At 53.2% G+C, this 247,289-nt stretch overlaps 74 protein-coding genes across 74 annotated transcripts; 42 read left to right on the top strand and 32 right to left on the bottom strand.

Moving 5' to 3' along the window:
• Positions 1-365: 365 nt before the first annotated feature.
• Positions 366-2,756, bottom strand: HD553DRAFT_311811 (uncharacterized protein). The gene is made up of 10 exons (XM_046180021.1): positions 2,604-2,756; positions 2,384-2,498; positions 2,012-2,147; positions 1,832-1,916; positions 1,549-1,653; positions 1,347-1,433; positions 1,097-1,203; positions 939-1,030; positions 779-850; positions 366-712 (listed from the first exon to the last, which is right to left on the bottom strand). The coding sequence occupies exons 1-10, from the start codon at positions 2,690-2,692 to the stop codon at positions 521-523; spliced, it is 1,080 nt and encodes a 359-aa protein (XP_046036717.1). The 5' UTR covers positions 2,693-2,756; the 3' UTR covers positions 366-520.
• Positions 2,757-3,923: 1,167 nt separating this feature from the next.
• HD553DRAFT_311810 (quinon protein alcohol dehydrogenase-like superfamily) lies at positions 3,924-5,651 on the bottom strand. The gene has a single exon (XM_046180020.1). It carries the CDS (start codon positions 5,394-5,396, stop codon positions 4,074-4,076), a length of 1,323 nt encoding a protein of 440 aa, XP_046036716.1. The 5' UTR covers positions 5,397-5,651; the 3' UTR covers positions 3,924-4,073.
• A 2,090-nt stretch (positions 5,652-7,741) lies between these two features.
• Positions 7,742-9,262, bottom strand: HD553DRAFT_272445 (putative serine esterase-domain-containing protein; the record flags this gene model as incomplete). The annotated part of the gene is made up of 4 exons (XM_046177761.1): positions 7,742-8,261; positions 8,320-8,662; positions 8,731-8,985; positions 9,169-9,262. 4 exons carry the CDS (start codon positions 9,260-9,262, stop codon positions 7,742-7,744), a joined length of 1,212 nt encoding a protein of 403 aa, XP_046036715.1.
• Positions 9,263-9,937: 675 nt separating this feature from the next.
• Positions 9,938-10,955, bottom strand: HD553DRAFT_324140 (uncharacterized protein; the record flags this gene model as incomplete). Its single annotated transcript, XM_046181459.1, has 5 exons — positions 9,938-10,152; positions 10,199-10,337; positions 10,459-10,521; positions 10,625-10,716; positions 10,781-10,955. 5 exons carry the CDS (start codon positions 10,953-10,955, stop codon positions 9,938-9,940), a joined length of 684 nt encoding a protein of 227 aa, XP_046036714.1.
• A 742-nt stretch (positions 10,956-11,697) lies between these two features.
• HD553DRAFT_324139 (uncharacterized protein) lies at positions 11,698-12,849 on the bottom strand (the record flags this gene model as incomplete). Its single annotated transcript, XM_046181458.1, has 4 exons — positions 11,698-11,933; positions 11,972-12,220; positions 12,602-12,645; positions 12,683-12,849. 4 exons carry the CDS (start codon positions 12,847-12,849, stop codon positions 11,698-11,700), a joined length of 696 nt encoding a protein of 231 aa, XP_046036713.1.
• A 1,015-nt stretch (positions 12,850-13,864) lies between these two features.
• On the top strand, positions 13,865-16,429 carry HD553DRAFT_272259 (uncharacterized protein; the record flags this gene model as incomplete). Its single annotated transcript, XM_046177751.1, has 10 exons — positions 13,865-13,968; positions 14,135-14,268; positions 14,334-14,366; positions 14,437-14,755; positions 14,838-14,907; positions 14,984-15,075; positions 15,262-15,682; positions 15,759-15,921; positions 16,005-16,218; positions 16,291-16,429. Coding segments are annotated over 10 exons (1,689 nt in total), but the record flags the coding sequence as incomplete, so codon positions are not given.
• Positions 16,430-17,705: 1,276 nt separating this feature from the next.
• HD553DRAFT_311793 (ribosomal protein L19e-domain-containing protein) lies at positions 17,706-19,896 on the top strand. The gene is made up of 4 exons (XM_046180019.1): positions 17,706-17,946; positions 18,794-19,123; positions 19,217-19,432; positions 19,534-19,896. Exons 1-4 carry the CDS (start codon positions 17,921-17,923, stop codon positions 19,544-19,546), a joined length of 585 nt encoding a protein of 194 aa, XP_046036711.1. The 5' UTR covers positions 17,706-17,920; the 3' UTR covers positions 19,547-19,896.
• Positions 19,897-21,433: 1,537 nt separating this feature from the next.
• On the bottom strand, positions 21,434-23,700 carry HD553DRAFT_311788 (Adenylosuccinate synthetase). Its single transcript, XM_046180018.1, has 7 exons — positions 23,509-23,700; positions 23,379-23,403; positions 23,016-23,284; positions 22,633-22,922; positions 22,267-22,545; positions 21,963-22,185; positions 21,434-21,863 (listed from the first exon to the last, which is right to left on the bottom strand). The coding sequence occupies exons 1-7, from the start codon at positions 23,519-23,521 to the stop codon at positions 21,661-21,663; spliced, it is 1,302 nt and encodes a 433-aa protein (XP_046036710.1). The 5' UTR covers positions 23,522-23,700; the 3' UTR covers positions 21,434-21,660.
• A 1,176-nt stretch (positions 23,701-24,876) lies between these two features.
• Positions 24,877-28,890, bottom strand: HD553DRAFT_311787 (glycoside hydrolase). The gene is made up of 11 exons (XM_046180017.1): positions 28,644-28,890; positions 28,532-28,579; positions 28,419-28,471; positions 28,180-28,349; positions 27,375-28,117; positions 26,949-27,314; positions 26,854-26,885; positions 26,773-26,785; positions 26,378-26,704; positions 26,109-26,307; positions 24,877-26,031 (listed from the first exon to the last, which is right to left on the bottom strand). The coding sequence occupies exons 1-11, from the start codon at positions 28,767-28,769 to the stop codon at positions 24,941-24,943; spliced, it is 3,168 nt and encodes a 1,055-aa protein (XP_046036709.1). The 5' UTR covers positions 28,770-28,890; the 3' UTR covers positions 24,877-24,940.
• A 230-nt stretch (positions 28,891-29,120) lies between these two features.
• Positions 29,121-30,008, bottom strand: HD553DRAFT_342344 (uncharacterized protein; the record flags this gene model as incomplete). The annotated part of the gene is made up of 1 exon (XM_046182737.1): positions 29,121-30,008. One exon carries the CDS (start codon positions 30,006-30,008, stop codon positions 29,121-29,123), a length of 888 nt encoding a protein of 295 aa, XP_046036708.1.
• Positions 30,009-31,192: 1,184 nt separating this feature from the next.
• Positions 31,193-42,976, top strand: HD553DRAFT_36615 (uncharacterized protein). The gene is made up of 33 exons (XM_046184097.1): positions 31,193-31,503; positions 31,577-31,649; positions 31,713-31,790; positions 31,873-32,112; positions 32,196-32,302; positions 32,368-32,472; positions 32,540-32,644; positions 32,715-32,930; positions 32,990-33,199; positions 33,266-34,030; positions 34,104-34,181; positions 34,247-34,299; positions 34,371-34,560; positions 34,621-34,819; positions 34,890-35,681; positions 35,747-39,136; positions 39,198-39,230; positions 39,291-39,361; positions 39,460-39,567; positions 39,636-39,832; positions 39,897-40,095; positions 40,151-40,342; positions 40,400-40,886; positions 40,951-41,086; positions 41,153-41,296; positions 41,362-41,686; positions 41,751-41,911; positions 41,971-42,037; positions 42,101-42,163; positions 42,223-42,378; positions 42,441-42,489; positions 42,550-42,814; positions 42,887-42,976. The coding sequence occupies exons 1-33, from the start codon at positions 31,465-31,467 to the stop codon at positions 42,924-42,926; spliced, it is 9,333 nt and encodes a 3,110-aa protein (XP_046036707.1). The 5' UTR covers positions 31,193-31,464; the 3' UTR covers positions 42,927-42,976.
• On the bottom strand, positions 42,916-45,100 carry HD553DRAFT_36714 (uncharacterized protein). Its single transcript, XM_046184120.1, has 7 exons — positions 44,508-45,100; positions 44,236-44,320; positions 44,012-44,174; positions 43,822-43,933; positions 43,672-43,751; positions 43,550-43,608; positions 42,916-43,472 (listed from the first exon to the last, which is right to left on the bottom strand). The coding sequence occupies exons 1-7, from the start codon at positions 44,787-44,789 to the stop codon at positions 43,027-43,029; spliced, it is 1,227 nt and encodes a 408-aa protein (XP_046036706.1). The 5' UTR covers positions 44,790-45,100; the 3' UTR covers positions 42,916-43,026.
• A 1,903-nt stretch (positions 45,101-47,003) lies between these two features.
• On the bottom strand, positions 47,004-47,861 carry HD553DRAFT_272469 (PAP2-domain-containing protein; the record flags this gene model as incomplete). Its single annotated transcript, XM_046177762.1, has 2 exons — positions 47,004-47,447; positions 47,568-47,861. The coding sequence occupies 2 exons, from the start codon at positions 47,859-47,861 to the stop codon at positions 47,004-47,006; spliced, it is 738 nt and encodes a 245-aa protein (XP_046036705.1).
• Positions 47,862-48,293: 432 nt separating this feature from the next.
• HD553DRAFT_284731 (uncharacterized protein) lies at positions 48,294-51,986 on the top strand. The gene is made up of 14 exons (XM_046178207.1): positions 48,294-48,384; positions 48,471-48,501; positions 48,572-48,721; positions 48,806-48,937; positions 49,034-49,172; positions 49,272-49,460; positions 49,550-49,668; positions 49,756-49,865; positions 49,935-50,594; positions 50,661-50,746; positions 50,814-50,912; positions 50,982-51,134; positions 51,213-51,349; positions 51,412-51,986. Exons 1-14 carry the CDS (start codon positions 48,314-48,316, stop codon positions 51,739-51,741), a joined length of 2,406 nt encoding a protein of 801 aa, XP_046036704.1. The 5' UTR covers positions 48,294-48,313; the 3' UTR covers positions 51,742-51,986.
• A 17-nt stretch (positions 51,987-52,003) lies between these two features.
• Positions 52,004-53,864, top strand: HD553DRAFT_311775 (uncharacterized protein). Its single transcript, XM_046180016.1, has 6 exons — positions 52,004-52,487; positions 52,560-52,687; positions 52,743-52,885; positions 52,942-53,051; positions 53,119-53,376; positions 53,435-53,864. Exons 1-6 carry the CDS (start codon positions 52,089-52,091, stop codon positions 53,714-53,716), a joined length of 1,320 nt encoding a protein of 439 aa, XP_046036703.1. The 5' UTR covers positions 52,004-52,088; the 3' UTR covers positions 53,717-53,864.
• Positions 53,865-56,986, bottom strand: HD553DRAFT_311773 (uncharacterized protein). The gene is made up of 2 exons (XM_046180015.1): positions 55,434-56,986; positions 53,865-55,354 (listed from the first exon to the last, which is right to left on the bottom strand). Exons 1-2 carry the CDS (start codon positions 56,883-56,885, stop codon positions 53,930-53,932), a joined length of 2,877 nt encoding a protein of 958 aa, XP_046036702.1. The 5' UTR covers positions 56,886-56,986; the 3' UTR covers positions 53,865-53,929.
• Positions 56,987-59,363: 2,377 nt separating this feature from the next.
• HD553DRAFT_263831 (uncharacterized protein) lies at positions 59,364-60,019 on the top strand (the record flags this gene model as incomplete). The annotated part of the gene is made up of 3 exons (XM_046177439.1): positions 59,364-59,401; positions 59,468-59,782; positions 59,848-60,019. Coding segments are annotated over 3 exons (525 nt in total), but the record flags the coding sequence as incomplete, so codon positions are not given.
• Positions 60,020-60,807: 788 nt separating this feature from the next.
• HD553DRAFT_342335 (uncharacterized protein) lies at positions 60,808-61,159 on the top strand (the record flags this gene model as incomplete). Its single annotated transcript, XM_046182736.1, has 2 exons — positions 60,808-61,053; positions 61,130-61,159. The coding sequence occupies 2 exons, from the start codon at positions 60,808-60,810 to the stop codon at positions 61,157-61,159; spliced, it is 276 nt and encodes a 91-aa protein (XP_046036700.1).
• A 385-nt stretch (positions 61,160-61,544) lies between these two features.
• HD553DRAFT_272279 (zrt1 protein) lies at positions 61,545-62,847 on the bottom strand (the record flags this gene model as incomplete). Its single annotated transcript, XM_046177753.1, has 6 exons — positions 61,545-61,679; positions 61,743-61,859; positions 61,929-62,001; positions 62,067-62,497; positions 62,572-62,649; positions 62,689-62,847. Coding segments are annotated over 6 exons (993 nt in total), but the record flags the coding sequence as incomplete, so codon positions are not given.
• A 1,177-nt stretch (positions 62,848-64,024) lies between these two features.
• Positions 64,025-65,336, top strand: HD553DRAFT_355796 (putative peptidase family-domain-containing protein; the record flags this gene model as incomplete). Its single annotated transcript, XM_046183835.1, has 4 exons — positions 64,025-64,235; positions 64,310-64,453; positions 64,530-64,973; positions 65,047-65,336. The coding sequence occupies 4 exons, from the start codon at positions 64,025-64,027 to the stop codon at positions 65,079-65,081; spliced, it is 834 nt and encodes a 277-aa protein (XP_046036698.1). The 3' UTR covers positions 65,082-65,336.
• Positions 65,337-66,223: 887 nt separating this feature from the next.
• HD553DRAFT_311764 (p21-C-terminal region-binding protein-domain-containing protein) lies at positions 66,224-67,729 on the top strand. Its single transcript, XM_046180014.1, has 7 exons — positions 66,224-66,380; positions 66,464-66,516; positions 66,594-66,780; positions 66,857-67,069; positions 67,146-67,249; positions 67,308-67,407; positions 67,464-67,729. Exons 1-7 carry the CDS (start codon positions 66,285-66,287, stop codon positions 67,611-67,613), a joined length of 903 nt encoding a protein of 300 aa, XP_046036697.1. The 5' UTR covers positions 66,224-66,284; the 3' UTR covers positions 67,614-67,729.
• Positions 67,730-67,918: 189 nt separating this feature from the next.
• HD553DRAFT_311762 (putative chaperone regulator) lies at positions 67,919-70,186 on the top strand. Its single transcript, XM_046180013.1, has 10 exons — positions 67,919-68,312; positions 68,372-68,401; positions 68,464-68,490; positions 68,551-68,710; positions 68,786-69,155; positions 69,225-69,305; positions 69,372-69,391; positions 69,449-69,549; positions 69,609-69,749; positions 69,813-70,186. Exons 1-10 carry the CDS (start codon positions 67,956-67,958, stop codon positions 70,134-70,136), a joined length of 1,611 nt encoding a protein of 536 aa, XP_046036696.1. The 5' UTR covers positions 67,919-67,955; the 3' UTR covers positions 70,137-70,186.
• On the top strand, positions 70,179-71,672 carry HD553DRAFT_272021 (uncharacterized protein; the record flags this gene model as incomplete). The annotated part of the gene is made up of 3 exons (XM_046177738.1): positions 70,179-70,829; positions 71,219-71,557; positions 71,625-71,672. 3 exons carry the CDS (start codon positions 70,179-70,181, stop codon positions 71,670-71,672), a joined length of 1,038 nt encoding a protein of 345 aa, XP_046036695.1.
• A 295-nt stretch (positions 71,673-71,967) lies between these two features.
• Positions 71,968-74,395, top strand: HD553DRAFT_311759 (Aldehyde/histidinol dehydrogenase). Its single transcript, XM_046180012.1, has 8 exons — positions 71,968-72,178; positions 72,243-72,301; positions 72,362-72,538; positions 72,600-72,970; positions 73,035-73,363; positions 73,436-73,519; positions 73,591-73,765; positions 73,844-74,395. Exons 1-8 carry the CDS (start codon positions 72,002-72,004, stop codon positions 73,897-73,899), a joined length of 1,428 nt encoding a protein of 475 aa, XP_046036694.1. The 5' UTR covers positions 71,968-72,001; the 3' UTR covers positions 73,900-74,395.
• Positions 74,396-74,409: 14 nt separating this feature from the next.
• Positions 74,410-76,367, top strand: HD553DRAFT_335432 (uncharacterized protein). Its single transcript, XM_046182193.1, has 5 exons — positions 74,410-74,871; positions 74,986-75,158; positions 75,568-75,612; positions 75,750-75,865; positions 76,209-76,367. Exons 1-5 carry the CDS (start codon positions 74,576-74,578, stop codon positions 76,317-76,319), a joined length of 741 nt encoding a protein of 246 aa, XP_046036693.1. The 5' UTR covers positions 74,410-74,575; the 3' UTR covers positions 76,320-76,367.
• Positions 76,368-79,703: 3,336 nt separating this feature from the next.
• HD553DRAFT_350206 (uncharacterized protein) lies at positions 79,704-81,281 on the bottom strand. The gene is made up of 4 exons (XM_046183515.1): positions 81,017-81,281; positions 80,874-80,948; positions 80,701-80,803; positions 79,704-80,624 (listed from the first exon to the last, which is right to left on the bottom strand). The coding sequence occupies exons 1-4, from the start codon at positions 81,131-81,133 to the stop codon at positions 79,789-79,791; spliced, it is 1,131 nt and encodes a 376-aa protein (XP_046036692.1). The 5' UTR covers positions 81,134-81,281; the 3' UTR covers positions 79,704-79,788.
• Positions 81,282-83,366: 2,085 nt separating this feature from the next.
• HD553DRAFT_324124 (uncharacterized protein) lies at positions 83,367-85,251 on the top strand (the record flags this gene model as incomplete). Its single annotated transcript, XM_046181457.1, has 5 exons — positions 83,367-83,426; positions 83,508-84,602; positions 84,676-84,849; positions 84,924-85,017; positions 85,088-85,251. 5 exons carry the CDS (start codon positions 83,367-83,369, stop codon positions 85,249-85,251), a joined length of 1,587 nt encoding a protein of 528 aa, XP_046036691.1.
• A 4,747-nt stretch (positions 85,252-89,998) lies between these two features.
• HD553DRAFT_324121 (uncharacterized protein) lies at positions 89,999-91,730 on the bottom strand (the record flags this gene model as incomplete). Its single annotated transcript, XM_046181456.1, has 4 exons — positions 89,999-90,530; positions 90,589-90,696; positions 90,909-91,340; positions 91,702-91,730. 4 exons carry the CDS (start codon positions 91,728-91,730, stop codon positions 89,999-90,001), a joined length of 1,101 nt encoding a protein of 366 aa, XP_046036690.1.
• Positions 91,731-91,960: 230 nt separating this feature from the next.
• HD553DRAFT_342323 (uncharacterized protein) lies at positions 91,961-92,972 on the top strand (the record flags this gene model as incomplete). The annotated part of the gene is made up of 6 exons (XM_046182735.1): positions 91,961-91,994; positions 92,075-92,314; positions 92,390-92,412; positions 92,544-92,630; positions 92,821-92,852; positions 92,939-92,972. The coding sequence occupies 6 exons, from the start codon at positions 91,961-91,963 to the stop codon at positions 92,970-92,972; spliced, it is 450 nt and encodes a 149-aa protein (XP_046036689.1).
• A 10,241-nt stretch (positions 92,973-103,213) lies between these two features.
• Positions 103,214-104,023, top strand: HD553DRAFT_335429 (uncharacterized protein). The gene is made up of 3 exons (XM_046182192.1): positions 103,214-103,534; positions 103,619-103,736; positions 103,816-104,023. The coding sequence occupies exons 1-3, from the start codon at positions 103,240-103,242 to the stop codon at positions 103,871-103,873; spliced, it is 471 nt and encodes a 156-aa protein (XP_046036688.1). The 5' UTR covers positions 103,214-103,239; the 3' UTR covers positions 103,874-104,023.
• A 4,370-nt stretch (positions 104,024-108,393) lies between these two features.
• HD553DRAFT_311748 (uncharacterized protein) lies at positions 108,394-113,630 on the top strand. Its single transcript, XM_046180011.1, has 7 exons — positions 108,394-109,817; positions 109,901-110,151; positions 110,259-110,583; positions 110,652-111,007; positions 111,079-111,883; positions 111,951-111,964; positions 112,031-113,630. Exons 1-7 carry the CDS (start codon positions 108,710-108,712, stop codon positions 113,552-113,554), a joined length of 4,383 nt encoding a protein of 1,460 aa, XP_046036687.1. The 5' UTR covers positions 108,394-108,709; the 3' UTR covers positions 113,555-113,630.
• A 951-nt stretch (positions 113,631-114,581) lies between these two features.
• HD553DRAFT_355763 (ABC-2 type transporter-domain-containing protein) lies at positions 114,582-119,718 on the top strand (the record flags this gene model as incomplete). The annotated part of the gene is made up of 11 exons (XM_046183834.1): positions 114,582-114,917; positions 114,994-115,383; positions 115,459-115,738; positions 115,804-116,387; positions 116,465-116,808; positions 116,872-116,963; positions 117,029-117,337; positions 117,404-118,195; positions 118,265-118,964; positions 119,027-119,145; positions 119,225-119,718. The coding sequence occupies exons 1-11, from the start codon at positions 114,780-114,782 to the stop codon at positions 119,716-119,718; spliced, it is 4,242 nt and encodes a 1,413-aa protein (XP_046036686.1). The 5' UTR covers positions 114,582-114,779.
• Positions 119,719-119,873: 155 nt separating this feature from the next.
• HD553DRAFT_311744 (histidine phosphatase superfamily) lies at positions 119,874-122,134 on the top strand. The gene is made up of 10 exons (XM_046180010.1): positions 119,874-120,125; positions 120,230-120,263; positions 120,340-120,357; positions 120,443-120,675; positions 120,763-120,928; positions 121,042-121,121; positions 121,205-121,226; positions 121,301-121,567; positions 121,651-121,692; positions 121,756-122,134. Exons 1-10 carry the CDS (start codon positions 120,061-120,063, stop codon positions 122,014-122,016), a joined length of 1,188 nt encoding a protein of 395 aa, XP_046036685.1. The 5' UTR covers positions 119,874-120,060; the 3' UTR covers positions 122,017-122,134.
• Positions 122,135-122,155: 21 nt separating this feature from the next.
• On the bottom strand, positions 122,156-123,428 carry HD553DRAFT_311741 (uncharacterized protein). Its single transcript, XM_046180009.1, has 6 exons — positions 123,382-123,428; positions 123,055-123,321; positions 122,681-122,886; positions 122,534-122,579; positions 122,338-122,444; positions 122,156-122,259 (listed from the first exon to the last, which is right to left on the bottom strand). The coding sequence occupies exons 2-6, from the start codon at positions 123,087-123,089 to the stop codon at positions 122,213-122,215; spliced, it is 441 nt and encodes a 146-aa protein (XP_046036684.1). The 5' UTR covers positions 123,090-123,321; positions 123,382-123,428; the 3' UTR covers positions 122,156-122,212.
• A 493-nt stretch (positions 123,429-123,921) lies between these two features.
• On the top strand, positions 123,922-126,123 carry HD553DRAFT_342314 (uncharacterized protein; the record flags this gene model as incomplete). Its single annotated transcript, XM_046182734.1, has 1 exon — positions 123,922-126,123. The coding sequence occupies one exon, from the start codon at positions 123,922-123,924 to the stop codon at positions 126,121-126,123; it is 2,202 nt and encodes a 733-aa protein (XP_046036683.1).
• Positions 126,124-126,244: 121 nt separating this feature from the next.
• HD553DRAFT_36081 (BTB/POZ protein) lies at positions 126,245-127,136 on the bottom strand. The gene is made up of 4 exons (XM_046183963.1): positions 126,916-127,136; positions 126,771-126,823; positions 126,516-126,684; positions 126,245-126,397 (listed from the first exon to the last, which is right to left on the bottom strand). Exons 1-4 carry the CDS (start codon positions 126,990-126,992, stop codon positions 126,367-126,369), a joined length of 330 nt encoding a protein of 109 aa, XP_046036682.1. The 5' UTR covers positions 126,993-127,136; the 3' UTR covers positions 126,245-126,366.
• A 123-nt stretch (positions 127,137-127,259) lies between these two features.
• HD553DRAFT_350199 (uncharacterized protein) lies at positions 127,260-128,598 on the top strand. The gene is made up of 2 exons (XM_046183514.1): positions 127,260-127,702; positions 127,786-128,598. The coding sequence occupies exons 1-2, from the start codon at positions 127,336-127,338 to the stop codon at positions 128,451-128,453; spliced, it is 1,035 nt and encodes a 344-aa protein (XP_046036681.1). The 5' UTR covers positions 127,260-127,335; the 3' UTR covers positions 128,454-128,598.
• On the bottom strand, positions 128,599-130,646 carry HD553DRAFT_311735 (major facilitator superfamily domain-containing protein). Its single transcript, XM_046180008.1, has 4 exons — positions 130,110-130,646; positions 129,537-130,019; positions 129,320-129,436; positions 128,599-129,240 (listed from the first exon to the last, which is right to left on the bottom strand). Exons 1-4 carry the CDS (start codon positions 130,483-130,485, stop codon positions 128,642-128,644), a joined length of 1,575 nt encoding a protein of 524 aa, XP_046036680.1. The 5' UTR covers positions 130,486-130,646; the 3' UTR covers positions 128,599-128,641.
• Positions 130,647-130,694: 48 nt separating this feature from the next.
• On the bottom strand, positions 130,695-132,719 carry HD553DRAFT_311733 (protein-S-isoprenylcysteine O-methyltransferase). The gene is made up of 6 exons (XM_046180007.1): positions 132,513-132,719; positions 131,942-132,437; positions 131,683-131,811; positions 131,335-131,467; positions 131,096-131,226; positions 130,695-131,008 (listed from the first exon to the last, which is right to left on the bottom strand). The coding sequence occupies exons 2-6, from the start codon at positions 132,387-132,389 to the stop codon at positions 130,902-130,904; spliced, it is 948 nt and encodes a 315-aa protein (XP_046036679.1). The 5' UTR covers positions 132,390-132,437; positions 132,513-132,719; the 3' UTR covers positions 130,695-130,901.
• Positions 132,720-132,823: 104 nt separating this feature from the next.
• HD553DRAFT_296320 (putative dolichyl-diphosphooligosaccharide--protein glycosyltransferase 48 kDa subunit precursor) lies at positions 132,824-135,107 on the bottom strand. The gene is made up of 6 exons (XM_046178516.1): positions 134,846-135,107; positions 134,637-134,747; positions 133,914-134,508; positions 133,589-133,769; positions 133,252-133,508; positions 132,824-133,173 (listed from the first exon to the last, which is right to left on the bottom strand). Exons 1-6 carry the CDS (start codon positions 134,991-134,993, stop codon positions 132,954-132,956), a joined length of 1,512 nt encoding a protein of 503 aa, XP_046036678.1. The 5' UTR covers positions 134,994-135,107; the 3' UTR covers positions 132,824-132,953.
• A 201-nt stretch (positions 135,108-135,308) lies between these two features.
• On the top strand, positions 135,309-138,797 carry HD553DRAFT_311729 (amidase signature enzyme). The gene is made up of 17 exons (XM_046180006.1): positions 135,309-135,544; positions 135,670-135,786; positions 135,948-136,070; positions 136,205-136,253; positions 136,333-136,370; positions 136,507-136,618; positions 136,746-136,846; positions 136,949-136,971; positions 137,047-137,183; positions 137,269-137,386; positions 137,467-137,487; positions 137,556-137,756; positions 137,844-137,862; positions 137,934-138,036; positions 138,139-138,256; positions 138,341-138,448; positions 138,548-138,797. The coding sequence occupies exons 1-17, from the start codon at positions 135,437-135,439 to the stop codon at positions 138,612-138,614; spliced, it is 1,563 nt and encodes a 520-aa protein (XP_046036677.1). The 5' UTR covers positions 135,309-135,436; the 3' UTR covers positions 138,615-138,797.
• Positions 138,798-138,907: 110 nt separating this feature from the next.
• On the top strand, positions 138,908-140,264 carry HD553DRAFT_311727 (uncharacterized protein). The gene is made up of 5 exons (XM_046180005.1): positions 138,908-139,244; positions 139,341-139,449; positions 139,543-139,609; positions 139,695-139,816; positions 139,949-140,264. Exons 1-5 carry the CDS (start codon positions 138,974-138,976, stop codon positions 140,109-140,111), a joined length of 732 nt encoding a protein of 243 aa, XP_046036676.1. The 5' UTR covers positions 138,908-138,973; the 3' UTR covers positions 140,112-140,264.
• A 220-nt stretch (positions 140,265-140,484) lies between these two features.
• HD553DRAFT_311724 (cytochrome P450) lies at positions 140,485-142,695 on the top strand. The gene is given in 7 exon segments (XM_046180004.1): positions 140,485-140,571; positions 140,657-140,824; positions 140,902-140,988; positions 141,006-141,007; positions 141,142-141,380; positions 141,448-141,793; positions 141,863-142,695. 7 exon segments carry the CDS (start codon positions 140,504-140,506, stop codon positions 142,600-142,602), a joined length of 1,650 nt encoding a protein of 549 aa, XP_046036675.1. The 5' UTR covers positions 140,485-140,503; the 3' UTR covers positions 142,603-142,695.
• Positions 142,696-144,631: 1,936 nt separating this feature from the next.
• HD553DRAFT_311720 (uncharacterized protein) lies at positions 144,632-148,932 on the top strand. Its single transcript, XM_046180003.1, has one exon. The coding sequence runs from the start codon at positions 144,767-144,769 to the stop codon at positions 148,694-148,696; it is 3,930 nt and encodes a 1,309-aa protein (XP_046036674.1). The 5' UTR covers positions 144,632-144,766; the 3' UTR covers positions 148,697-148,932.
• Positions 148,933-149,680: 748 nt separating this feature from the next.
• On the top strand, positions 149,681-153,170 carry HD553DRAFT_311718 (putative 64 kDa mitochondrial NADH dehydrogenase). The gene is made up of 17 exons (XM_046180002.1): positions 149,681-150,343; positions 150,431-150,525; positions 150,607-150,785; positions 150,865-150,944; positions 151,039-151,078; positions 151,153-151,298; positions 151,393-151,491; positions 151,563-151,606; positions 151,677-151,795; positions 151,861-151,997; positions 152,065-152,135; positions 152,213-152,290; positions 152,362-152,470; positions 152,540-152,709; positions 152,778-152,843; positions 152,910-153,003; positions 153,064-153,170. Exons 1-17 carry the CDS (start codon positions 149,738-149,740, stop codon positions 153,067-153,069), a joined length of 2,139 nt encoding a protein of 712 aa, XP_046036673.1. The 5' UTR covers positions 149,681-149,737; the 3' UTR covers positions 153,070-153,170.
• Positions 153,171-154,673: 1,503 nt separating this feature from the next.
• Positions 154,674-159,712, bottom strand: HD553DRAFT_311714 (uncharacterized protein). Its single transcript, XM_046180001.1, has 4 exons — positions 159,557-159,712; positions 155,343-159,408; positions 155,153-155,276; positions 154,674-155,085 (listed from the first exon to the last, which is right to left on the bottom strand). Exons 2-4 carry the CDS (start codon positions 159,287-159,289, stop codon positions 154,804-154,806), a joined length of 4,353 nt encoding a protein of 1,450 aa, XP_046036672.1. The 5' UTR covers positions 159,290-159,408; positions 159,557-159,712; the 3' UTR covers positions 154,674-154,803.
• A 1,756-nt stretch (positions 159,713-161,468) lies between these two features.
• On the top strand, positions 161,469-163,663 carry HD553DRAFT_35835 (PAXNEB protein-domain-containing protein). The gene is made up of 4 exons (XM_046183910.1): positions 161,469-162,013; positions 162,084-162,340; positions 162,414-162,651; positions 162,721-163,663. Exons 1-4 carry the CDS (start codon positions 161,512-161,514, stop codon positions 163,278-163,280), a joined length of 1,557 nt encoding a protein of 518 aa, XP_046036671.1. The 5' UTR covers positions 161,469-161,511; the 3' UTR covers positions 163,281-163,663.
• HD553DRAFT_35826 (uncharacterized protein) lies at positions 163,399-165,174 on the top strand. Its single transcript, XM_046183907.1, has 8 exons — positions 163,399-163,659; positions 163,728-163,935; positions 164,003-164,075; positions 164,140-164,309; positions 164,373-164,478; positions 164,544-164,564; positions 164,628-164,871; positions 164,935-165,174. The coding sequence occupies exons 1-8, from the start codon at positions 163,517-163,519 to the stop codon at positions 165,146-165,148; spliced, it is 1,179 nt and encodes a 392-aa protein (XP_046036670.1). The 5' UTR covers positions 163,399-163,516; the 3' UTR covers positions 165,149-165,174.
• A 10,712-nt stretch (positions 165,175-175,886) lies between these two features.
• HD553DRAFT_257910 (uncharacterized protein) lies at positions 175,887-176,844 on the top strand (the record flags this gene model as incomplete). Its single annotated transcript, XM_046177374.1, has 6 exons — positions 175,887-175,997; positions 176,073-176,093; positions 176,157-176,184; positions 176,252-176,390; positions 176,467-176,643; positions 176,712-176,844. Coding segments are annotated over 6 exons (609 nt in total), but the record flags the coding sequence as incomplete, so codon positions are not given.
• Positions 176,845-178,259: 1,415 nt separating this feature from the next.
• On the top strand, positions 178,260-180,483 carry HD553DRAFT_342294 (probale AGX1-alanine-glyoxylate transaminase; the record flags this gene model as incomplete). Its single annotated transcript, XM_046182733.1, has 16 exons — positions 178,260-178,283; positions 178,369-178,379; positions 178,455-178,463; positions 178,530-178,560; positions 178,626-178,647; positions 178,717-178,886; positions 178,953-179,056; positions 179,128-179,189; positions 179,261-179,337; positions 179,406-179,494; positions 179,561-179,674; positions 179,738-179,790; positions 179,852-179,994; positions 180,066-180,160; positions 180,224-180,282; positions 180,365-180,483. 16 exons carry the CDS (start codon positions 178,260-178,262, stop codon positions 180,481-180,483), a joined length of 1,182 nt encoding a protein of 393 aa, XP_046036668.1.
• A 1,408-nt stretch (positions 180,484-181,891) lies between these two features.
• Positions 181,892-184,929, top strand: HD553DRAFT_35698 (uncharacterized protein). Its single transcript, XM_046183863.1, has 3 exons — positions 181,892-183,089; positions 183,213-184,404; positions 184,469-184,929. The coding sequence occupies exons 1-3, from the start codon at positions 181,979-181,981 to the stop codon at positions 184,593-184,595; spliced, it is 2,430 nt and encodes an 809-aa protein (XP_046036667.1). The 5' UTR covers positions 181,892-181,978; the 3' UTR covers positions 184,596-184,929.
• A 962-nt stretch (positions 184,930-185,891) lies between these two features.
• Positions 185,892-188,546, bottom strand: HD553DRAFT_35713 (uncharacterized protein). The gene is made up of 4 exons (XM_046183866.1): positions 188,307-188,546; positions 187,458-187,527; positions 186,549-187,383; positions 185,892-186,478 (listed from the first exon to the last, which is right to left on the bottom strand). The coding sequence occupies exons 1-4, from the start codon at positions 188,389-188,391 to the stop codon at positions 186,086-186,088; spliced, it is 1,383 nt and encodes a 460-aa protein (XP_046036666.1). The 5' UTR covers positions 188,392-188,546; the 3' UTR covers positions 185,892-186,085.
• On the bottom strand, positions 188,354-189,713 carry HD553DRAFT_35690 (uncharacterized protein). Its single transcript, XM_046183862.1, has 4 exons — positions 189,583-189,713; positions 189,400-189,495; positions 189,058-189,306; positions 188,354-188,850 (listed from the first exon to the last, which is right to left on the bottom strand). The coding sequence occupies exons 1-4, from the start codon at positions 189,607-189,609 to the stop codon at positions 188,485-188,487; spliced, it is 738 nt and encodes a 245-aa protein (XP_046036665.1). The 5' UTR covers positions 189,610-189,713; the 3' UTR covers positions 188,354-188,484.
• A 333-nt stretch (positions 189,714-190,046) lies between these two features.
• On the top strand, positions 190,047-192,683 carry HD553DRAFT_272098 (uncharacterized protein; the record flags this gene model as incomplete). The annotated part of the gene is made up of 8 exons (XM_046177743.1): positions 190,047-190,196; positions 190,605-190,707; positions 191,156-191,531; positions 191,648-191,803; positions 191,908-191,957; positions 192,113-192,179; positions 192,248-192,365; positions 192,453-192,683. 8 exons carry the CDS (start codon positions 190,047-190,049, stop codon positions 192,681-192,683), a joined length of 1,251 nt encoding a protein of 416 aa, XP_046036664.1.
• A 2,017-nt stretch (positions 192,684-194,700) lies between these two features.
• On the bottom strand, positions 194,701-196,466 carry HD553DRAFT_35664 (cystathionine beta-lyase). The gene is made up of 3 exons (XM_046183856.1): positions 196,170-196,466; positions 195,888-196,028; positions 194,701-195,785 (listed from the first exon to the last, which is right to left on the bottom strand). The coding sequence occupies exons 1-3, from the start codon at positions 196,350-196,352 to the stop codon at positions 194,838-194,840; spliced, it is 1,272 nt and encodes a 423-aa protein (XP_046036663.1). The 5' UTR covers positions 196,353-196,466; the 3' UTR covers positions 194,701-194,837.
• An 898-nt stretch (positions 196,467-197,364) lies between these two features.
• On the top strand, positions 197,365-201,404 carry HD553DRAFT_35445 (uncharacterized protein). Its single transcript, XM_046183797.1, has 7 exons — positions 197,365-197,987; positions 198,094-198,106; positions 198,200-198,826; positions 198,898-199,045; positions 199,109-200,138; positions 200,202-200,613; positions 200,689-201,404. Exons 1-7 carry the CDS (start codon positions 197,552-197,554, stop codon positions 201,182-201,184), a joined length of 3,162 nt encoding a protein of 1,053 aa, XP_046036662.1. The 5' UTR covers positions 197,365-197,551; the 3' UTR covers positions 201,185-201,404.
• Positions 201,261-203,424, bottom strand: HD553DRAFT_35409 (S-adenosyl-L-methionine-dependent methyltransferase). The gene is made up of 10 exons (XM_046183788.1): positions 203,081-203,424; positions 202,864-202,975; positions 202,697-202,778; positions 202,568-202,624; positions 202,462-202,489; positions 202,361-202,382; positions 202,197-202,286; positions 201,918-202,126; positions 201,657-201,843; positions 201,261-201,588 (listed from the first exon to the last, which is right to left on the bottom strand). Exons 1-10 carry the CDS (start codon positions 203,248-203,250, stop codon positions 201,439-201,441), a joined length of 1,107 nt encoding a protein of 368 aa, XP_046036661.1. The 5' UTR covers positions 203,251-203,424; the 3' UTR covers positions 201,261-201,438.
• Positions 203,425-203,438: 14 nt separating this feature from the next.
• On the bottom strand, positions 203,439-205,519 carry HD553DRAFT_311691 (putative 40S ribosomal protein S7). Its single transcript, XM_046180000.1, has 4 exons — positions 205,060-205,519; positions 204,098-204,325; positions 203,932-204,008; positions 203,439-203,852 (listed from the first exon to the last, which is right to left on the bottom strand). The coding sequence occupies exons 1-4, from the start codon at positions 205,302-205,304 to the stop codon at positions 203,809-203,811; spliced, it is 594 nt and encodes a 197-aa protein (XP_046036660.1). The 5' UTR covers positions 205,305-205,519; the 3' UTR covers positions 203,439-203,808.
• Positions 205,520-205,769: 250 nt separating this feature from the next.
• Positions 205,770-207,670, top strand: HD553DRAFT_350179 (uncharacterized protein). Its single transcript, XM_046183513.1, has 2 exons — positions 205,770-206,023; positions 206,093-207,670. Exons 1-2 carry the CDS (start codon positions 205,922-205,924, stop codon positions 207,608-207,610), a joined length of 1,620 nt encoding a protein of 539 aa, XP_046036659.1. The 5' UTR covers positions 205,770-205,921; the 3' UTR covers positions 207,611-207,670.
• HD553DRAFT_311686 (glutamate decarboxylase) lies at positions 207,671-210,468 on the bottom strand. Its single transcript, XM_046179999.1, has 17 exons — positions 210,248-210,468; positions 210,099-210,164; positions 209,863-210,010; positions 209,685-209,793; positions 209,531-209,616; positions 209,377-209,462; positions 209,251-209,314; positions 209,097-209,186; positions 208,918-209,032; positions 208,790-208,849; positions 208,709-208,730; positions 208,598-208,646; positions 208,524-208,532; positions 208,365-208,461; positions 208,150-208,287; positions 208,003-208,082; positions 207,671-207,938 (listed from the first exon to the last, which is right to left on the bottom strand). The coding sequence occupies exons 1-17, from the start codon at positions 210,359-210,361 to the stop codon at positions 207,751-207,753; spliced, it is 1,521 nt and encodes a 506-aa protein (XP_046036658.1). The 5' UTR covers positions 210,362-210,468; the 3' UTR covers positions 207,671-207,750.
• A 194-nt stretch (positions 210,469-210,662) lies between these two features.
• HD553DRAFT_355717 (tyrosine tRNA ligase) lies at positions 210,663-212,668 on the bottom strand (the record flags this gene model as incomplete). The annotated part of the gene is made up of 9 exons (XM_046183833.1): positions 210,663-210,763; positions 210,830-210,937; positions 211,026-211,625; positions 211,705-211,864; positions 211,935-212,113; positions 212,192-212,193; positions 212,273-212,353; positions 212,418-212,438; positions 212,506-212,668. 9 exons carry the CDS (start codon positions 212,666-212,668, stop codon positions 210,725-210,727), a joined length of 1,353 nt encoding a protein of 450 aa, XP_046036657.1. The 3' UTR covers positions 210,663-210,724.
• Positions 212,669-212,979: 311 nt separating this feature from the next.
• Positions 212,980-213,568, top strand: HD553DRAFT_311680 (uncharacterized protein). The gene is made up of 2 exons (XM_046179998.1): positions 212,980-213,236; positions 213,315-213,568. The coding sequence occupies exons 1-2, from the start codon at positions 213,140-213,142 to the stop codon at positions 213,500-213,502; spliced, it is 285 nt and encodes a 94-aa protein (XP_046036656.1). The 5' UTR covers positions 212,980-213,139; the 3' UTR covers positions 213,503-213,568.
• On the bottom strand, positions 213,569-214,799 carry HD553DRAFT_311677 (uncharacterized protein). The gene is made up of 7 exons (XM_046179997.1): positions 214,566-214,799; positions 214,375-214,483; positions 214,226-214,245; positions 214,105-214,151; positions 214,016-214,026; positions 213,903-213,949; positions 213,569-213,823 (listed from the first exon to the last, which is right to left on the bottom strand). The coding sequence occupies exons 1-7, from the start codon at positions 214,649-214,651 to the stop codon at positions 213,658-213,660; spliced, it is 486 nt and encodes a 161-aa protein (XP_046036655.1). The 5' UTR covers positions 214,652-214,799; the 3' UTR covers positions 213,569-213,657.
• Positions 214,800-214,878: 79 nt separating this feature from the next.
• On the bottom strand, positions 214,879-217,096 carry HD553DRAFT_284654 (Frag1/DRAM/Sfk1 family-domain-containing protein). The gene is made up of 7 exons (XM_046178206.1): positions 216,557-217,096; positions 216,466-216,471; positions 216,194-216,387; positions 216,021-216,116; positions 215,843-215,933; positions 215,600-215,743; positions 214,879-215,520 (listed from the first exon to the last, which is right to left on the bottom strand). Exons 1-7 carry the CDS (start codon positions 216,825-216,827, stop codon positions 215,144-215,146), a joined length of 1,179 nt encoding a protein of 392 aa, XP_046036654.1. The 5' UTR covers positions 216,828-217,096; the 3' UTR covers positions 214,879-215,143.
• Positions 217,097-218,851: 1,755 nt separating this feature from the next.
• HD553DRAFT_328841 (Aldo/keto reductase) lies at positions 218,852-220,208 on the top strand (the record flags this gene model as incomplete). The annotated part of the gene is made up of 5 exons (XM_046181892.1): positions 218,852-219,016; positions 219,097-219,235; positions 219,320-219,403; positions 219,477-219,626; positions 219,724-220,208. 5 exons carry the CDS (start codon positions 218,852-218,854, stop codon positions 220,206-220,208), a joined length of 1,023 nt encoding a protein of 340 aa, XP_046036653.1.
• A 112-nt stretch (positions 220,209-220,320) lies between these two features.
• On the bottom strand, positions 220,321-221,097 carry HD553DRAFT_35174 (uncharacterized protein). The gene is made up of 3 exons (XM_046183642.1): positions 220,911-221,097; positions 220,494-220,826; positions 220,321-220,427 (listed from the first exon to the last, which is right to left on the bottom strand). The coding sequence occupies exons 1-2, from the start codon at positions 221,004-221,006 to the stop codon at positions 220,590-220,592; spliced, it is 333 nt and encodes a 110-aa protein (XP_046036652.1). The 5' UTR covers positions 221,007-221,097; the 3' UTR covers positions 220,321-220,427; positions 220,494-220,589.
• A 76-nt stretch (positions 221,098-221,173) lies between these two features.
• On the top strand, positions 221,174-222,922 carry HD553DRAFT_311668 (ATP synthase). The gene is made up of 7 exons (XM_046179996.1): positions 221,174-221,428; positions 221,635-221,686; positions 221,774-221,793; positions 221,915-222,042; positions 222,146-222,379; positions 222,474-222,696; positions 222,792-222,922. The coding sequence occupies exons 1-7, from the start codon at positions 221,392-221,394 to the stop codon at positions 222,815-222,817; spliced, it is 720 nt and encodes a 239-aa protein (XP_046036651.1). The 5' UTR covers positions 221,174-221,391; the 3' UTR covers positions 222,818-222,922.
• A 2,656-nt stretch (positions 222,923-225,578) lies between these two features.
• Positions 225,579-227,695, top strand: HD553DRAFT_35136 (putative C-3 sterol dehydrogenase). The gene is made up of 4 exons (XM_046183606.1): positions 225,579-225,926; positions 226,019-226,082; positions 226,166-227,308; positions 227,385-227,695. Exons 1-4 carry the CDS (start codon positions 225,784-225,786, stop codon positions 227,439-227,441), a joined length of 1,407 nt encoding a protein of 468 aa, XP_046036650.1. The 5' UTR covers positions 225,579-225,783; the 3' UTR covers positions 227,442-227,695.
• Positions 227,696-227,814: 119 nt separating this feature from the next.
• Positions 227,815-228,867, top strand: HD553DRAFT_311660 (uncharacterized protein). The gene is made up of 4 exons (XM_046179995.1): positions 227,815-227,931; positions 228,016-228,229; positions 228,307-228,479; positions 228,572-228,867. The coding sequence occupies exons 2-4, from the start codon at positions 228,019-228,021 to the stop codon at positions 228,674-228,676; spliced, it is 489 nt and encodes a 162-aa protein (XP_046036649.1). The 5' UTR covers positions 227,815-227,931; positions 228,016-228,018; the 3' UTR covers positions 228,677-228,867.
• HD553DRAFT_311658 (uncharacterized protein) lies at positions 228,868-229,819 on the bottom strand. Its single transcript, XM_046179994.1, has 3 exons — positions 229,716-229,819; positions 229,215-229,633; positions 228,868-229,099 (listed from the first exon to the last, which is right to left on the bottom strand). Exons 2-3 carry the CDS (start codon positions 229,339-229,341, stop codon positions 228,963-228,965), a joined length of 264 nt encoding a protein of 87 aa, XP_046036648.1. The 5' UTR covers positions 229,342-229,633; positions 229,716-229,819; the 3' UTR covers positions 228,868-228,962.
• Positions 229,820-230,848: 1,029 nt separating this feature from the next.
• HD553DRAFT_342273 (uncharacterized protein) lies at positions 230,849-232,374 on the top strand (the record flags this gene model as incomplete). The annotated part of the gene is made up of 4 exons (XM_046182732.1): positions 230,849-231,394; positions 231,487-231,964; positions 232,037-232,254; positions 232,339-232,374. The coding sequence occupies 4 exons, from the start codon at positions 230,849-230,851 to the stop codon at positions 232,372-232,374; spliced, it is 1,278 nt and encodes a 425-aa protein (XP_046036647.1).
• A 558-nt stretch (positions 232,375-232,932) lies between these two features.
• HD553DRAFT_296272 (uncharacterized protein) lies at positions 232,933-235,321 on the top strand. The gene is made up of 5 exons (XM_046178515.1): positions 232,933-233,477; positions 233,562-233,629; positions 233,733-233,891; positions 233,990-234,494; positions 234,869-235,321. The coding sequence occupies exons 1-5, from the start codon at positions 233,348-233,350 to the stop codon at positions 235,039-235,041; spliced, it is 1,035 nt and encodes a 344-aa protein (XP_046036646.1). The 5' UTR covers positions 232,933-233,347; the 3' UTR covers positions 235,042-235,321.
• A 1,622-nt stretch (positions 235,322-236,943) lies between these two features.
• Positions 236,944-237,881, bottom strand: HD553DRAFT_355711 (uncharacterized protein; the record flags this gene model as incomplete). The annotated part of the gene is made up of 3 exons (XM_046183832.1): positions 236,944-237,169; positions 237,230-237,494; positions 237,558-237,881. 3 exons carry the CDS (start codon positions 237,879-237,881, stop codon positions 236,997-236,999), a joined length of 762 nt encoding a protein of 253 aa, XP_046036645.1. The 3' UTR covers positions 236,944-236,996.
• Positions 237,882-238,388: 507 nt separating this feature from the next.
• HD553DRAFT_342270 (uncharacterized protein) lies at positions 238,389-239,883 on the top strand (the record flags this gene model as incomplete). Its single annotated transcript, XM_046182731.1, has 4 exons — positions 238,389-239,012; positions 239,078-239,200; positions 239,354-239,559; positions 239,634-239,883. The coding sequence occupies 4 exons, from the start codon at positions 238,389-238,391 to the stop codon at positions 239,881-239,883; spliced, it is 1,203 nt and encodes a 400-aa protein (XP_046036644.1).
• Positions 239,884-247,289: the final 7,406 nt, after the last annotated feature.

Genomic DNA, 247,289 nt, shown 5'->3' with positions numbered 1-247,289 from the left:
CAGACCATATCAAGTGACCTAACCAGGTTTCAAGGGGTACTATACCAGTTCCCTGGACGACTACTCCTTTGTCCCTTTGACGAATCGATCACATCGTTTACCCTCATCGGTTATTGACCTGATCCGATGCGGTAGCTTCTCTGACGTGATCCAAGTCGAGTCGTCGCATTCTTCTCGTGATTGCGCTATGTCAGGGCCGCTACAGCCGTTGTTGCGAGTGGCGAATATGGCGTCACCATCGTGATCAAAGGAACGCCAATGCTACCTGTTACGCCATGACCACGCACGATTCTTGGCAGACCTAGCAGGTAGCAAGCTGCTCGACGAAGCGGATCGTCTGACATCCAGCATCCAGTGCCATCCCATCCGAGTCTCTATGTCATTGTATATCGTAACTATGCTAAGGGAAAGAACTAAACATGAACAAAACGATCGCGGCTACATCAAAACGACTGATACAGATGCAAGCCCAGTCCACAACAAACAAAGCGTCCGAAGCGGCATGACGGGATGGACCCGATCACCCCCGGGCTTTGGAACTGGGGATGATGAGCACGTCATCCTCATTGCCCCTATCCTCGTACCCAAAGCTGCTCGGTCGACGGCTCCCGGGAGGGCTCTCACCCGTGACGATGGACGAAGCGTATCCGCCTCGGTTGGCATCACGGTACCCGTCGAGCGAGTAGAGGGATTGTCGAGCGACAAATTCGGGCTGGCGAGAAAGTCCCGGTCAGTCTTCGGTACGGCATACGATGCGACTCGGGGATATCGAACTCACAGTATCCTTGGGCAAGGCCATGATAGACTCTCGAGCGTTGCTGAGCGACAACAACGCCTGACGATAAGCCGTCTACCATCACCGGACCCCAACGTAAATATTGAGGATCAGCCACCGATCTGTCTCACTCTGAGCCAACTTAGAGTACGATCAAATTTACCTGCTCCGACTCGTACTGTTCCAACTTGATCCTATTCTTCTCCCTAGTCTTCTTGTGCCACAACCACAATCCAACGCCGATCCCGACCATAACTGCCCGTGCGCAAACTCGATCAGCGCCTGGTCAAGGCTCAACCGACTGATAAGTTTGGAACTCACGCAAAGCGATACAGATGGCGACGACGGGGTAAACCCAGACTCCCGGTCGTCGAGGATCCCCAGCGGCTTTATGACACTTATTGTCGACACACCAATACGATTGACACCTATCAAGCGACAGCCGATCACATAGCCCAGAACGAAATCAGCACAGCTTCGCCCCAAAATTGTTTTCTCCAACACGACAAGCCCGAGGTTGAGGCCATGACTTGCGAGCCTTAGACTTGCGAGCCTGAAATTTGAAACGTACTCTTTGTTCCCGGTACAAGCTTCCCCGATCTTCTTGTCGTGATTACACTTCAAAGTGGTCCCATCACAATAAAGCCCGTTCGCGCAGCTGTAGGCACACACGTACCAAAAGATGTTAAGTGTCAGGACTGGCTTAACAAGACCTCCCGCCCGTCTCTTCCACCACACAAGGCGGTAGGTGAATAGGGGACGACTCGACTCACTTGTCCCTAGAAAACACATATCCGAACGACCCCCCATCATTATCGAACGCCGAGTACGCCTTATTCTCAAAGATGCAATCTTGTCCCAAAGTGACGTTCGACCAGCTAGTAGCGGATCGATCGATTTCGTTCCGGTTCCGGAAGAGAGAAAGGGGAAAAATGTAGGCGTGACGAGAAGCGAGGAGGGGGAGGGTATTGTATCAGCCATCTGTCATACCACTACAAACCCAAAACGCCCGGGATCCAGAGATAGAAAAGGGTCAGAAGGAGGACAGGGACTTACTAACAAACGAAATTCAAACAGATCGACCCGTTCGTATTCAACTCGCCAGCCAATCGAAGTTCAGCTGGGGGCGGGGAGCATTGATCTTTGTTTCCAAATCCACCAAGTTTCGGTTTTCCGATTTCCAAGTTTAGGACAGGCAAATAAAAAGGAATAAGAAGGCGGTGGAAGACGACTCACTATCCCTATCCAACTGACACCCCTGACCCGTCCCCACCTGTTGCATACACCCGCTCCCTTCATCCGGACAGAATTGCCCCTGGGGGCATAGAGGGGGAAGGTCGGCGTAGGCGACTTCGTTGTATCCTAGGGGGTACTGTTTTTCGCGTTTTCGTTCCCGGTGTGAGGTGTGAGGTGTGGCCCGGGGAACAGAGGAGGAGTGTAGGGGTTATCGAGGAAAGAGGAGGAAAGAAAAGGAGTATCGATACAACAGTTGGACGTCAGATGAGCGAACAATTTGCCGGGATCAGGTACACACAGAGCAACGAGTGAGAGACCACACCAGGCGTGGTATTGTGTGGTAAGAGGAAAGGAAGTAGAGCATGAACTGACCTCGTCCTGCCGACACGTCTTGTTCCTACAAATCCCCGTATCGTCACAAAAAGTCTGATGATCACAGTCCGTCACGAAATTCCCTGTCGCTCCGTCCAATCTGTTGTTCGCTTGACTACGCAGAACAAGCCACAGGCAATAGACAGTATCTGGTCGTCAGAGTCGATCGAAGAGGAGGTCTGTGTTTGGGCTCGAGGAAAAGAGACCAGCTATAGCTCACCTGCATTGACCGCCCTCTGCGACCCGCTGGGCTGTGCACAAGCTGGCTAGTAGGAACGCCGCGACGACGGCTCTTGTGAAATGCCGCATCGTACCGAGATCCAGACGTGGTAGCTAGGAGCCTTCCGATAGATGATGCGTTGACTTTATGCGATGGTAGTCTACGAATGCTGCCACTGTTGCTGTTTGTAAAGTTGTTGTGACCATATTCCATTCTCGCAGTCGTTCGGCGAGCGAGAGGTTGCCGAAATTAGAGAGAGTGTTTGATTACGTAAGTCAATATCGTCAACCCTGTACAAGCCACAATTCATCGCGCATCGCACAATCGCCATTCAAGGTCTTTGACTTGGACATATCTCGAACTGACCGACTGCCGTTAACAACGTACACAATATGCAAATGGGTGTTCCCTACTGCAGTCATCCGGTACAGGCAAGACACAAAAGGTTATCCAACTAGTCAAGTTCGAACTCGGACTGCTGATTTGTATGCAGGCCGCTAGTCGGACATCGAACGATCAACTTCTCGCCTTGGCGTGACCGAGCCGCTTGCCGCCGTTTCAATTTCACACAAACCTTCATTCCCTTGAGAAAGGCAGTATAGTATATTCCCTCTGATGTTCGGTTGCTGCAGCTCATGCTATTGCTGCTGAGGGACTTGTTGTTGCGACTGGAAGTCTACGATGCTTTGAAGTAGGCTCTTTGCCCACCTGGTATCCCGCCTGTCTCTTTTTCAGGGCATAGAGATCGCAACATAGTCTAGCCATAAAGGAGAGGATGACCTTGGTTTGGACAATGTGTGCGTGATTTGCCGTCAGCCTGAAAGCGAAAGCGAAGATGGCGATGGGTTCCTGGGCAAAGATCTTCGTAGCCTCGCTATACTGTAGGGCAATGACCTGAAGGTTCGCTCGACTTTATTCAGCGTCTGCTCGAGCTAGGTTCAAGGAACACTCCAATAAACTCGAAACTTGGTGATGCTTCGTCTCGATATACTCACCATCGATCTCTAGGGAAGTTTAGTGAATAGTCATCTTCCTTGACACCTTGAAGAGAGAGCGAGCATGTTCTTACAACCAAGAAATTGAGCGCTATGATGGAGGGAAAGGTAGTAGGGAGATTTCTATGCGAAAGACGAAGAACGAGTCGACTTCCGCAATATATGCTATATATATCCGTGTTTATGTATGGTGTGTTCAATAGCGAATATGTTCGTCTGTTTCAATACATGTCCCTTCCATTCGCTGTATTCCGCAAACGTTAGCGAGGTGCAATCCCTCCCTAACGGACTTGCAACGAGGAGGGATTGAACCTCGGTTTGAAATCGCTTTTCGTCGAGTTGCAGACCGATCAGGGGTCATAACATCAAACATCCTCACATGGCTCGTTTCCCTGTCCGATAGAACGATTACGGCTGTCCGTGGGTATCTGTATATATTGTTACAAACTGTCATGACCATAATCACCGTTCGACATCAGGTCAACTTCCAGAACCTTGCTCCATCAGGGCTGATCACGACGACCTGTCTCGACTCTTTCAACGCCGACCACCGGGGGTAGATGGGCCATCCTTCTTTAGTCCGGTCGAGCCTTTTGTAATCGGCGTCATCATCGTCGGTCCTTTCGAAGGGAATGATCCGCCATCTCTTGCCTCTGGCGAGTGAGACGAACTCGATACCGGCATCGATGTAAGTCGAGGCGCCGAACGCAACGTCGTTGTCGTCGACATCGAATATGAACCGGAGACTGTTCACGTTGAGAAATCCTCTTGCCATACGTTTGACGTCATCGTCCATCCTGGTCTTCTCGAGGCTTAAAACTCGACGCTGGGCAGCCTCGGAAGGACCCACACTGTTGTCAGACGGCACCTCGAACAAGAGGATCTCGCCGAGTTCTTCCCCGCCGACAAGGATGTATTTCCCGTCGCTTGACCAGTCGACGAATCGGCGCCAGCGCCTCATAAAGCCCTCTTCCTCTTGTTCGTAAGACCAGAGCAATTCGCCGCTGGATAGACTCCAGACGCGGATCATGCCATTGCCGTCTGTGCCCAGGAAGCGTTCATCGTCCGGGGCGAAACATCCCGTCCAGTTCTGCTTATCCGTGGTCCAAACATGGACTTGCTCTCCGGTACTTGCCCGCCAGACCCGGAAGGTCCCATCCCAACACGCACTGACGATGAGGGAATCATCGGGAGAGAACCCTATCCACATGATCGAGTCGCGATGACCGGTCAGGATGGTCTCTCGGCCTGATACCAGTTCGTGTACTCTGATATCCCACTGTGCATCTCCGTTGGACGGCGGGGATCGGGCTGGGAGGACGGTAAAGGCAGTGCCTGCGTTGTTGAACACTGGAGACTGGAACGATGTACACAGACGGCCACTCAGACGACGAGCCGTTGATGGGAGGCTCGATCGGCTGATATAGCGGCTGAGAAGCTTTTCCAAGGTGGTCGTCAACTCGGCCGTCTCGCCTGGCTCCAAGCTAACGGGTGGAGCAGCCGCTGCCAGTCTGGTTTGAATATGCTCGACCGCCTCACGAGCCACCTCGTCCGGCTCGGCACGTGCCATCTCAGTCGGTCCTTCCGACTTCTCTTCCAGGTTCCATACGATGGTCTCTGCTCGTTCGTCTTCTGCCCTGTTACCTCGAGACCTCGCTGACGATACCAACGTGTCGGGTGGTCGGGAGCAAAGGCGAGCGACCCGATAGAAGCAGTGTGTCCTGACAGGGTGGTCACGCGCTCGCCTGTGGACAGGTCGTACAAGTCGATCGTCATATCGACACCGTGGGCCAACCATCGCTCATCCGAGCTGATGCCATAAGCTTGCTCCATTCGATCGTTCCGGCGCTGAAACGGGATGAAGCGTTCGTGCGAGTCATACGTCAGAGTGACGGTCTCTATCGGATCGTTTTCCCCGGAAGTCAGACCGTGAAAGTCGGTTTGTACGGCATATCGCCAGGCCTTTTGCAAGTCTTGAGAGCTCAAGTCACCCCTCATCAGAACTGGATTGCAAAGGTCGAGTTCGGAGAGTCGTTGTTATGGCTGTTGCGGGCAAGAGCATCTAGTATGTGGCGTATCATGACCGCCAGAGAGGCATCTATACGCGCATACGTCTTATACGTTTGTTCCCAAGGGCGTCCCGTCTACCATGTGACTCGGCTGCACAGCATCGTTTGCCAGTGCCAAGTCGAACAGTCACGGCTCGACAGCCAACAGCCATGTGACCTCCAGCGAGCCGGTCGAGCCCATGCGGCGACTTCGATCGACCTCGGGGAGCGTCGTGGCGCTAGCGCGCAAGTATGAGAAACTCACACTCCGGCCGGATCCGAGCGATAACGAGGACGATGACGTGCACATCCTCGCAGTCAAGTAATTACGACATCGAGAACCGCCGTACTCTTCGACAACTCATCATACTGGCTGGAAAAGCACCGATGTCTACAAGATGCCTTAAAAGCCGACAAATATTGCGAAGCGCGATTCGGTAAAGCTCCTCTTGCCGCCGAGCGTCCGCTTGTATTCGTTAACTATACTACGGTTCACTCCATGCACACGAACAGCACCACCACCGATCTGATATCTATCCCCTTTGATGACGAGACTCCCGGGACGTTTCCTAGGTCTATCATCGACATCTCCTTGCCCCGTAGATGTAGAACGGACACCCCCTTGACTTCGGGTGTCATCCTCCTCAAAGACGAAAGTCCTTCCTAGTTCTGCCTTTCTGCTGACGATTACGAGGACTATCTTGCGGACTACATCCCGCAACCCCTCAATCTCCATCAAAGCTTCGAAGAATGTCTGGATCCGGCTCAAGAACGGACCGGGGGACAACACTCATGAAGAGATGTTAAGTGCCGAAAAATACACTCCTGTCCTTCTTGTCGGCCAAGTTCTGCTCTCCGCTCAGATGCGCAAGCTGTTCCTAGCAGAATTGGACAAGAGATTTAACGAGACCGGCATACACCTCCAAACTCATATCGACTGGTACCGACAACGATCTGGCAGGAGATAAGACTGGGAAAGGAATATAATGAGATATACAACTCTAATACGATGCCTAAAAATGCACACAAGATTTCTCGAATGTACAACGGAAACCTCATGTAGCAACGGTCAAGTTCGCCCATCGGCGAAGAACTCCCCTCCCAATCTCTTGTTCTGGGAACAAAGGTCCATCCCTATTACATCTCAAGAAGCGTCAGCATCGCAAAGCCTCAAATAACCCCGAACATCCACTTATATCACAGACACTGTGCTTACCTGACGACAATCGCCGCATGCGCATTCGGCACGCTAGGGAACCAAGTGAGATACTTTCGAGTCTTTTGCGGATCAAGGCCGCGATTCAACATCTCGGCGACCCGTAACTGAATCGGTGTCATCTGCAGCTTCGAGTCTCGGGGACCAGGCGATAAAGGATCCCCGTTGATTATGGTGGCCCCTAGCGCGACTCCAGACAAGTATTGCCCATCGTGTTTGAGGTCGCGAAGAGCGGAGGAACCATTTGAGGATGTGCTCGCAGTGTCGAGAGCCATGTCGATCCGACTGAGAGTAGAAATGGAATCCGATCGCCGACTAACAGACGGGGCCGGGGTACATGGCGGGCTTCCCCTTTCCACTTGCTCGTCATGTTGGCTGTGAGACCCACCCATAGCGCCTTCTCCGACGTTCACACAAATTGCTTGGGTACTTAGATCCATCAGAGCATCACCAGCTTGCTTCCCTCGAGAGACGCTTGTCTCGGCTGATCTAATCAGGCGAGTGAGTTCCGCGACGGCCAGAACCCTGAGCGCCGAAGATTGGGTTGCCGATGACATTCCGTCCACAAGAGCCGTCTTCAGCTGACCTAACAGTCTTACTCGTCGGCGACTTTCATGATAGGAGAAGAGATCAGCCATCTATTTATCGGAGAGTCAGTTCACTTTCTGACCTACGAGATGAACGAGTCACGATGGAAGACCGCCACTCTGCAAAGGATGTCGATGATGAGTCGCGCGCGTGATGGCTGAAACCGCTGTGAGCGCGTGAATGGGGTCTCACACAAGTACCATGAAAATGGGCATGAACATTGGCAGTGAGGCGCAGAAGAGCTTCAGGTGCAGACGAGTCAAACTGGGGTGAATATTGGCAATTCGATTGTCAACTCACCCAGTTGAAAGGCCGCTTGAACCTCAGAAATGGAGGCAGGACGGACGGGCTGGCGCGTTTCGTCTTATTGGCCAAGATGATACGCATCATCGAGACCGCAAAGTGTCGGTCGTCCAGCCTGAAAGAGGCGTACTTTGGTGACGCGCCTAGCGCGATCGTCTGGCTGTCACGCTTATCCTCTGGCGGCAAGTACGGAGACATCCAAGGTATCTGACAGCTTGGCGCTGTTGGCGTATCGGTCATGGCTTCGACCCGTAAGACAAAGTTCTCGTGCGCCGCGTTGATAGGCACGTTGATCGGTATGTTCTTCTCCACGTCGTAAAGCTCCCGGTAGTTGGGTGGAGGACATTGCTGATCGGTTTCCCGAGGCACGGTATACCAGCGGGTAATTAAATGGTCGCTGTCGGTTTCGATCACGACATCGTCCCGAGTTATGTCGTTTGGGTCGTAGACAAAGTGGTCGTCGGAATCGATGGCGCCGGTAGGGTAGGGTACTGTGGTGTCTTGCACGCTGACAAAGTAGAATTCAGGTGATGCTTGGCTCATTCGTTTGATCATACGGTACTTACGCGTTGGTAAAAATGGCAATGCTTTCGAACTTGTTGATCGCCTTGATGAAGATGCCAGCGGGGTCCGCCATCACCTCTAACAACGGCCTTCGATCGCGCTCGCGGCCCTGTTCATCAGTGTCCCCGCCTTCATTGTCGAATTGATCCTTGTAGTAGAGTTGATCTCCTGATCGACCTAGAAGTCGATGCCCATACTTCACGGCGACCCATTGCCAGAACCGGTTCTTGTATCTGAGAATACCAAGGTGCGGTGTGGCGAGGGTGCTGAACGAGACGGGGCGATGACGCTGGAAGAAGTCATGCTCGGAAGCATACAGCAAACCGACAAAATATCGAGCCACCACTTAAGACCGAGATGCAGTATCGCTCAGCAAATTTCGTGAGCGACTGGTCAACGACGATGCGACTCACATCCGCCTAGGCTATAACCCATCACGCTAAACTCGCGGACCTTGCTTCCGGCGCCTTCTAGCTTCTGGATTTCCTGCTTGACTTCCATCATCGTTCTTGCAGCGCATACGTCCATGCCATCATACGTCAGAGTACTCCTATTCGCGGTAGGAACGATGACGTGCAGTCGGCTGGCATCCGTACGACATCGAGCGTACTCGGCGTGCACGCGCATGACCTCTTGACGAGCCACATCCAGGTGTTGAGGGGAACCTACTCATATGATCAGAGGAGAGTTCGAGTGAGGTAGATGGAGACCGGATATTTAGAAAGCGGATTTTGGTTGATGGCCGTGAGAAAGATAGGCGGTCATGTGATACAGCGGGAAGACCATGGCATCAATTCAGGTTCCGCGTGGCTTCTTTATTGACTTCGCGTTGCAGAAGAACGATAACTCACCCCATAATCCGTGAATCAGCACGAGCAGATGAACGTTGTCCTCGATCTTAGGGCTCGCGGTATTTCCCGTGGTGATATCTTTTCGAAGAGTCATGACTTCAAGTCGAACAAGATGTGTCGGGATGAATTCAAAGCATGGGTCTCAAACGGTCCTTGATACATGGTAAGGCGACAATGCGTCTGTCATCTTCTCGGGACATTTGGTCTGGCAATTTATACTCCCCCAGAATGCCTGCTACGTCATGAACAGCCAAGATTTGTGCAAGAAGCAAGAATCATGCAGGCCGGACGGGTCTTGTGGTGCTTCTCCAATGAAACTCCTTTGTCTCGTCCGACACTAAGCGGCCGCCGTCAAGGCTGAAACCACGTCCGGACCGGTGATCATCTTAAGGCATGCCGCTGGGTCATCTGGGTCCCGGCATATGCAGCCTGACGAGGGAAAGTTTTGAGTATGCCAGCGATCCCTAGAAAGAGCTTTGGTTCGAGACATGGGTCCTGACATCCCGGAGGATCGGCGGATCGGCAATGCCATGCCGGACTCCACCTCGAAACGATAAATGACGCTTTGGTCTTGAAAGGAAGGGGTTCATTCTGAGGGCGCTGAACGAGCCACTTGGAGCGGTTCTTGCTGATCGGCAAAGTCGGTCCGGGCGATATCGCGAGATTTCATGGGGTATCATATGCCAGAACGTCGAGGCGTTGCCGCCGTCACCGAGTTTGCGGATCACGGGTCAGCGATGAAACAGATGAACGCAGCGATGTGAGACCTTCAAGCAAATCGATCGTGCGTGTGCAGCCTGACTGTGATGTGCCTGGGAGATCTGTGAAAGGCTTCTGTGCTCATGTCAAAGGCACTCGAAATGGCGGCTGGGTTTCCTTCCCACGGCGGCATGAAAAGCACGACGTTTGCGTTATCTTCCGTGCGAAATTTTGAGTGATATTGCGCCATCGCAGCTCGCATGACCCATTGAAGCTGTTGCTTCCCTGAAAGGTGTTCCTTTCGTTTGTCGCTGATTCAGAGGGGATTCACGCAATCCCTTGCCCACGACGGTTCCCTGCAGCCAGGTGCCGTACTTGGCGAACAGGTAGGCCAGCAGCATGCTAGCACTTTTGGAACGCTGCTCAGCAACAATTACCGACGAGAAATCCTCATGATGGGACTCTGTTCTCTAAGACAACAAGAGAATACTATAAGTGATGTAGAGCGCGGTACGAAAGGATCATCTCATTCTACCGTGCCTCCTGGCAGAACAGAGAATGGCAAACTCTTGTACTGGCTTCGGAACCTACTTTGACCATTTCTGAGCTATTGATTTTGAGCCTGGCATGAGAGATCCTGAATTGACGATCTGCCTGTCTTCCGGTCCGGCAGGAAAGAGCGTTAGGATATCAGGGCTAGCTCTACTGGTGTGCTTGGAACATGTCCAACGGAGATGCTTTAGGAAAGCTCGCATACAGTACCCTTCACAATCTTTTGAACTTGTTGACCGTGAGTTGAGCATTGAGCTCGATTCAATGCATCACCCGCCAGTGCGGAACGAAACCTATCTGTTGACTTCCGTAACAAATCGAGGTCAGCACCTTGATCAAACATTTGAACTTGCCAACTAACCTCTCGATCTTATAGCCCCGCTCAAACGCCTTTCGAAGTAGTAGACTCGCAGATCTAGTAACCCATCCGCGCTCTTTCTGATGGACGCCGCAGCCTGTTTGAAGATCTCAGGCAATTGTTTGCCAAAATCGGTGTAAGGCCGACGACCTGGATCTCCAGTGAGCATAAACATCATCTTGTAGATGCGTCTTAACTGTCACGCTTGTGCAGCCACTCCACGACTGTCTCGTTCTTCATGGCCATCGAAAGAGATCCGATCCGCTCCCCAGGAGTACGGCGTATAACAAAGCTGCGCGGCTCGTCAGTCCGATCGACGCAGCTTGAATAGGATTTGTCTGTTGACATTCGACATATGAACATCTCGCACCGATGCATCACCTCGACCTGCAGACAGACCTGTAAGTCCTTTTTCACATCGACCCCAATCCTTATTGACCGAGGCTAAGCAGCTTTCAACAACTGCTCTCGCGGCAGGGCCGCCCCCGTGATAGACGGACGACAAGAACTTCTATTGCGTCTTGTAGCGGATAGTCTCAAGCGGGATCGCAAGCACAGGCCCACACGGTCCGCGATACGACTCATTGTCGACGTGATGGTCTAAGCGCTGGGCCCGATCCCCAGGCTATTACATTTCTTCCTTATACCAAAGTGGAGATGGGTTTCGACATGCTTCCAGGAGAAGGGGGCCACAAGGCTTTGGCTCTGATTGCGGCCGTCGCACGCTGAAATTGTAGCCTCTGACCGATTCAGTGCTTTATAACGTTTATTGATTCATCAGAACGACTGAAACCACCCTCGAATTACGCAACCGTTCTGTCTTCCAGACTGTCCGTGCCGTTCGACGCAGCGCCATCTGATTCGCAGATTGACGACATAACCGAGGATAAGATAGGCCGTCAATGCTTGCCTGTCCTTACTCACTTCACAAGACAATCATACGAGGCAAGATCGGTCATAAAATTTCCCACATGTTGAAAACCCCAGGTCATCTTGATTTTGACCGAGACATATCGGTAGAGATCGCTTCTTCTATGTCGTTCCAGGTCCTGACTCAGACGGCGGTCACAGCTTTGAGCAAAGCATTGGCACCCTTGCAATTCCGCGATTCTATGCAAAACACCTCGAATCTGCATAGCCGCCGTGGGCACCAGGCCTATTTTGAGCGATCAGCAAGGTCACAGAAATCTTTACTCCTGTGAGATCTTGGAGAAGTGAGTGATTTGTCAATGTCGGCACTGTATTGCTGCTGTCGCTGTCGCTGGTACTGGTGCTTGTCAAAGATTGGCTGCTTTCGATCCGGTCGGTGTGTGGACGGATCAGGAGTCGGAAGGCCAGCACGACAAGGCAAAGTCGGCGAGGCGGGTCCGCGACCAAAGGTCCAAACGGAGGCTTTCGCACAAGGGTCTCTACGCCGACACATTGCGCGAATTCTTGCTGGATCTGCATGTCGTCTTATCAGACCTTAATTTATCGATACTGAAGACATACCTGTTTATTGATGACCTCAATGATAAGACGTAGCCGTGCAGTGAAGCGATCAGCCACTGGATGCACGAAGAGCCGCTGGGCTTAGTGTCTCATGTTGAACGACGAGTGCAGAATCAAAGAAGGGTGGAAAGACCTAGACTTTAGACGGGGCGCATCGGCGAGCCTGTCCCATGGAGCAAGACAGTGCGCGATGCAAGTGCGGTGTTTGATTCTGATATTTACTGGGCCTTGCATGATGCAAGATGCAAGATGGTTACGTGCCACGCGATCCTTAAAGTTGCAGTACGCCCTTGATCTTGCCGATCGGCAGTCGAGTGGGCACGGTCGGCTTACGGTCAACATCCGTGTGATGCATGTGGATCTGAAGCTCTGAAGCTCTGGTCTGCGCAGCCGAACAGCAGAATATAGTCTTACCCCTGGAACTCTGATGGCGCTCGGTCCCGATAAGCGTCAAGGTTGAGCTTCAAACGGCAAAGACCACGGGGCCGAGATTTCTGAAACGCGGCAACGCCGCAGCCGGATCGGATCAACTCCGTCCCCCCCTCTTCGCGCGCTAGGAACGACGGAGTTGGTCTTGGCATGACGTGGGTGGATTGGCCCTCGTTGTTATGCCGAGAGGGGGTTGGATGATGGCCGATGCCGCGTCAAATTCGGCTCGAGCTAGAGAGAAGCGATCCACCGCTTCGCCTTCATCACAACCCCGCAGTCGATACAGTACCCCGCCTTTCCTTTCTCATCAACTCATCAATTGACCGACATCCGGGACATCAAAGCATCACCTGATCAAGAGATCAAGAGTGCGGTCGCGCGTTCGAGCTGATCCTCTTACCTACTCGGGATCTTGGAAGGGGGCACGTTCGTACCGTTTGCACCTGCGCACCTGCATATAACCATCTTGGACCTGCCCTGCTCACGAAAGGAGGAACTGTAGGAGCAATTCAAGCATTAACTGGACACCTCGATCACACCTCCTTTCGCCTACAAGTCTTATTGACGAGATCGCAGCATCGACGTTTCAGGTCAAAGGATCAAACGACATCAACAGATTGTGGAAGTGTCAGGTCGTATCGTCGAGTAATCAAGGACGACTCTTTACTAGGATAAATCGAGGAACTCACCAACAAGCAGACTATCGAGCAGAGTTAGATAGGTAAAGGGATCCTCTTTCAGCTCTCCGCGTAAGTCTTACACCGGCTGCAGCCATATCTGTCCGTCGTCCACATTCTGACCTGACTTCCCATCATCTCTACAGCTTTCAACCCACTCCGAACTATCCCCATCATGCCTCCAACAACCCCCACATCCTCCTCTGTACTAATCTCCCTCCTGGCACTCAGCTCTCTGACGGGATCACCAGCCTCTGCTTTTCCCTCTCCCGCTATCAATCTCGAGGCGAGACAGTTCGGAACCGGCACGGGTAGTGGGACCGTGGGATGTGCGGCCTTGGCGGATAGTTGGAATTTCAGTCAGTATCTCGTTGCTCTTTGTTTTCTCGTCTGGAATAATCTCGTCTATCTCTCTTGTCGATGTGATAACTGACCTGAAATCTCCCGCTCTATGTGATGTGATGACCCAATCTTTCGACATCTCTTAGCCTATTCACCTTCGGCCGTCCGGGCGTGCTTGGAATCCACCCCGTTTTCGGAGAATGTGAGGACGAACACGTTGGATTATATCAAGGGGATGTTGACTCTCGATGTGTGAGTCGGGGTCGTCTGCTCTGTTTTTGAACTCTGGACCAGGGATTACATATGCATATACTGATTTCGATATCATAATGCTTTTACCATCTCATCTCACATCACCTCGCCTCAATTCGCCTCGAAACGCGTCGACTCGACAATGCATCGGATACCCCCGCTCCAGCTTCGAAGAGAACCACAAACAATCCACAGGCTCGGTCCTCGATCAGAACGTCGACGTCCGAGCTCGGTTGGACGAGATGGAGACGAGGGTCTATACGTCGGATTATGCGTTTCAGAGCGAGGTCTCTGATCTGAGTGAGTGGTTCGGGTGGGCGAAATGGACACTGGTGCTGACTGTTGGTACGTGTGGGATGTGATAGTGTGGTCCTTGAACGATGGGCATTATTATTGGAGTGAGTCCGACATATTGGCACACAGAACTCGGTCGGCCTGAAGCTGATAGTGGCCTCGATGTCCTCGCAGCCAATTGCTACGACTTTTTCGCCACCGCCCACGGCGTCCCCCTCGTCGCCCTCTCCACCGACGCAACGAGCACCGACCGGAGCTCCATCTACATCGCTCCAGACATCTGGGCCCTGGCCAGAGAATACCGTGAGATCGATCCGGACTTTTATCGGGGGCTCGATACCGAGGAGATCGCTGGCGCCAGGGTCGTCCAGATCGAAGGACAGGACGCATGGGATTACTTGGATGGCGCTGCGGATAGGGCGGGGGTTTATCAGGATAAACAACAGAGGTTGAATTCGTTGTTCGCCAGTCCGTTGGTGCAGTACGGCGGGTGGTGAGTCCCAATCTGGCCAAACGCTCGTTTCGTCTTCTGCGTTGTGCTCAAGGTGGATCTGCGCGTCGTTGGGCAATGGTAGGGACCACGACCCAGGTAGATTTGCGGTCCAGCGTGGGTTCCAAAACGATTCTCTGCGAATGACAATCATTGTCAACGGAACCAGCAACGAGTTGGACATTGAGGCAAGTCTCCCCGGCGAGGTATTATGATTGACAATTGAAAAAGGCTGACCTGTTTCCTGAGTCTGGGCTACAGGTCCCTTGGAGGACTTATTGGACGTCTCAGTATAGGTTTACGTACGACAGTGGGGAGGAATTGTGAGTCGCAGTCGTCGCTCTTGGATGACGATGTACCGAAGAGCTCAATCGCTCCCCTTGTAGCTTTTCGGCACGATGTTCCTCTGGGTCCTCTGACCTCGCCGAGAACAGCCCGACCAACTCGACCCTCCCGCTCAACTCGACCGAGATCGCTTCCAAGCTGGGCAAGTTACCTCAAGGAATCAGGTCGGCCGAATTCGGTCGACGATCGGGCTCTTCCGTCTCGGACGAACGCCTTGGACATATCGCCAAGACGACCCCTCCTCGACAGCTTCCCGAGATCAATTCGTTCATCTCTGCCAACAGCTCGTCGGCTCAGCGTACGCTTTATCAGCAATGTCCTTCCCGCACGACCTTGTCGGTATGGCCGTTCGGCAGCTCGGTGGACCCTACCCGAGACCCTTCCTACCTGGGAGGCCGGGACATTCAGTTCTTTGCACTCGATCAGGAGCGTACCGGGGGTGTCAAGACCGGTGTCATCTACGTCACTACGTTTGACCCGCAACCGGCGACCGTCACGTGTTTCAACCGTTTCATCCTGGACGTCGTGATCGGTCTGCAAAACTTTACTCGGTCCGGCGTCGAGCGTATCTTGGTTGATACTTCGGTGAGTGTCGGTACGGCTCTATGGAAAGCCGTAGGGCTCGACTGATCTGTGTGGATCGCGCGGGACGATGTGACAGAACAATGGCGGAGGCTACGTCTACCTCTCCGGAATCCTTCAGCTGGCTCTCGCTGGAGGACAATACGAACCCGATCTCAACTTTGAGGTCTTATTCCGAAAGGCGGACTTGTCTGAAGCCGCCGTCCAGGCGTACGTCGACAACCCCACTGAGGTTCAGGGCTGTGAGTCGGGTCGTAGACGTCTAGCGTTTTGCCACGATCAGCTGAGGTATCCAAGCTGACTTCGACCCTTCCTCACTTTGCAGACTGGAACCCGATCCAATTCCTCGACGCGGATGCCAACCCGTTGAGGGCCTCTGACAACTGGATGAATCCGGGAGTTGACTTCCCCGTCGGGTCGGCAGTGTTGTCGGCGAGCAACCGGGTCCAGTTTGCCACAGAGAACTCGTTTGCGCAGATCGAGGGCGTCGACCCGATCCCGCCGTTTACGAGCGAGGAGATTATCTTTACCGGGAATGGGTGAGTGGCAGAGGATCTGGGTCATGCATGATCTCGTCGCTGAACACTTGTACGGTCTTGAACCGTGCGCAGTCTGTGTGGCTCGGCTTGTGGTGGCTTTACGAGCTTTTTAGCCGAGTATTACAACACGACCGGGTTTATCAGTACCGCTCAGCCTGGCGAGCCTATCACATACACGGCCTTTACGTCGGGCAACGCCGTCAGTTCGTAGTAAGTAGACAACCCTCTGTTCTCGTCGATCTTTCCATCTTCTACGATACTAGAACTGACGAGACATACCCCCGCCCACCTGCAGCTACGTCGACCAAGAACTCACCGACCTCGGCATCGCTTCGACCGAGTCCCGTCCAAACTTGACGACCACCGCCGAATTGGGTTTCAGCATGTCCGGCTCCCTCTCCCCTCGTCTAGCTCCGGGGCAGTTTATCCAGTACCGCCCGTTGACGGCGAACGGCACGTTTGGTCTGACGCTGGAGGACTACCTTGCGCCGGTTAGGAAGTGGGAAGGGGTCGCCAGTCGGGTGTTTGGGGAGGGTGTTGGGAGCAACTCGGGGGGTGGAGCGAGGGATAATACCGCGAGCGGGAGTGGGGGGTCTAATAGCGCCTCGAGGTTGGGGGTGGGTGGTGGGTGCGGGTGGATGGTGGGCACTGCCTTCGGGCTGGTCGTGGGAGGGGTCATGGGGGGCTGGTGATCGATCGTCACTTGAGTCGACTCCACCCGATTTAAGTCGACTCGGTCATGCGATCAGGAGCAGGAATAGGAACAGGAACAGGAACACGGAGATGTCGTCCTACGATACGCTACGTTACGTCGATAGAAGACGAACTACGAGATCGAGGCGAGGTAGGATCATCTGAGAATAGACTATGTACATACCCCCCCTCGCACCGGAACACGGTCTTACGAAATACAGTTTTCTGCTAGCGAAACATTTATGCACGATATCTAACTGAACCGACTTTATGTGAGAGCGCAAATAAGAGCTGTTATGATGGTTAAAAGCGAAGGGTGGCGATTAGCGTTGAGCCTCTGGCGGTGATGCAGCGCTCGGGTGGGTCTTGAGATGTCTCTTGCTCGTCCTCAGGCCTCCTGTAACACATACTGTATGAGAGGGTATCATAAAGAAACTCGGGACATGTTGTTATAAGGGAAGTGTTCTTTATTGGTTCGCTCATGTTCTCGAGCTCGGGGGACTAGCTCACTAGCTCCAAGTAGCAAGTAGTGTGGGGTTTCACCCGCTTGGCTCTTGCTCGATGTGAAACGCGCGGAAACAAGACCTCGGTCGTCCCCTCTTCCTCCTTCTTGCAGCTTGAGGAGAAGGGGGGATTCGTTAACTCCGACGCGGAATCAACTCTCCTTCTCTCGTAATAATGGGTTTCCTGTACGCGCGTCGCCTTCCCACGCCTCAGAGGGGATAGAGGAACTTGGGCGCGTGATCGTTGATGGTCACCCCTTGAGTCTCAGCTCTATCAACCCTTTGCCCATTCGACAATTCCCTCTCCCTCTCGCTCTCTGCCTGCTCTCGGTGCTCCCGCTCCCGCTCGCTGCTCGTTCGCCCCGATCGACCTCGTCCTCCCCCTCACATCCTATTCTCAATCGACCCATCCATCTCGACGAAGAAGGGCTCTTCTTTCAGGACTCCTCACCACCACCTCACCCTCAAGACACTCAAAAGACACAAAAGAGAGATAGTGATTCAAGATGGTCAACCTCAGGATCCAGAAGCGGTACGTATGCGCGATGATGGGGGTGGTCTTTCTGGGAAGGCAAGAGGCGAGGCGAGGTGAAAGGCAGGATAGGATGGGTCGATGGAGAGAAAGGGACGTTGGGAAGGGAATAGGTTGAGATGAGGGAAGGACGATCGAGAAGAGAGGAGATGAGACGAGGCGAGGCAAAGACAAGGCAAACGATGGAACTAGGAATCTCAGCAACTGGAACGATCACGACTACGGCGATGAGCAAGAGGAGATCGACTTTAGCACGGCCATACCGATGCACGACGAAACAACCAAATACTCGATGATACAATCGACTTTCCTCGACGATACAATATGCCCTGCGGCAAGGATCAACTGCAACCAAAATGAACTGGGCAATCCGACAATTGAACATTCAGACGACAACGTACAACCTCGACTTTCTGCTTACGTCCCTCACCTTGGGAACGCATATGATCGTCCGACTGGATCGACTGGATTCTATCACTCGACCGCATTGTTATCGACACATGCCAGCTCTCGATCTTGATTCTGAATCGTCACGGAGCAGAGAGAGGAAGAGATAGGATCGGATCAATTTCATCGGTCTGGAACGGAAATGAACAGGAGAAAATGGGTTGAACCCGACGATGATACGATACGATGGACTTTCTCGACGGAAATGAAAGGATATGGTCTTCTTTGCCTCGCCTCGTCTTGCCTTGCCTGTGGGATCTCGTCTCGATCTCGCTGCGAGAGCGTCGTCCTTGATCCTCGCCCGCCTTGCCGAACCTCTTCCCATACCACACGGATATCCCGCCTATCGAGAAAGATCCAAAACTGACATCTCCCCTTTCATCCCCCCCGCAACCTCTAGATTGGCCGCCGACATCGCCGGCGTCGGCAAGAGGAAGGTCTGGCTCGACCCCCAGGAGGCCACCGAGATTAGCAACGCCAACTCCCGATCCGGCGTCCGAAAGCTCCTCAAGGATGGACACATCATTGTCAAGCCTACCGTCATCCACTCCCGTGCTAGGGTCAGGGACATGCAGGCTGCCAAGAGGAAGGGAAGGCACACGGGGACGGGTAAGAGGAAGGGTACGGCCGAGGCGAGGATGCCTACCAAGGTCATGTGGTTGCGAAGGATGAGGGTCCTCAGGAGGCTCTTGAGGAAGTACAGGGAGGCTGGCAAGATTGACAAGCACATGTGAGGGTCACCCCCGGGCGTCTCGTCTTCAGGACCTTTTGCCCCATACTGACTCGAGATCCGAATCTCATTGGACGTTGTGCGCCTCCACAGGTACCACTCGCTCTACCTCAAGGCCAAGGGTAACACCTTCAAGAACAAGCGAGTCTTGATGGAGCACATCCACAAGGCCAAGGCCGAAAAGACCCGAACCAAGAACTTGGCCGAGCAGATGGAGGCCAGGCGTGTCAAGAACAAGGCGTTGAGGGAGAGGAGGGCCGCCAGGTTGGCCGAGAAGAGGGCTGGCTTGCACGCCGTCGAGCTCGAGGAGTGAGTCGAGCGCGTTTTTCATTACGACCGAACTTGAGGTCATCTGCAGGGGTTTCGGAATACTGATCCGGGTGGATCGTTCTTGTTCGTTCGTCTCGCAGGGTCAAGGAGTAAACGTTCCCTTTTCAACCCTGAAAACGTCTATACTTTCCTTTTTCCTCTTTCGCCCAGGTTCGGAGCGCGTCTCATACGACTCCCTTGTGCGACGCGCGCGACGGACCACGACCCCTTCCCTTTTTCTACGTGTAATACATGGCTCGAATGTGTGTCGAGTACGCTTGGATTCACGAGTCATTATTCTCCGACCCACCACACCGTTTCTCTGTACTGGTTTGATTCTGAGTCGTTTGGTCTGGCGTTGCGTTGCATGGTTATGGGTCATGGGTCACTGGTCTCGGGCGTTTGCGTGCGGTGCTTTGCTTTGTGCAGCTCAGGGTGCGGGCTCCGGTATTGGCGGTTCTGGACCTCCCCGCCTACGTTGTTCTTTGCTTCGCTCTGCTTTGCGTTGCGTTGCATTAACGGGATACGAAGATCGTTGGCCCTCGGAAACTCTCGGTAGGCGTTGAGGGCGGCGGCGATCGCAGTCTTGGTTCTGAATACGTTTTCAGCCCTCGAAAGTGCTCGAGGTGTAGAGCTGCGTGTGCGTTGCTCAGAGCCTGGAAATCTTCTGCCAAGGCCTTGACAAGTCCTGTGCTGCCTTGTAGAGATACGATTGCAGACATGATAGCACTCAGACTGTTCTTCTTGTCTAGTCAATAGGGGTGTCAGACCGATACTGAGAAGGACCTGAGGATGCTGAGATGTTTCAATATGACGTTGTTTGTAAAGACCAGAGGTTGATTGCAGCGGCAAGGGGCGTTGGAGGGGTATGACCTCGGAAGTATGGCTTGGACGTTGTCGATCGGTCGCAGTCTTGAGACTCCAGATGTTCCCACTTATTGAACGTCAGCAGACAGGGCGTCTGCGAAAGTGTGGCGTCAGAGAAGTGTGGCGTTATGGGCGCTGACGAGACTGTCTCGGTCCCGTTCGGTCACATTGAGATCGGGCATTAGGTTTGGCGGATATAGTGATCTGGTGGGTCCGGTAATATTGTGCTTGAATGCGCTTGCGACTGAAGAAGCGGCGCGAGGTGTCAGGTCGTGTTTGCGATCGAGAGGTTGTGGCTGGGCCGCAGTCGCGCTTGGTCTGAGAGTTCAGATCCAATTTGTATGATCGCATTGGTTCGCACTTTTCGTGTTTCACCCTTTTTCGGGGTGAGGGTGTGAGCTCTTCCGCCGATCCAATGAAGAACAGGGGGGTCGATGGCATTGAACCAGATCCGCTCTACAACGGCCTGCGGGAACTCATACGATTTTCGCTTGGATCATATCAAAGGCGAGCTGTGTTCCTGAGAGTATACACCCCATCAGATACTCAGAGCGTTCATCATTTTCACTTCCCATTCCACTGGCTGTGTTATTCAAATTCCTATGTGAAAAAAGCGGGCAGGCATAACTACCAGTGCTCATTCCGCTCCCCTTTCCACACCGTCTGCGTACCGGCCCATTCGACGTTTTCGCATACACTGCGGCATTACAATTCAAATTCCACCTCATCAATAGGAGTAGAGGTAGTGTCGGTAAAAGTAGAGGTAGTGCTGGACGACGCTATTGCAGGATGAACAACGGTGTTTTGGTTTGCCGTCTAGTCCCGGTTTACTGCGACAGATGAAGTTGTTGTTGAAACAACGCATACATCTCATTCTTCCCTCCCACGTGACTACAGTACCTGCCGGTGGAAGAAGCAGACGGGCCGGCTCACCTCCAATGCTGGTCGAGGGGAGGTGGGCTCGTATGGAGGTGGAAGCGACCGGCGCTCGACTGCTGGAGGGCAAAGGGAGGTGTGCCCGACTGCCGGAGATGAAAGCAACCGGTGCTCGACTGCCGGAGGGAGACCTTGGCTGCGAGTGAGCGGTCGTAGTCGTACAAGATGTAACGTTTGGAGACCTCTCCGTGAATCGAACCGCAGCGAATAACACATACACATAGACGGGATCTCGATGACATCCAATGTTCAAACGACATACAACGAGGCCATCCCAGCCTGGATATCTACAAAATACCAGGAAGGTCTAAAATCGCTATATACCCCTTCGACCGGATGGACCGAGACCTCTTCTTGCCTTTCCCCCCAGCCGCAAATTTCAAGTGATCTAACCCAAACCCCGACTCCGACAAGCTGAGTCTAGTCTAGAAACACTTGATGGTCGAATGCCTAGCCGGTCCGACCCCGATCCATTCGACCTTGACCCCGAGGAAGTCCTCGATGAACTTGACGTACTTCTGACAGTTATCCGGCAAGGATTCGAAAGTGGTGCATTCCGAGATATCGGATTCCCACCCGGGGAAGGTGGCGTATTCGACGTCGACCTTGGCGAGGAGGTCAAGGTCGGCTACGAAACGGGAAAAACAAGGCAATCGCAGGTGATCGCATAAGCGTCAATGCCGAGGTAAAGCAGACCAGCGACCAGGGCCAGAAGTTTGAAACTCACCAGGGAAACCTTCGATCTCCTTCCCATCAATCTTGTAACCGGTGGCGACCTTGATCTCCTTGAACCCATCGAGCACGTCGAGCTTGGTCAAGTTGAGCGAGGTGTACCCGTTGATCATGGTCGAATAACGCATGACGACGAGGTCGAGCCAACCCGTCCTCCTCCTTCGACCGGTCGTGACACCCCACTCGGCGCCGACTTCTTGCAGCTGGACGCCAATGTCCTGTAAAAGAGCGAGCGTTATGGCAGGATCAAGTCAGCTTCAATCCCAGAGAGATGTCTGTCCTGCCCCGACCCGACTCACGTTGAGTTGCTCGGTAGGGAAAGGTCCACCCCCAACCCTCGTCGTGTACGCCTTGATGACCCCAATAACCTTCTTGATAATAGTCGGTGGGATACCCAACCCCGTACAAACCCCTCCGATCGAGGTGGCCGACGAGGTGACGTAAGGGTAAGTCCCATAATCGAGGTCGAGCATGAGAGCGTTGGCGCCTTCGACGAGGATGCGTTTGTTCTGCTGGATGGCTTTGTGCAGGAAGGCCGGGCCGTCGACGATGTACGGGCGGAGACGTTCGGCGAGTTTCTACCCGGAGGGAAGTTTTTGGTCGATCAGTCATGCAGTTCCCCCTTGAGATGTACATGTGCAGTGTCTGAAGGGTTTTCGACTCACCAAATACTTCTGAATCTCAGCCTCCGTATCATACTCAAACGTCCCATACCTCTTAAACCTGCCCTCTACCAACTTCCTAAACTTCTCGGCAAAATCCGGACTGTACAGATGATGCACCCGTAATCCGCTCCTCGAAGCTTTAGACGAATAAGCTGGTCCGATCCCCTTCTTGGTGGTCCCGATACTGGAACCTCCGAGTTCGATCTCTTTGAGCCCGTCGACGATCTGGTGGAAACCCATGACGAGGTGGGCTCGGTCGGAGATGAAGAGACGGTTGGTGCAGTCGAGGCCTGAGGGAATGACGGAAGGACGAGTATAGGTTGAAGAGAGAAAGTCGAATCAGCTTTTCCGCTCATACAAGCACAACGCCCTGAACGGCTCACCCTGAGCCTCGATATTATCCAACTCCTCAAACATGCTCGGGATATTGATGACCAGCCCACTCCCAATAAACGCCACACACTTCGGGTTGATCAACCCTGAAGGCAACGTATGAAACGCGTAACTGGTCTTCTTTCCCGTAGCTTCGTCCCTGACGACGATTGTGTGCCCAGCATTGTTCCCTCCGGCTGAACGACAGCAGAGGTCGGCCTCGGCAGCGAGAATGTCGGAGAGTTTGCCTTTTCCTTCGTCACCCCATTGGGCACCGAGGCTGTGAACGTGGACGAAATATGAAAGCGGGGTGTAAGTACGATATGACTCAACGCGACTTAAGTAAAAGCTGAGGGAAATTCGTCGAGGCTTACATGACGGTGACCCCCGGAGGAGGAGCTGCAACATCCACAACGAAACCAAATTCACCAAGCAGAGAGAACAGTTTAGCAAACACTCTCTTCAACAACCCCCATCCCCCACCACACCTCCCCCTGGACTCACCGGCAGCCGACATTACGGTCAGCACCGATAACTTTCCCTTTAGACTATATGAAACCGAGGGTTTAATAATTTCCCTCTGAGAGTGAAACGTTGGCCCATCTTTTTAGAAAGTAAGACTTTTCAAGTCTTTTCGCGGTTTTGGGGAGGATGGTTAGAGTGAGCAAGTCGTCGATATCAACGCAGTGAGGTAGTTCGTGGGGTGTGGTGTGGTGGGACAGCTTGGCAGAGGGAGAACACATTTGCATCCGCGTGAAGCGATGATTGGATGAGTGATTCGGGTCGGGGGCGCGCTTCTTTTCGGACATCACACACACACACACGGGGTTTCAGGGGGGAAAGGGGAGGCGCACGGACGATCGTTTCGAAAGGGCAGTCCGTCGTGTTTCATATTCGTCCGAGACATCAAGTCAGGTTTCCCATCACCGCAAGTCTGGTCGACGGGGGAAAGAGTAAAGGTGGAGACCAAGCACTGCGGCAGTCGAAGTGGACCCTACGGGAACTTCCACCTCTGCATAGATTTGTCGGCTTGCAGCCACACCCAAGTTGTGCGGTTCTCGCGGTGTATATATGCGCTACGCTTGATGGTTCTCGCTCTTGATGACTGGTGACTATACGACAACTTTGTATTGCTCTTCTGCTTTTAGCTGCGAGGAGCGAGCGTGGATTGGGGGAACGGAAGCAGGCGGAAAAGCGAGGTTCAGGCTGTCCATCCGGAAGGCCCCGTTTTCCATCCTGCCTCTGAACTGAAGACGTGGAGTTCAGGACCGACCGTGATTGGTATCATGATCGAGCTCCCGTTGGACCTACGATAATGAAGAAGGATCTCGATTACAAGAGCTTGTCCCAGCTCTTATTCCTCTGTCGAATCACGACGAGCTAGTCAGTTTCCGCCGCCCAAACATGCACTTCAACATTCCTGTGGCCGACGGCACCACTGCGACTCGCTTGCTTGGGACGCGGCGGACTTGTCGGTGTCCGCTCATTCTTCCCAGTGCTTTAAGTTCTCGTTCATACCATATCTCAAGAACAATAAGAGACACGTATGGCAATACCTTTGGTCTATCGTCCTGCAGGTCAGTTCGAGTGCAACCTATGCTGACTCTGCTTGCTGAACATTACTGTACCTAGTTCTACCCCCTGTGTCAAGTCCTGCGCGAAAGTCTCTGGTGGGAGACCAAGCGATCAGCAGAGGAGTTATCGTTAGCGGATACACCTCGCCAAACGGACGCTAAGTCTCAAGTAAAAGGGTTATTATCCCGTACTACTTGGTCGACCTGATTCGCATTTCGGGTCAGTCCATCACCCAGCGACAGCCGAACAACTGGTGCCAGTATCCCAGCTGACGGATTACCACGCTCGAGCTTTCGGTAACAAGAGATAATTATTCTATGATAGTGGGTAATTACAAAGTACAATGACCTGGCCGCGTGTATCAGCCTGACGGGGCTTGTTGCAAGACCATGTTCCTTATCGGCAGTCCTGCAATCATAAGTGGCGGCGGTTCCTGATCCCGCCTGGACCTGTCGCGTTCGTGCACTCGTTTCCTTCTCCTCGACCCGAGGCTCGTCCCTGCATCTTGTTCGTCGCCGAGTCGAGGTTCCTGTGGATCAGCTACTCCTCTCGATTCTCTGCCTTCGAGCTGTCTTGTCGCTTCTACAGGCAATTCTCTGCCTATCAGATCACCTTCGCCGCCTCCCTCTTGATCCAGGCGAATACCAGCTTCGCCAAAGATGTCCGAGAGGGCAGACATCACGTCCTGCCAATCGGCCTCGTTATCGCCTATGATACTCTTCACTGTCCCGCCCACCCCCGCGAGAGCGTCCGATATCGCCGTCTCCACGTCCTGAAGTTCTCCCGGGTACGCCGTTACCTCCACATATACGGCCTCTCCGCGAGACTCTGCTGCAGCCACCTCGAGACCCGCCTGCTTCGGTACGTAGAGCATGGCGATCTCGTCCTCTGCGTCTCCCAAGTCCGAGTTCGGATAGACTGATTCGTAGGCGAGATCGTCCGCAGGCCTGATCAGGAGCGCATCTTCGTCATTACCCCATACGACCACCCCCGTCGCTCCAGCTTGACGCGCCGCAACCATCTTCTCTCGAAACGTGCAGACCCCTCGCTGAGGAAACGCTACGAACGGCGCTGCCTGTCCACTGTAAGCATCAGACGTGCAGCCCAGATGATGGCGTCGAGGAGCAGCCAAAGGGAGCGGTTCCAACGAGACCCCTAGCAAGCTGCTCTGCGATTCGCCTTTTGAGGCCGGCTCCTCCACAATCTGTCGCCCGAATGTCGCGGTCGCTCCTAGACCTTCCCAAATGACATGAGCTTCTTCCTCGGCGACCTCGCGGCCGATCGGGCGAGAAGATAGGCGCACGCCAATCTCCGCGAACCGATCCTGTCCGCCAGCTCCACCTTCCCATCCGGAAGCCGTATTCGGATTCTCGTCCTCCTGAGCTGTCGAAGCGAAAACGAGTGGATCTTGAATGTACACATACTGTCCCGGATGAACGCGGTGATTTCCCACTGTAAATGAGAAGAATTGTGGAAAACAGATATATCAGTCGGGATAGCTCGCTCTCGTCTCCAGCCCTAAGACGTACCACTTGTCACCTCGAACGCTGCACCGTCCGAAGTCCGGGTGAGCAGAGCGCGGATGTCTTTAGCGTCGCTGACGACGAGATCCCCAGAGAACCGCGTTATCTGCGCGTCCCATCTCGATTGCGCCGCTTCCTTGTCTGATATGGTCTTCGGTGTTGCTGGGGCGCTTTCGTTGTTTGCGGTCAGAACAATTTCAAAGTGCTAATCGTGAGAACATCCAGGCTCGTCAACCCGACTCCGACGGCGTTTCAATAGCGTTCCATAGGCTTACGTGAAAGCCTGGTTGTGGCACCCGACAAAATCCCCAAAGATCCCAGTAATCCTTCTCCATCAGCGGCATATCGACCAAAGTCCGAGCATAATCATAGTCCTCTCTCGACTTGATGCCGACTCTCAAGCCACCAAGGGTGGCTGTCGCTGGAACATCGCACGTAGCACTAGATCCGGCAAACTCGTATTGTCGTCCGGCTAACTCATTCTGAGCAACCTGAGCGCGAGAAGCCCGAGGCAGCTTCAGTATGTGACCTTCGGTCGTGAAGACGGTTCCCTTCAACCCAGTATTGATCGGATTCTTCTCATCGAACAAGAGGTAGAGGTACTGTACCCGGGATCCCATAGCATGTCAGCCAGCATACACGCGCCAAGCAGATACAGCAGGGATCTCACTTTGAGGGTCTCGCTATGGGAGTAGAGGTGGTGATTTACAATCAGCAAGGCATAGCTTTACGGTACGAGCCAGCCACTCACCTTAACATGAACGACTCCATCCGATCTTCTTTCTATGATCGATTTCCAGTCTTAGCATGGAATGAAAACTACGCTTTCGGTCGGTTGGTACTTACGGCTCCGGTATGAAGATTATGCAACACGGCGAATCCGCATCTGACTTTCGTGCGCTTCGTCAGGTCTTTCAGAATCCTCTTCCCGACCTCGAGGTAAAAAGAATCCTTTGTCGCTCGGTACAGCCAGTAGGTGCTTTCTATGAACTCCGGTCTGAGAGGATATCCACTCCAGAGTACCGTCTTATTGACATAGTCGAAGCCTTCTGGCAACGACGAGTGCTTTTGCCACAAATGCCAATACAGGAGATGACTCTTGATGGCATTTTCAACGTCCCCGGCAACCACTTGGAGACCAGGCCAGAACGCAGATAGCGAATCGAGTAAGGCGCCTACTGGTCGCCCGTTCGCCATGTACACGTTTCTGAACTGGAGCAGGGAGCACATTCGTTAGCATACGATAGTCTAAACCAAGCCGGTAGCTCTCACCAGGTGTAAGTCCGGAGACCGAACGTGCTGCATCACAGAACGATAGGAATCATCCCATACGCCCATGTAGGCATCGTCGTCAAACAAGATTGCACCTTTGAGTGCATATTCGTAGAAGCTGTCGATTCCAGCACCAATGCCGCTGGCGCCCGGCATCATCCAGTGTCCATGCCTGACGCCGATAGAGTTTCCCAGCAGACCAGTCGTAGGGGCCCTCCTCGACCAGGTATTCATGAAGCTCTCCCTGGCTACGCGCTCGTAAACCGGATTCCCCGTCAATCGGCTCAGCACGGTGAATTCCAAAGTGAGAGATCCTGTAGCCGCCGCGCAGGTCTCTTCGGTTTCATCTCGATCGAGTCCTGTACGAAGGTTGATCCGAGCAAAGGGCAGGCCCGTCGGTGAATCGAAAGCCGGTAGCAGGCGATCGCCTAGATCTTTGGCCAACGCCAAGAGTCTTTGAGCCCGATTCGAGGGTTCGTATTCCGCTAAAGCCAGCCGCCTGGGTATCTGGTGATGGTCCGACTCGACTTGTGGACTCCGACCATCCTCCTCAGCGGATAGAGCCTTTCTCGAAAAGAGTGATCCATCGATGACGGAAGACAAGAACTCGGAGGTCTGCACACGTAACGGCGTTCTCCATCCGTTCAGCGATGACGACGACCGTCGAGCGAGATATCGCCGTTCTTCGATCTCAACGAGCTGCTGGTAGCTGGACAACAGCGATCCGAGTATCCTGATCGTGACTGAACAACGAGGTCGTCAGCGATTTGAGACCGCGTAGAACGGTAGGATCATCGGTCCTGACCCTCAAAGACCTGTACCTTGACGTCTCGGTCAAAGTTCTTGATATCGCTCAGGACCCGGTCGATGGCCTTTTCGAATTCGGCTTCTCCCCGTATGAGTGGCATGGTGGACAGGAGGTCCAGAAACGTAAGGGAGTAGTCTCCGTTGACATCGTTTCTTCCATAATTCCCTCTGTATATAGACAATGGGATGTTTGTTCAGCTCGGTTCAGCTCGATCCCTGTCACCGACTCTGATTTACGGATTGGCATGATCCCGACCTTGACCTCGACAAGAGAGAGGTTTGAGCTCATCCTATGATACAGATCATCAGCCTTCCTCCACTCCGTCGAGGATTGCATTTCGACCACTCACTTCGGGATAAGCGAAAGCCATGTAGTTCGTGTATCCATGATTCCACAGCTACATACGTTTCCGGCTGTCAGCATAAGCTTCAAATCGAGTGTTGGCGTCAAGATCAACTCACCGCTCTAGTCTCCTCTTGTAGCCTACGCTGCTCCTTCTTCCCTACAGCTTCGACGTTCTGAATCGAGCCGGCTACCAGCAATCCGAGAGCCCACAGGGACGGTTTCCTACGAGCGGACGGACGCATCGAGAACGAAAGGTGCGAGATTACGGTCTCTAGCGGTCCGGCATCTTGTACGATCCGCTCCCAAGGACAAAAGAAACGAGGTCGTCAAGATGTGACTATTTTGATTTGCGGAAGAGTGCTTTACGCTTTACCAGGAAGCATAGAAGGTAGCATGTATACTTATACACGGCAGGCTGATGAACACTTAGCAGTATGCTGACGACTCCGCGCAACCAGTCCGTCCGGGCAACGGTCGCGACGAGCAACCAGAACGAACGCAACTCGCCGACTCGAGAATATTATTGCGACATGCACGACATGCGATACGACCGATACGACAACTCGCTACGACCCGAAAGGAAGTGGATACCACTAATCACCATAGACGCTCGCGGTTCCTGAAGACTGCGGCGACCCGCTCGGAGGCTCGACCAGGTGCGTCGCCGAGTCCGCTCCGAGTCCTGCTTCCCCGAAGACGGACTCCAACTCATCCTCATCATCATATCCCTCCACCATGCCCTCCAGCAGCCTCTGCATCCTCCTTTGCCCAGCAGAGGTTCTGATGTCAACAAACCCTTCCAGAGAAACAGCAGTCATCACTTGACTGCTGTGGTACTCATCAGAGTTGTTGGGTCTCATATCCTCCCCATCCCAATAATAGGCCCGGAAGAAGGGACCTACAAAACCCAGGAGAAGCAAGGGCTGCTGAACTCCATTGATAGCTGAATCAGCAGCTCTTTGTCTGAGCTGCTTATCAACCTCTCTAACTTGACCTGAGTTTAGGGTTGGTCCAGGTTTGATCTCAGCGATCATCAAGAGATCCTTGGCGTTCAGGCGTCGGGGGATCGTTTTGCCCGGGGTCCTCCACAACCCGATGTCCAGTTTGCCGCGGAAGTTACCAACAGGAGTACGATAGGCGAACTCGGGGTAACAGCCGAAGGTCTCGTTACCGCCCGCGAGAGGATGGCTGATGATGTGAGAGAAGAGTGTTTGGAGATAAAACTGTATGTCGTCGTGCAAGGTCCAATCGCCATGCTGAGTGTACTCGGGCCAGAAGTCCCACAGCACGGTATCGTCGGATCCGCCCGCAGACGACTGCGAAGGAGGGTTGCCGGACGATTCCGACGGGAGAGAGCTCTCAGAGGATCCGGGAGAGAGGATGGTCCCAGATGGTCCTGGAGAGAGTGCTCGGATCGGTCCCGCTGGAGGCGACGAGAGCGGTGACGAGCCAAACAGGCGGGATGAGGACGAGGGCTGCATTCGTCGGCGATGCGTGTTGTTTCGGTGTAATATAATCAAGGCGACGTTTTCGTCCTGTTCCTGATCCTGAATATGGAATATTATTAGGATACGACGTCGACGGCGTGACATCGGAAGGGATCGGGATGAGACTCACGGGTTTCCGGTCACGTTTCGATTTCGTTAACTTCGTTAATGTTTTTCGTTGACGGTTCATAAGGCTCTGTAATCACCGCAAGGTTGAGCTGAGCGGAGAGCTTCGTACATCTTGAAATATTGATACTCACGGCTTGGCGGGATGTAGCAATGTCTAGGACTGTCGGTCCTGATCGAATCGGTCCGTTTGGCACGAAGTGCAAGGGTCCGCGAAAGTCTGATGATAGTGGGGGGAAAGTATAAGCGAGAGAAGAAGACAGCGTATTCGGGCTGATGGTACTCACAGCTTTAAAGATTCAGAGATATGGCTTGCAATACGGTTGAGGGCGATTCGACCGGTTCGATGTGCAAGTATCCGCGAAAGTCTGAGGAGATCAGGTGAAGGATGAGCGAGTGAACAGCGTCATCAAGCTATTGCTACTCACAACTGATACAGTCTCAAAGGTATGGCTTGTTGTGCGATCGATCGATTTGACCGGTTCGGTTCGACGAGGCGATGATACGTTGTTTCGATCTTTCTCGCGCTGATGTTGTCGTAGGTGAACTTGTTCTATTCCAGTGTTCACCTGTTCGTTATTTGTCGTAATATGATCCGTGAATATGATTTGGAAACGAGTTGGTCTGCTTCGAGGTTTAGATCGGCTTTGAGAGCTGGTCTGAACCAAGAGGCTGGGCCAGACCGAGCCGTGACCGGAGATTCGAGGGGGGGATCGTTGCTATTGTCGCCGTGCTGAGATTTGTGTTTGGTTCTGGTGCCAATAGTGATGAGCCGATCGCCGAGTGAAGAAGTGGCCGACGATGGATTGATCTTTCTGTCAGCTTCGAGTAACTGACAGCTTACGAATTCCTCGTTTGATCGATTTTATGACAAGTGAGCTTTCAACTTCGACAACTTTCGAGGCCCGAAGTCGATCCTAATCAGCTGCTGCTGTTTGGCGTGACGTAAGGAGATTACGTAAGCCAGTATCGGAGAGCCATGACGCAGTGTCCATATTGCCATGATCATGTCCTCGTAGCTTGTAGCTTATAGCAATCATCCTTCCGAATCTCAATGGATCATGCATTCGACTCTGTTAGTTCAGGTTGACTGGCGATAGATTCCAAATCTTCACCGACGTACGAGCTATTCCGAGCAACCCTTTAGCCATACCGCCTCTCGAGACGGACATGCGCGACGACAGCCAACTCTTCGCAAACTAGAAGCGTCCACCCATCCTATTCCTCTTCCTTCTATTCGACGACGTTCAAGCTAAGCTCCAGCACTTCCTCTTGGTAGTCTTTCAGATACTTCGACCTTTGCGGTCGAGAACGCCTCTTGAAAATGAGTGGCCTGATGAATGTCCGAGGGGTCGTGGTATCCGTAAGCGAACCTCTGCTTCCTCATCCGTTCCTGTTTGACCTACAACTGACATCACGATCGCCATCTCGTGTAGCTCATCAACAAATTCATCTCGCCATACGTTGACAACCTCAACGCAAATGACTTGAACCTGGCGATCATGGCCGGTACGTTCATTCTTAGCGCAATTCGCGTGTGCATGCCAAACTGAATTATGGTTGAGCTTGCAGGCGATTTGACGCTGCATAATCTGCATCTCAAAAAGTCGGCCGTCGAGAAGTACAACTTGCCAGTAGAAGTGGTCGAAGGTGAGAAGACTCTATCCGTCGCTCATCACCGAGCCTACACTGATCTCACATACATCTGTTTCGCATGACCGCAATCCTCCAGGTCACATCGGTCACTTGCATATAACCATCCCCTGGTTCTCCCTCCGTACCAACCCCGTCCACATTCAAATCTCCGATGTATTCCTGCTCGTCAAGATGCGGGATACCTCTCAAGAATCGGTCGACCCGCAGGAAGACGAGCGGAAGGATCAAGAGGCGAAACAGGAAAAGCTGCGGAATGCCGAGAGTCTGGATGCGGCTGCTGCAGCTGGTCAGGGAGCTGCTGGGCAGGGCGACGAAGGTGAGCAAGCGGGAAGAGCTAAGGTTATTGCGAGGGTCTCGTTTGCTGACGTTGGATTTATCGTCTTTGACTGGTCTAAACAGCCAAACAAACCTGGATCGGAGCTTTCACCCAGAAGTTGGTCGACAACGTCCAGATCTCGATCGAGAACATCCATCTGCGATATGAGGACAACCTCAGTACCCCCGAGGTGAGTCTCTTCTGCGTGTCGTACTGTTCGAGCGTTAGTCTGACCTGGACCTCTGTTTCGAACAGCATCCTTTCGCCGCCGGTGTGACGCTATCGAGCTTCAAGGCTGTCTCTGCGGATGAGAACTGGATCGAGGCGTTCATCCAGAATAGTTCTGAAGGAGTTCGGAAGGTAAGCAGAACACCGTGCATATTAGCCTTATCGCTTCCTGCTGACCACATCTTGTCCCACGATACAGCTCGCCTCGCTAGACGGTCTGGCTTTCTACTTCGATACGGACGCTAGCAGTATCTATCAGGAAGGCGACCGAAGGGGCGAGATGATGAAGAGCTTCCAATCGCTTGTGAGTACCGCTTTCGTCAACTACAAAGGCTTATCGGTCGAAGCTGATCCATCGAGTATTGCTACCACAGATCGCGAGTAAGGAAGTCGACGTCCCGCATCAATACATCCTGAAACCTGTCAGCGGAGAGTCAAGAATTACCATGAAGAAGAAGCTATCGAAAGAGGTCGCCAAGACGGACGCTCAGGTCTTCTTCGATGAGATCGGTTTCGTGCTCGACGATGACCAGTATCGAGATGCGTTGTCGATGCTAGACTTGTTCCATTTCTATACTCGGACGCACATGGTGAGGAGACTGATGCGGTCTCGAACCGCTCGCACCTAGCTAATACGCATTTTCCACAGTACCATCGATATCGGCCTCCAGACAGCGAATTCTCGGAATCGCCAGCCAAAGCCCGTTGGAAGTTTGCTACGAAAGCGATTCTCAGCGAAATACACGAGCGGAATCGAAAGTGGACTTGGCAGTACTTTGAAGAGCGGCGCGATAACCGAAAACAATACGTCGAGCTATATGTCAAGACCTTGTCGGGGAACACGGCGCTCGGAGTTGAAGTCAGTATACATCTCGCGTTCAAGGATCGGAACGTATGCTGAGCTTCCAAATTATATCTCGTTCAGGACGCTTCTGTACTGGAAAAGCTCGAGCAAGACCTCTCATACGAGGACATTCGATTCTTCCGCTCGGTCGCCAAGGCTCAGGCCAAAAAGGACGCGGATCTCAAGAAACGGTTACAGCACGAAAAGGAGAAGTCTCAGGGTCAGCAAAAGTCTAGCGGCTGGCTAGGATGGGTCTGGGGAGGATCCTCTACCGCAGGGAACGATACCGCCGGGGATGACGATATGACTATCTCGGAAGCGGACAAGGCGCAGCTGAACGAGATCATTGATTATGATCCGTCAGCAGCGTCTACGAGCGGTAGTCTTCCCGATGATTTCCTCCTGATGCGCGTATCGACGACTTTGAAACGGGGATCTCTAGCACTACGAACGGATCCTCATGGTGCGAAGCGAGATCTCATTTCCCTCGTGTTCGACTCGTTTGCGGCAGACGTTACGCAGATGCCTCAATCTCTCGATGCCCGGATCTCGCTTGGCGACTTCAGTGTGTTCGACGGCACAACCCTCAACACCCTGCATCACAAGATCGTTAGGGTCAAGGAGGGCGCCGCGATAGGAAACGCTTCCGTTCCGGGCGAGGAAGTCGAGGTCGATCCGTTCTTTACCTTGCGTTTCGAACGGAACCCACTAGATCGTCGAGCCGATACTGGAGTCGCTATCCGCATGCGTCATCTCGAGATCGTATATCATCGGGGATATGTTGAGGCTGTCATGAGATTCTTGACTCCCCCAGCGAGTCAACTGGAGTCGATCTCGGCTTTGATCGTGAGTTTGCATGCTTGTGATTGAATGCTGAATACAACGTCTAACTGGTGTTTCTTGTACATGTGGCCGGCAGGACGCCGCTGGTGAAACCTTTGACGGGATCAGACGAGAAACTCGAGCAGGTCTTGAGTTTGCGCTTGAGCACCATAAGGTTAGTCTCCTCGCTTTGCTCTCCATAAATCATGACGACTGACGCGATGATCGTGTGATCTGCAGACCATCGACTTGCAGGTGGATATGAATGCTCCCATCATTATCGTCCCGGAACGGTAAGCGACCCATACCGATCGCGAACTGGACTCTCCTGCCTGAAACCTGACCTTCTATCCTTATCCGATAGTGTCGATACCAAGGAGTGCTTGCACATGATTCTGGATGCAGGTCATATCGGAGTGAACAGCTCTCTTGCGGATAAAGCGGAGATTCGAGACATGCAGGCCAAGAAAGGTCAGGCCTTGTCTGATGACGAGTTCCACAAGCTAGAGGGCCTCATGTATGACGAGTTCTCTCTCAAGCTCGAATCTACGCAGGCGCGTTGTGATTGGCATTACAATGGGCATAGAGCGATTCGCTGATACTTGGCCATACAGCTTCTCATTGGCTACAAGCTGGACGCGTGTCTCGATGCATTGCATCAGCAGCAGGAATCATCTGCCCTCCACATCATCGAGCGAGTCGGAATGACTTTCGTGGTTCAGAACGCCATGTTGAACTTGCCCAATCTCACGCGATTCAAGGTCTCGGGAAACTTGCCAAGTCTTCATGTCAACCTCTCCGACGTCAAATATAGTAAGTCGCGGAGGAGTGGGCATCGAAAGGGCGCAGCGCTAAGGTTAATCGTTTTGTTTTGCCTCTGCAGAATCGTTGATGCGCATCATCGATGTTGCTATTCCACACAGCGATGAGGCGGCCACCGAGGTCAAGACGGCTCGGCCAATTCTGCCCAACAGCAAAAAGACCGCTTTCCGAAGTCAGCCTGCTATCCAGGAGTACGTGCTGGACGATGATGAGTCGATCATCGAGGACCGTGACGTAGGGGACATGGTCGAAAGCACCGAGCCCGACAAGTTTTACGATGCGGCGGACGCAACCACCGAAGCCCAGCGACAGGATCTGCACCAGAAGACTTTCGAATTTAGATTCGCGGTGGGCGAATTGCAGGCTGAACTGTCGCGTAGCACTCCTCAAGGCATCGAGAAAGCCCTTGCTGTGGCGCGACTGACGGGGTTCGACCTTGATTTTGCCTTGCGCAAGTTCGACATGAGCGTCGACCTCGGCCTCCGGAAGCTCGAATTGGACATGCTGGATGCTGCTCAACGCCAATCGCTCATCGATACTGGAGATTCGCAAACGGAGAATCTCATGAAGGTAGCGTACCGCAAGGTCCAGAAGGAGTCTCCGGAGTACATGAGCGTGTTCGACGGTGCCGATCAGAGTATTGCGGTCGACCTCACGACGTTCAGGATTCATGCGAAACCTGAACCTCTGTTGGCGCTCTACGACTTTATCATGACGACATTTGTGCCCAACAATTCCGACACGACGCCAGATATCTCGCCAGGCGATCAAACACAACTTGCCGATGCGCAAAACCAGCAAGCCGACAATGGGGACAAGATTCGAATACGTGTCAAGCTGAGAAGCATCGAACGTGAGTGCATTACATAGTAACCCCTTGACAAGCACGTGGCTGATTCAAACATGCCCGCCGAGCAGTTTCATTGGTCAATGGTCAGGAGCAGTTTGCCACGTTGAAGTTGTCGTCCGCCGATGTCGCTCTACTGTTGAGGGGAGGGACCATGCGATTGAGCACTACTCTTGGGAAACTCACTTTCGTGGATGACACCTCCACCCAGACGGCGGACTCGTCATTCAAGCAGCTCTTGACTATCGAAGGAGACGAGTTGGCCGACTTCAGTTACGAGACCTTCAACCCGGAAGACGAGACCACGTTCCCCGGCTACAATTCTGCGGTGAAATTGCGAACTGGATCGTTAGTATTCACCGTCATGGAAGGTCCTCTCAAGAACATCATGCTGTTCCTTTCCAATCTATCACGCCTGAAGGCCGTTTACGACCGAGCTTCGGAAGCTGCAATGCAACGCGCAGCGGAAGTGACGAGGATGCACTACGACGTAATCATCAAGACACCTATCGTGGTCTTGCCACAGGATGGCCTCGGCAGTCAAAATCGGCTCGTGCTCAGACTTGGTCAGGTCAATGCGAAGAACAGCTTCGGGAGGGGCGAAAACTCTCCCGATAGTATTGTGGCATCGCTGAGTGGAGTTAACATCACCACCGAAGGGCCCTTGGGTATTCTGCAGATCCTTGATAGGGTTGATTTGTCGGTCAACGTGGATGATTATGCCGCAAGTTCCAATCAGCCCAAGACGCAAAAGATCCATGGGGAGTCCAACGACATACACATGTCTCTAACGCAGCAACAATACGTTCTCATCATGAATCTCACCAAGACGCTTCCCAAAATCCTGAAGGCGGATGACGAGACGCTCCCAACGCCCGCTAGAGCGCCGGATCCCGCGTCCTCGGATGTCACCGGGCGAGACCCATCGCCGAGCGTTGCAGCTGAAGGTGCCAACATGGATTTCGCTTTCCGTGTGCCTGTGGTTAGGCTAGAGCTTTACGGAAACAAGGCAACATCGAAGGAGACCCTTCATGAGGACAGCATCGCGGCGTTCTCTATCAACTCTTCCCACGTTCAGTATGAGAGTAAAGCCGACGGCGCTTCCGAGGCCAACGTTACCGTCAAGTCGATCGCCATGTCAAATACTCGTCCGGGCAACTCTATCTATCGCGATCTCATCCCGGAGGGCAAAAGAAGGGGCAATCAGTTCACTGTGCAGTATACCGTGTCGGCTCAACCAGAAGGAGCTGCGCAAGCCTTGGTCACCATTGATAGCCCTCAGGTCGTTCTCGCCGTCGACCCGCTTTATGCCCTCACTGAATTCGCTCTGGCACCCTTTAAATCGGAGGACTCGAGGCAAGTTCCGTCCAGCGATAACGATGACAAGCCCCAAGACGAACCGACGAACAAGTCGACAAACGAGTCTTCCCTGTCCTATCGGGTTGAAGTGCGGCACTCAACTGTCTTGATTCTCGCAAGCGATACGGATCCCAAGGCGCAGGCCATCGAATTGCGCATCAAAGACGTCGTAGTGGCCCAACAGGCTAAAATGACCCTGGCCGTACACGAACTCGGGATGTCCTTCGGGAGGATGGATCAGCCAAGTGAGCGTGTCAGATTCCTCGACGATGTGGACATCACTGTCGCGATGGATACGCGCGGCGTCGCTGGAAACCAAAGCATGATTCTAGATGTCGACATCACGCCAGTCATCTTCAGAGCATCTTATACCGAGATCATGTTGATCGTGGACGTTGTCAACAAGGCTGCAGCGCTCGCTAGCGCCGCAACCAGCAAGCCAGAGACCGCGATCGGGGAAGGACAGGATCGTCAAGTAGCTCTACCGATCAATGAACAGTCTGCTAAGCCCAATCAGTCCAGGCGAAAGTCTGTTACGAATCACCCTCAGGTAGTGGTGTCGAAAGAAACATTACACACTCGGATCGGAGGCTTCCAACTGGTCTTGATCGGAGACCTGCAAGATCTTCCCCTAGTCCATCTCAGTACCAAACCCTTCTCGCTCAATGTGAACGACTGGTCAACAGACTTGCATGCCAAGACTGCAATGTCGACAACGATCAATTACTACAATCTGATGAACTCTCACTGGGAGCCCTTGATGGATCCCTGGGAATTCGCTCTTACTGTCGCCAAGACTACTGGTACCGGTGACAACGGAACCATGGCGGTCAAGTTCACCTCGAGACAACGACTCGAGATGAATATGACGGCTGCGTTCATCGAACTCGCCATCACAAGCGCGACGGTGTGGTCGCAGCAGCACGAGCGAGTACAGCACGAGGGGAGAGGAGTTGATGCGCCTTTCGTTGTTCGAAACCGGACCGGTTATACCCTCTTAGTTTGGGCAGACTCGGACAAGTCACTACGCAGCTCTGGTCAGGGCAAATCCGTGCAAGTTCGAAGATTGGCCGACAACGAGGCCATCCCGTGGCGATTCCAGGATCACAAGCGCCAGCGAGAAAATCTCTCCTCTAGCAGTCATAATGCTTTCGGTGTCCAATTCGAGAACATGCCTTGGGAGCGCGTCCGAAACGTCTCGGTCGATAGAGAGGGCGATCAATCCTACGTCCTGAAACCCAGAGTGCAAGAGGTCCTACATCGGGTCGTTTGCGACGTCAAGTTGAAGGACAACGTCAAGATCGTTACTTTCCGTTCGGCGTTCCAGGTCGAGAACATGACGCATCTGCCAATGGAGCTCGTTTTGATTGACGCCAATAACAAACAGGCCGCACCTGTTTGCAAGATTCCTCCTGGCGAAAGTTACCCTCTTCCAATCGAAGCCGCATACAACAACCGTTTCAAGCTTCGGCCTGATAGAGGATTCGACTATTCTTGGTCGTCCGATACGCTTTCCTGGCAAGATCTTGTCAGGCGGCCCGTCCGATCGATCGGTTGCAAGCACAAGTCCCCGGAAGAGGCAGTATTCCGTTTCCAAGCAGCAAGTCTGTTTGACAAGAAGGATCCGGTCGTCAAACGATACCCCAAGCTCAATCTGCGCCTTCGTGCCCCGATCGAGGTGGAAAACCTCTTGCCTTACAACATCAGGTATCGCGTTTATGACAAGAACACGCGTTCCAATACCACCAACTTTCTGATCCGGGGCGGATCAAGTCCTATCCATACCGTGCAATTGGACCACCTGTTATTGTTGAGCGTAGAGGCGCAAGATTCCGGTTTCAAGCAGAGCGAATTTGCCATCATCAACACCGACAATCCGGATGATTTCCGCACTGAGAACAGTCTAATCTTGCACGACAAGCGCGATCAGAAATTGACCCTGAGACTGCACTACATCACTTATCCGGACGCTGGAGGAGCCATGAAGGTTCAGATATACAGCCCTTATATCATCCTGAACAAAACCGGACTGCCCTTTTCTCTCGCTTTCAAAACCTGGTCCGGTGTTCAAAACAAGGTTGCAGGTCAAGAGGCTTTTGCAAGTAGGTCCGAGGGGCGTATCGGACTCGTCAGAGAATATGGCTGACTCTCGGTACTTGCCAGCGAGCCACAAACAATCTCATACTACCCCGTTCAGTGAGTTCGCCGCGATTCTACGTGTCGGCGGCGTCTAATTTCCGGTCGTTGCCTCAACAGTGTTTTCGTTCCCGACGGAGGAACGCAGTAATCGTCTGTTGCTCAAGGTTGGCAACTCGGCTTGGTCCAAGGTCAGTAGGCTTGGTTGTGATGGGGTTTGCCAGCAATGCCCATCCATGGAAGCCGCCTCACCTTTCAATGATTCGCTGATCTGTTTGTCGTTCGCTAGCCAATCTCGGTTGAAGGCGTAGGAGGAGATTCCGAAGTCACGATACCACAGGATCGAGGCGATGCTGTGCATCATATCGGGTTTTCTTACATCGAGGGTCTCGGCAAGGTATGAGATTTCGTTTTCATAATCGGTCAGTCATGAGATCTCAACACAACCGCTCTCCTGCGTTGCAGTACAAGTTGAGCAAGGTCATCACCATTGCGCCTCGATTCCTCTTGCGGAACGAGTCAAAGCGGACCGTCAAGATCCGGCAATTCCGAACGCAAAACTACCTTGACATCAAGCCTGGTGAAAGGGTACCTTGGCACGCCTTTAGCAATAGCGCCCCGACTCAGTTCTCGTTTGCATTGGATAGCGGCGATGTCAGATGGTTAGTCGGCTATCCAGCTTCCTTCTCGCGAAATGGAGTGGGCTAAATCAATGGCATTTTGCAGGTCTGCGCCGATCAACGTTGCCGATGTCGGGCGTAATCACGTTGTCGTGCCCACAGAACGTGGTGCAAGCAAGCAGCTGCTTCGTATAGATATTCGGCTCGAAGGTTCGACGGTATTCCTGTTCGTTGCGGAAGAAGAGGGGACCTGGCCCTTGCGCATTCGCAACGAGACCGATTTCCCGTTCACGTTCGAACAGACGGTGAGTCCTGCCCCTGAGCGATCCGTCCGACACACATGCTGATTACCAGATATAGGAGGAAACCGCGCCTAACGGACCACCTCAAGATCGAAGGCTTTTGCCAGCAGAGCCTCGTTCGACGGTAGATTATGCTTGGGACACTCCTGCCGCGATAGGGAAACGTATACGCCTCGTTGCATCGAACCAAGAACGACTCGTAGATATCATGGAGATCGGAATCCAGTCGCCTTTCAAGGTGTCTGCGAATGTGAGTGGATCCGCTATACCGCGATGTGGTTGACAAGGCTGAAGGGCTGTCCTATAGAGTCGCCAAGGATCACGAAGAAACAGGACATTCTCTTTGGACGTCCGAGCTGAAGGTCATTCGCAGGTCTTAGTCATTATGCCGTACGACGAGGACAACAGCGTATACAGACCGAAACGGCCTGGGGGCAATCTCGTTCGGTCTGATAGCGTGGACTCCTTCAACGCCATGTCCTTTGAGACTGTACTGGCACCGGAGAAACCCACATTGACGTTGTCGGTCGAGCTCGAGGGTCTCGGTATCTCGGTGGTAAATCGCAACCTGCAAGAGCTGCTTTACGCCTCAATTCGAGGTATCAAGCTGTCGTACTCGGACTATCCCCACTTCTACGATGCAAGTCTCGACTGCAAGTGGATCCAGATCGACAACCAGCTATTTGGGGGCCTGTTCCCCATCATTCTGTATCCTACGATTGTGCCAAAAGATGGCAAGGAGCTGGAAGCTCATCCAACATTACAGATGTCCGTTGCAGTCTTGAAAGATGACAGTAAGTCGATTCCCTGTTGCATCGGCTTCGTTATCGCCGTATTGACTGTCGTGCCTCTTGGTAGAACACGGTGTGACCTATATCAAATACGCCACGCTCCTGTTGCAAGCCATGACTATCGAGCTGGACGAGGACTTTTTATTCGCGGTATACGAGTTCTCGAAGTTCGACAATGCCTCGTGGCAGGAGCCCATCCACGAGTAAGCCCAAGGCCAAACAACAGCAGACTTGGTGAGCTCGGTACTAATATCGAACTCGACCGACAGCGTCTTGATCACTCAGCCGGACGAGATTCCCGATGCCCAGGCGACGCCGCCTGGAACGAACGTCTACTTTGAAGATCTGGCGTTGCAGCCAATGCAGCTAGAGATATCGTTCATGCGAACCGAGAGGGTCAACGTTGATGACAAGTGAGTGTGGCCATGGATCTACGGTCATCGAGATGAAGCCTAACCCTCTTGCTCTCTACATTCAGATCGAGCTCTCGCAACCCGGTTGTATTCTTCTTCAACGCTCTTACGATGGCGCTAGGAAACGTCAACGCTGCGCCAGTTCGGCTTAACGCATTGATCATCCACAACGCTCGATTAACGATGCCGTCGTTGCAAGAGCGCGTCATCTTGCATTATCGAGAGCAATTCGTCGCCCAGATCTACCGAGTACTTGGTTCCGCCGACTTCTTGGGCAACCCGGTCGGACTGTTCAACAACGTCAGCTCGGGTGTCCAAGACATCTTTTACGAGCCGATCCAGGGTGTCGTCATGCATGGACATCGTGATCTGGGTATCGGGATCGCAAGGGTAAATCAGAACCAGTCTCGAAGTTCACAGGGGTTCGAGAGCTGACCGCAATCGTATCATACAGGGTGCTTCAAGCTTTGCCAAAAAGACCGTCTTTGGAATCACCGATTCTCTTACCAAAGTCACCGGCAGTGTCGGCAAAGGTTTAGCTGCAGCTACTTTGGACTCGGACTACCAGTCCAGGCGTCGAATGGCACAGCGGAGGAACAAGCCTAAGCATGCCTTGTGAGTAGCAGTGGCGGCTGGTCATTCATGACTTGGTTGCTCAAAGGGATGGTCATTAGATACGGGTTCACGAGCGGTGCCAATTCGTTTGCAACAAGCGTGGCAAGCGGGTTTGAAGGACTAGCAGTGAGTCCGCACGCGAGACATTGTCTGACAGAATTGCCTGTGCTCAAGCCCGACCTCATATAGCTCAAACCTATCGAGGGCGCCGAAAGCGGTGGAGTAGGCGGATTTTTCAAGGGAGTGGGCAAGGTGGGTAGTTTTGACGACGCCTAGCGACTGAACATACTTGCTGACCTCAATAACGATAGGGCTTTGTTGGTGCCGTGACCAAGCCTGTTGTCGGAGTGTTCGACTTTGCCTCCAACGTCACGGAAGGTATCCGAAACACCACCACCGTCTTTGACCAAGAAGAGCTAGACCGGGTCCGCTTGCCGAGATTTATCGGTTCGGACGGCATTCTGAGGGTAAGACCTATGTGGAGAAAGCGGATCTGAAATTATCACTGACTCGAATGATTCGCCGTCAGCCTTTCACCGAGAGGGAAGCTTTCGGACAGTTCTGGCTCAAGGATCTGGGTGAGTGGGACAGCCAAGTTTTGAGGCCACATCAACGCGACTGACATAAAACAAATGCAGAGAACGGTCGCTATTTCAAGGACACCTATGTGGCTCACCTCGACCTGCCAGGAGACGATTCGATCATCATGCTCACTGGTAGCAGGATCCTATTGGTCCGTTCGAACAACTTTAGGGTGTCGTGGGAGGTTCCTTTCGACGACCTGCAGACGATCTCGCTCGAGCCCAACGGGATCAGTCTGGTCTTGATGGGCGACGTAGACGGGCCGTTCATCCCGGTCGTCGGGCAGCGCGAAAAGAGTTTCTTATTCAAGCATATCGAGACGTGAGTCGTTTGGTGACGAATATAAACCAGGCTGGTCGAAGCTCACGCCGGTACTCTTCCTGAACTCCCCAGAGTTGTCAAGCAGCATAACGAGGTTAGGAAGGCAGACTGAGGGGTTTTTCAAGAGAATCCGATTGACAGGCAGAATGTATCTATATTACCGGTGTAGTCATGTCATACGCATGGGTTTCCTCATGAGCATATCTCCACATCTACCGTGATGTTGCTTCGTAGCCCTCGCGTCTGACCGCGTTTCGCCATGGATTCTTGTCTTTGCCTTCTTCTGCCTCTATGTGCATTCCCATCGCGGTCAATTCATCCGTCAGGACTTGACAAATCTGTTTCCTGACCGAAACTTCTCTCCCGTCGGCGACCTGACCGCTCGCCCGTTCCCGTCGCTCGGGATTGCTCGACGCCAGGTCGACCTTGGTCTTGGCGTCCTTGACGGCTCCTAGGCTCGCCTCTATCCTTTCGTTCCCACTCCACGCGCCTCCTACGCCCAACTTGCCCGGTCCAACCCTTGCTAACCGCCGCCACTCGTCGACCAACGGGGAGATCTTGTCTGTGATCGGATCTCCTATTGTGATGCTGATCCGCTTCCCCGGTCGTGGCAGAAAACGAAGGTATTTCCGCGTGTCTGGCATGACGTCCTCGAAGCCTGTAGCAGGAAGGTTGAAGGGACATCAGTCACCTGACCCGAATTTGGAAGCGCGAGGCGTCTGGACAGGGACTCACCGGATATCCAGATCGGTATGATCGTCGGCATACGGGCCGAATCCATAATGATCCTCGATCTGCAGCGGATGAGACCAGTGTCAGTCACGTTTCCCGCAGGTTGTGGCGCCAGTATGCCTCACATTCCCCATTTAAACGGTATCAATCCTCCTGGAGGATGCAGCGAGACCTGGTTGACCCTTCCTTCCGGGAAGATATGGACCTGAAAGAGCCGTCAAGGAGGAAACATCAGCACCGTGAATGTGAACCACGGACCACGGTCCTGTGCTTACCCAATCTCCAGCTTGTAGCTTCTTGATAGCCTCGTCGATAGCAGGCTGGAAGATCCCACCTCCACGAACCGTCTCTATCACTTGGCCCAGAGTGAAAAACTTCGAGAATATCCTACCCGAAGTACGCCCAAAACGATATCTCAGCGTCCTTGAGCGCAGAATTGTAAGGAGATACATTGGAGGTACTCACGGGTTGGTGAACATGATGTCACTAGCTGAACCAGATCCCAACGTCGTCCGGGTAAAAGGTTCCGAAAGGTCAACCAGATCACGATCGTGCGAAGAAATGCCATCGACGTGCGAAAGGGCAATGCAAACGAGAACGAAGCCAAATCGAACCAAAAACATCAGCCCTGAACCGGAAAAGAACCCATCGAAGCACCAAAAGACGAACGCCCATCGACCTGCACTCACCTCCTAACGTCCATCGAGTGTTCCTGCACGTCCGAGCAGGACTTGTAAACGGGACAAACGTGTTCATGGGCATGATCCCCCACATCTGATCGTGTCTTCCCGGCGGTAAAGAATTGAACAAGACGATGATTGCGGTGTCGGACGGGTGTGAGGCAGGTTTGTGTTACGTGATTCGGAAGTGGAGTGGATCAGCGTCCTGAGTTCTGGCCTGCTTATTGAGAGTCCACTCGCTCTGAACAGAAGGGAATGGAGTGACCAAGACAGAGACTGACCATCGGATCATCCACCACGGACGTATGATTACAGATCGTCACCACCCCTCTCCTTCCCGCTTGTCCCGCTTGTTCTCCCTCTTTTTCATCTATCAACCCCGTTTCTGACCCTGACGATCCGGAAGTCAACTTTGGCTCTTCCAAAGCCGTCAAAAGTTTCCCCAGACCCTCTACTTTCACATCTTTACATCCCCAGCGTAAGAAGGCTTTGGACGCTAGGCCGAAGGAAGAGAGGATTAGGGAGGATGTTAGGGTTGATGCGAGGGATGTGGGAGGGGGCATTTTGGTGTCGGAGTAGACAAATTATGTGGTGATTTGGGTGTTTGGCGTGTGGTGCCAGATACTGTTTGATGAATGCCGACCCGGCGGTGTGCGGTCTCTTCTATGTTGCGTTCTATCGGTAATATCCTGAATCCCGTCTATTGTTGTAGGTGTATCGCGTTCCCCGTCAAGGCTTTTGCGAAAAGGTGGTAGGTATATGCTTGCGTGCTTCGAATTGCTTTTCAAAGCATCGCCCAGTTCGATTCCTCTTCCTTCCGCTATCTCGAAGCTCGACAGTGCTTTCGTTTGGAGATTCTAGGATGAAATACCGGACTTGAAATCGTCCACCTCGACGGCAGTGGTGATCCCCCGAATCTTTCCTTGTTTACGTCTGCCTAGCGCTGCAGCTAATTTGCAGCTCGTATCCTTCGAACTTGACTGCAATCTCTCGTTTTCCCTCGGAGATCCTCGATTACACACGCAGTTCTTGGATTGCGTATGTTGTCCCTGTTGGCCAGACCTTCGACTCCCAACTTTTCCAGTACGGCAACCCGGCGCCCGAAGCTCCGATCCGTCTTATCTCGTCTTTCTTTTAACCAGGACGCTCCAATAGGTCCAGTTAGCAGACTCAAGCTATTGTTATACTATGTGCCTCTTTGAAGATCAGTGGAGGAGGTCGAGTATGTCGAACCTCGAACATCCCATATTTCGAAATTAGGGAACCTCTGTTTCGTCGCTTTACTCGGGACTTTTACTGCCGGACCGGGACCGGAAGCAATTGCGTTTAAGCAAAATGCCGTACACCATCACGTACTCTACGTACCTACGTCCTCCGTCTGTTTCACTCGGTTGTGGCAAATCAGAATCTAGGACTCTGTAGATCTGTGGTTCTTACTGAATTCACTGAACAGCACATTCTTCAATCGGAAGCAATGTTGCTAATGTTGTTTTGACATATCTCAGCCCAGCATACACAAAGACAAGAAGCCACGGAAGAAAAGGCGGTCTGGCCACACCGCAGGTCACATTGCTTCAACTGTGGCACCAAGTCTGCCTTTCCATCTTACTACCAAGCAGACGGCGAAGGAGAAGGAGACGGACGAGACGAAGAAGGAGGTATAGTTGAACCAGACCGATCACTTCGCGCAACGCTCCCTTGGAATTCTTCGATGTGTCGCTCCGGACCCGACGAACATTTTTCTTTCTCCTTCTCACTTACAAACGCCGCGGCGCCTTCGATCTTCGAAGCCCCAGCATGTGAAATATCAATCTTTCGTGCTGATCTCCACATCTACCAGCTTGCTTCTCCGATTTGAAACAAGCGTCCGGAGGTTCCGGACCTAACTTTCTGACGGATTGTGCTCAGCAAGCGTAACTCGGACGAAATTAGTCCTCATCAAAATCGATCAAATCGCTGTGGCAGTCTCACAAGCGCTAGACCTGTGCGGGCTTCGGACTTGTCGATCATATCATCTTTCCGATGTCTACCTTACTGATTGTACTTCAGGTCCATAACGAAGTAAGACTTGATCCACAGGCAGTATCTTAGGCCTATATCTTTCTATCTTCAATGGGGCGAACTAAGCCAAGAGAGTATCGATCACTACATCCAGAGTGACCCACTGAAGCCGATCTTGTTGCCATTGGTGTGCCCAACACTGACAATCTTTGCCTTTATATTACAAACCCTGGGTACATGACGTTGATCGAGGGCATTGCGGAAGACCTCGAGCAGCGAGAGCGAGAATGCCCAGAGCAACTGATGTGAGGGTCAATCCGACTGGCAAGGTCGATCGGCCGCGCTCTACGGTCGTGAGATGGCAGCGGTCGCAATGGCTTGGAAAACATTCTGAACAGCCGACTTGAGATGTCCAATCACATTGTTGCTGATCCTGGTTGTCTCCTTGACGTCCTTCTTGACACAGGGGATGTCTCCCTTGAAACGGGCAGCGTCGTTCTTGACGTTCCTCTCGACACAGATGATGTCCTTCTTGACGTTGCTCTCAACACGGTAGATGTCCTTGACGTCCCTCTCGACGCGGTTGATATGATATACTTGCCATACCGCCTAAGTAGAGAACGTCAGACCCGAGACCGACCTGCGGCATGTATCTGTATCTTGGACTGATGGCACCTCCCATGTCCACGTCGTCGCTCGCAGCATGGAAGAACAGCTAAAGACAGAGACGCGCCGGTAGATCAACGCAGTCCTTCGCTTTGAATATTATGGATCCTCTATTCGTCCTTCTTTCGATCGGATACATCCTTCTTCGTGACATCAGGATAGTCCAACCACCTCCCCGTCTCCCTCCCTCCAGCTCCCCACCCACCCCAACCCTCAATCGGCCACTCTTCCCATTTCCTCGCTATCCGCGCCCTAAGTCTTCCGAGCGTGCTCGTCGGGTACCAAAGAGGTACGACCTCTGTGACCACGGCATGTAATGCTCCGACCATGCTCCCCACCGCTAAACCGGCTAAAACTTGCGTAGGAGAGTGGTAGTGCAGACGATAACGGGAGTAACCGGTCAAGAGTGGCCAGAGGACGAGACCGGTAGAGAGGGTGTATCGGGTGAAACGGGAGGTGGGGGTGCGGCGGTGTCGGTGTGGAAAGCCGAAGGGGAGGTGGTGGTAGATGCAGGCGAGGTGGACGAGCATAAAGCTTGAAGAGTAAGCTACGAACTGCAAACGTTCATCCGTTTTCGCAGCAAGTCATAGAAAGAACAAAGCGCGGTCTTAGCACTTGAAAAGGTCTATGCGATAGATGACCACGGTGCAGGGGGACACGAGCCCTGAGCTCACCTGAGAATGACTACTAGGCATCCCATACCCATCTCCCAATACCCACGGTCTCCCCGCTTTCAACGTCTTCTTCAAGACCTTGTTCAACCCCTCATTAGCTAGTTGTCCGAGAAAAAGGTTGACGACCGACAAGGGCCGGTTGATGATGATCAATGTCGCATAGGCCGAGAAGAGGAAGAACGGGGAGAGTGTCAAGAGTGCCAGAGGGGCCGAGATGAGGTCCGTGGGGTCGTCTAATGTTGTGCGGATGGCAAGCTTTTCAGTACAAGAGCCTACATTGATCAAATCGAGCATCTCGGACTCACATACGACGTAAGTATAGTCGAGAGGTACCAGAGACGTAAGTTCTGGAAAGGTCGTCATGATGGTCGTGAACGTCGTGAAAGCTTCATCCAAGGCTCAGGCTTCGTGTCCGTATGCGTCAGGAGCGCTAGGAGCGTGAGTCGACTGTTTGCGAACAGTTGTACAGAGACCGGCTCTAGGTTCCAGTCTATGGGTATATCCGTCGATTCTGAAGTCTACGTCCGATATGAACGGTAATTCGAGGCAATTGTATGCTAAAGAAAGGGGAGGATGTGGAAGGTGAACCGGTCGAGCTCGAGCTCGAGCCTCAGCTTCGGCGATCCGCGTCGACCGAGCAGTCGGCTTCTGGCTGGTCCAACTCCATCGCTATAAAAGCATCAAACAACCTTCTCGGAATGCACCAACGTCCTCTTCGATAGTCATCACAAACGATAACAGACAAGATGTCCTGCACTCATATTGACGAATACCTCGCCAACCTGAAACCGCCTACGAACGGTCAACAGGTACACAAGTGAGCAGACCGCAGCGACTCGTCATCAGACATTCCTTTACGAGTGATTACTCATAGCTCTCTTTACCTTCTCGACCGGTCGACAGGGAGGAATGCACCCAATGCTTCGACGGACAGGCAAGTTAATCAAGTAGGATATTAGAGAGATGAAAGAACTTACCGCCGCTGCTGTTGTCGTACCCTATAGGACGACGAACAAGGCGTCTGCGTTTGCCTACACTGCTTCAACGGGGGCTGCCTGAACGACGATCGAGCGCATGCCAAATTACATTTTCAGAGGACCGATCATGCATTGGGTCTCATCATCAAACGTACCAAGAAGCCTCAGAAAGTCAGGGTGAGTCCCATCCACTTCCTTTTATCATCATGCTGGATCCGCATGTACTGATTGTCGAGTCTCGTGTGTGGTATGGTATGGTAGGACGATCAAGAACCACCGATGAAGAAGCTCGCTCTGGTAGTACCTTCCGATCAAGAGACTTACGACTTTGAAACCTCGTACAAATGCTTCAAATGTCCCTCAGGGAACCAAGAATTCAAAGAAGACGCCCGAGTCAGTCCTCTCGAGACCCGTAGTCAGGAAACGCAGTTGGAATGCCAGAGCTGATTGAACGGATCGATACGACATGATCTTCGTATCGAACCACAGTTGAACGCGGTTCGGGATGGTATCATGAACTCTATGGCCTCGGCTCAACAATCCGAAGTCAAAGCGTGGGAGGAAGAACTCGTCGCGTGTGAACATGCTTTGTTGCTCGAGCAGGATGACGTTCCTCAAGGCTTTCAAGGTGAGTTCCATTCTCGCCTTGATCGAATCCCTTGTCAACGTTCCGTTCAGAAAGTGATCACTCACACATTATTCTTGCCGGTCTGGCTCATTCCACCAGTCTCTCCGCATTGCAGCTGCTGCGACCTCACTTCGAACTTGTGGTTATGCCTCACCTGCGCCTCGGTCAATTGTGGGAGACAACAGTTTGGCGGGATCGGTGGGAATGGTCACGCCTTGGAACACAGCAAAGCCACGGGACACGGGGTCGGGGTCAAGCTCGGTACTATCACGCCTGAGGGTGGGGGAGGTAAGCGACATCATCTCGGCTACATCTGGGTTGTCGAGGCGGGAAGAGTTTTAGGCTGATGTGTTTGATGGAATGAATCGTCATTGCAGATATCTATTGTTACACTTGCGATGACTCCAAGGTCGATCCTGAACTTCCGCGTCATCTGAAACATTTCGGGATGGACGTGGTGAACCAGCAAAAGACGGACAAGAGCATGACAGAGTTGGTGAGTCCACGGGAGACGGTTGAAATCCATGAGACTCATGCTCGCGCTTGAGACGACTCGAGCTGAATCTGTCGTCCTGATCGACAGCAAATCGAACATAACCTCAAGTTCGACTTTTCCATGACGGGCGATGATGGCAAGCAGTTGGAGCCGCTGTTTGGGCCTGGTCTGACGGGTCTGAAGAATCTCGGAAACAGGTGAGTGGCGACGTCTTCCTCGTCGAACGTATGTAATCGCTGACGGATCGCTGCGCCGTGATCGCCTAGCTGTTACATGGCATCGGTCCTGCAGGGAATCTTTTCGCTACCAGCCTTCAAGCAGCGTTACGCAGAGTCGGCATCTCACTTCGAGAATTGCCCAGAGTTGCTGCCGGCCGAGTGTCTCGATTGCCAGATGTACAAGATTAGCGACGGGCTCCTCTCTGGGCGTTACTCTCACCCATCGATCAGTACCTCCGGTTCGGCCGATCAAGACCCCGCTCAACGGTTCCAAGAGGGAATCAAGCCGAACATGTTCAAGGCGCTGGTCGGGAGAGGCCACGAAGAGTTCTCGACGATGCGTCAACAAGACTCGGAAGAATTCTTGCAGCACCTCATCCAGCGATTGCGACAAGAAGCCAAGAAGAAAGGTTTGGCTGAAGAGAGGGAGGCCACGGAGACCTTCAAGTTTGGGTTGGAGCAAAAGCTCGTTTGCAGCGAATGCAAGGGGGTCAGACTCAAGGTGGATCGAGCGGATTCTATAAGTCTGCCTGTACCCGTCAAGGAGATCGAGGCGCCGATCGTCGTCGGTCAGGGCGATGGTGGATCAGCCGCTCCTACCAAGCAATACGAACCCGTCGAGTTCGCTTCATGCCTCAACTTGATGACCGAAGCGGAAACTCTGGAATACAATTGCCCGCAATGCAAGAAATCGGTGCAGGCGCTAAAGTCGGTATCGGAAGATACTTGTTGAACATAACCGAATTCGACGCTTACCCTCATTTCGTCTTTCAGGTCGTCCGGCTTCAAGTCGTTCCCCGACGTCTTGGTCGTACATATGCGTAAATTCCAACTGGTCAACTGGGTGCCAACGAAATTGGGTGAGGGGTGGTAGGCCCCGATACGACTCAGGAATGATTGCTGAACCTCAATGCGTATCTTCCATAGATGTTCCCGTCAATGTCAAAGATCGCCTCAGCCTGGATGGGTTCCTGTCCGCAGGAATGCAAGAGGGCGAAACCGAACTCGTGGAGGAGGAGGCTCCTGGTAAGTATGCTCGGCGGAATGTCATGTTCTGTTACGACGATATTGAGCTAGCTTGTCCCGCGATACTAGTCTCGAACGAACCGGAGGTGAACGAAGCCGCTGTCGCCCAATTGATGGAGATGGGCTTCCCTCGTATTCGATGTGTAAAGGGCCTGTTGGCGACCGGCAACGGCTCGGCCGACGCGGCTATGGATTGGTTGATCATGCATATGGAAGATCCTGGTAAGCAGATACGAAAGTCTGGATCATCTCGAAATCATAAGCTTAATTCGAAACTGCTTGTCTGGCTTGATCCAAAAGATATCGACGATCCCCTCCCTGCGGCTGGAGCCAAGGCGTCGACGAACGCTGGTCCTGAACCGTCAGCTGAACAGATTGAGCAACTCAGTATGATGGGTTTCACCGCGGCGCAGTCGAAGAAGGCGTTGCGCTTGACGGTCAGTCCGCAAGGGATGAAACATCGAAATGACGTGCCAACTAATCTCCTCTGTGTAAACAGGATAACAACGCCGAGAGAGCCGTCGACTGGTTGTTCGCTCATCCTGATGATGATGGACGCGAAGACGACGTCGAGATGGCAGCCGTACCAGAAAACCAGAACATCGGAGGATCCTCGTCGCTACCCGCCGAGTACCGACTCAAAGCCTTCATCTCGCACAAGGGACCGTCGGTACATTCCGGCCACTATGTCGCTACGGTCCGACAAGAGGACGGGAGCTGGGTGCTTTTCAATGACGAAAAGGTGGTCAAGGCGGAGGGCGAGGCGAACGAGACGATGAAGCAGTTGGCATACATCTACATCTATGAGCGCGACTTGCAGAACGTGTAAAGACGAGGTACATGCTCATTTGAACGAAGCCCGACGCTCCCAATCTGTACCTGTCCTTCCTATACTTGTACAATCCATATCACAAAGTCGGTGGAAGCGCGGTTGCGCCGCTGTAACACTCACTATTCGTTCGATTGAGATTGAGAGATCTACTGACCAGAGACTTCTCGCGATTCCGACACCCACCTTCGGTTGAGCGATCAACATCGTCATATCATCAAGATGAATTACCACCATCATCGATTTCAATCTCTAATCCATACTATATATTCACAACCCTGATCAGGCCGATAGCTAGAGATACAGACAACCCGCCGCCAGCAGAAGACAGGGCGTTGCTATACACGATGACACCACCAAAGGCCTCGGGTAGTCGAAGCAAAAAGGTGCAGGGCCGATCATCCAACAAGAGACCCCGAACCGCAGGCCCTTCGCGACAGCAGACTGCTCGCAGGCAGGACAACGATGAAAATGACGGTGGTGAGGGAAGCGAGGAGGAGGTAGAGGAGGAGGAGGAAGAGGAGGAGGAGGAGGCAGAGCAGGAGGGACAGAGAAGCGAGGCGACGACCAAAGGAGGACCTGCTGCCAGCTCCGTCAAACGCCGTCAGACCTATAGAGAATTTCTGATGGAGACCATCCACCTTGTGGACCACCTCGCCTCCCCCTCTATCAGATCTGAATTCACGCAAGCTGGGTTCAGTTTCACCAACTCTGGCCGTGTTGTCCCTTTCCTATTCGATGTTCCAGTAAGTTCAAACCGACGAGGATTCGCTGTAGGAATCGCGTTAACTATCGTATGTTACGTGTGCGTCTATCAGGAAGGCAGCAATGAACATCTACGGATTCAGGATGCGATGGAGGACAGACCGGAATCCGGGGTAACAGGCGAGAAAACGTGGTTGACTTGGCTCAACGAGTACTTACATAAATCGCTCAAAACCGAATCGTACGTACGTTCCTCTCTTCTATGATTCGACTGTCTTGGCTGACTCTCGCTGCAGGAGATCTTTCTGGTTGGCTGAACACTCGCCGTTTCCCCGAAACGATGCCAACTTTCATCTTTCCCTTCCTCGCCCGGATATGCAATACCACCACCGGAAACCAGCCTTTCTTCGAATCCTCAAAGATTTCGAAACTACGGGAGGTATGTGCGGATTGCGAAGAAGCGAAGGACACGGCTCACGACCACGGGACTTGTAGACCTTGCGGAACGAGCGCGTCAAGAGATCATCAAGATTCTTCGCATCAAAAGTCTAGAGCATGCTTGGGATGACATCGTTGGGGCTGTTGAATCTGAAGACCGTGAAACGGTACGCCTAATTCATACAATTCTAAAATCCAGCGGGACGATCGAACTTATATATATTGCGCGTGAAGGTAACGCCGTTCGCGCGAGGCGGACTCGACGCTGTCCTTCTTCCTTTCTTTTATGTTCAATTCAAGGCTGTCGACGAGAGGCTTGAGGTCGGACTTAATCATCTCTTTACGGACCTGGTCTTTGCCTGCCAAAAGATGAAGGGCATCCGACAACTCGCTGGGAAGACGGACGACTCGCCTGTAGGCTTGGTATTCGGCAGCGCGATGACGCCTCGGTACTGGGAACTCTATGCTGCATGGCAAGACGAAGACGGTCCTGTGAGTTTTTAACAGCCAGCACGCAATCAACAAAGTTCAACTCATGTGCTGTTTGTAGCATATCATGATGGTTGCTAGAGACAGTTTGGTAGACACCAATGGCATCCATCATTACGTGACCATGATGGACAGGGTAGAAGCCTACTCTAGGCTTCACCCAATAATCCACTGGTTGATTCAAATTAAGGCAAAGGATCTAGTTTTGAAGGAGTCTCTTGGTCCTGGTGAGCGGTGGAGCTTGGATGGTATGAAGCGCCACAAATCGCACGAAGACTCGATATCGGACCCGACCGGTTCGAATCACAAAGTGGCTTCATGGAGGAGCGCTGCTCAATCCTAGCCGCACAGCACGTGGTCCTGCACGGAGGCCTCGCACGAGTAAGCCCTTCGGTATCGCTAGCCGCACTGATCTTCCGGTAGATGACGGGCGTCCGATATCCAACCATATGAACACCCTGGTAAGTCGGATACACGCAGTCTATTCATATACTCTGTATATAGCTAGATGAGTACAATATCATACCCCGAGTCCTGTCGTCCGCGATAGCTAGCCTCAAGAGCGCTTCAACGGCTGGACCTCGCGGCTCTTTTGCCACGCTTCGTAACGCTCCCTCCCTTCCCTGGCCAGATCTTCGGCCGTCTTGACCTTGACGGTAGATTCGCGCCTGGCCGAGCGTCCTGCTCCTGCTTCGTGAGGATCCACCGAACTTCTCCCGCTCGAAGGCATGACAAAGCTAGCGATATCGATGGTCGAGACGCCCGGGATGTACATGACCGAATTGTGCCTCGAGTTTGATCCTTCGGTGAACAAGCTCGGTTTGCGCATGGTGGCTCCGAACGGTTTGGCAAATTCGTTGGGGTTCGTGTCGGCCACCGTGTCGGGCACGGGTTCCGCGAGAATGTCAAACAGACTCGACGAGATCGGTTCTGGACCTTGATCCGAGAGCCGCGTATCGACCTTGCCGGTAGGAAGGATCAGGTGGCCATAGGCGATGTCGTCGGGAAGCGGCTCCGATCGTCCCCACAAGAGATCTTCCAAGTCTAGCAGCATCTTGTCACACTGTTCCATAGCCAGCTGTTGTTGATTGTCATGGCTGTCGGAGTCGTTGCGTGAAAAGACAATGTCATGCACGCCGTACCCAGCCTTGACGAGCATCTTTTCGACGTATCCCGGATATCCGATCGTCTCGTCCAGATCTCGGAAGAGAGCCACAATCTCGCCTTCTTGAAAGTGTGCCTCTTGTAACGTCGCCTCGTCTAACAAGCCCTTTTCCCTTGCGGCGTCCAGCGCGGAGCGACTCCAAGCGGACCGGCTCGGAACAGGCTTCTTTTCCGTCCCCGCTACACCTTGCTCGGCCATGTCGAGACAGGTTCGCAATTCCGAGTAAGAGGAGAGGGCGTGTACGAGTTCGAGAACAATGCCCCGGACGTTCTTGTTGGAAAGTCTCGGACGAAGTACGAGCAAGGCATTGGTTGGTCCAGGTATCGAGGTGAGCATCGAGCTTCCACCGGAAGAAGGGTTCAACAGCGAGCTGGTCCTGGACCCCGCACTGGACCTGATTGGTGTCACTTTGCCCGCACTTCTCCTGCTCGTCGTATCCCGTTCTCCCTCGATGACGATGATGTCCGGTAGAGATTGATTCCTATGCGATTCTTTGATCGCTTGCAATTCGCCCATGCTCGTGGAATGCGACAAGGGTCGTTTCTGTCCCGCGAGCGCGGCGATGGGTCCACGGGATGACCTGATCGCCACGCCCGAAGCCGACCAGCTGGTCCCTTCGTCCGTATTAGGGCTGATAATGTGATCCTCGGTCGAGATAGTACTGCTCGAATCGAACATCGGTCGAGCACCGTTGGTATGCACCGCCAACCGAGGACGCGGTCGGGATCGAGGTCGGGGTGGGTATTGAGACGTCGAGCGGAAGGGGTCATTGTCCACGGGTATGGCGTTGGACGCGACACAAGCTGCTGCCCAGACCTACCAATCGAGAAACAGATACCGAGACGTCAGTCATCGTGTCCACTTATAAACACGCTCAGCAAGTAATTTATCTTACCTTCCAGTTGATGACAGTCTCCATCTCCCGCCTCTTCCTCTCCGCGTCCGTCTCCTCGATCTCGCCCCTACGTCTCGTCTGCGGTGACAGCGATGTTGAGGTAGCACCACCTCGATCTCCCATCGACGCTTCTCCAGATAACCCTCTACTTCCTGAACCCGTTCCGTTGCCACCTTCGACGCTTCGTTTCCATCCCCACGTATCCCCATGCTTCAATTTCCCGCCGAGCGATCCGGCCGTCCCTCTGCCTCCATCACGACCCCCGATCCGACCTCGAGCTCGACGTTGACCCGTCTCCTGATTGTTAACGGTCGACGACCCGTGACCCGAACCAGATGCCAGGCTCGACTCGGCCCGTCTACGATCAGCAAACGTCATAGGCGGATCCGGGATGTACGCAGGCTGTCGGACGACGGGCAAGGCCGCACCCGTCCTCGCGGGCAGGGCGGGGTCATCGTCGACGTCAATATTCCCGATGCTTGTACTAGCGTCGAGAGGGCTCGTAGAGTTCTTCTCCTGTCTGTCCTTCCCCGTACTTCCTTCCCTGCCGACATGGTGCTGAAGATGTAAGGAAGACCTCACCCCCTTTTTCCTCGAATTTGCGTTGAGACGGGATGAAGACGATGGGTCGACCGGGATCTCACCGCGCAGCTCGAGCGCTTTCCTTGGGGCCAACGTCTGGCTCAACGGGCTTCTCCTCCGATCAGGATCACGAGCCGGGGTAGAGCTAAAGGCCGACCCGCTGACCGGCTCGTTGTTCTGCAATTGCCCGGCATTGCTATCCCTATTATCACCATCGTCCATATCATTACCCCTCGAATCCGAATGAGAAAGAGGATGCGGAATCCCAGAATGCCGAGAAGAAGAAGAAGAAGAAGTCGCTGAAGAAGCCCATCGTCCGCGATTGCGATTGCGACCCCCGATCGAAAGTGAGGGGATGATCCGATTTCTCGAAAACGAAGGTAAAGGTGAAGATGAGGAGAGGAGGGGAGGTTGTATAGGTTTCGGATTCCCATCGATATCGATAACGTTGCTGGGACCATCACTAGCCGTGCTGTAACTGTTGTTGTAGCTGTTGCTGTTGTTGTTGTTGTTGTTTTTGCTAGTACTAGATGCTTCGCTAACTAGTGTCGATCCGTTGGTATGGTCAAAGCTACTGCTTTCTTTATGGTTGTTGTGGTTGTTGTTGGGAGGACCAGGCAACCCAGGCCGGCCGAATTTGAAGAGCGGGAGAAAAGGGTTCCCTGTACCGCCCGAATTCGAGCTCGACGACGTTGTCGGTATTGGAGGTGGTGATGACGGTGAACCGACTCCGGTATCGGACGAACCGGCCGAAAGAGGTGGATTTAGAGATAGAGGCAAGGGCGGAGCCAAAGGAACGCTCAAGGGGGAATGCCGAGCCGGGTAGAGAGGGAACTCTCCATCCTGATCCCGGTCCCGGTCCTGGCGCATTTCAGTGGACCTAGTCCGAGCTCGTCGGGGAGAATAACCCCCTTTCCCTGATCCTTTGCCTGAGCCTATCCCTATCTCTGATCCTGATCCTGATCCTGATCCTGATCCTGATCCTGATCCTGATCCTAAACTCGATCCTGGAACCAGGTCCGACCCTAGACCACCCTCCTTTTCGCTCAATCTTGACGGTCCCATCGTCCGCTCCGTCCGATCGACTGTCATCATCCCGACACGCCAAAAAGGGGAGAGATCCGAGTCACTCGTCCTCGTCTCGTCTCCTCGTCCTCGTCTTCGTCTTCGTCTCGTCGCCGTCGATGTCGATGTCGTCGATGTCCGATCGGATCAAGAACGCCGACTTGTATTCGGACGAGACATCTTTTACGACCACTTGGAATTGAGAGATGGGTGACGGGTATGAGGGTGTGGGAGAGAGTAGAGTGTCTGGTCCGGTAAGAAGATGGTCCTCCCGAGAGACCAGAGATAGGTGTGGGGGGGTGTACGTAGAGATGGGTACGCCAGCGACGTTATACGGTCAGGGGGGTTCGAGGTTGTCCGAGCGGCAAGAAGTAGAAGGTGAGCTGAAGGTGAAGGGTCGACCTGGATTCGAGGTTGCTGTACTACGAGAATCGGTCCCAAAATGATATCTACGACGACGACGACCGATCGTGCTCTGGAAATACACCCGTATTGATAGCGATGGCGATGGCGGATGGCGGATGGCGAGAGTCCTCTCGGTTTTCTGCTTTGGCTCGTCGTTCAGATACCCAACAAGACAAGGTTTGACTGAATAGCCCCCGAGAGAGAGAGAGAGAGACGATCAGGACGATGGCGATGGCGGGTCGCGGAGGTTGATCGTGAAATGCCGGATTTGTATCGTAAGACAGCACGGAGGGGGGCACTCGAAGTGTATAGTAGTGTATATCAACCAGCAAGCAGCAATCAATGCAATCAAGCAGCTGGTAGCAGCAGTGTAGGGGGTGGGCGTATATGAATAGCACGAGGGTCCCCCTGTTCAAGAACGAACTGCTGATCGACAAACGGTGCTCGTCAATAGATCCCGCGTTCAGTCGCCGAAGACAAAATGTAGCGAGTCGTCACAACAAACCACCTTTCCACATCGCTATCAGCTACCATCAAGTCAAGTACACAGTCCCACTTGTCCACCGTATCCCCACCTCTACTACTACCACCACGACGGACCGTATCCCTACCTCGTCTTGTCCGGGCTGACAAGTCCCCCCCTGAATAATCGACGACAAGACAAACGATCCAGGTCAGGTACAAATGAAATTTCCCTAATGAAAAAGGGGCTTGCTTGGTTCTCCTCTCGGGCGATAAAGGGAGAGCAGAGGGCGGGATTTCGAGAGTCGACGTGACCAGTTGTACGGGTGTACCGGATTCGAGTTTCAGGTCGTACAGACGAATGTGCATGCCAACTATAGGCGTGACAAGCCAAGTTGCCAAGTCAGCCAGAAGAGTAGGATAGTAACAGTAATTCAGTAATGATGGTCATGTCGTCTCTGGGTTGTATGATGAACGCTGGAAATCGACGGAACATCTGATCCTCCGAGACGCGCCCGCGCGATGTACGGTTTCAGAACGTCGCCCACCATCCCCCCATCCCCCATCCCCTGCTTCCAGGACATTGTCAAAACGAACGATAGTATCAGAACGAGAAGAACAGCAGGCATACCTCTCCTGAGCCTATCAGGCCTATCACCGAACCAGCCCGGCCATACAGTAGTAGGTTGATTGGCGGTCGTCGGAGCGGTGTTGTATTGGCGAAGACAATCCCCCCCCCCCCCGAGCGATATCTATCGCTTCATGAGATGGGTGCCTGTTTGCTCCAGTGCTGTTGTCAACAGATCGCGGCCTTGATATATGAAATCGAACGGCTTCGACTAACAGCTTCGATTACAGGTGCAAGTCATTGATATGGTAGCGGATTTCCAGCGGGACAGTTTGCGCGGTCCTCAAGCCTTGAGGTTCGAGACCCGGCGCTGATGCACGCGTTTCAGACCGTTTCAAGACAAAGCAAACCCCTCGGACGCGCCCCTGTCTCCGTAAACATCCTTTCAGACCGCTTGGTTTTCAAACAAGCAAGGATAAGAAATCTCCGGTATTATAAAGACTCGCTAGGTGGGTATCGAGACCTCCATGCACCACCCAATCTTCTAAACGTTGCCGCTTTACGCATTTTCGACCTGCCGACCCGAACCCACTCCTCGCGCTCGTTTCGTCCTCTTCCGCTTATCATAACCATAACCAGCCATGCGCATCCTCCAAACACTTTCGCTATACTCCTTCCCCCTTCTTATATATAGCATATCATCCCTGCAACTTTCCACGGCGGTCAAGGTCTCCCGGGACGTCGATTGGGTGTCAAAAACCGATGTCACCCCCATTGTTGGCACCACGTTGACAAGACGTGCGACTGAAGAGGCGGCCAAGTCGGATCCTACGACTGGGCAAGGCGTGGTGACTTTCTTGCAGGTTTTGCAACAGGCGAATATCAAGTGAGTACGCCACCGTTTCTCAGCACAGCGTACGGAGCCAACGCAACTGACGTTCTCTGCCGGCAGGTCCCAAGCATGCTGGATCAACCTCGTAAACGCCACGCAATCAGAAATGGGCAGTTGTCTTCAGCTAGACACCCTCGCCCAGCTCCTCGTCCAAGACCCAGCCAACAGCTCGTTCGCCGATTCCGCCTCGACGTACCTCTCGGCGATGTGTGGTCAAGCGCAATGTTCCCAGCAAGCGATCGACGCTTGGAAACCCGCCTTTGACTGGGATTGCGGGTTGGCAGAGGATTCGGGGACGCCCTTGGTCCAAGCGCTAGACATGACCTTGAAGCTGTATACTTCGGCTTACAGGAACCTGGCGTGCGATATTACCTTGTCAGTTGTGACCTGGCGATATGCCCCCCGCATTCGCATGAGCTGAACCGTTATTCTTCAAAAAGCAATGGGACCTCGACAAACTGCCTCGCGGAAGTCCTGAACTCGACCGCAGTCACCAACAACCGGGATTTCTTCACCAATATGATTTCCGGGATGAACATCCAATGGTACGACCAATCGTTCTTCGGGGTCAAGTGGTGTACCGGGTGTTATTACGAGCTCTACAAGGCTGCCATGTTCCTGATCCCGTCCATTCAAGGATTAGAACAGATGCACTGGCTTGGAGGCAATCTCACCCAGTGCACCGAGCCTGCCGATGTCAAGTGGGGAGGTCAGTCGGCGGCTACCCGATCTTAACCATATGAACGCAACTGAACTGACTATCTCTGCGTAGACGTGTGCGATCGTGCTAAACCCAACTCGTTGATAGTCACGCCGAACACGAATCCAGGAGGCGCAAGTACAGGTGGCGCGAGCTCGCTGTCATTACCCTTCGGGCGAGAGGGGCGTTTGGCTCCTGTCGCCGCTTTACTAGTCTTCGTAGCCAGCATGTTGGCTACTGTCTAGGAAGCGGGCTTCTTGTAGACTGTTCTTGTGAGATGTCCGAGCCTTGGCATTGAACCTATCGATCGTACATAAGGGTGTCAATGCTTGTCAAAGTGCTCTTTTGAATCCCCGTGCATCCTAAATGCTCCGTCCTTACAATAAACTCCGACAGAGCCTGGAATTCAAAGGATCGCAAGCCAAGAACAAATCGACCCAATTCGAAGAAGAGGGCGTTGCCGTCAGAGTAGATGAAGGAGATCATGTTGATGATGATGTTGATAATCTTGATGGAGGTGTTGCTGCGAAGACAAGTGATGAAGAAGAGGAGATGAGAGAGAAAAGAGAGAGTCCCGCGCTAGCCCAGTTTTCCAGATCTAGGACACAGGGAGATCCAATATGTCAACTCTGGCCGGTCATACACCAAGGCCAAATCTGAGAAACTGCTGGGAGACCCACACGCTGGCCTTGAGGAAAGGATGGCAATTCGATGGCCTCTCAAAACAACGGCGAAAGAAGAGGTGGAGGAGGCTGAACAGGAGGAAGCGAAGGCACGGGGCGGAGTCGATCATGAGAAAGAGAAGGAGGAAGCAAACAGCAAGGCCGGGGTCGAGGAAGAGAAGGAGAAAGAGGAAGCTCAGCCGAAGGATGGGGTAAAGGGCAACAAGCGAAAGGCCGTACTACCCCCAGCCTACCTCTTCGGGGGAGCAGGTGGAACAGGATCCGTAGAGCCCCTTCGTGCATAATTTTTACCACCCGTTCTCGTCTTCAGGAGATGGGTACATAGAACACACGATATAGGTCACAGGAGGGACGATCGTACTCGGATAGGCTGATGGCAAACTAGTGTGACGACATGAACAAGGATCCCTCTATAAATGAGTAGTCATAGCAATGTACTCGACCATTCGAGCTACAACGCGTTTCATGTCGGCCGTCTTCGGTGATTTCGTCAAGGAGAGTTGTATATAAGGATAGCCCGGAAATAAAGGACGACGAATCCCCTGATGGATCGCCTCCTGCTTCTATAGAGAACGTGTGATTATGATAGCGATTTGATAGGTCGCGCGATGGCGATTTTGTCGAGACTCGAAGCGTTGGGAGGGAATAGTGTATGATCTTCTTTTCTGTGGCACGAGCCATTTACGCCCACCTAGAGTGCAAATTCAAAAAGTCAGTCGCCAGCCTCTACAACTCACTTCGAGACTTAGAAGACTCACTTTCCGAGGACACTCATGCAAATCAGACCGGCCACCAACGAAAAAAGAGCGACGAAGACTCGGCTCCAAGGAGCGGTCCTCAAAGCGCCCCGGCACCAATCGTTCGATAGAAGGTCAAAGGCAGCGTACAGCTACATCAAGAACAGCTTTTTAATAGGCGATGATCGTCAGACAGGTATATGAAGGACACTTACGAGAATACCAGCGGAGATACTGTTAAGGATACCAACCGAGAGCAAGGCGGCTTTTCCGTTGGCAGCGAAACCATCGTGAACGCCCACACCAATGGCGATACCGATAGGAGTAATGATCTATAGTGAAAATGGAAGGACGTCAGGATATATTACAAGGTGACCAGACACTGTACGGAAAGGACGTACGATGAAGGCAGCACCCATGATCCAAGGCTTCCAAGCTTGAGTGAAAGGCAGCAGAGCGATTCGAGCACCCAAACTTATGTGGCCATGCCGGTCGATCAGTTAAGCCTTCCGGATTAAGAAAAGCAGGCCAGAACTCACGCAAGACCCTCAAAGAACTGGTGGAAGACGATGACGATCAGGAGCGTAGTCCAACCATTCCCACCGGAAGCGCCCAGCGTCACTCCGATCATGATCGAGTGGAATAGGATACCAGCCTCCAAGACCAAGACTTGCCACTTCTGATCGGAAGCGGCCAAGTGTGCGTGGTGATCGTGTCCAAGCTCCAGGAACTGGGGGTCCACTCCAGGGGTCTCGCCAGGAGACCTGGGCGACTTTTCGTGCCCATCCCTCGAGCTGCTAGGGCTGACTGCTCCGTCGGCGTGGTGCTTGGCCATATGACGGTGTCCGAGAAAATCGAGCAAAAAGGTGATAAAGGCTGCAGCGAGGGCAATGGCGGGAGCAGTGGCTTCGTAGGACATGTGGCCGATACAGCTGTTGGCAAACATGATGAAACCGTGGAACAGCAGGTGCTGAAATACACAAGGACACGCGCGCGCGCGCGTCAGCCAGAGCGTGACATCTGGGAGCAGACAGGACAACTCACGATGAAGGCGGTGGAGAGGATGATACCCGTTCCAAAGTGTTTGGCCACAAAGAAGACGTTTCCCATGATACCTCGTCCCTTCCCGGTCTGAGCGTCGACATTCTCCTGATGGCTGACGGGTCCCTTCCTTCGTCCGCTGACAAGAGGGATGATGACTCCGAGCGCGGACGTGACGAGGACAATAAAGATGGCACCAATGTGTAAGGGCTTGTTATAGTTGGCAATCTCGGTGGTGTCGCAGTTGGCGAGCTGTTCGGGGGAACAGTTTCCGTGGTGATGACCGACTGAAGGAAAGAGGCCGATTGCTTATCAATACGAGATGCTGATGCGCAGATTCAGACGCGACTCACCGTGAATGATGCAGTCGCCATTGTCTTCCTCTGCAGCAGCATCGTCACTGCTCTCAGCGGCTACGCAGTCGTAGTGGTCAATGTCTAAAAGATATAACCCGATTAGTTGCTTGGATCATATTCAGATGTCGCGGATCCCAATGTTACTCACGCCAATGACATTCGGCTCCGGAAGGCGAAGTGATTTCGGATGCGTCCGTGGAAGCGGCGCCAGCGGCAGCTGTAGGAGTGGCTCCCCATCCAGCGACGGAGGTAGCACCCCAAGCAGGACGCTCAGTGACATCTGCCCCCCAGTTGCTTTGTGCTCGAGCGCCGAGAGCTAGAGCGAGGACGGTCGAGACGAGAATAGGTGAAGCACGCATAACGAGTGGTAGATGAAGGAAAATGTAATGGGGGAGATGAGGAGGCGAACCACTTGCCAAATCCGCCAAAGTTAGACACGAGCATGAGCGCGATTCGCTCGACGTCTTTATTCAAACCGACACGGAGACACCGCTACCAGTCTCGTCGGACACTGGCCCGCTGTGACTGTTCGCCAAGAAAACCGACATAGGTTGGATCGCATGCAAAGTTTTTTGGCGTTTACGAGATGACCGAGTTCCTACGGTGTACCTCCGACAACCGAGGTCTTTTCGATAGGTAAGATTCAATTCATCGTGCCAAAATCGACAGGACTATAAAAATTGAGGACTCGAAGGTCCCGATGACCGCGCTCGGTGAAGATGCGCGCTAACGGCAAACTCCTGTTTCAGTCTTGGCAACGCCATTTATCTAGATCGCAGAAAAAATCGCCCGATCACATCGATTCGTTCCACATGCAACATCCTATGAGTCGAGCGGGGGTGAGATCCTCTGTGATCTTGCGCTTGGCGCACAGTCAGGATGTCCGGGATGACCGTGAACCGTATGAGATGAAGTGGAATTGCAAAGTCGTTAAAACGGAGGCGGGTCATGCCGTCGCGAGATATAAGTCTCGACGTTCTACCCCGTTCAAGTTGGCGTCTCTTCTCCTCAATCGTCCTACAGTACACTTACCAAAAATTCGCGCGTCTTCTTAACTGTCTTATAAACTACCAAAGCTGCCAAAACCGACCAACACCACAATGATCGCATCCGCTCTCTTCGCCCTCGCTGCCCTCCTTCCCGCCTCTTTGGCCACTCCCATCAAGCCCGCCTTCTCCAACTTGAGCAAGCGTGACCTCAAGGCTTATGCTGAGGAGGTCACCGTTCACTCGAGCTGCAACGTCACTCAGACCAGGCAGTTGAGGAAAGCCCTCGCCGATACCTTCGAGCTCACCGCCTTTGCTCAGGAATGTGAGTCCTGAAAATCCAGTCCGCGTATAGTCTGAATATGACTTGACTAACATACTTGTATTTCATTCGGGTAGACGTCTACCGAAACGGACCTTCGGATCCCGTCTACCAATTGTACTTCGGTGATGGCGACTCGGTCGTTGTTCTCGGCGCTTACGAGAACCTGATGAGGTCGAACAAAGAGGGAGTCTTACTCAGGTGTGACGACATTGACGGCAGTGAGTCCAGCTCTCCGGCGTGTATATTTCAAAATCAAACACCAGCTAAATCGGTATTATGGTTCCTCTTCGATAGACTGTGTCCAGGATGGATGGAGGGGTCACTGGCGAGGCGAGAACGCCACCGAAGAGACCGTCATCTGCGACCTCTCTTACATCGACAGGAAGTACAACGAACAGTTCTGCGCCTTCGGTTACAACGTCGTCAACTCCTCTCCCTCTTACTACTTCTCCACCGACCTCATGCACCGTCTCTTCCACCTGCCCAGCATCGGGTTGGGCAAGATCGGACACTTTGCCGACGACCATGCCGACTGTGTCAACCTCGCCAAAACTAACGGTACCGCCGCTGTTTACAACACCCATTCTTTGCAATACTTTGCCAACCACGTTTACGCCGTCGAGGTTGCCGAGGGTGGGGAGGGATGTATCGGAGAGTACGACTCGAGCGGTATCGTCGCGCCTACTACCACTTCGGCCGCTGCTGCTTCGGGAACTTCTTCCGCCGCCGCCTCTTGTCGTGAGTCACGGTCGCCAGGGAATCTTCTATCCAGCCCTTGTCACTGATACAAATGTTTGTATTTTGCTATCAGACACCCACTCTGACGGAGAGGTTCACTGTGTCTAAGCTAGTCTTCCACTAGACGGCTCACCACGACCAAACCAAAATACAAAACTTCTTTACTTTTCACGAGGGAACCCGGGGATTCACACGACCATATTATAGATTTTTTGCGATATAACGGAAGGGGAAAGAAGCGCAACCTAAGCATGCAAACTCGTCGGACTCGTGGTCTTCGATTGGGAGACACGGATTCGGAGGACGAGTTTTGGGTCAGTCAGGAGAAACGGTTATATACGCTACGCGCCTGTTGTCACTAGAATAGACGATTTCATAATCACGCTCCTTACTCTCTCTGCGATACCGAAGTAATATCTGTAGTGGTGTTGCAATTCGATCGCGAGGTGCTGAGGAGCGGACGCGCTTCTGCGTGCGCGATTTGGTTTCATGCGCTTACCGAGACTACGGGCTAGTCAATTCGTCACGATATATAGGCAGGCCTCCGTACAAAACCACAAAACCACAAAACCAGCTTCTCATGCACGTTCCCCGTAACCTCGTCGACTTTCCTCATCATCTCTGGGTTCAGCATGGTTCGAGGAATGCCCACAACGTCAAATAACATCTAGCCAGCGTATTTCGTCGGAACTAGGCTGGCTGTCGAATCAACTCGCAACTCGTGAGTCTCGACTCCTTGCGTCATCTTTCTTGGATGCCAGGACCCCTGCTCCCATCCCGATCCTCTTCCACCTCTTTTCTCTTTTTGAATGATGCCATTATGCTGTGCACCAGTCTCGACTATTTTCTGAAGACACCATAAAGCTTCGTCGCCAAGGTTATCTTTATACGCTTCCTTGAGTGAAACGACCTCTGACAAAAAGAGAAAATCATCTACCCGACAACCCGTCATCCATCTGGATCGTTCCGCATCATCAGAACAGTCCGCTGATCGATTTGATCTCTCTTCTTGAAGGTCGGACACTCCCATCCCACCGGCATCTACTATCGTGGCTCTATCACAGTAAGCTGTAAGTCGAGAAGGATAGCGGGAACAGGTCCTTTTCCTTGGATGTGGTTCGATCTCGTCACGTGAAAGCTGTAATCTCGTTCTCGTAAATTTCGATGATTTGTATCCGACGATCCATGATTCGTATGCAAGTCCCATCTTGCAACTTGATCAGATCCAGTTCGCTATCGCTCCGTCCCGTCAATCAGTTGCCCTCACCACTTTCATATCAATCATAATCATTCCAAAGCTTTATCAGAATCATGCCTGACCAGGTCATCACCGCCGTGCCCGCAACCAACATCAAGCGAAAGAACCGGGAAGAAGAGGAAGATAGCGATGATGAAGGCAGCGATGTTGTGAGCGGACCTGTCGACTCAAGACTCGAACGGAAGGGTCGATATTGAAAGGGCCGCTTTCTCCGACATGGTGTCCGGTTTAGAGCATGATCAATGTCGATTTCGACTTTTACAACCCTAACCCCGAGGTGGACGAGTGAGCCAGGACGGAACGACATCTAGCACTCGTAGGGATTAGCAGCTGATTGTCCACCTGCGAAACCCGGTTTCCAGCATCGCTCTCAAACGTCTACTCCGGCAACTCTTCACCTCAGATTCCGAACTGTTCGACATCCATGCACTTGCCCAGCATATCCTGAGCTCGGCGGGTCAGATGGGAATCGGGACGACGGTCAAGGTGGATGGGACCGAGAGCGACCCTTATGCGTACATCAGTCTGGTCGACCTGAGCAATGTCGATGTGAGTGCGAAGTCGATCTGGTCCGAGTCTCTCGATTAGTGAGCTTACTGAACTCGCTGATATCGTTTGATGCCAGTCCAAACCGGCCGTGAAACCCCTGGTCGAGTACCTCATCTCCCGCCTACCCGCTTCTTCTCCTTTCCGAAACCTACTCGTCTCGACTTTGTCTCCTCAATCTAAGAACCGGATAGCCCTCGTGGTATCAGAGCGTCTCGTCAACTTGCCAGTGCAGATCATGCCCCCACTCTGGAAGATGACGATCGACGAGGTGGAAAAGGCACGCAAAGAGGTGGGTCCCGGTCGAGATTCGACTTCAAGAGAGGGTGTGGGAAATGCTGATGGACCGACCTCGATTGTGCTTCTAGGGAACCCCGGGGATGGACTTTACGCATTACTTGTTGATATCGCGAGTATACAAGATGGATGTGGGCGATGAGAACATTGATACGGCCATGTCGGCGAATGTACCGTGAGCTTATAGAGATTGCAAGGTCGGTGAGACCGCAAGCTAACCTTGGTACACGTAGGCAACCGTCATCGAAGAAGGCCAAGACGACGAAACCTGACGTACCGGCTGGGACAAACAATTTGTTCCACTATCACCCGGAAGAAGAGTTCCTCGAGCAGGTGAGAACAAACGGTCTTTTAATCCTGTTACCGAGGCTGACCCCCGTCGTGATCAGTCGGCGCTTCATACCCATACATTCGAATTCAAGACCTCGCAGCCGAGAAACGAAGACTCGTTTGGTGTCGAACAGAAAGGAAGGATGTCAATCTACGATGCGAGCAAGATGCAGGCCGCGCTCAAGGTTATGGAAGACGCTCTCGCGTGAAGGATGTAGCCAGACACAGACTGTATCTTTTACACACCTATGCGGGTATGAGTGACAACCTTTGGGAGACGTTGTCCGGCCGATAACAGATGCGATAGTGGATCAAGTTGACGTTATCGTCGGGCCCGATTCCTCTGAGGAAATGGGGGCATGACGTGCTGACTGATCCAATTTCCAAAGTTCGCTTCCGCGGGTTTTGCCGGGGGGAACCATGGCATCGGCACTGCGACCTGGTCGACCGATGATATAATCGATCAATCGATCTGATCTCATGGGGGCATATGTTCGCTTGCCAACAGCTTTCATTGCGAAAGAGCATACGGCTGGTCGAATAGCGTCACCATGCCAAGCCCAACCATCGTCGAATCACGGCTTAGAGGCTCACCCGCCGTCTGCACGAGCTGCTCAGCAGAGCTCGATTTCGAACGGCCGCATTCTTACGAAGGACAGCTTCACGTTCGGTGCGCTCGATGCAAGAACGTCTTTGCGTGGAAACCCGAGAGCTCTACAGGAGGGGGTAGCAAGTACAGCGGCTCTGGAAAAGCTGGATCGGGCGTGGCTACGAGCGGTCGACCGGGTACCGATGAGAATCCTAAAGAGACGGCGTATTATGATATCCTCGGAGTCACTCCCAAGGCGACTCAGGAGGAGATCAAGAAGGCCTACAGGAAGATGGCTATCAAACTGCATCCGGACAAGGTGAGTCCTTGTACGATGTAGAGACAGGTCTTGTAACTAATGTCGCTGCTATGTGACAGAATCGAGGAGACCCAGATGCGGATGAAAAGGTGAGGCTCTAATTCTCACGGCGATCGGATATATCACAGCTCATCACCTATCATATGCACAGTTCAAAGACCTCAGTATCGCTTATCAGGTGAATTTGCATGCATGCCTCATGCCCGCGGAGCTCGATCTCATCTTTTCAGTGTTCCAGGTACTGTCGGACCCGAACTTGCGTCACATTTACAACCTCAATGGACAGCGAGCTGGAGGCGGTGTAGAGCCTGCTGGTGGTTTCCAGGATCCTGACGTAGTACTCGGAATGATGTTCGGAGGAGAACGATTCCGAGATCTCGTCGGCGAGATCAGCATCGGTAAGCAGGTGTGCGCGAGCTCAATCCAAGGCCCGTTCCAATCTGATCGTCCCTGTCGTCTTATATCGCTATCAGGCAAGGACATGAAGGACGCCATGGAGGCCGAACAGCAGGAAGCAGAGGAAGAAGCTGCAGCGGGACCACGAGCTGTTGACGCCAAGGGCAAGCCGATCTTTACGCCCGAAGAAATCCAGAAGAAGCAACAACGACAGAAAGCTCTTGCCGATAAAAAGACCGAAGCCAGGAAGGTCCGGGTCGAAAAGCTGTCGGAGAATTTGATCAACAAGGTCTCGATCTTTGCTGAGGGAGCCAAGTCGGAGAACGACAAGGCGGTCATGACCTCGTTCAAGGAGATCTGTCGATTGGAGGCGGCTGAGCTCGTCAAGGAGAGCTACGGTTGGGAGTTGCTGCAAGCCATCGGAAGAACTTATATTTCCAAGTCGGAGTACGTCTTGTCTACGATCGCTATGGTGACAATGACTCTTTGCTGATAAACGTGTGTACGACCCAACAGGCAATTCCAGGCTTCCTCGACTTTCGCTCCGTTTGGTTGGTTCCACAGTGCTAAACAAAACTTCAACCTGATCGGTGATACGTGAGTGATGTCAGTCCAGAACATGGATCTAGTTTGCATACCAAGTTACTACCCTGTGCCTTTCAGCGTTTCGACACTACGAGCTGGTAAGCTCTTTTCCACGAACGAATCAGGACTCTCGCTCACATATTTGGTGATTGTAGCACTGGAGCTCAAGGCTGTGTTTGAAAAGCTGCAACAAGCCGAACAGTCTGGCCTGTCACAGGAAGCCATCCGGAAGCTTGAAGAGCAGGCTGCGGAGCAGGTGAGATGAGCACTACGCCTTCCGATAAACCCAGTGCTGATATGCCTGCTCTCCGTTAGGGTATGCGAACCATCTGGAAGGGTGCCAAGTTAGAGGTCGAATCGGTCATTCGTGAAACCTGCGACAAAGTGTTGAATGACGCCACTGTCACCGAGAAGAAACGGTACATGAGGTCCGTCGGTCTCAAGATCATGGGAGAAGTGAGTATCGCACCTATGTACGATCTATTGAGCGCCATTGATTTGTCCTTATTTCGTGATCAGGCTTTCGTTGCTCAACCCAAAGAAGGCGAAGAGGTCGAAAAGGTTGAGGAGCGACCAAAGGCTCCTCCTCCTCCGCCTGTCCATTATAATTACCCTCAGGACAAAACCCCCGCTACCCACACCAGCAGTGCGACAAGAGGCCCCAGTAACCAATCGCAGCCACCGCTGCCTCCAAGGCCGACTCAAGCACCGGAGAAGACCAAGTCTACCCCTCAGTCCTCCGCGCCTAGTCAGGGTAGTCAGTCGGCACAAGGCCCGCCTACACTACCGCAACGAAACGAGCCTAGTGCCAAGTCCTCTGGTACGCATGCTGCTCTACCCTGACAAGGCTGCGCGCGCATGTAGCTTATCTATAATATACATTTGATGACAGGTTCTTCTCCGGCTCCATCATCCTTGTTGCTGTTTACTACCTCCCAGACGCCTCTCGAACCCCGATACCCTCATCCTGAAAAGCCTAAACTACTCATTCCTTCGTTCATACATGCTTCGCTTCACTCGGCGCTCGACCGGGAGCCTCCAAGTTTCAAGGTCAACCCTGACGGAGTTCTGATGATTCCGGATCCTAGCGACAGGATTGATGACGTCAACGGTGTCGTACCTCCGCCTGGACCGATCACGCAAGATTCACGAGGTGGTGAGGCGAGCTTCAAAGACGCCGAGATCACGGTCAAGATGTACCTCGTTACGCCGGCCTCGCACTCCATCGAACAACAGAAGGCGCAGGTGGCTCGAGCATTGAGAAACTTGGTGCACTACAAGGCCAGAGATAAGCGATGGAACGGGAGGGCTGCGCAGCACATCGACACGTTTTTGCTCGGGTGGAAAGGCATCGAATACACGGGAGATGAGCGCATCGAGCCAGAGAATGTCAAGGCACGAGCAGCCAGCTGTGGGAGTGCTAAGCTCGCCAGCAGGATGGCAGCCGAGGCCGAGCGAGAAGCGGATAGGAAGCAAAAGGCTAAAAGGGGTGAAATCAGCGAGGAAGAGAAGAAAGACCTCGTTGAACTATGGCAGGTACGTATTCGCGATTGAGTTACATATGATCCCGCCATACATTTACTCATCTTGCCCCGTGTGTATCGCTGCAGGCTTTAGGCTCGCTTGTACCTCAGGCCAAACAGCTCGGAGTCATGAGTCTACCCCTTCCCCTCTTACAACTGCTCTCCGAATCGAGCTCCAGCTCTTCGCAGGGACATATTCCGGCCTTCAACTCGTTGCGATCTCGAGCCGGTGTGGCGTCCATGGAGAGCGAGGTACATGACCCGACTCCTGACACCATGTCATCGATGTCGACCTCTGGTGGACAGGTGAACCCGAAGAAGCAGCATGCAAGTGCGGGACGAGCCGACAAAGAGTTGCTGGATGAGTATATTGAGACGCCACCCAACGGGTCGCCAAGGAAGGAGATGTCGAGGTTGCCGTCAATGAATGGCGATGGGACGAGAAAGGCCAGTCCACCTGCAGTCAACAGCTTGAGCACGCCGGAATGTCAGAGCTTGCCACAAGAGCTGCTCGACTTTGCACGTGATACGAAGATCGACCTCTGGGCTGGCAGCACCGGCGAAGGTAGTGATCCGCTACCGTCTGTGCACCTGCACAACACGCTCGCGGAGTTTTTGAACCACCTGCCAAAGGAGTTGATACAGCAAAGTAGCACTTTGGGGACGACCGTGACCATCGATCAGGATGTTGAGAACGGGACGCGCAAGCAGCTGGGAGTCGACGTTGAATGGGTGTTGGGGGTGAGCTGGCCTGTGATCAGTCGAATAGTACCTAGATTCACGCGGCTGACCTGGTGATTACTCGCAGTACACGGTCGTATCCAAGACAAGAAATGTCGTCGAGGATAAAGGGTAAGCTCCCTTGTATCTGCTCTCTTCGTTCAACGGGACATCAAGCTGACGTTTCAAACCCTTAACTGTTCTTTGAATAGATTCATCATTTCTGCTGCTCTTGTATAATAAGCTTGTCCTTTGACCCAATCTAGATTCTTGCATTCGTCCGATACCTTCTGTAGCATGGAGCCGGAAATCCGTTTCACGTGACTTTCGAGAATGAGAGCGGTAAGCGGCGTCGAGGCGATGAGTAGGATAAGGACCGACCCGATGTTTGTCTGCTTGAACGCCCATTCCATACCACAACTCGCTTTTTATCTTCCCTGCCCTACCCTGAGATCAACTACCAAGATGCCTTCTATTCCTATGCAAACCACAATCTCGCCTCACGACCAGTCCGCAGTGTGCACTAGACCCCTGGTCAGCGAGGAGCAGCTTGATGTCGTCATCTCGGACGCCGTCAAGGCTCAAAAGTCGTGGAAGAGGGTGTCGATAGACGAGAGGATTCAGATCGCCGAGAAATGGATGGTGAGTGAAGCTCGAACACTGTATGGATCTGTCTGACCTGAAGGTGCTTATGCTGCTGCTTTAGGTCGAATTCGAACGTCTGAAGGATGTTTTGTCGGAAGAGATCACCGTGCAGATGGGACGGTACGTACCAAGTCCAGACCGAACCCCGTGTGCGTAGACTAAAAGACTTGCTCATATCAGGCCCATCTCTCAAGGACCCGGAGAGGTCGGCGGTGCTCTGTTTCGAGCCAAACACTTGATCAGCATCGCAAAGGACTGCCTGAAGGATATCCCCCAGACCGCCACCGACACGGATGCTCTGAAACGGTACATCAAGCGAGAGCCTTTGGGTGTCATCGCCATCGTTGCCCCGTGGAAGTAAGACACATGTTATATGATAGAACTTAGCTACATAAGCTAAGCATTACGGTATATTCAGCTTCCCCTACCTAACAGTCGTCAATTCACTCGTCCCCGCCATCCTCGCCGGTAACTCGGTGATCATCAAGCCGTCCCCGCAGACCCCCTCAGCAGCCGAGAGGTTCATGACCACCTTTGCCGCCGCCGGTCTGCCACAAAGCGTCATCCAGGTCATCCACGCTGACATGCCTACGACTGCCAAGCTGGCGGCAGACGGCCGAGTGGGTTTCTTGTCCTTCACGGGATCCGTAGCTGGAGGGACGATCCTAGCCAAGGCTGCGGCCCAGGGTGAAGGGTTCAAGGGCGTCGGACTCGAACTCGGCGGGAAGGACCCGGCGTACGTGAGGTCGGATGTGGATGTCAAGTGGGCTGCTGCAGAGTTGGTGGATGGTAAGTTCGAAACTCTGATGTCGAGCCGAAGAATAGGTACTGAATCGATATGTGACATTATAAGGTGCCATGTACAACTCGGGACAATCGTGCTGCTCCGTCGAACGGATCTACGTGCACTCGTCGGTGTATGACGAATTCGTACAAGAAGTCGTCAATGTCGCCAGCGCCTACAAACTCGGCGATCCTCAGGACAAGAATACCAACCTCGGACCTGTGGTCAGTCTGGCCAGTGCCGAGAGGATCAGGAAGCAAGTCAAGGCGGCCATCGATGCCGGCGCGAAGAACTTGGTGGACGAGAGCAAGTTTGAGGCTGCCAAAGAGGGTACAACATATGTCGCTCCTGTCGTCTTGGTCGATGTCAACCACGAGATGGAGGTCATGATGGAAGAGGTGAGCCTGATGTGGTTCTCTAAGGTCCGTCAGAATCAAGTGTGCTGATTTCGCTCCTTCTGCTCGGATCAGACTTTCGGCCCTGTAGTTGGGATCCAAAAAGTCGATTCGGATGAAGAGGCTTTGCAATTGATGAACGACTCGACTTATGGTCTCGTCAGTATCCTTTCCAGCACCAGCCGCTCGCATCTAGATGATAGCTGATCCCATGGTGACATCGCTCGCAGACCGCTTCGGTGTGGACCAACATCGAAAACCAGGAATCCGCCGACGCGTTCAACATGTTCTCTAGCGAGCTCGAAACGGGTACCGTCTTTTTGAACAGGTCCGACGCTCCGGACCCGGCCTTGTGCTGGACGGGTGTCAAGAACAGTGGACGTGGGGTCAGCCTATCGACTTTCGGTCAGTACCGGTGTGACGTTCTGAGCGGCTGATGATCTGGAATGTGAGGCTGATGTGGATGGCTGGGTGTGTGAGCAGGATTCGATCAGTTGACCAGAGCAAAGTCGGTCAACATGAAGGTCAAGACGACCTAGTCCGCGACCGAGATGATCAGGGTTTAGACCTCCTCCTGTGTGACACAAGACAAGCGATTCACAAATATGCATGATGCCCATTCTGCTGTGACTAAACAAACGGCGAGTCGCGAGTGGATTTTACAGTTCTTCTGCCTCGTCGGATCATAGTATCTGCCTGAGACGCCGAAACGAGTACCATGTGACTTCATTGACCAGGTTCTGATCTCGACGAGCCGCAGACTCAGGATTGCACAAGAATACAAAGAGGACCAGTTTTGAAGGATCGTTACATCAAGCTGTCCTAAGCTCCTAAGTCGGCCTCAGCCCCCCATCTATCATCTATTGGCAAGCCGCAGCCGATCGCACGATCGCACAAGAGCCGAATATTCCCGCTCTAGTGTCTCGTGCGTCGTGTTTCGTTTCAGAGTCATCTTGGTATTGCTTCTACCCTCTGGCCGACAACTACGGGAACTAAAGGAAGGGGGAGGGGGGAAGAGCATATCGATATGTGCGGGGAGGGTCCTTTGACTTTTCTTTCCGAAAAGCCGCGGCGGGCTTCATCCCGGTGGATCTTTTGTTCGATCCACCTACCGACCTGGCGACAACGAGGAGGTCCGTGCGTGTTGTTGGTGGGTCGTCGTCGCATTGTCGTATGGGTAAATTGTAAGACGATGCGTGTTGCAATGTCTCGGGCATGGTTGTGGCCGCGTTCTGCGTCCACAACGGGGGTCCAAAGGAGGTCCGTGGTGGGCCGATCAATCGATCGATCGAGAAGCGAGAAGCGAGGGGAGCTTGGGTTGTTCTTTTTCGCGCCAGAGACAGGACGAAACGCGAACGACCGGCTCCGCATGGTGCTCCTCTCCCTCTTGCGCCTTGCGTCTCATCATTCATCAATCTGATCACAAGTTCTCTGATGGAAACCACAAACACGGACGAACGCAGACAAGGATCCCAAAGGGGCAAGCGCTACCACAAACGCGTTCAAGAAAAGTGAGATCCACCCGAAGTCTGAAGGAATATATATACGAGAATCACCACCGACACGATTGGTTGCCAACGAGCGCGTCTTTCTTCTTTCCGAACAACCATCTTGATTCGTCATAGCCAGCGAGCATACCTCATCCGACCTAGTGTAGTCACCCACCCCGCCGTCATTGTCATCTTGTCGTCATCACACCCACGGCCCCGCCCGAAGAACCACACCAGCTACTTCTTGGTCTCGCCCCAAGGGACCCCCGAGCATTCGCAATCACACCGGGCTAGTTTCGCGGTAGTATGTAAGTTCCGGACTTTCCAGTGCCTCCTCTGCTCGTGATACCTCGACGTGGATGACGCCATGTATCCCATAGTTCGTGGGAGATTCGAGGTCGAGATCGGACCGTCATTCCGCGGAATAGAACGAATGGACGTACGACGCACACTCGGGGACTTGGCCAGAGATATCTGTACAGGTCGAGGAGACGGGTGTAAACCTTAGCTCGTGTCGTTGCGCAAGAGGAGACGCACTCGGGACCGACAAAGGTCGAGGACGCCGTCGTCATCAGCATCAGCATCCTCTTTCAAGTCATCTGCACTCACTCCTCTCGTCCTTCACCTTCTTAGCGATACCTACGTTGTGTATTCTGTGTTTCAATGACAAGAAAGCTGACTCGCATCTTCCCACTTCTGCTCTCTGCCATGCGTCAGTCAACGGCGTTAGAGTTACCAACCACCTCAACCCGGACCCGCTCGGTACCAGAAAATAACACCGAGCGACCCGATCTTTCCGCTCCACCACCGCCACATTTTTTTCCTCGGTGGTCGTCAAAGACACGTGGTTATCTCTCATCCTCCAGCGCCCCCTGTTTTTTTTTTCCTTTCGAGAAGAGGTCGCGCGAGCGAAGAGCTAGGACACGTCAGGAATTTCGACGGGGACAACGTAGAGGATCGCAAAGTTCACAAGCTGCAAGTTGCCGATTCCAATACAGTGGCCAGTGGTAACCTGGTGCGTCACGGTCCGTGTCTTCTCTCTTTTCGGTCCTCGTCGCTGTGTTTCGGTCTCGGGAGGTCGGGGTGTCATACACAGGGACGATGATTGGTCGACCGGGGGAGAAAGAGGTAATCCGAGCGGTGCTGGATGACGACGGTCGATGACGAGCTCTCTCGTCTTCCATTGTGGAGTCTGCTCGGGAATGTCGGGTGTTCGAAAGAAAGCGTTACGCGCACACTACACATGGGGTATGGGGGGCAGGTGTTATTGCTCTCGAGCCCGAAAAGGGAAATACAATATGGTCTCGAACGAGCCATTCCGTTTCATCGCTTGGGCTGGCCTCGTGGTTATCCGGTAGCGAGTCGATCATTCTGTCGATCACTTTGATCCACTCGAGAACCGGTTGTTCCGCCATACCCACCAGACCTCGAGCGGAAAGCAGGGAGCGACACAGCAGGTCTTGTTGTAGCGAGGTGGGGCCGGGGAAGGCGTTGGACCGGATCGGCGTCTGTCTCGTGCCGAGTATCAAGAGAATAGTTGTCAGGTTCATGTTTCGAGGTCTGACGACTGCAAGACATGTGCGGGAGTTGGGCGGTCATCAAGGGCGAAACATTCGGGATCAGATCGTCAAAGATCCCTCTTCGGCCCGCTGCCGTAAAACGATCGTTGCGGAAAAAAACACGGGGTGGGGGCAAACACATGCAAGGCGACGGCGACGTCCGCGCTTGGCCAGCCTCGCCCAGGAACTCCCTTGGGCGCTGCACCGTAGCGAGGCGAACCCTCTTGGAGCGTTCGTTTGAACCAGTTGACCGTTCGACATATACATGAACGAGCCTGGACGGGATTCGTACTAGTTGCCTCATAGCGTCGTCGTATTGGAGTGAACGTCGTAACTGACCTGTAACAATATATACCAGCAACTGCACCATCAAACACCATCTGAGTCGTACTAGCGATCTCGACCAGATCCTAGCAGTCCACCAAAAAAAAAAGTAGCGACTCGCCGGCGAAAACAACCCCTCTCGGCCAGTTCCGACTTTTCCACAACAACCCCTACTTTTTCGACTTTTGCCTAATTACGCACGACTTGCAATCGTCGTCTCATCCCGACAATCCATACGAGCTCCTATCGTGAGTATCAGCCCTGACAGCCTGCTGGCAGTTCACCGCTCATCCCGTGCTCACCTCGTTTCTTTGCATTTCGCCCGCAGTCGCTGTACACTAATCTCTGGTCGTACGACGCGAAATACCCCTGCCATCTGATCCTTCTTACTCCCTAATCTTCGTCATCATCCACCTTCGACAAAGCCCTCAACATGGCTTCGGCACTTCCCATCCGGCAGAACAACGCCAACCAAAACAACAATGCCTCTCGTCGCGCCAACATCAGCTCTGGTAAAGGTGGCTCGCCAACTCGACCTTCCATCTACCCCATCTCTCCCACCAACCCCCTCTTTGCCGAAAGCATGGGTGCTAGTCCCATGTCATTCGGAATGAGCTTTACTGGGGCGGGCGGTATGATGAAGAGCTGGAAGCACAGCTTTATCAACCAGAACGGTCTCGGTGGACGGGGGCAGAGCTTTGGGGATCGCAATGCATTCGGTTCCTACAAGAACGCCAACGGTAGCTTTAGCGGATACATGGATGAGTGAGTCTTGAGGTCCTGGTCCCAGATAGTGCCGAGTATACGTACTGACTGATCCTGTTCATATCATAGTTCGAATGACAACTCGTCAGACCCCTTTTTGAACTCGAATGGCGATTCCACCATCTCCTTCTCCTTTACCGGCAGGAACGGTTCCTTTCGATCTCCTTCCGCCCTGGGTATTCCCATTGTCCTTGGAAGCTTCAACGGAGGTCAGAGCTATGGCGCAGGAAAGAGTTACGGCGGGATGAGCATCTCTGGAAAGAGCTTTACCGGTAGTAATACCAATTGGGGCCGCGTAAAGAGCAATATCATGAAGAAGGAAGCGGACTTTGTAAGTCGCCGCTGGCTGGCCTGAGGACTCGAAGGCAGACCTAATGGATACGCTCTCTCGATATAGTGCAAAGATTTTATGTGCTGCGGACAAGATCTCGGCAACCTGCACGACCTCCTCGAACACGTCAGTACTGGTTCTTGATAGGGACGAATCTCTTCACCTGGAACTGACTCGCTTTCATTCTTGCTCGCAATAGTACGAAGAAGCCCACGTAGTCGTGGTCAACTCGCCATCGTCTGCTTCCAACATGGATCTCTCCCTCGAAATGGACGCCGATAGCAAGTGGGCTTACGGTGGGGACGAGCTGGACGTCGAGATGGAGGCCCTTGACGAAGAATCCCCTTCGTCGGGTTTCTCCAGTGTTACCAACTCGACCCAGACTTCGCCCGCGCCGGGTCACGCCACCCCCGGTCTGATCGCGAGCAATCAATCGACCGGTAACGCCATCTCTTCGGCTCTGAACAACCTCGCCCTGGACGGAATGAACAAAGCGAACTCGTCATCTGCTCCGCCTACGAACCGCACGAAATCGTCGGACGAGATCTCCGCCTTCGATAGCTTTGTCGTCTCTTCGCCTCCCAAAGCGTTGGACCCCGACTTGTCTACCAAATCGACCAGGGTCAAGCCGGCCAATCTGGCTGCCTCCCGGAGAGCCTTGCACGGTGGCATCAATGGCCGTCCAAGCAACGACACCCCAACCAAAAACGCCTTTGGTCTGAACGTCAGGAGGCAATCTCCCGAGCCCGCCAAGACGACAACCGGATTCACCGCCGTTGCGCCCAATGTCCTCTTTACGAACGCAAACACGCCCACTCCCGTTTCTCCTGCTGTAGCAGAAGTGACGACGACCACTTTCGGAGCTCCTGCTCAGGCGGAAGCGACGCCCTCTCCTGTCAGCGCTCACGCCAAGCCTGCCGGTTGGAAGGTTCCGGCACCTGCAACCACGTCGACCGACGTGACGCCTCAGCCGTCCCTCTTCTCTACCCACCGACCCTTCCGATGTCCTCAGCCGGGATGCCAGAAGTCTTACAAGCAAGCCAATGGTCTCAAGTCAGTATAACGTTGTTCCTGCCATTGCATCGATCTGCATTCTAACCGCCGGCCTGTCTTGCTCAGATACCATATGCTCAAAGGGCAATGCAACTTTGAAGTCCGCGATGCTATGGAGTGGGCTGGTCTGACTCAGGAGGAGGCCGAGGAACGAGCCAAACCCTATGCCTGTGCCGCCGGTGACGGATGCAACAAGAGGTATCGTCAAGCGAACGGATTGAAGGTGAGGCGGCTATTGCCAAATGTCATCGTCAGATCGGTCAGGACTGACGTCCATCTTTCTTGTGTACAGTATCACTACATGAACTCGGGGCTTCACGGAGAGATCGGCTTGATCCTCCTCGCTCAGGGTCAACACCCCATGCCAAACATGAACCCCAAAGAGACGAAACCCCGACCTTCCCCCCACCCTGCTGCTGCTCGACCCGGCGCAAGAGCCGCTGGATTGGCACCTGGTGGCTGGATCAAAAACGCCGTCAAGACGAGCGGCAAGGAACTCGGCTTGCCTCTGAGTGGGACAGACAACCCTCAACAACGAAAAGGAGAAGATGCCGTCTTGTTCAGCACGGACGAAGCCCTCGCGCTCTAGGAGCTCCAAAGACGACAGTTTCCCATTCTCAAGGCGTAAACCCAACACCCAGCCTTGTGTACTTTTTTCTCTCTTGCGAACACTGTTCTCCGCTCCTGTTATAGTACCAAGTCTCGTCGGTTTGTGTGATGCCTCTCTTTACGTTGTAATCCGTTTTCTAATACTTTGTGCGCCTCGCTCTTTCAAGCGAAAATTATGTACGTCAAATATACAACTTGTGCTGGCATGCGGTGATCCGACTTTGACAGGAGTGACATAGCGGCGTGGAATCTTACAACAAAATACGATAACCTCTGGTCGTAATCAGGCAATGCGTCTCATTCTTCCACTTCCATGTCGTCGTCAGGAGGCGGAAGGCTAGGCGACTGGACGTCGCCGGTCGTGCCGCTAGGCCCCGCCTGCCCTGGCTGCTCCTTCCCTTTCCCCGTCTCTCTCTTCTTCTTGTCCTTGGCCGCAAGCTCACTACCTTGGAATCCTGGCAACATTGGGGTAGTCTTCGCCCCCTTCCTCCTCCCCGTCCTCGTACCCATCACCTCTGCCTCGACAAGCTTTTCAATCTTCTGCATCTTCTTGTCCAACCTCTCCTGAGCCTGAGCTCGTTGCTGAGCGCGAGTAGCTGGGTTGCGAGAACTTCGACGGGTGGGGATTCCGTCGTCCGGAATCTGCAAGCCGGATTCAGACACAGGGTCTAGGGGTTCGGGGGTGGGTGATCGTCTAGGTATAATTTCTCCGTTGTCGTCGAAACGGGGAGGAGAGAGGGAAACGGGTCGAGGAGGTCCTCGTTTGGTACCTGGTGCAGGTCCTGGTCGTTTCCTAGGTCTCCCAGCTTTGGTGAATCCGAACGGAGCTTCCACTTCCGGCCTAGAAATTTCGGGGGTTCCGTTCTCGCCCGTCGCTGTCGTATCACCGGCATCCTTTGCCGTCATCTTCTTAGCTTTAGCTGTAGATGCAGTTGCAGCTATAGCTTCCAGGTCGGAAGGATCTCCATCGTTGTCGTCCGCATCGTCCATGTCCAATATCTCATCCTCGTCCTTGTCCTTGTCCTTCTTCTTGCTGCTACTCGCTTTGGCCTTGGGTACCATAGGTCGGAAACTGATCCGTCTATCGGTGCGGTCGAAGGGCGTATGCGTGGCATTGAGCGGATCTTCAGAGTCTAGCAGTCGAAGCAGAAGCGAAATGGCTACTCAGCATGTACATCGCTTCGCGGTCTATGCTGATTTCTCACTGACCTTTTTGCGTGCGGAAAAGGATCTCGCTGCCGATCAGCTGATCGTGCATACCACGATAGACGTGATTCCCGATTTTCAGCCAGGGTTTTGGCGTATCCAATCCCTGTCGTTCGGCAGTACGAATCCCGGTCAGGTTTTCGGCCTGGAGAAGCTACCCCGAGGTTCGTGCTCACCACTAGCTGACACTCGGTCGCTCGCATCAATACTGTCGGCGATACGTACGTCCCCAGATCCATGGTCACATAGAGCTAGGCAAAGAACGTGACACATTAGTCTGGATGCTATTCTTCGGCGTACAGAGCATCCTCGTACTTACCTCTTCCTCGACATCTTCATACTCGTCATCATTCTCCAACGCTGCCCATTCGGCATCCGAAACTTGCGTCCAACCGGGTCCATATAGCGATTCCGACGGGTACGTGCGGCCTGCCATCGTGCCAGGAAGTCTAGGTTTCTTTCGACCAGAACTATATCAGCAGTGGCGGTTTACTGTCTATATAGTAGAAACAGAAGCTCTATCTGGTTGCTAGTTGTGTCGAACAACCAAAGCAATTGAGCAATCGTCAATATCGATATCTCTGCAGGCCCCGGAAGTATATCCGGAAGCTAATCTTCGAGTCGGTCGGAAGCCGGGGCCTTCCTCTTGGCCGTCTTGGGGGCCAACGGCGCCGTTGGCTTCTTCCCACCCGTTGTCATCCGTAGGGACTGCTTTCGAGGATGGACAGCAGCTTGAGAGGACTAAACAGGACGTTTTAGAGTCAGTACAAGTCCGTAAAACTCGATGCAAAGCTTCAGTACTGCAATAGACGACTCACTCCGGCTTCTGCGTTCGACATCGCGCTAAATTCACGTAAAGTGGCTGGTGGCTTGTTTCAGGTGTTTTGACGTGTTCAGGCGATGTTATCTAATGACTAGATTGCTATAGCTACCGTGTAATAACGATCTAGACGTCTAGATGTAAAGAAGATAGATGTGAATCGAGTACAGTGCAGATTCGACGATCGTACGTTGTGGTGACAGGATCTATCGGCCCCGACGGTCGCCTACTTCCTACATCCGCGGTTCGCTCTCGACTACCTCGACCTCGCCGCTGTTGGTCACAGTGGATTACTAGACGGCAGCCGACGGTGGATTAGAAGGTTTCATCGGACGATGGGAGACAGGATACACGTGTATAGGTCGAGGCGTACGGGCAGAGGAGAAGCGGAAGACGCACGGCCCGGAGTATAGACTGTTCCGGTATTTTACTCGGTCGCGCTGGCGTAAGCGTACGCTAGACACGTATATAGGTCCCCACCTCGCTATTCGATTCCCCTCCTTTCCATCGCCGTTTCACCGTTGTAGTAGTCAAGCAAGCAGTAGAGAGACCAGTAGTAGACTTTTATTCATAGCTTTTATCCCACATTTCACTTTCGGTATACACCTACCGTTCGACCTCGCTGATTCGCCGCTTCGCGTTTCACGTATACTTCCCATCTCCCACTTAGACGACAGATCTATAGCTGGCTTCCGGACAAGGTTAAGTAGATCGGCGTCAGAATACGGCCCTTGCTAGCTTGCCACCCCGAGAGGTTTCGAGTTTATACGACTTCGACGTATCGCGTTTGATCGGAGATATCACCTTCTACCTTCGAACGTCACGTGACCTGAATCACGTAACGTTTACACGACTTTACCTACCACCCACCCCCTATAGTCTACCGGGAACAGCACTTGCCTACCTGGACATCCCTTACCACTCCTAGGCTTAGCAACCCTATTCACCTACCTTACCACCAACTCAGACGAGTTGTTGTTTGACGTCGCCATCGACGTTTGATCCCGAAGTTCGGGATTGACCCCACAACGAGTATTTGATGTATATCGGTATAGTTGACATCGAGGAGTAGGTCGTCATCAGAGGCCTCTGAATCATCAATAAAGTTCATGATATTTATATCTAGATCGCACGATATCAGCTAATTACGAACACGACGTCGGAACAATAGACTATCGACGTCTAGACGACTTCGAGTAAGTCGCGTTCGAATATGTTCAATAAAGGTCGACAAGTCTATGGTTAAAAACTTCAAAAATGTCACCTCGAACAGACATGTTGCCGGCATGCGATGAATTTTCGCGCAGCCCAAGCATCACACGCAATTGCTAGTAAAATCTGGGTCCGTTAAAAACTGTCGACAAAACGAGCAGCCGGTCGCGAACACCCCCTAAAGAATTCATAGGGACGTGACATTTTCCTTAGAGACGTGACATCTTGGAGGCACAAGAGGCACAGGGACCACAAGGTAGGTCAGGTGACCTCATGGAAGCGCGAGAGGTGAACGCAGCTAGGAGTATCAAAGAGAGTGATGCGTACCGCGGCGGCATCTAGCCGTTTCAAGGTCGTGCGATTGTTAGTGGTATGGGAGTCTCAGCTCTGAGCGAGACTGATCTACTTCAGATTCAGAAAGCAACAACAAACTACTCTAGTATCAGAATCTGTTGTTTCCCTAGTCATTTCTATGGGAAACAATAGGTATGTATCCTTTAGATATTTGGGCTTGCTTTATGAATACTAAGAGTCATTTCTATGGGAAACAATAGCCGTAGTAGAGGCCTGACATATCCAATACATGTGAATCAACGCTCCAGCTGCGTTTCGTGGCTGCGACTCGACTCGTTCCAAGATGCCTGCCCGTGTAGAAGTGATGGTTCAGTGCAGAACATGTTTGACTGTCATGCAAGCCGTGAGTTCTACTTCTACACTCGATCTATCGCGGCTCCGGGATTTGGTAACAAACCTTCTCCCTCTTCTCCCCCTTTCACAGTGCAGTATCAAGCGGCACGAGCGGTCGAAAAGACACCTTCAGGCCCTGGAATCCCGGTCTCAGAAAGCAGCGTCATCTCTACAAAAAGCCTCGCCGAATCCCGAAACGACTCTCGAGCAGGAAGCGTCGTTGAACTCTATCCCGCTCCCGACTGTCGAGCAAAAAGCCTCGCCGAATCCCGAAACGAATCTCGACCCGCTCCCGACTTTTGAGCAAAAAGCCTCGCCGAATCCCGAAACGAATCTCGACCCGCTCCCGACTTTTGAGCAAAAAGCCTTCAAGGACAGTGCTTATGGCTGGACCGAGGCTCATAATACACGTCTGAAGAATCTCATTCAGCATCTCAACACCACAGAAGCGGGATGGTCCCCTACCAACCAGTTCATATACGATCTCCTAGCAACTGACTGCTTCCCCGAGCTCCCGTTTCGCCGGTTGTCGCAGATTGCCAGGCGATTCTACGACGAGCTTCAGGTAGACGGAATTCATGGGTTCAAAGAAGATATCGATGTTATGGATGAAGTCAAAGAGGTTGAAAAGGTTCACCAAGACGGAACAATAATCATCTTCAGGCTGTTGTCCCACTCGACATGGGAGGGCACCACGAACTACAGGTACGGCCACGCTCGGACGGAATGCGCGCCTAGCAAATCACTTACAAAGTGTTCCGTCTATGCGCGATCCTCACTGTACAGCGAAGAGGATGACGCAAGAATCTCGGTGACCAAGTCGGACGACAATCTGATGATCTTAAAGCGATACTCTTCAGACGCGCCAGACGTATGCGAAACCTACTTCGCCCGCCCCTCTTCCATCTCCGTTCGAGTGAAATCCGAGCCGGCAACCATCATCGTATTCAAAGATACCATGCAAGAGGAACGTCTTCACGCGATGGTCCTGGCACCGATTCAAATCAACAGGGCCCGTTCCCATCATCAGTTGCCACACGTGGCTATGTCTACGAGAAGCACAGCCTCTATCGAGGCGAAAGATCTGGATACCCTGGACCCCGGTCGGTTGGTTGTGAATTCGGTCGTCAACGCGTTTGCAAGACATCTGCAGAGCCTGCTTGATAATGACACCCAAAATGACGGGGTGAGTGGGATATTGTCTATAGCTATAATAGAATCTGCGTTTGTTTGGCTAACTCCTCGGGCGTCATTTCAAGCAAAAATACTGGATTGCTCCTCTCGACTTCTCGGCGTGGTTGTGTGGGAAGCAAATTTGGGACGCGAATGCCAATCTAGGTCCCCAGTATCGGTTGCGTCAAGACGAGTTTGGAAAAGTAGATGGTCACTGGATTATTCCCGTATTGACAATGGGGGGCAAGGGCAAGGATGAGGTGAGTCTAAGCGTTCACGTACGGCAACCGATTCTTCGCTGGATTTCGCGCACTTGTCAACGCAATCGTATAAGGTCGGCCACTACTGGGTTGCTGTTGTTGAGACCGAGAACAATCAGGAAGTGCTGGTCTATGATAGTCTCATCGGTAGCAGTTGCGTCGCAGCACGTAAGTAATAGTACCCTAATAACCCTCAAATAAGCCCCAGATAGAGACTCATCCTGGCTTCCTTCTCCAGCACGTCATACGGAGCTGGCTGAACGTCTAGGCTGCTCCACCATCACCTTCGCTCATCAGGCACTTCAGAGTGACTACACGTCCTGCGGAGTCCATGCCATGATGGCGATGGCACGAGCTGCGAAGACACCTCTGATGCAAGAAGTTGCAACTGATCGGCGCTGAATGGTGCAGTAACCCGATTGCGAACGACGGCGCTACGTCCCAACTGCTCGAATAGAGTATCGATAGCGCGATCGACGCTCTCTTCATCGGCGTTATTGATGCTGTCCACCTCGTTCCCAATCTCCATCACTCCATCCTTTACTTTAACCCTCTCGTTGTCGTCCTCTCTTTCGGGTGTAACGTGCTCCTGCGCACCCATATCCTCGTCCCCATCCCGGCCGAGGTTGGACTCATTGGTTACGACAGTGGGTCTGGTCGCATTTTCGGAATCGACCGTTGTGGCCCGGGCTTGTCCAGGCTCGATCCATAATCCCCGCTTTTGAAGCGCCTTGCGTTTGCGACGCGCTGCCTTTTTGGCTCCCGGATTCCTCTTCTTCGTTAAGGGTGTCACCAGAGCTTCGACCGGGCGATCTCTGACGTTCTCCTGCCTAGTCGGATCCATCGTACCGGAAGAACCATCCTTCCTTTGCATCTGGTTGGGTATCGGTTCAGATCGCCAGAACTATCGCGACCTCAATTCAGGACTCACTCCAGCAGAGTACTCTGGCCCGCAACGCGGCTGTAGATTCATCGCCTGTGACATAGCCGGGCCGTTCAGGACCGTGGTATCGGTGGTCTTGATAGTGCCGGTACCCACGTTGTTGTGCAGAGTAGCGGTCATGGGCACCTGAGTCACGTTCCCAGCGGCCATGGCGGATGTAGTATCGGATGACAACAACTGGGAAGGTCTTTGTGGCGATGGGCAGTCTTGTTTATTCTTGACAGGTGGGGATTCGGGAGAAGCGTGCAGTAGTTAACAGTGTGATTCAGTAACGTCCTGCAGTTAGGTCGGGAAGAAGCATCTTACGGGGAGCTACGGCGCGCGCTGCGAACGCGCGCAGAACGCACCGCGGATGCTATGCACAAAATGATGATCCATGTCCAGATCCCGACCGATTGATGCAGCTGATCGCTGAGGTCGCAGAGAGCGAGGCTATCTAGCTAGCAAGCGTATAGTCCCCACTTGCTACTTGCTACATGCTACATGTTTGCTCTCTAGATCAGGCAACGCTCGTTGAATATCTGCAATACGGTAGTTCGCCCCGTCATTTTGATTTGATATCAGGTATTTACCCCGTCTTCGTCACCCTGTTTGGGTCAACACCACGCAAGCTAAAGGGCGTTTTTATTAGTCGTAGACGAGGCCTGGCCATGCAACCAGATTCTCTCTAGTCTGAAGGCAGACGGAGCTCTCAATTGCAGTCCTTCAACGGTCACTTGTTGAACTCTGAGCATCGGACGGTCACTTGTTGAACTCTGAGCATCGGACGGTCACTTGTTGAACTCTGAGCGTCGGACGGTCACTTGTTGAACTCCATGCTCGGACGGTCACTTGTTGAACTCCATGCTCGGACGGTCACTTGTTGAACTCCATGCTTGGACGGTCACTTGTTGAACTCCATGCTTGGACGGTCACTTGTTGAACTCCATGCTTGGACGGTCACTTGTTGAACTCTGAGCCACCAAAACGACAGCCCTGCGAATCTCCATACCCGACGACAATCGGACCTATCTGGGATGGCATATCAGAACGACTCAGGCGGTATCCCCACCGGGGCTGCATGCTCGAGGCCGGCACATGAGGCCATACTACTACGCAGTTACGAACGGAAGATACGTAAGCAAGACCCGAGCTTCCGATAAGCAAAGCAATAAACAGTGAAAGCAAAGGCGACGATGCTGAAACATTCACATAGTCGTTTCCTCTGTTCTGACAGTGACAGGGAGTGACGAGCAGCCAAGCCCTGCAATAACGCTGATATCGCATGTTTACTTCGGCGATGCTCTGTCACCCCCATGGACTTGTCAGCCATCGCTCAATCCCAGTGTCCCCTAATTCGGCTGGCTTTTGCGAGAAGTTCGCCCGACAACGGCTCGCGGACTTTTTCTTCTCCTCCACGATTACACGAGTCGGTATCAATCAGCGTCCCTAATCATCATGTCGATGTCGGTCCTAATCCTACTCCTAATCCTACAGGAGGTGGTTGTCAGAACAGGCTGCGGGCGATGGGAGATTGGTATGAAGGAGAGGAAGAAGAAGCAAGGGCAGCGGGCGGTCCAATTCTCCATGACGAGGTACGTGGACAACACTCTAGTCAAGCCTCAACTCGATCTTAGTAGCAGAAGGTGCACGCTAACATATCGGATCGGCCTGGCTCGATCACTATCAGCAAATCTATATCCTATCTTTCCCGTCCGCCATTCGCCATTTACCACCCGTGACAAGGCCCAAGCTTCAAACCCATATTCCTAATGATCACTCCTGCATCCGGACTCCCTTGTGTACCTCAGGATGGAGTCTAAACTCGGTCTGACCCGACACGGCGTCAGGTCACTCGACGTCGACTTCAAGCTTCCTGCACGGCACGACTCGGCTTCGTAGAACCGAAGCCCCTTCAGAAATAGGAACGGGACTAGGCAGAGCGGTCAACAGCTAATATGACAGGAGGAAAGGGGCTCTTTCCAGGCTGACGGAGAAATTCCAATTGCCGCGGAAGGGGATCACCGTATGGTGAGTGGGCTCGATGGGCGGGCATGCTAGGGCCTTCTGAAGGGAGAAGACCACTCGCGGTCACAGAGGATACGCGGACTTATCTCTTATAGGCAAACCCGCTGGTTCTCTTGATGCGAGATAGAGGTTCGGGATGTCGAGTTTGGGTGTGAGTGGTTGGTACTGACGTTGTTCCTCGCATGCTCAAACCACAACTATCGGACATGTCGACTCGGGTGAAACCTGGTAGTAATCGCTTATATAGGTCAACCTGGACGGGCACGACCTTCTGGTTATCGCTACTGCAGGTCACTCGGCAAGATCTGATTCGCTATCGCCCATATGGGTTTGTCGAATCGCTCGTGATAGGTTACTCTTCCCGTCTTGCAAGGCTCTCCCTCACAGTCTGTGCCTAAAGTGCCTTGCAGGAGAAGAGACCGTGCACTGGAGTCAAATGTCGACTCGGTTCATCGTGTTGCATAAACATAATGTGAGCGAATAGCCTCTGCCGTGAACGCTTTCATGAATCTAACCCCTGACTCTTGTCTCTTATCACACCTGGTTCCATCCACGAACCCCATAAGAACCCCATGACTCCATGAACCTTTTCGACGATCATGAGAATCGACACTACACCCCTCGATTGACCACTTGGATGCCCTCAACCTTCCCCACCAGTACTGCCGCTCACTTCCTCTGCAACGAAACCGAATGGAACGCCTTCGATCGTTCAAGCTCACTTCCCCCGTGCAGGCGAATATCCCGAGCTTCCCTATGGAAACAGTTACTGCTGTCAGGCTCGCTTTGCGAATTACCGAATGAGGCCATCATGTAGCCGAGATTACAGGTCAGCTCGATCAACCTCGACAAGCAGAATCAGTAGGACCAGCATCGCGCCTATCCCTCGTCCCTGATACAAAGTAAGACCAGTCAACGGGGATGGTCGTTGTAAGTATGCGGGACTGTGCTGTGCTGCAGATGGAACGTTCCAGGTAATTCATTGTGTCTTTCGCATCCTCTTCAGCAACATTCACCAGTCCTAGAGGTCCAGGTCACTCGGGGTTCCTAAACCATCCTGCGTCCCGCCCGGGTCTATTTGATCCGGAATTGTCGCCAGACATTAAGTTTGGCTGCTCTGGAAGCCAACTCGAACATCTCGACTATACCCGCGTATACCTACGCTATATGACAACATCAGCCCACCTCACTACCCGCTCATACCGTCGGACGAAAGTAAAGGCACAGTCTAATGAAGAGAAATATGAGAGAGATCGAGGCGAGAAGGGGCAACAATGACGTCGCGCAGATCGAACGGGCAGGGGAGATTGACCCTGCCTGGATCCCTCCGCTGCCTAATCAGGCTTCTCCCGGATGTGCTTTTTGAAAAGTGGGTTTCCGGCGCTCCGCAATCATGCCCCTTGATACCGATGGTAAACATCGCTGAATGCTTACTCGATCTGATCAACAGCCTGTCGTGACCGCTCGCCAGCTTTCCGGGCTGATTACATGGCACGGATCATTGCCAAACTGCCGCTGTCTCAATCCTCCGCAGAACCCGTTCTCGCCATAACCATCGGTATTGAATCAGATCTCATCGTCAAAGCATGAAGCCTACTTTGACGTAGCTTTTAAGTGGTAGTCACCAATCCGACGCGCACTACTCAGTGCTCCGATCTCGAGAGCGTCTACCTGGTTCACCTAACGAACGCATCTCTACCCTGACATCAAAGGGGCCGTCCGACGGTTACCTAGATTGAATTCCGGCCTCGGACTCTAGCTCTCACATCCTCGACACAAAGTTCGGGGCGGAACAGTACGGCTCGTCAGGTCAGAGCGCAATCGCATGTAGCCCCGCCGGCGTCGCTCTCAAGAATGGGGTCTCCGCTTTCGCTGACCGCTCCGATTCGCCTCACGCCTTTGTCAGGCCTCTGTTAACAAATCAGCCATGACGGATCCAAGCTACAAGTACCCCGAACAAAGGTATAGGAGTCGAAACTTCGAGGCCGGCGGAAATCTATCCCTTGTGGCAAATGTGACACCGCGCTTGTGATGAAACCATCACTGCTGGTAATCTCCTTCACACGACAATGGCTGTCTGTATCTCGGTCATGATGATGGATACAACCCGACACTGAATCGGCATGCAGACAGAGCACCGCAGATGGCAGAGAGATTGAAACAATCCCTGAGTTGTCTCTCGGCCTCGGGTCATATATACTAGTACACATGCCTTTGCATCTGATCCTCTTCCTTGACCGGGTTGGTCTGATCCAAAGCCAAGATCACGGAGCGTAATTTCGTCACCGCTACCGGATTCGCCAGGGCCTTGAATGTCGTCGCTTCCATGCCGTCTGCGGGAGTTGGCGAGGTCTCGTCCTTGACTGGGTTGGTTTGATCTGAAGCCAAGGTCATCGCAATGCTGCGTATTTTGTCTACCCTGATATGCTGTTGTTTCTGCTTATCCCAACCGGCTTGCAGCTTCGCCATTCGCGAAGCCATCCCGAACTGCTTGTAGGCGCTATACCACGATTGACCGAGGCAGATACCCATAGCTGTATTCAGCTGGACCCCGAAGGTGACTGTGACTTCATGGACGAGTGTGTCGCCCAGAACCGCTCTCCAGGCCACAGAGTTGGGGATATGCTGTCTGTTTCCGTCGTTGTCGAGTCCGCAAAACAGCATTCTTGGTGGCAGAAAGCCGTGTTCAGTGGCAAAGGCAAAGGTGCGATCGTAAAGACGCTGCACGCAGCTGGAAGGGATGTGAGCTGACCACTCATGCGCCCCCAATCGACCGTCGTCGTACTTACCTGCTCGTCAAGGTACATGTCCAGGGGTTGAACCCATTATCCACGATGTTGCAGTTCATGTTGGCTCCTTGTGTCGCGCCCAGTAAGGCATTCATCAAAATCTCCAGGCTGGACAGCAGCGAGTCATCCCACTGTCAAATCAGTTGAGGAGGAGTCCGTGGCGAGGTCAATGGAGGGTTGTGCTCCGGCACTCACAAATTTTATGGGGATCAAGCTCGCATCCAACAGCACATGTCTCCCGATAATACAATCCCTAATGTGATGCCATCGAAGGTATGTTCTGAGATCCATATTGTGTGTTTGCGAGGCTGGTTACTTACGGATTTTTCGATATGGCCCGGGCGACTTTGTCATTGACAGGCTTCGATCCGTGTTCTTTCCACCTTTTCTTGAACGAGGTCGATGTCTTCCCCACATAGATGCCTTCCCTCTCATCGTACTGATCCCCCTCGAATATGAGCATGTAGATGCCCCGACTGCTATCGTCCTGCTCTTGATCAATGAGTAGGCGGGGGTCGAGATATCGGGATTGGGATGTTGATTGGAAGCCGTGACATACGTGCATCGCGTCCGCGATACGAGGGTACGAGTGTAGGACACATGCAAGTACCTTTTCCAGAGCTGATACGGGGTCGTCGTTTGTGTTGGGTCCTCGTTCGATCCAATCAGTTCGGGATCTCAATTGCGGATGTGAGGCAACCAGAGCTGCGAGGACGGTGTTGTACTGAGAAGCCTGATCCTGCACAGGCAGGCTATCATACCAGGCGGTGTACCCCATTCAGCTGGTTGATGAAGCTGTCATCGGTCGTTGTTCACCATTCGCGAAGACCTTCTACGATGATATCTTTCAAGTCCGGGTCATTGATCACTTGCTTCGCAATCGACCATTCACGTACGTTGGAGCGTCTTGATCAGCAGATTCACGGACGACACGACGACATTTACTAGCCTGACGTGCAACAACGACGTCACCTACACAAAGTAAACAGAGACAACGAGACAACAAGACCGCGAGACAAACAAAGTAAACAGAGACAACCCGCGAGACTGTGCTGAACCCTCGAGTTCCACCTTTGTGATCAAACCATCACGATCAACCTCACACGTCGTCACCTAGTTTCATCGCACTTTTCAATCGACATGACGTGATATTGGTCGACAGTACCGACTCAGAATTGTTCTTGATCGACTCGAAAGTCGCCCTCTGTAAGTCTTGCTGTGTCTCGCCTCCCATGCCGGTCGCAAAATTATCGGAAAGGACCGACGTGGACGATCCCCTAGTTGATCGTATGTCTATGCTTGTTAGCAACCCATCAACTCTTACTTTTAGAGGGCAGACCAAACACCTACAGCACCGGGTTCCATCACAAATATGGCCGACGTCAAAGATACCGCCATCCAGGAAGGTGAGCCTCTATTTCCTCTCCTAGCCGACTCGACCTCAGCGCTCACCGATCACCTGCCCCTTTCTCGAACTGCACCGCAGCCTATGACAAAGTCCGCTCGGACAAGGACCCGGCCACCTGGTTACTCCTCGACTACGACTCTCCCACATCCAACAAGCTCACCTTGACCAAGACCGGAGAAGGTGCCAACTCGATCGAAGAGCTCGCCGCCGAGCTGAGCGACGATAAAGCCAGCTTCGGATACGTCAGGGTCAAGTACCAGAACGATGAACAGAGTTTCAGGGAAAAGTTTGTGCTGGTGATCTTTATCGGGTCGAATGGTTAGTACTGCGGATGTGATGTCGTACGTCGCGTACAACCTGACTGGGTATGGATCTCTTTTCAACGACTATCAGTCAAGGTCATGCGCCGGGCAAGGGTAAGTCCTCTCCCATCACCCTTTCTTATCTCCAAACCATCCTGCTTACGATTGCTGATCCCCCTTTCAACCTACTCGATTCCTCATCTATCTCCCGTTTCCATTACGGGAATCGTGTCGTGAACGCATAGGTCTCGGTCCACGCGGCCGACGTCAAGAACGTCCTCCGGACGTATAGCATCGAAGTGAACGCGAGCTCGAAGGACGATCTCAAGGAGGTGCGTTCAGCTTGTTCATCTTTCCTCTGATTGGCAAGGTCCAGAAATTTCGGTTGGAGTTGAGGCTGATAAACTCGTCGGACTTTGTGCTTGGCTGTGTGACCACTTGAATTGATACGGAAATCGGCCTCAACTTGGTCTTTCTGGATTTACGTCAAATCTGATACGGATTCGGCCGGGGATCTTACAGAGCAACGTCGTCTCTCAGCTCAGGAAAGCCGGGTAGGTTCATAACTCCTGACGGTCTACTGTTTTCGAGATCAGAGCCACTGACAATCTTGCTTCGTCATATTATGTGCTGTCTGTAGTGGCGCCAACTACAACCGATCGAACTTTACATGACGCGCAGGGCGAACCCGTTGTTCCTCTGCTTTTGTTCGTACCAAGTCAGTCGTCATCTCAGGAGAATGGTACACCTCGCGCTGCTGTATCGGAGGCATGCATATTATCAAAGCAAATTTGGTCCCAGAAAGAGAGCCGATGCTCCATCTGGGATATGGGCACTAGCAACGTAGACAGGATGGGCAGCCGGATTGCTCGTGCCCATATCCATGATTGAGCATTATAGCCTGCCCCCCTCCCCCTCGCAGTGTCTCAGAGTCGATCCCACTGCGGTGTGATGTCCGAAACCAAACCAAGCTTTCGGCTGGCGCAACAACTCCAGATCGCTCAACGTGCCGAGTCGGACTCGAACATTTCCGAGACGCTTCGATGTGGCACGATATGTCGTAAACATAGCCCAATGGTATATGTAAAGAGACAGCGGCGACAGATCAAAGTATATACATTCTACAGACAGAGTCTATGATGATGATGTCGTACGAGATGGACATCGCAATCAAGGATGCCGGGTTCATGAGTGTTACGGGATCATCACGTGAGTCGACTACCGACACACAGGCTCGATCTACGGACATCAGCATACACCTAAGTCCGGCTCGACGAGGCGAATCCGATTCCCTCGGAGCAGATTCGGTCGCCCCTACCATTCGCCTTCACCATTCACCGAAACAACAAACCTTCCCGACACATATCACAAACAGGTACAGGGACCTAGAGGTACACGACATTCTACTCAGGACCTCGACAACCTTACTCGACGTACCTAGGGACAAATGAGAACTCAAACTCGCCTCCTCTACCGAATCCGGCTGCTCTCGACAGGATTCGTCTGTTCGCCATCTCGTTCTTCCAGTTTCGCCATCTCTCGCCATTCTTTTCTCTTGGGTCTTTTCAGTGTTCGCCAGCCTCGTCTCCGTACTCGTCTCCATATAAATAGCTAGAGGAACTTGACCGAATTCGATAGAGGACGCTCTGTAATAGTTAGAGGTCAAGTTCCGATATCACATTCAATACACGCCTATCTGACTTGTTACAACATCTTCAAGACGTGTTGCGGAGAGGTTACAACTCAAGGACGTCGCTAAGTATCTACGCTTCATCGTTTCACCTTAGACCGAATCCGGTACCTCACACCGAGTGATCACTTCCTTATCCATATATCTCTGGATTCGTACCCTTTATCCGAACCCGCTTCATCTAAGCGAACTTGCGACATTCTCCCGACTACCTGCGATCTACCTATAAGCACCCTACGCCTTACGACTTAGGATCTATCGCCCATTAGCGACTTCCGCCGTAACAGCATATCGGAACTTCTTTATCGCACCTGGTTAGGACAATGTCAGTCTATTCCGAAAACCACGACCTGCCCCCCGAGGAAGAACAGCGGTTCTCTCGAGCCAGGACCGGCTCAATCGAAACGAATCCGGCTCCTAGGGAAACGGACTCTGAACGTATTGGTCGTCTCGAAGAACAAATCCTAGAACTCATGCAGACGATCAGGAAACAAAGAGACGAACTCGCTACACGAGAAGAGATTCCGGCTCCCCTTCCTCGAAGGCAGTTCAACATTTACCCATCCAACCCTCCATCTCTAGCGGGAACTACTATCGACCCTAGAGAACTTCACCGACCTTCGGTGGCTCGGTCCAGGGATCCCTATACCCCTATGAGGGACGTTCCCCTTCGGGAGAACGAAGCGGATCTGCTTGCCAAACGGACCAAGGAACCGAAACCGGCTGATCCACCCACGTTTAAGGGAGACGCTAAAGAGTTAGACGAATTCATCGTCAAACTTAATATGGTCTTCCGACAATTACCTGGACGCTACCCCACTGGAGGATCCAAGATCGATTTCGCTATCGGATTTCTTGGAGGACGAGCTTTTAAAACGGTTTCGTCTTACCTCCAGTTGGATGAAGCGGACCAACCCCTTTTCCTACACGACTACGATGCCTTCAAGAGGTTCTTGAAGCATAACTTCGGGGGCTCCAACGAGAAAGCTGCAGCCCAAGCCGCTTTAGACAAGCTGGTTCAAACCGGATCCGCTTCGTCTTACTTCTCCGAATTCACCCAGTACAGTCCCTTGTGTGGCTTTAACGATGAAGCTCTTATCGCTGCAGCAAAGAAAGGACTGAAGGCCAAGGTGGTGGAACGTCTCGGTATCCTGAACAAGAGGATGGAGTTCGCAGACTTCAACGAGTTCAGGAATGAGGCTGTCGACGCGGACAATAGACTTCACGATGATGGAGTTCTCAACCGAGAAGATGAGAAGCGGAACGCTCGCAAGGATAACAGGAAGGAACCGAATTCGGTCCGATCCGAGCGAGTTGTCACTGAACGGACCAAAACTTACGAAAAGGAGGTCGTCAAACCTAGAGGTTCGACTCCTTACCAAAAGGGTCCTATTACCGATGAAGAAAGGAAGAGGCGACGCGACCTCGACCTTTGTACCTACTGCGGGAAGGCCGGACACTACGCTTCAGCCTGTCCTGTTCTTGCTGGCAAAAATGGAGGAGGTACTCCTAATGTCGAACGAGCTAGAAATGCCACAATCGAAGCAGTTCCGGCTCCCACCTGGGCGAACAAAGCGAATCGAACCGAATGGGTCAAATTTCGCTTCCAGGGGCAAGATCCTCTGATTACGGTGGATTTCCATGCAGGAGCATCTTCTTTCACGACAGACGCCCTGATCGACAGTGGAGCCAGCTGTAATTTCATCCGTCCCTCTGCGGAGGTACTCCAGCATGTCGAGGCGATCCCTTATGATCAGCCGAAGCGACTCCGGTTGGTTGACAACCAACCTAATCCGAATCAGCGAGGAGAAATCACTCACTACGTGAGTCTGATCTTCTATGTCGGAGGACACATCGGTCCCTACTCCCTCGACTTCGACATTGCGGAAATTGCTGCCCCAGACATTATCCTGGGGGTCCCATTCGTCAAGGGTCTTCGTACCATCACGGATTGGGACACTTGCGAGATCAGTTTGATCAAGCCGGATTCGCCTCTCAAGGGAACGAATCTGGAATATTTGGAGCGAAACCGGTTCCTCCGAAGACAGGACCCGGAAGTTGTCGACACAGATGTCGATCCTCGAGCGCTACGGGAATTGGGTCTGGAACACGACGACGAAGAGGATTACGACATCGCATCGGAAGAGATGCGTCAAGTGATCCCAGTTGAGTTTCATGACTACTTAGACGTATTCAGGAAGAGCGATTACACCAGCCTTCCTCCCCACAGGTCGTACGATCACGTTGTGGAACTGCTACCAAACGTGGAGTTGAAACGACTCAAGCCTTACCCGCTCTCTGCTGCAGCAGACAAGTGGCTCAAGAATTGGATAGACGAATCGAGGCGGATTGGGCACATTGAACCGAGTTCGCATTGGTTCGGTTCTCCGGTCTTCCTCGTGCCGAAGAAGACTCCTGGGGAATTCAGGATGGTGACCGACTTCCGAGCATTGAATAATGCGACAAAGAAGAACGCATATCCGCTTCCGAAGATCAACACCACCTTAGAACGAGTTAGCAGAGCTCGCTTCTTCTCCAAATTCGATATGCCTACTTCATATCAGTTACTTCGAATGCGGGAAGAAGACGAGGACTGGACTACAATCCTAACTCGCTACGGGTCATTCAAATCTCGAGTCATGCGAGAAGGCATGACCAACGCAGGAGCCAGTTTCCAGTTCTTCATGAACGACGTGTTTAACCCTCTACTTGACCAAGGTGTTACTGTATACATCGACGACATTCTGGTGTATACGGAAACGAGGGAGGAACATATTCGGCTCATCAAGGAGGTTTTTAACCGGATCCGCTCCTTTTCGCTTTATTTGAAGCCGAAGAAATGCGAGTTCTTCAAGTCCTCTATCGAGTTCCTCGGCTACATCATCAAGGATGGGCAAATCGCTATGGCTCAAGACAAATTGGAGTGCATCCGAACCTGGCCCAAACCGACGTGTATCAAAGAAATTCAACGATTTCTTGGATTTACCAACTATTACCGACGATTTATCAAAGGATACGCTGGGTTAACACTTCCGCTGGTGAAGTTAACCAAGAAGTCCGAGCCGTGGATCTGGGACGAGAAACAGGATGGCGCGTTTGCTACACTACTTTCGTCCTTCGCAAGCGAACCCGTTTTAATTCAAGCAGATTCGGACGAAACCTGCTATCTTGAAACGGATGCATCGGATTACGCGATCGCTGCCGTCCTTAGCCAGCGCTACAAGGACGAACAGCTACACCCGGTAGGATTCTTTTCAAGGAAGTTGAACCCAGCAGAAATCAACTATACCGTTCATGACAAGGAGTTACTTGCGATCGTTGAAGGATTCAATCACTGGAAGCCAATTCTGCTCGGGATGGCGAAACCGATCGAAATCCTGACCGACCACAAGAACCTCGAGTATTTTGCCACCAACAAGCAGCTTAATCGTCGACAGATCCGATGGGCTGAAACATTGGCGGATTTCAACTTCTCAATTCGGTACCGACCCGGAACCAAGGGAGGTAAACCGGATTCGCTTACACGCCGACCGGATTACCACCCAGGAAGAGGAGGTATTAACTCTTTCGAACACAATCAGCCCAACTTCACCACGCTCTTGCCCAAAACCTTGTGGCTCGACAACATCAGGGATTCTGAACTTTACCGAAGAGCTGAAGAGCAGGATCTGGCTGCGATGAACGAGTATATCCGCGAGATGGAAGCGAATCCAGAAAAAGGGGGAGATGGAGATCTCATCGACCGCATCATCAGCGAGGTAAAAGCAATCGCGCTGACTGATGAATTCGCTTCCACGGCATTCAGAGCAATCTGGAAACAGGACGAAACGGATCTGGTTACCGGAAGCGAAGCCGCTTCGGACGAACAAATCTGGTCCTGGACCAAGAACGGTATCCTCAAGTACAAGGACGCTATCTACGTCCCCGACTGCGAGGAGATCAAGCTCTTGGTACTAAAGGCACGACACGATGCTTCGCTGGCTGGACATCCCGGGAGAGAACGAACTATCGAACTTATCTCAAGGGATTACTACTGGAACGATTTGAGCAGCTTCGTGAAGGTTTACGTCGCATCTTGCGAGGTGTGCCAGCGAGATCGTACCAATCGACACAAGCCTTATGGCTTATTGAAGTCACTTTCGGTTCCGTTTAAACCGAATTCGGATCTTTCCATGGATCACGTGGAAGAACTACCAAATTCGGAAGGATTCAACTCGATACTGGTAATTACCGACCGATTCACCAAGCGAGTCAAGTTCGTCCCTACTACGACAACCTCTACAGCTAAGGACTTAGCCAAGATCTTCCTCAAAGAGGTCTTTACGCAGTATGGGTTGCCCGACAGGATCGTTTCGGATCGGGGAAGCAAATTCACTTCGAAATTCTGGAAAGAATTTACCGCGCTCCTCGATATCTCGAGCGACCTGACTACAGCCTACCACCCTCAGAGTGACGGAGCTACTGAACGGGTCAACCAGTCTCTCGAGGGATTCCTTCGGCACTATAGCAGTTACCACCAAGATAACTGGGCGAATCTGCTTCCCTTAGCCGAATTCGTTTGCAACAACGCGAAGCATAGTGCTACCGGTATTTCTCCTTTCATGGCAACCTTTGGCTACGAACCACGATTCGACGTCAGTCTCGACAAACACAGGGCTGAATCTCTCGTCGCAAGAATCGAAGCCAGGGATATGAAAGAAGTTTGGGAACAGATGCGAGTACAGATGACTGCAGCTAACGAAAGAGCTGCCAAGTATTTCGACCAGAAACACCAAAACCCTCCCGAATTCACAGTAGGATCGAAGGTCTATGTTTCATCGAAATACATCGCAACCAAACGACCTACCAAGAAGCTGGATCACAAGCGATACGGTCCCTACGAAATCATTGAAGCGATTTCGTCTCATGCGTACCGGATCCGCTTGCCGGCCACACTCAAGGTTCACAACGTCTTCCACATCGACATGTTGGAACCACATTACGAGAATCCATTTGATGGACGAGTACAGACTCCTGGACCAATTGTTGAATCTCCGCACGATGACGAGTATGAGGTCGAAGAGATTATCGACAGCAGGATCAGGAGACGCCAATTCGCGTACTTAATCAAATGGAAAGGATACTCGGGACCCGAAGGACAAGATTGGGTACCCCTCGAAGACCTCAACAATACAGCAGAGGCACAAGAGGAGTTCCATGTTCGGTTCCCGACTAAGCCAAAGCCTCCGGGTTGGGAAGCGTAGCTTTCCCGAATCCGCTTCATCGAACCGATCCCGGCTGGACCGAGATACGGATAAACATATATTCTGAACTCTTCTGGATCTCGTCTCTGACTTCTCACTGGCATAGGATTCATCGTATCAAACGACTCGGATTGAAAGAAAATACAAAACCCAAAAACAAATTATAAACGAAGCGGAACCGCTTCAATCCTTCTTGGCTCGCTTCGGCGGGCGACCACCATTCTCTTCCTCTTCCTCGTCCTCGTCCGGATCCGTTTCCTTCTGCTTCCCCTTGCCCTTCGGAGTCGACTTACCCCCCGACTTCTTCGAATCCTTCGGAGTCGATACGACTCCGGTCTTCCTCTTCTTGGGCGTGGGCGCCGGCAACGGGTTGATAACCCTCTTGAAGGCCGCGTCACCTTCCGCCGCGATCGCCTCCCGGACCTTGTCGAGGTCTTCCAAGGCCTTCGAGAGACCCTTCTTGATGCCCGCATCTTCGAGCATGTCGGCGTAGACCTGAATACGGTCTCTGGCCGATTGCTGCCAAATTCGGTTGCGTTAAAACAGATTCGGTTCGTTGAAACAAATTCGACTCACCATCTGGGCTTCCCATCGAGCTCGAGGAAGCAGACTACTCGTCGCCGGAGGAGTAGTCGGTTGTGCTGCATTCGCAGCAGCCGCGGTGTCGGGGCTGGGGACTCGGCCGGGAGGTTCCGGAATCGGCTGTCCGGCAAGCGAACACTTGTTTCGCCGACCAGTGCACTCCGCACAACCCTTCAAGGTCCCAGACCTTTTGGAGATACATCCCCAACTCAACCCCTCGTCCCCGAGGCCCTCGCAGTCCTCGCACTTAGGGTCGTTCACGATACCCTCCTTGGCTTGGGCGCGAGCTAGGCGACGTGATTGCAACTACCGAAACGAACAAGATTTAGCCGAATCCGCTTAAACGCAAGCGAAACGAGCTTACCACCGTCCTCCTGGTCTTCACCTCGCTGGCCGTCCCAACTCGAGTCGAGAAAGGAGGCTCGCCGGGCCTCGCCTCGTGATCGATGATCTCTTGGTCGGTAGCGTTGACGATACCAGCGTGGGCTACAAAGCGGATTAGCTCGAAGCAAACGATTTCGCTTAAACAATACGAATATTACTCACTATCCCACCACTCGGGCTCAGGGGTCGACGCCAACTCGTCTCCCTCAGTGCCGACCGTGCCGATGTTGATCACGCTCTCGTCCCCAATGTCGATGATCGAATCGGCCCCCTCGCTTTCGGCTAAAATCAAGCAAATCTGGTTCAGCGAAGCGAGTTCGATCGACGGGTACCGAGTACGAACCAGCAACTTCAGGAGTCCCGAACGCCCTTTGATAGCGACTCTCGATCTGCCGTTCGTACGCTGACCCTGGAGACGCGTCGGGCGACTCACCCGGTACATCGCTGTCGCGGTAGTCCGAATCCTCATCCTCGGACGTCACCACCTTCTTCTTCTTCTTCTTCTTCTCCGACAGGTCGTCAAAGAAGTTGGCGGGCGCTGCACCCGTTCGCCGAGTTGGCTGTACGCCCTCGAAGTCGATGGGCCGAGCTGGAACGCGATTATCCAAATTAGCTTCGTCGAACCGGATCCGGTAGAAACCAAACAAAAAACGCTTACCGGGTTCCGGGCTCACCGACCGTTGGCGCACAAGAGCACCCCCCAAATCGATGTTCTCGACATCGACCCTCGCACCCGCCGAGGCGGCTCCTCTCCCTCGACTCGACCTCGCGCTGTGTCGTCCTTGTCGACTCCGCTGAATCGACCTTCCTCGAGGAGTCCTGGGCGGCGACACGACAGCTACAATCGAGCAAGAATAGACATAGTATCAGGTTACGAATTATCGATTCAGAATCCAAGCAGATTCGCTTTACTCACCCGCACTCGGCCCCGCAACCGGTTCCTCGTCGACCGAATCTAAAGGTTGCCCGGTCATGGCAACGTCCTCGCCCGATACCGGGCGTCCAGTCGGCCTACGAGCTTCCCCGTAGAGCCCTTCCCGACGAGCCGGTTCACCACCTGCGAAAAACCCAACAAGTTCAGCGAAACGAAACCGCCTTTCGGAACCGAATCTGCTTACCTTCCAACCCCGATCGGGTCACCGACAGCCCCCTTATATTCGAGGCCAGGTTCTGGTCGACCTCGTCCGTGTCGTCCATATTGCGGAGTTCTTCGAAATCAAAAATTCCTCCGGAAAAGACCTGGTTGACTTCTATACACAAAGCGGAATTGGATCAGTTTACGCAAAGGAACCGAATCGACTCGAATCGCACGAACGAGACGCCGAGTCTCCTGGAGTTACGGTCGAGGCTCGAGAAAGAGTCGAGCGTTCCTCAATCTTGGGAGATACGTCAGGAGACGGCATCGTTGAGTATCTTCGAGAAAGGAGGGACATAATTCGCTTCAATCGAAACGGATCCGGCTTATACCCCCCACTCGACGCGAGTCGATGGACCTTAGCGAAATGGAAAAAATCGGTCGCCATCAAATCAAAACAAACGCGTCGTAGACAATCATCAAACAAATTGATGCGATCAATACTTGAAACACAATGGCTCGGGGCGCGCCATTCCGGAGGGGGATATACTGTTACGGGATCATCACGTGAGTCGACTACCGACACACAGGCTCGATCTACGGACATCAGCATACACCTAAGTCCGGCTCGACGAGGCGAATCCGATTCCCTCGGAGCAGATTCGGTCGCCCCTACCATTCGCCTTCACCATTCACCGAAACAACAAACCTTCCCGACACATATCACAAACAGGTACAGGGACCTAGAGGTACACGACATTCTACTCAGGACCTCGACAACCTTACTCGACGTACCTAGGGACAAATGAGAACTCAAACTCGCCTCCTCTACCGAATCCGGCTGCTCTCGACAGGATTCGTCTGTTCGCCATCTCGTTCTTCCAGTTTCGCCATCTCTCGCCATTCTTTTCTCTTGGGTCTTTTCAGTGTTCGCCAGCCTCGTCTCCGTACTCGTCTCCATATAAATAGCTAGAGGAACTTGACCGAATTCGATAGAGGACGCTCTGTAATAGTTAGAGGTCAAGTTCCGATATCACATTCAATACACGCCTATCTGACTTGTTACAACATCTTCAAGACGTGTTGCGGAGAGGTTACAACTCAAGGACGTCGCTAAGTATCTACGCTTCATCGTTTCACCTTAGACCGAATCCGGTACCTCACACCGAGTGATCACTTCCTTATCCATATATCTCTGGATTCGTACCCTTTATCCGAACCCGCTTCATCTAAGCGAACTTGCGACATTCTCCCGACTACCTGCGATCTACCTATAAGCACCCTACGCCTTACGACTTAGGATCTATCGCCCATTAGCGACTTCCGCCGTAACAATGAGCGTGAAGCGTAGCAATAAGACTGGTACACAGATATGAGCTATCTCATTCGTACTCGTGCGGCCGGCCATGCTTCAAAGGAGACTCACTCATTAATAATAACCCATGGGTTCACTCTCCGCTCTTCGTCCCCATAATCGGCCTATCGTCCTCCTCCATCTCATCGGTCAAGGCAACCAGCTCATCGTCGGCCATCTCGCTTCCTTGCGCATCATCACCGTCGCCGTCGTTCTCGTCCCTAACCCCCAAGTTCTCACCACCGTTTAGCCTCTCGGCTCTCCTCTCCGCCGCTTTCTTCCTGGTATAGACGCGTTTGAACGCTTTCTGACGCTCGTGCTGCAGATGCTTCTTTTCGTCACTGTCGATCCTTTGAGCGGCCTTCCTCGCCTCTTTGTCCTGCTCGTAAGCATCGAGATCGGCTCGAGCAACTTTGGCGTGGCCTTCCAGTTCCGCCAGCGCCACATCAGGCTTTCCCGAGAATCCTAGCATCTGGTGGGCGCAGGCGGGTTGAATCACCCCCCGCCCGGTTTACTAGTACATATAAAAGCTATCGATGTCCCCGAATCTCAAGCCAACCATGTTGATCCCAGCGCAAAGGTCGCACCCTGTACTCATCCACTATACTCCAAAATGTCTCCCATAGTCCGCTTCAAGGACTTTTTCCGAAAAGTATACTACATCAAACCTCCCGCTTCGCCCATGTCTCAAGGCAGGGTTGACGAAGAACATGCTCTCCAATCGACCAAGACCGATGTCGAATCGCCGCCCGCCTCTCCCAGTATCACCGACGATCAGCTTCAGAGATGGTGGACATCCGCCTGGATCCTCCAGATCTTCTCGGAGATCCTCGCTATAAGCAACATCATGGACCTCTGCAACAAGTGCGGTTGGACCGTCATTTGGTGTTTACTGCTCCAATTCTGGGGTACGTTTCAATTCGGCTTCGCATGAAGCTGTACCACAACGCGTGCAAGATACTGTATTGTGAGGCTAATCTTCAGCCATGAAGTCGGTTTCACGGTTTTCTGGTATATGGCATGTCTACGGCACGAACTACTCGACAAAGCCGCCAAGGGTCAATGCTGCGCTTGCACTCGCTGGAGGTTCAGTTGCATGGTCTTGTTATCGTGAGTGATGTATGCGCTGAATGGCCGAATCTGAATCAGAAGGGACGTGTTTGACTCTCATTGATTGTCTGTGGATCAGGGTGCTCGTGCAGTTGTATATCGGCTTCTGTATGAGGGGCGAAGCGTTTAGGCAATAAAGCAACGCGAAAGTCGAAGCGTTTAAGCAATGAAACAACGAGAAACTCGGAACGAGCCAGAGCTCCCCGCACACCTCTATACAACACCATACCACTCTGTACTCGACGCGGCGACTTTACGAAATGAAAGACGAATCCATGATGCGCCTCTTACACAAGTTCTATAACGAGACGGCAGTCGATCATCTAGGTTAGCGATTGGGACATCCAGAAGGAACCTGTCATCCGTCGTGGCGTGCCCCAGTCTTTCTCCTGTGGCGTTGTTCTGAGTGCTTCTGAGTTTGTGCGTGGTCGAGAGTCGGCCATCTTGGCTCGACATTCAGAAGCAAGGCAACGTTGCTGGTCTCATCTTTGACCAGAAATATCATTGAGATCGCTCGTCTCACACAAAACCGACTCCCCGAGAGATCATTTGGCTTGAGAGCGCATGGATATCCTCTCGCAACCCGAGAGCACATAATTAGCATTGTCGACATCATCAGCCGCCAAGATGAATGATGAAATAGTACTACGGCAGCACTTGATATGGCCCTCATCGATGACACATCCATTTACCTGGTCCCGCTTGATCGTCTTGAGCCTCGCAGACCTTTTGTTCCTGCTACGACATAAAAGTCATCTGGAGCTATTGCATCGGACCCAGAAGCCGATCCGACCCGAATGTGCGAATGCAGGTTTGTCCGCAAGCTCAGACGTCAATCTTCTTGTAGGAATCTCGAGTTCAATGCGGACGAAGATGTGGACGATGGAATTGAACAGGTCGAGCTTCGAAGGATGAACAAGTCGGGCAAGGCTTAGGGCTGTGGCAGCCGATAGGTACAGTCAATCTCCATCATCTATCCACCCTAAAAAGGAATATATCTAACTTTGAATGGCCGCTTGTCAGACTTGAAGGCCTTGTTGAGAATCGAGCGACATGAGATCCCCATTAATCCCCATTGACAGCGAGCAGAGTGGGGCGAGGAGAACGGTGTCCGGGATGCTTATCCTTCGATGGAAGAATAGGTGCATTGCCTACCTTACGGTATCGCATCGGTCGTCGTTGGCGCTTGTCCGCGTCGCAAGATACAAGTTGGCATCGGATTGACTGTGCGACTCACATTTGACGACCCGCTCTTAAACTCAAAGCGGGAGGAGACTTGAAGAGCGTTGATTAGATGTACCGGTGTATGCGATTGGAGGTGCCTTGAGGATCTTATCTTCGGCTGCGTCCTTGATCATCGTTTTCTGCGTGGGCCGTTCGTCAACACTTATATACCGGGTCAGCACTCAATATGAACGTCGCCACCCACATCGAGAACGGATGAGCTCCTAGTTCGCAATTCAACGCGTTTGCTCCTGCTGACTGCCCTTCCAGACAAAATGAACCGGCAACTTCTAGGCCATGTTCCACTTACAAATAGGATCGTAACATAGTCACGTTCATCCTGACCACCACGATGTAATTTTACGAAGTAGTTCAAGTCTCGCCTCGCTTACCTTGAAAAACTTGAAATGAGAAAGAGGCAGATCCGGGTGGGTGTATAGCTTCTTGCCTCGCTTATGGGGTGCCGGCTTTGTGTGAGCACGAGGGGCAATGTCGAGAAGCAGGGCGCTATTCATGATAGTAAGGGCGTGTTCATCCTTGCTAATCGGTACTTCCAACAGCGAGGCTATAGTACTTTGTTGCTGTACGCCCTGTGCTGCTGCTCTGGCTGGCGAGTGATTGGGTGTCCATGTTTGTCGGATATGATTCAAGTGGGTTTTCTCTGGTTGTCGACATTCATCTTCTGGGTAGTGCATATCTTCCTCAAACGTTGTCGAAAAGACTACCGGATCATCGCGATCTCGCTTCGTCGGTTCCGTTCTCGGCTCGTCGTGGCGTTGTTCTGTGAAGGCCATTGGTACGCCTCTTGACAGTGCAAGAAGACAGCGCAAGCCGTTGAGAATGAAACCTGTTAAGGCTCGACTTCCCATGTGAGAACAGGCCACTCGAGCTGTCTGTTGCGACACTATGGGGCAGGTCGTCACAATCTTGGGTTGAAACGCGTTTCAGACGGGAAACCGAAGGACGAAGAATTGACACGTCAGCAAGGAAAATGGCTCGTGGTTCGCTGTTCTTATCACACAATCGCGACACCACTTCGACTCCCGACCTCGACCTCATCAGTCGATCAGTCGGTCAATCGACATCAGCAGTCATCAGCCCGCTTCGACGGCGATCAAATGGACAAGCCATCTGTCTGCCATGGTAAGCAAGGGATACGGATGAGTGGAAGCTCGTCCCGAGTCAACAGCTCATCTAGGGGTCTACCTGCTCTTCATCCTTCGACCACGCTCGATCTCAGCCACAATCAGGTCAGCTGCAACCGGAATTCTTCGATTTCGATAACCAAACTGCTATCAGCACCATATCAGTCTGGATCGCTGTTGGTGAACCGGGTCGGGATAACGCGGATTGCTACTGGTATGCCATGTCATGGAGATGAAGACGGCTGTCCGCCGCCGATTCAGCTCGCCGCTGGCTTCCTTGCTGGTTCGCGGATCGTCGATGCAGATGTCGTGACCTTATGGGGAGCTCCTGCTTCGAGTCGGCCCTGTAGCTTGCCTGATATCAGACGTATCGGAGGCTCTCCTCTCTTTCATCTGTGAGTGCGAACGAGGCGGCCATTTCCCTTCTTGTCGTCTGATTGCCCTTTTTTTACAATTGCAGACATCCTCATTCTGTTCCATCGTTTCTTCCGACCCTTGATCCACCTCTCTTGTTCCGCACGCACACACACGCACAAAAACACACACGTATCATCAAGTCATCTCCGCAATGATGCCCAAAGCTAGTAAAAGGTGTGAGACACCCGCATCTAGACCCTCTCTTCTTCCCTATCCCTTTCCCTCTTCTTGATTACGAGGTTCTACTTCAACGGTCTTCTTCAGCATCTTCCTTCTTCCTTTTCGAACGATACGGACCTTGTCAACGGACGATGGACGCACCGAGTAGCCCCTCCCGTAGCATCCCCATTGCAAAAAGGCGGGAGCGAGGTGTCCTTTAGCACGACTCTTGTCCAAAGTACATCATGGACGGAGTGGGAACCAAAAAAAAGGGTCATTCGCCCGATCTTACCGGTCGCATGACGGTTCCTTGCTGAAAAGGCGGAGAGACGTTACGTGGCTGGGAAGGACAGGGAGGTTTGATTGTTCCCGGAGTTGTAAGGCAGGACGAACAGAAGACAACATACGTCCTCCTCTTGGATGTCGTCTCTCGGTCTCTTCGGAGAAAGAGCGTCGTCGTTCCGGGAGAGGACGGGCGCTCGGAAATAGACGACCCTTTTCCTCTTCTACCCAGTTTCACCTGGAGCGGAAACCAACGAGGATATCCAGGCGTCGTAAAGGACGAGCGGACAAAAACAACCATACAAAAACGTCTAGGTAAAAAAGCCAAGCGCGCTCGTCGACAAGACCAACGGCGAGACTGCGTGAAATGTTGGACGGATAATACGGGGTAGTGGTCCTACCCGTCTTCCCCAGTCACCATCGCCTGAAAAACGATAAAGATGAACGAGAGGGAAGGAAGGTGGCGGTCTTTTTCGTCTTTCGACTCCGGGAGGATTCTGTAGGTCATCTTTTTGGCCGTGGTTCGGTTGGTCTGGCTTTTTCGGTCGGGGTTCGGGGGGAAGTCCTGGGCGGTCCGTGTGGTTCGACTCCCTTTTGGGGAGTGGAACCCTGGTATCCGGGTCTTCCTGTCGGTACTCTGATCGGAGGGTCATACAAGCCAAACGAGCTGCGGTCAGGGGAGGATTTGCGAGGTTCGACCGGGCAAGGGAGACAACAGGGAGAAGAACGTCCTCGCTTTCTCTACTCGGGGGAAGTCGCTCGAGTAACAGCTGAATCGAGAATTCGAGGTGTTCGGGTCTCCACAAAAGGCACGAACACCGGAAATCGTCTCTCGGATCGGTATATGAATCAGGCGGACATCACATAAACAAAAAAATCTCGGTCGTGTGTCGTCAAAGTTCGGCAAGGTCGTTCGGGTGGAGAGGTCGAGTGATCGTGTCTGCGGGGAGTATCGGGGATCTTGTCTTCTTGAAAAGCGACTGGGTACGGGGACGGAGAGAACAGGGTCTGGAATCGGGGGTGTTGGAGGAACACGACTCGGTCCGTCTGGGACGTGAGAGGTTCGAGCTCGGACTCCTTACTCTGCAAGGAGGGGGAGGATGGGTGAAGGCCCACTGAGCGGAAATTCGATGACTTGGTTTTGATTGCGTGTGTTTGTTGTGTGCGTGCGTGTGCGTGGTCGTGGGATATGGAACACCTTGTACCGAATCATTACATGTGATCGTTGTTTGCTTTGTTTGTGACTATCAAACGGTTCATGGAATACAGCGATAAAAACGCTTTTGTCCAAGTTCCCAAGGTTCGCGTAAGCTACGCGTCTTGCGACTTTCCCGTTTGAGCGAGATTTCCTTGGGATAGGTCGACCATCCGACCATCAGCCATCAGAGCACCTCGGTTCTCGTCTGTTCCGTTCTGATCGCAGTGTGCAGTGCAGAGTGACAACAATCCTCTCTCCCTCCTCTGGAACCCCATCCCCGCAACCCACGTGCCCCACCAACAAACCCTCCCCCTGACAGTCCCCGATCTCGCACCGGGTCGGTCGGCTAAATATCACTTGGCTGCATGACGACGCCCGCCGAGCAGCAAGAATAGGCTCCATCAGCCATCAGCTGCTTACGCTCCTCTCACACCAATCCTTACCCTTCTTCTCCGGGTCGATCACCCGCTCATCTCCGTCAAACAGCTTCAGAGTCGTTTGTCGTCCGGGGGTTCCGGTGCATTGGAGATCTAGTGATAGAGAGATTCATGGACATGGATCTTCAGCAGCCAGGACCCGTTGATGGGCAGTCGAACGGTCACGTCGAGGAGGTCATCGCGAACAGGCCACAAGATGGATCAATAGCGACAGCGTCCCAGACATCGAACCAACCGGACCTGCGTCCTTTGAGCACTTCGGCCGGTGATGTTGCCGATACCAATCCTCCGTCGATATCATCTTCGCAACCACCATCAATAGCTGCACCATCATCACTGCCGCCCACTCAGTCTCAGTCGACAAATCCTCCTCTCCCTCAAGATGTCGCATACAACTCGAACCCGAACTCTACACCCACCTTTGCATCTTCCCCTCAACCACAAACACATATACAAGCACAATCACAAGCACAGTCACATCCAGATCCTAACAACATCAATGCGAACGCAAACACAAATACACCCCGTCAACCTCCCCACCCGGACTCTCCTCTCCCACCCGCCTTGCAAGCTCAATTCTACGCTCGGTTCAGGATCCAACCTCCGCAGACTCATGGACAGCTGCAACAGTTCTTACGGCAGGCCGCTCAGGCTCAAGCGGCTTTCCAGGCGAGGTCTGCGAACATGAACATGAACGCGAACATGAATGGGGCTGCGCCTGGGGTGCGGCAGGGAGAGTCGGCAGGTGAAAGGCCTGGTGCTGGACCCGGTCCTGGTGCTGGACCCGGTCTTGGCCCGATGGGAATGGCGATGAATGCGAATGCCCAGGCGGGTAGTCAAGCTCTAGCCAACCTCAATCCGAATCCGAACCCGAATCAACAATCAAACCCGAGTTCTGGGGGTGGGACACCTACGGTTCAGAACGGGCAACACGCCGAACAAAGCTCGAACGTAGGAGTACCTTCCATACCGGAATCAGCGCTGGCACCGGTCGTCTCTCCCGCAGAGTCGGTATCAGCGCAGAAGTCTGGATCTCAATCTGGCACTCCGAACTCGACCACTCTGGTACAGGCGGTCGAGAATGGGGCGTCGACACCGAAGAGTGGGACGATGTCGTTCCAACCTGGACCGACATCGTTAGGTGTGACGGACCAGGCGGTCGGTCAAGGTCAAAATCAGACACCTCAGCTCAACGAACAGCCTCTCGGGGGGACGCCTGGTAAGCCTCGTGGTCGGCTCGTCAAAACGTTTCCCTTGCCAAACCTTTACTGACTGGGAGATCCGGCTTGTTCGTGTTCTTAGCCGAATCAGACTCGACGAACCGACCATCCGACGTCCCTTCTTTCCGACCTCGTCAGCTCTCCGGGTCTGATAGGGGTGATCTGCATGCCGCGTTGGCTTCGGTCGTGAAGAGTCCCGCTGGGAACACGCTTGCCCTTGGAGGACCTGGAGCGGGAGTAGGTCTGGTCGGCAATGGAAGTGGAAGTGGACCGCACTTCGATGGATTGGGCAGGTTGCCGGCTGGGATGGATATGGAGGCTATCAGGAGACAAGTGAGTCGACCTATCCTGCTGCCTTTCTTCCCTGGTAGATTGCGATGTCGTCAAGATTGGGTCAGAATGGGACGAGGGATGCTGAGCTTGACTCGATACAAAAACAGATGCAAGCTCTAAGAGAAAGTCAGAACAGACGAAGTAGCGCTTCGGGAAGCCAACAGCCTATGATGGCGGGATCACCTGGATATAATCCGATTTCCAACCCGCTCGGAGCGGCTGGAATGGCAATGAATGGGAGCGCGGTTGCGAATAGTCCGCTTGATGCGACTATGGGCGCGGGGAGCAGCCCGGCGTTGATCACGGAAGTCAATGGCGAGAAGGGTGGACACGATCAGCAGGTTCAAGCTCAGGCCGGGCAAGGTACGAACGGGACGGAGAACGTTGGAAATGGGGCGGAGGCGAAGGTGGACGCGCAGCAAGGTGTTCCTGGTGAGTCGAGGTTCCGCTTGGACAGGTCGAGGTGTTTTTTGCTCAGTAGGTCGGCATACGGTCATTAGATAACGCATCAGGAACACCTTTATCAGCGAACAACGAGATGGGCTCACAACAGCAGCAGCAGCAGCAGCAGCAGCAGCAGCAATCACAGCAACCACAGCAACCACAACAACAACCACAGCGACGTCCCACGAACCCAAACCAGGCTGCGTTCGCCGCCCATTTCTTACATACCCTTCGGCAATTTGTAACGGCAAGGAATATTCCTACTCCGCCGAATCTGTTTGTGTACGAGCCGGCGGACCCGGAGGTTCCTGGCTCCACGCCCACGCCTGCAGGGGCGATAGACGTTTTCGGGAAGAAGGTCGACATCTTCAGGCTATATTTTACTGTCGTGCAGATGGGAGGATGTGCTAAAGTGAGGGCATGCATGTCTCCCAAATCGGAAGGAAATGTGTCTGAGGATACTTGATGTTTGCTCATTTCTAGGTCGCAGCCATCGACGGCTGGACCAAATTGGCTGCCTCATGGGGCTTCCCACCGTTCTTGCCCAGTCCATGGACTTTACTCTCCGGGAACTCGCAAGGCTCAGCTCAGCAGTTCCAGATGACGAGGACAACAACGATCCCTGGCGAGATGCTGTTGAACATCTACGAGACCGTATTGCGCGATTTTGAAGAGCAATCGCGGATCGGTCAGGCGGCTCAGGCAGCACAGGCTGCCAAGATGCAGCAGCAGCAGCAGTTGGGACGTTCGCAACAGGCACAACAGGCAGGCGATGTCTCAACGGGACCTAGCGGGAATGTCGGCTCGACCGACGACCGGGATCCATCGAAATCCAACCAGCCGATAAACGTCGATGGCGATTCCAAACGTGATCTTCCACCTGGTTCGGATAATCCAAGCGAGCAGGTGCATGACTCGGCATCAGGAATACCCGAGTCTTCAGCGAAGGACATCGAAGAGACGGCCAAGCTCGATCAAACGCCTGCAAACGCGGCTCAGGCCGGATCATCATCTCGACCGGCTTCCAGAGCCGGTTCCACAGTGTCGCAGATGGGACCAAGTTCTTCTCTAGGTTCAAGTCGACCTGAAGGGGAAATGTTGGCTCATCGACAACGTATGCTTCTGCAAGCCCAGACGAAAGCCATGCTACAGGGGGTTCCCAGTCCGACCTTGTCGATTCGCTCGAATCAGGAAAGCGGTCCTAGTGGTAGCGGTAGCGGCGTGTCTGTGAATGGCTTCAACGGGTCTTCAGGCGGACCGGGTTCGAATGGTCAGGAAGAAGCGACAGGTGAGTGCGAATCCGCCGCTTTAAAATCAATGTAAGCTGAAACGAATGTCGTCCGCTTGATGTTTAGGTCTCAAGCGAAAGGTAAGCTCAATGTGCATGAGGGCAGCATCTAACCGGTCTAATCCTTCAATTTGATATTCACTTCAGCTGTCCGACTTGGCAAAACCTCGCGAGAAGACCCCCGAACCGCTGCCGAAACGGATACGATACAAGATCGAATACAGACCGCTCAGCCGCATGGTGGACGCTCATGGTGGTTGGGACGTCGAGGCCTTGGCGCTTGCACATCGAGATAACGCTCTGGCACGGGAAGCGCTGATGGTGGAGGACTTGGGAAGGGTCGACATCGAAGCCCTGTCGATGAGCATACGTTCGCGAATACCTTCCGAGCTGTCCTACGCTTTGACCGTTCTCGGAATGCTTTCGATGCCAGGCAAGGGGGATGATAAAGGTGGTTTGGGGCTAGGTCACTGCGGCGATCTGCTCGACGACCTTGTCGATCTTGTCGAGGACGAAGCCTTTGGGGAGGACGGGTGGAAGGACTGGGCGGAAAAGGTTCAGGCGATCTCTTCCACGACAAGAGGACCTTTGGATATGACCGAAAACCGGAAGACCCCACATAAGGACCTGCTCGTATCAGCCCAAGTGGAGGATTACAGCCGCGCAGACGCCGACCAGAGCCACTTATCCCGTCGCGTCGAGGTTGTCCTGCTGGTGGTCAGCTTACTCCGAAATTTCTCGCTGATGGCGGATAATTACACCATCATGACTCGGCACGCACGCGTTGTCGAGATCATGATTCGAGTTTGCGACCCGCGCCTGACACTACCAGTCTCGCCGGTATGGAGCCAGAACGAGGGACCGGCCATGTTCAAACAGGCCGATCATCTTCGCATACGGGAAGACGTTCTCGATGTCTTTCACGGCCTATCTTCCAGCTTAAACCTGAGGGTTCTACCTCTGGACGCGGTCGGCCTCATGGTCGAGCTTGCACTATCGCATTTGAAAGGGTCGCAGACGGATCTGATCAGTGATCGCCTGTTCCGCGGACCTGCGGATCCTCTGGACATGCCCGACAAGGCCGTATTAGCGCTCGAGATCCTCACGCAGACGTCTTGCTCCGACCCCAATCGAAGGGTCTTGCGTCAATTAGACGCTGACACTATCGTGGAGGTCTTTATGACGTGCCTCAAATATCTCGCGTTCGACGAGCAGGACGCCAAGATGTTGTTGCACTATCCGCCCATGCTGGACGTGCAAGTCAAGCTGGCATTTTGCCTCTACAATTTTGCCTTTGTGGCGTCCCTTCCCGCTCGGGCACGTCTGCGCGAGACCGTAGGCGTACTCTCTGTCCTCAGCACTAGTATCCACTTGCTCAGTCGAGCCACGGCACATCCTTATGCTGTCATGGTACGCTGCCTGAGCGAGACGATAGGCGTCTTAAACGGGCCGGACGATCTCATGGGAGAACGCCGGCAATTGACCTTCGGGTCAGGTGCCAGCGTCAGGGGTCTCAAGGGCTGGAATGACGCGCAGGACGTGATGGAGCAAGGTATCCTGGCAGGATACGAGGACCGGTTGTTGGTCGACTTTCTCGCTGTTGGCCGGGCCGCCGGACAGTTGGACAAGGCGACTTTCGAGGCGATCTCGAGATCGGTATGGGCGTTGTAAGGGTGTTCAAAAAGAGGATGCAATGAAATATACCATGGCAAGCAGAGGCGACACTGCATCAGGGTTGCGTGATGGACTCATTGCAGCGTCAGATGCTGATCGCGTTGAATGAACTGCGAATTAGAAGTCATTCATCGGCGAAGTGCCTCGACATCCCGCAGATCACTCATACACCCCTCCACGCATTCTGAATTCTCTTCTCATATACCTCACAATACCACAATGCGGAACAACCACAATAAAGGTTGACAAAGTGGTCAGATTTGTGGATGGACATCTTCATATGGTCCAGGTTCTGCATGACCTCCCGGTACAGCAGCAGCAACAGCAACACCCCCAATCGGTCGTTCCGGTATGTCTCGAATCTCCGTGCGCCATCGCCGACTTTACAGCGTTGTTGCACATCGATGGAACAGATGCACATCGATAGAACAGATGTTCGATCTGAACATCAGGTTCAACATTCTCGCCTTTGAAACAAGTTTGACCATGGATTATCGTCCGAACGTCCCGTTGCCCGTCCCTGAGACGGCCATATTATCAATCGCTTGCGCTTGACAAGCCCGTCTCTTGGCTCGGGACTTTTACCGTTTGCGGCAACGGCCTCATAGCGCGGAGGAAATGTAGCTCCGCGCCCACAACTCGATTCTTCGATGCGGTTTCACTCGATACAGATCAGGAAGCAGGAAGCTCAGGAAGAGTCATACAGAGAGCGATCAACGGTGATCGGGGGATTTTGCACGTGGCCGAGATATCACGCATGGTGGATACCTTGAGCCTTGAGCGGGCACCACTGTCGGAACCGACACGACGAAGATCGGCTGCTCGCCGCGACAACAGAACGTCACACCCAGACATCGATCCTGACTACCTATGCTTGCAACGTCGAATTATGCTGCAGCTATGCATGCTGCTGATGCACTCGAGAGAGAGCTACCTTTGGCCAGACCACCTCTAGGCCGTCACGTGATTTGTTGTTGCGGTCCATCGATGCATAGCGCTTCGTGCCCTTGATCGCGGATCGGTTTGGACGGGCGCGGGCACGGGCATGGATACATGATGATTATGACAGCTTGCTAACAAGTTGGATTTGCTATCAAACCGATTCGAAGCTGGGCCCGTTCAGTCTCATACATAAGAAGCTATCATATCGCAGCACAACAGCAGGAAGAACGATGAATCTAGATCTGAAAGTCAAACAGACATCGGTTTTGCAGAAATCAAGATGCAGAACCCTGCCATTACCAAGTCCGCCTTGGACAATCATTATACACCTAGCACCGAAGAGGATATCGAGCTCGACAGCTCAAGTCTGACAGAGAATCCTTCCGGGATCAAGTCATCATGGCCGATGGAAGAAGATGTAAGTCCACGAACAAGTAGAACTTAACTTATGAGATGAGCTAAATAACGATATTGACCCCGCATCACTCATACAGGTCCTCCAGATAAAACAAGAATATGAGGCTGCAGGCTACCCTGCCAAACGTCTCGGAGTGACATGGAACAACCTCACTGTGAAGGGAAAAGCCAGCTCGACCGTCCTGCACGATACCGTTCTCTCCCTATTTAACATTCCGGAGAAGATTAAGATGGGCCGACGACCCGTGCGGGATCAAGTGATTCTTGACGACTGTTTCGGTTGTGTCCGACCAGGACAAGTCTTGCTCGTCTTGGGACGTCCAGGAGCGGGATGTACTACTCTGCTCAAGATGATCGCCAATGATCGAAAGGGCTACTCCTCCATCGATGGGGACATGTGGTACGGCAACATGGACCACGAGAAGGCGGAAGATTTCCGCGGGGAGATCGTCATGAATGGAGAAGAGGTATGGCGCACCTTCGATAACCGACATTGTGGTCTGAGCTGACGTATTTACATTTCCACATACCCACTCCTGTAGGAAATTTTCTATCCTCATATGACCGTTGGCCAAACCATCGAGTTTGCGACTTCACTCAAAACTCCAGCACACGCCATGAAGGACAAACAAAGCCGTATCGAACATCGAGAAAAGACGATGGACTTTTTGTTGAGGAGCATGGGCATCTCGCACACCAGGGATACAGCAGTCGGGAACGAATACGTTCGAGGTGTGAGCGGTGGTGAACGCAAGAGGCTTTCCATCATCGAGACCCTTGCTACGCGTGCAGCTGTCGTCTGTTGGGACAACAGTACTCGAGGTAAGTTTGGGAAACAATCTTGCCAAATCGATATCTGTAGCTAATGACAACCCGGGACTACACAGGTCTAGACGCTTCGACCGCCTTGAACTGGGCGCAAGCAGTTCGAACCATCACCGACGTGCTAGGCCTGGCTTCCATCATGACTCTGTATCAAGCCGGTAATGGGATCTACGATTTGGTCGACGACGTCATGGTCCTTCACAAGGGGTTGACAATCTACTATGGTCCTCGAGCAGAGGCTAGAGGATTCTTCGAGGAGCTTGGGTTCGAGCATACCGCCGGAGCGAACATCGCCGACATGCTTACGGGAGTGACCGTGCCGACCGAAAGGAAGATCGCTCCTGGCTATGAGCATACCTTTCCCCGGACCGCCCAAGATATCAGGAAGGCTTATCTTGACCACGAAATTTATCGGACCATGCGCAGCAAGCAGGATTATCCCCAGTCGGAAACGGCGGCTCAGAACACAGTTGCTTTCGTCGACGCTGTCAAGCTTGCTCAGGATAAGAACCTGCCCAAGCACTCTGTCCTCACTGTTGGTCTGCTGGATCAGGTCATGATCCTCGCTCGAAGGCAATTCCGACAAATCTGGGGCGACAAACTTTTCCTCTATATCCGTCAAGGCAACACGATCATTCAAGCCTTGGTAAGGAGGTTCTCGAACCCGACATGCTGTTCTACATACTGAATTGATCTTTGCGTTCCGTTTCACACTCGGCTCAGATCATGGGCTCTCTCTTCTTCCAGGTCGATGACAACAGTTCCGGTCTCTTCATCAGGGGAGGCGCCATCTTCTTCAGTACGGTCTATCATACTCTATTCGCGCTGCAGGAGGTCGAGGCAAGCTTCCTCGGCAGAGCAGTGCTGGCGAAACAGAAAGGCTTCGCCCTCTTCCATCCCGTTACATACGTGGCAGCGCAGGTTTTCGGCGATCTCCCAGTCATTCTGGTACAGGTGACGCTATTCTCAGTCATCCTCTATTTCATGACCGGGTTGCTACTCGATGCCGGAGCCTTCTTCACCTATTGGGCGATCGTTTTCGCCACGACGATGTGTGCGACTGCCTTGTAAGCTACTTGTCGATCGTCGGAACGCCTCTGATTGAGCTTCGTTAACGCCGCGTGCTGCAGGTTCCGTATGATCGGGACGAGCTTTTCTACATTCAACAATGCTTCAAAGGTTGGCGGATTGACGATCATGGTCTTGTTCACTTACAGCGGATGTGAGTATACCCTTGCTACCCGGACAGACAATCTGTATAGGGGACTGACGCCACTTCACCTCTAGACATCATCTACCGACCTTCGATGCATCCCTGGTTCGAATGGTTGATTTACATCGATCCGCTCTTCTATGCCGTAGAGGCCATGATGGCGAACGAGCTCGAGGGTAGAAACTTTGCTTGTCAAGGTTACAATTTGGTACCTTTTGGACCGGAATACGCCGGTCAACCGGCTGGTTGTTCGGGTGTTCCGGGATCGATCGGGGCTACAGTCGAAGGGACCAACTACCTGTCATACCTCAGCTTCAAGCACAAGCACATCTGGCGAAACTTTGGAGTTATCTGGGCATATTGGTTCCTGTTCGTCTTGATCAGTACGTCCTGTTTGAACACGAAGATGCTTTATTGTGAAATGCTAACGATGTCGGTTGCTTGTGTAGCGGCGCTGTTGATGACCTATAGTGTCTCAAACGATTCGGGCGGTTCCAAGATAGAATTCGCACGAAACCAGGCGACCCTGGCTGCTATTGCGCAGACGGATGACAACAATGACCCGGAGAAACAGCTGGACAGCAAGGAGACTGTCGCCCCGAAGGAAGAAGCAAACCACAACAAAGAGGATTCGAAACTGATCAAGAATACTTCCGTGTTCACGTGGGAGAACCTGACTTACACCGTCAAGACGGCCGATGGGGACCGAGTCTTGCTCGATAATGTCAACGGTTTCGTCAAACCTGGAACTCTGGGCGCCTTGATGGGAAGTTCCGGCGCGGGGAAGACCACCTTGCTCGATGTCCTCGCTCAACGCAAGACGGAAGGAGAGATCAGCGGAAAGATTCACGTCGACGGCCGTACCCTACCTCTCGCTTTCCAACGTTCCGCTGGATATTGTGAACAACTCGATGTACACGAACCTCTGGCGACCGTCAGGGAGGCACTCGAGTTCTCTGCCGTTCTGCGACAGTCCCGGGAGATTCCCAAGGCGGAAAAGCTGGCTTATGTCGATACGGTTATTGACCTGCTCGAGATGAGGGACATCGAACACGCGCTAGTGGGGACCACCGGGAATGGGTTGAGCGTCGAACAGCGCAAGAGGCTTACCATCGGTGTCGAGCTCGTCGCGAAGCCCTCTATCTTGTTGTTCCTGGACGAACCCACTTCTGGTCTGGATTCACAATCCGCCTTTTCGATCGTCAAGTTCTTGCGTAAACTAGCCGATGCGGGTCAAGCCAGTGAGTTGAACGCCGAATCGTCGTTAAGCGCGAACGCTTGAAACTGACTCATCTCGTTGGTTTCAATAGTTCTCGTTACCATCCACCAGCCGAGTGCCTCGCTCTTCTACGAGTTTGACAACCTGCTCCTTCTCGCTCGAGGAGGCAAGACGGTCTACAACGGTCCTATCGGTCACCAAGCCTCTGCCGTCAAAGATTACTTCGAACGTTCCGGCGCGCCTTGTCCGCCCGGACGTAACCCCGCTGAACACATGATCGACGTCGTCTCTGGCGAACTGTCGAGGAAAGACGATTGGTCTCAGATCTGGCTCAATTCTCCGGAACACGCTGCGGTTCAGGAAGAACTCCAAGCGATCGAACAGGATGCTTTGAGTCGGCCTGTCGCTTACGACGAACAGGCCGAGGAGTTCGCAGCGAGCTTGTGGGAACAGTGCAAGGTCGTCAACAAGCGGAACAGTATTTCCCTCTTCCGGGACACCGAATACGTCACCAACAAGGCGGCCTTGCACATCTTTGCCGCGCTCTTCAACGGGTTCTCTTATTGGATGCTCGGAGAGGGAACCATCGACCTACAGAACAAGGTCTTTACGGTGTTCAGTTTCATCTTCGTCGCCCCTGGAGTCATTGCGCAGGTCCAACCGCTTTTCATCGGCCGAAGGGATATCTTTGAAGCGAGAGAAAAGAAGGCCAAGATTTACAATTGGAAATCGTTCACCTTTGGGCTTATCGTCTCCGAGTTCCCTTACTTGGTGGTCTGCGCGGTACTCTAGTGAGTTGAAAGGTTCTCAGGGCAAGATTGTGCCGCGGCGTGAGCTAATGATCCTCATTTAGCTTCTGCTCTTGGTACTTTACCGTCGGATTTACGAGCAAAGCTTCGAGGGCTGGACCGGTCTTCCTCGAGGTACTGCTGTACGAGTTCATCTACACCGGTATCGGACAATTCATTGCCAGTGCGTAGAGAAAGCTTCTTACGGAACACGACACAGATGACCGGGGCTAATATTCCGCCGGCTGCGCTGCGTATTGCAGGTTACGCTCCGACCGCCACGATCGCGTCCGCTTTCACGCCCTTGATCATCGGGACTCTCCTGTCCTTCTGCGGTGTTTTCGTTCCCTATGCCGCAATCACGGAGTTCTGGAGGTACTGGCTCTATTATTTGGACGTCTTCACGTACATCATGGGTTCGATCCTGTGGTTTGTCCTCTGGGACCAGCCCGTCAACTGCCGACCGGACGAGTTGACCAACTTTGACCCGCCCTCGGGTCAGACTTGTGGAGCCTACTTGGAGACCTTCTTGACCCAGTACAACCCCGGTGCCAACCTCCTCAACCCGGAATCGACCAGCGGATGTCAAGTGTGTTCGTACAGGAGTGGAACGGATTACTTGAGGACGATCAACATCACCGAGGTGACGACCGGGTGGAGGAATGTCGGGATCACCGGGATCTTTGTGGTCAGCAGTTACGCGATCGTGTTTTTGATGATGAAGCTGCGAACCAAAGCGACGAAGAAGGCCGATTAAATATCAGATAGACGGTGCTCTCTATTCCAGCGATCCTGTATATAGATATATAAAACCTAGAATAATTCTCGTTTGATTGCAACTTGTATTCCATTGTTCGAGGCTATGAAACATGCGCTTGAGGGAAGAGAGAGAGTGTCGATCGATGACGTAATCCCTTCAACACACTCTCTCGGTTACGATCCCCGATCTGTTCCGGTTGCGACTTTCTCGACTTCAACAACTCGCGAGCTTTCCCTTTCATCGTCTTTTGCTAGCTTTATGCTGGTTTCTCATCACGACCTACACCTCCATTTCACACCCTAGCATTCTTGGATAACAGCTCAATAGCCAAACAGAAGCATGCTCGAAACAATCTACGTCTGCAGGCACGGCTTCCGGTCAAACTGGATCGACAAGTCTATCGTGTGAGACCGCATTTCCTTCCCCTTTCTCGTTTCACAGTGATCGAAATATAGCTGAACCCTGACTGAAACTTCCCGCATATCTCTATATATTGTTCATGGATCAGTACCGGGCCCACTAAGCTGGAACGAGATCCTCCTGTGAGTCCTCTTGATCTCGACCAAACGTTCGCGGAATGTCAACAGGGCTGACGATCTGGGCTTGCTGTTCGTGTAGCTGGCGGTGTATGGACTAGTGAGCTTCTTGTCGTATATCACCAAATCTCGACAGTCTACCGTACTAATGAACATCCCCTACCACAATTCTTATTCATTCTTAGGAACAAGCCGAAGCTCTAGCCAAATTCCTCTCTTCCCCGTCCTCTTACCCCTATTCCCCTTCGGATCCGAGCTCTTACATCCAACCCGCCACAAAAGGATCAAGACCATCATCAGACCTCCCTACTCCTGAACTGGTATTCTCGAGCCCGTTTTATCGGTGTGTCCAGACGGCGGCTCCGACGGCTAGGGAGTTGGGCGTGGAAGTCAGATTAGAACACGGGGTTCAGGAATGGTAAGTCCTTTTCTAGACCACGTAATTCATCCCTGTTCTTCCTTCTTGTCGTTTACCTTGTATCGATTCGATCTGGGAACATTCCAGGTATTCAAACGTGATCGATTCTACGGGCCTTCATCCTCGGCCATCCTCGGCAGCGTCACTACAAACCCATTTCCCCCAAACTCCCCTTTGTCAGGAATACGGATCGACGGTGTACGCTAGTAAACGCGGGGAGAGCTTGTCGGAGTTGTTGGCCAGGGCAGAGCTCGTGAGTCCCGTCTTGTCTTGTTTGAACATGATCTCGGTTCGTCTTGACACATGAAGGCTGATCTTGATTTTCTGATATCAACGACGATGATGATCTGATGTCCGGGTTCGAAGTTCGCAGACGTATTCATCAACCGGATAGAGGCAGAATATCCGGATGTCAAGACGATCGTCATCTTTGCTCATGCTGCCAGGTAAGTTGGGCAGTGAGCGTTTTTTACATTTTTGTGTCGAGGCAGGATAACCAATCTTACACCCTTGTTGTTTGTCAAAATAGCGTGATTGCTCTGGGTCGAGCGGTATGTGACGATCAAGTCTCACTGAATCTGCAACGAAGGCTTACTCGACAATGTTATCTTCACCTCCTTATTAGCTTACGGGAAACAAATCGCTCCACGTCACCGCCGGATGTGCGACCACCTCCTTATACCGCCGCAAACCGACCCGCACCTCGAATGGAAGCCTGACGACAACCGAGCTTCCCGTCGACTCGACCAATCCCGTACCAAAACGTCTCATCCCGGACGGAGTCGCACACGAGGATCAAAAAGGTCCTGTCGTCGAGGGTGGGGGCATGTATGAATGCGTTTGGAATGGTCGGGCGGATTATCTGGTCAACGGGGTCGAGAGGGATTGGAGTGTGAGTCTGTGGCGGGGCGTGAGAAGGCGGATCGACATAAATAGCTGATGTTCGGATCTGCGTCGATTTGGTATGGGTCGCAGTTCAAGGATGTCGTGCTCAATGCCGATGGACATGTCATCATGGTGAGTCTCGATCGCTTAGACTCACACATCACAATTCGCTCATTCGGTGTTCCACGTTCTCAGGATCGCGGAGATGGACGACCTCATACAGCTTCCGATGAACTGCCTCTCGGTCTTCCGAAAGAGTTTACCAAGTACCTATCGAAACCCGACCCGTATACACCTATCGTCATGCGGGCCTCGCCGGCCGAAGTACAAAGACTCGCTGGGCACGAGAACATGGAGGAGAAGGACGACGTCGAGCGAGCTGTTATCGGGGAGGTCAGTAAGGGCAGACTCGAGAGGAAGTCGAGTGGAGTCGCTTTACTCGAGTCGAGGATGTGAGAAGGGTGACAACAAGACCAGACGGCTAGCCAAAATGACGTGTAGCATACTCACACAGATGTAGCCGAAAACACTGCGTTCATGAACCAAAATGTAGCCGAAAACACTGCGTTCATGACCATAAATCAACATTTGTCGCACTTCCGTCAATCCTTTTGTGATTTCAAACTTGAAAATCGAGCTTCCGACGATCATGTTAGTTGACTAGCAAAGGACGTTCGTAAAAGCAAAGAATCACGCGAAGTGAGTCCAATCCTTTACGATTCGAAAGGAACAATCGGATTTCGACGATCGTCGAAACGATGATCGTCCTTTGAATAGGACAACCAAACGTAACAACAACGATGACGGCGGAACCTTGGAACCGTGAGAAACATGTGACGAGCCGATTGATATCGGTTTCTAGAGGGGTTCTGCTTCTCGAGAAGGTATATAGACTTGACGGTTTTACGAACGAGAACGAGAGAAAAAGGGGAGATTCATTCGTACTATCCTCTTCCCAAACCCAAACTTAAAGACCGCAACTCGTCGGAAACATAACATCAAGAACTCTATCATGTCCTGTAAGCACAAGTCCCCCCCCCCCCCCCCCCCCACCTCAGACTTGGCTACGTTTAGCTTCTCACTGACCGTTCATGCCTACTCGACTTTCTTCACGCCACAGCCTCCGAAATGAGCTCCGTTGCCGGTACCCCTTCTCCCGAACCGTCTACGCCCCCGACATCGCCTGCAAAGTCTACCCCGCCTTCCTCTCCCAAGAAGGTAGCCAACGCCGCTAAGAAGGAAGAAGCCAAGAAGGCTAAAGAGGTTGCTAAGGAGATGGAGAAGGTTAGGAAGTGGAGAGCTACGCAGAGGGGCAAGATTGAAAAGGTACGTAGTGTCATCATCGTCTTCTTCGCTACTTCTCGATTTTGCACGATCCGAGCCCTTTGCGGTTCCGTTTCGATTCCCCACCGCACTGCCCTGATCGCTTCTGTCCGCCCTGTCTTGAAGTATTCTTGTACTAAATCTTCTTGCTACTCCTCATCAACACCTTAGACGATCGAGAAGAAGGCTCCTGGCGTCAAGGCCATCCTCGAAAAACTCTCTACTGCTTGGGATGTCGTCGGGCTCGCAGAATACCAGATCCGGCTTCTTGATAATGAGGAGGTATCTACACCAGCCCAATTGGATATCAAGACCAAGCAGTACGAGGAAGGCCCTCAAATGATCAAAGACTTCATCAACTGGATCAAGGCTGAATACTCTCCGGACGAGGAGGAAAAGAGCGAGGCCGGTGTTGACGGTGGCGGTGATGGCGAGAAGGTAATTCTGCAACTCTCTCCACGCATTCCCATAGCTGATTTTCAGTCGCTCTCGTAATAGATGGAGGTCGACGAGCTCGAGTCGAAGGGCGACGCTGCTAGCGAGAAGGGCGACGCTGCTAGCGAGAAGGGCGACGCTGCTAGCGAGAAGGTCGGCGAAGAGGTTGTTAATGGCGAAAAACAGAACGGCGATAACGACGAGGGCGAGGCCGGGGACGACGATGATGACGACGACGAGTGATCTCCCCCGACTTAATTTACGATATAACAATAACGACAACGCACGACCAGTAGCCAGTAGTAGTATACGGTTCTGTACGTTCTGTTCTGTAGAGTACTAGTATCGATATACATCTACGAGGAAATGAGAATACGATCCATCAACTTGCACTTTGCTCGACGATCAGAAGGTCGACGCAAAGGATCACCTCTGAATTTCGCACCTCGAGCATCATCCTCATCACCGAACTGAATTCGTACCTTCTACTTGCTGCTTGATCAGTCGGGTATCCACGAACAGCAACAGTCACATACCTATAGAACCGAGACTATCTAGATGTCATACTGAGGACCAGAGCGGCCGACGAAATCGCGCTCGAAAATGAGCCATGTGGACGAAGAACCTGTCAACCTCAACACGGAATCGATCGTCCTCCCGACTCATCTCTCGTCAAACATGCTGCCTACGACGTCTGACAATACCGAATACCGAACCACCCACGAGCTCCCGGACATGAGGACGGACGATGAATCTCGGCCGCAGGACGATCAGGAGTTGCGAGATGGGATCAACGAGCAGATGAACCTGTTCTGGGGAGCCGTGTCGAGCGCTTTCGCTGAGCCTGTCGAGCCGGAAGAGCATCAGCAGCAGGACGAGGTGTCTCGGCATGAGGGGGATGGTGGAGAGATCATGAATGTCGAGCATCAAGGACATGATCTGGACGGAGAAGCTAGTGCCGAGGATGGTGTACATGAGGAACCTCATCATACAACGGACGAGTCGAACCAGGACGACTACCTTCCAGAACCCACCCAGGAACAGCCTCCCGCAACACACGTCGAGCAGGAACAGCAACAGGATCAGGATCCACTGACGAACCCTGCAGATTTCGCTCCTCAATCCGTTGCGCATGCGGAACCCGAGCATCCTCGGAACGAATGGGAACACGTCCAGCTGCTCATGAGTCTAGGTGGGCAGCTGGGTCAAGATCTCGCCGCACTAGGCGGTGGACAAGCGGGGAGTGGGGAGTTGGGCTTACAGGGAGGTATCGGATACCCAGAGGGAGAGGTCGAGGTCGATGGAGGGCATTCGGGGCAGCTCGACGATCCTGTTGGCAGCCTACACTCTCACTCGCATGAACACGATGTAGGCAGTGGAGAAACGCCGAATCGACCTCGGACACGTCGGACCATTGCTTTGGAAGAAATGGCGACCGTCAATGCAGAAGCCGGGCCGTCTAGGTTACCAGCGACCGTTCAAGATTCAGCGGCCGGGTCGACCTCGAAACCTCGTAAAAGAGCTCCTCGATCATCTACCGCTACTACCTCTACCGATCCTGCAGCCGATACGGCCGGCAAATCTAAACAAACCCGTCCTAGAGCTCCCCGGAAGCCCCGCCAGAACCCTGCAGCCAATTCCAATTCGACCCCCCCTGCACCTCGTACGCTCCTATCCCAAGCCGAAAGGCGCGCCAACCACGTCTCTTCCGAAAAACGTCGGCGGAACGCTATTCGTATCGGATACGCAGAGCTTGGCGCGTTGGAGCATATGAGCGTGAATACCCTTTGGCCGAGGACGGGGGAACTCGAGGCGGTCATTGAGGAGAGCAAGGATATGGAGGGGATGGAAGAGTTGACGGGTCGGAAGCGGGTGCGGGCGGGGTCGCAGGATGGAGATGGGGAAAGGAATGGGGATGGAGTTGGAGGCGAAGGGGGAGCTGGTGAAGCTTCGAACGGGTCTGCGAGCAAAACCAAACGTCCGAGGAAAGGAATCTACATTGTCAACCAGGGAACGACGAGCAAGAGCGCTATCCTACAAAAAGGCGCTTCATTGGCTCAATGGTTGACGGAGGGTAACGAATGGTTACGCGGCGAGGTGGAGAGGCTGGAAGGGTTGCTCGGGGTCCTTCCTGGCCAGGCGTTGGATCCGCAGGACGAGGTCGAAGAACAAGACCATGAGCATGCGGAGGATGTTAGGGCGGAAGAGCATGATACAGGGCAAGAGGAACAGGAAGGACGAGAGGGTGTGGCTTTGGACCATGAGGTCGATTATGGGTTGGAACACAGTATGGGTCTCGGCGGGTTACACGGGATGGATATGGATGGGATGGGCGAATTGGAGAGGCATCTGATGATGGAAACCGCTCATGGTCATATCCAGCATACGCACCTGGACGAGGTCGATGTTGGACATGATCACCAGCATCATCAACATCAACATGACCCGTTGGCGCATGAGCACGCGGAACACGAGACTCGAGAGCATCAGCTCGATTCAGGTCATGATCCGACTGGAACGCAGCAGCTTGACTATCAGCACGATCATCATATCCATCATCACGACCCTGGGCCTGACCACCACCAGCAAGGCCTAGAGCACGGACACCACGACCCACAATTGCATCATCATCCACACGAACAGCAGCAGCACCATGACGAACACAACAATCAAAAGCACGAGCATCACCTTATCGATCCCCCGACGATGATGGAAGAACAATTCATCAAAGCCGTCGAAGCGCTCCATCCGGCACATGAACAAGAAGAGATCGGACCGGATGGTTATCCCCGGGATCTGTATTGAGGCGCCACTCGCTGCGGGTACCACTTTCCGCTCGCATCGGGCGGACGGGGACGATACCTTGTAGAGTCGATTCGACGAGGCTCACATAGAACCTGGTGGGGTCTAGCCAGGACCTAAGAATCGTATGCAGCCACTATAGTATGGTGGTGTGAATTGTATGGCATACATGTCGAAGTTCAATCGGTCGGTCGTTAAAGGGGGTCGTCAGGCTCATACATGCAGAGCTGGGGCAGAGCAAAGAAATCAGGCTTCGATAAAGTCGGCTGCCATCAAGCTGGTTGAGTGACACGAAAGGGAATCGATCGAGTCAGCTACCAGATCGTCGAATACATCATGCTCCTACACCCCTGTTAGATGCAAGCCGCGAAACTCCGGAAACTTTGTAGACTCACAGCTCGAGCGCCAACTCGGGCTCTATCCTCTCGCTGAAATCCTCCTGAATCTCCTTTTGCGCCGTGTCCTTGTAAGCGTGCTTGAAGTGCAGGTATTCGACGATCTTGCCGACGATGATCCCGCGGTAGTCGAGCTTGATCGTCTGGGTGGCTACTTCGGCAAAGTTGGCTGTTTGAGCAAAGAGGCGGGATTAAATGGTTAGTATAAGGTCGGAGGAGGAGAGGAAATAAGGCGAGGAAGAGGTTTGGGCTGACCTGATTCATCGAGTGATGATTTGATTACTCCGCTACCGAAAGCGATCGTCTTGCTGTAGGTCGCAGAATGAATCTACCAGTCAGCCTGTATAATCTCGGGAAGGGAAAGCATGGCTTGATATCGGTACCATAAAACGACGCTTACGGGATGACGAACGAGTAACCGTCTATGGAGTTGATCCTGACCCAACCTTGTTCGAGGTCGTTGGCGAGCGAAGTCATGGTACCGCGCTCCTTCACAGCTTGGCTCTTCTGAGTGTCAAGTCACTGGCGTGGATGGGAGATGAATGACGAGATGACAACGGAAAGATGTACAAAAGCTAGAGAAGTCGACATCATCACCACGCATGCACCGAAATGTGAACGATCATCTCACTTTCCGATATTACGTAAGCGTGCGCGCCAACTAACCCGTCGATCGAGATTTTGGGTCAAACGAGCTAGAGGGAGGGATCGACACATCCGTACAACGACATCTAGACCATCCCACCGACCATCGCCTCATCATAGATACTACACTTCGTATAATCTGCCTCGTCGATAGATAGATTCTTCAACCTTGAGAATGTCACTGAGAACCGCCGTATCGCCAGCCCTCCGGCAAGCGACCTCGATCGCCCGATCGTCACCTACGATCCTCGCCCGAACCTATGCCACGAAACCTCCTCTCTCCTCCGAACCTCTCCCTCAACCCCGTCCCGTCTACCCACCTCCATCGAACCCTTTCCAACCTCCCCCTCAAGCTTCGCCTTCGAACTCGAGTACGCAGCAGACAGGTCAACAGCACTCGCCGTTCAAGGTCAGCATCGTCAAGGCGTTGGCCAAGTTGATGGGGTACAACACGAGGAGCGTGACGGCGATCAGGGAGACGGGGAACATGTGTGGGTCGATCGTTAGGGCCGTCGAGAAGGATCACGATTTCTGGTACGGAGGTGAGTCGTCTACCGTCTCTTCGCTCAGCCCAGATCTCTCGAGCTTGATGGCTCATCTCGCCTCGTTTCTCCTCTTTTCAAAGAATGCGGCCTTCCTGCGACGTATCAGACGTTTTTCCAGCTCCACCTCGTCTACCTCTACCTCCTCCTCCCTCGCCTCCGTGCTTTGCCCAACACGACCACCCTAGGCCGAAGTAGCACCTCCATCTCCCAGACTTACCAGACCGAACTTCTCACCCACTTTTTCGCCCTCGCCGAGAACCAAATGCGAGTCACCTTGGGGCAAGGCGAACGAGAACGGGTAGTCAGGAATTATATGAAGGAGATGGGGGAACAGTGGAAAGGCGCCGGGATCGGGTTCGATTATGCCATCTCCATCGGACAGGATTTGCCAGAGATCCCAGCTGGGGAGAGGTCTAGCAAGGGAGGGGATGCCGAGCTGGCCGCCTGGGTATGGAGGAACTTGTTTGCGGCGAGGTATTCCGACCTTCCTTCCGACTTTACACCGACGACCAACACTGCCGCCATCCCAGCCGAGCAGGACACGGTCAAGTCTGACCCGTCCAACCCGGTTCATCATCTTAAACTTCCCGCGCAGCTGGCCCAGATCGTAGCTTTCATCCGTCGAGAGCTTTACCGGTTGGACCAGCTTAGCGATGAGGATATCGAACAGGGGAGGACTGGCGAGTTTGGGCCAGTCAGGGAGATTACTGGGAGACGGGGTGGAGCGGAGACCGTCGATGGGGCGTAGAGTCCCTCGATCCTCGTCACTTCTGGAACGGGTTTGTAAATTTACGAGTGGGAATGTCTCGCCTCTGGCGAAACGAAAAAGTGCCTTTTTCTGGATACCAATTACCGATTAGACGGGGCGTGCGCATCTATATCTCATCATGCATGTAAAGAATCGATTCAAACCTGTGTGTTTTTCCTGGACGCTCATCAAGAGGTCGTGCTCGATACGCCTTCGATCGGTTCATCCATCGTTGCTTTTCCCCCTGCTTGTGTTGGTCTTGCCCGCGGCCTCGTCGCCCAGACGAGTACCAGACTAACCCCAATCCCCAGCGTGGCCAACCCGATCCCTACATAAAACGCACTCCGATACCCTTCCAGCACCTGGGTCCCATCCCGATTGATCCTCGTCTCTACCAACGCAGCTATCCCCAACCCTATCGAGATGCTATAGTTCAGCACGGTATTCACCAACGAGGCCGCCAATCCCTGTTGATGTCTCGGCATCGAGGCCGAGGCGACGAGGTTCCCAGCTGGGAACGAACAGTCCATCCCGATGGGCATGATGAGCATGGCGATGAAGCTCGCTGCCCAGTAGTTGAGACTGGGAGGGGTGACCGCGGCGATGATGTTGCCCGTAGCAAAGGCGAGCATGCTGCCGAGTAACAGAAAACCGGGTCTGATCCGGCTGATGAGAAAGGCGGTCATCAGCGCTGCAAAGGCTCCGGAGAAGATGACGGGGAGCATCTGAGCCGTAGCTTTAAGCGGAGAGTCTCCTCGTAAAATCTGCCAGAATTGCCAGACGTAGACTGCGGGGCGACGAACACATGATGGCAAAAGCATAAGCTTGACGCTCCCGACTGTGTGGCATGGACCGGCTGTACTCACAGATCCAGATCCCGAACGAACCCCAACCTGCTCCGATGGCGGCCATGACGAGGCCTAGTTCCCGGGTCAGGCTATTCATCGGTACGAGCGGGTACGGCGCTCGACTTTCGAACCAGACTATCAAAGGCGTTGCGTTGATAACACGGATGATCGAGATCAGAATGAGCTTCCAGTCCTGTCATCGCCTCCGAACCGATCAGACACCCGTACGACTCACCGAACGCTCCCATGAACAAGAACCCGACGATCAAGAGCACGTAAACATAAACCGTCGGCCACCCGACCACAGGCCCTTGGTTGAAAGCAAAGTTGATGAGGATCAACCCCGTCACCCCCGTCAAACACCCAGGGAGGTCCAAGCTCCCCTTCATCTCCCTCTCCGGGTTATACCCGTCCATCGGCGGAATGAAACCCCAACTCAATCCGGCGAACACTAAGCAGGCTATACAGTTTGCCCAGTAAATCCAGGGCCACCAGCCGAATTGCGCGATCAGGGAGGAGAAGAGGGCTCCGACGATGAACCCTGTAGGGGCTGTCAGGCCGAAGATGGAGAAGACGAGGTTTTTACGAGGGCCTGGTGGGTAGGAGCGGCCGAGGAGGGCGACTCCGTTAGGGAGGAGGAAGGCGGGACCGATGCCTTGCATGGCTCGCATGGTGTCGAAGAAGATGTCTGGGTGAGGGTGTACGTAGACGGAGAAGCCTGTATATGTGCCGCATATTTGGACGATAGGTCAGATCGAGGTTCGGCCGGATTTATCGATCAAGACGGGAGTGGAGGGGACAGACTCGCCTCCTATCAAGCTCCAGAATCCGTACCAAACCCAACCCCAGATGACCGCCCGTTTATGCCCGTAGAGATCGCCTATCCTCCCGGCGATGAGGATGAACGTCCCCACCGTCAAGCTGTATGCTGCGGGAGACCAACTTAGATAAGCAGGTTCTCCGCCGATACCCATGTCGTTTCCGATGATGTGAAGCGGGGCGATGGCCATTCCGAGGCCGCTCTGAGTAGAGAGCTGGCAGGCGGAGACGACGCTGACGAAAGCGATCTCTCTCGTCAAGGAGAGCGAGTGGACGGTCCATGCCTCTTCTTCTTCGGGGCGCTTGTCGTCGTCGTTGGAGGTCAATCCGACATCTCGTGCCGTCTTTGTAGATTCGGTCGACATGTTTGGTTATACCGATCGAGAGGAATCGGCTGGTGTGATGACGTCCGAACCGCCCGCCAATCAACCGAATCGTGATCGCAGCAGAGTCATGTGCGACCTGGCTGATGGGTCTAAGATTCCAGCCCTGCTGATTGTTATATAACTATATATCTTATTGCCCGTAGTAATCCTCGCTTCGCAGCACTTCACCTCTTGCTCGAGTAATCTTTCCCATCATCAACCTCGACTTTTCCCCTTAGCGCGCGCACGAAGATCACAAATCAAACACAGACACACAGAGATCATGGGAACTTGCACAGGTAAGCAATCTCACATCGCATTCCATCGACTACTACTATAATAGCTTTCATCTTGGTAATTGGTAACATGGCCATCTGAAGTGGAGATTGGTTGCCTATCTGCTTCTCGCCCTCATCTCATCGGGCTGCCTTGGCGACCAACCCGGCTGGCAACCACGTCCCGACCTTGTTCCTGAAATCCACATAGTCCTGCCCGAAGAACCTGACCAAGTGTCTCTCTTCGTCTGCGATCCCAGATCAAGACATCAGACTCCATTCAGCTACAGTATCCCGTTTACTGGGGGAAATTGAGGAAGAAGCGGGGCACTCACCGATGATCCTGGCTTCGAAAAACTTGGCGAGGACGTAGACGAACCCGGCGACGCTGATCACGTTGCCCAACAAGACTTGGGTCGCTACGGCCCAGTAAAAGAAGCCCGTGTAAGACGGGTGTCTGGAGAACCTGCAAACAGAAAATCAGGTCAAACCAGTAAATCAGTACCTCGCCCTGTATCCCACTCGATTCGTCGAATAAGGAGAACAAGAAAAGGTAAGCTGGGTTCACACTCACTGATAGACACCCCTAGTGACGAGGGTATGATCATCAGCCTTGGCTCCTCGGGAGACTTCGTGGGAAAAGGACGAGGCGGCGTGGACCATGGCGAGCGTCCTCAGCGCTTGGGCTGCGAGGAGGACGGGGAGGACTGTTTCATCGTTTTCCCGTTCGATTTCGGTATTCGTGATGTCGCAGTGTGTCGATTGGAGTCGTATCATAGGGATTTCGATGAGGGGGACGTCGGGAGGTATAGCGTAATAACAGGATAGAAGCCGATCAGCCTGCCGCCCGTGATATTACCTCACTGCGTGAAAACACCCTAAAAACAAGACTCCGACGAGCTTGTTTCGAGACGAGACGTACCGACGTATAACCACCCGGAACTTATCCACCAGCTCCCTTCCCTCGGCCAAAAGTACGACCAGGCGAAGTATTCGACGAGGCCGACGACGTGCGCAAGGATGTAGCCGTTACCGTTGTTCAGCAAGAAAGCTGGGGTTCATCGCCAAAAGGAAATAAAGACAGATATGTAGGCATGGTATTAGCTCTTTCCCGCCGTGGTATATATGTTTGGTGGGGTAGACAAAGGAGAAAGACAGAAAGGGGGGCTGGAAGGACTCACCATCCACCGACAACCTATCCTTGTTCCACCCTGCCGTCGTCCAAAACTCGCTCAGGTGGAACAAGGCCATACATCCGAAATAGACCCCCAACTGCGGTCTAGCCCACGTCCCCCATTCTGCCCCATTTGTGCCGGATTTGATGCATCCGCTCAGGGAGAGTCCGACAAGAGTGAAAGAAGTGAAGAGGATCCCACCGAGGATAGTGCTTATGATGCTAACGCTGAGGATGGTATTGGGGATATCGTTATGTGCTTTGTAATGACGAGCTTCCAAGGAAAGCCCGGAAGAGGACGGAGAGGTTTGGAAGACGTGCGCTGGGGGAAGCGGTTGAGTGGTTGCAGCTGAAGTAGACGTAGAGATAGAGGATGAGGTGGAGCGGTGTGTGAGGGTGGGGTCTGCGAGCTGGGTAGCTGTCGAGCTCCCGTTTGACATTGTCGATTTAGACATTATTTGGTTATTCGTGCGTGTATGCTTTTCAAATTTGGTTCGCTATACCTGTTACAGAAGACTAGAGTCATTCAGAAAGCCGAACATCTCGCTTCAGGTCAGCCATTCAAAGGGTCGACTCACTGCTTGCTGCTTGTGTGTTCAAGGAAAGAGGGTCTTGCCAGAAGATCCGCGTTGTCAGTCCTTCAATCCTTCTTCAGTATGTGCTTGCTATCGTCTCTCGGCCTTGCTTTCCGGATCTCTGTCAAAGAGCATGCATCTACTATATATCTATGCAATCCCCGCTCTAAGTCGAGTTTGACAAAAGGATCCCTTGGTCCTGGAGCTGGCCGGACCTTGAATGCCTTCGAACAAAGTCGCTCTTGTGAACGCTCGAATCCATCGAACAAAAGGGAAATGCACACATCGTCGCGCGGGGACCCCACAGTCACAAACCGAGGGTTCAATACTTTGAATGCCGTAGGTCTCATCATCGAGAGCGAGAATGCTACAAACTTTTATACGCTCATGCATCTAGCATCTAGTACTAATCTAGTCCATCCTCAGAAAAGAACTCGCTGCTTCTCACTTGGTCTTCTTGCCCTCCTTTTCCACCCCATTCCCCCTCCCGACCTTGTCCCCCTCGACCCCCAAATGCATCCACAACCAACAAAACACCAAGAATCCTCCGGATACCAACCCGGCGCCGGTATAGAACGGGAAAGCGCCCCGGATGAATCGTGGGTACTCGTCGTGACGGAAGGGGACGACCGAGGTGGTATCCGATTCGTGGACGAACGAGTATCTACGGGCGGCAGGGCATAGCAGGCTGATTTAGCTGTGGACGTCCGGATGTTGCCAGTATCACTTCACGGCGACTCACCCGGGTCTCCACCAATCCACGACAAACTTGAACACCCCATGCCTATCTGGTACCTGGAAGGTCTTTCTGTACAATCCCGCTCGTATCCCCGAGCTCGTGACCACCTCGCCAGCGAAGGGGATGGACGTCCGGATGTGAGGGTCCAGCATGGTGAAATCGAGTTGGAGGTCGTCGATCTCGAAGGGCACGTAAGAGGCGTTCAAAGAGGAAGACGAGGAAGAAGAAGGGTCGTGTTGCGCCAAAGCGATCTCGTATGTCTGATCAAACGACCAACCACAATCATCAAGTCAGTTCGCCTGGCCGTGACTGCTTGAGCGTTCAGATGCGAGGGACTCACGACATCCTCCTTGACGGTATACCCCTTGAACCGATCCCTAGTCTCCTTGATCGTCCCGTCCTCAGCTCCACCATTAGCGGCCTCTCGAATCCGGTAGTGCTCGGTCGACAAGACCTTGACGACGCCGGTCTCTTGGAAGATCCAGGAGGTCAGGGAGGAGATGAATTCCGGGTTCAGGGTTCTTTTGATTGTGAATGTTTGATTGTGAATGAAGAGACACGTAGTTGCAGATGGTGGTGATGTTGATGGCGAGATGAAAAGAGATAGTCGATGAGCATATATGGCAAAACCATTCTCCGGATACGCAGATCGACGGAAAACTCACTCGGCCGTCCACACATCGTCCTTGACCATCCCCACACTCCCAACCCATCCGAACCTCACGTTACTCCTACTCTGGAAAACGCTAACCAAGCCAGCTTCTTCCCCAGCGATGACCTGTTGCAACTTGTTCTTCGTCCTCCTCTCGTTGTCGTCGTCGTAATCTTCTTCGGAGGAATCATCGGAAGAGGAAAGACGGGGGAGGTCGCCGGTGAACGTTCCTGGAGGTGCGTGGAGGACGGGGATGAGGAACGGGTTGGACCCTGGGGTATGCGTCAGGCCTTCGGGGACGACCATCTTCCTCCCCACTCCTGATGATGCTGATCTTCCTTTTTGTCGAACCGACTCGGGGATGACGCTCAGAGGAACCTCTCCATGCAGTCCATCCTCCAAATCGAACGCTACATAACTCCCTGATTTCCCCGGTAAGGGGTTATGGGTGAGCAAGGAAGTCTGAGAGGGAGAGAATTCCAGGTCGAATTCCCTGTAGAGGGAGGAGGTTGCGTCTGTTTGGCTGGGGGAAGAGAGGAAGAGGGTGTTTATGCCCGATTCTAGGAGGGTGGGGAGGAGCCGGATTGGGCGGAGGTGGTCCGCGAAGGCTATATTGATATCCAGAAGAACCGGAGTGTATTTCGTATAAGCCAGATGATCCAGGTGCAAAAGGCAGACGGGAATCTGGAAATGCGGAGTGGGAAGCGAGAATGATGATGGATGTGACTGGACTTACAGCTCGTCGAAGGGGTCATCATGATCAGATGGTCAAAGTTCCGTTCTCCATATTCTACCAACTGGTGCGTCTCCTCTTTAGGTCCCTTGAAGGTGAGCTCGAAGCCTCGTGCTGCACCGGACATGACAATACAAAGAAACAAAAGATCAGCACCCAGCATACAATACATCAGCTGGTAATCATATCGTCTGAGGGCGAATGAAGCTCACCTTGCAAGCTATCCCAGAACTGCGAATAGTCTGCCCGGTTGATGGCGTGTTCTACGATGACGAGCACTCGTTGACCCGTCGCTGATCTCCCCTCGACCGCGGTGGAGACGAGGGCGAGAAGGGAGAGGAACGTCCGTACGAGACGCATGGTGGATAAGCTAGGTGCGATGACTTGGCTAGTTTTTTGTTGAACAGCGAGGAATTCAGTCACGAGCCAGAGGTGTCAAGGGTTAAACCACCCCTTTCAACATCCCGAGGGTCGAGGTCCGTTGTGACGCGGCATCAAGCGACCAGATCACGGACACACGAAACGATACCCATATATCCGTGTGCGAGCTTGCGGCACTCAGCATACATCACGTGACTCATATTCCGATCGTTCCGGTTTCTAATCTTGGGTATCGGCCATCTCCGAACGTGACCTCGCCTGTTCCATTTCGATACACCCGGGGGTCGTCGATATGGCGGGTATACTGACAACTATCCATCCATTCCCGTTTATATAGAGTCATCTCTCCGCCTTCCTTTTTGCTATCGTTTCAACGAGCCTGAACCGAAGACTGTTCTCAACAGCTCGACTCTCCAAACAGCATGACTACCTCACCGCCATTCGACGTCCTCACGGCGACCATCAAAGACCTCCAAGTGCTCCTCGTCGAGAACAGATGCACGAGCGTGGACTTGATCGAGATCTATCTCGTAAGAACTCAAACTACCAAATTCCATCTGCCGGTTCGAAGGCTGATTATTCTTCATTCTCCTCTCTCCATCTCGGCCCTGTCTCCTATATGTCAAACGGGACGACCTCAAATCCTTCAATACAGGACGCGATCGAGAAGAACAACAGGGACGGCTTAAAGCTGTATGCAGTGATCGAGACGGCTCCGAAAGAGCAACTGTTGCAGATCGCTCGTGAGATGGACGAACAGAGGACATCCGGGGTGAGCATCTGAACCGATCCGTTCCGAGGCATTCCTGGACCAACCCGTGTTCGGCGAACGAGCTACATGTGACACCCGCCCGAAGAAGACCTACTGAGTGAACTCAAGCTGAAACTGAGTTCACACCTCTCCTTTGATTGTGATTATGGAACCGGTAATAGAAACCTCTCGGACCCCTGCACGGGATCCCTATCTTGGTGAAAGATAACCTGGGGACGGAACCTTCTTTGGGGATGAAGACCACTGCGGGGAGTTATGCTTTGGAGGATTCTGTTGTCAAGCAGGTCAGTCGGGATTTTTTTCGGATAGGTTCTTTCCGTGGAACGGGGTTCTTTGAGTTGGATGGGGTTCGGGAGGTTGATGTTAATTTTTCGGTGGGTCTGTACTCGGGGTTTGGGGGGGTTGTTGGGGGTTGTAGAATGCGACAGTGATAAAGCTTCTACGGGACAGCGGGGCTATCATCTTAGGTAAGCTCGAAAGCCAGTTGTTCAATTATGGAACGGAGCTCATATATATCTCGCTTACTGCGTTCAATCGGGACTATAGGGAAGGCGAACATGACCGAATGGGCCAATTTCAGACAAGTAAGCCACCCTATACTCGTCTTGATTCGACTTGCCAATCCGATTCGCACATCCTGCCGTGCAAGACGGATCGCGGACCAACCAGATGTCATTTTGGGAGCTTACGATTGAGATTGACTATTTTGTGGCCGTGTAGGAAAACCCCTACCCACCAGGATCTGATGAGTGGAAAGACGCGATCCATCATGGATGGAGCGGGAGAGGGGGACCTTGTATGTCGCCTTATAACCCGGAGAGGACGGCTCTCGGTAAGTGAATCTGCGTCTGCTTTCCCCATTCTTCTCTTACTGTGATTCCTTCTTACTCAACTGCCCTTGCATTGAATATGAGCTGATCGATTTCTTCACTCTCGCATACTGATCTCGTAATGTATAGGTAGCAGTACCGGAAGCGCGGTAGCCGTTGCGGCTGGGTTCTCACCTGCTTCGATCGGCAGCGAGACTTTCGGGTCAATCTGTATGCCTGCGGATCGGACTGTGAGTCGTCGTTCCTCGTCGCCATCACCTGCGGGTATGGTGTTTCTGGGTCGAGGCTATACTCATTGATCAGGTCACCTTACACATGATCCCATGAAACAGGGATTGTACTCTATCAAGCCTACGTAAGCCGAACGTCGCGTTCTTTCGTGAATTGTCTCATAGACAGGGGCTGACTCAGTCCCCTTTCTTACGAACAGAGTCGGGCTTATCAGCTCTGCCGGGGGTATCCCCCTCACTTCGACCCGTGACGTCTTTGGTCCGATGACCAAGAACGCCTACGATTCCGCCTTGTTACTGCAAATCCTTGCTGGACCTGATGAGAGGGATGCGAACAGTCAGTCCCCTACAGCCTTGCTACACAGAGGCGCATCTGGGAGGCGATACTCATACTAGAATTCCTGTTGTGCGAACTATACTAGCGAAACGATCTCCCTTCAAAAAGGGGGAGATCGATTATGTCAAGCTTACGGAGAATCCCAGTTTCGAGGGCAAGAAAATCGGGATTTACCCTTTATCGCCCGAGGACCTTGCTTCCGAGTGAGTGGTATATCAGCGAAGCGCTTCACCCGAGGAATGCGTGCTGACAGGACCGGGTCGGTCCGTGCATTGTCTCGCAGAGCTGAGACGGCGTGTATCAGGTGAGTATCAGGGATTTCTCATGCTACCGCTTATCTCGGACTGAAATGCCTTACATCGTACCCCACAGGGATCTTATGTCGAACACTGTAACCAAACTACGGGGAAACGGAGCGACCGTGATCGACGATTTGAAGGAATTGGACTTCGATACGGAGTCGTTTGGGAAGAAGGACAATCTGGTCCTTCTGACCGATTTCAAGGTGGATCTAGCCAATTATCTGGGGACTTTGGAGAAGACTTCGGTGAAGAGTCTTGCTGATGTCATTCAGTGAGTGAAGTAGTCTAGCTAACGATCGGTGTCAGGACATCCTGGAGCGGTTCTTCGCTGACGGTCGTCCGATTGCTCGCTTGATAGGTTCAATATCGATCACAAGGTATTTCTGTTTTCCCTTGTCCGCAATCGAGGCCTGAAGAGGAAGCGTCTGACAGCTTTTGTCTGCGATAGGACATCGAGATGCCCCCGAGGTACCCGGGCCAAAGCCTTTTCCTGAAAGCACAAGCTACGAAGGGAAAAAGCGACCCGGAGTATATCGAAGCTCTGAGCGAGAGTGAGTCAACCTCAGCCGAGAAACGCTCCGTGTCCTATGGAAGATCTGAGTAAGAAGCGAATGTTAAAAATCGTCACCCACCGTTCATCGCTTGTCCCACAGTTGAGCGCATCGCAAATCAAGGATTGGAAGCCATATTCGAAGAAAACCAGTTGGACGCAATCTTCTTGACTCGGGCTTGTTCAGACCGTGACCCAATCTGGCTTGCATCTCCAGCCAAGTGAGTGGATCTACGTGCGACATGCTCAAGCGCATGACGTTTGTGCGTCGATTGTGTGAAGCTGACTAGTCTTGGTACATGTAGGTATCCGATCGTAACCGTACCTTTAGGGTTCGATGAGACGATCCAAGAACCGGTCTGCCTATTCATGATTGGGAGACCTTTCAGCGAGGGAACTCTGGTTCAGCTCATGTGAGTCGTCCGCTTCTCAATCCATTTTAAACTCGCGGAGACGCAAGACTGCTCGTGAAGCAGTACTTCGAAGCTAACGCGCGGTTTGCGATCGTAAAGGGCCGCTTGGGAGGCGGTGTTCCCGCCTCGAAGGGCGCCTCCTGCTTTGGAGGCTGCCGGGAAGTAGTGGAATATTCGTGACGTTTATTAGCTGTCCGGTGACGGTTTCCGTACCCGTCGATGTGATGAGATGTTTCGTCTCCATGTCCCGTCAGCCGATATGAAACACGTTGGAAAATTGATGACATCATCCGCGGATTTGTCTTACGTCAGCTACTGTAGCGTGGCCGCGGCCGTTGCCCGATCCCCGATCCCCTTCCCCTGCCCTGTTGCGTGTCGTTGCCTGCCTGCCTGCCCTGTCATCGATCCCCGTGGCCAGCAGCTGGAATACAAGAACCTACGAAGGTAACACACGGGCCACATCATCGCCCCTTCATCCTGCCTTTCCATCTCTTCGCTCTGCGATATCAACCTAAAATCAATCTCATGTCATTCACCTTGACACGCGCCTTGCCTAGAACTATCACCAATACACTCCGACTTCGAGCTACCGCTACAACCGTACGAACCATGTCTTCCAACCCTTCCAATACCAGCAACCCTGCCGTGGCTACCAACCCGGATATCAAGAACAACCCTGATATCTCCAACAACCCCATGAAGTCCGAGACCGAGGGTCGTGGACCTCAGTTCGGGTTGGCGGAGAGGCAGCCTACTGATGAGGAGAAGAAGGTCATGGAGGACGTTCTCAACCTCTGTACGTCGAGCCTGCTCGGTCAAGGAATTGTATTGCCGATCATAAGGTGCTAAACGGATATTTCGACCCCTTGCTCGTGATGGTTGTCTAATGTAGACCAATTGAACCCCGTCTCTCAGGCTTACCAGCATTACGACCAGAAAGCGGTCTTCTCCGACCCTATCGGTATCGCTCAGAACCTCGAGGAGATCAAGGCTCAGTTCAAGTGAGTCTTGCCGTTGCCCCCGGGTCTCTCGGATATAAGTCTTGCGAAAACTTGTTTTGCTGACACGGTTGATTTCTCTACCACCTCGTCCAGCGCTATGCCTAAGATCTTCTCGGCCTCTTACACTCGAGCTCTGAAATTCCTGGATAACCCCGAGATCGTCAGTCTTGTTTCAATTCTGCGAGTGTTCGAAACAAGGATAGGTTAGCTGAAGATCATTTCCCGGTTTGTGTGCGACTTGGCAGAAAGCTCCTTCGTTCCAGGTCTCGCAGTCGCAAGAGTATCACTTGAAAGTGGCTGGGATCGTCAAGACTACCGATAGTCAGATCACCTTTATCCGTGATCCTGCTACTAACCTGATCCTCCGGTGAGTCCCCGAGTTCAAGCTGTCTGACTCCAGTTCTCATCGACTTTTGATCATATCGGTTCTGACCATTACAATTACCGATCTCTCATATCATCGATCATCCATACTTGATGCTCGACACGGATCCCACAGACACGAAGAGGAGTGGCGTGGAGAGAAGAACCAAGTTTCCGACGATGGCTTCATCGGCAAGTTGCACGAGATGAGGAAGAAGTTTACGGCGCAGACCGTCAATGCGTTTGTCGATTCGACCCCTTACGACCAGCAGTCGGACAAGCCTCAGAGCAAGCAGTAGATCGGGGTCGACTTGGGGGAGCCTCAAGAGGCTCTGTAGGTCTCGATACTGTGTTTGTTGTCGTCGTTCCGTGTGTAGAAAGCCTTTCGTTTGTATCAAACAGAAGTAACCAAATATGAAGTAAGAATGCAGAAGCAGTGATCGGAACGTGAGCTTTGTTACAGCGCATCGTTGTCCGAGGCTGATGTCCATCCCCGTCGATCGTCCAAGGGGATCGGGCATGACCGCATCCGTCATCAAGGTTCGGCTTACCTAATCAACTATCGCTCAGGATCGCCTAGGTCCTGCCTGGACTACTATATGTAGTAGCTGGTAGTAGTGCAAGCGTGTTGCATATCGACCTTCCACAGTAGTATTCTGTTGGTGCTTTCTTGCCAGCGATCGCGCCAAAGATGTTGCTGCTCGGTGCGGTCGTCCTCCTCCTAATCCTACTGTTCAGAACGGTATACCACCAACGAGCGTGAGTGTCATTTTACTAAATCCTGGTTCCGTGTCATTTACTTAATTACTGAATTACTTACCTCTTAAAATCTCCCTCTGTACAGGAAGGCATTCAGACCGCTACCGCTGGTTGGACATTTCACCTGGTTCGCAGCCGTCTCTAGACAGAAATCGTTGGAATGGCTGAAAAGAGCTTCGGATTATCATCAAGGCAAGAGCTGGAAGTTGGAATTACCCTTGATCGGTCAGGCTTGGGTGCTGGAGGATCCTGCGTGAGTCGAAAGTTGAAGAATATGAACCAAAGATACGGGAGTGGAAGAGCTGACTCTGCCCTGGCTTGAGCTTGCAGTTGCGTCAAGCATGTGCTGAGTACGAGGCATGATGCCTTTGCAAAGGGAGAGCTGGCAACTTCAAGGCTGGCGGATCTTTTCGGTGAGCTAGTACAATTCGCCCTGTCTCCCTGTCGGATCTCGAGGTTGATCCCCTATGGTGATGCGTAAATGGAATACAGGTGATGGGTACGCTACCGCCAAAAGCCGTAAACCAACCCGAAGAGCACGAGCTAATAGATTTTTTGCGATCAAGAACAGCATCATCCTCACGAATGGGAACACCTGGAAAGTGCAACGTTCTGCCGGACACGCAGCCTTTGCGAACCCTATCAACCTGAAATATTTTGTCGATCGGATCTTACCGAAACATTTGGACAAGCTTTTCGGTGAGCTGGACAGCGCAGCCGAGACGGGAGGACATAAGGGAAAGGTGGTCGACTTGCAAGAGGTCGCTTACGATTACGCGATGAGTGTGTTTGGCGAACTGGCATACGATGTGAGTTTGCTTCTAGCAGGTTACATCGACGGCACTACTGATCGAGGATTTATGTGTCCGCCGGTAGTCGAACTTCGGCAAGATATCTTCCTCGTTCGCGGGACCGTTCGACCGGGCGGCGATCCAGACGCACGAACGGTTCTTCAACCCTCTTTACCGGATCACCGAATTTATTCTACCCTCGGGAGCACGTTTGAGAAAGGATATCAGGGACGTCAAGATGTTTGGGGATGAGCTCGTCAGGGAAGGAAGGGATAGGTTGAGACGGGAAGAAGAAGGGCTGGATAGCGAGGACGAGGATGAGAAGGATAAGCAGGGAAAGGGGATCTTGTTGGAGGAGCTCGTCAAGGAGAGAGGACGGGACGATCAGGTGCGGTTCTTGGCCGATAGTTGTCTCAACTTCTTGACCGCAGGTGAATTGACTTGAGTCGAAGGCAGACGAACGTTTCTGAGCTGATACATCCTCTACCGCATTCGTTAAGGTCGAGACACGACGGCTCAAGCTCTCTCCTGGACCATATACCTCCTACTTCTCAACCCCAAAACGAAAGAGAACGTGTTTAACGAGGTCATGGCGTCAGTTCAACCGCGCGAAGCCGTCGAGTCGACATCACTCGCCGACCTCATCTCGAGCACGTCACCGACAGCGTATTGCCCTTATGCAAACGCGGTCATCTCGGAAGCCTTGCGCCTACATCCTCCGGTCCCTTTGGAGATCCACGAGAATGTTACGGACGAAGCCATCGCCCTGCCAGACGGGACGGCGGTTTACCCAGGAGAAAAGGTCGTCTGGGGTCCTTGGGTCATGTCACGATCGACGAGAATATGGGGAGAAGACGCGGAAGAATACAGACCGGAGAGATGGCTCGCTCCTGCTTATTGGGATCCGGAAGCCAAAGGGCAGCCTTTACCGAAAGATCATGCGGCGAGGAAGACGGCTTTTGAATTTCCCGTCTTTCATGCTGGACCGAGGAGTTGCCTCGGAAAGCAATTGGCTCGGATTGAACTCGTTTTCGCCTTGAGGGAGTTGATGTTGCGGTTCGACTTTTCGCCGGCATGGCAAGGATCTGTCATTTACCGCACCAATGCTGGATCGGCCTGCACAAAAGACGCTGAAGATGATGAATATACCGGGACACTGAGGGAGATCGGCGACGGGCTGACCGGACCGATCAAGGATGGTCTACCGGTCAGGGTTCGGCGGCGTCAGAAGACGCAATAGGGTTCAAGCGCAATAGGGTTCAAGTGGATGAGACACATTACTGTATCCATTATGCATAATATATATCTGGTCTCGACATCTCGATCAAACAAGTCTACACTTCTGTCAATTCGAACATGATCTGCGCTAGGGTTGAATTGGTTTGAGACGTGTCAGGTGCCCGCGTGTTCGCGATCAAGTCTTCGTGGCGCTTACAAGAAGAGTAGCAAATAGCAAGATGTCGCGACCGCTAGCTTCCTGACAGGGTACTGGTGTGCCGAATGGTTTCGTTGCTTGTAGGCAACGGAGTTTCGATGAAGGTAAAGGTTTCGTCTCATGTAGGCGATACTGGGAGAGTAGCCCCTTGAATCGGGCCTGGGATGATGCGGTCGAGCAACGTGAGACTATATACCTGTCAGCTATACCCCATACCGATCATATCGGAGGGTTATCGTCCTATTCGTCTCGTAGGAAGGGTGACCAGCGACAAAAGAGGATCTGCATACAACTGAATAAAAAGATCGACAACTGTAGAAAGTCATGTCGAATCTACAATTGCCTCGGCTAATTGAACATAGAGTGCCGCTGTGAGGAGACCTAATTCCTCTTAACACCGGCTTTGACACCAAGGGCATTGCGACAGACTACCAAACAGGCTGCACGCTCAATGACTGCTTGCTGGGTCGAGTCAAGCTGACCCCGTACTGGGTAGACCTGCCCAATACTCCTCAAGAGCAACACGTTAGTGTCTTGTGACCCTTTGCCCTTCGCGCTGCTTTGACAACCTGTTCCATGGTATCGTAGAGGTCCCCCGGACTGACATTATCCGACGCAGCCAAGGTGTCACCAGAATCTTTCAAATAGTCTAGAAATTTAACGGAAGAAGGTCCAGGTTCACCAGCTGGTGAAGGCGCCGATCCCGTGTTCAAGCCTATCGAGCCTACCAGGAATGTCAGCGACAGGAAGTAGAGAAATGGTAAGATCAACTGATAGGCCGCTGACCCGCTGATCACCTGAAAACAGATCGACGAGAGCACGAAAAAAAGGCCACAACCGAAACCATAACAACCGACTGAGCCGGATACACATATATATCATCGGGCTCGTCATCGATCCGGGATCCGGGCGACCATAAAGGGTCTTCGGGGGTCGTAAGCTGAGATCACCGGGAGACGCACCTGCTTCAGAACCCTGTACATTCAGCGTCGATGTGTATGTGAGGATGTCACTCTTGCGAGATGCAGAACAAGACGACCCATTCTGCCATTCCAACAACGATGCGACGAATTTCTTGTTACCTTATCTTTTGTTAGTATCCCTCTATATGCTCAGTCTTCATCACTTCGAAATACTGCAAGTATACGATCTAACGAGCTTCGAACAACGAACGGGCCATATGGGCTGAGCTATTCGAGGCCAAAAGAGGAGAGCGCAGATCGCTCCTGGGCCTTCTCATCTGTAGAAGTGTCTTTCCCTAGAAAGGCGATCTCCTTGCCGGTGGCCTGAGCGATTTGCACAGTCTAGATTTCTGCCTTTAAGAACTCATACGATCACGGTCATGCTTAGCTCTTCAAGACCCATCGGGACTGGCAGAAGCCAATCGACTCGTGACGTCGGATATGGGAGCCTTGCAGTCTTGCAAGTCGAGCTGGTGGCGTTTCGGAGAGGCAAGTTCGGCGCGCGCGCGTGGCTCGTCATGGCTAGTGTAGTCATGCTGACACCTGACCGAGCGGATCACCTGGTACTAGTGAGTGTGCTAGTGTACAGTGACCCACCATGTCGCCACTCGGCTTGATAGTCAGGGCCCCTGGGCTGGAGTCGAACCATGTACAAGCTGAGCAATCGAGGCTGATCGATGCTGGTTGCAATGTTGTCGTAGTTGTGCAGTAGTGAATCGGATGTGACGGCCTTGTCCGACGGGATGGGAGTTGACCCATGCGAGCGAGATCATTCATTGCCGCTCCCCCCCCGAACTTTTTCGCGCCAAGTCCGAGTCCAAGTTCAGGTGATCAGGCAGTAGTAGTAGCTTGCTCATCATCGACATCAGGATCACAACCAGACCATATCATATGCATCACCTTTCACTCTACACCTCACCCCTACTACCTATCCGTAGATACCCAGACATTGTCACACTAAACCAACCCTCTTTACCTCAAGTCGACCCCGCCATCATCCCCGTTGGATGGCTCGAGTCGCCAACACCCTCGTGCCTACCACAACCACCGCCCCCGATCCGTACCCTCGGTACATGGAACACGTCGATCACTCGGAAGACAAGTTTGCTTACGAACAGAGACCTGAAGAGAATGCCATCGATACGAAATACATCGAAGAGCACGTCGTTCACGAGGATGGAGATGGAGATGCGCATGCACGAGACGCCTCGGGTGGAGAGGAGCAGGATCAGATCACGGACCAAGACGTCGATCTGGAACACGATCAGGAACCACCGCGGCAACCCGTGTCCATCATCGACCTCCCACCCGAGTTGATTTTTCACATCCTCTCTTTCTTGCCCAACTCTCGATTAAACTACAACCCCTTGATCCAATCGCCACACGCTACGGCCATCTCTCTCCCTCATGATGATTACAATACCAACGCCAACGTCGACCCGGAATACCACCTCCGTACCGAGCTGCTCGATCCGACACCTTACTACCCCGACGCCCAGCTCGTCCAGAAGTCGCTCTACGCGGTGATGAGGACGTGCAAGCGGTTCTACGAGATCGCCAAGGCGTTGATGTGGGTCGATGTCGTCGTCAAGGGAGGACGAGGGTGGATCAGCGTCGTCGAAGGCTTGGGGGAATATGTCGGCGAGGTCTGGTACGACGTGGCAGCTTCCAGGGCGAGGTCGTTGGTCAGGAGGTCTAGTCAGAAGTACGTCAATGATGCGCATATGCGGCGGTTGGAAGGCGTGTCGGCGGGAACGCTGAGTACGGTCTCGTCTGGTGGGCATACGATCGGGACGATGAGGGAAGAGTCAGTAGGAAGTGGGAGTGGGGTCGGGAGTACCAGTGGGGCGGGGGAGAGCGGTTTCAGCGAATACCTCGTCACTCCCGAGACCTCTCATGCCGAACATAATCCCGAGCCTGCCATCCTCGATAACTTTGCTGATACCGACAACAACACGGCCTCGAACGCCACGGCCGTCGGTATCAACATCCATTCGCCCCCGATTGTCGAGGTCGCTGAACACATGCAGATGCTCTCCACCTCAGCTCCCGTCATCCCGCAACTGGACCAGATTATGATGGGCCACCACCACCATCAAGACGACCAGGATCTCACATCGGATTCCGCTCCTCCGCCACATCAGTTCCCCACATCGGTACCCACTTCGCCTCAACCTCTGGGTCCGCCCATCTTGGCCCCCGTCGTCGGTGATATCTCGATCGGGCCGCAGTTGATCTCCGGGTTCAACTTTGCCAACATCCCGCCGGAGACGAACGTGTCGGGTTCCATGTCGCCTCTCTCATCTTCGTCCCGGTCCAGGCAGACTTCGCCTCATCAAGGACCATCAGGATGGAGGGAGAGGGACAACGATCGCCGTGCGCCTATCAGCAATTGGAGGGCAGCGCCGTCGTTGATCAGAAAGACCTCGATCACGCGTGCGGCCTCGCTGAGCCTTAGCCGAGGGATGAGCTTGGCCAGGAGCAAGATGAGAGACAGATTCAATAGCATTAACGGCATCGGCAACAAGGATAAAGCTCCAGATGCCGAGGCGGAGATCTTGATCGAGAATCAGGATTTCAGGGTGATGAGACCCGCTATCGATTCCCCCGACTTGGATTACGGCGAGGCGCAGAACAAGTTTGAGAGTTTGGATATGGTACTCCGTAACGGAGGTACTTTATCCCGGACCAACTCGATCTCTGGTCCGAACGGGACCAACAATGGCAGATCTTCGATCCGGTCCCAGTCACATCAGACTGGCGTGGTCCGGCCCAAGACGAGGTTGGAGAGGGAAAAGGAACTCCGCAGGGATTGGGAAAAGGAACGTGATCTGTCCCGGGCAAGGGCGAGGGCAAGGTCCCCCTCGGTCCTCGGTGGTAGACGGGCCAGGTCGCCGTCGATCTCGAGGAGCAAGAACCGGAGGAACGCTACGGATGTGGGAGCGGACGGGGCGGAGAGTTTGATGCAAATTTTGAATAGGGAGGCTAAGCGGCAAGAGTCGGTCGAAGGGCTACCTGGGGTCGTCTCTAGGGACGCGGTCGAGCAGGAGCAGGGCCCAGTCTCAGCCACGGGGCAGGCGGTCATTACCACTGATGAGACAAGAGAGCAGACGGGCGGGTCGTCGATGCAACTGGTTGACGGACTACCTACGCTTGGTGCCCCGATCGAGTTAGGCTCCCAGGCACCTTGGGCGGGGGATTCGACCGCTCATGAGCCCATGTTCCTGGAAAACGCTCCTCAGGAATCGCAGAACGAGGAAAGCAACGTCCCCGAGATGACACCTGCAGACCCGGAGTACGAATTCGAATTTGAGCTTCCTACCCGTCTTCCACCTATTCCCCAAATCCAGTCGCTCTCGTTTGCCAATTTCCGTACCACCGGTACTCGACGCACGCAGGAAGAGGCGGTACGTGGCAAGTTTGTCACGCCTCAGAGGCTCTATCACGTGCTCCGAAATGCGCCCCGGCTGAAACGGTTGGCCATGACCGAGTACGTCGACAGCGCGCTCGCCGTCGAGGTCATCGAAGAGATCTTTTTACGCGGTTACGATTTCGTACGGGAAGGCGAGTCCGAGTCGGAGCGACAGCGGTTGAACGGGTTCGAGCCGATGGAAGCGCTCGACCTGACCGGATGCGTGTCGTCAGTGTTTGGCAAGGCGATGGAAGAGTTTGTCGAGAGGTGGTTGGTCGATCCCAAGGAACGACGGCGGCGGCGACGTCAGCGCGAGATGGATCAGACGATGGTCGACGATCCGGATGCAAGAGGTGAACGAGGGAGGAGTCGAGCGGTCCATGGATTCGGAGGGCTGTCGGCCGAGGATCACCTGCGACTCGCCGAGGAGGAAGACGAGTTTTATGAAGAGGAAGACAAGGCGTGGGTCAAGCCCGTTTTCAAGCACCTGAAACGGTTGAGCTTGCGAGGATGCGTGATCTTGTCCTGGGACGTCATCGCCACGCTCGTCGGCTGTTGTCCCGGACTTACTCACCTCGATCTGTCCTTTACCCGAGTCTCGCCCGCCACGCTCGAAGCTCTGGGCCAGATGCCCGATACCCGATTGGTCGCGCTCAGCTTGGCACGCTCCACCCGATTGACGAGCGAGAGCGTGAGAAACTTTTTGTGCGACGCTCCGGCCGCGAGCACGATCGTCGATCTCAACATGTTTGGCGACATGACCTATCTCTCGCCGCTCAACGCGACCGATCTCGAGTGGATCTTGAAGCTGGCCCCCTGTTTCCGGAACCAAAACCTGCGGTACCTCGATCTCTCCTCGGCACCTCTCACGGGAGCCATGCTTTCGGACGACGAGGTGACCGTACAACCGGGCTTGCGATCCTTGGGTCTGAGTTATATCCCCCACCTCCCGCTCGACGATGTGACCAACTTCATCCTGAGAAAGGCTAGCAACGTCGAGATCCTCACCCTCACGCACTCGTCCACTCAAGCCGACCTCCCCTTAAGCCTGGCCGCGCTGCATACGATGATGACCCTCCATGGTAAACTCATCAACCCGCTCACCTCGCCCCCCTTCAAGATCATGTCCGGTCCTTCTCGACGAGGACCTCATCAAGACTCTCCCACCCGGGTCCGCGTGATCGAGCTCAGCGAGACCGTCCGTCGCGCCCTGGGGCGGAGCGGGGGTAGCCTGGACTGGCGAGTGATCAAATCCAAGGGAGGTCGAGGATGGTTCGTCGACGTCTCTGCCGGATGGGTCAGGGAGTACGACCCCGCGCTTCTCCGACGGGTCTATCGGTTCCAACGAGGCCTGGACAAGGATCACGTGTGGAGGCGGTACTTGCAGGCGTTGGCGGATGCGGATGGGAAAGTGGGAAGCTCGGTCGGATGGCATAGCCATAAATGCAACGTCATGGTCGGACTGGGCATGATCGCCAGGGAAGAAGGACTGTACGGTTTCTCGGCGTTTGCGTCGGACCGTTGAGACGATGGATAGAAGTTGAATTAAACGTGTATGTTTTTCCCTTTAATCCAGGAGTTGACCTGGCTGTATGTAGATGATTGTCTAAAGAATTGCTATAATATGATAATACGTTGTTGCGGTCGAGGTGCGAGGTCCGTATGAGACCTGTCTATTTGTCAGTGTTGTACCTAGTCAAGGCGTAATGTTGTATCATACCAAAAGTGGTTTCTGTTTTTCGGGACCCCTATGATCCAGCGAGTTACTCCTTCAGCTGGGCTAGTGCGTGTGACATAATCGATTAGATGGCTACGAGTACAGGCTCGTCTTTCCCCTAACTGCTGGTGGTTTCCTGGGATCTATCACCAGCCTTGAGCTCACGTTGCTACTCTTGGACGCACCTAAAGAGCGCCTGATGAAATTCCCGGTTGGCGTCCCCGTTTCAGAGTCGGCATCTTGAGCTGCGGCGGTCTTTGGCTGAAATACCGCCAAGCGGTAAAGTAGGTTAACGAGCCTTCTGCCGATCGTTTCAGCAATCTTGGGGTTCGGCGACTCGGAGAGTGAATTACTTCCCGTCTAAACATGTGCTCAATAGACATGACCTGTTGGTCAACATTCATCTCAGAGTCATCGGCGTTTCAACTCTCGTACTTCACGACGAAACGACCTCTGCGCGCGCTCTTCTATCTGTGCGTTTCGTTCGACTGACGCAATCCGACGACCAAGTCATGTCTCTGATCTCTGCACGTATCGTCTGCCTGCCGATGGACTGGATAGTGGTGTCAAATGATCTCCTCAACCAGGCCTCGACGATTCTTGACTGCTGATGGCTGATGATGGCTGATGAGACTTCCAAGCGCTGCCAACGGCTGCCTACGTCATCAGAAAGCCAAATCGCGCAGAGAGCCGAGCCTCGGCCGCCTCTCGATCGTCCTCGGGGGAAAATGACATCGTCACAGATCAGATACACGCAACACTTGTCTTCGTATTATAGCGATCTATCTCACCATCTAGCCATCCTCCTCTCGTCGCAAACCGGATCGAACGAACTTCGTTCCCTATACGATGTTCGGCTCTCGCGGCTCGATGGCCATGACGGCAGCAGGCATCTTCCACCATACCCCTCATCGACTCGCACTACCCGCTGCAGCTCGTCAATCCCTCGTCTCTTCGTCCCGACCGATCTCCAAGGCATCGACCTCGCCTCTCCTGGCCCTCCGATCGAGATTCAGCACGTCCACTGACCGGCCTCGACCCCTGTTCGCGGGCAACCCGTTGCTCTCCTCGTCTTCCCGTTCTCTGCGTCAACCATTCTTCACCCCTCACAACCACCACCAACACCTCTTGCGTCAAACCCGGTCTCTCTCGCTACCCACCTTTCCGCGTTTCATCCCCGAGAACTACAAATGGACGGGCTTTTTTGTCCGATTTATCGTATCCACCTTTTTCGGAGTCATCGCTATCGGCGGGATCATCCTCTTGCACGACTCGTTGACTTATAGCGAACGACACGTCGATCGGGTCCCTGCTCACGGATTGGCTCTGAACCCTCGGGTTGGGGGGCCCAAGAACTTGCCTATTATCGAGAGGGACCTGGCGGATCAGGAGGACGAGTTTACGGCTGCGCTTGTGGATAAGCCTCATCTCGTCATCGTCGGTGGAGGATGGGGTGTGAGTCGAGCTCTTGCGTCTGGGCATAACCTATCGACCTACTGAAACATTATTGTTGTTCTTGTTTCTGCTTACCCGAAACCGCAGGCCGTCGGCGTGCTCAAGGATCTCCCTGTAGGACAATACAACGTAACCCTGATCTCGCCCGACAACTTCAACCTCTTCACCCCGTTGTTACCTTCGTAAGCCGCGCCCTCTCCTCTAGTCTCCACCAGATCTCAGACGTTTCTGAACGAGTCTTTCTTCCTCTTGGCATCCTCCAGTGCGTGCGTAGGGACGGTCGAACCCCGAACCCTGGTCGAACCTCTCCGAAAGATCATCGCCCGTGTTCGTGGACATTACATGACCGGTTGGGCCGTGGATGTGGACATGAGCGAACGGTTGCTCGAGGTCGAGGTCTTCAAGGACAATGATGGCGGGAAGATGAGGTGTTATGTGCCTTGTAAGTCGCGTTGTTGTTCCCGTGTTACACGCAGCTGGATCGAGCTGATCGTCGTGAACCTGGTGGAATGGGAGGACAGATGACAAGCTGATCATCGCCGTCGGCTCGTCCACCAACACGCACGGTGTCCCCGGTCTCGAACACTGTTTCCAACTCAAGGTGCGTGCCTTTTGAAGAAACAGGAACTCTATGTCGTCAACCTTTGCGACCGTGTCGTGCTGATTCAACCTGTCAATCGATATCGTGTCCGTAGACTATCCCTGATGCTCAAGCTATCCGTCGTCGAATTATGAGTGAGTCTCACAGACGGTATCGACCTCGTCTCCATCGAGTCACACAGCTGAGCCTTTCACCCCGCTTGCTGCAGCCAACCTCGAACTCGCTTCTCTGCCTACCACTACCCCGGTCGAGAGGAAGAAACTCTTGTCGTTCGTCGTCTGTGGAGGAGGTCCTACCGGTGTCGAGTTCGCTGCCGAATTGGCGGATATGATGTCCGAGGACGTCTTGTCCTACGTGAGTCAAAGTTCTGCATTTTTCTCTGTTCTCAAGGGGTCATGAGCAAAGAGATTGCGCGTACTGATAATCGATCTTCGGCTCCATACGGCAGTTCCCCAAGTTGTTGAGGAGCGAGATGAGCGTCAAGGTCATCCAGAGCCGAGATCACATTCTGAACACGTATTCCGAGAAGATTTCCGAGTTTGCCGAGGTATGCAGCTGGAAGAGGGGATGCTCGTTATTGAAGCGTCTCGCTGACGACAGGATCGTGCTGTTTGCTAGAAACGTTTCGAGAGGCAGGATATCGAGGTCGTCAAGAACGCTCGGTGAGTCGGAAAGATTTCCATCGGTGGTCCTGGGCATCAAGCTGATAATTTTGCTATGACCGGATGGCAGTGTCAAGGAAGTCTTCCCGGACAAAGTCATCGTCACGCTCAAAGATCCCAAGGACAAGGACTCTAAGCCTGTCGAGAGGGAGATTCCTGCTGGATTCGTCCTTTGGAGTACCGGTATCGGTGAGTGGGCGCTCAGCAGGTGGTCTATCAGTCGGTTTTACTAAAGACTGGGCGCGATGTTGCAGCTATGAACCCTTTCGTGCGGACCTTGGTCAACAAATTGCCTAACCAGTCTCACAAGAAGGCCATCGTTGTGGACGAGCACTTGCGTGTCAAGGGTTCTCCCCTGGGAACCGTCTACTGTATCGGAGATGCTGCTACGGTGAGTTACGTCCAGCTTCAGTAGTAAGGCTTGTGGATCCGTATGACTGAACTTTCTCATGCTTCAGGTCGAAACCAACCTCGTTGATCATCTCGTCGAGCTCTTTGACAACTTTGACAGCGACAAGGACAGCAAATTGTGAGGCTGGGCAACAACCATGTCCAAGGTTTTAGAAGGAGGAACCAGCTAACGATTTTGCTGTGTATGGCTCGCAGGAGCTACCAGGAGTGGGAAAAAATGGCCAAGACGATCAAGAAGAATTATCCCCTTGCCGGCGCTCAATTTACGAAAGTGTAAGTCGACCATTTGTGTCCTTAGATTGAATGTCACGACTGATGCTCTGGAAATGACTTGTCGTACTCAGAAAGGAAATTTTCCAGGCTTACGACACGGACAAGGACAACGTCATTACGTTGAACGAGTGTGCTCAAGCCTTCTACGAGATTGGTCGCAAGGTTACCTCGTTGCCAGCCGTGAGCCTTCCTTTCTGCTTCACATGGCATTCTCATGCAATTCAACTGACTCAATCTTTCTTATCCCAGACCGCACAAGTTGCCGCTCAGCAGGGAACATATCTCGGGAAAAAGTTCAGCTCGCTTTCAAAGCACCTCAAGGCCTTGGAGGCCAACGAGATGCCTGACCAGCCCGATGAGGCTTATGCCAAACCTTTCTCTTACAACCATTTGGGATCTCTGGCCTATGTTGGAAACTCGTGAGTGCCGTTTCGTAGCGGAAACGGATCCTGGACGGCCGCGTTAACCGAGATGCTGGTATTTACAGGGCCGTCTTTGACTTTGGCGGTTACTCGTTTGCTGGTGGCTTGGTTGCGATGTACGCCTGGAGATCGTGAGTACCGAGCGTATCTACGGCTTTGACTTGGCGAACGGCAATTGATGCCCAAACACATTGTAGTGTCTACTGGTCGGAGCAATCCTCTGTTCGAACCAAGGTCTTGCTAATGATCGACTGGATCAAGCGAGGTATCTTCGGTCGGGATCTCTCCAAGGTGAGCTCTCGCGTGTTCGATGGATTCTTTACACCGCGATCTGACTTCGGATTCCTTCAGTTCTGATTCCTCGATGATGAGAGTGAGCGAGCGCAGTATTGCGTCAAAACTGTATACAAACGAGCCTTCTGGGCATTGTATAGGAAATACATATAGATAGAACCAGTCATTCTTTGCTTGTGTCCGATTGCAGGCTGAATTCAAGAGGCAATTCGAATGAAGGAGAACGTCACCACTGACCATAAATGCAGTCACTCCAGCCGAGTGATCTCATAGGTCACCAAATTGACGGAGAAATCCCGCCAAGCAATATCAATTAGGCAAACCTTTCAACTCCTTGCCTTGCACAGCATCACTGCCTTGTCTTTTACGGTCTCAAAAGAAACATCAGCGGTCCCAAGGAAACCATCGGCGGGCTCGTCGAGCGGGTGGGATGGAAGGCTCGCAATCATGTACCAGTACTGAATCTTGACGAAGAGCTCTTGTTGAGCTGCCAATCCTATAATATCGTGTCAGCGATGCCTGTGCCCTTCCGTAATGTATAAACTTGCCTTTAGATCTGTCACCCAAGCGAGTCTGCCATGTGCCATCAGCTTCCCCAATTGTCTCAATTGTGGAAGAGGGGAGTTTGTTGATCCGAGCTTGTAAAGCACCACCGAGCAGGTCCAAGGGAACAAAAGAGGGGTTTCTACTATGTCTCCCCCAAATTGGGTCCGGGATATAAGTGCTTGCGCACCGGTCTTACACCAGTGGCCAGGCTTTTGTTGATTCTCCATCTCCACACCTATTACTAACACCGATCAGCAACGTAGATTTTGGCAACTATCTGCGGTTTCCCCACCTATTGGACGCTTGCAATCCTCCTTCAAGCACTCAACAAGCCTCATTTCAGTCTTGTATTTAAGAAGTCAATCAAGGGATACTTGAGTCACATCCGTGACAATTTCTATTCCCTCTTCCAAAGTCTTCTTGGAATTCCATCCTGAGTAAGTATAACCGATCAGCACCATAGCCACGATGAATATCAGCAGGAGATGTAAACCCACCAGGGAAATTGGCGGTCAATGTCTTCTTCACTGCCCTATCAGTCCTAGTCCTCCTAGATGCTCCATGACCTTCTCCAAAGAGGGGCGCGACATCATCCAAGTTTGAATGAGGGCCTTCCCCTGGTCTACGTTCGTCGAGACCTATGAGAGTCACATGTCAGCGGTGTGTTCATGAAGAAGAAACAGGAAACAAACGAGACGCGGAGATAGGAAACAGCCATCAGCTTGCTTGATTTCTGAATTGTGGTTGACGATGATGACAGAATCCCTTCTTCCTCAATTCGAGCTCGTAAAGCACCACGGAGCAGATCCAAGGGGAACAAAAAAGAGGGGTTGCGCGAAAAGAAGTGTATGTGGCCCCATAAGAGCAGTGAAACCTCGTGTATCGACGAAAGCCTGTAGTCAGATGAGGGAGGTCAAGTGAGCCGTCAATTGGGGTTCAAGGCATCGAATGCACTGGCTTACCTCCTCTTGTTGTCCAAGAGAGCTCGGACTTGGGTGATCAGGTGTGGACAGGAGAAGGTAGTGCTATGAAGGTGGCAAGCACGGTATCCTATTCGGAAAGCCAAGACTCGGGACGGCGTGGTGTGTCAATGGCTTTCCCGACTGTGTCGTTCGTATCCGTAACGTTCTCAATACTTTCGTTCGTCGATTGCATGTGCGTTGATATTACAAGATAGATGACAAGAGCTTAGAACCAAAAAGACCAAAACCAATGCTAAACGTAACCTCTCGTTGCTCCCTCGACCGTCTCTTAAGCCAAGACCGAGTCGTCGTAAAACTCCTTGCCGGACAAGGTCGGCTTGACGTATCCGGCTCGGATGGTCCAGTCTCCGAACCTTTCGCCATCCTCGCGCTCGAGCGCGTATCGCTTGATCATGGGGGTCATGATGTCCATGATCTCGGGCTCGGTGACGCTCTCCTTGAAGGGCTTGTTCAGTCGTTGACCGTAGTAACCTCCACCGAGCATCATCAAGTAGGTTCCGGGAGCCTTTCCGACAAAGGCGACCTCGGCAGCCCACGGTCGTGCACAACCCTGTAAGGAGGACGAAATCGAGTCAATCACATGAACCTTCCCATGTTCCCGTCCTTGAACTACTCACGTTGGGACATCCGGTCATCCGCATGACGATAGAATCGTTTCGCAGACCAGCGTCTTCACAGACCTTCTCGAGCTTGTCGACCAAGACGGGAAGGTATCGCTCAGACTCGGCCATAGCGAGACCACTAAACAACAGAAAAAAGAGACGTTAGTGACGTGTATGGAGTGCAAAGCAAACGACCAGGACTGACCATGTAGGGAAAGCGACACAGGCTGACGAGGATAATCGCAAACCGGAGTGGTCGATCTGGTCGAGCTTCCACTTGGCCAAAAGCCTCTCCATCTCGGGCTTGTCCTCTTCGGTCACGTCAGACAGGATACAGTGCTGGTTGGCGGTCAACCTAAAGTCACCCTTGTGCACGCTAGCAATCTCCCGCAGACCCGTCTTGAACTGGTGTCGATCGTTGTCCTCGACACGTCCGTTCTCGATGAACATGGTAAAGTGCCACTTGCCGTTGTGACCCTTGATCCAACCATAGTTGTCGACGTTTTGCTCAAACTTGTACTCTCGAGCGGGCTCGAACGGGTGACCAAGACGCTTCTCGACGTCGGCCTTGAAAGCGGCCAGACCCATTCGGTCGACGGTGTACTTGAGTCGGGCGTTCTTTCGATCGGCTCGGTTTCCGTTGTCACGCTGACTGAGCATGACCGCTTCGGCCGCCTTACATCCTTCCTCTACGGTGACGAACCCGATGACATCTCCCAGACGGGGGTACGTCTTCTTGTTCGAGTGGGTCACACCCATACCTCCTCCGACGGTCACGTTGAAACCGGCAAGCTCACCCTGATCGTCGGTGATGGCGATGAAACCGAGATCGTTGGTGAAGATATCGACAGAGTTGTCGGGAGGCACGGCAACGGCGATCTTGAACTTTCGGGGCAAGTAGTAAGGACCGTACAGGGGTTCAAAGTCCTTGACGGCCTCGCCGGCGACGAGCTTTTTGTCGAGCCAGATCTCGTGGTAAGCGGTCGTGCTGGGCAACAGGTGTTCGGACAAGGCCTTGCTAAAGTCGTAAACCTGCTCGTGCAGCTTCGAGTACGACGGGTTGACGGACAACTGAACGTTTCGGTTGACGTCACCACAAGCGGCGATGGTGTCGAGCAAGGTCCTATTGATAGCCTGCATGGCGGGCTTCAAGTGCTTCTTGATGATTCCGTGGAACTGGAAGGTCTGACGGGTGGTCAACTTGAAAGTACCGTTGCCGTGCTCGTCCGAGATCTGGTCGATGGCCAACCACTGCTCGGGCTTGCAGACACCACCGGGCATTCGGCATCGGATCATGAAGGAGTAAGCAGGCTCCAGACCCTGATCCTTGCGCTCCTCTCGGATATCACGGTCGTCCTGCATGTAAGTCCCGTGGAACTTGGTCAACTGGGCGTCCGAAGGGTCGATAGCACCCGTCGACTGGTCAGCGAGACCCTCGAGGATGGTACCTCGCAAATAGTTGGAAGCGATCTTGATGTTCTCGTTGGTAATCGGCTCGGGTTCGGCCTCGAGGACCTCGACCGAGTCGACACCCATAGCCTTCCAGAGGAGAGGCTCCCAGATCTTGTACCCGGTCTGAGCACCGTCCGGGTCCTGGTCGTCACCCAATCCAATGTCGGCCATCCTCTTGGCTCCGAGCTTCTCCAACCTGCCGTCAATCTCCTTGGCGGGCTTGTTGTAGTACTTGGCACCATCCTCGCCGGGCCAGTAATGCGAGTCACCCATTCCAAAGACGGTAAAGTTCAAGTTCTCCCACTCCCCGCCCTCGCCAGCGGCCATCAAGGCCTTGAAGGTGGTCCTACCGTTCTGAGGAGCTTCACCCTGACCAGCGGTCGAGGTGAAGAAGACGACGTGACCCTCGAGCTTGATGTCGTCGAAAGCAAAGTCGTCCATGGTGACGAGTCGGGTGGCGAGGCCCCTCGTCTTGGCCCTAGCGGCCAACTTTTTGGCGACCTTTTCGGCGTTTCCACCGTCCGAGGCGTAGAGGATCAAGAGAGGAGGTCCGTCCATGGCGTTCATCAACTTTTCGTAAGCCTCCTTGGCCTTCTTCCTCCTAGCGTCCCTGATCTCGATCCCGACCGACTCGACGACCTGTTTGGCGATCTTGGGCTCGGCAGCCGTCAACTGCGACAAGTGGTTCTGCTGGTCGAGGAAATCCTTCATGGCCTCCTTGACCCGGACAGAGTCGAGCAAGAACGGTTTCCCGCCCTCGACGTTCTCTTGCGAAGGGTCCCATCGGTACAACGGCCAGTAGGCATTGTCGACGGCGAGCTTGGTCTCTTTCAAGACCTGCAAAGCCGTGGCGCTCTCGTCCTGTCCATAAGGCAGGTACGCCAAGACGATCGACGGACCGGGGAAAGCGTCAGCCGCAGCGAAAGCCTGGAGCACCTGACTGTAACTCGAGTAGACGGCGACCGAGGCGACGTAGACGTCGCCGTGGTTCATGGCGTAGAGCCCGATATCCTTCTTCCTCTTCTGCGCGTCCTTGCTTCCTCGGGTAGTGTAAGGTTGAGTGTCGATGATGAGCATGTTGACGTTCTTGCCCGAGGCGATGGCGTGGTGGATACCAGACGAGCCCAAGTCGTATGACCAAGCGTCAGACCCAATGATCCATCGAGAGACGGGCTTGACGTGGTTCTTGAGTTCCAAAGCCTTCTTGACGTGAGCCGAACCGTCCTTGGCAGCCTGGAGCTGGGTGACGAGATCTTCACCGAGCTTTTCCACCTTTTTCCCGTCCTTGCCGTCTTTGCCTACCAACCACCTCGCAGCGACCTTGTGCAGTTCTTCCGAAGTGGTGCTCTCCTTCAAGAAGCCCTTGACGGCCTCGGCTAGAGCGTCCCGTTCGTCCAACAACGCCGAGACTTTACCGAAGGCGTACTCCGGCCTGGTGGCCAGCTCGCCGAGCGAGGGGACCAGAGACGGAGAGTTGGCAATCTCCAGTCGACCGGGGAAGGTCTGGTCGAGAATGTTGGTGTAGACCTCTTCGACCTGGGGCACATGAGGAGCTTGCAAAGCGGCCTGCGTGGGGATCGAACCGAGGACGTCGGCATCCCCGTTCAAGACGCTGGCCAACTTTCCACCCAGTCCCTGAGCGCCGTCGAGTTGCCCGAGGGTGCATCCAAAGACTTGGGGCATCTCGGCGTTCTCATCGACCTCGGACCTGGCTTGCAAGGCGCTGAGCACGTCGAGGAAGACGGCTCCCCATCGGGTGGATTTCGTAAACGCCTGTTCGAGGACGACGACCTTTTTCACCGACCCTGGCAGAGAACCCAGTAATCGACCCGGGGCGAGAGGTCTCAGGAGGCTGATCTGGAGGACGCCGACGTTGCTGTTCGCTCCCTGAATCAGGTGGACGACGTCATCCGTCTGCATACCGAACACGACGACCGCCACCTCGGCCTCGGCGTCCCCGTTCTTGGGAGCGGTGTAGTGGAACGGCTTCTGTGCCCTCCGGGTCAACTTGAGGGTGGCCAGAGCCGCTGCCTCGTAAGCGGTGAACAGGTCCACATCGGACTGAGGGACGTCGTTCAAGTGTTGACCGTGAGGAATGATCGAAGCGTGGGAAGCCGAAGCGCCCGCACCGAGGTCGATAGGCTGAGCTTGGAAGAACTCGACGATCTCTTCCGAAGCGGGCAAAGTCGACTTGGACTCGCCATTGACGTGTCCGTTGCCGTTGGCATGTCCGTTCCCGTTCGAAGCGACCTTCTCGACCTCGGCAGCGTAGACGTGCAAGACGGCCTTTCCGGCCTCTTTGGCGAGCTTGCTAGCCAACAGAGCACCGTCCGCAGCCTCGACGTCCGTCTCGCTCTTCAAGACCACCCACCCTGAACCCCGAAGCGCGAGGACCGGACCGAGGTCTGATCCTCGGTTCAGGGCGAGGTGGACGACGAGCGGGGTCGAAGCGAGTTTATGCAGGGATGGGAGGAGGGAAGAGAGCGAGCTCGGGGATGAAGAGAGGAGGAGGGTGGTCAGGCTCGACTTGTCCGCGGATTGGACGAGGCTGGAAGGGTCGACGTGAGGGAAGAGCTTGGTGACCTTGCATGCCGTTGAGGACGAGGCAGCGGCGTTGGTGTAAGGGAGGGAAGAGGAGACGACGAGGTGGCCAGAGAGGAGGGTGGCGATCTGGGAGACGGCTTCAAATGCGGCGGGCATCTTAAGAGCTAGTTGTTCGTTCAGATAGTTTTGGTAGGTCGGGGGTTTTGTTTTTCGGGTGGGGGTGAACGAGCGACTAGACTAGATACGGGTTATGGGCTCGTCAAATTGTGGCGTTACTACAATAAATGCAGATGAATGAGGATATGATCAGCTTTGACATGGTTTGAATGGCGACGAGGCGAAAGTACACCTCAAACCCGAACCCGAACGTGCGATATTCGTTGGACGATCGGACCGGTGCAGGAGAGGCGAGAGAGTACTCACGATTGCGACACTACACAAACAAGACGATCCGCTTTAGGCTCCTCCAACTATTGCGTTGTGGGGGTATACGAGGAGGAGGGAGAGTGTGGATTGTTTGTACAAGGAACTTTGATCGTAGACCAAAGTCTTAATGTCAGGGATAGTCGGTGGCAAGTGATTCGAGGTCAGGTAATTATGAACTCGTCTCTACTTTTTTAGATCGATCACGATTGGCTTTTGCCCCCCGCCACACACACAAAGTGGATCACGTAACCCCCCTCCGCCACCGGTCCGGCGGTGAGCCAGGGCCAGAACAGAAGGGGGAAAAGCTTCCGATCGACCCCTCCGAATCATTTCGGAATCCAATGTCGTGATCGTCGCGCACGGACCAAGTTTCCGAATCTCGCAACGCTTCCAACGAGTGGATGGTCGATCGATCGATCACGTTTCATCGCCGCGACTCTCGCCTCTGGCCTTTCTTGAGAGATTCCGCCCATATCCACGGTCGATACATGAAACACGATAGGTACCCATACCAACTCGGACAACTTGCTCGTGCAGAAGCGATCTCCTCGTATAAAGCAAATGATCTTCACAACACATGCAACACTCAGTCCGTGAAGGTTGCAGTTGTCAGCAACCTTACATCAATACGAAAGAAACCAAGGGTGTTTTTCTCGGTGCGGTACAAAGCTGAGCTCGAAAATAGGTAGCAACAGTCGATCAACCTGAGCAAGCTTGAGACGACGGCCATGACAGTACTCATAGCCCATGGCGTAGCATGACCGTAAACATTCAGGTTCTGCGTTCATTTCGATGCCAATGTGACGCTTCTGATTCGCTCGACGCGATCGACAATGGTCTCGATATGCGCGAGTCGTTCTTCTGATCCCCGTCGACAACAATCTTTGATCCAGGACCCGAACGATCTTGTTGTGCAAGATGTTGACCAATGATGTACTCGGCATTGGTCGAGGCTGACCATCTGATATTAGGAATCGTCTTAGGAAGGACCCCCGCGATTGCACCAATCGTGCTTGCAGGAGCGAACCAAGAGGGTCAGCCATGATGAAAGACGTGCAAAATTTCCTTCGTCGACCCTGTGTTTTTTTTTTTCTATTTGTATCCTCGATCTGTTCAGTGGGAGTCACATGCCCGACACGTTCAATAATGAGCTCGGCGAAGGTTTCGATCTTGTCATCCCGACAGAGCAAACCGCCGACGTGGTCGCAGCCATCACTTGCAGGACGATGGACGATGCCAGAGGACGTTAGGACGGACGCACGCACCCATATCTCAGCCGAGATGAGGGGTCTTGGGGCGATCACAAGATCGTACAAACTGCAGTGAATCGTCAAGAACGTCCCTAGTGTATTCTCAACAAAGGCAAGAAGGATGGGGACTCGGTCGGCCCTGACGGGATGCGGCGTGTCAAGCTCAATAATAATCTCGTGAGGGAAGGCCCTCTCATCCGGCCCTTGGTCTGGCGAAAACATAGACATTTCAACTCCGCAGGAATCTCGCTTGCCTCGAAGACCCAAAGATAGTCAAGGTCTTTGCCGGGAGGTTTGAGCGATGACAATAATAATGTCATCAACCGAGGTCATCGCTACGGTGTAGACAGGACCAATACCTTTGGTCGCCATCACCGGTGGAAAAAATCCGATTTCCCTCTTCAAATCTGTAACTGTTTCTCCACCGTTAAAGCAGCCCGATTCGCTCCAGGGCGTCTCTAGCTGAACCTGAGCAAATGCGCAGATTCGATGCTGCAAACCTGAAACATACAAGGACGCTCCGGGTCGATTGCCAATTTATGCGTTTTCGGGCTATGCGTTCTCAAAAATCGACCTTGCCCGAGGTCGATTGTGATCGTCTCTGGGCGGTGTCATGTATATCTTATCTGCTACCTCGAGCACCTGCCCTTGAGCGTTGTCGACTCTCACAATAATCATTTGCCTCGTCGAAATCTCTTAGCCATGCCGTCGGTATTCACGAGACGAGCTCCGAGCAACAACACGCCCTTGCCCGCGGGTACCGCACCGTCCCCCTCGGCGAGCGCCTTACCCATCCTATCTACCGGGATACCCTCCTTGGACGACATCCTCGGATCCGGGCAACCCTTGAACAGCATCCTTAGTATCCTCGCCCCCGATGTCCAATCAGCATGGGGCAAGCTCATCGCCCGGTACTATATCGCTGAAGGACTGGCACTCGGTCAAGACGTCATCGTCATCGGTGGGAACGACAAGGAGGACCTGGAAGAGCTCGTCAAAGGATGCATGTGGATGGAGGAGAGTGCGAAACGGGTTGCCGTGATGGATGCCAACGCGAAAGATCCGGGGAACGCGGACGGGGATGATAGTGATGCAGAAGGTTTGGCGGACGATCTCGATTCGGGTAACAGGACGAGGATCGCTTGGAGGTACGATAACATGAAAAAGTTTGAGACGTCCGTTTCGTCCCGAGCGGGCTCAAGCTGTGAGTAAGGGACATGACGTTTGGACCGAATCATAGCGAGCAAGCGCGCTGACCATGCCCATAACGTCAGCTACCTTTCATCTTCCCCTCAACTTGATGACCCCGATCCCTCGAACGGTGATCTCGGACGTCTACGCTTCGAGTCAGCTCGAGCTCTTGCCTCTGGACGAGATGGTATCAGCTGCCTCCCCATATAAACTGTTTCGAGATATCCTGGACAAATTGCGGGGCAAGCTGTATACCAACGGTCAACCTCGAAAAAAGGTGCTCCGAGTGATTGTCCACGAATTGGGTGGGCCTGAATGGGGAGATGCCGCCACATCAGCCGTGAGTACCAATTTCGTCATTTGTGGATCTTCGGAAGGGTCGAGCTCAAAGCAATACGTTTCTTCTTGGACAGGCGATCCACCGATTCTTGCACTCGCTTCGACATCTTCTCCGGATCGCCCCAGGACAAGCATCTGCTCCGGCACCAGCCTCGGCCCTGATAACGTTCCCGGCTCAGCTATCATCCCATGCTCCAGCCGTTGGCAAGGGGAAAGGTCGGGCAGTCAACGGTCCCGGGATGACGGATGACGCTTGGTTGAAAAGTGTCGCGAGCGTTAGCGACGCCTGTGTCGAGCTGCAAGGATTTGCCTGTAAGCGGCAGTTCCGGCCTCTCTTCAACAGCAGAATGCAATTGTGCTTATCAACCTCTCGAATCGCAGCGGACCCTGGCCTCGTCCATTCGTTCCCCCATTCTCACGGACTGGTCCACGTCCGGTCTTTCCCAACTCTACAAACCGTCTTGGCTCCTTCTTACAAGCACTCCACCCTGCTCGGACTGGGCGCTGGCAGCACGGGTCAGAACAATCTCAGTTTCCGTCTGAAGCGCAAGAGGTTCGTCGTCGAGACCCTACATCTCGGTGTCGAAGGGGGTGTCGGTGAGAGGAGGACCGAGCCTCCAGCGACGATGAAGAGCTTGACAGCGGGTGGCGGTGGAACGGGAGGACATGTACATGGATCGGGATGTTCTCATGGCGGAGGAGATATTGAGGGTGTTGTAGGTGGGGTTGAGAAGGTATCGACAGATGCGGTGGCCGAGAAGCCGGACGAAGCGCTAGAGAAGCCTCGAGCGAGGTTTGCGGCGATAGACATCTCGCTGGAAACCGAGGGCGCAGTAAGCTCGACGAGATCTCCGAACGACGAAGCATCCCCTAAGCCAAAGAAGGAGCGAAGAAAGGTGGCGTTTATGCAACACGATAAACCCGAGTTGTATGACTTTTAGGTGATCGGGCAGATCGAGACATACGATCGAGCAATCTATTTTGCTTCCGCATCCAATGTTGTGTTTGTCGCTGACGTCCGATCGTTCTGGTTGAGCGACTCGCACCTCGCAACTTCCTCGTCAGAAATTCAGAAACCTTTAGCTGTATACCGTTCGATCTCCACATTCCGTAGCTTGGTGATCGTTGACAGACATACAGAAACTCTCACCTGTGGGGTATTACCAACCTGACAAGCATGCGCTCCCTGTTACTGGCCTCGCTCGCCGCCGCCTTTTCGGCCATCGCCGCTCTACCACATCAACCTGAAGTACGAGGAGAGGCACTTGGAGACTGTCCCGGACTATCCGCTAAACCGCTTGCCAAAAAGGCTGAAGATCTGTCAGTATGATCTAAGAGGCCAGTGTATTTCGTCAAAACGTGGTATGACCTGATGCCTGGTATTCTAGTCGCCCAGATGAAATCTCTGTAGTCATGGCGATAGGCGATAGCATCACCGCCGGCCTATTCGCACGACCTGCTAGCGACGACCTTTCCCCATCGATGAAGTCTCGAGAAGCGGACCAACATTTCTTTCCCGGCTTCAAAGGCTTTGAAGAGTATCGAGGTGTGAGCTTTTCCACCGGCGGGGATGCAGATGCTGTGACGTTGGCGAATGTGAGTCCTGCTTACAAGGTACCTCCTAATCGTCCACCGATCTCAGCGTGGATTACCTTTCCAACAGAACATTCGGTATTACAACCCGGATCTTAAGGGACAGAGTTACGGGCATCATCGACCTCCTGTCTTGAGCAAAGGTAAATGTCGCCCCATAATGGGCGAGCTACAATTATAGCTAACGATCTTCCGCGCTCTTGCCAGCTTTCGGTCACACGCCTGCGAATGACGGTCTCAACGCCGCCAAATCTGGAGCCAAAGCGAAAGACCTCTTGAGCCAAGTGGAAGACTATATCCTGCCGAGCTTGAATGAAGTTGGCGTGGAAACGGGCGAATGGAAGCTGATGACACTGAGTATCGGGGCCAACGATGTGGTGAGCAGTAGGTGACTAGGCCTGTCCCACTATTCAAGATACTGATCAGTATCAGTTCCTTAGTGCGACTATTGCCTCGCTGGTAACTCTACAGTCGGTGGACCTGGAAGCCCTGAAGAATTTGCTGACAATGTGAAGAAGGCGATCGTTGCTGCGAGAGATAACATCCGTGAGGTTCACGTTGTGGTTGGCATTTAGTTGTTGCGCTGACGGATGTTCGCTTGGTGGTCGCAGCCAATCTCGTGATCGATTTGGGTAAGTTGGAAAGTCGAAGCTGTCCTCCTGGCCTGCTTCATTAACATTGACTTTTATGCACAGTCGGCCTGTTCCAAGTCTCCTCGATCTACAACTTGTCCCGACAACAACCTCCCTGCACGCCGTTGAGGTTGCCACCCATCTTTCCGACCCTGCCGATCGAATGTCAATGTGCCTGGGCTCCCGGTCCTCTAGGGGATGCGTCCAGAAAGAAGATGGATGCCCTGGGCGAGGAATACAACCAGGCATTGCAGGTGGTCGTCGCGGAACTGAATGCCGAGAACCGCGGAGACTTTATGGTCATCTGGTAAGGATAGGTTGAAAACGTCCTCCAGATCACAACTGAGCCATCCGCATCATTTGATTACAGGCAACCCGGAACATTCTTGTCCCTAGCAGACTTCCCGACGATAGCTCTTTCGCCGATTGACTGCTTCCACCCCTCGCGCGAAGCTCATCGCCGCATCGGAGCTGGACTCTGGAATCGTCTGACTCTTCCGCAGAACGAGAAAGCCTTGCCCATGACCTGGGACGAGGTCGACCATGTCAGGTGTTTGCGGGATGACGATCGTATCAGGAATTAGGACACGATCACGCGTGGGCGCCTATCTCGATGGTCTTGGCAAAGGCAGGCGTCAGTGTGACCCAAAGGAACAACGTCTACAAGCTGTCAGTCGTTCAGATTCGTGGCAGAATCGCGAGGAGGTGTCCAAGAACAGCTCGAGCGCTGTAGAGTATCTCCTTCGTTGTAGTATCACCGTGTGCACAGTATAAAGTAGTTGTATCAAGCTTGTGGTGATTGTGTGATGTCGATCGTTTTCTGACGTCACGCTTTTTTCGCGAGGAGCGAAGCGGGATCGTCGGTCCGGATACACAGGAGGGCAAGAGGTCCGATTAGACGCGTCGTTTGGCCCGATTGACCCCCGTTTGTCGATTTGGAAGACTCCGCGAGATTTGGGCTTTTTCGAGAATTTTACACGCAAACTTTGAGGCCCGTTTGGAGTACGTTTAGCATTCTGCCTTACGTCAGCAGTCAGTGACGCCCTGATCAGGTCCTTATCGGGCTCATCGAACTGTGGAATGTCATTCTACATGCCTCATATACCTGCAAGTGCTATATTGCCATCGTCACTTGTCTTTGTCACTCTATAAATCTATAAATCGCCTTCAAACGCTACCCAATCACACCACAATGAGCAAGGATCCCGCCATGGCCCCGAACTTCTCTACTCGCTACCCACTGTCGATGGGACTTGATCAAATCAGTCTGCAAGTCGTATGTCAATCACCCATCAATGTGTGTCTGATCTGCTCTTATTGACTCCACCGAACAGCCCAAAACTCTTTGGGGTAGATGCTACTGTGCCAAATGTGGCCCTCTAGGTGCCAGGATTAAAGGGCGCACTTACTATGCCCATATGGAGGCCGAATGGACCCGGATTGAAGCACTGGAGTACAAACGGACGAGAGATATGGAAATAGCCCAGCCCAATCCGCCCCCCCCCTTGCCTGAACCGGTTGCCGATTCTGCCTCATTGGAGCCTCATAATAGCCCGATCATTGATCTTGAGAACACATCTCTGGCCGATCTGTTCCGGGGATTCAACGAAGAGGAAGAGGATGGCAATCCTTGGGAAGAAGAACAACCTCCAGTCGCCCCTCAAACTGGCCACGTCGGCAACCCCTTGCACATTGCTCCAGGTCTGCATGACTTCATCAACCTCTGGCCGGAAGAGATACCTCAGGTCTTACGGGACCGGCCCCTAAACGGGCCAGTATCTGGCCTGATCAGTGATCAACAAACGGCCGATTTGCCTTTCGTTGAAAGGTTCATCTACACGACCGTTCTCTCTCTCGATGCTGTGGGGGTACCAAGAGACAAAGCAGAGTACGCTCTCAAGGCGATGTTTGCCGTGGTCGATATGACCCTGACTAAGGCCAGAAGGAATGTTCCCGACGAGCAGATCATCAGCGATTCCCCTGCCCAAACCCTCAGGACGGCGCGCAAACGAATGGGCATCGATCTGCCTACAATCGCACACCCTGTTTGCCCGAATCGAGACTGTCAAGAGGTCATCTACGAAAACACCAACTTTTCCGCTTCTTCAGGTGCTTTGAACGGTATCGACAAGTGCCCTAAATGTGGCCTCGATTGGACGGCATCAGCACCCACTGCTGACCAGATGTTATAGCCGTCACGTGACGCGTCGCTACTCCCGCGAGAGACCCCCTCGGAGGTCCCCTCGGAGACACCTCTCGACATCCCCACAGGGGTCTACTTTTACATCTCCTATAGGTGCTTATTATAATAGGCTCATTGTATGTATATACTTCATCCGTTATTACACCATTACCCTTAGACCTAGCCCCGCGTAGACTGTTAGTCCTTCCCCCTAATAGAATAACGGATCATCCTCTTCTACCCCGGCTAGCGAATTTTTCTTCCCTCGTCACTTCCTTTTTCCACGTCCTTTTTCACCCTCCTTTCGACACTCCTTTTATCATGTCCGACGACGGCCATATTCCCTCTCCTCCGGTTCCTCCCCCCGCACCTTCTCCTATGGAGGAGGCACTCCGACAGATGGCGCAGGCCATGACGCTTTTTGCTCAGAGCCAGCAGCAGCCTGTCGGCGGTCAGGGTTCGAACCCCTTTCGGCTGGCCCCGCCGGGACCCTTTGATGGGACCGATACCCCGGACAAACGGGAGAAGGCCACCACCTTCATTCATCAGTGCGAGATGCACTTCGAGACCGCCCCAGCGGTCTACTCTTTGGATCGGATCAAGATTATCTTCGCGTCGACCCACCTTCAGGGTCGCGCCGCTTTATGGGCCCGGTCGTACACGTCCCCGGAGGCTGCACAACAGTGCACCTGGGATGTCTTCCGGACTCTCTTTCTTACTTCTTTTGGGTTAGCATCCCGAGAGTACCTCGCCGAAGGGGAACTCTTAGGGTTGCGACAAGGGAACACCTCGGTCGGCGAGTACACCGCGAGGTTCAACTCCCTTGTGGGTCTGATGCCGGGATGGAACAACGCCGCTCTCCGGGGAGTCTTTCGTCATGGACTCCGGTCGGATGTTGAGCTGTCGGTTCGTGCCCATGATGGGTACACGGAGATGTCCCTCTTGGACATCCAGAACTTGGCCGCTCGGTACGATCGACCCGCCATGCCCGCTGAACGACCTCGCCGGGAAACTCCCCGCGCACCCACTTTTCAGCCTGCCGAGATGGCAGCTCCTTTCCCTTTCGCCCCGGGACCTCCCCCGGTTCCTTCTTCTCTTCCTCCTCCTCCCGTGGACCAAGGTGGTCCCATGGATCTTTCGGCCGCCAGGCAACCTAACCCCGCCGTCCCCTGCTTCAAGTGCTACCAGATGGGACATTTCGCGAACCAGTGCCCGAATCCCCGGGCACCTCCCGAATCTGCCCCAGCCTGGATCAAGGCAGCCAAGCAGAGGCATTCTATGCAGGTTGCCGGCGCCACCCTCCAACCCTCCTCTTCCGCTGCGTCAGCCGGGGCTGCGTACGACCTCTCTGCGTACGACGACGTCCCACTGTGGACCCCCAACTAGACGCGCCGGTGTCTCTTGTTCTTCTCTTGTTTCATGGTACCCAGGCCGGGTTTATTACATTTATTGATGGTCCCTCAGTCCGAGGTGTTTTTCTTTACGGCTGCTCAGTCCGAGCGTTTCTTCAAGGGGATCACTATCCCCCTTACCCGACTACATGTCGGTATGGCACCCAGTCCGGGATTCTTTTACGGTGGCTCAGTCCGAGTCTTTTATGGTGCCCAGTCCGGGTGTTTCCTACGTCTCTTGGGATCGGGTCGGCTACGTCTTCTACGGGTCGTTCGGGGTTACGATACCTCCCCTCCATCGCGTGGATTCTTTTCTCTTCCCCCTCGGGGTTTTACGGTTGCTCAGCCCGAGCGTTTCCTTTTGGGAGTCACCCCCCTTCGCCTCGACATCTCTTCTTCGAGGGTAGAGCCCAGCTGGGCAGGTTTTTGTCACACCCCTTCGGGGGTTTCGGTTGTTTTTCATTTTCGGAGTTGGTCATCGGGACGATGACCTAGGGGGGGGATCCTGTTATAGCCGTCACGTGACGCGTCGCTACTCCCGCGAGAGACCCCCTCGGAGGTCCCCTCGGAGACACCTCTCGACATCCCCACAGGGGTCTACTTTTACATCTCCTATAGGTGCTTATTATAATAGGCTCATTGTATGTATATACTTCATCCGTTATTACACCATTACCCTTAGACCTAGCCCCGCGTAGACTGTTAGTCCTTCCCCCTAATACCAGATGGTCCCTGCTACTTTTGCTCGGATCCCTTTGATAAGCGAAATAGAAAGGCTATTAGCGTATCCTGGAGTAGAAGATCTGGCATTTAACTGGCGTCAACGACACCAGATCGACTCCGAGTTGTTGGCTCGCGACTACCCTGCTACAAAAGTGTACCGCGACCAAACCGATGGAACACATCTGCATTCGCTGCTCGATCCTGAGGGAAACAGGGTCGATCAAGGCCCGATTGAGGGGGTTCAAGAGATATTTCTGAACCTGTCGCTTGATTGGCTCAATGCAAGATCCTCATCGCATGGGCCTGGCTATTCGGTTGGTCCAATCTTACTCCAAATGGGCAATCTTCCGCAGTCAATGAGGGGTCTTCAAGCCATGGTCATGTGTTGCGGTCTGACTCCTGGTAAGCGTCCAGTCTTGTCACGCCAATTTGGCCAAACCATGCTCAAAGACACGTTTAACAGGCCCAAAAGAACCCGGCAAAGACCACCTGTGGAAGTTGATGTTGCCCCTGGTGATGGAACTTCGAAGAGCTTGGGAAAATCCACCTCTTCTTCGAACACCCAAGCATCCAAACGGAGTGCGATGTCGCCTTTATCTGGCCGTAATCAGCTGCGACCGCCCTGCTTTTACGTCTCTCGCTGGCTTTACTGGGCAAACGTCGAAAGACCACATTTGCACCCATTGTAACCTCAATGAGGACGGTTTTGCGGCTGGTAAAGGTCAGTTTGACTCGGACCAATTTCAGTAGCCAAAGCGCGCTGACCTAGGCTCACATTACAGTTGGTGAACGTAGGGATTCGACCAAACAAGCTCAAGACTATTTGGAGAGTGAATCTAGGGTTGCAGCAGCCGTAGAAAAGGCCCGTTTGGAGCATGATCAGCGTCAAGACGCTTTGCATGTTCTGTACGAAGCCGGACGGGAGACACATCGGTCGCAACCACGCGAGATTGGAGCCCGAATACCCCCCGTTCACCGACGAGTACCGTTCACTCGTATGGCTGCACAAAAGGTGGCCAATCTGCCAGAGAACAGGCCTTCACCGGGCCACCTGAGCGCCTTATATTTACTACCTTACCTAGTGACATCGGTAGCAGGTGTTTTTGACGCCATGCATAACATCCTGCTGGGAGTGAACAAGACTCTATGGCGATCTTGTATTGTTCAGGGTGATTACAAGACCAACAAAGGGCCGATTGGACCGGAACAGGAACAAGCAGGTGGCTCCGCCTCTGAACCTGATACCGACGCGGATTCGACAGAAGAAGGACCACCACGACCTTCTCAGGGCCTGTTTGGCCCCCGACCAGCACGTGTTTCCACTCTAAGACTAGACACTACAGATCGTTCACTCGGTCTAAGTGCGCATCAACTGTCTTTGATCAAAGTTGCAATTGGGACGGTAAGTGATGTTTATCTAGTGCGATTGAGGTATGTTTGACATTGATTAAATGATTTGTTACTATCCTTAGGTTATTACGCCCAGCAATAGATCAACATTCCCGCGTCTACCAGCAACGTTTTCGGACCTCAAAGGGGGGTCAATGTCGGCCGTTCAATGGCGCTGTTTCATGGAATTCTACATACCTTTGATTCTACCTGAGGTCGCGCTACAGTCACGCCTGAATGAACCCCGAAACACGTCCAATCGAGGGAAATCCAATACACCAATCACCCCAGACGAAATGGAAATGCTCTTGCTTATATCGGGCATTAATCTGCTGTTGATCAGGCCCGAAATCAGCGAAATACAGCTGCAAGAGGCGGAGAGGCTGATCAACCGGTTGGTCCCTCTGGCTCTCAGGATCCGACCGGGCCTCAAAGTGACCCGTAACCTACATCAAATGATCCACATCATAGCCGATATCAGAGCTCATGGGCCAATATACTCCCATTGGTGTATGGTCGGTGAGAGGTGCGGGAAATGCATCAAGAACGGCAACACCAATGGGAAGGTGGTTGAAATGACCGCGATCAAGGCCCGATTGAAGGCCAGTACGGCCGGACTCATACAACAGGTACTTCAACGTCATGCTCAGGACCCAGAGGACCTGCGATCTATAGCCAAACTGGCTTCATTCCAGGCAGGTTTCCTCAAGAACGATCAAGCTCGTGGCTCATCAGCTTCGGACCTTTATGCCGAAATGCAGGCAAACGCTATCAGCATACGAGATGGTGCTTATGCGACGTCAAACGGGCTACAACTGGGCCAGCTCAACCTATCTCCGGGCTCTCTTCACTACTTAGATGACGACTACCGGTCAATCTTACTTCAAACCCTTACAAACAGTCGGCAATATGAGGGAGACGCGACTTACAAATACCGTAGCGAATCGACACCTGATGATTTATCAGACGGGACGTTTTTCGTCAGTCAAACGGCTAAGAAACATGCCCGACTGGAGACACATTATAAAGCCTTCCATGTGTGGAACCCCAAGGTCGACGTAACAACTGCATCACTTGCAACTTTCAGGGATCGATTGGCCGTTTATCACACCAATTACGACGTCCTTCACTGCGTCAATGAGCCCTCAGACTTGATTTTACTGGAGAATGTTGTATCTGTCAAGGCCACAACAAACGGTGGTCAATCAAGAGAGTTTAAGCTGCTGCTTGGTCGTAAAGCAGTTCGTTTCGAAGAGAACACTGAACATGCATACCCAGAACAGTGAGTACATAGGGACCTTATGCGTTTTTTCAAGCTTGATCGCTAAACGGACCTTATTCTAGCCCTTATCTGGGGGTACAAATGTGGCATCCAGGTCAATTTCATCAGCAAATTCACTGTTGGGAGCTCAACACGACAACAGTGGCTGCGTTAAGACCAGTGACCATGCGATTGATGAGGGCCAATCCAACCCTGGATGATGCCCGATTGGTCTGGGCTAGTATTCACTGCACTCGTGTTTGATCGTAGTCTGGAGTGGCTGATACGCAATCGAGCTATCTATTTGACAGTTGATGCTATCAAAAGGTCACTGTTTGTAGTATGTTCGACGTACGTTCTTCTACTGCCAAGGTTCTTGGATATCTCAGCTAATTCATCAAGCGCCCAGATCAATTCAGACAAGACGTTGATGATGCATATATCGGCCTTCAATCGGCCGTGAAAAGACTATATCGTATATACAACACTGACATAAACCCTCGATCATTATAAAAGTCGTAAAAACAGGCAAACCTCGTAAGTCTAGACATTATACAAACGGACTCTATTCGGCCGTTTATCGCCCCTCGAGGCACCCACTACCATGTCGTATCAAACACCGTATATCATTAAAAGTCGTAAAAAAGGCCGTAAGTCGAATCCCCAGTCAAAACACGTCGTATCGCCGCTGACTCGGCCCGTTTGTCGTCAGTTCGTTGCCCGATCGATCAAGTACACTGGATACCAGTGTCCTGGAGGTACTGCTCGATCGCGAGCTCCCTGATCGTCGCCTCCGGCAACGCCTCGTCCTCGTCGTTCGAGACGTAGGGCGCGATCCCCTGTCGAATGGTCAAGTTTGACCCCTGATTCAACTTCGCTTCGAGAGTCATCCTCGCAGCGTCGTTGGGGGTCGGTACCGGATCGGGGTACAACCGGGCGTAAATCTCAGGCGAATTCTCCTGGATTGACGTGAGAACGTCGGGCCGCACCATCGACCGGTAGATGACGTACAACGTCTCGTTACTCTCGTCCGGGACGTTGACGTTGTCGGCCATGGGAGGGGCCAACTCGGACAGTTTGAGGTCCGTTTGGGGCCAGTACTCCCGAGGACCACACCATCGAGGCTGCCACGCGTGCTGCTTGCCCTCTTGGGTGACGGCAAACTCGAAGTCGAGAACGCTGGCAGCGATGATAGCCTAGAGACGGTAGGTTGATGTGTGTTTGCAGTGCAGTTGTACGTTCGAGTCACAATTATCGAAGTGAGGGTGAAGGAATGGTGAGTAAGCCAGGTAAGTAAAACAACATACATCAATCAGACTTCAATCGTACCCAAACGTACCTCGTTGGACATCCAAGTCGGCCAACAGATCTCGATCGCGATTCGAGATCGCTCCGGTCCCAACATCGAACGGCGGTAGACATGCCACGCCGATACGTCGACATCCCCGCCCGGTTCATCCCCGTCTGCAGGGAGTTCGAGAGGATCGATGGGGTCAGGATACCTCATGTCCTCTTCGTCGTCGGCCTTGTAGAACGACGGGACGAAGCACCGCTGCAGTAACCGCCTCCAAACGGACGTCTTCTGGACGTCACGCAGTATCGATCGGTCCCAGGTCTTCTTCCGGTCCTTGACGGTCTATGTATTTGAAAAAGTTCGGTGACTTAGCTAAGTTAACAAACAGGCATCAAACTGTATCCAAAGGGGGCTAACCTTGAGCTCGGCCTTGTCCGACCAACTCTTGCGGTCGACCCCACCCTTCGAAGAGTCGGCCGGAGGATTACCAGCCTTGCCCGCGAGTCCTCGACAGTACTTGACCGTACAGGCCACTATCTCGGTCCGATTGGGGAGTCTTTCACCTAGGTTATGTTGGTCCCAATTGCCCAACACGACCGCGATCACAGCCTCCCGGAACTCTTCCCACTCGCTAGATGTAAATGAAGGTATGTCAGTCTTGCCCGTTTGATGTGTGTTTGTAGTGACTTACGGCTTCCGAACGTTCTTCCAGTCGGGACGCCATACCTTCTTCTTTCCGTCGACAAACGTCTGAAGCGTATGCTTCTTGCCCGTCGCGAGAGGCTTAGGGAACACATTGGGGGTCGATCCGGGGTTCTTCGTGGGCGTTGAGCCCTTGACGATGGCGGACTCCATGCCGACGAGGAACTTCACCGCGTGGTGACAATGTGCCTGCAAAGAGTAAGAACGCACATCAACTGGGGCTCAAACGTACTCGATTGACTTGTGTATGAACAATCACTCACCTGCAGCACCGTAGCCTTGGCCTTGCGAGCCGCCTTCGAGGGAGAACCGGGAACGGCCGCTTGTTGGGCCTGAATCGGGCCAGCTTGACCCACGTCAGCAGCAACAATCTCTCGAACGAGATTGGCAAACTCGGCGTTCCCGAACAACGCCTGGACGATTGCGGGAGCGTTGGCACCCCCGGCGGTTGGCGTCTCGGCCAGATTGAGGGCCGATTGGGCCGTCTCTTCGACCTCGTCGAGCCTACCCTTGACGGCCTCGAGCTCTTCATCATGTCGTTCCAGTTCGTCGAACAGGGCTGGAACGCCCGACAAAGACCCCTGAATGTCCCCCAAGCTGCTGGAGAGGGTACCGAGAATAGGGAGGGTCGCCTTCAAGATCCCGACGAGTTCCTTCTGCTGGAGTTTGTCGATCTCCCGTAGATCGGACACCAGTCGTGCCTGACTGTCGACCTTCTTGACTAACTCCCCCACAGCCGTGACACTCTTCTCCACCCGACTCTTGGCTTCGGCGTAGAGGGGAAGCTCGTAAGGCTTCGAACGGGTCTTGAACTAGAGAGAACGATGGGCGATTGACGCACGGTCAGTCAAAGATAACATAAGCGATAACAAACATAGGAACATGACTTACCAAGTCCTTGATGGTAGTCTTGGGCTATAGACAGGTCAAACAGAGTACGATCAGACATGTTATAACCTTCCGAGAAGCCCAAACGTAGAAAAACAACAACAATAGAGAACTCACGGTGGCAGGCATCTTGAAAAGTCGTAGTAAGTCCAAAGGGGGTCTTAAGAGTGTTCGTACGGGCTAGATAGGTGTTCGTGAAGAGTCTAGAGAGTGTTTTGATGTTTCTAGAGGGTTTCGAAGTAAAAAGGTAGTATTGTAGTAAGTTGTAAGTCGACTCGAGCTTCTCGACGAGTTAGGGTAGCACGCGGAAGCAAACTTGGCGGATACAAATTTGTAAACAAAAGAGAAAGATTGATGCCCGATCGACGTCTGATTGTGGAACAACAGTTTGATGCCCGAAAAGGGTACGATCGCAAAACTCATATGAGATACAATCGCGGGTCAAACTGTGTCCAATCAGACTACGATTCGAGGTCAGTTTAGCATCTCGCGCGCTGGTAAACGGCGCGTCTAAAGTGGTCCGTTTAGCAGCCTTTCAAACGGGCGTCAATCTGGCCTCGCGTGAACTCCTGTGATAGGAGGTGGGATAGGGCTAGAGTACAATTGGCACTGGATACCTTTCAGGCCGTTCCATTTGCCTCAACTTGCACCTAGTATAACAATCGACCGGTTCGTCAAGATATCCCGCAGACCATTCGTCCGGGTCTTTTATAATAGAGACATAGCCCGCACAGCCCGTGGAGCGGTAGCAATCGAGGTTGTCTGACTTTCCGTCCGAGGCCTGTCGAAAGGATCCCGTTTGGGTCACTCAAACCTGGAGGAGTATAACAGGCAAAACCCTTTTCTCTGCGCTCAACAACTATCTGTACAACGGTAGAGGAGAATTCCTCGATATCGAAAACTCGACCCTCTCCGAACCGTCTCATCTCAAGAAATCCGAACTCACGGCGGTACTGGCTCCACCGAGGCTGTGCAGACGACTACTATGCGGAACCCTTTCAGTCCGAGCAAGAAGAATGGGCGATCGAAGGATGCCCTGCCAATGACGAACACGGCGGATCTCAATCACCTAGAATACGCTCGACCGATTCCAAACTCGACGAGCTACGAGTCGTATCTGGATGTGGCGGTCTCTCCCGAAAACAAGGACTCGTACGGGGTCACGAGCCAGCGAGATACTCTTGAGCCTCCTACATCCCTCGCAGCATCAAGGCGAGCTTCGAGGGAGACACATGTTCGGCTTGATGATGCGGCTTCGGATGAGCCTGCGGTTACCGGCGTGGACGAGCCGAGACCCGAGGAGAACAACCTGTTCAAGATGATGATCGCCGACGTCAAGGCTCTTATTCAGATCTTCAGGACGATGAGCTGGAAGGAATTCTTCAAAACGATGACAAAGCGATACCTATGGAGTGAGTTATCGCCCTGTTTCTCGTGAGACTGTTTAGACTCGCGCTCAAGACAGCTCTTCCTCGTTACAGAGTGGTATGCTCTCCTGGTGATTGTCGTGGTCGTCACGGTCTTGCTATCTTCGAACCACAACACCATTGTCAACTTTATGAAACCGGTCGGCAGCAAGATCCGAAGCTGGCCAGGCGGTTGGGTACGTCTCGCCGCGCTGAAATCTCGAGAAAGCTCCTCGTTGACGTCGGACGCTCGTTCGTAATTCGTTTTACAGCTCATTCCCATTGCCGTGCTTGTGAGCTTCAGTCTAGCCACGGTCGATATCGTTGGAACACCGCTGAAAATCTCGCTCATATAGATCATCTTGTCCTTCCCTCCCTTGGTCGGTGAGTTTGCCTGGCTCATTTCCCTTGCTCCCCCTGACCCCATCTGACTCGCTTTAATGATCTTTAGGCCACGAGGTTGTCGGTATCCTCATTGGTGTACTCTGGGGACTGCACATCGGTTTCTGGATCCTGGCCGCCGGTACCTTTTTGGGCGAACTGGCCACCTGGTTCGTTTTCAGAACGTTGTGTACGACTCGTGCAGACAAGTAAGTCAACAGATACGCAGCCGAGGCTAGAGAGAGTGAGACCGTAGCCGAGCTGATTGTGCGTGCGGTTGTATAGGTTCGAGAAGAAGAACAAGTATTACGCGGCCCTAACTCAGCTCATCCGGGAGAAGAGTTTCTTGTTCGTCTTGGTTCTACGGTTCAGTGCCATCCCTGGTCATGTGACCACGGCACTTTCCAGTTCTGCCGGAGCCAACTTTTGGAGTTATTGCGCGGCCGCCATCTTGACTTTACCGTGAGTCGGTCGGAGCGCGCTGCTGAACCTTGGAACCGAGCTCATGCGATGGTCTTTCGGCTTTACAGTAAACAACTCAGTTTAGTCTACGTCGGTACAGCGTTCAACTCGCACAACAGCACCACCCACGCCGTCTCGATCGTGACCTTGATGTTGACCATTGTCGGGACTGGAGTCGCCGCGGTCTACATCTACTATCAGATGCGTATCTACCTGCTCAAGAAGGAGAGGTACGATCGAGCTCTTCAGCTAGAATTGGACGGCCGCGATGGGGACCCCGAGATGGTCATGGTGGACAACACGGCTCCATCTGCTATCGGAGCTCGACGGTCCCTGGACGGAAGGGAGTTGCGCGAGTACTCTTTGGACGGTTCTTATAGGGACGAACCTTGTCCCGCTTCGGCTTACAAGAGAGCTCAGGAGACCAAGGCGACCCGTCGCCCCTTCTTGCACTCGAATTCGTCTTTCGGGGTGTTTTCCGGGACCAGCACGCCTTCGCGATCCAAGTCTCTGCACGAGCGGGATGGACCTGCGATCTCGGAATATCTGCGAACAAAAAGGATGGAACAGGCGACCGAAGGTGGTATCGCCGGTTCTGAGACGCCAATGGTGGTGGTATCTTCCGCTGTGGACGATCATGTTATCAATCCTGGCAGGACGTCGGAGAGCAACGAAGGTGATCGGATCGAGCCTCTTTTGAACCCATTCCGGAACCCCACCTCAACGACCACCAGGCCTCGATCGGACACCAACGCGTCCAACGCGTCCGAACGACTGTTACAGCAGTACAACGAGATCGTCGAGGCGGCCGACGTTGTCAGAGGGACTGCTTCGCTCGACCTTTGGAGGCCTGCGGATATGAGCTTGCACCGCCATGGACAAGCCCAGGACCACGGACGTCAGTACCAAGATGGCCCAGGGGCAAGGTCCCGCAGCCCGCCTGTATCGGGAAGAGAGATCGCCGAGGAGGCCGACCAGTTTGCTGCTCTACGAGGAGCTCCCCGACCCGAGCTCGGTCGGACAAGAGGAGAATCGAGTGCGGCTCTGTTGGGGCGACCCGATCTGGACGATTGAGGAAGAAATTTTGCATTGCATCGCATAGGTGCTTCTTAGGCTCAGGTTGTGATCCGTGCTCGTTATTTGCGCACGCTACCCAGGAAAGGAAAATGTACCGGTCTTTGTCTCTCGCATCGTGCACAACTTGTAGATCTCGTAGAAACGTTGAAAATGTTGGATCCAAATGTTTCAGCCGCAACATAGCGCGTCGAGGCCTGCATCCTCAGGGTCCTCTGGTCTCAGCTCGCAGCCAATCCCACATCGGCCGACATTACCGGACCGACCCCGCCGGAACCAGATTCATCCCCTCCACCATCACCCGTCAACTACGGAACGCCGGTATACGTGACATCGACCTTCGATCGATTCTACCCGCCTGTGGCCTGTGGCCTGTATATCACCTATCCGTCTCGTTTCGTCACCCTTCCTCAACCTACACTCGATCAATGCAGCAAGGTCTGCGAATCTTCGTACCTCTTGCAAGAACTTTCAGTCGATCCTCTCGACCTATACCCCGCGCCTTATCGTTCGCACGCAACTTTACCAGTGCAACACCGAAAATGAGCTCTTCTCAATGGAAACAGGTGGGCTATGGGCCGTTTGAAGACTGTGGCATATGGGATGAACGCTCATTCTGTGGTGCCTCATTTGCGTGTTCTCTAAAATCAGGATGACCACAAGTGAGTCGTTTGTGGTGAAAAGTAGCACCGAGAAGTACCTTACTCACGCCCGCTTTTCCCACTCGAAATTCTCAGGCTCTTGGTGTATGTAGACCACCAGTGGCAGACAGGTCGCCCGAGTCACGACTAATTCACACTCCCCCCTGACAGCATCCCTGGACCTATCGAGGTCGCTGATGATGTGAGTACGAGCGGCACTTTTATTGGCTCTTAGCCAAACTGACCGCTGTTCCAATCACCTACTAGGTCTTGCTCGCCAATGCTCATCGTAAGCAAGCCATTTCAAACAAGTTTTTCGGCTTTGATGATGCTTACACTCGCCCTCTCCTGTCATCAGCCTCGATGTCGCACGTCTCCCCAGCCTTTGCTCCCGTCTTTGGCAACTGTATCAAGCTGCTCCGTAAAGTGCTTTATACCGAATCTGGTCAGCCGTTCTTGGTCGCCGGTTCAGGTACTTTGGGTTGGGACGCCGTCGCTGCCAACCTGATCGAAAAGGATGAAAAGGCTGTGAGTCGCAACTCGTGCTCCTTCGACTTGGATTTGGCTGATCATCAGGCCCGGTTATGATCGTAGTTGGTCTTGAACACCGGTTACTTCGGTGAAGCCTTTGCCGATTGTCTTTCTCTTTACGGTGCCGATGTCACTCAACTCGGTGCTCCTCTGGGAGGTGCTCCTATGTTAGTACACGATATGTAAGGATGCAGGCTGTATATGCTGATCAATCGGTTTGTTCCGCTCGTCATATCAGCAAGAAGCAGATCACCGAAGCTCTGAAGAAGGACAAGTACAAGGTCTTGACCTTTACCCATGGTGAGCCTGTATCAGCGTACACGGTGAATGAGGATATTTATTGAAACATGCATCCGTTGTTTTTGCGATAGTCGATACCTCTACCGGAGTGCTTTCGAACGCCAAGATGATCGCTGAGACCGTCAAGGAGGTCTCTCCGGAGACCCTGGTGAGCATCAGGCCGTCATACTCCTGCCACGAAGTACATTTGCTAATGATCATATCGCTTCGCCACAGGTGGTCCTCGATGGTGTCTGCGCAGTCGCATCCGAGGAGATCCGATTCGACGACTGGGGCATCGACGTTGTCATTTCAGCCACCCAAAAGTAAGCTTTCTCTGACCTCGACCAAGCGCTTGGACACAGCGGCTGATAAAGACCGTCCTCGTTCAGGGGTCTCGGCGTGCCTCCTGGTCTGAGCGTCGTCGTGGCAAGTCAAAAGGCTTTGAAGGTGTTTGAGCAGCGCAAGTCGTTGCCCGCGTCCTACTACATCAGCTGGGCCAAATGGTATGTGGTAAACCAAACGAGCGACGGCTTGAACACGCGCTGATCGTCTTGATCGTCTAACAGGCTGCCCGTCATGAAGAACTATGAAGCTGGTACTCCTTCCTACTTTGCGACCCGTAAGTACGACCGGGTCCGGTACGCGGCAAATGTCTCACTTGGACCGGTTCCTCCCCGCAGCTCCTGTTCAACTCATCTACGCCCTTGAGACCTCGCTCAAGACCATCATGGAGGGCAAGGTATCGCTTGAAGAGCGATTCAAGATGCACCGTGAGACGAGCGTCAAGTTCAAGACGGCCATGAAGGATATGGGTTTCAAGCTGGTGAGCCGCCTTTGTGGTCTACGCACTCATCTGGTTGGACGTCGAAATGCTGATGCGAAACGTGATGTTAGCTGCCCCTCTCCGATGACACCTCTGCCAACGGGATGAGCGCGGTCTACTTCCCGGATGGTTTCAAGGCGCCTGATATCCTTCCCAAGATGCTCAAGTGAGATCTCGGCCTGTGACATTGCTAGCCGTAGATGCTCGTGCTGATCCCACTTGTCTCTAGGCGTGACATTGTGGTCGCTGCGGGTCTCCACAAGGACGTCAAGGACCGATACTTCCGAGGTACGTCGCGCCAGTCTGATAATGTTCTATCATAAAAGACCCTTCCTGATCTTGTTCATCTCCCTCTGATTTGCACACCCAGTCGGCCACATGGGTGTCACCGTCGTCAACCCCGAGCGTGGCGACATGGAAAAGATCATCAAGGGCATCCAAGATTCGTTTGCCGAGGCCGGGTACAAGGTTCCTTCCGGCTCGGCTTGACGCCAGGCGAGGGGTGACGAGATCCCTCGTACAGCAGCCAGAGCCAAGTTGTAAATTGAGGACAATGGGACGAGCTCGATAGGTAGGAAGTACTGTGTAAAGACGAGCCAGATATCCAACAAATGACAATGACAAACAGAATGAGAAGGAGAACGGCGTATGCGCATGCCCCCAGAGCGACTGGGAGGCCCTGAATCGGTCCTTTCTCAGCGAGACAAAAATATGCCTGCCGCAGGTTTTCGCTTGTGTTGTGTTTGAGATGCGCTGACCTAGAACAGACACCGGGCCGCAATACCGCTTTCACTCGAAGGGTCTTTTGGACATGGCGTGAGCTGGTATGTGGCCAAAGGCCAGCATTTGAAGGTGTTTGAGTTCGATTGATGACCTGATCGAGAGAGAGCAGAACGAGGGAAAGCTCGTGATCGATCCAAAGGAGGTGTGTCGAGGTGGAGGTTCCGCCGCGCATGAGACGGATCGTCAGTCCGCGTCGGGGATCGACAATGTCCGGGCTCTAAGCCGGGCACGATCGTCGCACAGCTGTCTAGAGCCCGTGGTGTGTGTACGTGACATGCACAGCGACAGAGCGACAGAGGAGCGACAAACCTCGCCTGTGTGTACCCTGTGTTCTGTTCTGGAATGATCCGGTCTGATCGTGGGAATCGAAGTTCCGATGGGGGTGAGACAAAACCAGCGGAGGCATTTCTTCCCTCGCTCCCAGCCCTTGCAGCGCCACACGGGCATGCCTCTGTGCTTTTTCATGTGTCGGCAAGCGCCGGCCGACGCGGAATCCGGTCGTACCTTTGTGGCCGATGACCTCCACCTCTCGACCTCGCGATCTCCCCCTCCGCGATGGATTTGCCTCTCGGCTTTACAGCAGTAGTAGCACTACAACTCGATACCTCTGAGTTCACAGACCGAGAGACAAGGCGTTTGTCCGTCGATGTGTCGGCTTTCGGTTCTTGCCCAGGATCTGGTGCGTGTGTGACCGGGGGGGGGGTGGTGGGTTTACTATTTTTCCTTTTTGTCTGTTTTTTTTCTTCCCTGTTGTCGGGCCATTCACGCCACGTTATCGGTTCCGGGGATCCACCCCGTGCGATTCCCACGAATTAGGGAATGGGAATCTGTGGGAATCGGGAGATCCATCTCTCCATCCTCTCCGATAACAACTGTACATCCAACACATCATCTCACCCTCACAACCTTCGACCCCCCTCCTCGGGGCCGTCACTCACCACCTCCGTCTTCCCATTTACCGGCGGCACTCACTCGATGACGGGACCGCTAGGTGGTATCGTTGGCCAAATATCCCGCGGCAACTGAACAGTCTCGCCCCTCGAAATAAGATAGGAAAGGACAACATCCCGGAAGCTCGGCACTCCTTTTCATATAGCGGGGAGGGGAAAAAAGCCTCTGTCTCTCGCAAAACTCAAGCCGACAATCCATCCTCTAGCCTTTTCGTCAGCTCACACGAATCACACATCACTCAGATGCCATCATGACGGCAGGAAATCGTTGGTCCGGCTCTTCTTCTTCAAATCCTCCGCCACCCATCCTGCCACCATCATCCGCCATCGACGCGAACCATCCAGATGCAGGTGAATGGTCGCATCAGCAACAGCAACAGCAACAAGAACATCATCCTCGACCTCATCCCAATCTGCCTTCATTCGACAGCACCAATGCCTATCCATACCGACCTTTTCAAGATCGACAGCTGGCTCCGTTGGCCTATCAGCATGTCAACGACGTGAACCAGGGAAACCTGACCCTGCCGTCGATCTCGCATTCGCACATGTCCACGGGCGGGTCAGGCGCATCGCGATCGCCTTTTGGAAGTTCGGATGCGCTGGCTTCGTCGTCATCCTCCATATCGAGGTTCTCTCGGCATGGCGGCGAGACCTCGTTGGAGCCACTCGCTCGTCCGCAACACGATGGCGCATCGACGACGTATCCTTTACAACCTTTTCCCACGTCCGATGCGTTTCACCCTGGAACTACGTTGCCACGACCTGGTTCGAGCCATGAGAATACCCATGTAGGGTTTGCAAACCTGCTCAGTGCAGAGAGAGGCGGGATCGCTCAATTCGAGTCGAGACGAGGCGGAGATGCCGCAGGTCGGGGTCAGAGTCAGGGTCAGGATCAGACCGCTCAGTCTGTCATGCACACCCCGAGCGTAGTCGGATACGACGCCGAACTCAAGAGGAAACGATTCGAAGACGAATACACCGACACGAGTAGGACACGATTACCCGCACTGCCTGGATTGTCGATGAATACCCTGCCGCCTTTGCCGCCGGGATTCGCGCCTATGCCGAGAGGAAGATCACGGTCGCCTCTGGTCGGCTCATCGTCATCCCAACAACCTCGTGACCATCATCACCAGCAGCAGCAGCAGCAGCAAGCAACACAGCAAACAGTTAACCATCGAGACGCCACCCGATCGGGGTTTCACCTAGTCGGGCACGATTCGGCCGAGGTCGATCAGTTAGATATGGAAGTAGATGGAACGGAACGAGGCGAGCCCTACACCACGGCGAGTGAGTTGGGGCAGAACAAGGAGGATGCGAGAAAGGAAAAAAATCGGGATAAGCAGAGGAGACTACGAAGTGCGTTCTTTGCATTTGTGCTCTAGCTGTCATTGATTGCGTCTTCGGGGCGAGGCTACTGACGATAACACGCTATATTCGCTTCTCTTCGTTCTATCGCCTCTTTGCTGTCGCGCCATCCAGTGAGACGCGCCAATCAGCTACAATCTCTGGAAACCACCGTCAATACACAAGACATCGAGATCAAGCGGCTCTCTGAGCGATCACACATCTCTGAAGATCGTACCCGTCATACTCGGGCGATCTTTTCCGACTGGGTAGATGCGCTCGAAAACCGTCTCAAAGATTTGGGCGAACCGGAAGCCGCTATCGAGAATCTGAGGAATCAGTATCTCGGTCCGCTCAACGCGTACAACCCAGAGTTTGGTGATACCGATTCGCCGTTTGGGGGGACGAGCATGAGCAAGTCGGCTTCGTCTAGTAACAGGATCAGCTTTAGCAAAGACGCATCGGATAGCGCTTCAACCGCGCCATCTACGGACCGCCTTGCCCCGATCAACGCGAGAAGTGCTCTCGCCTTGCCTGCCAATATCAAGGGAAACGACCAGTCCTTGTCCCCGCACGCCATCGCCTCGCTCGTGACCCCGTCCGAACACCCTTCGCGCCTTCCTCAATCAGAGACTCCCGATGCCAATCGTCTCGATTACGGTGGACTGTTGCGAAATCCTCCTTGGAACTGGAACCCCGATACGGGGCAATCATCTCCATACCAGCGCTCTTCATATCCCTCTTCATCCCAACCACAGCATGTGACCGAGCCCAACCCTGAAGCAGCTATTAAGGCGGAACGCGAAGTTGAGTCTCGCTCAACACAACACGGGCAACAGAACGATCGTCACGACGATAGTCGTGAGGCTCCAGCCTTTACGACTGAATACCTTGCGCGCCTTCAGGAAGGCGAGGTTTTTGAGATGACGGAACCACAGATCAGCGAGATTGCTCGAGCTCTTACAAGGCAGAGACCCTCGGGAAGCAAGGCAGATCTGGAAGCGCTAGGCCAGAACACGATCGACAGTGCACCGCCTTGGCGGGATGACTTCACCAGCGCACAGATTCTACTACTGGGCCGTGCCCTCGGTATGGGTTCAGAGCAATCCCCTGACATCAAAGAGCGTTATGTTGAACAGAGGTTATCGACATTGAGCGAGCACGAGAAGGAGGTGTACAAGAATTGGACGAGGAGAAAGGACCGGGATCAACGCATCGAACTGCTACCGGATCCGGTGCTGAGGATTCGCTTCATCATGCTGCAAGAATCGAGATCAAAGGGCAGCTCTATCATCGCCTTTCTGTCCGATCTCCTTCACGAGGCATTGTAGGTTTGCTTGAAACCGACTTGACACGCACGGCCCACTGATCGATGTCCCGGCACGATATAGGTTCTTCGGACCGATCTGGTTGACACACCTCTGTGAACTGGTAAGAAGCATGCTCCAGCACAGGAGCTATTCGCTGGATGAAGATCGATACCGACCGTCTCTTCTGCCTTCTGCATCAACAGCCTGAGAGTTTCCTCCGTCGTTGGAGCAACATCTGGCCCAAAGATGTCGACGCTGCAAAGCATTGTGCTCATTTTCGCAGGCGCGACAATCTGACGGGTGCACGAGTCTTCGACATCATTCTGCATTGCGAGTCTTCGAGAGCTCGGAAGAGAGCCGACGAAATCGATCTGGCCGCATTTGCCAGCGACACAAACCCGTAACGACCATCAAGCGAGCAAGCCCCTCTGCATCAGGCGAGGCAAACAGGCCAAACCCTCCGCATCGACTCAACCTGCATTTCAATTTCGATTTCTAGATCGTTTACACATCGAAATCATTTCGAGCGGTCTAGTTTCAGATACAGTGTGTAGCATTATGAACATGGGCTCCAACCCGCCTTTTCCGTCATTCGGCTGTCGTCGCGGATCTCCCTGAATCTGAGACATCTCGCATCGCTGCTGTTCTGATTCAGGGTAGTCGCGTCAGCCTTGTCTACGCCAGGTGCTTGGGCAACGGGGATCTTGCATACCTGACAGTCTCTATTTGGAAGGCTTGGCGACCGAGATCGCGCTTTGACCCTTCGCAGGCTCTTGAGCGAGCCTTTCCAGAAGACTCAGGTCGAGGACCTTGCTGACCTTTTTCAAGGTCGCTTGACCTCGAGAGTCCTTTTTGCCCTTCGAGTCGGGCTTGGTATGCTGATGGTTGCTCTGGTGATGAGCCTGAGTGGCGGAGGAAGAGGACGACTTGGGGTGCTTGGTGACGACGGTAAAGGTGATCTGTTCGTCGTCATCGCTGTCGCCGTCAAACTCGGCGTCGGGGATGTAGAAGAAGGCCTTCTTTTGGGTGAACGAGTTCATGGATTGAGTCGATCCCGTGGGGGAAGTGGTGGTGCTCTGATCAGAGGCATCCGAGGCGACGGACGAGTCTGAAGAGGCTTTGCGGATGTGAGGACGGTAGGTGGACATTTTAGGGCTAGCGAAGTCGAATGATGAGGTGAAAGTCCTTTGTAGGGAGAGCGAAGGACGGATTGGCGAAATAAAGGTAGCTGTAGGTGGGTTGAACACAGGGGAGTTCAGAGAGGAGTGGGATTCACCGCTGATCAGATCGTCAGGCCTTTATGTTCTTCAGACGATCATCCTGTCAACCTATCAGTCGTGAAAGGGGACCCGCTCACCCATTGTCCATGGGGGTGTGCGATTCGGACTGACCTTAGTGTGGTTACCCCGCGAACGCCTCCTGACGTCGTCGATCAGGGAAAAGGCGGGGGGTTGGGGGCCTGTCACGCGTAAGCCACCCCCGCATCGCGCTTGTTGATCTGCGGGATCTACAGGATCTGCAGGTGCTGCTACGGAGGGGGATCCCCTTCGACGCCGGTCTAGTTTGGATGTTGAGACGTCGAGAATCTGGGGTAAACAACTCCCTCGTCGAAGGGGCCACGTCATGTATGGCGTGCTGACAGGATCTAAATTTACAAGGTGACAAAGGGTCATCGCTAATCGAGCCAATTGGACGGTCCTACCATCTCCCACGACCCCCGGCTGAACCCCCTCGTTGTCCCCCACCGCCGCTGTATGGTCCATCGTCGTTCCAGTCCAATCGGGCCTGTTGGTGCGAGTTGTCCATGGGCATCATGTTCATTGTAGGGGTTAGGCCGGTCATGTCTGGCATTGCTCCCGTGATAACATTTCCCATGACATTCCCATTCATACCCGCTGCAGAGCTCATTTTTTCTGCTGTCGCATTCATGAACCACATCATGACATCTGGCCCTTCGGGAGGTCTACCATGGGTATTGATCCAGGCCTCGCCCAATACTTCCCACGTTTTGGCTTCAGCAGGATTGAGCGTCGTGATGTCGAGGTCTTCTAGCTTGATCAGTGATTTGGTCCGGATGGCATGATCCACAGGCTGTACGGGCAAGAAAGTTATCAATTCAATGCCATCTCCACTATTGCGTTATGAGGGAAAAAGAACTGACCTTTGGACCAAGATCATGCGCAGAGTCTGTGCGCGGCCGTTGATAATCTGGCCGATCCCGCTGCGGACTGGCCGACCGCCTGGAAACGACATCTCGACCAAATTCGTCCTTCCCTGGTTGACCAGCGCCAGGTAATGGTGCTCTGCCCTGTCGAACCGCCTCGGGTCTGCTCATAGTACGGGAGGGCGACCTGGACCTGGATCTACCGTGAGGATGAGGTCGCCATGCCGAACTGCTCGATGCAGCGTTTTGATTGAAGCCGCCTGGGTTCGGTGGGCTGTTCCACCCTCCTCCTCCGTTTCGCATAGGATATCGATCGTTTCCAGCATTCCTGCCACCTCGATCGGGAAACGGTTGTCCTCGCGAGGGACCCTGATGATATTGTGTCGCTGGCGGTGCGGCGGAGTAGTCGCCTGTAGGTAGTGTAGGTGGCATGTCCGAAGGTGGGGGGATCGAGGGTGTGATCGTCGGTGCGCTTTGCGCGTTCGGACCTTGTCCCATCATGGCAAACTTTTTCGCAATCTCGTCACGTTTCGCCATGGCAGCACCCAGATCAGTCTGGCCTGGGCGTGCCATCGGTATCGGTAATGTGGGAGCGGGAAGCGATGCGATCTGGCCAGGTCTGTTTTCCGCAAAGCTGTTGCCTATCGGGTTCGCTGCGGGTGGAGGGAACGCAGCGTTTTGTGGCGTATTCTGAATTACGCTCGGACTGTAGGATCCCTGAGCCGGACTCGCAGCAGCGTTCTGAGGCGGAAGGATACCATTCAGAAACGCCAAGTTCGTGGGGATCGGGACCGTTGCCGAAGGAGATCCAACTTGGTTCACGGCAGCGGGGCTAGCGGGTCCCGAAACAACAAACGCACATCAACATCCCGATCATGTTCTCTACTGCCCAGCATCTCCACTCACCTGGCACTCCCGACGCTCTGTATCTGGGTCGAAAGAAAGCTGAGGAAATCGGGCATGATCGGGGGCGTATCTAATCCAGGGTTCGCGTGCGTCAATGCGATTACGGCATGGGAAAAGCGAGAGAAAGGCGAAAAAAGGAAGATCACGTATGGTCAGCCAACTTGCATTTTCAAACTATTTCAGCCTGATCCAGCCGTCTCCAACGCTCTCGACTCAGCCGCCAGTGCCTTGTTGCAGGGAAAACGAAAGCTAGCCATTTTTTCACATCTCGACCCCGCCCTTGTAAATCTCTTCTTCGCTTTCTCCGTCCTCCTGCCTCTCTTCCTTCGCTGACCTGTCCTGAACACCAGTCGACTTTCCGCCTCTAGCTTGCAATCTGTTGCCCTCGACACCGCAAGGCCTCGACCCGCAAAATGCAGGTCGCCATCGTCACGCCATCAAGGTGGAAGCAAAGAGTATGCAACTGTTTCTCTCATTTGCTCGGCTATTCATCTCGTCTCACCCTGTCTGCAGGGTTTGGGACGTAGTGCGCGAGAGAGAGAGATCGTGTGAGGACGCAGAGAGAGGTCGGAATGTATATCTGAAGCAATGGTAGCTACCGAATATACAATCCCTTGTTTTTCTTCGGCTTCTTTTCCACGCTCGCCGAGGGCAGTCACTTGTAGCGTGCGTATCGTCGCAGCCGTAAACAACGGCGACCGCGGTGACGGCATCGAGGCTTCTTCATGCTTTCTTCTTCGTGCTTTCTTCTTGTTCCTCTTGTAATTGTGTCGTGCTCGTGCTTCTGTCTTGGTTTTTTCCCTACCGCTTCGTGTCCAATCCTTGTAGCCTCGTTCGATTTGTCGTTACCTTGCTCTTGATCATCGTCTTTGATAGGATCTACCTGTCTTGAATGGCACTTCCGTCGCTCGTCGTCATGATCGCATATGACCATGATCGTGGTGACCAGCGCGCCGCCTCTTGCTTGCTGTTTCTCTATGAAACGCAAAAACAAACCCGAAATCCAACCCCAACACCCGGCTTCACGCTATCCCGGCCCGACCCGCACGACTTGTGCGAGATCGACTGGCACCCGAACCGAAAGAAGAAGAAGAAAAGACAGAGATCGAGACGGATATTCACCTGTTCCCCTTGTAGCTCCAGCAGCCGGCCCGTCCATCGCCACAACCCCATTCTCTCTCCCGACCGTCTTCGCATTGGGAGGACTTCCCGGTGGCGTAGTCGATTGCAAACCGTTGTTCGCGCTACTTACTCCCGTTGATGTTCCCGTCGCTGCCGTATTTGATGTTCCAGTGAGAGCGGTCTGATCGATGATCCCCTGAACCCTGGCTAACGCTGCCGGGGAAAAGGTCTGGGATTTCGTCCATATATCGAGGATCTTGATCATCTTTTCCTGTGGGTTTTGACGAGTCGAGCAGGGTGGTAACGGGATGTTGATGGGTAGTGGGTGGGGATCCGCATTGAGGTCGTGTGATGTGATTTTGATGAGAGTCGAGAAACGATGGTGAGGAAAAACACAATAACAGGAACAGAAGAAAGGTACGGTCAGCGCGATTCCGCCAATCCGACCGAAAAGCGAAAACGAGCAAGGACGACGTACTCTCCCCTCGGACCATCCCTCACACATATCCCTAGCCCACCCTTCCAAGATCCCCTCGACCTTGCTCAAGAACCCTCTCGCCAACCCGGCCGTCTTTCCATCTCCGTCCTTGTTTTTATCCTTGTCTTTGAGCTTGTAGACCCCTCGGCAGAGGGAATCGAGGATGTAGAGAGAAGAGATCTTGGCGGAGGATCTGGGAGGGAGGGATTTATGCGTCTTGTAGAGGGTTGTTAGGAGGGTGAGATCGTCCTGAGAAGCACAAGAAAAGGAAACAAGTTGCATGTCGGAATTAGCACATCGGTGCGCGGGATATAAGAGGTTTACGAGGGAAGAGAAGCTCACCTTGAGGAATTTGACGCCGGTCTGTACGATCTCTTGTACCTTGCCACCAGACAGACGTTTCGCTTCCACCGTCTGCTTCAGTAACACCGTAAAGTCCTGTCCAGAAGACGAACATCGCGTTATCCATGTGATCAGCACGAGTTGGGTCAGAGATCGAGATTACGCCGTGAAGCTTGAGCTCACGTCGATTGTGGATTTCTTTTCCGACATCTTGGGAGACGACGACGTCAGTGGAGATGCTAAACGGCTCGAGAGCGTGGCGGTTGCCGGTATGTCGGCCCGTATTTTAGTCGGAATGGCAAGTCTGATCGGTTGATGGTACTATCAAATACATTGCAAGATGTCCACAGCTGCGCTGACGATTTCCTTTGAAGTCCTCGAGGTCCTGACCAGGGAGAAGGGGATATCGCATGTGACGCGTGGGAACTTTTGACGCTTGTCGCCTTAAATACTGACGCGGTGGGTGACGTAATCGTGAATCGATCGAGTGCAAGTGAATGGGTGGAGGTCGTTGCTCGTTGTTGCTAATCCCAAACGGTCGACAAACGCTATAACCTCGACAACATCGTCGAATCATTTACAGCCTTTGAAACATCTGATCACATCGACGGGTCTGCCCGCCTCAGGACTGCCATCTTCTAGTCGTTATGGAAAGAACCACCACACCGCCACCCCCACCGACCGAGGACGAGCTCGAGCGGTTTCGACAGGAATGGCAAAAGGAATTGCAACAGCAACGTGAACAGAGGCAACGGCATGGGGATGCAGCCACCCAGAGACAGGCTGATGCACACAAGGTTGCTGTGGCTGCCAAAGCTTCCCCGTCTGTACCTGTAGCCAGAGCCGAAGCTGGGTCTGGGATCGAGACAAGCTCGAGCGCATCGAAGAGCAAACAGCCAGATAGCCCGCACAAAGCGTACAAGCCTACATCCCCAAAGTTCACGAAGAACGGGTCAGCGAATCCAGGACAGGCTACAAGTCAGCCAGAATACGAGCTCCGGGAGGGCGGGTCGAAACCACAAGCGAAGGCACCTATAATATCGTCACCATTATTATCATCGACATCAGCAGTATCGACATCATCAATAACCGCATCGACATCGACATCCGCGTCGAAAGCCCTCCATCCCAAACCTCTCCAAAGCTCAAACTTAAATGGGAAGAAAGTTCAGCATCAATCGCAATCCTCGGTGCAGAATGTCAAGACGACTCAAGCGGTGGAGCAGTATGCAAACGCCGTGGAGCTCGAGCAGATGGGAAGGCTGAACGAGGCGCTGCAGGCTTATCGGGGAGCTTATCGGTTGGACGGTTAGTCTTGTGCCCCGTTCCTCGGGAGCAAGGTGAATGATCATGTTACAGAAAAGCTGATTCGATTCGACATATCGCTATGGCTGTGTTTGGTTGAACGTTACAGTCCAAGTAGAGAAATCTTATCACGCCTGGGTGACAGCCCAAGAATCCGCCCTCCTGGAAAACCTGGACGCTCTGGAGCTGACGGATCCTAAACAATCCATCGTAGGGTCTCTAGCGGGCGGGTATGGGGCCAACGACGAGGTCTATACGTTTAGGACCGAGGTGCAGTTGGATAGGGATTACGTGCCTAGGAGTAGCAGTGTCGTCCAGGACGGAGCGGCGACGGGGTCGAGTGGACCTGGGACAGAGGCTGGAACACGGGCGAATGGAGATGGAATGACAGGGTTACGGGATCGGAGCCTAGATTTGGGGGTCGGGACGAGCGGGTCATCTACGCCCAGAGAACCGGGTGTGGGGGATCGTAACGACCCTCTCACCCGGATCTTGTTCTCGTGGTTAGAGACCGCGCGGGAAGAGATCCTACACCCACCCATTCCTACCGACCCACCTGTAGCTTCCTCTTCGTCCACTCGAGTCGTACCGACATACAAGTCCCCTTATTCTGCAGACAGGCTGCCCCAGACGATTCACGATCTGTATCACCACCTCCCTCTCCTCCCCCTGGAAGAGAAGGACCCAGATTCGGAGATCTTGTTGTCAAAGCTCCCAGAGGAGATTCTGGAGAACGTCGTCGAGTTCATGGATGTGGCCACTTTGGAGAGGTTCGGGTCGGTCTGTAAACGGTTGAGGGTGTTAACTCGCGGAGTGGGGAAATGGAGGTACGTTCCAAACATCTCCACATCACATGTTCTTCACCGCTCCTTCGAGTTTGGTCCTCCTTGGGACACCTAGTTGACAGTCGTCTTGCTTGATCTTCGAAAATTTTGTGCTGCAGGACCCTCTGCCGACAGATCTATCGGCCTCCGATCTTGCCACCCGAGATCTCACTCTCGACGCTCGTCAAGCGGCACGGGATGGATTATCGGACGACTTTCTTGGAAGAGAGGAGGGTGCGGTATGATGGTGTCTATATCAGCGTGTGTCATTACATGTAAGTCTTGTCAAGTGTGCGGCCTGTGGCCCTCAAGTTGAGGAGATCGGAGTGAGCACGAGGGCTGATGAATCAAAACATCGTCTGGATTCTGCATGTTACAGTCGGCCTGGACAGAGTGAACTCGCTTGGGTCAACGTGAGTCATCAATTGGGTTTTGCTTGGTGTGAGCTGTCGCCTGATCGTCGTGGATCTGCGTTATCTTCATTTCCGCCTGTCTCGTGCAGATCACCCACCTTAGTGAGTAGCCTCTTTCGCACACGTTACGGAAAACAGGAATACTGAGATCGAATCCTGACTTCCCACTAGTCACGTATCACCGCTTCTTGCGTTTTTACCCGGACGGGACCGTCATCGCGCTTTTGACGACCGATCAGTGGGTCGTCATCATGGATCCCTCTCCTGTATTGGAAGCTGACTTGCACCATGCTTTGCTACCGACAGCCCGGTCGATGTGGTACACAACATCAAGCCCTCATTACGCGCCAAGGGAACGTTGATGGGTCGGTGGTCACTATCTGACTGGGACCCCGAGATGGAAAAAGACCGCCCGCCCTTCCCCGTAAATGAGCTCGACCCGGCCTGGCCTCCAGACTCCCGTGCCGCCAGCAAATCCCGAACGTCTGCCTCTCATTCTGCCCACGCGCAGCCTCACGCCCATGCCACGCACCCGATCAACTTGATCTCTATAACGGACCTCATCGAACCGGGCGTGGCTCATCCGAAATACTCGTTCGAGATGAACCTCGACCTGCGTTCGGCCCAAAGAGGAAGGTGGAACAAGCTCGTCATGCGAGATTATCAGAGCGTGCGTTTAGGGACAGGGGAAGCGCTAGGACTGAGCTTGAAACATCAGAAACCGTTCTTCTTTTCAAAGTGAGTGTCCGATTTACAGGCAGGGCGGTCTCGTGACGTGAAAGCTGATACGCCTTCGACTTCATCTTGATTTGCTTGGGGAAACACAGGGTCCGGTCGTATTCTAATACCCTGTAGATGATATTTTCGAGCATAAGGCTGGGTCGCTGTATCCATAACCATACCCAACATTCTTTGACAGCCATAAAAAACACCCTTCACGGTCGAGGAGAGTACAGCTGTGCGTGTCAACACCCTAAGCCCTTCTGTCGCCCTCGGCTGCGTTCGACACCCACACGTCCCCGCGCACATTACCAACGAAACGGTCCTTGAGGTGATCGATACGAGACCAGCTGCGTAGCACTATTTCCTTTGGACAAGTTGCGGTCGAAGCGCGAACCTATCCATCGGTCGCATGACCGAACGACCCTGTTTAACTTGCCGTCGGCGAGCCCGTCCAATCTGTCTTGGGAAAATTTGCGGCCGTCAGGGAGATCGGACGTCCTGGAACGAAGCGACTTGCGTGGTCTAACATGGCTCGGAATGCAACCTCCGGGCTGAATCTCTTCACAAAGTTCCTTTTGGCCTTTCAAGCTGGGCAGTGTCGATAGTTATGGTAGATACCCAAGTTCTACCACTACATGCCAGCTCTCCAACCCTCACTTCTACCGCTCTTTGTCCTTATGAAGACGCTCTGTCAAATTGCCAAAAGCTGCTTACCTGATTCCCGTATAGCCGACGACCACTCATCATAACTTTAGCACTCGATCCAAGTCAAAGGAAAGGACATCATCAAACCAATCGAAATTCACAAGGCTACAGGTATGTTTACGTTCAGACGAAATGGAAGGTTTTAGCAAATCGCCCATGCGGCGTCTTCCGTCTTCTCTTCAAACCAATCTTACCTTGAAGCGCTGGGAGACATCAATGCGATAAATTTTCTTGCCAATCTGCATTGTATGAAAGACGACTCAGTCGCTTTAATAGCGAGGTTCGATAGATATAGCCCCCAATGCGAGGAAACTCAAAAGAACTACCTGACAAGTCTGACGCTTGTGAGTGTGGGTGGTGGTCAGCTTGTCAGGCGCTGGTCGAGTTATTAAGTTTCTTTGCAGGCTATTGGGAAGCCGGGCAGCATTGAGCAAAGGGAACAACTTGTTATCTTGACGAATTGGTGAAGGACATATCGTCGTCTTTGCTGTCGTCATCACCGGGAACTTGAAAGCAGTTCCTGCGCCTAAAAGAAGAATGGCATGATGAACGAACTGAAAGTAGGGAATGGGATAATTGGCAGTCACACCTACTTTTCAAGCACAATCTCCGGTTCTTCGTCATCCTCTCTGTTCTCCTCTATCCAGCAGCACAAGAAAGCGAACCACATCCACATTCAAAGGATGGGAGCGAACATGATTTTGGTGTTTGGTTGGTTTGTCTGTTTTGTGTGTCAAATGTTGTGGATAGCCTGTGAGCTTTGAGTAACTTGCAACTTGCAATTTGATGTGGTAAGGAGATAGGGGTAAGGCCGGGTAGGTGGTGTAAAGGTTTATAGTTGCTCAGAGTCATCCTTTATGCACACTAACCCGGATTGTCCGAAATGATCCGATGTTGAGAAAGAGGCAAGTCCTGCTTCTCGATGTCTTCTCCACTTGGTGCGCCACCCGTTGTCTTTCTTTTACCTTCCAATCGCAAAGCCCTCTCTTGCACAGTCCTCTCTCCAAAGACCTCCCCCGACAGTGAGAAAGAGATCTGTTGGGAGCAGATCACTTCCCTCATGGTCATTACGGGACCTTGTCTGCAGCATGGACTCCTGCTTAGGTGTGAGTAGGTGAAGGCTTTATTCATTGGAGCTTGTAAAGTTGCAGAGAGCTGATCGAAGGTCGAGTGCGGATCAGCGACGCGCCTGTTTGTCTGATGGGGGCACAGGCACACTTTGCCTTATTGTGGAAGGTCGTCAAGTCTTCTGGACTCTCTGACTTGCAGCTCTTTTATCCCGAACAGATGATGTTGAACACACAGGAGGGCAAAGCACTCATCTAGACCCACACAAATGGCAAACGTCTTTTTGCCATCGGGGAAAGCAGCAGACGATCGAAGATCGAAGAAGAGTGGTGTTTGAATATGGCGCTATCGAAATATATATATACAACAGAAAGACCCTGTCCTCGTCCAGATGAAACGCCTACTTCTGCCCCCGCTCCTGCTCCTTGTTCCACGCTTCCAACTTTCTCAAAGCCCCCCTGATATCCTCAATCAGATCCTCGACATCCTCGACCCCGATGCTGAACCTGACCAACCGCCTATCGATCGTCTCGTCGCTCATCGCTCTCCATTCTACCAAGCTCTCTACGCCGCCAAGGGAGGTCGCGTGGTGGAAGAGCTCGAGGTAGGAGGGGAAACGACGGGCCATCTCCGGGGTGGCGAGGTGGAGCGCGAAAACGGGGCCATAGCCGTTAGGCATTTGAAGGGGCAGCCAGGCGTTGGATGGGTCACGAGCTTGAAGGGAAGCGTGGTAGAGTTTGGTAACATGGGGTTTGATCAGGGAGACGTCCGACGCTGCCTTTTCCTCGTCGTCATGGGTGAACTTGTCGTTCATCCCCTTATCCAACCAATCGACGATCTTATCCGCGTTCCTACTCTGCCTAGTCACCCGTAATTCCAACGTCCTCAACGACCTGACCGTCAACCAACTCTCCATGTTCCCCATCACGCTCCCCAGGTCCATCCGGTCCATCCATAAACCCTTGAACCAGTCTTCCCTCTGCGGGCTGGCCACGAGGACTCCGCAGAGCAGGTCGCTATGCCCGCCGAAATACTTGGTACCGGAATGCATGACGAGATCAGCCCCGTGTTTGAACGGGTCCTGCAGTCCAGGAGGTCCAAAGGTGGAATCCACGACCAAGAACGCTCCTCGGCCATGAGCCTTGTCGGCGTAATATTGCAGGTCGTAGGCTTCCCCAGTCGGGTTGAAGGGGGTCTCGATGTGGATCACGTCGCCCGGGGAGAGGTCCTCGGCAGGGCAGTCGAGCGGGATCTTCGTCACTCCGGTGAGACGGTGGTGGATGGAGAGGACGCCGTGGGTACCATGATAGCCTCCTCCGATGGATACTTTTTTAGGCTTCAAGTAGGTCTATCATACGGGAACGCAACAACAATACAATGTCATTGCCGTCAGTTCGTTTGATCAGCCTGCCTGCTGACCTATTCGTGGATAAAGCAAGGATCGACTAACGTAAGCGGCGAAGGTTGCACTCAACCCGCTCGAATAGCATAACGCTCGACCACCACAGATGGACGACAAGATGGCCTCCAAGCGGGTCGTATTCGGGGTGGTCTCGCGGGAATAGATATGGGTATCTCGATGGGTGAAAAGCTATAGCATAGCGTCCGGGATGAGTTTTCAGAGAGGAGCCAGCGATGTAGGTGGGTGATCACGTATGGTACATTAGTTCAGCCTCGACTCGTACAGTAGACACAAAAAAACAGACGTCGACGGTTTCCAAACTAGACTTACATCGCAATCCTTGGCTTCGACCAGCTTTTCGGGATCCTTGTTGAACCTATACGTCGTACTGACGTGCAAGGCGGGGGCTACATCGGTGATCTCGCCATCTGCCGAGGCGGGGAGGGTGTTCAGGGGATCGTCGGCGTGGACGCAGAGGGTCGATTGGGAGTGCGAGTCGGCGTTGGGAGACATGGTTGGAGAGTGAGATTGGTGGTGTGGTGCTGACTGCCGGCTGCAGATTCTTGAATAAATCAATGCTCTCTCCCTATATATACAAGTTCGATCTGCCAGCAAAACGACGGACCCATGGATGCGAGTCACTCCTTCGCTCGCTCGTATAAGTCGAAGAGTATCAAGTTCGAACTTGCTCGGCTGTAGCACAAAGGATCATCAGCTTCCGACAGGTACCGCACCATCACACAAATAGCTTCCGTCCAGCGGCTTCCTGCGGCGCATCCTCGGTTGTGGATGGATGGATGGGTTGGCCAGGGGCGGATGAGCAGGTAGGGAAATTGAGGAAGATGGAGTTGTAGGGTGATCTCTCTCAGTTGAATCGACTCTAGCTACTAGACTGGTATTCGGAGCATGTATATCCTCTTGCATGCGCTCGTACTCGTGTTATTAGGAGGCCGGAGAGGCAGAGATAACGAAACGGGATATCCCCGCTTTTGCTTCCGACAAATATGCTTCCGACGACGGATGGATGGATGACGATTGCCGAGAAGGGTCATCAACGGAACGACAGGTCATGGTTGTGCTCGCGACCTCCTCGTGATCGTCGAAACATATCTCACCCTCATTCTTCAGACATCGCCACCTCGCAAATCTCTGTCATCATCTTTCATCATCAAGTCCACAAGCTAGCTGTCCTCCGACGTCCAGCCCCCGAGCGTTCTGGCTTCGATTACCCTTTGTCAACAACACCGCCACTCCTCGACACGTATCGCGAAGGCGAATCCAACCTTACTTGCATATCATCACGACCTAGGTGCTATAGGCCTCCATTCCACGCTTGAACTTAGTCGTCAATAATATTACAACCACGATCAAGCGGACAGCCAAGATGGTCTGCTGATCACCGCTACCCCGTTCGACCGACATCAGCCATGGGTTAGATTATCAAACCCCGAACAACAGGATTATTCCCCCTGCTTCCTGCGTCGTGTCTCACAACATTCTCATCCCGATCTAACAAGAAATTTAGTACTATCGATCACGGTGAAACCGTCGGAACATATACTTCTTGGGTAGCTCGTCAAGCGTAACGGGTAAGCGACTCGCGGGTCGGCACTCTGGACAAGATAGGACAAAGACGGTGCAGACCAATTCCGAACAAGACGAGTCGGGCCCCATCAAGCCATCGAATACGGCCAACCACGAGATATAATACGATGAGTCCGCCCATCCAAGGTCGGAGCGGGAAGAGCAAGAAGCCTGGCAAGGTCGTCCCAGTCGCAGCTACAGAAACGACCGGCTCGCCCATCCCATGTTCCTCGCCTTCGTCTTCGTCTTCGTCTTCTTCAAACCCGAGTACGGCCTCGGCCGCAGCATCAGAATCAGGAGAAGCGGGTATGGGCAAGGAAATAGAGGAAGAGCAAGGAGAGGAAGAAGAAGTCTACGGGCTGGACGGACGGGTCATTGACAAGTCTGCCCGTGGACCTTCTTTGAAGAAGGGCTCGGTTAGGGAGAAGATCGAGGATAAGAGAGAAGCTGTAAGAAGGCACATGCAGGGAGATAAGGTGGAGTTCGGGAAGATGAGTGGGAATAAGAGGTCGGAGGATGTGTTGCAGCCGGGGATGGGCTTGAGAGGCGGGTCGAGGGGCTTTCGTAAGTCTCCAGTTTATGACTTACGATACCGGCGTCAGTCAAGCTGATCTCGATCGAGCTTGTGATCGTTGTTCTTTTTGCCCTCCTGTTCAATGGCGAGAAACAGCTATCCCGGTCCCGTGAGTATAAAACTTGTCGAAGGACCAGGATTTCAAGGATCAAACGACGCTAATCTGGTCCAAACCTAATTCATCCTGTTTTGAATGCTAAAGTGCTCCGTCTTTGAACCTCCTCCGATCACTCAACGGACAACTAGATTCCCTTAACCTCAACCTCAACCTGGGATTCCCACTCCCGAATCCGCTCCCTTCCTTGGAAAGATGGAGCAAATACCTCTTCACACCGAAAGGCGAGAAGAAACAAACCTTGTCGTCGGCCAATGTCAACCATAAACGCGGGAACGGCGAACGTAAGCATGAGCGGGAAACTCGGATGAGCGACAATGAAGATGAAGTGGAAAGCGAGGACGGGTTCGACCTGATCGATGATATCGAGCTTGACCCGGATGGAAGAGGAGAGGCGGAGAACGGATCGGGGTCGAGGGTGTATACCAGATCTTTCTGGAGCCGAGCCGATCTTGCCGGACAGCAACCATCCCGAACAGGGTCGGGGTCGGGGTCGATGTTGGTAGAGCTACACCCGGATTCCTCGACCGCTTTGAGAGTTTGGGACTGTACCGGACTGGATAAGGCGGGGGCGCACGGGGAGGGGGACGTCAAGGGGAGCGTCGTATGGGAGAATTCGCCGAAAGAGGTCTTCAGCTGGGCCACACGGCGTGGAGAACCGGTCTTGGATACGGCTTTTGTAGGAGCTGGCGAGGAGTTGAGGATGATACGGCTGTAAGTCGACAGGTGGCGAAGTTTGATAGCCGGAAAAGATCTGATGATGTGGGGGCTTCTTCACAATATAGGGTACTGTCGACTATCCGGACGGGACGAGGCGAAGCGACTGTCAAGCTCGAAATCGTCGATCCTTCTACAGGAGAGGCAGAGTTGACACGGGATTGCGGACAGGCGAGGAATGGACGAGTTCTCGTCTCGAACAAGCATATCGTTGTGGTCAGTACCGAATCTCAAGCCGTTATACAACAGGGGTTTGCTGACGCGGATGTGGAACCATAGGCCCTAGCGGGAAAGGTGCCTTCAATATCGTTTTTTGCGGCAGATACGCTCGAGCCTCTCTGTAGGTCTATCAACGAGGACGTCGGGATCAACACAAGATCGGGTCTTCCTGTGATAGCTTTACAAGGGAGGCTTCTCGCCTATGTGACTTCGGATGCTGCCAAGACCGGTGCGGACAGCTATAATCGTATGGAGGAAGCGCGATACGGGAACATCGTCACCCAGCGATCCGTCAAGGCCGCACACGAGTGGAAACGCCAGATGTCGTCTGACGAGGGCTCCTTAATGACAGGTTCCTCACCCGTGGACGACCGGTACAGCCCGGAATCCTTGCCGTCGATGCAAGCCATGGTAATGAGCACAGCCGCTGGAATCTCGTCCGAGGTCGCCAAGGGGGTTTGGAGTGGGCTGAAAGGATTCGGCAAGGCCGCTATGGATGGAGCTAGCCGATCAGAGACGTTGAGCAAGAGCGCTCCGGTGGTCAGCGAGTTTGCCAAGCGGTTCTCTAAGGAATCGTCTCCTCGTCCTGGCTCGCCCGGAACGAATGAACACACACTGGGCAACAGTCAAGTCGATGGTGAAACTCGCGCGAACGGCTTGCGACCCCGTCGGTTCCGTGGCGCGTCATGGATCAAGATTGTGGACTTGGGGAGACTCGTCAAGTCTCGTCGACCCGTCGCTTCCGAGGTCGAAGCGGCTCGACTTCGACCTAGCCTGGTGTCTCACTTCGCCTTGCCTGTGGTCGAGAACGTCTCGTTGCCGGGTCATGAAATGCCCGTAATCGATATCATGGCCTTCTCCCCCGTCGGCACGCATTTGGGTATCGGTACATCGGAAGGCAAGATCGTCTCGGTCGTCGAAATTCATCCATCGGCTACCATAGGCCAACAATCAGGAAAATCCAACTTGGGTTCCGGTCAGGTATGGCTGCGCGGCGAGCTGAAGAGAGGAGTTACGCCGGCAAGAATTAGTCAGCTGGTGTGGGATCTTCGTGGGGATCGCATCGCTGTTACCACCCGCAAGACAAGTCGTAAGTACAGCATTCGAGGTGCGCAAGTTGACCGCTTGGGCTGACGGTTCTTTTCCCCCATAGACGTTTTTCCGGTAGGATCCCTTGAGCACCGGTCGGGGACAGGCTCAGGACAACTCGCACTATCAGCGAAATTATCAGCTTCAGTAAAGATTCGAACATCGGAATGGATCGTATTAGAACCAGAACGGCAGGATTGCTCACAGCCCAAGCGGAGCGAAGCTTCTTTGTTGCAATTCATCCCACACGACAGCACTACCCAAGCTCAGCACTCGGTTGTACTATATGATCCGCTGCAACGAACATTGGGTAAAGTCTCGGTGTTCAAGCTGTCAGGAATCTCTTCGGACAAGCAGGAACACATGCTTCCTATGGCAACCGCGCTCTGGAGGTTACCGAAGGACATTCCTGTAGGACAGGTTAGAAGGGAGAGTCCGTATGGTGGACAAGACCACAAGGTCGATGGGAAGCCCAGGTACTTCGATAGCCCTTGCTCTCTCGGTCGATTCGGTCGAAATGGTTCATCGTGCTGACATCTGCTCTTCCAAAGGCACCCTTTCGCCCAGGTCGAGATCGTTACGTTCTCCCCGTATGACGTGCCACCAAGCATCTACAAGGACAGGCTGTTTACCTTTTCGACCTGGTCGTCATGCAAGCCTGATGCCACTCGCATCTTGCAGTTCCGCAAGCAAGTCGAGGTACTCGGTCAAGGAGATTTACACCACATCGAGAACGCCCTTTCCCACAACCTCGATATCTCGTCAACGGCTCCGATCGTACCCGCCTTGCCTAATGGAAACTATAACGGCGACAAGAGTCAGTGGCGGGTTCAGCCTATACGTGTCATGGCATCGGCGGTCAAGAACCGTAGAAGCGGTCGCCAACAGTACGGCCAATCGGACAAGCGGCTGGAACGCGGTCAAGACACCGATAGCGGATTTTTAGTCGACATGAGCCACGAGGGGCCGAGCTCTCCTCTGTCGCTCGAAATCAGTCAGGAAGAGTCTTGGGAGGATGACCTCATCGCTGGGGTCATGGACGACTGAGCCCTCTCATTCCGGTCATCAAGAGGATATATTGCATCGTAAATATCATATCGTAAATAAGTAACAAAGTCATCAGGGATCGTTCGTGTACATTCCCCCACTAGCATCGTCTTGCCTCTATCATTAACGACCAAACCAGGCCGAGATTTGTTGTATACATTGAAATATCGTTGTAAAAAGTCGTTCAATTCGCCATATTTCACCGGAGCGGTCTTGTAGAAGCGAAAGACCAGCTTTCCTTTCTCTCTGCCGACTCAGCAAGCCCCTTTGATGGTAAAGTGAGCGGGGAACATGATGACGATCTTTTTGCGCAGGTCGTTGAGGTCCGCCATGAATCTAGCCGAATATTCGGCATACTCGTTGGGATTCATGTTGAGGCCATCGATGACCAGTAGCTTCGACGCCTGGTGAAACGGAAAAGATCGCTCAATGGTCGTACTCATTCACCTCGCCGGAATAGGTCACGACTCACCTCGGGCATCTGACTTCCATCGGCATACATCAACTTGCCTACTTGGCGCATCGTCGGCTCGGTCGACCATGGGGACATTGGCAAATCGACCAACGTGGTATGGATCTTGCCGAACGATCCGTTTTTGCGGACGGTCTCTGGGACGTTGAACCCAGCTTGAGGATCGAGACCTCGTTTGGTGAATGCTCTAGATTCCGAGGATGGTGAACTTTCGTATCCCGCCGGAAGCGAACGCGAACCGAGAGGGAAATATACACCTACTTTGACGTCAATTCGACCCATGCCGCCACGCCTGGAGCGAGTCTCCAGAGATTCTCGCTAGTATTCTGTTGTCTCGCCATATCCGCCTTGATTTGGTCCAAGTCACGGCGATCTCCAGCGTCCAGAAACCCACCCTCGATGAACATGTAGAGGCCGCCCGGTTTGAGAACCCTTGCGATTTCTCTGACCAGCGCAGGGAAATCGCGAATCTGGAGGTGTAGATGGGGTGAACGTTTAGGTAGGTAGATTGGGATGGTTGGGTGGCTCGAGAAGACTCACGCCCGCAACAAGAAGTCTTGCGTGGACGATATCGATCGACTCGTCAGGATAAGGTAACCCTTTCGTAACATCGTCCTGGACGAATGATACCTACGTAAGAAGGAGGGTAGGATGAACAGAAGTTAGCTGGATCGTTGCTTGTTGCTCCTTTCTTTGCGACGAACATTTTCTGGTACTTCGTCGTCGCTGCAGATTGAAACCGAAGCATTGTCAGCTTACAGTGTGTAGGAGGACAAAAGCCGCACAGTACGATCATTATGCTCACTTGGGCTGGATGGGAACTAGATCGATACCTGCAGAGGATCGAGTTGGGGTTAGAATGAGGGTATCAGCACCGAAGGATCCTCCGCCGCGTACAATACGATACTCACCGATAAACTCCGCCTGAGGAAACGCCCGTCCGACTTCGATAGCCCATAGACCCGTGCCTAATACAGGTGAGAACCTGAGTGATTAGTAAACTGATCGGTGTCAGGCGAGGTAGGGACAAGTGAACTTGCCGCATCCGATATCCAAGACCTTCTTTCCGGGCTGTCCTTGTAGATGTTCATCCACTGGTCCGATATAGTTCTGGCCTACTCGCTGCAGAGCAGAAAAGGTCAAGCTTTGAGCACACTGGCGTTCCTGGCTCGAGGATGATGTCGTCGAGGCATGGCCAGAGGTTCACCTTGCGATAAGCTACGTGCTGAATGTTCAAACGGTTGATCTCTTGCATATCCGCTGGCAGGCTATAATCGTCCTGAGCCGCGTTATAAAGTCGTCCGCCATCCTCCCGGAACCTGTCAGTCCAGAAGAACGCTCTCTGTAAGTCAGCCAAAGGCATCCAGAGCTCCCGCAGCTGCCATGTCGAGTCCGGTTGTTTGGCAGGCTTAGACCCGACTCACGGTGCGGTATGCATACTAGACGTAAACGTAAACGAACTCCCCGTAGGCGATCTCGGCGGCGTATCAGGTCTTCGTAAGAAATTGAGGTCGCCGTAGCTCGAGGATCGAGGGTCAAAGGAGGGTGTATCGTCGTCGTCATCGTGGTAGTGGTCGTATCCTGAGCCCGTCATGGTTGAAGGTCGTCAAGGGGCGTTCAGAGGGGCTCTGTATGGCAATGCAGGATCTAAATCTATACGCAGAAGATCATGGTATGACTTGAAGAAGAGCCGTTGATAAATGACAATCACGATTGAGCGATTGATTCTCTTCTGTTGGGCAGGCAGAGTACAGATTGACGATGGATGGGCAAACTTTGAAGCGCAACTTTCCGTCTTGTTTGAACCGGAATCTCTCTCTCAGGCACGGAATCATCTCCTCAGCCGTGCGTCGATCACTCTTCGCCCCCGAGGTGGCCCGGCCCGGCCGAGGTCGACACTTCCTTGGCGAAAGAGAAGTAGGCGACGACGATAGACAATACACCACATCGTACCTTTCTCTTTTCAGCGACAAGACCAATACACTCTAATCTTGAGACATCCATAGACACACTGATTGACCCCTTGACATTCAAACATGCATGGTTCAAAAGACCCGGAAAGGCAAAACGAGCTACAAGTGTCTAAAAGGTCGAAGGGGACATGAGAGAGGAGGGGAGAGGAGCGAAGGGGTGTAGTGGGGGAGCGACAAGTTTACTGCTGGGCCTCTACGGGGAAGGAGAAGTGGACGTCCTTTCCTGCAATGTCGAAAAAGAAGTCGATGTCAGACCGCTGTGATACAATACACGACTGCTCCGAAAACGAGTCGGGACTAACCGGTGAGGTTCTTGTAAACCGAGGTGAAGGTGTCGAGCTTGTACTCGAGGAGGTTCTGGTCCTTGTTGTCAAGGAAACTGTCGCATCATACCACCGGATACAATAAATCAGCCTTCCCACCCACATGCTCGCCTGGCCTGATTTCATTCGCATCGCGTGTACTCACGCCCTGATCAACTTGGAACCGTCGACACCGACTCGGGTCCTCTTTCCGACAATCTCCGAGGGGAAGACCAAGTCCTCCAAGATCTTCTCGTGGACGGCGGTCAAGGTCCTCGATCGGGGTCGCTTTTGGGTAGACTTGGTGCCCTTCTTGGGCTTGGGGAGGACTCGTCGCTGGGCGACGAAGACGACGTATCGGTCAGAGAGCTTCTTCTCGAGCTCTCGGGTGAGCCTGTGGTTGTTTTGTACGGTAGAGCGTAGCGAGTAGGCGAGTAGGCGGATGGACAAAGTCGAAAGTTAACGGGTAAGAGGAGGGTGAAGTGAAGCGTTCACGATCAGTCCCCTCGTTCATCTTTCGTATACACGATTCTCGTTCCATCCAGCGAGAAGGGAAAATTCGGGCAGAGTCTCCCCCCGTTTTTTTTTCGACATCTCGCTCTCGTCTCATCTCCATCCCGCTGAGACCAGAATGAACTAGTCTCTAGCAAATTTCCTTCTATCCTTCAGCCGAGCTCTCCTTCCCAGCCAACCTTTCACCTCCTGCTAAGAGGGGAAAAATTGACCGCAAAGAAAGAGCCCGTCCCAAGGCCCCCGGGATCATCAACCTCGAAAGACCATCCACACTATCCCCTCTGAAGAGGAAGTGCGGATACCAGGAGGGGGACCCGACCCGACACGCCGTACGATATTATTAGGGGAGGCGAGCCTGAAAAGTCTCGCCGTCTACCCCTCGTACGGTTCTCCCTCATCGTCGAGTGGATGATGAGAGAGGTGTGTGGTAGGTCCCCGTGGTCTTTCGAGATCTACCCTGAGGGGAGGTGTGGTGGCCGTGGCGCACCGTCTTAACCGAATGAGGAGGTAATGTTGGTGATTGGAAGCGAGAGGAGATGGGGGGGGAGATGATGTCTTTGCTGGCTGCGACAAGACAGAGCGATCACGACACCGGGAGACGGTTCTTCGACTCACCTCTGCTGGACCTTGTGGAAAGCCTTGAGCATGGGCACGGGGACAAAGACGACGATGGCCTTCTTTCCTCCCTTGACGTCGACCTCCTTGGCGGCGGAGATGGCGAGCTGCTGCAACTCGGACTTGAGCTCGGGGACGTTGGTCTCCAAGTCGAGGATGGCCTGGGCGACGGTCTTCTCGATCTCGTCGGCGGGGCCGGCGGGGGCGTTGGCGGTACGTTGAACCTTGGAAGTGTAGGAGGCCATTTTGTCCTGTCGCGAATGCAAACCCGAGTCGAATAGATGGTCTCAGAATCGGTCCGTTTGGGCTCGACGATTCGACAGCGTTTCCGGGTGGACTGACCTGTTTTTGTGAGTACTCTACCGTCTACCGAAAGAAATGAAAAGTGTGCTGTCCGACCGGAAAAGGGGCCTCCTGATGTCGACGTTCGTGCTGCCAATTCCATCCAATTCGATCTCGACATCATCCGACAGGGTCGGCCGACGAGCGTGTGGACGAAAGGGAAAAGCTCACGCGCGAGGTCAAGACGTTGACAGATGGAAGCGCAAAGCGCGTTGTCCGGCTGTTTCCACCTTGAACTGCTAAAGCTAAGCGCGTATATCCACCCCACAACCTGCTGACGCCCTCCACTTATTTCACATTTTCGCCCTGCCTCCGCGAAGTGTTTCAGATGCGGTGGTTCCCTTGAAACCCGGTTTCAGCTCGATGATATGCGAGGTCAGCCAGTAGCAGTATCTCTGATCTTGTCCGAAGTACGAAACAAAGTGATGTTATCCAGATCACACCACAAGGGTGCCTCAAAAGGTTACTTGGTCAAGACCGCTCTAGCGTGTGCACCGAACTCCTCCTGGATTGCCACACTATGTCAACTAACCCGCACCCAACCTCGACATACCGTTATATTCCCTTTCATCGCCGACTCTTTGACGCCATTGATCATACCTGCTCATGCGCTCTTGAAATCGTAAGCGATTTTTTGCTTCTAGTCAGACATTGAAGACGCTGACACAATCTGCTTCTATCGTCCGAACAGATCATCACCGTCCTCCGTCCCATCCTGCAAAAACACCCCAACCTGACACCTCAAGACGTCCTCCTTACAGTCTTCCTCACATTCATATCCCTCTGTCTCCTCATCACCTCGTTCGCTGATGGATGGTATTGGATCGGCAATGCTGTCGATCTAGGATTGTTGGGATGGGCGGCATGGGAAGGGTTGAGAGGTTCGAACGAACGATACGAAGAGGAAGATGGATGGAAGAGGCGCGTAGAATTCGTCTTTGAGTACACGACCCTGAATATCGTCTTCTCCTTATTTGATGACCTCGTAACTCTGGATTTAGGGATATGGATCTGGGTGGGAAGGACGATCAAGATTGTCTGGTTGCTCTACCGGTGGATGGGTGAAGGGCATAAACTCGCGGGTGGTAAGGCACCAACCGGCCCAAAGACCGAAGGAAAGCGGAATACAGGATTTGAAGATGAAGAAATCGGACCGAATACGGTAATGGTCAAGGCGAGGAGGATGGTACATCAAGCTAGTCAGACCGAGCCCGTGTATATCCATACTCTTCTTGGCCCCGACCTCAACGACAACCCCAGCCCGACAGCATCGTCACAGGATACATCCAAAACAAGAGACCTTCTTCCATCGCCACAGCTTCTGCACCTGGAGGAAGGGCCGGATTCTTTATGCACCCCCGAAAGGGAGACGTGTGATTCTTCAGGCTCTTCAGACGGCTCCGGTTCGGAGAGTCCGAGTCTCAGTGCTGATTCGGAGGGTACTTGGAACGCCGAACGAGCGGGTAAGGCCGCAGAGTTGGAAGAAAAGAGCGCAGGACCAGATTCCCCGCAGGTTGCACGCGACCAGTGCGATCATGCGGACGAGAGTGTGAAGGAGAGGCAGGACGGGCAGAGTGTCAAGGTCAATACTGCCAGCGCGACGAGTCTCGAACAGGAGGAGAGAGAGGTGGAGCCTATGGGAATCATCGATGAGACAGACGAGCAGTCCGCAGTCGGGTCACAATCACGTCCGAGCCTTGAGCTGGAGGAAATTGCGCCGATAAGGTATCAGAAGAATCTCGAAGACCGCGACGAGATGCAAAGGAAGTCCAAACTACCAGCCAAACAGCCTCAAGAGCCCTTTGTGCCCATTATACCTTCTAGCACACCTGAGCAGACTGCTCCCGACGAGGGCCAAAACATGGCCTCTGAAACCGTGCATCCAGTGATCCTCGCTCCGCTAGCCCCTCTCCGGCTCTCCCGCCGCAAATCAAACGGCAAGTCCAATCCCACCATACAACGCGGCACTCGCATCGCAGAGGGGAAAGAGCCCGCAGAGGAGACGACGTACAAGGCTTTACAGAGGTTCCGATCAGGTTTAGCCGACCTAGATCCGACCTTTACTTTCGATCGACGCCGACAGGCGGACGGCAATGGACGTGCCACCACGGGGCACAGAAGGGCCCGGACCATCGATGTAAGGATGAGCACGACGGCAAGGTTGGACGAACTGTTAGGGTTCGAGGACGAGTTCGGGGCCAAAACGTAAAGGATGCGTGCGATTGCGTGCATTGTCAGTTGACACCTATGTACTGACGACATGATCTTATGGCGGAAACATGGAAGCGGTTCATTTCGATTTCATTTCCCTCAATCCCAGTCGATACAGTCAGATCACTTCACAATCTTCTAACATACAGCATGGGTCTTGCCAGTCTTCGATTGAAGAGTGTTGTTGTCCTTGTTGCCGGACTCGTGACCATGGTGGTGCTTGGCCTTGCTCTTCTTGTGCTTGGAATTCAACTCGCGGTGAGACTCGATTGCTTCCTTGGACTGCTTGTCTAGGAGCTCGAGAGTCTGGACCAGGTCGCGGACCACTGCGAGAGGCGAACGGGAATGTCAGCGCCCGAAGCTTATAGCTGTATTCGAGTCATTACCCACAGGCATTGCATCGAGATCGAGAAAAGTCCATCCTGCAAACGACTCGGAGTAGACGGAGACTTTCAGCCTTGGGGGCCATGCTGCAAGAAGGAGCAGATATTCCGTCAGAGCTCATCTCTGAAGGCATCACGATCGGATGCTACTCACGTGTAAGCCGGAACGATCCAGTTTCCACGGCTTCGCAAGGTCGAAGCAACATCGTACTCGTTGAAGTGGTTGTCTCCCTTCAACCTGAAAGCTACGAGAGGTAGCGACTTGCCCTGTCGAGGGTTCATAATGGTGAACCTATCGTGCGTCGTCAAAAGAGATTGGTATGAGTGCCAAGTAGCAGGCCTTGAGCCGACATGTTCTATGATACGTACCTTCCGGTAGCCTCGAGCTGAGCAGCGAGGTAGTCCGAAGTCTCGGTGATGGATTGCATGATGGCCCTAAAGCCAGATTTTCCGTTGCGGATCAAGACTGTGAGCGCTTACTATCAGCATACGCTCCAGATACGTATATCAAGCCCGATATCTACATACCATAGTATTCTATAGAGACAAGGAGGTATAGTCAGCACTGGGTTTCGGGTCGGTGTACGACGGGGTTGACTTACGTCCGACAATCTGGGCAGCAGACTTCGAGAAGTTCAAGGTGAACGAAGCCTGTTAAATATGATGTCGATCGGTCTCGACGAACCAAAATCAGAGGGACCGGTCCAACTCACCTGATCGGCTCCAAGGTAGTTGCTACGAACGGGCGAAGCGACGTGAGTGAAGATAAGTCAAGCAAGGCTCATGATACATACACATGGAAGATCAAATCCTCGGGCAAGTACTCTTTGCTCCTCCAGAGCGCCCACCCAATTCTGAATCGCAGATGTCGATTGGATCAGCTAGGCTCCCAACTTTGGCTTGCTCCGAGTCTTAAACCCACCCGGCGTAGGTCATTCCGTATTTGTGACCACTGGTGTTGATCGATACAACCCTGGGCAACCTGAAGTCCCATTCCAGGTCCGGGACACAGAAGGGAGCGACCATTCCACCCGAAGCTGATTCGACGCGCATCAAAATGTCAGAGCTAATTTCGTCGCCAGTAGCGTGAACATGATTTACCGGCGTCGACGTGAATCTTGATGTCCAAACCCTTGTCCTTCTCGAGCTGGTCGAGCTTGTCACTTAGAGTCTTGATATCTTCATACTCGCCTGTGGAGGAGCAGATGTGAGAGTCAGTGTTGCGCTCGATCCTAACAATGAAAGGCAGCCTTACCGGTGTACGTAAGACCAAGGATACCACAGACACCGATGGTATTCTCGTCACAAAGGTCGACCGCCTGAAACAAACAACCATCAGTCAGCACGATTAGTTGGAATATATACGGTCCACACAACTTACCTCTTGGGGATCGATGATGTATCGGTCCTGAGTACAGTAAACGTACCTCTCCTCAACTTCGAGGTATCGAGTGGCCTTCTCCCAACCTATCGGACGTCCAGAATAAGCTATATCACTCAAGATGCGTCGCTCAGGTATGGATTTATGTACTCACAGACCTGAACCGCGGCGTTCATAACCATGTTCGGCTTGTCATAAGGCTTGCCGGCGGCCTTCCGAGCGTGCTGCCACTTTCGCTTCCTATGAAATCAATCGGATTCAATCAGCGTCACCAAGCAAACGAGTCCAGCTGCACAAAGGTGACGAACATGGCAAGAGTGGCGAGGATAATAGCCTCGCTCGATCCGACGGTCGAAGTCCCAACACATCCCTCGCTCTCGCTCGTAGGCGCGTTGAAAAGGCGTCCGATCATGTTCACTATCACAGCGACTCGTTAACACTTAAATCGTGTTAGACTTGATATTTGTTCTTCTTCAGACCACTCACCACATCGGTTCTGCAGGTCGACCGTAGCAGGGTATTCTTCGTAATCGATAGCGTTCTTGTTCATGTTCTCCATCATCAGCTTTTCGGCGGCCGAGTCCATGTAGGTGGTCACGAACGAGGCCAGGTTGAGGGCGGGGGTTCCATCGAGCTGTCGTGTATAACGGTGCATGCACGCATATGTCGCGGTGAGTATAGATGGCTCAAAGGAACTTTCGTCAGAGGACGATCTGATTCACCTCGAGCTCATCGTGGACCAGCTGGTAGGCGGTCTCGGAAGGCATAGGCTCTTCCGCCATTTCGAACTACCAACGGCGATATCATACATTGCAACTGGTCAGCTTTCCTCTCGCAATCAGACGAAACCCATTCATCCAACTCGACTCACCTCTGGAAGCTCCCTGGCGGCAGCAGACGATCCATAGACCAAGCTGTCTACGTACGCGATGGGCTTCTTGGACTGGTCCTTGTGGACATCGCTGACTTCTCCGAGAAGGACCATGTTTGCTGTGTGTTTTTTTTTTGTTTCGAGGTGGGTGGGTAAAGGTTCGCTGGACAAGTGAGATCAGGCGAAATACACACAAGAAGCGAGGTCGGGCAGAGGTGATGATCTGCCCATGGGCACTTTATATGGAAAGCCTGGACATGGAATACGACTCCCCTAATTATAGCCTCCACCCATGCCATTCTCGGCATCAAAACGCGTCATCAAGGGGTCGATCCCCATCAACCACATCGTAAACAAACGTGCCACGGCGAAAGGCTATGCAACGGGTTCGTGACTGCTCAAATAATCAAGGATCCGAGGTCATATGTGTATTCATTCATGCATTAGAGACAACATGTTGTCATGAAGTCACAAGCGTCATGCCTTGTCAGACATGATGGCGTGCGTAGCATCAGGCTGTTCATCCAAACATCAGCCCAGCGCCTTGCTACCTTGCTCTGCCTCTGCCTTCTGAAAACCCACCTTATCCGCCTCGGTGGTTGCGATAGCATCCTTTTGTTGCTCGATAAACTTCTCGGCATCAGGCCCGGAAGCCGGCTTCTCCTTTGCCTTTTCGGCCTTTTTCTCTTGCTAAACCGTTTCAGGTCACATCGCGTTCAAAAGTTGGGTCAGCCCGGTGAAACCCCACAGTAAACAAGACCCTCTCAGCGGGACTCACCTTGCTCTTCTTGACGAACTTTTGGGGAGGGGGAGGAGGGGGGTAAGCCGATCGCTCGGCATCCTGGAAAGCCTGGTCTTCGGAGAAAGTCTTTCGGACGGGTTCCAACAGGTCGTTGATCATCTCGGTAGTAATCTTTTTCAAATCACCCGGGTGTAAAGCGCCCGAAGCGAAGTCGTCCTCGATCTGCTGGAAGGTCTGGTAATGCACCGGTCCTCCAAACCTGTCGTCCCGTACGATGGTCACCAAGGTACCCTCGGGTGCGTTGGGTGAAATAAACAGCTTATTCCTGTTCTCCGCGCTCGAGGGGTCCTCGCCACGCTCGACGAGCTGGGCTATCCGCATCGTCTGGAGGGGGAACAAGACGGCCTTGTGGAAAGACAAGATCCCGTTGTCGGTGATATTCTTCTCCTCGCAAAAGGCCGCCTTAATCTTCTTTTTGACGTCGGCGGCGCTGTCGAGGAAGTCGATCTTCGAGTTGGGATCCGACGACGACATCTTTCCTCCCGCCAAACCCGGTACCATCGGGTTCATCAGGTGAGCACGCTTGGCGTATCCGAGTCGCGGCAGACAATCTTGAGCCATGGTGAAGATTTTTCGCTAAAACCGTATGGAAGTCTGGGTCAGTATCACGGCGATCTCGCTCTCGCCTCACCGGTCAAGCTTTGTCGTTGCTCACCTGATCCACACCACCGAATTGGAAGTCAACACCGAGGTACTGCTCATCGAGAGCCTGCATACCGGGGTACAATAGACTGCTCAAGAACGGAGAATCCGACTGCTTGACGACCTCGGCACCGGCCTTGGAAGCATCGTGAAGGGAGGTGATCGAAGCCAGTCTGATATCCGGAGGAAGTTATAAAGGTCAGTGATTACCCCCGGCACCAAGGACTAACGACCTGTACTGACCTAAAGTTGTCCAAACTGTACTCCTTGCTAAGCTGGTAATCACTCCCTGTGATAAAGCTCAACTTGTCCGTAGGTACTCCGAGGGAGGTGAAGACGGCGTGTAGTAGCTTTGAGTAGTAGGCTACTCGGAAAGCGACTGTCTCGAAGGTAGCTTTGCCGGCGTCGAGGAAAGCGTGAATCTGAGCGGGTGAGAGACGGGATGGAGTTCAGAGCAGGCTGATAGATAATATGAACCTGGAGGAGTTGCTCGTACTCACGTCTGGAGGTGAGATCCAGTGTAGGTAAACCCAGAAAATATCAGATGAGGTTACCGGGGCAAGCTCAAGACCGAGGCTTACCGGCAAGCAAAATCTTGACCTGAACACCAGCCTTCAAGAAGTCGGCAATCTTGGTAAGAGGGACGAAGTATCCAATATGAGCTGACCAGGTAACCAGGTTAGCGGAAGTCTCTAGCAGAGCCAGTTGTTCAGCCGATGAGCTCACGTCGACCGGTCGTAGCGGTTCCTGCATGCGGCAACCTCGTTTATCAGCTTCAAGACGAAAAGTCCCAAGGATACAAGGAGATCCTCACCCCAGTAACAAGAGACGACCTCGTCCTTGGCAAGTTTGCTCTTGATGATATCCTCTCCGAGCACCTCTTGCAAGTTCCGGGTGATCAAGTCGTAAGTCTGCTGTTGTGCTTCGTTGAGGGAGATGGCCGGGGCGGCGGCTGCTGGTGCAGAAGGAGCAGACATCTTGGAAGGATTCCGTTCGAGCCGTCTGTATTGGAGATACTATGATTGATGGCAGGGCCCGGGAACTAAAGGCTTTCGGAAGTACAGTCACCGTTAGAACTTTGGGGTTTGTTGAGTTTGTAGAGGGCCCTGTATTTTCGCGTTGATGACTCGGTCATTGGCATTTACACGTCATTGAATAGCATTGAATCATTGGTCAGAATCACCTTATCAAACAGAAAGAGTACCGGCATCAATCAGCTGACGTCATGAAAATACGTAAGCGGATTTGATGCCGGGAGCGGCGGTGATCGTTCCCAACCCGGCCGGCCGATCAGCATCGTCCAAAGGCCAAAGGCCAAAGGAGGGTTCGAGATCATAAGGCAGCACTCCTTGCCACATCCAAAGCTATAGCAAAGCTCTAATCTGCACTAGCCATCTATCTTTTCACCGCACGATCCCGAACCATCCATCTCTACTCAAATTTATACGATGAACACTACGAACAACACGACCACCACCACCTCCACCACTTCTGGTCAGACTGTGGGTGAGAAGGGGGGTAACGCCATCACGGGTATCTTTCAAGGTAAGCTTGAAAGCGAAGCTCGTGTAAAAGTATGAGTCTGTTAGCTGAGTCTGCTCTTCACCACCTCCGTATCACTAGCCGCCAACGGTCTAGGAGAAGGTATCCGAGGCAACATCAACGCCTTTGCCGACTCGCTCGGTGCGGGGATCAAGAACGACCCAAACACCGCTGGTCAGGACACGGCCGCTCAGCGTCACAACGAGCAGGTCGCTGCGAGGGGTGCTGATGAGATGAGGTCGGGTTTGGATGGATTCAAGAGGAGCTAGAGGAGAAAGGCAGGATTCGGAAACTGGACGTGGCAGTGATTGTAGCTCGCTCGTGGACTTGCGACAAATATAATCATGATGATAAATCCGAGCCCCAGAAGCTGGTTACTCGTTCTTGTTCAGGCAGGGCAATGCTAGTCTCACGCCTGGACTGTCTACAAAACGCTCTTGCTAAGGACGTTGCAAGCCTTGATGAACATGCTGCTGTTCAAGAAGACACCAGTCAGGTAGAGAATGCTCCTCAGTTTGGAAGCCGTATCGTCCGTGATGAGGATGTAGGCGGCGTTGTAAGCCAGCCTCGACAACAAGTACGAAGCAGCGCTGAGACGTGAAACGCATGGTGTCGATCTGGTCAGCACGATTGCCTTTGCGATAAGGTGGGACAAGGGCCGGGGCTTACAAGGTGTTCAGGGTGGAAGCGGGCAACTTGGCGACGTTTCCAGCGAGCTGAGCAACAGGTAACACGATTCCATCAGCATGCAACAAAATTGTGGAATGGTCATTGGATCTTACCAAAGCGGCGGCTAGATGAAAAAGGCAACCGGTTCGTCAGTCTTTCGTCGGCGCCGAGAGCCAGTGGAGAGAGACTGCAGCCGACTTACCGAAGAAAGCGAGGTTCTCGAAGCCGTTCGACTGCGCTCCCTCAGCCCTGTCATACCCAGACAGATAGAATGATATCAGTGTCTTTCAGAATCGTCTTTCATCATGCCAAAAAACCTTTACCTCAAAATCATGTCCTGAGCCTGATAAACCCCCGTAAAGAACGAAACAACCAAGATTAGTAATGTTAGTCTGAGGTGTAGGCAAGAGAGAGAGAGAGAGCCCCGAGAACCGGCGTAGTGCAGATATAGCGACAGGGGGACTCCACTCACCGACTTTGAGATCTTGGCCGACTTGAAATGGTCGTTCGTCCATTGTTGACGGGGAGAAGCGTTGTTCCATTTGGGCGTTCCCTTGGCTCGGTAAGAGTCAAACAGACCACTACAATTATCGAGGGCAACGAAGCTGTTAATTTCTGCTCCAGAAGGGCGGACAACGAGACGATGTGCAGATAGGGACTCACACGGCCAAGAAGTGCGGGCTGATGGAGACCAGCCACATAGCGGGGAGAGCCCAAGGGCTGTAGTTGGCAGAGGCGAGGAAAGACATGTTGATGATGGTCTAGCAAAAGATGTATGGAGTGATCGTTATAGAGGTATACAGTACTATCCGAATAAGATCCCAGGGAGTAAATAGGTTTCAAAGCTGCAAGGGTCTAGACCTTTGTGCTTTTTGTTATGCAGACACTGCGTGCTGCACGCTGAACCCTCGGCGTCTGCTCTGCGCTCTGGATCGGGAAGGGAATTCTATCCTCGGGCCTCGGGAGATGAAAACGCGTCATTCACCGAATTAAATCTCAATCGGGCGTAAATGCCACCGAGGGCTGACAGTGACGTTGTGAATCGCTCATGTCTATGGGATCTGGGCAGGTAGTGATAATAGCTACAGTGGTAACACGCAAAGAGGTAGTACAGGGCGAGAATATTATACGTATGTTCCTGGTAGCTTGTAGGGGTATCGTGTTTGAATGTTATTGTTCGACCAGAGTGTAGGCAAACGACGAGACGAGACTTTCTTGTCCACGCCTTCCATATCGACCTTTTAGGCGTACTGCCTCCCTCCTACCAGCCCGGTATCGCTCCCATAAGTCGTGCTAGGTCTGGCACTCCTATCGTAGCTCTCCCTGTATCCAGCACCTTCAAAGTTATGAGGAGTAGCCGACAGAGGCAAAGGCTCGGTAGAGTTGCTGTAACCGTGAGCGGGAGGAGAACCGGCGGGGACAGGGTAAGCGACAACCCCAGAGTCGACGGGGGCGTTCTCGGGCAGAGCCTGTCCGTCGGCTCCTTGCCATCGTTCGGGGTAGGCAGCAAAGGCGTTTCGTCCGGTAAAGTCGTGCTCGAGGTTGTGAGGTTCGTTCTGTTCTTGCCACTTGGCGAGACGTCGGAGGTACCTGGGCGAGGTCTTTCCAGCGGGCCAGACTATCAGAAAGAGAGGGATTTAGGTCATTAGTTTAGTCTCCTCTGATGGGATCACTCTGGGGGGCTATTGCAGACTCACGATCAAGGACCAAACTCAGGATGTAGAAAGTCAACCAGAAAGCCAGACCCCATTCGACACCGGCGGCGCCGCTAGTGATGTTGTTGCATCGGGGAGTGTCGGCATCACCCTTACAAGCACCGTAGAGTCCGGCGAACGTGATGGCTGCATGACGGGAACGTGAAGGAGGTCAGCACTTATGATTGAATAGACCTGACTATTCGCAGGGGGGGAGAGTGGACTATTCCAGACAACGGGACTTACCGGCAGCAATGGCAGTGGTAGCGACAAAGACCTTGATGAAGGCGCTCCTCCTCAAGTGTTGCCTATCAGGGTGATCCTTCTTCAAGGCGAACTACGAGTCGACCAACAGAAAAAGGAAGCATATTTCAGCCTCCATCGCATAAAAATCCGATCGTGGAAACTCGGGTTCGAAGCTTACGATTTCAGCAGATTGGAAGATTGCAGAGATGGCCACACCGACGATGAAGATGACGGTCATCGACCAGTGTACGGTAGAGTAGTCGAAAGTGTCGAACTAAGAATCGTGTCAAACAGAGATTAGTTCCCCCATCAAGCTGTACGAGGCATTATCGGATCATAGCGGGGACGTACCACACCGAGCATGATCAAGGCGATCCCACCGATCGTCCCGAAGAAAATGGCAAGCCAGTCCAAAACCCTTTCCCGCTTCCTCACATCCTCGGGCAGTCGGTCCATGTGACGCAACCAACGCTCAGCCCAGAGGGACAGCACGTAAAAGACGGCGGTGAGGACGGTGATGCAGATGAAGAGGGTATGGTTGGCGGCTGTAAGAGTAACAATAATGCTCCTGTAAGCGATCGTGTGGTTATGACGGCGGAAGAAGGGGTGAAAGGAAGGCTTACCACCGACTGAATCGAGGGAGAAGGAACGAGTTGGACAAATCGAAATCAGCGATCGAACAAGACTCCCTCCGTCATCCGATTCGTAACTCACCATCGGACACAAAGACCACAGAGGCCTCGTCTCCCCTGTACTTGGGCTTCCCCTGACTAGTCCACAGCCCGATCAAAGCCAACAGACCTCCGAGCCAGACCAACGACGAGATGATGGGCAAGAGGACATAAGGTCCAAAGATGAAATGCGTGAGAAGGCTCCTCTGGTTCAAGTAGGCGGGTTTAGCTTTGGTGTCCGCGATGACGGCGGATCGTTTTTCCTTGTTGAACAAGAGGTTCGCCTTCTTGTTTTGCAGTTTTTCGTTGGTCATCTTTGTCGATGATAATGAAGATGGGAGGGTGGATGCGATGGTAGGGTGGCCGTGAAATACCTCGTATTGCGAGACGACGAGACGAAGAAATGCCAAGGTGACCCGGATTATAAGGCTGCGGATAGGATGTGTGCGACGGGAAAAGAAGGATTGCTCGTTTGCAGCAAGCAGCAGCAGTAAAAGGTCTTTATCCAAACCCTCGATCTCTGCAAAAGGATTACGGAGTCCCGGAGGTCCAACGGGTCCAAGCAGTTTCTCTCGCGGGTGGATGACGCGCGAGAGCGTGATCGAAAAAGTGCAGGCCGAGAGAGGGTGGAGGTCGATCGCACGTGATTATGACGCAGTTCTTTCGTGAGGGGTTTGCTATTTTCCGGCGATCGACCTCGACCGGCGGCCACCCTGGCATCGATCGTTCCTGATGCGCTGATACATCGATGCTGACAGACGCACAGACGAGACGTTTCACCCTTGTGCTCTGTGATGACACGGAGATACGCTGCTAGCTGCTAGCCCACCTGCCGTCATCGACCGGTCAGCAATGGCTGCGTCCTATCGACTAGCTGTTAGCCCCCGATCGAAACCACCGGATCCTAATCGAGGCTGCCTTTCGAAAGGCGAGGAAGGATCGTCAGGCACGCTCGATCCGAAACCTTGTCGTCACTCAAGTCGCTTCATGAACCGTATCGAAAAGTGCAACGTCTCAGACTGATCCTCGAAGCCGAATGTCAGATCTGAGTGAAGAGGCTAATTCACTATGAGCCCGATCTGATCCAAGAGGACGTTGAGCTCTTCCCGGCATGTCGACAGGCATGTATGGCTAGCAACACAAACACCTTGACCAAGAACGCATTCCGGGAGATCTGATATAGAAGATCTAGCGGGCAACTTTATCCAGTGTCCACCGGTCAAATCAATACGTATAATGCGGGGTATACGACTGGATTGTCAATGTGAGATGGACAACTGTTCATTCGACCCTGATCAGATGGGTATGAGCTATAACACAATCGATCTGCCTTTCCTGCAGACCCAAGTATTCTATTTATGTACAATATCGCCCTCCGTTAGTTGACGAACTTCGAGTAGAGCTCGATTTTGCCTCAAACCCCTTGAAGCTATGCATACAACCGGAGACCTTCCCCTTATCCCATCTTTGCAGTTTGTATCGCCTCGACACGTCAAGCAGACGGCTGCGCAAGCAGATGCTCTGCATCGCCTCAGAAAAGAGTTTTCTGGCAGGAGTCTCACCATAGATGTGTCAGCTGCCGGCGGACGTACAACCCTGATAGAATCAAGGTCGGTCGAAACTATCACAGTAACGTGCGATTGATAGTATTCATTCGCCCGACAACACCGCAGGCAAGCGCAGCATAGTCTCACGGCAGCACCACGGATGACAAGCGAATCCAGAACCCAGAGATGGGAAGATGCATTCAAGCTTTTTTGGTAACGATATGAGTTTGAGTGAAAGCGCTGCTATGAATTATTCGTGTTGCAGCGAGGTCTATGGGATCGACTTACGATTACGGGCTATGCTGCTATGCTCAGAGGGATCGAGAGGTTTGTCTTTCCGAGCCATCGACAGCCACGTCAGACCTCGGAAACACCACAGAAAACGTCTTTCCTGTCAAGCCCCTTCGAAACACTACTGTATATTGCAGTGCGCCATGATCTCGTTCGCAAATTCTCGCTGGATGAACGTGAACCCTTTCGAGGTCTGCGGAAGAAATCCATCATGTTTCATTTCATTGGGCGCGGAGTTACCCCGAGGGGCGCGGATGCGAAGCGGGGAAATATCGGTCGCTCGACAGGCGCATACATACGATTCCCACTTTTGACTTCGGGGTTGAAGTTCGTACCATCTCTCGGGTTCCCCTTCCCTCCACTAAGATCAGATATATGGTCAGTGATGGGGTTGGGAACCGAACCGCCCTGTTACTCTGGACTGATACTGACGATCTCCATCGTCGCTCATTCCCGGCTACCCTCAAAAACAACTCTCTCTCAAACTTCGAGGACACACCATGGATTCAACCAAGATGCAATATCGATTCCTAGGAAACACGGGGACCAAGGTCTCCGTCATCTCACTCGGCGGATGGTTGACGCACGGCGGTCATACCGGGAACGAGGTCGCCAAGCAGACGATGAAGGCGGCCTACGAAGCCGGGGTCAACTTTTTCGATTCCGTCAGTGATCTGTGTCAAACCGATCGGTAGCCTTGGATTGCTGACATGCGTGTGGCATGTGTGGACACGCTCGTTTGTAGGCCGAAGGATACGCTGGAGGTCGGGCCGAGAAGCTCTTGGGAGAGGCCATCAAAGAGTTTGGCTGGGACCGTGACGATCTCGTCATTTCGACCAAGCTGTACTGGGGCGAACATGAGGATGGTTCCAAGGGCATCAACGGCAAGTCGCAAAACTCTCTCGCTTATTCGCTTCCCTTTAGCTAATCTTGAAATGCGATCCTCGTCGGACAACACGATACGCTAGACGTCGGACTCTCCCGTAAACACGTCTTGGCCGGGATGCGGAAATCGCTGCAACGTCTCCAGATGGATTTCGTCGACATCGTCTGTACGTCCCGCTTCAGACTTTCTCGACCCAACCGCTCCTTAGCTGAATCGAAGAGAACATCGTCTCCATATAGACGCTCATCGACCTGACAAACACACCCCGATGGAAGAGGTCGTCCGCGGTTTCAATCACCTGATCCATACGGGTCAAGCGATCTACTGGGGGACGAGCGAGTGGTCTTCAGAAGAGATCATGGACGCCTGGCGGATCGCCGATAGACTAAGTGAGCTCCAGCCGGATATGCACAATCTCATACGCGTCTCGATCCTGACTCTTTCACCTCCAACCCCTGTCCCATCTGCTCCCGGCGTGTACTGCAGACCTCATCGGGCCCGTGGTCGAACAGCCCGAATACAACATGATCTCCCGTACCCGCGTCGAGATCGAATACGCCCCCTTGTACCGCAAATTCAACCTCGGGCTGACCGTCTTTTCCCCCCTGCGCCGTGGGATCCTCACGGGGAAATACAACCAGGGGATCCCCTCCGGATCCAGGGCGGACAAGGAGGGCAGTTGGTTCAAGGAAGAGGTCGAAAAGGGCGGGGACATGCTGGAACGGGTCTCTCGGCTCGAACCCTTGGCGAAAGAGCTCGGAGAAGGGGTGACGACCGGACAGTTGGCTCTGGCTTGGACGTTGAAGCATCCGAATGTCAGTTCGGCGATCATCGGTGCGACATCTGTCGAACAGGTCAGGGAGAACTTGAAGGCGGTTGAGTTGGTGGAGAAGATCGACAAGGGGCTGATGGATCGGATCGACGAGGTCTTGGGGAATCGGCCTAAGGGGGTGCCTTTCCGATTCGACTGAGCCGTGGTTGCCTTTTCGCCCGGGTCGGTACCGCGAGGAAAGGTCGAGATCGCCAAGTCATGTCGTCATTCTGTATCCGATACGATGTGATGTACGAGTCGGAAACCATGTCATATGTTGCCGTTGATTATCTCTCGGGTTTGAGGGGTGTCATGAAGATTGCTACAATGCTGTGTGAGGGCTCCTTTTCTTGGATCTAGGTCGTAAGTACGGGTCGTACTGCGAGTATAGTTCATCGATAGTCAGCTCGTGTCACAGAAGACGATTCTTGACAACAAAACTTACCAGTATACAGTTCGTTAGGTGAGATTCTGACTTCGCTCGTAAAAGATGCAGAACAGATGAAAGTTCCCTTCGCAAAAGGAACCCGTCCCTAGATCCCTAAACCATCCTCGCATCCTGCTTCGTCGTCCTCGTATCCTCCCAAGTCGTCCCAACATGCTGTTCCCTCTTCAGACTCTCCTGCAACTTCAGATTCCTCTCATACTCCAGCTGTCTCTCCGCCGTGGCTCTCGAGGGTATGGACGGTGATTGACCGGACGAGGCGTTCTGCGTGGCTAGTTGGGTCTGTTTGGCCTTGACACGTGCTTCGTCTTTGATCACCCCTTGGTACATGTTCTGTCATTCACGGCGTTGGTGTCTTGTTCAGATCGTCGTGCAAAGTGCCTTATTTGGAAGGAGAAGAAGCAAAGCGATGCTCACCGCCTGTTCTGTCACTTGGATGTGATGCACGGCCCAGATGGTCCCCGCCGTCAGGGCGCACGATCCGGCAAAGAAGATTTTGGACGCTCTGGACATGTCGTATGGTCTATGCAAAAGATGTCTAGAAGGTCGTGGGCACAGCGATCGACTGACTGTATATTTTGCGAGTGAAGATGATGATCGACACATGCGACACAGGCTCGATCGAGATTTCGACCAAGACTCGCTGCTGAATCGCCTTAAAAGGTGTTCCCAACAGCTTTTACGCGTGAGAAAGTGATCCTGTTTTCCCCGCCGAGAGCGAGCCAGAGCGAGATCGTGTCTCTCTCCCGGCCACCCTGCCCTTACGCTGTTGACGTCGAAGAGGTCAAGCTATCTCTGATCGACCTCATCTTCATTACAACTCCCCTTCTCTCATAGATTCTTAGCTTCAGTCTCTCGAGATCGTACAACACTCGCTCAGATCCATCCAAAAATAATAATGGCCTCCCGATTCGTCTCAAAAGCTTTGACTTCGGGTACGCATATTCTTCGCGGGAGAGACGGATGTCAAGGTCGTCGGGCAAGCCGGGGGGTGCATAAAGACTGTGGTCACCAAGAGATCAAATCAGACAATCCACCTACCTCTCCTCCGGCTTGCGCACCGACCAGACTAGGAATCACGAAGGAATAGCGAATGGAAGAGCTGAAGAATGGTGGTCTTGTCGTTGTTACTCCTTTGCAGCCGCCCGTCGACCGGCCGTCGTCACCTCGCAAAAGGTTGTCGCTGCCCAGGCGTGAGTCGATCTGTCATTCGCTCCTTCAAGATAGGGGTAACGACCCGGACTGACAATCTTATCGCCGTGTCTATATCGCATCTTCAGTTTCCGAGGAATGGCTTCCCGTGCGTCCACCTATCATCCATATCGCATTCATCTATCTATTCCCCATCTAACCTGTCCCACAACTACCCCCCACCCTACCTTGCCTTGCTTCCCTCCACGCAAACGCTGCAACATCCGCAGAGCCCACCCCGGACGAGAAGGCCGCTAGCATCATCAACTCGGTGCCCCAGTCCAACCTGTTCACCAAGACCGGAGGTGTCATCCTCGGAACCGGTTTGACCGCCGCCGCTATCAGCTCGGAGCTCTACGTGCGTTCTAGGGGTTCATCCTTTCGGGTCCAGAGCTGGGGGGACATAAGATTTCTGATCTCTGCTATTCATATTCCATGAAATCGACGTCAAATCGTTACAGGTCGCCAACGAGGAGACCGTCCTCGCCGTCGGTTTCTTCATCATCGTCGCCGCCGCCGCTCGATCTATCGGTGCCCCCTACTCGTCGTGGGCCAACGGCCACATCGAGCGGATCACCAACATCTTGCAAGGAGCTAGGGAGGAGCACACCAAGGCCATCACCGAGAGGATGGATTCGGTCAAGGAGATGAGGGAGGTCGTGCCCCTGACTCAGAACTTGTACGCTGTCGCCAAGGTACGTTTCGCGGGTTCAGGTCTACGTTGAGCACAAACGGAGAAACGTACACTGAATTCGCCGACTATATCCTACGTCCTCCCGAACACAACAGGAGATCGCCGAGCTCGAGCACAAGAACTTTGCCCTCGAGCAAGAGAACGCGATCAAGACCGAGCTCAAGCAGGTCCTCGACTCTTGGGTCCGATACGAGCAGCAACAGCGAGAGTCGGAGCAGCTCGACCTGGTCAAGACCGTCAAGGCTGGTGTCGAAGCCGAGTTGGCCAAGCCCGCTTTCAAGAAGCAGCTCTTGGAGGAGGCTTTGGCTCACGTCGAGAGTGAGTGCACGGGTCGGATGCGAAGGATACTGTTTGCGGGATTAGTTGTGCTGATCGATGTCGTTTGCGTCTGCTTTTGCCTTCGTTTGTTCCAGGCTTGGCCAAGTCCAAGTCGATCTAGACGTCGAACGGGAAAAGGCGATGGGGGCGAGGAGAGATAGATGGGATGTGAAAGGAATCAAGATGTAGATCGAGTGGAGAAAAGATGCAAATCGAATGAAAACGACCAGGCTGGGATGGTTGTCGAACCTCGACGCTTATTACGCTCCATCCGAGACAAGGACGAGGTGAAGGTTTCGATTTGGGCCGTGAGTCATCGACGAGCCCTTCTGAAGCAGAAGCAGGTGAAGGCGTTCTGTCCTCGGTCTTTCCCTTCGATGCCGACACTTGCCTTCCCTGCAAACTGGCCAAACGTCGTTGTGCACCCCTGATATGAGAGAAGACACTTGGGCGAAGGTGAGCGTCGTTTACGCTTTCGAACGTCTTTGGGAAAGCATTGGCACATAGGATGCGTTCGCTTCACTTTTATGTCGTCCGCATTGTTCAGATGCAAGATGGATCGAGTGATGCGTTGCAGCGAAGAGCAAAAAGTAAGATAAAAAGAGTAACTAAAAAAACGAAGGGAACAGAGGCTAGGCCTGGTACCGCTTGATCCAAGTAAAGTTGAAGTCGGATGCCGCTTGTCGAGTCTGAAGAGTTGATGAGGAGGTGTTGCGTCGGAAAGAGGGAAGGAGGTGTCGCGCTGCAATGCAAAAGTCGAGCTCTTGACGCTCATGGGATTCGAACCCATCGCGGGCCACGCCGCCAGGCGAGACCGACCCTCACTTTCGCGAGAATAGATCCGCACTATCACGTCGCTCCCTCAGGCTACGCTAGCGTCCCTTCGTTGTCGCCTTCGCGTCTCGAGCGGATATGACCTCACAAATTTCGACCCGAAGATAATGGAACCATGACTGTCAGCACATCCTCCCATCTCATAAGACGTTGCGTAGATGTCGGAAGCACGGCAGGTAGCGTGGCCATGACCAGCAAAATTTAAAAGACGCCGCCAAAAAAGAAACGAAAGCTCAACGATGGCGCAGTCGGGACCTGCTTGCTGGATGTCGGTTTGGCGCATTTGTTGTCAAAAGTCAGTCCTCACGCGGAGATTCGAACGGGCGGTCGATCGGGAAGGGAGACGAAGGCCTATAGCTTCCTGCTTGCAGCATTTCGCCGGCGTCGCGTTTGCTAAAATAACCCCCCTTCCCAACTGTGCTAGTCGAGCTTCGATGTTTTACGCGTCAGACTCCTAAATATAACAACGTATCATCCGGCGAATCCGCTAGCCTTTGGTTTCGTCGCCATCACAGAGGCCCAAAGCGTACGACGAAACCGGTCGATAAGTGCAAACAATGCCCTGACGAGGCAGGTGTATATCTACGCAAGCGATCCCTCTCGACCGCAAGGCCCCGTATGACAGTGACACCGACGACGCTGCACAAGGTGTGCTCAAGTTGTATCCTATTTGACAATATCATCGTCTGATTGGCCATGACGGCTTCCAAGACGATCAATCGACCGAACGAGATATATGGCAGATTGGACCTACAGAAGGCCAGCGACGCGGCCTCAATTCATGTGCAAGAGCCGCTGTGGGTCAGCGCGAATGAATCCCGATGGTACGGCCATCTGCAAGACGAGGTTCCGAACGAATGTTCTATGAAAATGTGAACAAACTATGTCGGACGAATGCTGTTGAAGATCAGATGCTACACGTTGAGAGCCGTCGCAAACGACTCGGACAGCACGACGATGACTTACATATATGGAGCGTTACGAATCTGCCCTCTCATACAGGCATGGTCGAAAGCTTACCTGGTTTGAGGAACAACGCGTTTACTCGAAAAGACTGAACTCTTCATTGTTCAGAACGATCTGTCGGGACCGCGGTAGAAATGAATAAAACGTTCAAGTGCAGGGTATGATTCCGGAAATTTCATAGCTGCAGCCTGCAGGCGCCTCTGCACATTATTCGACAGGAGATTCGCAGAGATATGATGTGCAAGGCGTCTATCCTGCGCAGCAGCTCGATCACGATTTCACGGCCCTCGTTGCAGCGAGTACATTGACCAGTGTATGACAGATATCAGTATGCGTTGAATCCCGTTTGAGGACGATTCTTAGGGTGCTCACAAGATTGCGCAAAGAAATAGTGAATCAGCCAGGTGGGAGACAATCTCACGAGTCGCCTCACCGTTCGCGCCTTATGAAGTGAAAGGTAACTCGACGTAAATATCCTCACAGACTGGGTGGAGTAAGATGTCACCTTCTGAACATACTTTGTCAAACAGTCCTGCTGGCTGCTCGGCCAAAATCGATCTTGCGTAGCGAAGTATCGCCGACCACGGACCGCCGCTGCAACATTCAGTCGCATTAGACCAAAGTCACGATTCAAGATGAGTCGAGATGACATATGTGTAACATGCAGTACCGATGGCGGTCCGGACACAAACAGAACGCATTGTTCAACATGAACTAGGGCGCGCGCTTCCCCTTTTTGAGCCCAACTGTGTCTGTATGCTTCTGGATAGGCTTTGGCCCCCTCTCGGAAGAATTTGCATCACCTTTGACAACCGAACTTCTGTCTTGTTGAGGTTCCATAGGAGGGACGATACCTTTGTGAGGCGCCTATGCCAAGCCATGCGCAAGCATCTCGAAAAAGCTTTGTCGTTTGAGCGTCCCGAAGATCCGAAACTTGCGTCTCTGACAGCAGGTCCTTGTGCCACTTCACATCGACCATTTCGATTCAATGAGAACGCTCTAGGATATCGGAAGCGATGTTCAGATGTCGTTCGCAAGCCGGTCAAGACGATTTCGCCCCTGTAGGTTGCGCTTCGAGTTGGCTTTCGTACGCCCTGACCGGAAGCTTAATTTACTTCCGAAGGCAGCGATTGAGCCCCGCACGGGCCGGGCCAGCGGACAACATCGTTCGACTGTCCGAGGTTCAAGGATTCATCAATCGACTCTAGCGAATCTCGACATCCTTAGAGCTAGACATCAGCCTGACTATACACAGCGCTAGCATCTTACTACCATCCCAGAACCAAGATGGCTACCTCTGCTCCGACTCAAGAATCATTCCTCGTCGTAGGCGGCTGCGGCTTCCTGGGTCGACGGATCGTAGAACAGCTCGTCGAGAGGGGTGAGAAAGCGGTCGCCGTGTTCGACCTTGTTCAGCGACATTTCGACGAGTAAGTGACAGATACGAGATTGCTCGGACGAATCTTTCCTGGATCGATAGGCTGACTTCAAGGTATAAAATCAACTCGCATGATCGTGACAGGAATGTGTCGTTCTACACTGGTGATATCACTTTCCCCGATGACCTTTCTGAAGCCATCACCAAGGTGAGCATTCGCGGTCATGATCAACATCATTGTTCCCCCGTTGCGTCTCTCGCTCATGCATGCTCATCGCAATCACCTAACAGTCCCGTGCCGACGTGATCATCCACACGGCGTCGCCCGTCCACGGCATGGGTGCCGAAATCTATCGCAAGGTCAACGTTGTTGGTACCCAGACCATCATCGACGCCTGCCTCGCCCACAACGTTCGAAAACTCGTCTACACCTCGTCCGCTGGTGTTGTATACAACGGAACTCAACACCTCGTCGATGTGGACGAACGGATGAGCGTGCCCGAAGTCCCGTTGGACGCCTACAACGAGACCAAGGCGCAAGCTGAAAAGCTCGTGCTCGCTGCCAACGGGGCCGAGTTGCAGACCTGCGCGTTGAGACCCGCAGGGATCTTTGGGGAGGGAGATCGTCAGCTCTTGACCGGACTGCAACAGGTCATGAGGAACGGTCAGACCAAGTTCCAGATCGGGACCAACGAGAACCTGTTCGACTGGACCTATGTCGGCAACGTCGCCCATGCGCACCTGCTCGCATCGGATCGACTTGGAAGGGTCGTCTCGCCGTACGAGTTCACGTTCCCCTTGCCCGAGAACAACAAGACGGTCGGCGACTATCGTGTACCTACCTCGGAAGCTCGTCCCCTAGGTCCGATCAGACAACCGACCGAAGAGGAGAAGCGAGCCGACGAAAAGTTTAGGCAGAAGAAACGACTCGACGACGAGGACGATAACGATCTCCAGCCGGTGCTCCGAACCAGGATGGACCAATTCGCCAAGGCGACGGACCCTGAGTATACCTCGGAGCAGGACAAGCAGGCCGCCGTGGCCATGCTCAAATCGAGCGAAAAGACGGAAGGCGAATCCGGTGCGGTGGGAATCATGACGACGCCCATCGACCCCGAGCTTCGGGTCGCCGGTCAGGCTTACTTCATCACCAACTCGGAACCCCTGTACTTTTGGGATTTCAACCGAGCCGTCTGGTACCACGGCATGAACCACATTGCGCCTTACCATATCAAGATGCCGCCTGTCATCGGACTCGCGCTCGCCGCTCTCGCCGAAGGGTGGAGCTGGTTGATGGGCAAGGAGGCTGGGTTCACCCGGTTTAGGGTCAACTTTGCCACGCAAAAGAGGTACTTCAACATTGAACGTTCGAGGAGGTTGTTGGGTTACGAACCGATCTGGGGGGTCGAGGAGGCGCTTGGCAAGACGTTGGAGGTCAGTGGTCGGTGTCCACTTACGAGACGAGCGAGCGTGGCTGATAAAGGAGGCGGTGTTTCCAAATCTGTTACAGTGGTTCAACGCGGAGGAAGCCAAGAAGGTCGCTGGGGAGACTCCCAAGAACAAGTAGACATCGCGCAGACGACCCAACGTCGCCATACAAAGCGATCCGTCGCCGAAAGAGGACGAAGTTATCCCTTCTTTAACATCCCCCGCCTCTCGCGGTTTTCCTGGGCGCACATGTCATCAATCATACGGTCTCGACACACCACCCATATATGTTGTACTATCTCTTTTCGGTCCGATCTTGTCATGATATTATGTCGGCTTATGAATGACCTTGTTGGCATGTTCTGCCTCGGAGTCGCTCTCTGAATCGTGCAGCAATCGTCGTTTCCCTCATACAGCATCTCGCTACCCATCGGGGATGATATCTCAGAAATTGAGCAGACGAATGGTTCTCAGCACGATCGACGACCAGCGCCGGCTTTTACCCCGGGCCGCGTCGGAGTGATGATCAGCCGAGATATCAGTCTGTCACCTCCTCGACTCTGCTACAACATCGATCATCCGAATAATCCTGATCATATCTCACTCACACTTTACGATTACTTCGTTCTGTACGTCCTTCCTGCATCGAATTATTCACCATGTCTTTTATCACACGCTCCTTGTTGACGATCGGTCGGCCGGTACATGTTCAGGCCATGCGATCTATCAGTTCCACCTCGGCTCCCAACATCCTCAACCGACTCCCCGAACCGCACCCTAACCCGAATCACCCACCGCATACCAACGAGGGATTGAGAGTATGCCAGGTTATTGGTCTGAAGCCGGAAAGGATCGAAGAGTATGAAAAGGTGCACAGAGAAGTCTGGCCGGGGGTTCTGAACGCGTTGAGGCGGGCGAATGTGGTCGGTGAGCCTCGTATACGAAGTTCTTTCACATGTCGGGGAGTTGATGAGATCATGTTTGTGCATGCGTCCGGTGACTAGACTACTCGATCCACCACATGCAACTCCCGTTGACTCCTGCCGGTACCAGCTCAGCATCGGGGCAGACGACTCATCTCTTGATCGCTCACATGCGGTACATGGGCAAACCGGAAGATTTCGAAAAGGATATGAGCAAGGTCGGGGAAGATCCCGAGACTCAGCGGTGGTGGAAGGTCAGTTCCGGTCTTAAACGAAGTGTTCCGCTTGGCTTTGGGCGATATATGATTATTGACGAGAATGAGGCGTGTTTTGTGGTTGGTCCCAGTTGACGGATTCGATGCAGACTTCGTTCGTAGACGGTGCCGTAGGATCGGCTTCAGGTCCGGGTTGGTGGTCAACCGGCCGAGAGGTCTTTCGTTTCGAGGGCTAAGTGGATAATGTCGAGCCTCGCTCTTGTATGAGGCTTGCCGTCACATGAGAATGTTCGGACTCCTTCTTGATCTCGTTCATCAGCATCTGTCGTCTCTCTCAGATGACCAGAAGAAATCGAGCTAGCACCTGGATAGCATATCCCTCCCTAGAATCAGCGAACGCAGACAGTCTGATTGCAACAAAGTAAGGAATATTTATTTCGCTACAAACGTATCATGGCACCAGAATTCCACCGTAAAAGCTACAAACCACGTTAACTCGATCCAATCCGACCTCTCTTAGCCTCAAGCCCTCTTGAGCTTCTCGATCATCTCGCTCGCCTCGCTCTTGCTCATCTGTTCGGGGATCGGATCCTTGGTATCGTGCTGCCTAGCGAGGACGTGGATGAACCCCTTCTGCTTGTCCGTCGCTGGGTCTCCGCCTGGGTAGAGGGATCCGGTCGGGTTTCGAAAGAAGGGTCATAAGCGAATCAGCGATATGTTGTGGTACACCATTTGACGGGGAGTGTGGACGGAAGAGGAATCTGTGCGACTTACCGGTAGTCCACGTTTCCGGGTGGGCGAGGTGAGAATCGGAAGGTGGGCTGGTCTCATCAGCCGGAAGCTCCGAGGGCAACTTGTCGCTCCCCGTCGTCTTCGACTGATCAAACGAAAGGTGGATCATCACAGTTTGAATCTCATCAACATTCCGACCTTGTCCACTCAATCCCAATCATCATTGGATAGCGTGTACTCACCCTGGGACCATCATCACTCTGAACCCCTTCATCCTGCTTCTTCTTCAGCTCGTCTATTTTCAAGCTCGCCTCTCCCTTAGTCAAGCTGTCCGGGTCGACGTCCTCCCCAGTAGACTCAGCGAGCTGGCCGATAAAGCCCTTTTGACGGTCCGTGGGGGCGTCGCCGCCGGTGACCCATTTGGAGGGGTTGTCGAGAGGAGGAAGAGAGGCGTCGTTGGACTGCGATCGAGAGGAAAAGGGAATGGGTGATTTTAGCTACATGCAAAGGAGGGGGACGAACGGGGTACGAGAGCGGGCTCACCATGGTTCGTATCAATGATTTCTTTCTTAAAAGTGGATATGTGGTAAATTTGTAGCGAGTGAGAGGCCTGAGAGGGTAACGGAATGAGCGTAACAGAGTTTGATATATAAAGACTTGCGAATGGAGAAGGAAGCTGGAAGTCGATCGACCTTGATCTGTCGATCGAAATGACGTCAAAACGCGATCCAAACGCGTCGCGTCACGCCGCGCGTCATCGCAGAAGAGAAAAGAGAGAATCCCGAAAAGCACCTGTCGAAGCGAATCCGTCTCGAAATGTAGCCTAATGAGCTGATGATCATGATGACATTCGCTATCGTACTATCGAGAGGCGAGAGGTCGCGGTTGGACAAGAGGTGAGACGAGGGGATTATCTTCAGGAAGCTGTCCATCGACGAGGACGCGGAGTAGCATCGTCAGTCATCGATAAGCGATTGTTGTCGAACGAAAAAGAAGCGAGTGATAATCGATCATGTCGCTCCTCGTTCTACCTAACATGGCTAGCATATCATTCAGCCAGCTCTATCGAAGTGGATCTCCCAAAGAAGGAAGATTATAAGCTTAGGTGATCCTACACGATCATCGCTCGCTCGCTTGCCTCGTCTTTTGTTTCATGCGACAAGGCGGGGAAATTGATCCCGTCATCACCCGGGGAGGCTCAAACCCTTGATCGTCGTCGTCGTTGTCGTTGTATCGAATCGACGATCGTCCTTTCCATTCGTCGACCCATTCTTGTCGGAGAGGAACGGCTCACGAGGCTGACAAGATATACAAAAGAGATCAAGTGCGCTACGAAAAGTATCGATTGCCGATCCTCGCCAGGAAAACTGACTCTTTCTGCATTATGGGAGACGCTGACGATGATCGATCCACCTGAGAAGCCTAGCTGGAGGGGCGCTGCATCAATACGTTGCTATAAGGTCGACTCGATCAAAGCAAGAGGTCAAAAAGTTCGTTCTCGAGGTCGGAATTTATGGTACAACCTCAGTCCATGTCCTTTGTTTGACCACATCTGAAGGTCAAGGGGGCGAGATCATATAGCATTGGTAAATACGCCTGCGTGAGTCAATCTGTTAGTTGAGCATCTGACTTTCGATCTTACTTCGACTCATTCATCCTACATTCGGAATCTCAGGATGACAGATGACCCCGTTCGCCAGCCTGACGGTCCGCTCGAGCATCAGGCGACTGCGAAACGACAAAAAGTCAGATCAGACTCTCAGCTGTTTCCGGACCAGGCCCGACCGCCTCTATCTCATCATCATCAAATGCAAAATCTGATGAACCGGTCCCAGTCTTACCAGCTACAGGACTCGGTTGGCTGGTCATCTGAACAGCAATTTCAACCGAACCCAAGTCACATGGGACATCCGAACCCGAATCAGAACCGAGAATACATGTTCGACCTGTTCCCACCGAATGTACAAGGAGCTGCTTTCCTGCAGCAACCGCAGGCGCAACCTCATCTCCAACAATCAATGATTCCGACCACTCAGCCTCCCTACGCTCCTTCTCCTCGACAACACCCTCCTCTCTCTCATCCTCCGGATCGATCTTTACCCTCCTTGAGCTTTGGGCAAAATCGCAATTACAACTACGATCCTCGGCCGGTTCAGTATCATCAGCTGCCGAGATGTCATTGTGGACATCAATGTCCTCCCGTTCCTATCCCGGTCCTTCAAGTGAGTTCGGTACACAGGAAAGAGTAGATTCACCTGTATCTTTATCCATTCGGCTGACGAGCGTTTTGGTTTCTTCTCTGCTACATTTTCAGCTCGACCAGCAGGGCTACTATGGATCTCCGCAACATCCGCAGCAACGGCACCAACCGATCTTCTACCCTCAACCTACGGCGCCTGGCGCTCGGCATAATCCCCAAGACCGTCACGATGGCCTCGCTCGACCAGGGTCTCATCCTCCGCCTCCCGCCTCTGTCACCCGCCAGAACACCCCAAACGACGCGTTGTTTAGGCTTCCTCCACCTCCGGTACTCAATCAGGAAGTTCGCGATGGACCCGATGTTCGTGATCACAGTAACACTCAGACCCGGACGGACGCCAAGGTCCCAACCCAGACCGATGTTCAGACCCAGCCTTTGACGCAGCCCGCGCAATACAATGTGGGATCCGAGAAGGAGCAGAATTCCGAGGACGGTAGACAACTCCGCAAGAAGATAGGTTCGAACGAGAAAGGACAGGCGGTGGAGTCAGTTACTAAGAGGTCGAGTTCCGCTGCGGCGGCGTTGGCAACTGGTTCGTCGGACGGTCATATCAGACGTGCACAGGTGTCTAGCCGACCAAGCTGATACATCGTTCTTTATGCAGGAACCCTTGACAGCTCTAAAGTCCAGACGAATGCTAAAAAGCCAAGATCGGGAAAGACGAGAAGAGTGTCAGAGGGGAAGAACGAGAAGAGGTCGACCGGTTTACCGGAGCAGGACAACCCGGGTATGGATGCCATGCCATCTGGTCCGGCTTCGTTACCGGGTCCAGCTCTGGGGACAACGGCGCGGCAAGACGTGGTTAACACGAACGAACTTGAAGTGAGCGCCCAATTGTTATATGTTGGGGATTTGCGCGACTAGTAGTGAACTAAATGATACATTGTTCATGCTTCAATCTCACAGAAAGACCCTAAGAATCTCGCTCCTAGTCTCGCATAAGGCTTTTGTCGTATATCTTGCACGGGATGGTAAGCAGCATCAGCTCGTCGGGCGAACGAACAATCGCTCTTCATCTGACCGGATCGGTTTCATCATCACATAGACCGTTCTTTCGTGCCCTTTTACATAGAATCCCGAACTTTATCTGGCCGTTTCGCCTCTATCGACCATCTGACCGAACTTTCTCGGCACATAGGATAGGATAGCTCATGTGCTCTACAAATCGCTGCCCATTGCATCGATAGAGCCCAAGCAAGCCGTACCTCTACCCTTGCGGCTCTAAAATATGCTTATGATTGCGGTCGAGACTTTCACGACGAAACGACGTGTGTTCCTCGGGGATCACGGGCTGCGAGGTCATCGCAAGCCATAAAACACGAGCGGCAGCGCTTTTGCTTTCTTCGGGTTCTGAACATTTTTGAAATTGCGTAATCACCCGCGTGGCTTACGGCCTGCAGGGAGGGGGATGGGGATCGTACCACTCTCGCCACACTCGTACCGTAGCACTCGTAGCACTCCGTGCTGCCTGCCTGCCTGCCTGCTCGGGCTGCTCGCCGTTGCTTTGTTTGTGCCTCGTCGGATAGATTTGGGGCATTTGGGGAGGGAAATCATCATCATCATCCGGTCGTAACATCGACGGTTATTCTTGTGGCTCGATCTTTTTCTTATCCACGTCGTTCCACTTTCAACGGATCAACAACTGGCAACTCGTCCTATCTCTCTCTCTCTCTCTCTCTTTCGGATCGGATCGAGGACTCTAGTATAGACTAGCATATCTACCTTTGCCTCTACGACTCACAACAGACACACTCGCTCCTTGGATACGATCAAGAGCCACCGACGTCGCCACAGGACTCGACGATCAACAGACACTCTTTAGACAACCAATAAACATCACCTCGACTACCATCAGCTACTTTCTACGGATCTCTTCTTTACTTTATCGTCACACCACACGCGTTCGACCAACATCATGTCGTTTGTTCAGACCCATGCACCACTACTCGCCGACCACTTCGGTCCCAAGAACTCATCAGCAGTTTTGAACGAGCTATATGCTGGTGTCGATCTCGGATCGCTCAGCTGGGCTGAACAGTTGTGGGGTGAGTCGAGAACGTGATCGATCATCAACCCGACTCTGAGCTGACGGTTACTCGATCGTCTCTTCGCTTGCCGGGCATGCTCAGTCAACTGGTACATCTACATCGGCAACCCTGTCATCGCGACCGGTCTCATGTCGTTCCTTCTGCACGAGGTGAGTCATATCGATCCATCGCCTCGACCTCGATGTCGATACTCCTCTCGAACGCTACAGTCATACTGATCCTCCTTCTATCTCATCATACTTCCTTTGTCAGATCGTCTACTTTGGACGATGCATTCCCTGGATCATCATCGACAAGATGCCCATGTTCAGGAAGTACAAGCTCCAACCGACCAAGGTGCCTTCGAACGCCCAGATGTGGAAGTGCACCAAGGCCGTGCTTCTGAGTCATTTTACCATCGAGCTGCCCCAGGTCAGTCCGCGTGACCGATCGCGATGAAAGCTTCTGCATACATGGGTCACGACGTGATGCTGATACTGCCTATGTTGTTGATCGTATCGCTCATTCAGATCTGGGGATTCCACCCGATGGCTGAATACTTTGGCTTGGCTACGCATACCGTCCCCTTCCCGTCCTGGACCGTCATCGTCCCCCAGATCGCCCTCTTCTTCGTCCTCGAAGACACCTGGCATTACTTCGCTCACCGAGCACTCCACTACGGTCCTCTCTACAAGCACATCCACAAGATGCACCACGAGTACTCGGCACCCTTCGGACTCGCCGCCGAATACGCTCACCCCCTCGAAGTCCTCATCCTCGGTATGGGCACCATCGGCGGTCCCCTCCTCTACTGCCTCATCCGACCGGACCTTCACATCATCACGGTCTACATCTGGATCGTCCTCCGACTTTTCCAGGCCGTCGATGCTCATTCGGGTTACGACTTCCCTTGGAGCTTGAGGCACTGGCTACCCTTCTGGGCCGGGGCCGATCACCACGACTTCCACCACATGGCGTTTACCAACTGTTACTCGACTTCGTTCCGATGGTGGGACAAGCTCTGTGGGACCGAGAGTGAGTCTACCGTACCGTCTCCCGACCCGTCACCCATCACCCTTCCCCCCCCTCACCGCCCCTCCCCCTTACGTTACACCCGCCCCCCCCCTATTCTTGTCCTTGACTTCCCATCCTCTATCCTTACACGTCATCCTATCCATGCTCCGCCCGACCTACCTTTACCTTCGTTCTTCATCCCATTCTCGCGTGCGCGACGCGATATCTTCGTCGTCGCTATCTCAACCACACCCTCACCGTTCGCGCCGTCACCATCATCATCACCATCATCGTCGCCATCATCGCCATCATCGCCATCGTCACCGCTCTTGCTGACGTCATCATTATCATAACGCAACACACTGACACGATACTCTTCGCTTCCGCTCTCGCAGACAAATACGAGGCTTACAAGGCCAGGGTCCGGGCTGCCAAACCTTCGGAACGGGAAGCTACCGAGAAGAAGGAACTCGAGGCCGTCGAGCGAGAAGGATTGGTTGCCGAACGATTGGCCGAGCGGGGTTACGGCAAGGCCATGATGGGCGTACCGAAGGGCAAGCTCGAGTAGGAGAGGAAGAACATACCTATCCCGCGCGCGCGCGTCCGACGTCGTCGACGAGGTCGACCTCGACTTCGCGACGTCGGGCGCGGCTCCAACGGATCGACATCGAGACGGGAATAGACGAATAGATGAACGCGAGACGCGACGACCGGTTCGATAGGATTGTACGACCACAACCCATGTCGGCCCTTGCATATTATATACATACAGACCAACATAATATATCAACCGCGGATATATCTACAACGTCGCGTGCCATGCGTTACGCGTGTTGGTGATCGACCACCTAGGTTCTTCTTTTCTTCTTTGACTTGTTGTCCTCATACCATTCCATTACCTCCCTATGAGAGAACAGTACCAAACCCCTACGCTGACCGGTAAAAGGCCCTATCCCATGCATCACCAGATGAGAGATCATCACCACCATGTCCCCTGGCCTATATTGCAGCCTCACCGCATAGTGGTTTGACCCTACTATTAGGTCCCCATCTTTGAAGTTTCCTGCCACTGTCATCACCACTGCACCCCCATCCTTCTTATCCCGATGAGGCCTGACGGCACGCATGACTACCACTGCACATCCAACAAAGACCTGGGCTGCCGCTTTGTGTATGGCAGACATACTAGGGCAAAGATCCTGGATGCCTTGATAGAATGTGGAGTATTGTTGGTGGATGGCAGGGTAGGTCTCCTTTAAAATAGTAGAGGCACGTTCTTGTAGAGATTTCAAACCGCAAAGAAACCCCTGGACCATGGAGTGTCTACGAGAACAGTTTGCCCCAAGTGTTTCTGCTGATATCAAAGGCCCTTCCTTGACGTGGGCCCTTTCCATCCACAGAGCAAAATGAAAAGTACCACTGACTTTTCTGTCCACCAACTCTGTTTGTAAGTACCGAGTGGTTACTTTCGTCTCCTGCGGCAAGTCTTTGCCAGTTGCTGTCCAGGATTTTTCTAATCCAACGCATAGTTTGTTGAGATTGGCGCAGTCTTTGTAGTGACTATTGATCTTGTAGCACACCACTTTGTGATCAGACGTCTGGATGATGACGCTGGTCTTGTGAAGACGGAGTTTGGGAATGACTTGTGTCCATTCGGACGTCATTTTTGGAGAGTCTTTTTTGCTCTCTTCTTCCAGTTCCTGATAGGTTATTGGCAAGGTGATGAGAGTATGATTCTCAATTGAAGGGATAGAGGATCCTTTCTTGGAGACGAATGTTACGGGATCATCACGTGAGTTGACTACCGACACACAGGCTAGATCTACGGACATCAGCATACACCTAAGTCCGGCTCGACGAGGCGAATCCGATTCCCTCGGAGCAGATTCGGTCGTCCCTACCATTCGCCTTACCATTCACCGAAACAACAATACGTTCCCGGTACACATCACACACAGGTACAAGGACCTCGAGGTACACGACAACTCTACTCAGGACCTCGCCAACCTTACTCGACGTACCTAGGGACAAATGAGAACTCAAACTCGCCTCCTCTACCGAATCCGGTTGCTCTCGACAGGATTCGTCTGTTCGCCATCTCGTTCTTCCAGTTTCGCCATCTCTCGCCATTCTTTTCTCTTGGGTCTTTTCAGTGTTCGCCAGCCTCGTCTCCGTACTCGTCTCCGTATAAATAGCTAGAGGAACTTGACCGAATTCGATAGAGGACGCTCTGTAATAGTAATAGGTCAAGTTCCGATATCACATTCAATACACGCCTATCTGACTTGTTACAACATCTTCAAGACGTGTTGCGGAGAGGTTACAACTCAAGGACGTCGCTAAGTATCTACGCTTCATCGTTTTACCTTAGACCGAATCCGATACCTCACACCGAGTGATCACCTTCCTTATCCATACATCTCTGGATTCGTATCCCGCACCCGAACCCGCTTCATCTAAGCGGACTTGCGACATTCTCCCAACTACCTGCGATTCACCTATAAGCACCCTACGCCTTACGACTTAGGACCTAGCTCGATTAGCGACTTCCGCCGTAACAACGAAATCTAGAGCCTTTGGTATCCAGTTGTCCGTTTCGTTCCCGTCGTGGACCGGAGCAGTCGTAGTCGTAGTCGTACGAGCGCGACAAGGGTCGTTACTGCCAAATTCTTCGTGTGGATCTCCATTATCTGAAGCTGGTAATTGAATCCCGATCAATTGGGCTTCCAGCCAGCAGGTCTCCGAGTCGGACTTACGGACGATTGCATTAGCAGACCGTGTCGTCCTGGTTGAAGCTCCCGCAGGAGATAGCTCAGACTCGGCCGTCGCACGAGTCGGCTCAGGCGACTCCTTGTCCCCAATATGTTTGCGCTTACGACTTTGACAGGCCTCCTCGAAATCGGCTGTGGTGAATTTCTGAGTTGGCTTTCTCTCCCCCTTCTCGCCGTTTGTCACACGGTCAAAACGGCACGTCCGGGCGATGGATACCCCCGCTATCGCATGCTCCAGCTTGGGATATTGCTGCAATCGGCGTGGCTGTTAGATTCTGTCTGAAGCGACAATCTCGTACACGAGCAGACTCACTTCGGTAACATTCTTGATAGCCAGCATCTTCTTATACCCACAACTGACGTCGTCGTAATCAAACTCCCCTCTCCAACCCTTGCCCCACGCCGCCTCCACGGCCGCGTTTACCGCAATCATCCTGGCATCATGGTAGGCCAAAAGCGCGGGTTCCGTGACCTCGACCTTCAGAATGTCGTAGAGCTGAAGGAGCTGATCCATATTATCCTGAGCCTGGTTGGCAAGCCATTTGAGGACGGCCTCTTTGTCCACCTTGTCTTCACGTATCCTCTCTGCGGCTGCGACCGCTCCGAGGCCCGTCAAAATCCCTAAGTACCGCTCCATTTTCGATGGGAGTTGCGGGGATTCGGTGCCGAATTCGTTCAAGAGTTCGTATCCAGCGTTTCTAGCGGTCGAGTGTCGATGGATGATTCTGTACAACTACGACGTATTTCGCAAAGTTGTATGTAAAGTGAGGTCTTCGGGACTAACTCCGGAAGCAACTAAATTGCCTGTGCAATTTAGGGTGCGTTCGCGAGTACGCGTCGAGCTGACTTTTCAGAGAATTGACGTAAAATCGGTGAAAAAACACGCTGCCGGGATTACTTGACACGTTGTATGGCGTTTACTAGCGTGTGAACAAGAGGAATTGGCCGACGGGTCAGCTCGTCATTCTCAGCTCGAAATCGGGCTGAGGCAGCTGAGAAACGCGACCAAACGCGTCGAGTTTAATGAAGGGTTGGGATTCCAAAAGTTGTATGGGGATTGCTAGCAAAGTTGGGAAGAACGCACCTTGACGAAACTTCGAAGTCAAGCCGTTTTTTTCCCGTTTTTCACCGTGTTCCATCAATAATGTCTAGACAACCCTCTCGCCCCTACTCCCAGGAGTCAATCGCTAGTAGTTCCCAGCCAGATCACTCCCAGCCGTTGGGGCCTGGCGGTTTTCGAGTTCCAGCGATGCCGTCGTTCGATTCGACGAACCGCGGTGAAGTAATAGGGTCGTTCGGTCGATTTCCCTCGCAACACCCCCCTACCGGCTCCCCCTTCGTTGGCGGTTCAGTTGAGGGGGCCTACGCAGCCTACGGCAACCACTGGGGAAGGGCTGGGTCGGTATCACAAGGTTTGCCGACGTCGACGCCGTTTACGGAGCGAGAATCGTCCGTTTCGTCGATGTTCTCGAGCCAGAGGTCGATAAGGGAGTATTCGATGGCGTCAGTCGCTACTACGTCGACTACGTTGGCCCGAGGACTCTCCTCTACCACCCCTGCCGCTACCACACCTCCTCCTCCTATGTTTCGCTGGGACGACCACCTCGACGGCGTGATGATACGTGTTTTGACGGAGAACGCTGCTCGAGGGCGTAAGTCCGATAATTCGTTCAAGGCTGCGGTATTTGCCGAGGTCTGCGACGCTATCAACGATCAGCCAGTCCTCCGTCCGGTAGACAATAAGATGGTTCAGAGTCGGCTAGCGTACGTAAGTTACGGACAAACGAATCGTCAGCGTCAAATCTTCATCAAATTCACCCAAATCACTTACAGTTGAAGTCTGACCGCTATATACCCCTCCGAGACCTCCGGAATTTATCGGGGATAGGCTGGGACGAACTACGTCAACGTGTAGTGGCTAGCGACGAGTTCTGGGAGGGTTTGAAGCGAAACGAGGTGAGTAGTGTCGATTTGAAGTTCGTCGTCGACGACGTATTGTTCTACGTCGACGTTCGAATATGCTCAAGTCGCGCTTACGTAAACGCGCGACCTCCTTTACCTGTACTTCATGTCTGCCTTTGTCTGTTTCTATATCGACCTGTATCTCAGTCAGCAGCCAACCGTAAGTTACTTACTTGGAGAAATAGATCCTGGGTGCACTACGATGCATTTCACGCCCTCTACCATGGCGCTACCCCCGACGGACGACATGTTATCACCCCTCAAAGGCCCGACCGCGAGCGGAACGAAAGCGAGGGAGAGAGGGAACGAAAACGACGTCGAAGTGGTGAGGAGGACGACGATAGCGATCGAGGGTGAGTCTACAACTCTACAACGTTGTAGACCTGGGAGAAGGTTCCTGATGGCTCCTTTTTCCACTGCTGCAAAGAACGACTGAGCCACCGTCTTCAGCCGAGCGTCGTCAACGTCGAACGTCTAAATCGACCTCCTCCGTTCAGCGTCAAGTCGAGCGAGACGCTACTATCGAACGACAGCTCGCTACGCTCACCTCAGCGGCCTCTGCCATCGAGCCAAAGACTGACGAGGCCTATAGGGTCGTCAAAACGATCTCCGACGACGCTGGCTGGTCTCAAGACGACTATAAGCGTTTGATCAATTTTTTCGCCGATAATTATTAGGCTTGCCTGCAAGCCTAGAATAGTATCACACGGGACTAGAAGGTAAGGGTAAGGTAAGGGATGTAATAACGGATGTAGTACAACTGGTACTACATTACAGTAACACATAGGGGGTGTTCTAGATATACTCCGTACGGAACTCCCATCGGAGGTCCCGGTAAAACTACCCAACGCGGGTGTTCGGTACGCGTACCGCGGATGCCATAACAGGATCCCCCCCCTAGGCCGAGATCCCAGATCGGCCAGCGCCGCTCGTGTTTCACGTAGGCGCCTTTGTTCTCTCCTTTCGTTCTTCCCACCGGTAAGCGTTCGTCGCTTACACACGTCTACCTGTTTCACAGGGGTACCCGAATTTCGGGCCCGATGGGGCGCGTCTCGCTGTTGTTCTTTTCTTTGTCCTTGCGCGGACATCCGTATGGGCGCATGTCCGACTCGTTGTTCGGGAGGTGTAAACAAAGGAGACCGTCGTTGATGTTGACGTCTGTACCGCTGTTGTTGTACGATACCCTCTCTCCATATGCCCATATCCATAGCAATAGTATTGTTCTAGTTGCTCTCTTTGCTAGTATCGCGATTCTTCTTTTGTTTGGGCCGCCGCAGCAGCAAGGATGTAGGGTATAAAGGGGTTCGCGTTCGCGTTCGCGAGGTGGGGAGTAAGTCGTAGGTGTCCTTCGCTACTACTCACTTTACCCCTCCTACGCTATCCACCCCCCGTCTACCTTTACGCCCTCCTCGATATGCCTGTCACTCCCAAGACTACCAAGAACCACGGCGACAAGCCGTACCAACCTACGCCTTCGCGGTCGACCGCGAAGCTCGAGCAAGACCGGCGTCGGGGTTTCGTTTACCCCAAAACTCAGTCCGCCGACGAGAGTGAGTGGTGTTTGTTTTGCTGAATCCGTCGGGGATAACATATCGGGCTATCTTCTAGAGGAACAAATCCACCAAGAGGAGTTGGGTCGTACCCACTTCAAGGCCGGTAACGCCTTCATCGAGCCTCTTGCGAAGGCGTGGCGGGAAGGGAACGTGGCCTCGTTCGATGGTATGATGGTATGTTCTTTTTCTCTTTTCTATTCCCTCCATCGGGAACACGGTTTACTGACTCCGATTGTGCGTACGCAGGCCAACTTCCGTGGTGGTTGGAAGTGGTGTTGTCTTAACTGCTTTGGTTATGAGGACCGCTTCCACCTCTCCGCCGAACACGACGTCCCCGGGTACACCGACAAGGACGGTAAGGGGTGGTACAACGTCATGGAGTTCAACGGCATGTTCGTCTGCCGCCACCCCGTCCCGGAGGCCGGGAAATCCACCAGCGGCGGGAGCTCCTGCTACTGTTGCCGCGGGACCAAGTTCAAGTGTGCCCCTTTGCCGTCCGCCTACATGACGGTTTTCGACAAGGACCACGGGGTCGTTACCCGGTACGAGGCAGCGTGCGAGGTCCTGACCATCCCCAACGTCCCCCACGAGGTCGCCATCGCCGTCGGGGACGAGTTGCAGCGGCTCATGAATCGCATGGTAAGTTGTTGTCCCGGTTTGGATCCCCGACGCAGGTACTTCTCGGAACTGATGTTTGTACCTTGCGTAGGTCCTCCCCTTACTCTCCAACAAGACCGATTGCTTGGTGGAGAACCGGTTCATCCCCGCCTGGCAAACGTACCGGGACGCGGAGATCCAGAAGCACAACGAGGAGTGGGCCAAGAGCCACCCCGACGCCGCTCGCAACCCCGATGGGAGCGTCACCATCCCCGAGGCCGACGAGTGGCCTCAAAAGGAACCTTACCGGCAGTTCCTCTTCCAGGGCCACGGCGAGGACATCGGGGAGCCCATCCCTGCGGCGCCCACGGAAGGTCCGGCGGGCGCTGCGTACGACGACGACGTTCTCCGAACCCCCACCCCCTCTCCCCCTCCTTCCCCGACTCCCAATCCCGCTTCCGATAAGAAGCAGAAGAAGAAGAAGAAGGAGAAGAAGGTTGTGGATGTCTCGGACGACGACGAGTGAGGGGTTTCCGGGTCTTTTGGAGTTTTGTCGTGTTTGTATTCTCCGGATTGTTTTTACGTCGGGATCTCTTTTTCTCTTGTATTTCTGATATACCATAATAGAGTCCCGACTTCATCTCTTTCTCTCTATGTGCGTTTACTCCTCGCGAGGGACTTGTGCGTTTTGCTCCTCGCCAGGGACTTGTGCGTTTACTCCTCGCCAGGGACTTGTGCGTTTACTCCTCGCGAGGGACTTGTTTCAGGTTGTGTTCTTCAGTAGTATGCGTTTACTCCTCGCGAGGGACATGTTTCGTATTGTACTTCTTGTACGGTTACCTTTTGATGGTGTATACTTTGGTGAGTGTATCTCTCGTAGTACTGTGAAGTCGGGTGCTTGAGAAAGTGAATGGTGATAAAAACATCCCCGCCGGTCCTGCCGTGGGGGTACAACAAATGATGAGCCAATAACAACACAACCGTACGTCTAATCAGTCGGGGTCCAGAGCAAAGGCTGCTCTCCGTTCTGCCTCGCGAGCTCGGCTTCCCAACCTCCCTCCGGGACGGTCTCGACGGGTTGCACCCGGGCACCAGCGACGTTCATCCGACCGTTGTTCCTACCCTTGAACCACGCAGGGGCAGGGACCCTCTGGTTGGGGCAGTTGACGGCTACATGCCCGTGTTGGAAACACCGGTAGCAGGGGTCGTTCCGCCTCATCCTGCCCGCATCGAGTTCCATGGGAGCAGCGGTGGAAGTGTTGGCGGCGGGGGTAGGAGTCGCAACGGTGGTATTGACCACAACGGGGTTACGGGGAGCGGAGTGGTTACTCGCTTGTCGGTTACCGCCCGAGTTGTAGCGGTTTCCCGAGGACATATGCCTTCTGGCATCCGCCTGATCTTCGTACCGGCGGCATTCCATTTGGAATTCCGCCAAAGTCATTGTTTCTTGGCCCGGCATAGGGATGATGGCGTCTTTGAACGCTTGGTTCAGGTTGGCCCTGAACAGCATCCGGCGAGAGTATTCGCAGACGTTGGGGAGGAGGGCCAAGAGGTCGTTGTACTCGGTGATGTACGTCGCGAGGCTCTTGGTGCCCTGCCTTAAGTGAACTAATTCGGCCTCAGTTGCCGCGATGTTTCGTCCTCCACCATAAGTGGAGATGAGCAGTTGCTCGAACTGCTCCCAGGTAGCCGGCACTCGACCCGTGGAGTACTCCCGGGCCCAATCGGCGGCCTGTCCTTCCATGTACGACTCCGCGTACATCATCTTCAGGCGGTCGGTAACGTAGACGCCCGGTTTAACCTCGAATTCCCGGTTGCATTGGTCCAGGAACCCTCGGACCTTCTCCTTCTTGCTGCCATCGAACTTGTCCGGAGTTCCAAACTTAAACAGTTTGGCCCGGGCCTCGTCCGACGACGACCGCGACTCCCTTGCCCTCGCCAACTCCAGCACCTGGACTTGCATGTTGGCCATCAATTGAAAGAGGGCATTCAAGTCCGGCGCGGCGGCAACGGGAGCTGGGGTGGCTGCGGGATTGCTCGCAGGAGAGGTTGGTACCACTTGTGGGGGGACCGTTCCCATGTTGTTGGCCGGCGTGGCCTGCGTTTGAGGTTGCGGGTTGGCAAACACCCGCAATTCGTTTGCGGTGGTCTCCGTTCCGGAGTCCGTCGTTTGCAACCACAAAAACCTTCCCTCCCCATCCACCTGCTGGCTTTGTCCATCCTCGGACAGCACAGGCGAGATCCCCGGCGGGATTCCTTGGGGGGTCCCATCGGGACGAAAACACTGGGTGAAGGAAGTGTTCATCGCGTAGGGGTTTCTAGTCGGGGTGAAGTTTGTAGATCCGTTATTCTATTAGGCTTGCCTGCAAGCCTAAGATAGTATCACACGGGACTAGAAGGTAAGGGTAAGGTAATGAATGTAATAACGGATGTAGTACAACTGGTACTACATTACAGTAACACATAGGGGGTGTTCTAGATATACTCCGTACGGAACTCCCATCGGAGGTCCCTGTAAAACTACCCGACGCGGGTGTTCGGTACGCGTACCGCGGATGCCATAACACCCACCCCCTCTCCCCCTCCTTCCCCGACTCCCAACCCCGCTTCCGATAAGAAGCAGAAGAAGAAGAAGAAGGAGAAGAAGGTTGTGGATGTCTCGGACGACGACGAGTGAGGGGTTTCCGGGTCTTTTGGGAGTTTTGTCGTGTTTGTATTCTCCGGATTGTTTTTACGTCGGGATCTCTTTTTCTCTTGTATTTCTGATATACCATAATAGAGTCCCGACTTCATCTCCTTCTCTCTATGTGCGTTTACTCCTCGCGAGGGACTTGTGCGTTTTGCTCCTCGCCAGGGACTTGTGCGTTTACTCCTCGCCAGGGACTTGTGCGTTTACTCCTCGCGAGGGACTTGTTTCAGGTTGTGTTCTTCAGTAGTATGCGTTTACTCCTCGCGAGGGACATGTTTCGTATTGTACTTCTTGTACGGTTACCTTTTGATGGCGTATACTTTGGTGAGTGTATTTCTCGTAGTAACTGTGAAGTCGAGTGTTTGAAAAAGTGAATGGTGATAAAAACATCCCCGCCGGGCCTGCCGTGGGGGTACAACAAATGATGAGCCAATAACAACACAACCGTACGTCTAATCAGTCGGGGTCCAGAGCAAAGGCTGCTCTCCGTTCTGCCTCGCAAGCTCGGCTTCCCAACCTCCCTCCGGGACGGTCTCGACGGGTTGCACACGGGCACCAGAGACGTTCATCCGACCGTTGTTCCTACCCTTGAACCAAGCAGGGGCAGGGACCCTCTGGTTGGGGCAGTTGACGGCTACATGCCCGTGTTGGAAACACCGGTAGCAGGGGTCGTTCCGCCTCATCCTGCCCGCATCGAGTTCCATGGGAGCAGCGGTGGAAGTGTTGGCGGCGGGGGGAGGAGTCGCAACGGTGGTATTGACCACAACGGGGTTACGGGGAGCGGAGTGGTTACTCGCTTGTCGGTTACCGCCCGAGTTGTAGCGGTTTCCCGAGGACATATGCCTTCTGGCATCCGCCTGATCTTCGTACCGGCGGCATTCCATTTGGAATTCCGCCAAAGTCATTGTTTCTTGGCCCGGCATAGGGACGATGGCGTCCTTGAACGCTTGGTTCAGGTTGGCCCTGAACAGCATCCGGCGAGAGTATTCGCAGACGTTGGGGAGGAGGGCCAAGAGGTCGTTGTACTCGGTGATGTACGTCGCGAGGCTCTTGGTGCCCTGCCTTAAGTGAACTAATTCGGCCTCAGTTGCCGCGATGTTTCGTCCTCCACCATAAGTGGAGATGAGCAGTTGCTCGAACTGCTCCCAGGTAGCCGGCACTCGACCCGTGGAGTACTCCCGGGCCCAATCGGCGGCCTGTCCTTCCATGTACGACTCCGCGTACATCATCTTCAGGCGGTCGGTAACGTAGACGCCCGGTTTGACCTCGAATTCCCGGTTGCATTGGTCCAGGAACCCTCGGACCTTCTCCTTCTTGCTGCCATCGAACTTGTCCGGAGTTCCAAACTTAAACAGTTTGGCCCGGGCCTCGTCCGACGACGACCGCGACTCCCTTGCCCTCGCCAACTCTAGCACCTGGACTTGCATGTTGGCCATCAGTTGAAAGAGGGCATTCAAGTCCGGCGCGGCGGCAACGGGAGCTGGGGTGGCTGCGGGATTGCTCGCAGGAGGTGTTGGTACCACTTGTGGGGGGACCGTTCCCATGTTGTTGGCCGGCGTGGCCTGCGTTTGAGGTTGCTGGTTGGCAAACACCCGCAATTCGTTTGCGGTGGTCTCCGTTCCGGAGTCCGTCGTTTGCAACCACAAAAACCTTCCCTCCCCATCCACCTGCTGGCTTTGTCCATCCTCGGACAGCACAGGCGAGATCCCCGGCGGGATTCCTTGGGGGGTCCCATCGGGACGAAAACACTGGGTGAAGGAAGTGTTCATCGCGTAGGGGTTTCTAGTCGGGGTGAAGTTTGTAGATCCGTTATTCTATTAGGCTTGCCTGCAAGCCTAAGATAGTATCACACGGGACTAGAAGGTAAGGGTAAGGTAATGAATGTAATAACGGATGTAGTACAACTGGTACTACATTACAGTAACACATAGGGGGTGTTCTAGATATACTCCGTACGGAACTCCCATCGGAGGTCCCTGTAAAACTACCCGACGCGGGTGTTCGGTACGCGTACCGCGGATGCCATAACAATAATCCGCTTCAACCGCAAACGTTCCTTGCCCTACCTCTCGAACTCCGTCAAGACAGGCTAGAATACCTGTTAAGGAAGGAAAAGAACAGGGAAGAGGAGGAAGAGATGCGGTCTGCCAAGCGTAGACGTTTCCTCGAACGGTACGGCGAGTAAACGGCGTCGAAGTCGACGTCGACGTAGTAAATCGTAAGTCCCCCGTTGGTGGTGATTTCGCTCTGGTTTGGTGATCAGATGGCACATAAATGAGATGGCATCTTCCCCATACAAATTACTAGTAGCTAACGCCTCGAACGCTGTGTCGCTACCTCGCTATAGTCGTTCCACAACCTCTCCGCAATCCGGTCGCGTTTTCGCTCCATCTCCCGTTTACCTCGATCGTCGGCCTCGTACTCCCTCACCATCTCGATATCCTCGTCGTCAGGGCCCTCTACGTCATCGTCAGCGACCTCTATACCGTCTTCTTCCTTCCCGTACATCAGTATGAAGTTGTTCAGGGCGAAACAGCAGTAGATCACGCGGATTTGGGTGTCGACGTCGTATCGACAGCCACGGGCGAGAATCTGAAACGTGGTGGTGTAATAGCGGTATAAGAATAGGTCAGCTGTGTTCGTGAGGATGTTGTGCAGTTGCGTACCGGATATCTAGCCTTCAGAACGCCGAACGATCGTTCTATAACGTTCCGACACGACGAATGTCGTAAATTAAACAATTCCGCGGGATTTGTAGGTCGATTCGTGCTATTCCCGTAGATGTCATTTTGCTGCTGCGTCAACGGTGTTCTGGGGCATGTTTTGCTAGAGAGACTCACGCATTCGATGCCTGAGCCCATTCACGCAGATGATACCGAGTGGAACGGAACGGAACGAGCGTATTTGACGTCGAGGGGTAACCTGCGTCGGCGAGATAGAAATACCCCCTCGGTACGTTGAATCCCTCGTTATACGCCGACGCTAGTACCTTGGCGTCATGTGCTGGACCTTCCCAACCGGCTAGTACGTATGTAAAGAACCCCTCGAAGTCGACAGCGGCGAGAACGTTCCACGATAGCTGCTGTTTTCGCGTTCGAAATCGCTTATGTTCAGACGCGGGAACATAGGCCGCTACCATCGTTCCGTCGATCGCACCGAGGCAATTATGCAGCAGCCGTTCGTACTTAGGATTCTCGTAGAGTGGGTGATCTAGAGGTGCGTTGGCGGGAGTTGCGAGACGAAC

Source organism: Filobasidium floriforme (genome assembly GCF_021052385.1).
Source record: "Filobasidium floriforme strain CBS 6241 chromosome Unknown HD553scaffold_11, whole genome shotgun sequence".
NCBI classification, from domain to species: Eukaryota; Fungi; Basidiomycota; class Tremellomycetes; order Filobasidiales; family Filobasidiaceae; genus Filobasidium; species Filobasidium floriforme.
Note: the sequence above shows the minus strand (reverse complement) of the source record. Positions and strands in the feature narration are given on the sequence as shown.

Coding starts and splice junctions, on each gene's coding strand:
- HD553DRAFT_311811 (XM_046180021.1), bottom strand. CDS start 2,692: ATGCGGCATTTCACAAGAGCCGTCGTCGCGGCGTTCCTACTAGCCAGC. Junction 2,499..2,603: donor GCAGAGGGCGGTCAATGCAG/GTGAGCTATAGC, acceptor TGTTCTGCGTAG/TCAAGCGAACAACAGATTGG. Junction 2,148..2,383: donor AGACGTGTCGGCAGGACGAG/GTCAGTTCATGC, acceptor CGCGAAAAACAG/TACCCCCTAGGATACAACGA.
- HD553DRAFT_311810 (XM_046180020.1), bottom strand. CDS start 5,396: ATGGTTGGCCCACGGTGTCGATATGACGATCGACTTGTACGACCTGTC.
- HD553DRAFT_311793 (XM_046180019.1), top strand. CDS start 17,921: ATGGTCAACCTCAGGATCCAGAAGCG. Junction 17,947..18,793: donor AACCTCAGGATCCAGAAGCG/GTACGTATGCGC, acceptor CGCAACCTCTAG/ATTGGCCGCCGACATCGCCG. Junction 19,124..19,216: donor GGCAAGATTGACAAGCACAT/GTGAGGGTCACC, acceptor GCGCCTCCACAG/GTACCACTCGCTCTACCTCA.
- HD553DRAFT_311788 (XM_046180018.1), bottom strand. Junction 22,546..22,632: donor CTGAGATTCAGAAGTATTTG/GTGAGTCGAAAA, acceptor CCCTCCGGGTAG/AAACTCGCCGAACGTCTCCG. Junction 21,864..21,962: donor GGAGATCGAAGGTTTCCCTG/GTGAGTTTCAAA, acceptor CCCGTTTCGTAG/CCGACCTTGACCTCCTCGCC.
- HD553DRAFT_311787 (XM_046180017.1), bottom strand. CDS start 28,769: ATGCGTCCGTCCGCTCGTAGGAAACCGTCCCTGTGGGCTCTCGGATTG. Junction 28,580..28,643: donor TACAAGAGGAGACTAGAGCG/GTGAGTTGATCT, acceptor AAACGTATGTAG/CTGTGGAATCATGGATACAC. Junction 26,032..26,108: donor AGCGTTCGAGGTGACAAGTG/GTACGTCTTAGG, acceptor TCTCATTTACAG/TGGGAAATCACCGCGTTCAT.
- HD553DRAFT_36615 (XM_046184097.1), top strand. CDS start 31,465: ATGAGTGGCCTGATGAATGTCCGAGGGGTCGTGGTATCC. Junction 41,912..41,970: donor AACAAGCCTAAGCATGCCTT/GTGAGTAGCAGT, acceptor GATGGTCATTAG/ATACGGGTTCACGAGCGGTG. Junction 42,038..42,100: donor GCGGGTTTGAAGGACTAGCA/GTGAGTCCGCAC, acceptor GACCTCATATAG/CTCAAACCTATCGAGGGCGC.
- HD553DRAFT_36714 (XM_046184120.1), bottom strand. CDS start 44,789: ATGCCCCCTCCCACATCCCTCGCATCAACCCTAACATCCTCCCTAATC. Junction 44,175..44,235: donor CACTCGATGGACGTTAGGAG/GTGAGTGCAGGT, acceptor TTTCCGGTTCAG/GGCTGATGTTTTTGGTTCGA. Junction 43,752..43,821: donor AGCTACAAGCTGGAGATTGG/GTAAGCACAGGA, acceptor CGGCTCTTTCAG/GTCCATATCTTCCCGGAAGG.
- HD553DRAFT_284731 (XM_046178207.1), top strand. CDS start 48,314: ATGTCCTGCACTCATATTGACGAATACCTCGCCAACCTGAAACCGCCT. Junction 48,385..48,470: donor AACGGTCAACAGGTACACAA/GTGAGCAGACCG, acceptor ACCGGTCGACAG/GGAGGAATGCACCCAATGCT. Junction 51,135..51,212: donor CATGCATATGGAAGATCCTG/GTAAGCAGATAC, acceptor TTGATCCAAAAG/ATATCGACGATCCCCTCCCT.
- HD553DRAFT_311775 (XM_046180016.1), top strand. CDS start 52,089: ATGACACCACCAAAGGCCTCGGGTAGTCGAAGCAAAAAGGTGCAGGGC. Junction 52,488..52,559: donor CTTTCCTATTCGATGTTCCA/GTAAGTTCAAAC, acceptor TGCGTCTATCAG/GAAGGCAGCAATGAACATCT. Junction 53,377..53,434: donor GGCAAGACGAAGACGGTCCT/GTGAGTTTTTAA, acceptor TGCTGTTTGTAG/CATATCATGATGGTTGCTAG.
- HD553DRAFT_311773 (XM_046180015.1), bottom strand. CDS start 56,885: ATGCGCCAGGACCGGGACCGGGATCAGGATGGAGAGTTCCCTCTCTAC. Junction 55,355..55,433: donor AGACTGTCATCAACTGGAAG/GTAAGATAAATT, acceptor CTCGATTGGTAG/GTCTGGGCAGCAGCTTGTGT.
- HD553DRAFT_311764 (XM_046180014.1), top strand. CDS start 66,285: ATGCCTGACCAGGTCATCACCGCCGTGCCCGCAACCAACATCAAGCGA. Junction 66,781..66,856: donor TCGACCTGAGCAATGTCGAT/GTGAGTGCGAAG, acceptor GTTTGATGCCAG/TCCAAACCGGCCGTGAAACC. Junction 67,408..67,463: donor AAGAAGAGTTCCTCGAGCAG/GTGAGAACAAAC, acceptor CGTCGTGATCAG/TCGGCGCTTCATACCCATAC.
- HD553DRAFT_311762 (XM_046180013.1), top strand. CDS start 67,956: ATGCCAAGCCCAACCATCGTCGAATCACGGCTTAGAGGCTCACCCGCC. Junction 68,711..68,785: donor CGTCGGCGAGATCAGCATCG/GTAAGCAGGTGT, acceptor TATCGCTATCAG/GCAAGGACATGAAGGACGCC. Junction 69,306..69,371: donor TTCAACCTGATCGGTGATAC/GTGAGTGATGTC, acceptor TGTGCCTTTCAG/CGTTTCGACACTACGAGCTG.
- HD553DRAFT_311759 (XM_046180012.1), top strand. CDS start 72,002: ATGCCTTCTATTCCTATGCAAACCACAATCTCGCCTCACGACCAGTCC. Junction 72,302..72,361: donor ATCACCGTGCAGATGGGACG/GTACGTACCAAG, acceptor TGCTCATATCAG/GCCCATCTCTCAAGGACCCG. Junction 72,539..72,599: donor GCCATCGTTGCCCCGTGGAA/GTAAGACACATG, acceptor CGGTATATTCAG/CTTCCCCTACCTAACAGTCG.
- HD553DRAFT_335432 (XM_046182193.1), top strand. CDS start 74,576: ATGGTTGTGGCCGCGTTCTGCGTCCACAACGGGGGTCCAAAGGAGGTC. Junction 75,159..75,567: donor GGCTAGTTTCGCGGTAGTAT/GTAAGTTCCGGA, acceptor GCCATGCGTCAG/TCAACGGCGTTAGAGTTACC. Junction 75,866..76,208: donor CAGTGGCCAGTGGTAACCTG/GTGCGTCACGGT, acceptor GTTATCCGGTAG/CGAGTCGATCATTCTGTCGA.
- HD553DRAFT_350206 (XM_046183515.1), bottom strand. CDS start 81,133: ATGGCAGGCCGCACGTACCCGTCGGAATCGCTATATGGACCCGGTTGG. Junction 80,804..80,873: donor CGACCGAGTGTCAGCTAGTG/GTGAGCACGAAC, acceptor GCCGAACGACAG/GGATTGGATACGCCAAAACC. Junction 80,625..80,700: donor CCTTTTCCGCACGCAAAAAG/GTCAGTGAGAAA, acceptor TTCGACTGCTAG/ACTCTGAAGATCCGCTCAAT.
- HD553DRAFT_335429 (XM_046182192.1), top strand. CDS start 103,240: ATGTCTCCCATAGTCCGCTTCAAGGACTTTTTCCGAAAAGTATACTAC. Junction 103,535..103,618: donor TTTACTGCTCCAATTCTGGG/GTACGTTTCAAT, acceptor TCAGCCATGAAG/TCGGTTTCACGGTTTTCTGG. Junction 103,737..103,815: donor AGTTGCATGGTCTTGTTATC/GTGAGTGATGTA, acceptor TCTGTGGATCAG/GGTGCTCGTGCAGTTGTATA.
- HD553DRAFT_311748 (XM_046180011.1), top strand. CDS start 108,710: ATGGACATGGATCTTCAGCAGCCAGGACCCGTTGATGGGCAGTCGAAC. Junction 109,818..109,900: donor GCCTCTCGGGGGGACGCCTG/GTAAGCCTCGTG, acceptor TCGTGTTCTTAG/CCGAATCAGACTCGACGAAC. Junction 110,584..110,651: donor CGCGCAGCAAGGTGTTCCTG/GTGAGTCGAGGT, acceptor TACGGTCATTAG/ATAACGCATCAGGAACACCT.
- HD553DRAFT_311744 (XM_046180010.1), top strand. CDS start 120,061: ATGCTCGAAACAATCTACGTCTGCAGGCACGGCTTCCGGTCAAACTGG. Junction 120,676..120,762: donor GAACACGGGGTTCAGGAATG/GTAAGTCCTTTT, acceptor GGAACATTCCAG/GTATTCAAACGTGATCGATT. Junction 120,929..121,041: donor TGTTGGCCAGGGCAGAGCTC/GTGAGTCCCGTC, acceptor CCGGGTTCGAAG/TTCGCAGACGTATTCATCAA.
- HD553DRAFT_311741 (XM_046180009.1), bottom strand. CDS start 123,089: ATGGCCTTGACGCCAGGAGCCTTCTTCTCGATCGT. Junction 122,445..122,533: donor TGTTTCCGACGAGTTGCGGT/CTTTAAGTTTGG, acceptor AAGTCTATATAC/CTTCTCGAGAAGCAGAACCC. Junction 122,260..122,337: donor TGTTGTTACGTTTGGTTGTC/CTATTCAAAGGA, acceptor GATTGGACTCAC/TTCGCGTGATTCTTTGCTTT.
- HD553DRAFT_36081 (XM_046183963.1), bottom strand. CDS start 126,992: ATGACTTCGCTCGCCAACGACCTCGAACAAGGTTGGGTCAGGATCAAC. Junction 126,824..126,915: donor GGTTACTCGTTCGTCATCCC/GTAAGCGTCGTT, acceptor TGCGACCTACAG/CAAGACGATCGCTTTCGGTA. Junction 126,685..126,770: donor ATCATCACTCGATGAATCAG/GTCAGCCCAAAC, acceptor TTGCTCAAACAG/CCAACTTTGCCGAAGTAGCC.
- HD553DRAFT_350199 (XM_046183514.1), top strand. CDS start 127,336: ATGTCACTGAGAACCGCCGTATCGCCAGCCCTCCGGCAAGCGACCTCG. Junction 127,703..127,785: donor TCACGATTTCTGGTACGGAG/GTGAGTCGTCTA, acceptor CTCTTTTCAAAG/AATGCGGCCTTCCTGCGACG.
- HD553DRAFT_311735 (XM_046180008.1), bottom strand. CDS start 130,485: ATGTCGACCGAATCTACAAAGACGGCACGAGATGTCGGATTGACCTCC. Junction 130,020..130,109: donor ATTCTGGAGCTTGATAGGAG/GCGAGTCTGTCC, acceptor GCACATATACAG/GCTTCTCCGTCTACGTACAC. Junction 129,241..129,319: donor TTCGTTCGGGATCTGGATCT/GTGAGTACAGCC, acceptor GTCGCCCCGCAG/TCTACGTCTGGCAATTCTGG.
- HD553DRAFT_311733 (XM_046180007.1), bottom strand. CDS start 132,389: ATGTCTAAATCGACAATGTCAAACGGGAGCTCGACAGCTACCCAGCTC. Junction 131,812..131,941: donor GGATAGGTTGTCGGTGGATG/GTGAGTCCTTCC, acceptor GATGAACCCCAG/CTTTCTTGCTGAACAACGGT. Junction 131,009..131,095: donor TTTCGAAGCCAGGATCATCG/GTGAGTGCCCCG, acceptor CTGGGATCGCAG/ACGAAGAGAGACACTTGGTC.
- HD553DRAFT_296320 (XM_046178516.1), bottom strand. CDS start 134,993: ATGCGTCTCGTACGGACGTTCCTCTCCCTTCTCGCCCTCGTCTCCACC. Junction 133,509..133,588: donor ATACCGTCAAGGAGGATGTC/GTGAGTCCCTCG, acceptor TCGTTTGATCAG/ACATACGAGATCGCTTTGGC. Junction 133,174..133,251: donor GTGGATTGGTGGAGACCCGG/GTGAGTCGCCGT, acceptor TGCCGCCCGTAG/ATACTCGTTCGTCCACGAAT.
- HD553DRAFT_311729 (XM_046180006.1), top strand. CDS start 135,437: ATGACTACCTCACCGCCATTCGACGTCCTCACGGCGACCATCAAAGAC. Junction 136,847..136,948: donor GTATGCCTGCGGATCGGACT/GTGAGTCGTCGT, acceptor CCCATGAAACAG/GGATTGTACTCTATCAAGCC. Junction 138,257..138,340: donor TGGCTTGCATCTCCAGCCAA/GTGAGTGGATCT, acceptor TGGTACATGTAG/GTATCCGATCGTAACCGTAC.
- HD553DRAFT_311727 (XM_046180005.1), top strand. CDS start 138,974: ATGTCATTCACCTTGACACGCGCCTTGCCTAGAACTATCACCAATACA. Junction 139,450..139,542: donor GAGATCAAGGCTCAGTTCAA/GTGAGTCTTGCC, acceptor CACCTCGTCCAG/CGCTATGCCTAAGATCTTCT. Junction 139,817..139,948: donor GCTACTAACCTGATCCTCCG/GTGAGTCCCCGA, acceptor CGGATCCCACAG/ACACGAAGAGGAGTGGCGTG.
- HD553DRAFT_311724 (XM_046180004.1), top strand. CDS start 140,504: ATGTTGCTGCTCGGTGCGGTCGTCCTCCTCCTAATCCTACTGTTCAGA. Junction 140,825..140,901: donor TGGGTGCTGGAGGATCCTGC/GTGAGTCGAAAG, acceptor TTGAGCTTGCAG/TTGCGTCAAGCATGTGCTGA. Junction 141,794..141,862: donor TCTCAACTTCTTGACCGCAG/GTGAATTGACTT, acceptor GCATTCGTTAAG/GTCGAGACACGACGGCTCAA.
- HD553DRAFT_311720 (XM_046180003.1), top strand. CDS start 144,767: ATGGCTCGAGTCGCCAACACCCTCGTGCCTACCACAACCACCGCCCCC.
- HD553DRAFT_311718 (XM_046180002.1), top strand. CDS start 149,738: ATGTTCGGCTCTCGCGGCTCGATGGCCATGACGGCAGCAGGCATCTTC. Junction 150,786..150,864: donor GATGAGGTGTTATGTGCCTT/GTAAGTCGCGTT, acceptor ATGGGAGGACAG/ATGACAAGCTGATCATCGCC. Junction 151,299..151,392: donor CCGAGGACGTCTTGTCCTAC/GTGAGTCAAAGT, acceptor TCCATACGGCAG/TTCCCCAAGTTGTTGAGGAG.
- HD553DRAFT_311714 (XM_046180001.1), bottom strand. CDS start 159,289: ATGCCCGCCGCATTTGAAGCCGTCTCCCAGATCGCCACCCTCCTCTCT. Junction 155,277..155,342: donor TGTGTCGCTTTCCCTACATG/GTCAGTCCTGGT, acceptor TCTGTTGTTTAG/TGGTCTCGCTATGGCCGAGT. Junction 155,086..155,152: donor GGATGACCGGATGTCCCAAC/GTGAGTAGTTCA, acceptor TCCTCCTTACAG/GGTTGTGCACGACCGTGGGC.
- HD553DRAFT_35835 (XM_046183910.1), top strand. CDS start 161,512: ATGCCGTCGGTATTCACGAGACGAGCTCCGAGCAACAACACGCCCTTG. Junction 162,014..162,083: donor GTCCCGAGCGGGCTCAAGCT/GTGAGTAAGGGA, acceptor CCATAACGTCAG/CTACCTTTCATCTTCCCCTC. Junction 162,341..162,413: donor GAGATGCCGCCACATCAGCC/GTGAGTACCAAT, acceptor CTTCTTGGACAG/GCGATCCACCGATTCTTGCA.
- HD553DRAFT_35826 (XM_046183907.1), top strand. CDS start 163,517: ATGCGCTCCCTGTTACTGGCCTCGCTCGCCGCCGCCTTTTCGGCCATC. Junction 164,076..164,139: donor ACCTCCTGTCTTGAGCAAAG/GTAAATGTCGCC, acceptor CGCTCTTGCCAG/CTTTCGGTCACACGCCTGCG. Junction 164,479..164,543: donor TGCTGCGAGAGATAACATCC/GTGAGGTTCACG, acceptor TGGTGGTCGCAG/CCAATCTCGTGATCGATTTG.
- HD553DRAFT_35698 (XM_046183863.1), top strand. CDS start 181,979: ATGACGGCAGGAAATCGTTGGTCCGGCTCTTCTTCTTCAAATCCTCCG. Junction 183,090..183,212: donor TAAGCAGAGGAGACTACGAA/GTGCGTTCTTTG, acceptor CGCGCCATCCAG/TGAGACGCGCCAATCAGCTA. Junction 184,405..184,468: donor GATCTCCTTCACGAGGCATT/GTAGGTTTGCTT, acceptor GGCACGATATAG/GTTCTTCGGACCGATCTGGT.
- HD553DRAFT_35713 (XM_046183866.1), bottom strand. CDS start 188,391: ATGGTCATATGCGATCATGACGACGAGCGACGGAAGTGCCATTCAAGA. Junction 187,528..188,306: donor AGACGATGATCAAGAGCAAG/GTAACGACAAAT, acceptor ACCCTGGATTAG/ATACGCCCCCGATCATGCCC. Junction 187,384..187,457: donor CAGAGCGTCGGGAGTGCCAG/GTGAGTGGAGAT, acceptor GGGACCCGCTAG/CCCCGCTGCCGTGAACCAAG.
- HD553DRAFT_35690 (XM_046183862.1), bottom strand. CDS start 189,609: ATGTCGGAAAAGAAATCCACAATCGAC. Junction 189,496..189,582: donor AAAAGAAATCCACAATCGAC/GTGAGCTCAAGC, acceptor TCTTCTGGACAG/GACTTTACGGTGTTACTGAA. Junction 188,851..189,057: donor AGGGATGGTCCGAGGGGAGA/GTACGTCGTCCT, acceptor CAAAACCCACAG/GAAAAGATGATCAAGATCCT.
- HD553DRAFT_35664 (XM_046183856.1), bottom strand. CDS start 196,352: ATGTCTCCCAACGCCGACTCGCACTCCCAATCGACCCTCTGCGTCCAC. Junction 196,029..196,169: donor TCGAAGCCAAGGATTGCGAT/GTAAGTCTAGTT, acceptor GCTATGCTATAG/CTTTTCACCCATCGAGATAC. Junction 195,786..195,887: donor GTGCAACCTTCGCCGCTTAC/GTTAGTCGATCC, acceptor CCCGTATGATAG/ACCTACTTGAAGCCTAAAAA.
- HD553DRAFT_35445 (XM_046183797.1), top strand. CDS start 197,552: ATGAGTCCGCCCATCCAAGGTCGGAGCGGGAAGAGCAAGAAGCCTGGC. Junction 198,827..198,897: donor GAGTTGAGGATGATACGGCT/GTAAGTCGACAG, acceptor TTCACAATATAG/GGTACTGTCGACTATCCGGA. Junction 199,046..199,108: donor CGAACAAGCATATCGTTGTG/GTCAGTACCGAA, acceptor GTGGAACCATAG/GCCCTAGCGGGAAAGGTGCC.
- HD553DRAFT_35409 (XM_046183788.1), bottom strand. CDS start 203,250: ATGACGGGCTCAGGATACGACCACTACCACGATGACGACGACGATACA. Junction 202,779..202,863: donor AGCACGTAGCTTATCGCAAG/GTGAACCTCTGG, acceptor TCTGCTCTGCAG/CGAGTAGGCCAGAACTATAT. Junction 202,490..202,567: donor TCCTCAGGCGGAGTTTATCG/GTGAGTATCGTA, acceptor GATCCTCTGCAG/GTATCGATCTAGTTCCCATC.
- HD553DRAFT_311691 (XM_046180000.1), bottom strand. CDS start 205,304: ATGGCCTCCTACACTTCCAAGGTTCAACGTACCGCCAACGCCCCCGCC. Junction 204,326..205,059: donor TTCCACAAGGTCCAGCAGAG/GTGAGTCGAAGA, acceptor AAACAACCACAG/GCTCACCCGAGAGCTCGAGA. Junction 204,009..204,097: donor GGTTCCAAGTTGATCAGGGC/GTGAGTACACGC, acceptor ATGATGCGACAG/TTTCCTTGACAACAAGGACC.
- HD553DRAFT_350179 (XM_046183513.1), top strand. CDS start 205,922: ATGTCAACTAACCCGCACCCAACCTCGACATACCGTTATATTCCCTTT. Junction 206,024..206,092: donor GCTCATGCGCTCTTGAAATC/GTAAGCGATTTT, acceptor TCGTCCGAACAG/ATCATCACCGTCCTCCGTCC.
- HD553DRAFT_311686 (XM_046179999.1), bottom strand. CDS start 210,361: ATGGTCCTTCTCGGAGAAGTCAGCGATGTCCACAAGGACCAGTCCAAG. Junction 209,617..209,684: donor ATCCTCGCCACTCTTGCCAT/GTTCGTCACCTT, acceptor TTGATTTCATAG/GAAGCGAAAGTGGCAGCACG. Junction 209,033..209,096: donor CAAGATTCACGTCGACGCCG/GTAAATCATGTT, acceptor GCGTCGAATCAG/CTTCGGGTGGAATGGTCGCT.
- HD553DRAFT_311680 (XM_046179998.1), top strand. CDS start 213,140: ATGAACACTACGAACAACACGACCACCACCACCTCCACCACTTCTGGT. Junction 213,237..213,314: donor CATCACGGGTATCTTTCAAG/GTAAGCTTGAAA, acceptor CCGTATCACTAG/CCGCCAACGGTCTAGGAGAA.
- HD553DRAFT_311677 (XM_046179997.1), bottom strand. CDS start 214,651: ATGTCTTTCCTCGCCTCTGCCAACTACAGCCCTTGGGCTCTCCCCGCT. Junction 214,484..214,565: donor AGCCCGCACTTCTTGGCCGT/GTGAGTCCCTAT, acceptor CGATAATTGTAG/TGGTCTGTTTGACTCTTACC. Junction 214,152..214,225: donor GCTCAGGACATGATTTTGAG/GTAAAGGTTTTT, acceptor TGGGTATGACAG/GGCTGAGGGAGCGCAGTCGA.
- HD553DRAFT_284654 (XM_046178206.1), bottom strand. CDS start 216,827: ATGACCAACGAAAAACTGCAAAACAAGAAGGCGAACCTCTTGTTCAAC. Junction 215,744..215,842: donor TACCACTGCCATTGCTGCCG/GTAAGTCCCGTT, acceptor CCCGTCATGCAG/CCATCACGTTCGCCGGACTC. Junction 215,521..215,599: donor CCTGAGTTTGGTCCTTGATC/GTGAGTCTGCAA, acceptor TCTTTCTGATAG/TCTGGCCCGCTGGAAAGACC.
- HD553DRAFT_35174 (XM_046183642.1), bottom strand. CDS start 221,006: ATGTCCAGAGCGTCCAAAATCTTCTTTGCCGGATCGTGCGCCCTGACG. Junction 220,827..220,910: donor TCCAAGTGACAGAACAGGCG/GTGAGCATCGCT, acceptor CGTGAATGACAG/AACATGTACCAAGGGGTGAT.
- HD553DRAFT_311668 (XM_046179996.1), top strand. CDS start 221,392: ATGGCCTCCCGATTCGTCTCAAAAGCTTTGACTTCGG. Junction 222,043..222,145: donor CTATCAGCTCGGAGCTCTAC/GTGCGTTCTAGG, acceptor AAATCGTTACAG/GTCGCCAACGAGGAGACCGT. Junction 222,697..222,791: donor GGCTTTGGCTCACGTCGAGA/GTGAGTGCACGG, acceptor CGTTTGTTCCAG/GCTTGGCCAAGTCCAAGTCG.
- HD553DRAFT_35136 (XM_046183606.1), top strand. CDS start 225,784: ATGGCTACCTCTGCTCCGACTCAAGAATCATTCCTCGTCGTAGGCGGC. Junction 225,927..226,018: donor GTTCAGCGACATTTCGACGA/GTAAGTGACAGA, acceptor TGATCGTGACAG/GAATGTGTCGTTCTACACTG. Junction 227,309..227,384: donor CGCTTGGCAAGACGTTGGAG/GTCAGTGGTCGG, acceptor AATCTGTTACAG/TGGTTCAACGCGGAGGAAGC.
- HD553DRAFT_311660 (XM_046179995.1), top strand. CDS start 228,019: ATGCGATCTATCAGTTCCACCTCGGCTCCCAACATCCTCAACCGACTC. Junction 228,230..228,306: donor GAGGCGGGCGAATGTGGTCG/GTGAGCCTCGTA, acceptor TCCGGTGACTAG/ACTACTCGATCCACCACATG. Junction 228,480..228,571: donor AGACTCAGCGGTGGTGGAAG/GTCAGTTCCGGT, acceptor GGTTGGTCCCAG/TTGACGGATTCGATGCAGAC.
- HD553DRAFT_311658 (XM_046179994.1), bottom strand. CDS start 229,341: ATGATCCACCTTTCGTTTGATCAGTCGAAGACGACGGGGAGCGACAAG. Junction 229,100..229,214: donor CCCGGAAACGTGGACTACCG/GTAAGTCGCACA, acceptor CCCTCTACCCAG/GCGGAGACCCAGCGACGGAC.
- HD553DRAFT_296272 (XM_046178515.1), top strand. CDS start 233,348: ATGTCGTTTGTTCAGACCCATGCACCACTACTCGCCGACCACTTCGGT. Junction 233,630..233,732: donor TGTCGTTCCTTCTGCACGAG/GTGAGTCATATC, acceptor TTCCTTTGTCAG/ATCGTCTACTTTGGACGATG. Junction 233,892..233,989: donor TTACCATCGAGCTGCCCCAG/GTCAGTCCGCGT, acceptor TCGCTCATTCAG/ATCTGGGGATTCCACCCGAT.